Source organism: Microcaecilia unicolor, chromosome 4, assembly GCF_901765095.1.
Source record: "Microcaecilia unicolor chromosome 4, aMicUni1.1, whole genome shotgun sequence".
Taxonomy (NCBI): domain Eukaryota; kingdom Metazoa; phylum Chordata; class Amphibia; order Gymnophiona; family Siphonopidae; genus Microcaecilia; species Microcaecilia unicolor.
Genome location: NC_044034.1, coordinates 368,106,897 through 368,395,254, shown reverse-complemented (window position 1 = coordinate 368,395,254; position 288,358 = coordinate 368,106,897).

Sequence of the window (288,358 nt, the reverse complement as noted above, 5' to 3'; positions counted from 1 at the left end):
AAATGCCGCAGATAGATCGAGGAAGATGAGGATGGAATAGTGGCCTCTGGATTTGGCGAGGAGCAGGTCATTGCAGACTTTAGAGAGTGCTGTTTCTGTCGAGTGTAGAGGGCGAAAACCGGATTGAAGTGGATCGAGGATGGCATGAGAGGAGAGAGAATCAAGGCAGCGACTGTGAATGGTGCGCTCAAGTATTTTGGAGAGGAAAGGTAGGAGAGAGATGGGCAGTAGTTGGAGGGGCAGGTAGGGTCAAGTGATGGTTTTTTTAGGAGAGGTGTGACTACGGCGTGCTTGAAGGTGTCAGGGACAGTTGCAGTGGAGAGAGAGAGGTTAAGGATGCGACAGATGGAGGGGGTGACAGTATGGGAGATGGTGTTAAGTAAGTTGGTGGGGATGGGATCGCAGGAACAGGTGGTGCATTTCGAGGAGGAAAGAAGGCGGGAGGTTTCATCCTCGGTGATCTCAGGAAAGGAGGAGAAAGAGGCCATGGTTGGGTGGTTGTTGGATGGGGCTACAGGCTGAAGAGGAGGTGGTAGTGAACTCAAGGTTGATCTTTTGCACCTTGTCACAGAAGTAGTTAGCCAGTGATTGAGGAGAGAGTGAAGGGGGAGTGGGAGCGGGTGGCACTTTGAGGAGGGAGTTAAGGGTGGAGATCCAAGTGCAACAGATGAAATCTATACAATCTTCAGTATAACAAGATAAAATTGTGCTATATCGAAGAGTTGAAAACTCTGAAAATTATATTAAAGGGTTGAACTTGAGTCCGTAAAATGTTTCTAATATTTTAACATCTACGTTCAAGGAAATTTTACAAATTCGTAAAAGATATACTTAGTGTCAGGTCTCAAAGCAGCAACTAGGTTTGTGAGCCCCTGGGCCACTGCCAAGGAGCGGCAGTGGCAGGCAAAACAACCCCGACCAGCACTGGGCTAACACACACACAAAGCAGGGACTGCAGACAGGGATAAGCAAAGCAGGAACACACTGGACAAGAACACTTGGGCTGGAACACAGGACTGGAGCAAGGCTTCACCTGCACTTGACCACCCTTCCCCAGGAGTTGAGCCCCTGGGTGCAGGCGGCCGGCAGGACTTACCGGACTGGGCAGGAACTGGATACCAGCAGGAAACACACAACAGAGTCAAGACTACAAGCTGCCAGGCAGCCACTAAGACAGAAACACAGACAGGAGGGAGTCCGGACGAAAAGCTGCCAAGCAGCCACTAAAAAAGAACACAGACACAAGACAAGGAAATGCAGACCAGAAACAAGACTAGGAACTAAACAATAAAACCAAAGCTAACTACACACAAACAAACAAGTACCAGGCAAGAACTCAGAATAAAACTGGTCTAGGCAGAAGTGCACAGAGCACACCCACATACCAGGGACCTTAGACGATGCAAAGGCAAACACAGAAGTTTCTAGGTGATTAACAAAGCCCATCAGCTGCAGCAATCACAAGGCAACTATGGGTGCTGTTCAGGTACAATCAAGGAAAGCAATTCTGGCAGCCCGGAAGATCTGGACTGAACTGGGCTGAAGTCTGGAATGGGTGACAGTAAACAGACAGTCCATTGCAGCCACCAGGTTTGGCCACCAGAGGGCGAGGTGAGCACAGACAAGGAAACGGTCACAAACGTGACACTTAGATATCAAGATAATGCTCTACCCCCCAAATCTACTGTTTCAGTCCAAGTTAAGAAGCATATTGGCTCTTTGGAGAAACTTGAACAAGTTAATATTTCTTCAATTTAAATTTAACAAACATTTTGGAGACCTCTGCAGAGGAAATAGTTTCTCAAGTTACTCTTTTGATTTCATTTGTACTTCTACAGGATAAGGAAACGCTATCACGTCTTTTCTTTAGATTGAAGGACTGTAATTTTAAGGGGGGGAGATCTATTTTTCCAGATGTTTCCCACTGGACACAGATAGTAGAAAAATTGTTTTGTCATATCTGTGTAAAGTTTTGGCACTGGTGCAACTTTTCAATTATGCTATCCCTGTAAACACATGATTTCTTTGAATAATATAAAATATGTATTTTTTGATCCCTCCGAGTTATGGTTTTTCTTGGAGAGAAAAGGGGGCTATTTCTACTTGACTCCATCAGTGATTTATGTCATCATTTTCAGGACTTTTCTTAGTGATTGCGTTAAGCTCACACCCAGTGTTTAATTTCTATTTCCTCCTAGAATTTTCCTTTTATGGGGTTCCCCTTATGTGGATTTTAATCACAGAATATGATTTGTGTGTATATTAGATTGTTTAATCTTTCCTAGAGTTGTGTGATACTCTGTATTTGTTTCTTGCAAAGGTTTTCTTTGTAATGTTTATTGGAAATTAATAATAAACAAATGTTGAATAAGAGTGGGGTCAATAATGGTCCCTGAGGTACTCCACAATGTAAAGGGATGGAACCTGAGACCGTCTCCCCAAAGTACCCGAAATAAGCAGTCAGTCGGGTATCAGTGAAACCAGTCCAACACTGTACACGAGACCCTAATATGTCTCAATCTCTGAAGGAGTAAAGTATGATCACAAGATCAAAGGCCGAAGAAAGGTCTATGGACAATAAAAGAACAGCAAGGTTGTTGGATAAGAAAGTATCTATTGTGGTAATTAGGACAATAAGGCTGATTCAGTATTATGATAATGGTGGAAGCCTGTTTGATTAGGGTGCAAGGGAACAACCACTTCTACATGGTCTGAGAGATGCCGTAATACCAAAGATTCTGCTACTTTGGCAAGGAAGAAGATTAGAGATTGGATGGTAGTTGGTATTATCATCAACCGGTAAATGAACACCTCTTTTTCTTGGCCGGACTACACTCGCTTTCCAAAGGGTCAGAAATTGACCCAGATTAAAGCTGGTTGTTATAATGGAGGTAAACCAGGAATGAAGTGAAGGGATTGAGAGTTGTATCAACCTTGATGGACAAAGGTCATGGGGGGGAGGGGGGCTGTAGTGGAATTAAGGGCTTAGATGGCCTGAGAGACAGAGGCCAATGTAGGAGGGTCAAAAGATGAAAATAATTGAGAACTCGAGGAGGATGGAGATATGCCAAGATGGCTGCCGTGGTGTGAAGATGTGTGAGCTCTCTCCATGTTTTGCACTTACATCATGCCTAAACGCTATGGGAGGTAATATCATCAGCGTGTAAATGAATATCTTTTCTCTTGGGCCGGACTACAGTTTCTTTCCAAAGGGTCAGAAATTGACCCAGATTAAAGTTGGCAGTTATAATGGAGGTAATCCAGAAATGAAGTGAGGGGATTAAGAGTTGAACCAACTTTGATGGACAAAGGTCATGGGAGGGCCGTAGTGGAAGTAAGGGCTTGGATGACCTGAGAGACAAAGGCCAATGTAGGAGGGTCAAAAAATGAAAATAATTGAGAACTTGAGAAGGATGAAGATATGCCATCAGTAGCATCTGCTCCCAGGGGCCTCCCTATCGGGAAGGTCCTAGGGATTGAGGGTAATCCACTGCGTATTATCTGGACCTTCTGAGAGAAATAAAGCACCAAGTCGGGATGAGTCTGGTGGGACGTAGGACTAGATTCAGTAAATGGTGCTAAAAAACAGCCCAGAAGAACTCTGTAATGGCAGTCCAAGTTATGCACCGTTTATAGAATAGTGCTTAGAGCCGGTTTCCGTGCCAGACTTCGGGCGCAAGGATTTGCACCAACTGAAATATGGTGTAAATCCTGGGGCGTAATACTCTGTGCATCTTTAGTAAAAACCTCTGGCCCGCCCATGCCCCTCCCAAGGCCACGCCCCCTTTTGAGTTGCACCTATAAGATTTTCACAAGGATCTGTATAGAATAGCGTTTAGTGAGATGCCTGCGCAAATCCAAAGTGTTTCCAATTAACATCTATAATTGTCAGCATCCAATTCTAGGTGCTAATTGGCCCATTAGCCAATTTAGTTGTGCGCATATCCCAGGATCACACGCAATTTTACATGCGGTAATTTGCACCCCATTTATAGAATTCAGGGGTTAGTGCCTCCTAAATAGGAGGCGGTAAATGCACCTGTGTTAACTTTTTCATGTAATTCCCGCTAATACTAACATTAGCTCACGACCACACACAAAAATAATCGAAAAATGCCTTAAATACTACCACATTAGAAATTTTCTTGGCATGTGGGGAAAGTCCCGTGTTAAAACACACTCCAGCCAACATTCAGCGTGAGTTAACTGACTGGGAACGGCCGCTGACCTGTTAACTCACATCTCGGTGGATAATTGGTCATTTCCAGTGACCTTTAGTACATATAAGTATTGCCATACTGGGAAAGACCAAAGGTCCATCGAGCCCAGCATCCTGTTTCCAACAGTGGCCAATCCAGGTCACAAATACCCGGCAAGATCCCCAAAATGTACAAAACATTTTATACTGCTTATCCCAGAAATGGTGGATTTTCCCCAAGTCCATTTAATAACGGTCTTTGGACTTTTCCTTTAGGAAGCTGTCTAAACCTTTTTTAAACTCCGCTAAGCTAACTGCTTTTCCCACATTCTCTGGCAACGAATTCCAGAGTTTAATTACACGTTGAGTGAAGAAAAATTTTCTCCGATTCATTTTAAATTTACTACATTGTAGCTTCATCGCATGCCCCCTAGTCCTAGTATTTTTGGAAAGCGTGAACAGACACTTCACATCTATCCGTTCAACTCCACTCATTATTTTATAGACCTCTATCATATCTCCACTCAGCCGCCTTTAACTGGCTATCGCTGCTGAAAATGCCTAGTTAGTGCCAAAAAGAAAACTGGCGATGTTGGGGTGTTCCAGAAGTGTGACTGGTTAAGTCCCGATATTCGGAACTTAAGTGACCAGGCTTAGTGGTCAAATAAGGCCACATAAAAAGCAAGTTTATCTTTGCCTACTAATCCATTGGCTGGTTGAATATTGACTAGCCATTGTTGAAAACCCCACGTATTCAATTCCAATCACTGTAAATGGCCTGGCGTTGAATATCTAGGTGAACACCGGCAGCGGACAGTCAAAGGGCTGCCTGACGCCGGCTGCATATCTGTGGACTAAGCCCATATTCTGACGTGACTTAAAGGATCCCTAAATTAGGTATAAATTCATCCTTTCCATATTTATTTATTTGTTACATTTGTACCCCACATTTTCCCACCTATTTGCAGGCTCAATGTAGCTTACATAGTAACGTAAAGGCATTTGCCAGTTCGGTTGATAACAAATACAAGGTTGTATTGTGGTCAGTTGGGGTAGATGTGAATCAGGCGTCATGGGGTCGGAGGGAATAGAGACTGTAAATTGTCCAGTACGATCATTGGTTATGCTGTGTTGCTGGGTGTGGGGATTTATGTCGGATCAGTGGGATAGGCCTTTTTGAAGAGGTGAGTTTTCAGTGATTTCCTGAAGTTTAGGTGGTCATGGATTGTTTTCACAGCATACGGGAGTCCATTCCATAGTTGTGCGCTTATGTAGGAGAAGCTGGATGCGTAAGTTGTTTTGTATTTTAGTCCCTTGCAGTTTGGGTAATGTAGGTTTAGGTGTGATCGTGATGATCTGGTTCTGTTTCGGGTTGGTAGATCTATGAGGTCTGTCATGTATCCTGGGACTACGCCAAAGATAATTTTGTGGACCAAAGTGCAGATTTTGAAGATGATCCGTTCTTTGACTGGGGGCCAGTGCAGCTTTTCTCGTAGGGGTTTAGCACTCTCGAATCGTGTTTTACCATCCTATCTAATAAAACACACCTCCAACGTTCTGAAGCTGACTGCGTGGCTGTCTGGCTGAGGCATTCGTGCGCTGTTCTGCTGTAAGGCTACTGAACGTCACGTAGTTCCGGGAACGTCAGCCGCAGCACTGACCAACCGCACGAGGTCCTGCCCCTGTCGCTCTTGCCGCAGCACCACGCCCCCCCCCCCCCCAGATCGCTGCCACCAGGCATGCAGGTTTGGCCCTTCTCTCTGTGTTAGCTCTGGTCCTGCACTCATTTCCTCTTTCCGCAATGAGGGCGGGACCAGAGCTAACACAGAGAGAAGGACCGAGGCTGCACGTCTTTAAACGCTGCTTTCCTGGGAAGATGATTTTTAAAACTTGCAGCGAGTGCGGCTGGAACTGGGAGGGAGGGAGGAAGGGAGGGACGACGACCCTAGAACTCAGAGGGAGGTGGAGAGAGTGGGGATGGGGTGGGAGGGAGCGGGGTGACCCTGGAACTCGGAAGGAGGGGGTGGGATGACCCTGGAACTCGGAAGGAGGGGGTGAGATGACCCTGGAACTCGGAAGGAGGGAGGGGACGACCCTGGAACTCGGAGGGAGGGGGTGGGACGACCCTGGAACTTGGAAGGAGGGAGGGGATGACCCTGGAACTCGGATGGAGGGGGTGGGTCGACCCTGAAACTCGGAAGGAGGGAGGGGACGACCCTGGAACTCGGAGGGAGGGAGGGGGACGACCCTGGAACTCGGAAGGAGGGAGGTGACAACCCTGGAACTCGGAGGGAGGGGGGCCCATGGCACACAATCGCATTCTCACACACACACTCTCTCACAGACATACTCGCACCCAGTTTCACACTCTCTCTCTCTGTCACACACACACACTCGCATATTCACTCTCTCTCACACAGTCAGTCTCACACACACTCTCTCAAACATACACACTACGAGGACAACCTTGCTAGCGCCCGTTTCATTTGTGTCAGAAACGGGCTTGTTTTACTAGTATATTATATATCTGCATTTCTCCTTTAAAAGCGAAAAGAGACCCGAAGATCTCTCTAACATTCATCAACAAATAGCAAGATTTCGCCTCAGCTTTTGCTGTGCAGGCAGATAATTAACCTTAACCACGTACATGCCCCAGCTTGCTTACTTCAGGGTAAATTATCTTTCAGTGATGCCTTCAGCTGCAGAGGTTATTGCTTAATTAATTTGTTAATTTTCAATCCCATCCTAATTTAAAGCAAGAAGGGCTAATTTATCTTGCTTGCGTTCACACCGGTGATCCTGTAACACTGTTCATTTTACATAAGACTGTTTCCTACCTGGAAAGGTCCTTCCTATTGCAATGAAGTTAAGGTGATGAGATCATTTTCTTCTGAGTTTTTACAGATAAGAAAAACATCACGGGGTGAAGTCATTAAATGAGAGTGCAAAGTGGTTCTTGTGATTTGTAAGGCTGGTGAATTTGAAAAGGAAGTGAGTCAACACAAGGTCTAAAAGGATTCAGATACATTTTCCTTCGTTATCCATGTAAATGTTTAGTAAAATACTTAGGGATTAATTATCTTTTTTTGTGTTCCAGAATAATTAAGAGATTTTTTTTTTTTTTCGAACGCTAAGCACTCAAAATTTGGCGCTGAAAAAAATCGGCACTGAACGGTATTCTGCAACAGGTGTTCTGGGACCAGAACCCTTTAAAAAATAATGCGTAGCGCTTGGATCCCGACCCAACTTTGGACAAGAGGAGTTACACCAACTGAACAAAACAGTGAGGTAGATCCAAGGAGGTGTCACGATTGTGGTCGTGACCCCTCTCAGACTCACCTTATTTCCGGCGGTCAGCTTCTGAGCTGGCTTCTGTCTGTTCTTCCTGAGTTAGTTCTGTCTCTGTCTCTGTGTGCTGGCTGCTTCCAGCATGGCTCTGATTACTCCAGTATACTGCACCTGTGTGTGTTAAGCCTCTCTGTGCTTCAATATGCTTTCTGCCTGTGTCTTGGTTTGTGTTCCTCTTGCCCTCTGGTGGCCACAACTGGTGGCTGCCATAGACTTTCCAGACTTTCATTCTGGTCCGGTCCAGATATTCCATCCCTCCAGACTTGGTTTGAAGTTTGGCAGCTAGCCTCACCCTTAGCTGCCTCATGATTCCTGCAGTGAGTTTCAGCTGCTGATGGGTTTATTACCACCTGGAACCTTCTGAGTTTGCCTTTGCATCGTCTAAGGTCCCTGGTTTGTTGGTGCTTTGTTGCACTTCTGCCTAGTCTGGTTTCTTATTTAGTTCCTTGTCTGTTTCTAGTTATCTGTATGTAGTTTAGCTTAGGTTTATTTGCTTACTTCCCTAGTCTTGTTTCTGGTCTGTATTCCTTGTCTTGTTCCTTGTCTTGCTTATTGGCTGCTCTGCAGCTTTCAGTCCTGTCTCTTGTCTGTCAGTATTTGTACCCTGTTTCAGTGGCTGCTTGGCAGATTTTAGTTCCTGTCCTTTAGCTTGTCCAATTCCTGTTTTGTGTAGTATTGTCTGTCTGTGAGTCCTAGCCCAGTTTCCTGCCTTGCTACCCATGTATATTCCTTTTCCCTCTGACCCTCAGTCCCTGTTTAGCCTAGTTGGTATCCAGTGCCTGCCCTGTCCAGTAAGTCCTGCTGGCTGCCTGCATCCAGGGGCTCAACTCCTGGGGAAGGGCAGTCAAGCGCAGGTGAAGTCTAGCTGTTCCTGTAAGAGTTCTGCCTTGTCTCTGGTGTGGGGTGGTTTTGCCTGCCACTGCCACTCCTCAGCAGTGGCCCAAGGGCTCACGAACCTAGATTCTGCCTTGAAAGCCTGACAGGAGGATATCAAAAGGTCTTTACTGGAAAACAGCTAAAAGACGACCCGACACGGCTGTGCTTCAGCACAAAAGGCCTGTCTCAGGGATCTAGGTGAATCCTCAATGGGATAGGAGCGCTGAAAGCAGTAGCCGTCCAAATGGCTCCTGTCCCATTGAGGATTCACCTAGACCCTTGAGGCAGGCCTTTTGTGCTGAAACACGGCCGTGTCGGGTCGTCTTTTAGCTGTTTTCCAATAAAGACATTTTGATATCCTTCTTGGATCTACCTCACTGTTTTCTTTTGTTGCTCACGTTCACGTGAGGTCTGCTCCTCCTTTTTGCTTGTCTTGTTACACCAACTGGAACCAGGTGTAAATCCTATTGTGCAAGATGAGCGCGAATCCACACCATTCTATAACATTGCATGCATTTTAAGGGAACGCCCCATGACCCATCCATGCCACTCCCATGGCCACATCTTCTTTGCAGATCCAGATGGGAAAAGGGTTTTTCTATAAATGGGCATGTAAATGTGTTTTCATGCAGATCTGCCATTTCTGCCTCGTTTCGGCACCTTGCATCCATTAGAACGCTTTTCCGCGCCGAAAATTTGACATGGAAGTAGCACCTAATGTTCGGAGCCATATGTAAAATTTCCCCGTAAGAGATTACCGAATCCTGTGACTCCCACTCCGACTCAGAAAGTGGGGGATCATGAATAGGTAGTTACGATGTTAATAGTTTAACAGTTTAAACGGCTTTGTATATCACCTTACCAAAACAAGTCAGAGTGGTGTTTATTAATTTCTTTCTTCCCAACCCAGAGGAATGCTCCACGCACTCCCGTGGTTAGAGAGAAACAAAATAGATATGAGCCACTGAGAAAATGTTAATTTGTTTTCTTTTTTTTCACTTACCAGGTTAGAAAAACAGACAGGCAATATTGGTACAGTCTCTAAGGCTTTTTCTCATGGGAGAGTACCCGGCTGCATACAAGTACAGTCTCAGAGTATTTTCTCTGCAGATATAGGATATATATTCATTTTTATATGGAAAACAACATTGTGTCTATGGCACTTCCGTCAGAAGTCCCACCTTTTTCTTGTTCTCCTTTTCTACAAAAACTAATCAAGATTATTTCGGGTGGTCCCCAGACTGATAAGTTTGTTTATTATATTGCTTCACAGTCCATTTCTCCAGCAAGCTGATGCCTCATGCTTCCATCACTTGCACATCCAGATAATTTGCAGAGAGCTCCTACACACATTCTGTCCTCCACCCTGTATGAAATATTTTGAGTTCTTGGTTCCTCTTTCTGCAAGCTGCAAGCCCAGCTTGTCACATAGCTTCTTTCTGGGTCAGACAAAGGATAAGATTTTAAGAACAGGCAAACTGCTTTAGGCCTCAGAACAGTAGCGTAGCCAGACCTCAATTTTTGGGTGGGCATGACCCACATATTTCGTCTCTGTCCATCCCCCCTCCCATAAAGATAAATACCTGGGCTGGCGGGGATCTCCGGGCCCTGCCAGCTGAAGAATCTTCTGGAGGCCCCCAAGGCTTAAGAAGTCTCATCCCTGTGCCAGTCTCCAGCGTGGCGGGAAGCAGCGTTCAGCAGCGTTGCCTGCGTGCCTGCCTGCCTTTTAAAATAATTTGTCTCCCCAGGCTCCGCTGCATTTACTTCTTTGCCTGTCGCAAAGCGCTGCTGTTCGCACAGGCAGCTCCGCTTTCCGGCCCTCTCTGATCCACTTCCTGTAGTGGATACGTAGGGCCAGATGGACGCGGCAAAGGGGAGCGGAGCTGCCTGTGCGAACGGCAGCACTTTGCGATGGGCGAAGAAGTAAATGCAGCGGAGCCTGGGCAGATGAATTATTTTAAAAGGCAGGCAGGCAACGCTGCTGAACGCTGCTTCCCGGACCCAGCAGAGCCGCGGGAGAAAAAGCAGTGACAGCAACAGGATGTTGGATGGGTGGGCCTGGAGGGAAAGTGACTGGGCCTGGGCCCGTCCAGGCCCGCCCGTGGCTACGCCCCTGCAGAAACTTTGGTTCAGTGTAGGCCCAGACAGGTTCATTATTATTTATTTATTTATCACATTTGTATCCCACATTTTCCCACCTATTTGCAGGCTCATTGTGGCTTACATAGTACCGTAAAGGCGTTCGCCAAGTCCGGTGGGGGATAAATGCAAAAGAAGTTAACGTGGTATAGGGAAGATAAGATTCAGCCAAGTTGGGTTAGAGGTAGAAGGGTTTGTTAATGTCCAGTATGATCTTTGATAGTGAAGTGTTGCAGGGTTGATGCGTTTAGGTTGGGTCAGTCGGGTATGCCCTTTCCGAATAGATGAGTCTTTAATGATTTCCTGAATTTTAGGTGGTCTTGAGTTGTTTTCACGGCCTGTGGCAATGCGTTCCCCAGACGCGTGCTTATGTAAGAGAAGTTGGACGTATGGGTAGTCTTGTATTTTAATCCTTTGCCATTTGGGTAGTGGAGATTGAGGTAAGTCTGTGATGAGCTGGTACTATTTCTGATTGGGAGATTAATCAGGTCAATCATGTAACCTGGGACTTCACCGTATGTGATCTTGGTTTACAAAATTAAGAGCTTCTTTTACAAAGCCACACTAGTGATTCCTGCGTGGCAAATGAGAGGAAGCCCATAAGAACTGAATGGGCTTCCTCTCATTTGCCACACCGAGAATCAGTAGCATGGCTTTTTTTTAAAAAGGTCCTAAAATAATATAAAATCAGACTAAGCTCTTGTCCACCCCTTCCTATGTCTTTAACCTTCATACCTCTACATTTCCTTTGCTCTGCAGACCACAACCTTCTTACCCCTCCCCTCCCCCACCATATCTGTCTAGCAACCACCCATTATACGGGAATGAGACTTGATATACTGCCTTTCTGTGGTTTTTTTTGCAACTGCATCAAAGCAGTTTACATAGTATATACAGGTACTTATTTGTACCTGTTGCAATGGAGGGTTAAGTGATTTGCCCAGAGTCACAAGGAGATGCAGTGAGAATCAAACCCAGTTCTCCAGGATCAAAGTCCACTGCACTAACCACTAGGCTATTCTTCCACTAGCAGCATTCCATGTAGAAGCCTGCCCTTGCAGATCACCAATGCGGCCGCGCAGGCTTCTGTTTCTGTGAGTGTACGTGCAGGACGTCAGACTCACAGAAACAGAAGCCTGTGCGGCCGCGTTGCTAATCTGCAAGGGCAGGCTTCCACATGGAATGTTGCTAGTGGAATAGCAACATTCCATGTAGAATCTCAAATAGGGAAAGGGAAATGGGACTTGATATACCACCTTTCTGAGGTTTTTTGCAACTACATTCAAAGCGATTTACATATATTCAAGTACTTATTTTGTACCAGGGGCAATGGAGGGTTAAGTGACTTGCCCAGAGTCATAAGGAGCTGCAGTGGGAATTGAACTCAGTTCCCCAGGATCAAAGTCCCATGCACTAACCACTAGGCTACTCCTCCATTCATTCCACCAATAAGAGCCAACCTCATCAGTGATGTCACAATGGCTTGATTGCCCGATACTTGGCTCACTTCTGATATTGTGATGTCATAAGGGAAAGGGGGAAAGGGAACTGGGACTTGACATACTGCCTTTCTGAGGTTTTTGCAATTACATTCAGGTACTTATTTTGTACATGGGGCAATGGAGGGTTAAGTGACTTGCCCAGAGTCACAAGGAGCTGCCTGTGCCGGGAATTGAACTCAGTTCCTCAGGCCCAAAGTCCACCACCCTAACCACTAGGCCACTCCACCACAGGCAACCAATGGAATCAAATGTACAAAGAAGTAACATGTTTCTGCTTAATATATTTACCTTTGCGATTCCCTTTGTTTCCTCTTTGCCCTCCTTCTAGGCTAATGGGAGCTTTTGGGGTCTTTTTCCTTTAGATTGTTATTTTTAAATTTTGATTGGATGTGCTCATTTTTCTTTACAAGTGAGCCCTTTGACTGCGGTGGGACAGTACTGCCTGCCTGCCCAGGGGACAGACAGACTGTAGCAAGTGGTGGGTGAGTCCCTGCAGAAAGGATTGCTCCAGTAGAGGCATCGGGGAAAGCAGGAAGCTGTACCCAGAACTGGAAGCTGAAGCTATGCTGGAAGCAGAAGCTGTACTGGAACAGAAGTTGTGCTGGAGCTGGAACCAGAACTGGAAGCAGAAGATGTGATTGAAGCTGAAGTTGTACTGGAACTGGAAGTAGGACTGGAACCAGGAGCTGTGCTGGAACTGGAAGGACTGGAGGCAGGAGCTGTTCCGGAAGCAGAAGCTGTACTGGAACAGAAGTTGTGCTGGAGCTGGAACCAGAACTGGAAGCAGGAGCTGTGCTGGAACTGGAACCAGGCCTGGAAACAGGAGCTGTGCTGGAACAGAAGTTGTGCTGGAGCTGGAACCAGGACAGGAAGCCGAAGTTGTACTGGAACTGGAACCAGGCCTGGAAACAGGAGCTGTACTGGAACAGAAGTTGTGCTGGAGCTGGAACCAGGACTGGAAGCCGAAGTTGTACTGGAACTGGAACCAGGCCTGGAAACAGGAGCTGTGCTGGAACAGAAGTTGTGCTGGAGCTGGAACCAGGACAGGAAGCAGGGGCTGTGCTGGAAGCTGACGTTGTACTGGAACTGGAACCAGGACTTCTAAGCAGGAATTGTGCTGGAAGCAGAAGCTGTACTGGAACAGAAGTTGTGCTGGAGCTGGAACCAGAACTTGAAGCAGGAGCTGTTCTGGAAGCAGAAGCTGTACTGGAACAGAAGTTGTGCTGGAGTTGGAACCAGAACTGGAAGCAGGAGCTGTGCTGGAACTGGAACCAGGACTGGAGGCAGGAGCTGTTCTGGAAGCAGAAGCTGTGCTGGAACAGAAGTTGTGCTGGAGCTGGAACTAGAACTGGAAGCAGGAGCTGTGCTGGAACTGGAACCAGGACTGGAGGCAGGAGCTGTTCTGGAAGCAGAAGCTGTACTGGAACATAAGTTGTGCTGGAGTTGGAACCAGAACTGGAAGCAGGAGCTGTGCTGGAACTGGAACCAGGACTGGAGGCAGGAGCTGTTCTGGAAGCAGAAGCTGTGCTGGAACAGAAGTTGTGCTGGAGCTGGAACCAGAACTGGAAGCAGGAGCTGTGCTGGAACTGGAACCAGGACTGGAGGCAGGAGCTGTTCTGGAAGCAGAAGCTGTGCTGGAACAGAAGTTGTGCTGGAGCTGGAACCAGAACTGGAACAGAAGTTGTGCTGGAGCTGGAACCAGGACAGGAAGCCGAAGTTGTACTGGAACTGGAACCAGGCCTGGAAACAGGAGCTGTACTGGAACAGAAGTTGTGCTGGAACTGGAACCAGGACTGGAACCAGGAGCTGTTCTGGAAACAGGAGCTGTGCTGGAACAGAAGTTGTGCTGGAGCTGGAACCTGGACAGGAAGCCGAAGTTGTACTGGAACTGGAACCAGGCCTGGAAACAGGAGCTGTACTGGAACAGAAGTTGTGCTGGAGCTGGAACCAGGACTGGAAGCCGAAGTTGTACTGGAACTGGAACCAGGCCTGGAAACAGGAGCTGTGCTGGAACAGAAGTTGTGCTGGAGCTGGAACCAGGACAGGAAGCAGGGGCTGTGCTGGAAGCTGACGTTGTACTGGAACTGGAACCAGGACTTCTAAGCAGGAATTGTGCTGGAAGCAGAAGCTGTACTGGAACAGAAGTTGTGCTGGAGCTGGAACCAGAACTGGAAGCAGGAGCTGTTCTGGAAGCAGAAGCTGTACTGGAACAGAAGTTGTGCTGGAGCTGCAACCAGAACTGGAAGCAGGAGATGTGATTGAAGCTGAAGTTGTACTGGAACTGGAACTAGGACTGGAACCAGGAGCTGTGCTGGAACTGGAAGGACTGGAGGCAGGAGCTGTTCTGGAAGCAGAAGCTGTACTGGAACAGAAGTTGTGCTGGAGCTGGAACCAGAACTGGAAGCAGGAGCTGTGCTGGAACTGGAACCAGGCCTGGAAACAGGAGCTGTGCTGGAACAGAAGTTGTGCTGGAGCTGGAACCAGGACAGGAAGCCGAAGTTGTACTGGAACTGGAACCAGGCCTGGAAACAGGAGCTGTACTGGAACAGAAGTTGTGCTGGAGCTGGAACCAGGACTGGAAGCCGAAGTTGTACTGGAACTGGAACCAGGCCTGGAAACAGGAGCTGTGCTGGAACAGAAGTTGTGCTGGAGCTGGAACCAGGACAGGAAGCAGGGGCTGTGCTGGAAGCTGACGTTGTACTGGAACTGGAACCAGGACTTCTAAGCAGGAATTGTGCTGGAAGCAGAAGCTGTACTGGAACAGAAGTTGTGCTGGAGCTGGAACCAGAACTGGAAGCAGGAGCTGTTTTGGAAGCAGAAGCTGTACTGGAACAGAAGTTGTGCTGGAGTTGGAACCAGAACTGGAAGCAGGAGCTGTGCTGGAACTGGAACCAGGACTGGAGGCAGGAGCTGTTCTGGAAGCAGAAGCTGTGCTGGAACAGAAGTTGTGCTGGAGCTGGAACCAGAACTGGAAGCAGGAGCTGTGCTGGAACTGGAACCAGGACGGGAGGCAGGAGCTGTTCTGGAAGCAGAAGCTGTGCTGGAACAGAAATTGTGCTGGAGCTGGAACCAGAACTGGAAGCAGGAGCTGTGCTGGAACTGGAACCAGGACTGGAGGCAGGAGCTGTTCTGGAAGCAGAAGCTGTGCTGGAACAGAAGTTGTGCTGGAGCTGGAACCAGAACTGGAAGCAGGAGCTGTGCTGGAACTGGAACCAGGACTGGAGGCAGGAGCTGTTCTGGAAGCAGAAGCTGTGCTGGAACAGAAATTGTGCTGGAGCTGGAACCAGAACTGGAAGCAGGAGCTGTGCTGGAACTGGAACCAGGACTGGAGGCAGGAGCTGTTCTTGAAACAGAAGCTGTACTGGAACAGAAGTTGTGCTGGAGTTGGAACCAGAACTGGAAGCAGGAGCTGTGCTGGAACTGGAACCAGGACTGGAGGCAGGAGCTGTTCTGGAAGCAGAAGCTGTGCTGGAGCTGGAACCAGAACTGGAAGCAGGAGCTGTGCTGGAACTGGAACCAGGACTGGAGGCAGGAGCTGTTCTGGAAGCAGAAGCTGTGCTGGAAGAGAAGTTGTGCTGGAGCTGGAACCAGAACTGGAAGCAGGAGCTGTGCTGGAACTGGAACCAGGACTGGAGGCAGGAGCTGTTCTGGAAGCAGAAACTGTGCTGGAACAGAAGTTGTGCTGGAGCTGGAACCAGAACTGGAACAGAAGTTGTGCTGGAGCTGGAACCAGGACAGGAAGCCGAAGTTGTACTGGAACTGGAACCAGGCCTGGAAACAGGAGCTGTACTGGAACAGAAGTTGTGCTGGAACTGGAACCAGGACTGGAACAGGGAGCTGTTCTGGAAACAGGAGCTGTGCGGTAACAGAAGTTGTGCTGGAGCTGGAACCTGGACAGGAAGCCGAAGTTGTACTGGAACTGGAACCAGGCCTGGAAACAGGAGCTGTACTGGAACAGAAGTTGTGCTGGAGCTGGAACCAGGACTGGAAGCCGAAGTTGTACTGGAACTGGAACCAGGCCTGGAAACAGGAGCTCTGCTGGAACAGAAGTTGTGCTGGAGCTGGAACCAGGACAGGAAGCAGGGGCTGTGCTGGAAGCTGACGAACTGGAACTGGAACCAGGACTTCTAAGCAGGAATTGTGCTGGAAGCAGGAGCTGTTCTGGAAGCAGAAGCTGTACTGGAACAGAAGTTGTGCTGGAGCTGGAACCAGAACTGGAAGCAGGAGATGTGATTGAAGCTGAAGTTGTACTGGAACTGGAACTAGGACTGGAACCAGGAGCTGTGCTGGAACTGGAAGGACTGGAGGCAGGAGCTGTTCTGGAAGCAGAAGCTGTACTGGAACAGAAGTTGTGCTGGAGCTGGAACCAGAACTGGAAGCAGGAGCTGTGCTGGAACTGGAACCAGGCCTGGAAACAGGAGCTGTGCTGGAACAGAAGTTGTGCTGGAGTTGGAACCAGGACAGGAAGCCGAAGTTGTACTGGAACTGGAACCAGGCCTGGAAACAGGAGCTGTACTGGAACAGAAGTTGTGCTGGAGCTGGAACCCGGACTGGAAGCCGAAGTTGTACTGAAACTGGAACCAGGCCTGGAAACAGGAGCTGTGCTGGAACAGAAGTTGTGCTGGAGCTGGAACCAGGACAGGAAGCAGGGGCTGTGCTGGAAGCTGACGTTGTACTGGAACTGGAACCAGGACTTCTAAGCAGGAATTGTGCTGGAAGCAGAAGCTGTACTGGAACAGAAGTTGTGCTGGAGCTGGAACCAAAACTGGAAGCAGGAGCTGTTCTGGAAGCAGAAGCTGTACTGGAACAGAAGTTGAGCTGGAGTTGGAACCAGAACTGGAAGCAGGAGCTGTGCTGGAACTGGAACCAGGACTGGAGGCAGGAGCTGTTCTGGAAGCAGAAGCTGTGCTGGAACAGAAGTTGTGCTGGAGCTGGAACCAGAACTGGAAGCAGGAGCTGTGCTGGAACTGGAACCAGGACTGGAGGCAGGAGCTGTTCTGGAAGCAGAAGCTGTGCTGGAACAGAAGTTGTGCTGGAGCTGGAACCAGAACTGGAAGCAGGAGCTGTGCTGGAACTGGAACCAGAACTGGAGGCAGGAGCTGTTCTGGAAGCAGAAGCTGTACTGGAACAGAAGTTGTGCTGGAGTTGGAACCAGAACTGGAAGCAGGAGCTGTGCTGGAACTGGAACCAGGACTGGAGGCAGGAGCTGTTCTGGAAGCAGAAGCTGTGCTGGAACAGAAGTTGTGCTGGAGCTGGAACCAGAACTGGAACAGAAGTTGTGCTGGAGCTGGAACCAGGACAGGAAGCCGAAGTTGTACTGGAACTGGAACCAGGCCTGGAAACAGGAGCTGTACTGGAACAGAAGTTGTGCTGGAACTGGAACCAGGAGAGTTCTGGAAACAGGAGCTGTGCTGGAACAGAAGTTGTGCTGGAGCTGGAACCAGGACAGGAAGCCGAAGTTGTACTGGAACTGGAACCAGGCCTGGAAACAGGAGCTGTACTGGAACAGAAGTTGTGCTGGAGCTGGAACCAGAACTGGAAGCAGGAGCTGTGCTGGAACTGGAACCAGGACTGGAGGCGGGAGCTGTTCTGGAAGGAGAAGCTGTGCTGGAACAGAAGTTGTGCTGGAGCTGGAACCAGAACTGGAAGCAGGAGCTGTGCTGGAACTGGAACCAGGACAGGAAGCCGAAGTTGTACTGGAACTGGAACCAGGCCTGGAAACAGGAGCTGTACTGGAACAGAAGTTGTGCTGGAGCTGGAACTAGGACTGGAAGCCGAAGTTGTACTGTAACTGGAACCAGGCCTGGAAACAGGAGCTGTGCTGGAACAGAAGTTGTGCTGGAGCTGGAACCAGGACAGGAAGCAGGGGCTGTGCTGGAAGCTGACGTTGTACTGGAACTGGAACCAGGACTTCTAAGCAGGAATTGTGCTGGAAGCAGAAGCTGTACTGGAACAGAAGTTGTGCTGGAGCTGGAACCAGAACTGGAAGCAGGAGCTGTTCTGGAAGCAGAAGCTGTACTGGAACAGAAGTTGTGCTGGAGCTGGAACCAGAACTGGAAGCAGGAGCTGTTCTGGAAGCAGAAGCTGTACTGGAACAGAAGTTGTGCTGGAGCTGCAACCAGAACTGGAAGCAGGAGATGTGATTGAAGCTGAAGTTGTACTGGAACTGGAACTAGGACTGGAACCAGGAGCTGTGCTGGAACTGGAAGGACTGGAGGCAGGAGCTGTTCCGGAAGCAGAAGCTGTACTGGAACAGAAGTTGTGCTGGAGCTGGAACCAGAACTGGAAGCAGGAGCTGTGCTGGAACTGGAACCAGGCCTGGAAACAGGAGCTGTGCTGGAACAGAAGTTGTGCTGGAGCTGGAACCAGGACAGGAAGCGGAAGTTGTACTGGAACTGGAACCAGGCCTGGAAACAGGAGCTGTACTGGAACAGAAGTTGTGCTGGAGCTGGAACCAAGACTGGAAGCCGAAGTTGTACTGGAACTGGAACCAGGCTTGGAAACAGGAGCTGTGCTGGAACAGAAGTTGTGCTGGAGCTGGAACCAGGACAGGAAGCAGGGGCTGTGCTGGAAGCTGACGTTGTACTGGAACTGGAACCAGGACTTCTAAGCAGGAATTGTGCTGGAAGCAGAAGCTGTACTGGAACAGAAGTTGTGCTGGAGCAGGAACCAGAACTGTAAGCAGGAGCTGTTCTGGAAGCAGAAGCTGTACTGGAACAGAAGTTGTGCTGGAGTTGGAACCAGAACTGGAAGCAGGAGCTGTGCTGGAACTGGAACAAGGACTGGAGGCAGGAGCTGTTCTGGAAGCAGAAGCTGTACTGGAACAGAAGTTGTGCTGGAGTTGGAACCAGAACTGGAAGCAGGAGCTGTGCTGGAACTGGAACCAGGACTGGAGGCAGGAGCTGTTCTGGAAGCAGAAGCTGTACTGGAACAGAAGTTGTGCTGGAGTTGGAACCAGAACTGGAAGCAGGAGCTGTGCTCGAACTGGAACAAGGACTGGAGGCAGGAGCTGTTCTGGAAGCAGAAGCTGTACTGGAACAGAAGTTGTGCTGGAGCTGGAACCAGAACTGGAAGCAGGAGCTGTGCTGGATCTGGAACCAGGACAGGAAGCCGAAGTTGTACTGGAACTGGAACCAGGCCTGGAAACAGGAGCTGTGCTGGAACAGAAGTTGTGCTGGAGCTGGAACCAGGACAGGAAGCCGAAGTTGTACTGGAACTGGAACCAGGCCTAGAAACAGGAGCTGTACTGGAACAGAAGGTGTGCTGGAGCTGGAACCAGGACTGGAAGCCGAAGTTGTACTGGAACTGGAACCAGGTCTGGAAACAGGAGCTGTACTGGAACAGAAGTTGTGCTGGAACTGGAACCAGGACTGGAACCAGGAGCTGTTCTGGAAACAGGAGCTGTGCTGGAACAGAAGTTGTGCTGGAGCTAGAACCAGGACTGGAAGCCGAAGTTGTACTGGAACTGGAACCAGGCCTGGAAACAGGAGCTGTACTGGAACAGAAGTTGTGCTGGAGCTGGAACCAGAACTGGAAGCAGGAGCTGTGCTGTAACTGGAACCAGGACTGGAGGCAGGAGCTGTTCTGGAAGCAGAAGCTGTGCTGGAACAGAAGTTGTGCTGGAGCTGGAACCAGAACTGGAAGCAGGAGCTGTGCTGGAACTGGAACCAGGACAGGAAGCCGAAGTTGTACTGGAACTGGAACCAGGCCTGGAAACAGGAGCTGTGCTGGAACAGAAGTTGTGCTGGAGCTGGAACCAGGACAGGAAGCCAAAGTTGTACTGGAACTGGAACCAGGCCTGGAAACAGGAGCTGTACTGGAACAGAAGTTGTGCTGGAGCTGGAACCAGGACTGGAAGCCGAAGTTGTACTGGAACTGGAACCAGGCCTGGAAACAGGAGCTGTACTGGAACAGAAGTTGTGCTGGAGCTGGAACCAGGACAGGAAGCAGGGGCTGTGCTGGAAGCTGACGTTGTACTGGAACTGGAACCAGGACTTCTAAGCAGGAATTGTGCTGGAAGCAGAAGCTGTGCTGGAACAGAAGTTGTGCTGGAGCTGGAACCAGAACTGGAACAGAAGTTGTGCTGGAGCTGGAACCAGGACAGGAAGCCGAAGTTGTACTGGAACTGGAACCAGGCCTGGAAACAGGAGCTGTACTGGAACAGAAGTTGTGCTGGAACTGGAACCAGGACTGGAACCAGGAGCTGTTCTGGAAACAGGAGCTGTGCTGGAACAGAAGTTGTGCTGGAGCTGGAACCAGGACAGGAAGCCGAAGTTGTACTGGAACTGGAACCAGGCCTGGAAACAGGAGCTGTACTGGAACAGAAGTTGTGCTGGAGCTGGAACCAGAACTGGAAGCAGGAGCTGTGCTAGAACTGGAACCAGGACAGGAAGCCGAAGTTGTACTGGAACTGGAACCAGGCCTGGAAACAGGAGCTGTGCTGGAACAGAAGTTGTGCTGGAGCTGGAACCAGGACAGGAAGCCGAAGTTGTACTGGAACTGGAACCAGGCCTGGAGGCAGGAGCTGTTCTGGAAGCAGAAGCTGTGCTGGAACAGAAGTTGTGCTGGAACTGGAACCAGGACTGGAGGCAGGAGCTGTTCTGGAAGCAGAAGCTGTGCTGGAACAGAAGTTGTGCTGGAGCTGGAACCAGAACTGGAACCAGGAGCTGTGCTGGCAGCTGAGGCTGACTACACCTGTGACTCACTCATACCTCTCCCACCTCCACAACCCCCCTTGCAGGTGTGCACTAAAGGGATTTTGGGCTAAGGTTATGAATACTGACTAAGGGCAGATGCGTAACTGCAAGTTAGTGCAAATTAACAGCAATTAATGACAATTATTGTTTAATACCAATTAGCAACTCATTGTAACTACCATTGTTCTAATTGTTCTATAATGGGTGGGGCTGACTGTGGCCCATCATTGAATTTTATGCAGCCCCTGAGACCGTGGGAAGTATATATAGAAACAGTGGTGTCACTAGGACTGAATGGGCCCCTTGTAGAATAACTGAGACGGACTCCCAAGATAGTGTGAAAGGGAGGGGGGGGGGAGGAATCCCTTTAGAGCTCCAGCAAACAAACCCTATAAAAAAAAACCCTATCACAGTAAATCCAAAAATAGAATACATGTGAAATAAAAGAATAGAAACTGAAATGCAAGATTTATTTATTTATTTATTTATGGCATTTATACCCCACTCTTTCCCGCTCGATAGCAGGCTCAGTACGGCTTACAGGATGTGGTACAGAGTATCATAGAGATAACACAAAGTAAGGTACAAGGTGTGGTACAAAGTACCAAAGAGATAACACAGAGTATGGTATGAAGTATCACAGAGATGATCCAGTTGGAAAGAGTAGGACAATAGGGAGGGATGTGTGGGAGAGGATTGGAGTATGGGTAGTGTGGTTTGAGTTCAAGAATTAAGTTGGGTTATTTGGGTAAGCTTGTCTGAAGAGGTAAGTTTTAAGCAGCTTTCGGAAGGGTAGGTGTTCATTGGTTGTTCGGATGTGTCGAGGTATTGCGTTCCAGAGTTGGCTGCCTAGTAGGTTTTGTATTTGAGGCTTTTGCAATTGGGAAGATGGAGATTGAGATAAGTACGAGAAGATTTGGACCCGTTCCTGGCTGGAAGATCGATCAAGTTGTTCATATAGCTTGGAGATTCACCATGGAGGATCAGAGTTCCAAAGGTGACATTAATATATTCAGAAAAACAAAAATTCTGCCTTTGTTGTCTGAGCATTGCTTTCATCCCAGTATCTCTATTTTACTTTTCTTCATTTTTTGTCTCTTCCAGAGTGTCCTGTGCTTTTGATATTTTGTCTCTCTGTATCACCACCATCCATCTTTCCCCTGTGTCCCTATCCTTACTGTCCACTGTCTCCCCTATTTGTCCCTATCTCTATCCTCCTACCAGGTCCAGCATCTGCCCTCTCAGTGTCCCAAATTCAGCATCCTCCCTCTGTGTCATTATCACTGTGTCCAGCATCTCTTCTCTGTGTCCCTGTCCCTCCCCATGTCCAGCTTCTCTTTTCTCTTCCTCCTGCACCTCCCACTCCATGGCCCAGCATCTTTCACTCCCTTCCTCGATTGGTCTCTCCGCCTCCTCTCCATGATCCAATCTAGTCATTCTCTCTTTCTTTCTTTCTTTCTTTCTCTCTCTTCCTCCTGTTTTTCCCCTGCCCCCCCCCCCCCCCCCCCCCCCCATCTAGCACCTCCCATTCTATTACACTGCACGCTGATAATTCATTTGGAACGGAATTATCTGACATTTCGTAAACTTTTGGTCAGGTTTAAGTATCTGTATAATTTAGATACTGCTCCTTCTGTATACCGCGATGAACCCAAGTTATGGGAAAGCTGCGGTTAAGAAGTGAAGCATTAATATTGACATTGACATAATGCAATATTTTGTATCACTGACGTTCTGAGGACCTGCTGCTACACTATTACGCAGTGTCTTGTTCTGTAATGATTTTTTCATAGGCACAGAATGGGAAATTTTTCTTCTTGAATAAGGCCTATTTTTGTTACATGGCAGACAAGTTGTGAATGAAAGAGCATTGGAGAGCTGAAACAGATGTTGCCTTGAAGGGACCTCCTGGGAACAACTGCAAAGCAGAACGGGTCAAGTGGATGCTGTGAAGTAAGTGTCTTGAAAATTGTGAACTCCTTTGAAGGAAACGTTACAAAGATATTTTCACCGGTATAAGACAATATACCTGCATTAAAAACCTCGTATGAAATTACCTCATTGATAAGAATGTTGGTATAAGCATGTCCTGGGGTTGGAGTCTGGGTGAAATGTTGACATTTACACATATGCGTTATAAAGTACAATACAGTCTCCACCGCTGGAGGAGGTGGTAACAGTGGTTAGCGTATCAGGGTTTAAAAAAGATTTGGACAAATTCCTGGAGGTAAAGTCCATAGTCTGCTATTGAGGTAGACATGGGAAGCAACTGCTTGCCCTGGGATTTGTAGTGTGGAATATTGCTACTCTGAGATTCTGCATGGAATCTTGTCAGGATTCCAGAATCTTGGTATTCTTTTGGGTTCTACATGGAATGTTGCCTCGATTTGGGTTTCTGCCAGGTACTTGTGACCTGGCTTGGCTACTGTTTGGAAAACAGGATACTGGGCTAGATGGACCATTGGTCTGACCCAGTATGGCTACTCTTATGTTCTTAAGTATAAATGGGACAGACCCGTTGTCGGATAAGTGAAAAGTCAGATAATACAGAAAACAATGGTAACCCCTTAAAAAATGCACAGAAAACATACTTTATGCATACAGAATAAACATAGGGTATCTGTACTTAAAATACAGTATTGTTTATTAACACTAACCAGCAGCATGTGAAGGCGGAAAACAGGAAGAGAACCTACACACTTCTTAATGGCAACGTGATGACATCACCGGGGGGGTCTGTTGGATATATCAGATGATTGGACTAGCAAAGGTCAGATAATATGCATTCATATATACTGGACTTGTAATCACACCTGCTTCCAAGCAGATAGGAATTCAGCAAATTCCTTTTAGGCACGATATCAGCAGGATTTAGCACCAATATTTTATAAATATGTTAAATTAGACCATACCTCTTACTCTGTTTAAGATGATACCTTTTGCAACATAGTGTAAGCCACATTGAGCCTGCAAATAGGTGGGAAAATGTGGGCTACAAATGCAGCAAATAAATAAATAAATAAAGACACAAAGATGCCGATGTGCCAAATATTGCTCAGTGACAAAGATAACATCTGAAAACAGTAAATAAATGCATGAAAGAAAAACAGTCTTTTCAAGCCTCCCAACTGATGCCGATGGCCAAGTGTCTGTAACTTTTATTCACAGTGGTACAAAACCTGTGTTCCAGATTTAAAGATGATAATCCACATGCCATTGGTTCTAAATACACTAGGAAGGTGATCGGATACTGCAGTACCAGAAGAGAAAAACTCATTGTTTAATTAGCTCACTGCCTGTGTATTTTCTGGTCCCCAGTGGCGTTTGCCCCTGGGGAGCTAGGTTCAATTTCCACTGCAGCTCCTTGTGACTCTGGGCAAGTCACTTAACCCTCCATTGCCCCTGGTACAAAATAAATACCTGAATATATGTAAACCGCTTTGAATGTAGTTGCAAAAACCACAGAAAGGCAGTATATCAAGTCCCATTTCCCTTCCCCCCTTTCCCTTATGACATCACAATATCAGAAGTGAGCCAAGTATCGGGCAATCAAGCCATTGTGACATCACTGATGAGGTTGGCTCTTATTGGTGGAATGAGTGGAGGAGTAGCCTAGTGGTTAGTGCAATGGACTTTAAGCCATTGTGACATCACTGATGAGGTTGGCTCGTATTGGTGGAATGAGTGGAGGAGTAGCCTAGTGGTTAGTGCAGTAGACTTTGATCCTGGGGAGCTGAGTTCGATTCCCACTGCAGCTCCTTGTGACTCTGGGCAAGTCACTTAACCCTCCATTCTCCCTGGTACAAAATAAGTACTTGAATATATGTAAACCGCTTTGAATGTAGTTGCAAAAACCTCAGAAAGGCGGTATATCAAGTCCCATTTCCCTTTCCCTATTTGAGATTCTACATGGAATGTTGCTACTGTTTTTAAATTCTACATGGAATGTTACTACTGTTTGAGATTCTGGAATTTTGCTACTATCTGAGATTCTGTTGCTACTATTTCAGATTCTACAAGGCAGTGCCATAGCGAGGGCGGCTGACACCCGGGGAGGTTTCCCGCTGCGCACCCCCCCCCCCCCCCCCCGGTGTAGCAGGTGCACCCCCCCTCGGCGCATGCACGCACCCCCCCTTGGAGTGCATTCTTACCAAAGAGGGGCGGGCGGGAGGGCTGCTCCGCCCCGAGTGCACATCGCTGGGAGCTGCGTCGGCTCCGCTGGTTCCCTGCTCTCTCTGCCCCGGAACAGGAAGTAATTTCAAGATTTAGGCGTCCCCAACCGTATTATCAAAACGAAAGATGAACACCCATCTTGTTTCGATAATATGGGTTTCCCTGCTCCTCCACCGGGACGCTTTGCGAGGACGTCCTCAACAAAACTTGGGCGTCCCTTTCGATTATGAGTCACAGGGAGCTGCACTGGGAATTGAACTCAGTTCCCCTAGTTCTCAGGCCACTGCACTATCCATTAGGTTACTCTTCCGCACCTAGAAAGTCTAAAAACAGAAAACCCCTAAGTGTTCTGTTTCACTATATATAAGCTGCTGTGCTACAGAAGCTGGAACGCCTTCTTGCATAGAAGTGCATTCGTTGGTTTTTTGGGGGGCGGGGGGGAGGGGGTCTTATTTCTCTGGAACTCCCAGTTCAATCTCGCCCATTTTCAAACTCCATTATTCTTTTCACTGTTTTCTTCCCATGCCAAGTTTCATTCCATTGCATTTCATTTTTGAAGAGTTATTTTGCCCCCAAATGGGCAGATAGAGAAACAGAATTTTATAGAACTCTTTCCCACTTCCATTGGATTGAAAAGAATTACAATACAAAACAGGATCAACCAGGGGCGTAGCCAGACAACGGATTTTAGCTGGGCCTAGACAAGAAGTGGGTGGGCACCAAGTGTTCTCCCTCCCCCCAACCACCACCAAAAAAATATTTTTACTATGTATCTCAGCTGGTGGGAAAATGCTTCTTTCTACCTTGGCAGTCTGCAGCAGGCATGCGCTGAAAACTGAGCATGTGCAGAAGCTGGTATCATAGAGAGTAGTGTTTTCATTACCATTAGGGGAAGTCTTCAGCTGGCCGAGCTTGGGATCTCCACCAGCTACCGCTAAATGTGTGCTACCGTTGGGTGGGCCTCAGCCCTAAATGGGTGGGCCCCGGCCCACCTGTGGCTATGCCACTGGGATCAACAAGGCTAAACCCACTGACTGATTAAAAAACAAAAGTTCCTCATTATTCATTGATTCAACTCCATGCGGTTTTGAGTGAGAGAGAGATTTAGTCCATGTCGACGCTGGGTCAAATATCGGGAGGAAACGCTGGGTGAGCAAATGCGGTGAAGTTAAGATAAAAATTCAGTGCATTTAGGGACCCTTTTACTAAGCCACGTAAGCGTCTACGTGTGACCAATGTGCACCAAAATGGAGTTACCACACGGCTACCGTGTGGCTCTTGCGGTAGTTTCAATTTTGGCGCGTGTCCGATACACACGACTGAAAATTCATTTTGATTTTCTGCCGCACGTATCAGACGCATGCCAAGTGGCATTTGGCACGTGTAGGTCATTACCGCCCGGTCACCGCGTGAGACTTTAACGCTAAATCAACGGCTGGCGGTAAGGTCTCAGACCCAAAATGGACGTGTGGCAATTTCCTACCGCAGACCATTTTTCAGCACAGCTTAGTAAAAGGACTGCAAGGTGACTTATCTGTGTTACGAATTCGGTGATAAACAATCGTCTCAACTGATAAATCCTTTTCCAGCAGATTTCCCCACAGCACCCAATAAAATGCCTTATAAAGAATGTTTAATGTAGCCTACGGGGTATCTCTAGTCACAGGAGCTGTTGCTACGATTCCTGTTCTCGGGAACATAATCCCTGCATGGTGATCTTTTCCAGCATGTGTGACCGGGGATCCTCCAAAGCATCCTTGCCCCATGTCCACGCCAACTTGCATAACAGTAGAAATCCCAGTGGAAGGACCGCGTATAAGCTGCCCCATTTTGATAGGTGGCCTCCTTTTTTTTTTCCAAGGTTTTCATTGATTTCTGCTTTCAAATTCGTGTTTTCCCATTTCACGACTCACATCACCTTTATATATTGGCTTAGAAAGCATTTATTCAGGGAAGGTGTCAACAGAAGGTAAGACCTGCCAAATTAATTTCAACTGAATCATAAATTCTAACAATAATTGTCAGAGCTGGATAATCAACTATCCAAAGAGAGAGAGGGCAAAAAAAAGAAGCTTTTTTTTCAATATCTAGCAGAGTCAAAGATGTTCATTTTTTTTAAAGTAATGATTGTCTTGTCACAACAGTGATTTAGTTTGATATTGTTATTCTGTATGCTTAGACCAGAGCTGTCCAATTAATTGCAACATTGGGTCACACTAGGGGAAAATGCCCTGTAAATGGGCCAACTATCCAACTTGGATATTGCAGGCCAATTGGGTAGGGGTATATTTGCATACGTTTGCATATGCATGTCAATGCATGCAAATTTCATGGTCTAAGGGTTTTTGTGTGTTACTGGGGTTGTGGGAGGGGGGGGGGAAGTAGGGAGATCACAGGCTGTAAGGGGGAAAAGGGTCCACAATGGGGTCAGCAGCGGGGGGAAGGGGAGAACAATGGGATTGGCAGTGGGAGAAATTTAAGGGTGATAGTAACATAGTAACATACTAGATGACGGCAGAAAAAGACCTGCACGGTCCATCCAGTCTGCCCAACAAGATGAACTCATGTGTATACCTTACCTTGATTTATACCTGTCTTTTTCAGGGCACAGACCATATAAGTCTGCCCAGCACTATCCCCACCTCCCAACAACCAGCCCCGCCTCCCACCACCGGCTCTGGCACAGACTGTATAAGTCTGCCCAGCACTATCCCCGCCTCCCAACCACCAGCTCTGGCACAGACCGTATAAGTCTGCCCAGCACTATCCCCGCCTCCCAACCACCAGCCCCGCCTCCCACCACCGGCTAAGCATCTGGGGATCCCTTCCTTCTTCTGGTTGCATTACATACCTGTTCAGCTGGCAATATGCCACAATTCCAACCACAAATAGGTAGTAACATTTGGTGTAATTTTGGAAGGGTGATTTTATAATTTAATTAAACTCTGGAATTCGTTGCCAGAGAATGTGGTAAAGGCAGTTAGCTTAGCGAAATCCAAAAAAGGTTTGGACAGCTTCCCAAAGGAAAAGTCCATAGACCATTATTACATTTTTTCAATACGATTATTAGGTAGCGCCAGGTCATCTGAGATAGGAAAGGCCAGCATATACTTAGTGGATTGTGCGTGTAAATCTTAATTAGTGCCAATTAGTGCTGATAATTGCCTTCTAGCATCCAATTAACAGTGTTGATTAGCTAGTTAAAGAATTAAGTTACTCGCATTGTTATACGCTTTGATTCCACATGGAAATTAAGTCATGATATATAGAATCCCAGGGTATGCGTTAAATGCAATAATTTTTATTTTCTGGCATGTGTCCGCCACCACTAACTCCAGACTCCGTCCCTTCTGCCTCGCATCACCTTATGCCTGGAACAGACTCCCCGAGCCCATACGCCATGCGCCCTCCCTGCCCATCTTTAAGTCCTTACTCAAAACCCATCTCTTCTCCCTTGCTTTTGGCGCCTAACCACCTTCCCCATTCATGATACACTGACTACACTGACTACACTGACTACATAGTTTGTTACCTTTAGATTGTAAGCTCTCTTGAGCAGGGACTGTCCTTCCCCATGTTTTAACTTGTACAGCACTGCGTAACCCTAGTAGCGCTATAGAAATGCTAAGTAGTAGTAGTAGTAGAATCCCAAAGAGTAACAAGATTCCAGAATCCCAAAGAGTAGCAAGATTCCGGAATCCCAAGACGACTACTACTACTTATCATTTCTATAGCGCTACTAGACGTACGCAGCACTGTACACTTGAACATGAAGAGACAGTCCCTGCTCGACAGAGCTGACAATCTAATCAGGACAGAGAAACAGGAGAATCAAGAGATAAAATCCCTGCGACACTCCACTGTTTGCCCTCCTCCATTGACAGAAATGACCACCTAACCCCACCCTCTGCTCTCCGTCCAATAACCAATTCCCAATCCACACCAGAACTCCGCCTCCCCTCCCACGACTCTCCAACTTCCTCAGGAGTCTCCCACGAGGAACCCTATCAAAAGCCTCTTCTCTTTCTAAGAGGGTACGAGCGAGGTCTTTCCTATCATGGTTTACGGCATCATTTTCTGAGATTGTATATGTTTTAATTATAAACTGCCCTGATCCATAGAGGCCAGGTGGTATATCAAACTTTAATAAATGATATATGACAAACGACAAACATCTATTATTTATATTACTTGACTAATATTAAAAGACAAGGCAAGCTCTGGCTCATTTAACTTTGGCAAGTTCTTGCAGAGATTAGTAATAACAGTACAGGAATCAAAAGGTGCCAGAGGAGAATGACTTCCAGCTAGTCTCTAAGCTTCAAGTAGGGAAGCACACAGAGCGTTTTTGTGTAATTATTTCAGGGATTTAAAGGACTCTGTTTTCTGTTAGCTGCCGGGGAAACAAGAAGAAAATGACCTTTAGTCAAACAATTAGCTATCCTCCTTCAACGCCATATCTTGTGCTAAATAAGCTTTTAATGATCTTATTTTCAGATTTGATTAAATAAAATGTTCTTGACATTTTCGTAAGGGACCATTTGGCTAAAGGTGTTTTTATTATTTTATTAAATTAATTTTAGTTGTGCATAATATACGATTATGAACAGCTAAGCTAATACCAGAAGCTTAAGGTGTTTACTTGTAGGAATAAAGAAAATGTTTTCTTTGTATGGTGTTCTGAACAGAAAATGACATACCCATCTTCAAATCATTGCTCAAAGCCCACCTCTTCAATGTCGCTTTCGGCACCTAATCACAACACCTCTACTCAGGAAATCTAGACTACCCCAACTTGACATTTCGTCCTTTAGATTGTAAGCTCTACTGAGCAGGGACCGTCCTTAGTTATTAATTTGTACAGCGCTGCGTAACCCTAGTAGCGCTCTAGAAATGTTAAGTAGTAGTAGTAGTAGTAGACCTTACAGGTGCTTACGTACAGTAGCTGGGTCTGTCTGGCACAGATAACACAAGCAGGGCTGCTACATGGGCTCATCAATCCACACAGTTTATTACAGTCCACCTCTATCCTGCCTAATACCTTCTCTCTTCCCTTACCTAATCTCTGAACACTAATAATTGTATCTGATATCATGGAATAACTATGTCAGGAACCAAACTCTGTAAGCCACATTGAGCCTGCAAATAGGTGGGGAAATGTGGGATACAAATGCAATAAATAATAAATAATAATAATTATTATTATTATCTATCTATCTATCTCCTCTCTCCCCTGCCCCCCTCCAGCCACCTACGTCCAGCGACCCCCTGCAGCCACCCATGTCCAGTGACCCTCCTCTCTCCCCTGCCCCCCCTCCAGCCACCCATGTCCAGCGACCCTCCTCTGGACATGGATCAGCTGTGAGGCATGTTTTTTCCCCCTGGGTTCTGAAGTTGACATCATAATGGCTATGGTGATGTCAGCCTGATCTACAGAGCCTAGCAGACCAACTCAGAATGAGCCAAGGTCCCAGGCATCTATCTATCTATCTATCTATCTATCTATCTATCTATCTATCTATCTATCTATCTATCTATCTATCTATCATCTCAAGCAAAAATGATGGGGTCTGATAGTCAAATAAATTCCAACATGGGGCTTTTTGCAAGTTGTCCTCCCTCCTTGCAGGTAAAGGTTGGAGTGGCTATTAGGTCCTGCCATTTTTGCTTTGATTGCAGCTGCTCCTCCTGTCTCCCCAGGCCACTGCCTAGTCTGCCTGATGAGTAAGCTAACATAAAGTCAGTGCAAGGGTATTGGACACCCTAGGTGGCCTTTATCCATGTGTCTCTCCCCCATCCTAAGACCAAGCCACCCCTCTTTCTCTCATCCTAAGACCAAGCCACCCCTCTTTCTCCCATCCTAAGACCAAGCCACCCCTCTTTCTCCCATCCTAAGACCAAGCCACCCCTCTTTCTCCCATCCTAAGACCAAGCCACCCCTCTTTCTCTCATCCTAAGACCAAGCCACCCCTCTTTCTCCCATCCTAAGACCAAGCCACCCCTCTTTCTCTCTCCCATATCAAATTCATGGCGAGTGTTATCCCATATCAAATTCATGGCGAGTGTTATCCCATGTGCGATCCAAGGCGAGTGTTATCCCATGGTCAATTTCTATAGAAGCATACTCTGGAGGGCAGTATTTTTAGAGTAGGATATATATAGTAAGTGACACAACTGACTCTTGCACTATTCTCATGTTCATGGCTATCATTTCTTTGTTAATATAACCTGCGGCAAAAGCATTGAGCTTTCCGCCAATTAGTAATTTCTGTTCTAGGTTCCGCCACTGGGACGCTCTTGAAGACGCGTGTGATGTTTCTGTTTCTATTACAGGTGACATGTTTTTATTTTATATTTCTCCTGGTTTAATTTCAAGTGTATATTTATGGTACCATACAAATGACCTAACTGAGTCAGCAAGTTATTTAGTTGTTTCTATGCATACCTTCCCTGGGGAGTCCTTATCAACTGCAGGGATGAGCGATCCCCAGAGGATATTCATTTATGTCTATTTTTATATATATACCTGAACTGACTTATTTATGCCATTTTACTTTATACGAGATCCCTTTTAAATAAAAGCTGTATATTGCTCATTGTTAAAATGTTTTCTGCTTTAACTATTAAGCTGTTTAAATTGATGTGACATTTACTTCTTTAGTTTTTTTTATTAATATAAAGCCTTCATTTTTGAAATCTCTCTATGATATATGTGACATCTGAAAGCTTTTCATTATTTCCTTGTCTAAGAAAGAAGAAATATAACCATTATCCGTTATATGGAAAAAACGCGAGAAATACTCCCTTGAACTGGCCATTTGGGGGAGCATTTTGCGCTGATCATAGATTTTGTAGTATTCTTGAACAGAGAATTGGTGAAGCTTTCGGACATGAATAAGGAAAATTATGCACTCCACTTTTTAATTCCTTTCTATTTACAACAGGTAATCACAATAACCCCAACTATTGCTTTTTTTATCTGTCTGTCTTTCACTGCGAGTGATTGTGAGACAAACTGGTGTAGATTATTTGGGTGCAACGGTCCTGGAATTCATGCTTTGTGTATTTAACTAACACCTTGCTTCAACTAACTCTTGCCGCGTGGTGGATTTGTCTTGAAGCGATATGCTTCTTCCTACTTCTTTGTCTGATTGAAAAGGGTTACTTAAACTCTATGTGAAGGTCAATCACTAATCAAGTAGCTGCACTTTTTAATGTTTTTTCTTCCATTTGTCTTTTTTGAGGAACCTTTTTCTTGCATTGCTATTTGAATATGCCTTGTTGCAATTCAGATGTATCATATTTTGTTTTATTTTTTTTTAAGCCTATTTTTGTCTTACACCCTTCAAGGTGCTTTTTTTTAAATATTTTAATTTTTTTTAATTTTTTCATTCTCGATGCTTTGTTTCTTACCATCCCTCCTTCCTGGCCCCTATTTTATACCCACGACCCGCCTCCTAGCATTATGACTTCATTCAATAACTTAACCACATAAATTGCACTACTGGTCTGTTTAAAGTTTTGCCTTTCCCCAGATGGATACAGGAATCCCGTTGACGTCCCTCACCGAGGAGACGACTGCTAGCAAAGAACAGCTACCCGATAATGTATCCGATCTGAAGGTTATGTTACAGCAAAGAATCGCTAAATTAAAAGACAGATGCACAGACCCCAACATTACCTGGTTTCAGAAACAAGACATTATTGAGCGTGAGTTTCGACAGATGCATCAATTGGTCCATGAGCAAAAGAGATAGGCTCTCCACTTGCTGGAGTTACACAAAGCTTTGGCCTCTACCCTTCTTTCTGAATCATCTAACTCGTAAGTCCTGCTGGCCTCCTGCAGCTGAGGGCTCAACCCTTGGTGAATGGTAGTCATCGTAGGTGAAGATTCCATACCATCATCTCTAAATTCTAATTGTTTTTTTAATCTTCTCTTTTGTTCCATATACTTTACCATTGTTATTTGATCATGCCTTTGTAATAATTACCAATCTGTCATGCATTTATGTAAATTGGCTTTTCATTATTGAACCCTTCTGGTTTCCCTTTTGCTTTTGCACCTAATTAACACTGTTTTCTCCATGTTGACATTGTCTTTCATGTCTATTCAATTCACACCGCATTATGCCCACTAAGATATAGCAATGTATCATTCAAGCATACAGTTATTTTGCTTATTCCTTTCCCAGCCTCTGGCTCTTGATGGACTAATTATGATGGTGCATGCCTAGAATAAAGACATGGAAAGATCCCAGTTTGTACACCACAAGTACATCTTCAAGATCTATCCAGGCCCAAATGATGTTAGATCCCCCAAGTTTATGGCAATAATCTTTACACCTTGCAAACTACTGGACCACATGTGAAAGATATACGTGTTTACTCAGCCGCAGAACCAGATGTTACGAGCCTAACCATCTCAAGACCGGCAACTTCCTTCAGCAAGCCAGCCTGAAAATCCAGCCCTGTTAGATCTTCCAGATCTTCGTCCAGATTCTTCAACGCTTCCACCGCCTCGACCATGTTCGATGAAAAAAACTTTTGAACTGATACTTAATTTGAGAACTACTGTTGCTGTTTATGGACATTATAGATTCATATTATGTTTTATTTTCAGTTTAGCAGCAATCCTGTCTAGATATTGAAAAGGTTTTATTTTTAATTTCCTATTATTTCCTTTATTGTTCTAATTGTTTTTCCACGAGTTTCCCCGTTATTTCTGTTTATGTAATTTAAATTGAAATTGATATTGTTCAGATACAAGGGTAACATCAAACCCTAATACTGGCTAAGATATCATAATGTAGATGTAAACTCTGTTAGTATCAACCTGTTATGCAATTGTTTAACTTTGGTGTAGGCTTACTTGAGCTGCATGTCTTTCTGTAGGTTTGACTAAGCTCCAAGAGGGGTAACGGATATATACAATGCTTCCCATACTTCCAGGTCATTATGCATATGTCAAGATCCATGCATGACCTTGGTTAATATAAATTTTCCTAGGATTGACCATTTTTGCTGTATGAGGCAACCTCATACTTGCTATCCACTTATTAGTGCTCATGATTGGATGCCAATGATGAGTACTAGTAAGGTCCAGGAATCCCGACCTGTTTAAGGATTCTGAATACCTACAACCTTAAACAGCCTATTAGTATGATCCACCTGAAATTGCTATTACCCGCATACCTATATTTCATGGGATTTTGTAAATGAGCTCATGGATTAGTCCCATTCATAAAAACATTTCTCACTACAGGTTTGAGTACGCCTCAAGAGGGGTAACATCAAGATTAAGCCCAAGGGTTTGGGTAATATAAAGGAAATTCCATATGCCCAAAAATATACCACCTACGAATGAAGTTTTCTGTCTGGCATAATATCTGCTAGCAATGCATAAGAGCAAAACTCCCCCTCTCGTTTGATAGCTTGCCACCTTCTGGAATGGATGATGACGAGCTTGACGAGCTTTGTGTCACCCCTCTCCAGAGGGGGTGACAAGTGGGGAATGTATAATTATACTACAGCAAGAGGCCCTCACTGGATGCCCACCGGAAGGGTGGAAGGCCAGATTTTAGGACTCAGGCTGTAAAAATACCAGCTAGGTTTAAAAATCTATGACTGGCTGAGCAAGGACTTGCATTTCCTGTAAGTTAATATGTGTCCCCGCTTGGGATCCATCCACTGGAATAGTGGTGGGTCAATTTACATACCTTAAACAGCCTAAACTGCTAAAAAGTACTGAAATGATTTAATATTTGAGAATCTGCAAAAAGCAGGTCTGAACAATGAGTCCTGCCACAAATTGGTACAATTTTTAATTCAAATATAGCACCTGTAATGAAAGATCAGATGAATAAAATGGAGCTTATTAGTTTTGGTATACAATGATACAGAGGTAATACAGAGTTCATGAGAAAGGTATGAAAAGTATTGCAGCCGGAAGATGTGAAACTGTTATCTCAACGCTTCCCAAAACATGTTGATAATTAGCAGTAGCTGAGAACGGAAGGAGGTGGGCACATCAGATAGCAGATCGCATGGGAAAGTATGATCTCAGAAAGTGAGAAAGATTAGGAACAAGGTATCTCACCATTCACTTCTATGGAGAAGATAGAGTATAAAAGAGGGGAGATTTTGGCTTAGTTTGAGAGTCCTCTCCAAAGCTTCTGTCAGACGGCGAAGCCCTGTGCGGATGAAACCAGAATCTGATGTCTGTATTTGTATCAACTTGAAGACCTGTGTTTGGGTAAGAAATAAAATGTACCTATCTATCTAAACCTATCTCTGTCTTTATTTTTATTGATTCTATCTTCTCTTTACCTAACATTTAGTCTACAAGGTAGATCACATACAAGTGACACTCAGTCTTTGCAGAAACTTAGACAGATGTTTAATAAGATTTAGGTGGGAACATAAATGGCCCAGAATATACCTAGATCCAGAAAAACAGAAAGCAGTAATTATGGGAATTAGTTTTCAATTACAGCTCCTAATGCCACCCCTTTATGATTGGGTGACAATGGAGGTTAGAGAAACTATACAGAACCTGATATATGAAATAAGTACCTTTAGTCCCCCGTGTGACGGAGTCAGAAAGAGGTCTATAAAAAGAGGTAAATAAAAACACTTCTCAGGCCCCGCAATCTCTGGTGTCCAGCCCTCACAGCAATATCTTTCTCTCTGAGCAAAACAAGGGGCTGGAAGACTCCAGAAGGATAAGTTCCAAGATGACCAAATTGAATAACATAAAAGAAATCAGAAGTCTAATGGGAACGGTGCTATTTAACATATTTATAAATGATATGGAAATCAGAATGATGAGTGAGGTGATTACATTTGCAGAAGACACAAAACTATTCAAGGTTGTTAAAACATGTGCGGACTGTGAAATATTGCAGGAAGACCTTAGGAAACTGGAACACTGGGCATCCAAATGGCAGATGAAATTTAATGTGGACAAATGCAAGGTGATGCACATTGGAAAGAATAATCCAAATCATAGTTACCTGATGCTAGGGTCCACCTTGGGGGGTCAGCACTCAAGAAAAAGATCTAGGTGTCATAGATAATACGCTGAAATCTTTTGTTCAGTGTGCGGTGGCGGCCAAAAATGCAAACAGGATGCTAGGAATTATTAGGAAAGGGATAGTGAATAAGACCAAAAATAATACATTGTCTCTGTATAATACAATGCTTCTGTATCGCTGCTTGGTGTGACCTCACCTTGAGTACTATGTTCACTTCTGGTCACTGTATCTCAAAAAAGATGTGGAGGGGCATTTTTGAAAGGGACGTCCACGTTTCGATTTTTGACATCCTTGCAAAACGTCCCGATCCAGGGGCAGGGGAAACCCGTATTTTTGAAAACAAGATGGACGTCCATCTTTCGTTTTGAAAATACTGTCAGGGACGTCCAAATCCCTAAACCTGGTCGTCCTTAGAGATGGACGTCCCTAGACATGGTCGTTTCTGATTTTCAGTGATTTTCGAAACCAAGGACGTCCATCTCAGAAACGACCAAATGCAAGCCATTTGGTCTTGGGAGGAGCCAGCATTTGTACTGCAGTGCACTGGTTCCCCTGACATGCCAGGAAACCAACCTGACACCCTAGGGGGCACTGCAGTGGAATTCATAAATTGCTCCCAGGTACATAGCTCCCTTACCTTGTGTGCTGAGCGCCCCAACCCCCCCAACACCCCCTCCCCCAAAACCCACTACCCCCAACTGTACACCACTACCATAACCCTTACGGGTGAAGGGGGGCACCTAGATGTGGGTACAGTGGGTTTCTGGTGGGTTTTGGAGGGCTCGCTGTTTCCTCCACTAACATAACAGATAGGGGGGGATGGGTCTGGGTCCGCCTGTCTGAAGTGCACTCACCCACTAAAACTGCTCCAGGGACCTGCATACTGCTGTGATGGACCTGAGTATGACATTTGAGGCTGGCATAGAGGCTGGCACAAAATATTTTGAAAGATGTTTTTGAGGGTGGGAGGGGGTTAGTGACCACTGGGGGAGTAATGGGAGGTCATCCCCGATTCTCTCTGGTGGTCATCTGGTCAGTTCGGGTACCTTTTTGTACCTTAGTCGTAAGAGAAACAGGGTCGTCCTTCTTTTTTTTTTTGATTATGGGTCAAGGACGCCCAAGTGTTAGGCACGCCCAAATCCCGCCTTTGCTATGCCGCCGACACGCCCCCTTGAACTTTGGCTGTCACTGCGACAGAGTGCAGTTGGGGAAGTCCAAAATCGCCTTTCGATTATACTGATTTGGACGACCTTGGAAGAAGGACGTCTATCTTCCGATTTATGTCGAAAGATGGACGTCCTTCTCTTTCGAAAATGAGCCGAATAGTGGAATTAGAAAAGTTTCAAAGAAGAGCAACCCAAATGGTAAAGGGAATGGAACTCCTCTCATATGAGGAAAGGCTAAAGAGGTTAGGGCTCTTCAGCTTGGAAAAAAGATGGCTGAGGGGCGGTATGATTGAAGTCTACAAAATCCTGAATGATGTAGAACAAGTAGAAGTTAATCACATTTTTACTCATTCCAAAAGTACAAAGACTAGGGAGCACTCAAGGAAGTTACATGGAAATATGTTAAAACAAATAGGAGGAATTATTTTTTCATTCAACAAATAGTTCAGCTCTAGAACTCTTTGCTGGAGAATGTAGTAACAGCAGTTAGCATATCTGGGTTTAAAAAAGGTTTGGAGAAGTACCTGGAGGAAAAGTCCATAGTCTGCTATTGAGGCAGACACAGACAAGCAACTGCTTGCCCCGGGATTGGTAGCAAGGAGTGTTACCACGATTTGGGTTTGTGCCAGGTACAGGGGGGAAGGAAGGAAAGAGGGCCATTGCAGGGGTGGGAAGGGGCTCGGGGGCTTTTTAAAAAAAATGTTTTTACAAAATAAAAGTTCTACGGGTCTCGCCCGATATTCAGTGCCGGGACCCGCATAGCTAGGCTGGCCAAAGTTAGGAGAGCTTTGGGGCTGTCCTAAATTTGGCTGCTTAGCTATGTGAGTGCTGGCACTGAAGATTACCGGCACCCGCATAACCCTGGACTCCGCTCTAACGCTGCCACCATACCACTCCTGACCTGCCCCTTTTTTTTGGTGATAATCAGAGGTGATATTCAGTGGCACTAAAGCAGGCAGTGCCACTGAATATCGGAGGTAGGTGTCGAGAAGCGATTTAAGCAGACAAGAGCCTCTCCTACCCCTTAAATCGCTTTGAATATCGGCTTCATTCTCTTTTAGCCTTCTTTATCAATGCTTTGCATTAAACTTGCCAGTACTTATATTAACATAAGAGCATAAGGGTAGCCATACTGGGTCAGACCAGTGGTCCATCTAGCCCAGTATCCTGTTTTCCAAACAGTGGCCAAGCCAGCAGAGCCGTAGTGAGGGGAGCTGACACCCGGGGCGGGTCGCCGCTGCGCACCCCCCCCCTCCCCCTGGGTGCAGCACAGCGCACCCTCCTCCCGCTGGAGCGCACCCCCCTGGAGCGCATAACCCCCCCCCCGGAGCGCATACCTGCGGCGAGGGACGGACGGGAGGGCCGATCCGCCCCGACTGCACGTTGCTGGGGTGTGTCGGCTCCGCGCTGGTTCACTGCTCTCTCTGTCCCGGAACAGGAAGTAACCTGTTCCGGGGCAGAGAGGGCAGTGCACCAGCGTGGAGCCGACACCCCCCAGCGGCGTGCACCCGGGGCAGACCGTCCCCCGCCCCCCTTCCTACGCCACTGCAAGCCAGGTCACAAGTACCTGGCAGAAACCCAAATCGTGGCAGCATTCCATGTAGAACCCCAAAGAATAGCAAGATTCTAGAATCCTAAAGAGTGATACGATTCCATGTAGAATTTTAAAGAGTAGCAACATTCCATACTACAAATCCCAGGGCAATAGCAGATTATGGACTTTTCCTCCAGGAATTTGTGCAAAATTTTTTCTTCTTATTTTCTTCATTCAGACCCTTTTTCCATTCTTTGGAGGATGCTCTTTTGGCTCCAATAGCCTCTTTCACTTCACCTTTTAACCAAGCTGGCTGTCATTGGCTCTTCTTTCCACCTTTGTTAATACTTGGAATACATCTGGTCTGGGCTTCCGGGATGGTATTTTTAAACAACGTCCACACCTGAATAAAAATCCTAACCTTTGCGGCTGACCCTTTTAGCTTCTTTTTAACCGTTTTCCTTATTTTGTCATAGACACCCTTTTAAAAATGAAACGCTGCTACAGTACATTTCTTTAGTGACTTCACTCCAGATAGTTCAAATTTGATCATGTTATCATCACCGTTGCCTCTCGTACTATGCCCTGCATTCCACTAAGGACCAGATCTAAAATAGCTCTCCCTCTTGTCACTTCTTGGACCGGTTGCTCCAAGAAGCGGTCATTTATTACATCTGAAAACTTTACCTCTCTGATGTAGCATTTATCCGGTCAATATTGGGGTAATTGAAATCAGTATTCAAAAAGCAATCACCTCTCTTCTATTCAGAACTACTACTAATTGACATTTCTAAAGTGCTACTAGTGTTACGCAGCGCTGTACAATTTAAACATGGAAGGACAGTCCCTGCTCAAGGAGCTTACAATCTAAAAGACAGGTGTACAATCTAAAGACAAGTGTAGAGTCAGTCTGATAGGGCATACTATATTTCTCGAAAGGTTAGGTGCCGAAAGCAGCATTGAAGAGGTGAGTTTTAAGCAGAGATTTGAAGATGGGTAGGGAGGGGGCTTGGCGTAGGGGTTGAGGAAGATTGTTCCAGGCATAGGGTGAGGCAAGGCAGAATGAGCGGAGCCTGGAGTTGGCAGTGGTGGAGAAGGGTACAGAAAGGAGGGATTTGTCCTGTGAGTGGAGGTTACGGGTGGGAACATAGGGGGAGATGAGGGTAGAGAGGTAGTGAGGAGCCGCAGACCGGGTGCATTTATAGGTAAGGAGGAGAAGCTTGAATTGTATGCGGTATCTGATCGGAAGCCAGTGAAGTGACTTGAGGAGAGGGGTGATATGAGTATATCGGTTCTGGCGGAATATAAGACGTGCGGCAGAGTTCTGAACAGATTGAAGGGGGGATAGATGGCTAAGCGGGAGGCCGGTGAGGAGTAAGTTGCAGTAGTCACGTTGCCAGCTGCCTTGTAATTTTAAAATGTGGAGAAAAGAGACCTCAGAAACATCAGGGTTTTACAACTTGCAGCCACAGCTGATAAAAAGTCAAAAGCTCCCCTTCAATCACAGGTCAAAGAAAAAAAAAACCTCCAAAGTCACAATGAGTTGCAAACTGCAGTCAGAAACATCCCATGAATAGGCAATGATAGTTCCAGTCAGCAAAATGTTTCAGCAATAAACACATCAGCCAAATTGTCAGTAATACAGTTAAAGGCAGAAACGTCCAACATTATTCATCTGAGAGCTGAAAAAGTAGAAGAAAATCAGAAGCAGCCGTTCTGAGTATGTGACAATTGCCAGTTTCCCCTGAGGATGCTGTACTGGTGAAACATGGATCTCCAGTCGGGAGTTTCTGCTTTTTCAGCTTTCAGAGGAGTCATTTTGGACATTTCTGCCGTTAACTGTATTACTGATAATTTGGTTGATGTGTTTATTGCTGAAAAAGTTTGCTGACTGGGATGTTTCTGACTGCTGTTTGCAACTTATTGTAATTTTGGAGGGCTTTTTTTTTTAACCTATGATTGAAGGGAAGCTTTTGACTTTTTATCAGCTGTGGCTGCAAGTTCTAAAGCCCTGGTATTTCTGAGGTCCTTTTTCTCCACATTTTTTAAGTTGCAAGGCAGCCGGCAGCGCTCTGAATAAAAGAGAGATGATTGCTTTTTGAATATTGATTATTTGTCCATCTCGGATCCTATTGGATTTTCTTGAAGGTAATTGAAATCACCCATTATTATAATGCTGCCCAATTTGCCAGTTTTCCTAATTTCTGTAAACATTTGCGCATCTCTCTGTCCGTTCTGTCCTGGCAGATGGTAGTACAGCCCTACAAGTATACTCCTTCCCGTCACACATGGAACCACAAGGATTCCATGCTGCTATCTGTTTTATGTAGAATACTAGTAAAAAAGCCCCGTTTCTGATGCAAATGAAACGGGGGCTAGCAATGTTTTCTTCTGTGTGCATGTGGGAGTGTGTGTGTCCCTGCCCTCTGGCCTCTATCCCCTCCCCCCTCTGAGTCCTTCACTGTTACAGAGCCAGCGATTTGATTTCCTGCTCTGCTGTTTTCCTTCACTGACTGTGTTACAGAGAGGGCGGGGCAGAGACTCATAGGGAAACCGGATATCTCGCCCCCTTCACACTTCCGGCTGGAGGCTTCATACAACGTTGGTGTTGCTTTTTATATAGAGAGATTTATTTTGTTTGACTCAATTCCCTCTTTAACATATAGTGCACCTCCCTCCAATTTGACCCACTCTATCATTGTGATATAATTTCTGTCCTGATAACACGGTGTTCCATTGATTGTCCTCCTTCCACAAAGTCTCTGAGATGCCTATTATGTCTATCACTTTATTTAGTGCTATATACTCCAACTCTCCCATCTTAATTTTAGGCTTCTAGCATTTGTATATAGACACTTCAAACTGTATTTTTTCTTTAGCACCTAAAAGCTGCTTTGAAGTTGATGGGGATAATTTGCATCCTTTACTCTGTTCTCCCGTTAAACACTCCTGGCTTTCTTTCACCATTATTGAAACCTCTCTATTGGGATTCCCTAAAGATCCTGTTTCAATAGCGTCCTTTGAGGGTACTCCACACTGAACTATGCGTTCCTGGGCGATTGTCAGCTCCCTCCTCCCCCCACCCCCATTATAGTTTAAAAGCTACTTTATCTCTTTTTTAAATGTTACCGCTAGCAGCCTGGTTCCATCCCTGTTAAGGTGGAGCCCATCCTTTCAGAACAGTCTCCCTCTTCCCCAGAATACTGTCTAGATCCTAACAAATCTAAATCCCTCATCCCTGCACCATCATCTCAACCACACACTGAGACTGCAGAGCTCTGCCTGCCTCTTGGGTCCTGCGCGTGGAATGGGGAGCTTTTCTGAAAATGCTACCCTGGAAGATATGGATTTCAGTTTTCTACCTAAGAGCCTAAATTTGGCTTCCAGACCCTCCCTCCCATATTTTCCTATGTCATTGGTACACACATGTAGCAAGACAGCAGGCTTTTCCCCAGCACTATCTAAAATCTTATCTAGGTGATGCGTGAGGCAGGGGCGTATCTGCGTGGGGCCACAGGGGCCTGGGCCCCCACAGATTTTGCCCTGGACCCCCCTACCGCCGTTAACCCTCCCCCGCCTACCGCCGTCACCTACCCCCGAGGTCCGCTTCCTCCTGCCGGTTTTTAAAAATATTGCTTCAGCTGGCGGGGGCCCCCAACCCCCGCCAGCCCAGCCGAGGTCTTGTTTAAGTTCTTCATCCTCGTGCTGTGAAAGCTGCATCCTTCCAGTTGGATGGAGTCTGACGTCGCAGCACGTTGACGTCCTGCACGTACAACGTGCTGTGACGTCAGACTCCGTCTAACTGGAAGGATGCAGCCTTCACAGCACGAGGATGAAGAACTTTAGCAAGACCTCGACTGGGCTGGCGGGGGTTGGGGTCCCCCGCCAGCTGAAGCAATATTTTTAAAAACCGGCAGGAGGAAGCGGACCTCGGGGGTAGGTAACGGTGGTAGGTGGGGAAAGGGTTGACGGCGGTAGGCGGGGGAGGGTTAACGGCAGTAGGGGGGAGGGTTGACGGCAGTAGGGGGGGCTATAATGTGCCCCCTCACTCTAGCCCCTGCCCCCCCTACCGCTGAACCTCAGATATGCCCCTGGCGTGAGGTCTGCCACCTTCATACCAGGCAGGCAAGTGACCAGACAATCCTCATGCCCACCAGCCACTCAGCTATGTACATGCCTAATCATTGAATCACCAACTACACCAGCTGTCCTAACTTTTCCCTCCCGGCAGAAGCTCTTGGAGCCACATCCTTAGTGTGAGAGGACATTGCATCCCCTGATCAACAGGTCCTTGCTACAGGATTACTTCCTACTTCACCAGGGTGATTCTCTCCTTCTAGGACACATCCCTCCTCCAAGACAGCACAGGGGCTGCCAAACTACAAGTGGTACTTCTCTAGAACATCGCTGTAGGCCTCCTCTATGTAGCTCTCTGTCTCCTTCAGCTCCTTCAATTCTGCTACTCTAGTCTCAAGAGAACGGGGACTCGTTCCCTGAGAGCTAGGAGCTCTTTGCATCGAGCACACACATATGACCTTTCGCCAACTGGTTGATAATCATACATGTAAGACTCAGTGCAAAAGACTGGATAGCACACCTCTTGCTTCTGGAATGCTGTCATTATGTAAGCCCCGCCCCCTCTCAGGCAGTTTGGATCAGAAGAATCAGAGCACTCTGTATCAATAGTCGTGCCAGTAGCTGGAGCAGGGCGAGGGATACAAAAAAAAAACTTATCCCCTTGCTCACCTTAAGAAGGCGAGGAAGGAAATTAAACTCAATTTTTCCCAATTTAACCCAAAACCTTGACTACCCAAACCTTCAATTTTGCATGATAAGAACTGTTTTTTTTTTTAATTTTTGTGTTTTAAAATTGAGGTAAGTATTTAACTATATAATGTATAGAACAATTTTTCTTTACTTAACAAACTGTTTCCTTATAAATGTCATTTCACATCCAACATTTGTTTGTTCTCTATGTCAACAGGTCAATTGAACTTCTCAGACAGAAAACCCAAACATCAGATAAGTGTTTCTTCCTTTTACAACATTTTACATTTACTTCCTGGGAACTCTGTAATTGTTTCTCTTATGCAAATACTTAAAGAATTTGATTCTTTGGGTTTCAATTTTTATTTTACAGGACCATCTCTTTCAGTCGTCTCAATTACCCAGCTGAATCCTCAGGTGAGTATTTTCCTCTCTCCTCTGTACCACTTCAAATAGGTAAATCTTTTCTCAGATCTGAGCGCTTAGCTGTAACTGTTCCGTCTGCAACCAATTGGAGCAAATTCTTTCTTGCACGGGGGCCCTTGAAGAAGTTTTTGATGCAGGATGTTTCACAGGGTTCTTCTTCCTAAACCTCTCTTATAAAGAAAATAAATGGAGGCAAGACCCTAACCTCCCTGTGCTCAACCAGGAACTGATTCCTCTCTAGTGACATTAATTGGTTCTCAATACTGGGCCACACACTCTAATTAAAACCAAATAAATTTGAGGATTACTCTCTTCAAAGCCTACTTCTCACTGTAGATTCCCTATTCTATAATGCTGCTGCAGGCTCCAGCACTGCACCCAGGGGTCTCACACAGGAACACATCCCATAATCAGATGATGACTTCCCTAACACACATCACGCATTATTTTCCTATCATCCTTAAAGCTCTTCTCATCCTATGTAATAAAATGCACCTCCAACGAAGCTGACTGCATGGCTGAGGCATTCCTGCTCTCTGTATCCATCTCCTGAATTGACATCATGTACTTCCGGGTTCGTCACAAGCAGAAGTGACAAACCACACGGCTGCAGAATGTTGGAGGTGCATTCTATTAAATAGGATTGGTCAGTTCCTTGAAGCACAGCCAGAGCTCAGCGTCCTGCACAGAAACGCTCAGACACCAGAGAGAGAGGGGGGGGCTGACACCAGAGGGGGGGGGGGAGGTATCTCTGTCACACACACACACTCTCTCTCACACACACTCTTTTTCACAGTCAATGTCTTTCTCTCTCTCACTCTCACACACTGTCTCTCATACACTCTATGTCTCATACTGTATCACATTCAATCTCTATGTGTCACACAGTCACTCACACATTCTCTTGGTCTCATACACTCAGTCTCACAGAGAGTCTGTGTCTCACACACACTCTCTCACTCACCCACACTGTATATGTGTGAAACACACTCTCTCTCTCACACACACTGTGTCTCACATACACACTTGCACACACTCTCATTCTCACACACACACACACTCTCTCTCACACAGACACACTCATACCCAGACTCACTCTCTCTCTCTCACACACACACACATTCGCACATTCACTCTGTCAAACATACACACTCCGAGGAAAACCTTGCTAGCGCCCTTTTCATTTGTGTCAGAAACTGGCCTTTTTTACTAGTTCAATATAATTACTAGCAGAAAACACAGTCTCTCCCACTCTCACCAGTTACTCACAACCTGTCTCAGCTGTCCTCCTCAGCATTTGCACTTCCTCTAAATAAAACTTCCAACTTTCCCTTCTCTTTCTCACAGCTCACCATCAGCCCATGCTTTTTTTCTTCTCCTTCTGGCCACTCTCACACTCGAACATACATATATCCTCTTCATCTGTTTCTGCCAAACTTTCAACTGAACAGCAAGTTGTTGCCAAGACAACCAGGACTCAGCTTGCTCAGCTGCTGTCCCATAGTGATGTCACTTGAGAACCCTTATTTTTTTCCTCTGGAGGAGCCGGTAGTGGGAGGCGGGGTTAGTGCTTGGCAGACTTATACGGTCTGTGCCAGAGCCGGTGGTGGGAAGCGGGACTGGTTGTTGGGAGGCGGGGATAGTGCTGGGCAGACTTATACGGTCTGTGCCAGAGCCGGTGGTGGGAGGTGGGGCTGGTGGTTGGGAGGCGGGGATAGTGCTAGGCAGACTTATACGGTCAGTGCCAGAGCTGGTGGTAGGAGGCGGGGCTGGTGGTTGGGAGGCAGGGATAGTGCTGGGCAGACATACGGTCTGTGCCAGAGTCGGTGGTGGGAGGCAGGGATAGTGCTGGGCAGACTTATACGGTCTGTGCCAGAGCCAGTGGTGGGAGGCAGGAATAGTGCTGGGCAGACTTATACGGTCTGTGCCAGAGCCGGTGGTTGGGAGGCGGGGCTGGTGGTTGGGAGGCGGGGATAGTGCTGGGCAGACTTATACGGTCTGTGCCAGAGCCGGTGGTGGGAGGCGGGACTGGTGGTTGGGAGGCGGGGATAGTGCTGGGCAGACTTATACGGTCTGTGCCAGAGCCAGTGGTGGGAGGCGGGACTGATGGTTAGGAGGCGGGGACAGTGCTGGGAAGACTTATACGGTCTGTGCCAGAGCCGGTGGTGGGAGGTGGGGCTGGTGGTTGGGAGGCGGGGATAGTGCTGGGCAGACTTATACGGTCTGTGCCAGAGCCGGTGGTTGGGAGGCGGGGATAGTGCTGGGAAGACTTATATGGTCTGTGCCAGAGTCGGTGGTGGGAGTTGGGGCTGGTGGTTGGGAGGCGGGGATAGTGCTGGGCAGACTTATACGGTCTGTGCCAGAGCCAGTGGTGGGAGGCGGGACTGATGGTTAGGAGGCGGGGACAGTGCTGGGAAGACTTATACGGTCTGTGCCAGAGCCGGTGGTGGGAGGTGGGGCTGGTGGTTGGGAGGCGGGGATAGTGCTGGGCAGACTTATACGGTCTGTGCCAGAGCCGGTGGTTGGGAGGCGGGGATAGTGCTGGGAAGACTTATATGGTCTGTGCCAGAGTCGGTGGTGGGAGTTGGGGCTGGTGGTTGGGAGGCAGGGATAGTGCTGGGCAGACTTATACAGTCTGTGCCATAGCCGGTGGTTGGGAGGCGGGGATAGTGCTGGGAAGACTTTGTGCCAGAGCTGGTGGTGGGAGGCGGGACTGGTGGTTGGGAGGCGGGGATAGTGCTGGGCAGACTTATACGGTCTGTGCCAGAGCCTGTGGTGGGAGGAGGGGCTGGTGGTTGGGAGGCGGGGATAGTGCTGGGCAGACTTACACGGTCTGTGCCCTGAAAAGGACAGGTACAAATCAAGGTAAGGTATACAGAAAAAGTAGCACGTATGAGTTTATCTTGTTGGGCAGACTGGATGGACCATGCAGGTCTTTTTCTGCCGTCATCTACTATGTTACCACGTTACTATGTAGGGTTACATTTATGTATTTATTTATTTATTGCATTTGTATCCCACATTTTCCCACCTCTTTGCAGGTTCAATGTAGCTTACAATACATCATGAATAGTGGAGATACATTAGAAAATAGACATTTGGTGTTACAGAAGAATCTTGGGTAACAAGATAATGATAGAACCTGATAGTAATATAACAAGCAGATATTATAAGACAGTTCTGAATATATGTGGAGGAGTGGTGTATGTTCACATTTGGTGATCTTTGTGGTATGCCTTATTAAAGCGATGGGTCTTCAGTAATTTGCGGAAGTTGGTTAGTTCGTAAATCGTTTTTAAGTTGCGCGGCAGTGCGTTCCATAACTGTGTACTTAAGTAGGTAAAGTTCGACGCATGCATTAATTTGTATTTTAGACCTTTGCAGTTGGGGAAGTGCAAATTAAGGAATGTGCGGGATGATCTTTTAGCATTCCTGGGTGTTAGGTCTATCAGGTCTGACATGTAGGCTGGTGCATCTCCGTGAATGATTTTGTGAACTAGGGAGCATATTTTGAATGTGATGCGTTCTTTAAGTGGGAGCCAGTGTAGCTTTTCTCGTAGGCATTTATCTTTGTATTATTGGTGTTGTTTAAACTTCTTAAGGACTAGGGATATTAGATTAATATAAAGAACCTTAAGTTTATATGATATATTGTGAGACTTATTTAGTATTTGCTTCTCAGAAACTGCGCTTACTAAAGTCTCCAATGACCTATTACCTGCTAAATCCAGAGGTCAATATTCCATCCTCATTCTTCTTGATCTTTCCGCTGCTTTTGACACTGTCGATCACAGCATACTTCTCGATACCCTGTCCTCACTTGGATTCCAGGGCTCTTTCCTTTCCTGGTTCTCTTCCTACCTCTCCCTCCGCACCTTTAGTGTTCACTCTGGTGGATCCTCTTCTACTTCTATCCCTCTGCCTGTCGGCGTACCTCAGGGTTCTGTTCTTGGTCCCCTCCTCTTTTCTATCTACACTTCTTCCCTTGGTTCATTAATCTCATCCCATGGCTTTTCCTACCATCTCTATGCTGATGACTCCCAAATCTACCTTTCTACCCCTGATATCTCACCTTGCATCCAAACCAAAGTTTCAGCGTGCTTGTCTGACATTGCTGTCTGGATGTCTCAACGCTACCTGAAATTAAACATGACCAAAACCGAGCTTCTCATTTTTCCCCCCAAACCCACCTCCCCACTCCCCCCCCCCCCCCCCCGTTTTCTATTTCTGTTGATGGTTCTCTCATTCTCCCTGTCTCCTCAGCTCGAAACCTTGGGGTCATCTTTGACTCTTCTCTCTCCTTCTCTGCTCATATCCAGCAGACCGCCAAGACCTGTCGTTTCTTTCTTTACAACATCCGTAAAATCCGCCCCTTTCTTTCCGAGCACTCTACCAAAACCCTCACCCACACGCTTGTCACATCTCGTTTAGACTACTGCAATCTGCTTCTTGCTGGCCTCCCACTTAGTCACCTCTCCCCTCTCCAATCGGTTCAAAACTCTGCTGCCCGTCTCGTCTTCCGCCAGGGTCACTTTACTCAAACTACCCCTCTCCTCAAGACCCTTCACTGGCTCCCTATCCGTTTTCGCATCCTGTTCAAACTTCTTCTACTAACCTATAAATGTACTCACTCTGCTGCTCCCCAGTATCTCTCCACACTCGTCCTTCCCTACACCCCTTCCCGTGCACTCTGCTCCATGGATAAATCCTTCTTATCTGTTCCCTTCTCCACTACTGCCAACTCCAGACTTCGCGCCTTCTGTCTCGCTGCACCCTACGCCTGGAATAAACTTCCTGAGCACCTACGTCTTGCCCCATCCTTGGCCACCTTTAAATCTACACTGAAAACCCACCTCTTTAACATTGCTTTTGACTCGTAACCACTTGTAACCACTCGCCTCCACCTACCCTCCTCTCCTCCTTCCTGTACACATTAATTGATTTGATTACTTTATTTTTTGTCTATTAGATTGTAAGCTCTTTGAGCAGGGACTGTCTTTCTTCTATGTTTGTGCAGCGCTGCATAAGCCTTGTAGCGCTATAGAAATGCTAAATAGTAGTAGTAGTAGTAATTAAATGTAATTAAAACTCTTAGGAAAACTCCCCTCTTGTTATCCTAATTGGAATAATTTACTCTAAGTTAAGACTTTAAAATAAGGATATGTGCTAGGGGTGGGTAGGAGTTGGGGAGGGTGGGTGGCAATAATGACTGAACTAGGCCCTGCTGTGCCTTCTAGAGGCTGTCTGTTAATGCTGTATTCTGTGGTTCAAGTTTTAAAAACTATGGGGAAAAGGATAGGGAGACTAGTTAATAAAGGTTTCATTTTTAAATTCTGTCTTTATCAATAAACCTACCTTACCTCTTTTAAACCCCAACTTTTAAATCACCAGACTACAGAGTACAAAAAATGTTCACTTAACCAGAGAAATGTCCTCTTGTCTCAGAGAACCTGAACCAGAGAACTCAGACTAGTTGTTGAATATTTATTACAAGATGCATATTGAGGAGATCTTCAGGGGCATAATCGAATATTTCCATGTGCCGTCTTGGAAAATTAAGGTCACCTGGGAGCGCAACACCATAGTGTGGCAGGAAGTGAACTTGTAGCTACGACCTGCCATCCAACTGATGTAATATGCTCTTGCCCCCAGGAATTATCTCCAGGGGTATGTACCCAGAAGGGAAGGGTTGGGATGGGTGTTGTAGCTGGCGATTCAATTCTTAGGAACGTAAATAGTTGAGAGAATGGTGGTTACTTCAGTGGCATAGCAAGGGCGGGGCGGTGGGGGCAGTCCGCCCCGGGTGTCAGCCCCGGGTGTCAGCGTTGAAGAGATTTTTAGAAGCAGGGCAGGCACTGCCTCCCGTCTGCCCTGCTTCTAAAAATCTCTTCAACGTCGTCGTCGGGCCTTCCCACATTCAGTCCCGCCCACCTCTAAGGTAACTTCCTATTACCGCGAGGGCGGGCGGGACTGAATGTGGGAAGGCCCGACGACGACGTTGAAGAGATTTTTAGTAGCAGGGCAGACGGGAGGCGGTGCCTGCCACTCCGGCACTTCAATTTTTTTTTTTTAAGAGAGGACAGGGTGGGAGCAGGCGAACGGAGGTGCCTGGTAGGTGTGTCAGGTCAGGTCGGGTCAGGTGGGAGGGGGGACTCAGATTGGGGAGGGGTGGGGGAGCTCAGAGGGGAGAAGGGGATTGGGGAGGGGTGGGGTGCTCAGATGGGTGCTCAGAGGGGAGAAGGGGATTGGGGAGGGTGGGGGAGCTCAGATGGGTACTAAGAGGGGAGAAGGGGACTGGGGAGGGGAGTGTTCAGATGGGAGAAGGGGTCTGAAGCTGGAACTGGGGTCTGACAAGGGGGCAGGAGGGAAAATGGGTCCATGCCTGGGGCAGGTGGGAGAACGGGTCTGGGGCTGAAAAGGGGGGATGCAAGGCATGTGGTGGGTGAAGGGGGCTGGAACTAGGAGCTGAAATGGAGGGTAGTTGGGATAAGGGGGCTAGTACTGGAACTGGGGGCTGAAAAGGGGCAGGGACTGAAACTGTGGGGACTAGGGGCTTTAAAGGGGACAGGGAGAAGTGGCTGGGGCTGAAGCTCGGGACTGGTGAGAGAAAAGGGCTGGGGTTGAAACTAGGGGCTGAAAAGGGGGGCAGGTGGGAGATGTGGGCTGGGGCTGGAACTAGGGGCAGGTGGAATAAGGGGGCTGGAACTGGGGGCTCAAAAGAGGGAGCAGAGAGAGAGGGGACAGACCCTGGATGGAAGGGGGGAGTGTAAGGGAGGGCAGACCCTGGATGGATGGGAGAGGGAGGGCAGACGGATTGAAGGGGCAGAGAGAAAGGGCAGATGGTGGGTGGAAGGGGGAGAGAGAAAGAGGGCAGACTGGGGCAAATGGTGGATGGAAGGGGCAGAGATAGAGGGCAGATGTGGATGGAAGGTAGAGAGAGAGAGAGGGCAGATGTTGATGGAAGGAGGAGAGAGAGAGAGAGGGCAGACAGTGGATGGAAGGGACATTAGAGAGGGCAGACACTGGATGGCAGAGAGAGAGCGAAGACAGATGCTGGATGGAAGGAAGACAGTGAAAAGAAGATGAGGAAAGCAGAAACCAGAGACAACAAATTGTAAATATATATTTTTAATATTTTGCTTTAGGATATAGTATTGTAGCCGTGTTTAATAAATGTTTATAAATAGAACATGTAAATAAGGTAATCTTTTTATTGGACTAATTTTAATACATTTTGACTTAACTTTCAGAGAACAAAACCCCCTTCCTCAGGTCAGGATAGGATACTGTAACAGCACTATACTGTATTGACCTGAGGAAGGAGATTTTGGCATCTGGAAGCTAAATGCTGCTTTTAATTCCTAATTTGTCACCTGCTCGTAACCTTTATCTTGTCTTCCTCTCTTCAGTTGTCCCTTTCCCCTTATGTCCTATCTGTCTGTCCTACCGTATCCCTTATTTGTCCTGTCTGTCTTGATTATCCCTTATTTGTCCTGTCTGTCTGTCTTGATTCAGATTGTAAGCTCTTCTGAGCAGGGACTGTCTTTTCTTCATGTTAAAAATTGTGAAGCGCTGCGTACGACTGGTAGCGCTACGCAAATGATTTATAGTAGTAGTAGCAGTAGTAGAAACAACTTTCAAGTATGCCTTTAATCACTTTGTACCACACATGGAATTTCAATTAAAAGCTTCCCAGTGTTCTTTTTTGCAAATCCCAATTTAATTTGAAGTTAGATCAAACTGTGGTGAGCCTTTAATTTTTTCCCGGCTTCTGTGCACAAAGGATCTCTTGGGTTGTACTGGATAACTTACAAGTGATTCAGCTCAAACAGATGAAAATCATCAAAAATGCAAGCAACAAGGGATCTGTACATTTACTCTACATCAGCCATCAAAACATCACAATAAAAGTTCTAAAAAGAGAGAAAAAGGAATGGACATAAAAAGTTACTTAAAAACAATAGGATGAAATTAAAGTGAGAACAGGAGTAAAAAATGAAAACCGCGTTGTCTAAAATAATGTTCCACGGGCCAACAAGTTTCCTTATATATTATTCAAAAGCATGTTGGAATAAAAACGTTTTAAAACCCTTTTTAAAATTGTGAATGCGTATTTGGAAACCATACACTCAGGGCCGTGCCTAGGGTCTCCAGCGCCCCCCTGCAGTTGGCGCCTCCAGCGCCCCCCCGTTGGCACCGCGCCGCCGTCCCCCCGAAAACGATCGCTACACTGCCCGCCCTCTTCTCCCCAGATCCTTTTCCTTTTTTTTTTGTTTAAATTTACCTCTGTCCGGCGGCGTAGCGTCAGTGAGGAGGCAGCGCTCCCCCACCCCGATGTGTCTACTAGTCTTCTTCCCTTCGCTAAGTGTCCCGCCTTCTTCTGACGTCATTTCTGAAGTCAGAAGAAGGCGAAACACAGCGAAGGGAAGACTAGTAGATACGTCGGGGCGGGGGAGCGCTGCCTCCTTCTCACTGACGCTACGCCGCCGGACAGAGGTAAATTTAAACAAAAAAAAAAGGAAAAGGATCTGGGGAGAAGAGGGCGAGGTAAGCATGGTGCGGCGGGGCGCCCCCCCAGAGGATGGCGCCCTCCTGCCATGCTTACCTCGCTTACCGTGTTGGCATGGCCCTGCACACACTTATCCAAACACTAGTAAAAAAGGCCGTTTCTGTAAGAAATGAAACGGGCGCTAGCAAGGTATGTTTGACAGAGTGTGTTTGACAGTGACTGTGTGTGTGTGAGAGAGAGAGAGAGAGAGTGAATGTGCGAGTGTGTGTGTGACAGAGTGTGTGTGTGTGTGTGTGTGTGTGTGTGTGTGAGTGAGAGAGAGAGATAGATTGTGACAGAGTGAATGTGTGTGGGAGAGAGACACAGACTGCCAAAGAGACTCAACTGTTTGAATTCTGACAGGCTCAAAGTACAATGAAAACATGTTGGTAGCAGTTTTTTTTTTTTTTTAGGGACTTTCTCATTGAACATGGAACAGGTGTTGAGTGTTAACTTAAAAGGATATCTTGTGTACTTGGCCACTTAGAAAGGTGGAGCACTTTGGAGTAAGATGACAAAAACCCATCTTGGAGAAGTGATATATCGTACTGGTATGGCTGACAGCTGGGGCATACCCTTGGTGGATGATCTGATTGGCATTTTCAGTTACTGTGGAAACAAAGTTTGAAAGAAGATTGGAATTCCTTGAAGTCAGCCGTCTTTGGTAGGACTTCCGTTTTCCAGAGAACTTAATGTGGACAAATTCTTAGATTAAACTACGCTTTTTTAATAGGGCATGAATCTTGAGGATTGTTTTGCTCACAGTTCCAGGGTCGTCGTGCCTCCCTCCCTCCCTCCCTCCCTCCCTCCCGTCCACTGCCAGCCCCCCTGCTTACGATTTTTTGAAGTCTCACCCAGTCAGGGTTACGGCAGACGACGATGGCGGCGGCGGCAGCAGCAGCATCGGTAAACGGCGTACAGGCTCGGGCCGTCTCTGTCTCTCAGCTCTGGTCCCGCCCTCATTTCCTGTTTCCACAAGGGCGGGACCAGAGCTGAGAGACAGACAAGCTGAGCCTGTACGCCATTTACCGATGCTGCTGCTGCTGCTGTTGGTGCTGCTGCCGTCGTCCGCCGTAACCCCGACTGGGTAACTGAGACTTCAAAAATTTGTAAGGAGGGGGGGCTGGCAGTGGACGGGAGGGAGGGAGGAAGGGAGGCATGATGACCCTGTAACTGTGACCGAGGGGGGATCCTGTAACTGGGAGGGTGGGAGGGGGGATCCTGGAAGTGGGAGGGAGACCGTGAAACTCGGGGATCTGGGAGGGAGAAAGACCGTGACATGTGTGTGGGGGGGTGTTGATGTGCTTCGGGTGGGGGGTGTTTGATGTGCCAGGGGGGCTTGGGTGATGCGCAAAGGGGGGGGATTCTGTGGTGCCGCGCTTAAGGGAGCGGCGCACTGACAGCTGATTCCCAGGCAGGGGGAGGGGTAGGGAAACACGCAAGGGAAACACGCTACGCGTGTTTCCCTACTCCTCCCCCTGCCTTGGAATCAGCTGTGAGTGACGTCATCCTGGCTACGGAGCCTAGCTCAGCAACTCCAGGAGCCACGGACACAGGCACTCACACATTAGAACGTTGGTGGTGAGAATTATTATATAGGATAGGGCCCTTTTTATAAAATTGCAGTAAAAGAGGCCCTGTGCTAGCGTCAGCGCATGGATTTGTTGCACACCGAGGCCCCCTTTTTCCGCAGCAGGTAAAGGGCTTTAAAAAAAAAAGAAAAGAAAATGGCCGTGCGGTTAGTGAACCACTAGCCAAATGGCCATTTCCTAGGGGAGCAGTTACTGCCAGTGGCGTAGCGAGGGTGGCTGCCACCCGGGGCGGTTCGTCGCTGCGCACCCCCCCCCCCGGGTGCAGCATGACACCCCCCCTCAGCGTATCACCCAACCCCCCTTGGCGCATCACCCAAGCACCCCCCCCCCCCCCCCCGAGTGCATTCTTGCCTGCCAGTTGCACTCTGGTTCCCTGCTCCCTCTGCCACCGGAACAGGAAGTAATCTGTTCCGGAGCAGAGGGAGCAGGGAACCAGCGGAGCCGACACCCCCCCAGTGGCGTGCAACCGGGGCAGACCGCTCCCACCGCCCCCATCGCCCTTGCTACGCCACTGGTTACTGCCACCTGTTTAGAAGGCGGTAAGGTCTTCCACGCTAACCCCGTGGTACCCGGAGCTTCCTGATTACCACCAGGCAAGCCTCCAGCATTAAAAACATGAAAGTACTTTTTTCAGCACTGGAAATGGTGCGTTGGGGGCAGACACTACCGTCAGGCTCCTGAGGTAGCTTGGCGGTAGTGTTGGATTGGTGCATGGCATAGCAGCGGAACACGTACAGTCGCTTTGTGAAAGGGGCACTTAAATTGGCAACTGGTCTCAAATAAGTATGAAAGGACCAATCATGCCTGTGTTTGCTTAGGTCATGAAAATATGGCCCCAGAGCTGGCCAGGTGGCTCTTTAGTTCAGTGCTGTGACTTCAGATCAGGGCTTGAGAATGTCATAGAGGTGGCACCCATACTGAAGGAAGCGGGGGAGGGGGGGAATGAGTCACTACCATGGTATAGTGGTGACACCTAGTGGTCACATTTGGAATCCAGCAATTCCTGGGAAGGGATATAACAGTGCTTGGATAATCCCCACATAGTTGTGAATGAGGGGAAGGGATCAGCTGATATATTTTCAGTAACAGCACAAAACAAGTTACATTCAGGTACCTCAGGTATTTTCCTGTCCCCTGAGGGCTCACAATTTAAATTAATGGAGGGTTAAGCAACTTGCTTCAGATAACAAGGAGAAATGGTGGGATTTGAACCCAGGCTTTCCTGTTTTTCCATCCACTGCTCTAACTATCAGGCTTCTCCTGGCTCCTTCTTGTTCTAGATTAGCACCATAACTTCCAAACTACGCTGAAATCCCAAAGGAGCATGAGGAAAATTCTTAGAAAAAAAACAGTAAATAAACCCTGAATGTTTTTTTTTTTTAATTACTTATGTAACCCCCCTTTCCCTGGGTGCTTCTGGGGTCTGAATGGGCTGGAGCCTCCACGAAGGGCAAACTCTGTCAGACCCTCAGTCACTCATATGGCGTGTGGTGGCTCCACCTGGGAAAAGAAATGTTAGAGTGTGGGATGACCCTCTTATCCCCCAGTAAACTCAAAGTCAAGGTCCAACCCCCCCCCCCCCCCCCCCCGAGGGAAGCAAGGCTGGCAGTTAAACATAGGATGTCTTGAATCTAGTCCAAATTGACCACTCCGAAGTCAGCAGCTTAAAACTCAGTTTATTCTTCAACTTGAAACCACAGGAACGTTCCAACTGCATAAACTCTCCATCAACAGATGCAGTCTTTAAATAAATGATTCTTCCAATATTCCCTGAGGGAACCCCTGTATTCTCCTCCCTTAGGGTATATTTTGCAAGGCACTCTAACAGGACTACTTACACTTTGTACAACTTCGGTTCACATAACCGACGAGAGGGGGGCCCGGCGCAGGGGTCTCTTTCTCTCTCCTGCTTCTGACGTGACCCGGGTGACCGCATTCCAACAGGAGCAGGAGAGAGAAAACTCTGGCACCCCCCCCCCCCCCTTGCATTACCTACCAAGCAACTTCTGAGCCCTTAGGCTGTGTATGCTCAGTTTTGAGACTGAGCATGTGTGACCTTAGGAAACCAGCTGCAGGGGCAGGCAATGCTGAGCAGAGGAAGGAGCCGCGCTACCAGCAGCTGGCGGGGTCAGCCAAGGTACTTCAGGCGGGGGGGGGGGCAGTGGTGTTGGGGGTGGGGGTGACAGCAGCAATGACGATTCTGCTCCAGGCCCTGCAGCTTAGGGTTACCATTTTTTGTCCCCCCAAAAGGAGGACACATGCCCCACCCCCTTTCACACCCCACCCCCTTTCACACCCCGCTCCACCCCCTGTCACACCCTCACTCCGTCCCTGTCAAATTTTCCCCTCCCCCCTGTCACATACCCCGTCGCCCCCACTGCCTGTCACCCCCTCCCCTTACCTTACTACTGCCCTGGTGGTCTAGTGACCTCTTCCACCTTCAGGGCAGGAAAGAGCCCCCTCTTTCCTGTCTGGAGCGCTGCCCTGCATGCATCCTTCCTGTTGGTGATCCTCGGCGCCGATTCAAAATGGCCGCTGAGAGTTTTTCGGATGGGGGTATCAGATGCATGCCAAAAATGAAATTACCGCAAGAACCATGCGGTAGCCGGGCAGTAACTCCATCTTGGTGCACATTGCACATGCGTAGACGCTTACGCGGCTTAGTAAAAGGGCCCCTCTGTGACCAGCTGAATTATCCCATATAACGCTGACTTAGGTTATTCTTAACTTTTTGTAGATTGTTACCTTTTGCTGGTATCTCAGTATTTTTCACGTACTAGGCAAAATCATGCCAGAGCCGGTGGTGGGAGGCGGGACTGGTGGTTGGGAGGCGGGGATAGTGCTGGGCAGACTTATACGGTCTGTGCCAGAGCCGGTGGTGGGAGGCAGGGATAGTGCTGGGCAGACATACGGTCTGCGCCAGAGCCGGTGGTGGGTGGCAGGGCGGGTGGTTGGGAGGCGGGGATTTTGCTGGGCAGACTTATATGGTCTGTGCCCTGAAAAAGACAGGTACAAATCAAGGTCAGGTATACACATAAAGTAGCACATATGAGTTTATCTTGTTGGGCAGACTGGATGGACCGTGCAGGTCTTTTTCTGCCGTCATCTACTATGTTACTATGTTACTATTTGGATTCCTTAAGAGCGGTGATATGGTGTGCATTGGAAATCAAGTTCTCTGCAGATGCTGCTAGTTCTATAATACAGATTTACTGTGAACAATCAGACAGACGGCAAGTCCAAGACCAACTCTGAGTTCATTGATTCCAGTCTGACTAGCCAGCAACTCTTTCTTCCCAGCCTCCAAAATATACTGCCGGATGAGTACAGAGAAATGTATTTCCTGACAGATCTTCGAGGTGTCTTTTTGATAGTGTGGACTTAAAACATTTCTAGGATTTCAGCTGACATTTGGAGCTACATAGCTCATCTTTAACACATTCTCCGGGTCTCTGCATTATTTTTCAGTAAATTGAATAAAATAACCTCCAAAGGCAAAAAGATAAATTGTGTTCTTCCAGTAACCGAAGAAAAGCCACCTCAGTGAAACTTACGCTGGATGTGCTCGGCATGATGAAGACATCATTCTTTCCATATCAGCAGCGAGCTGTGTATTTTATTGACATTTTCATACTGTTGTTTGATGTGTCGTCCTCAACACTAGACTCTGACCTCATATGTAGATGTTCCAGAAAATAGATGTGTGGTCTTACTATTTACTAATGTTCCTCTCAAGTTCTTTAAACCTGCCACTTGTTTTATTTGTTTCCAAGGCTTAATATGCCACCGGTCAGAAACGAAGTTTACCACTAAGCCGTTTGCAATACGATAAACTAAAAAAAAAAGTAGAGACAAAAACCAAAGCTGATCGTACTGTACTTTTGCAGCAGGAAACAGGAAGTTTCATCAGAGAAGGCAGGATGCTAGAGAGGGAGGGCTCTGGTTACAGAGAGGAGTGGAGCAGCGTGCGCTTAATACCGCAGTGTGTACAAGGCAAGTTCAGAGGGTGGCGGACGAGCGGGATGAGATGCCGGAGAGCAGGGTGGCAGGATAGAAAAGACTGCCGGTGTACGGAGGTGGGTAGGAGAGAACAAGCTGCAGAAGCACCCGGGAGGGAGGGGGCAGCAGTAGGAGAGAGCAGCATGACGCATTAAAATTATTAGTGCGAGTTAAAAAAATGTATGCGTTAATCAAGTTTAAATGCGTTAAATGAATAGCCCTAATTAGAATGCTTTTTAGCACCTAACATTCAGCATCATATATAGCATTCCCCCCTTACTGTATGTGCATAAGTGTACACTTCTAATGTATTAGAGAAAGTTTCTTTAATCAATTATTATACAACTTTAGCATAAACACCAAGTAAACTTTTAGTTATGTTGGATTTCCCAACAAAGAAGCCAGCAGGTGCCTAAGCTTTATTTTGCAAATGCATGCACAAGTGACATTATTTGTAAGTTATGAAAATCCAACTACAGAACTCCCGAACACTCTCTCCCTTCCCTACTCAATCTCTGCACAATATTAACTGTATCTAATATCTTGTAATGACATTGTTGTCAACATTATGTAAGCCACTTTGAGCCTGCAAATGGGTGGGAAAAATGTGGGATACAAATGCAATAAATAAATAAATAAATAAATAAAAAAGTGCAAGGGGGCATGTACATGGATAGAAGATGGGTGGGACATGGGCGGGGCTCCAACTTATGCACCTACCTTACAGAATACTGTAAGCTATGCACATCCTTGTTACATTACATGATGTAGTTACACCAGGTCTGTGCAGATATAGCATTGGGTAATATTATAAAATCCTTCTCTGTATGTAAAACAAGGAATATCATTGGGGGTGGGGGTGGGTAAAGAACCTTTATAAAATTGCTTCCTTAAAGTTACGTGGACTCTCAGCAGCAGAAAAATGTATATCTGTGGCTTTGAAAATACATGTATAACTTTAAATGAATACTCCGTTTAAGCTTATATCTTGGTATATACTCATTGACACTTAGGGGAAGTTATTGTAATGCCCCCTAGTGGTTGATTGATGTTATTACAGTTTGGTCTAACTTTTGTCACAGTGTTGGGTTTCCCTTATAATTAACCATGACATGCGCTGAGGCCCCCTTTTAGTGCAGTGGGTAGAAAGCTGTTTTTTTTTCTTAAAGAAATGGCCATGCGGCAAATGAAGCACTTGCCGCATGGACATTTCAAGGGCAGCACTGAGGTGGCAGTAAGGGCTCCTGCACTAACCTAGGGTTAACCGGGCAGTGTGCAGTACTGCCCGATTACCACCAGGTAAACACCGGCGCTACAAAAATAAAAAAGATTTTGTAGCACCAGAAATGGTGAGCTCTAGGGGTGAGAACTATCACCGAGCTTCTGCCGTAGCTCAGCTGTAGTTCTGGTTTAGCGAGCGGTAAGCCTGCATTGGGCTTACAGCCATTTAGTAAAAAAAAAACCCAGAAAGTGTTAAGTGTATTGAAAATTTTCCTGAACCTTTCACATCATTCATCAATTAGTCAGCACGCAATGAGTCAGTTTTTCAATTGTTAAAAATTTATTGCACAAAATATTTGTAATAAATAGCAGAATTGTTTTAAAAATAAATGTTAAAAACCAGATGTTAAAAATATGCAGCTGCATTAAAACCAATCAAAGTGTTCTAATTGATTAAAGTGCACATTCAAGAATAAAGTGCTGTGATAATGAATTGCATAACCCATTTACCAATTATTCGGCAGTTTCAACCCAAACAATTTCCTTTCCAACAGCTATACGTAGCTTGTCAGTGCTTATTTGGAACGTGTGCGACAGAATTACCCTGCTAAGTTCTTGAAACCTCCAAAATATCAACCGTTACCAAGGGCACTTATCAGATAAGTTTTTTTTTACACTACATTACCCTTTAGCTTTAAGTTGCAATTTTTCTATCTCGTAACTTTCCTTTAAAAGTCTGATTTTTTTTGTGTTTATTATGTTTTTCAGGATTCACTAACCAAGATGTGTGTCAGGATTACAAACCCTTCCAGTGGCGTTCCTAGGGGAGCTGACACCTGGGGCGGATCGCCGATGCGCCCCGCCCCCCCCCCCGGCGAAAGAACCCCCCCTCGGGTGCATGCCGCTGGGGGGGGGGGGTGCCATGCGCCTGTCCGTCGTTCATTCCATGCTCCCGCTCTGCCCCAGAACAGGAAGTAACCTGTTCCGGGACAGAGGGAGCATGGAACGAACGACGGACAGGCGCGCGCGGCACCCCCCCAGCGGACCGCACCCAGGGCGGACCGCACCCACCGCCCCCCCCTAGGAACGCCACTGGACCCTTCCCAGGTAAGTCTTTTTAACTCTTTTCCCAGCTCAAGTAAAGTCCCAAAGTGTTGTTTTGTGCTCCTTAATGTGTGCAGATGCCGCTTATCTGGAACCCTTTCTTGGCAGAGCTCTTATCTTGTTTGCGTAGGGGACCTTGCTGCTCCCAGGAAGGAAGATCACCGACACCCTCAAGAACTGAGATACCTGTGTTTTAAAAGTAAATAAATGGATACAAAATCCTTTTCTCTCTTTACCAATGAAGAATACTGAAATGGGATTTTTGGACACTCTGGCCACTCTCTAATTATAAATTAAAATTAATTAATTTTCCCTGTGGAGATGTCTTGCCTTTTCACTGAGGTTCCTAACTAAAGGAGCCTTTGCTGTGGATAACTCGGCCCACTCAGCAGTGCTGCGGTCAAATAATGAGTATCACAGGCCTCTATCACGTCTCTCAGCCCTTGGCCTCGACAAATCCCAATCCCAGCCACACTTTTGGGCATATAAACTATTGGTCTCCCACATGCATTCAGTGTTGCAGCTTCTACCACGCTTCTCACTGCCAACTGTGCCAGACACACTCAGAGCAGATTATTCTGTTTTTTATCCTTAAGCTGTCACTATGTCACAACAGCCCAGTTCAGGCACAATATAGCAGCAGATGGGAAAAAGTGGAATATACTTTTCCTTTTCCCCCCTCACAACAATTGTTTTCCAGGCAGATCTCCAGCACTGCCTGTCTCTCTAATCACTGCAACTCAGGGGCGTAGCCAGACACCCAATTTTGGGTGGGCCTGGGCCAAAGATGGGTGGGCAGAAGAACCCCGTCCCATCCCACAGGTGATTTGGTCTCTCCTCCAGTGGCGTTCCTAGGGGGGCTGACACCCGGGCCGGATTGCCGATGCGCCCCGCCCCCCGTGCAGCGCGACCCCCCCCCCCCCCCCCGGCGAAAGGACACCCCCCCCCCACCCCAGCAAAAGAACCGCCCCCCCGGGTGCACGCCGCTGGGGGGGGGGGGTGCCGTGCGCCGGTCAGCTTTGTTCGTTTCCATGCTCCCTCTGCCCCGGAACAGGTTACTTCCTGTTCCGGGGCAGAGGGAGCATGGAAACGAACGAAGCTGACCGGCGTGCGGCACCCCCCCCCAGTGGCGAGCACCCAGGGCGGACCACCCCCACTGCCCCCCCCCCCCCCCTTGGTACGCCACTGTCCTTCTCTCACTTGCATGCCATATGGTGTCTCAAACATCCCCCCTCTCTGCTATTTACAAGGTACTTAGGAGGGACCGTTGTTGAGAGTTTTCAGCTGGTGGGGCTTGGGAATCCCTGCCAGCCACATCATAGGTGCGCTGCTACTGAGTGGGCCTGGGCCCACCCAGGCCCACTCTTGGCTACGCCACTGCTGCAACTCTTTTAAAAAGTCTTTTCACAGGTTTTTTTTTACTGTTTCTGCTGTACAGATGCACCGATCAGCTCACACACACAAACGATCTCTTCAACTTCTTGGGCTCCTCTGACAATTGTAGCAACTTCCGTTGCCAAAGCAACTGGGACTCAGCTGGGTCACCTGACTTCTCTGAGCCAATCAAACACTGGCCCACTGAATGTTTACAGATTTTTTTTTTCACATGGAACGTTGGAAAAATCGAGAAAGAACAGATGGAATCCACACACCTTCACAGGGAAAGTCAAAAACCAAAGCAAAGGTGGAAGTGGGACTGTACCAAATAACCAAGGCAAATCACAGATGAAGAGTGTCCAAAAGTTTGTCGGTGGTAAACCTGACCCAAAGAAAAGACCCTACACGGGCTGTGTTTCGGCTGAAGAGCCTTCCTCGGGGGTCAAATTGGTTCAAGTCAGTCAACTTCACAGTATCATAAAACACGTGGAGCAAAAGGACTCTCAAAGTGATGATATCACTTGTGGAGAAAGCGTATCTGCTAGCAAAATAATGAGCCATCAGTCTGGGACCAACCCAGCAGCACCCCAGGACTTTCAGGCCTCCGGACTCCCTCCAAAGCCCCTTCAGACCCCAGGGCTGGCCACTGACCACCAATAAAAATACAAAATGTTCCCAGAATGACTTGGGAACACTCCTGACCAACGCCACAGCATCGGAGGCTCCCCAGCTTCAGAACTGACCACTGACACCTGTGGAGCCCAGGTAAGCCCCGAACCAGGCAAACCTTTTATTTTTTTTAAAAACTGTTACATTATCAACACAGTCCACCATTAAGATGGGTTATTTTGCTACAAGTTCTGCTAGTTTAGCACAGGGTCCAATTTTATACAGTAAGACCTCATTACTAATAACAGAGGTTAACAGTAAAACATGACACATTTAACTGTAGCCCACATTCATAATGCCCTCTTTTAGGGCCTTATTTACTAAATCACGCTGTACGCCAGGGGCGTATCTGCGTGGGGCCACAGGGGCCTTGGACCCCGCAGATTTCACCCTGGCCCCCCTACCGCCGTCAACCCTCCCCCGCTGCCGTTGCTTACCTTTGCTGGCGGGGGACCCCAACCCCCACCAGCCAAGGTCCGCTTCCACCTGCCGCTGCCTTTAAAAATATTTCTTCAGCTGGCGGGGGACCCCCAACCCCCGCCAGCCGACCTGAAGTCTTTAAAGTTCTTCTTCGTTCTCCGTGGCCATGCTGCTGTTGAAAGCTGTTGAATCCAGTTCGGAGTCTGACGTCGCAGCACGTGGCCCAGTGGTTAGAGCACCGGTCTTGCAATCCAGAGGTGGCTGGCTCAAATCTCACTGGTGCTCCTTGTGATCTTGGGCAAGTCACTTAACCCTCCATTGCCACAGGTACAAACTTAGATTGTGAGCCCCTCCTGGAACAGAGAAATATCCAGAGTACCTGAATGTAACTCACCTTGAGCTACTACTGAAAAAGGTATGAGCAAAATCTAAATAAATAAATATATGGAATGTTGCTACTATTAAAGATTCTACATGGAATGTTGCTGAGTAGAGGAGTGGCCTAGTGGTTAGTGCAGTGGAACATAGAATGCTGCTACTATTTGAGATTCTACACATAATATTGCTAGTGGAGGAGTGGCCTAGTGGTTAGAGCACTGGTCTTGCAATCCAGAGGTGGCCAGTTCAAATCCCACTGCTGCTCCTTGTGATCTTGGGCAAGTCACTTAACCCTCCATTGCCACAGGTACAAACTTAGATTGTGAGCCCTCCTGGGACAGAGAAATATCCAGAGTACCTGAATGTAACTCACCTTGAGCTACCACTGAAAAAGGTGTGAGCAAAATCTAAATAAATAAATATTAATAACTAGGGCTAACAGTAAAACAACACTAATGGTAACCCACATTGATAGCTTCCCCAGATCAATATTCAAAAGCATTTATGTGGTCATAGTGGGGCTGACCATGCGGAAACAGGAAGTTACATCAGAGGGAAGGCTGTGAGGCCAACATGAGCAGGGTGTATTAGTTGCTGCTCGCTGTCAGTGAAAATCTGCTATTTAAAAGGTGTGCAGGGGAGGGGCTGATGTCTGAAGGACCATATGGCATGCAGGTGAGAAAGGGAGAGACCAAATCACTTGCGGAGTACTTCTGCCCACCCATCTTGGGCCCAGGCCCACCCAAAATTGGGTGCCTGGCTACACCCCTGTCCTCAGGACCAAAGTCCACCCCCCTAACCACTAGGCCACTCCTCCACTGTTGCTACTATTTAAGATTTTACATGGAATGTTGTTGTGCTATTCCACTAGCAACATTCCATGTAGAAGTCGGCCCTTGCAGATCACCAATGTGGCCGCGCAGGCTTCTGCTTCTGCGAGTCTGACGTCCTGCACGTACGTGCAGGACGTCAGACTCACAGATACAGAAGCCTGCGCAGCCTTCTACATGGAATGTTGCTAGTGGAATAGCAACATTCCATGTAGAATCTCCACTAGTAGCAACATTCCAAGTAGAATCTCCAATAGTAGCAACATTCCATGTAGAATCTCCAATAGTATCTATTTTATTACATTTGTACCCCGCGCTTTCCCACTCATGGCAGGCTCAATGCGGCTTACATGGGGCAATGGAGGGTTAAGTGACTTGCCCAGAGTCACAAGGAGCTGCCTGTGCCTGAAGTGGGAATCAAACTCAGTTCCTCAGTTCCCCAGGACCAAAGTCCACCCCCCTAACCACTAGGCCACGCCTCCACTGTTGCTACTATTTAAGATTTTACATGGAATGTTGTTGTGCTATTCCACTAGCAACATTCCATGTAGACGTGGGCCCTTGCAGATCACCGCTGTTACCACTTCCTCCGGCAAAGAGTTCCAGAGCTTAACTATTCGAGGCTATGCCTAGGGTTCACTGATCTCACCATCGTAATATGAAATGAGGAGATAACTGATGTAAACAATTCCATATCCATCTGAAAAAAGTACAGTGGAACCTGGAAAGAGATTGATGGCTGTCCTAGATGAAGGGAGAAAAGTCCACAGTAAACTAAAAAGAAAATGATAGATGAAGTTCTTTTAAAATAAAATGGAGCAGAGCTGCTTTAAAGGTACTATCAGATGTTCCAGATGTTCAGCAACATGTGGGAAGCCATTTGTGCTAAAGCCAGTACGACGCAGTGGTGCTTTTGCGATTAATGCTGTTAATTTCATATCCACTTGCCAGAATTGTAAATGATCTGAGGAGTATTACCGAAGACTGCATAAACCGCACAACGTTAATTAAAGGCCTATAGGATCATGAACATTTTGTTCATTATGCAAAATGCTAATCAGAAATTTTAATTTGCAAATTATCTTTTAATTTGATAAGTTTTAGGTAATGAACATCCGGCCAAATTCACAGCAATACTGAACGCTGCATGGAGGAAAAAAATGTCTCCTTCTATGTCTCATGAAAAATACAGAGTTTTGTAAACGGTTTTGCTAGATTTGGAAATGTGCTGGTCGGTCGTTGTTTCTGGACTTCATCTGACGGACACACTAGGCCACTGAACACGCATTAGTGTCCATCACAAGACATTCGGCACGTGACAAGCCTTCAATTAGACAAAGCAGCGAAGGATCCTAAAACTGAATTCAGCCAAGCCTGTCACGAAGCCTTCACTTAGCCTTCTTGCTAATGAGTTCATAAGGCATTCGGTCTGAGTTAAGAGCTTTCCTCGAAGGGGTGTGGAAGCCAGAGGAAGTACATTTCAAAATTGGCTGATGGATTGTTACACAGTCAAGTGCTAAAAGAACTCAAAAATGAAATTGCAACAATTTGCAACTTATTATTAGAATCATCTAAGGTACCTGAAGAGGGTGACCGACGTAATGCCTGTTTTGAAAAAACGTTCCAGGGATTGTCCAAAACACTGGTGAGGATGCTGTCAGTGCTCGACAAAGACAAGGGGGCATGCATGGCTCCTGGCATTGAATATCCAGGTATGAATGCTGACCCGGAAATTAACCAGACGCTGACTGATGTTCACCACCAATAATTGGGTGCTAACTACCAATTACTGATGCTAATTGGCACTCATTAAAATTTGCACTCGTATCTGGCTGCACATTATTCTATAAGGCATGGTGCCCATGGGCGTAGTTTGGGGGGGGGCGAGGGGGCATTGCCCCCCAAACATAGGGCCGGTGCGGCGCAAAGCAGTAGGCAGCTCTTGGACGGTCCCTCCTTCCCACCCTCAGCTCCCCGACCGACGGCCCTCCTCTCCGTTCCTTCCCTCGCCCCCCCCCCCCCGCGTGTTTAACCCTTTTACTTTCAGTCACAGCGACGGCAGTGAAGAAGAAAACACAGCTCTTCGCCTCCAGCTTCTCTCTTCCCTCACACATTTTCCCACCTTCTGCGATGATGTATTTCCTGTTTCCGCGAGGGTGGGACACTGTGTGAGGGAAGGCAAGGGAAAAGCTGGAGGCGAGCCCGCTATGTTGTCTTCTTCACTGCCATTGCTGTGACAAAGTAAAAGGGTTAAATGCACGGGGGGGGGGGGGCAGGAAGGAACAGAGAGGAGGGCTGTCGGGGAGCTGAGGGAGGGCAGGGGGATAGAAGAGATCGCTGGACATGGAGAGGAGGGCAGGGGGAGAGAAGAGATTGCTGGACAGGAGAGAAGGGGAGGGCAGGAGAGAGAGGAGGATTGCTGGACATGGATGGATGGAGGAGAGGGGAGGGGAGGACAGGGGAGAGAAGAGAATTGCTGGATATGGATGGATGAATGGAGGGGGCAGGGGAGAGGAAATTTGGTGGATACGGATGGATGGAGGAAAGGGCAGGGGAGAATGGAGAGTTGCTGGACATGGGTAGATAGAGGGGAGGGAAGTCAAGAAGGAGAAGCACATGGATGGAGGGCAGGGAAGAGAGGAGAAATGTTGAACAAGGATGGAGGGGAGGAAAGACAGAGGAAGTAGATGCACATGAATGGAGGGGAGGGGAGTGAGGAGAAATGCTGGATATGGATGTGGCGGGGAACTGCTGAATTTAAGGGCTGGATCGGAACACTTTGAGGGCAGATGCTGAAACTGGAGGAGGGATAGGGACAGGGCTACAGATGGTAGACAGGACGCATAAGGGGACAGAAGGATGGTGGACATGGTGAGAGAAAAAATATCAAATGGAAAGAAGACACTGCATAAAACAGAAGACACTGGGACAAAAGCGAATAGAAAAACTAAATGATCAGACAACAAAGGTAGAAAAAAAGTATTTTATTCAGAATTTATTAATTGGAATATGTCAGCTTTTGGAAGTGTGCATCTGTGATATTTTGCATGTAAGTTTAAATTTTTCTAGTATTGCTGCATGCCGAGTCTAACTTCTTGAGGTAACTTTCCAGTTCAATATTTTGCCTTCATATTTTTTTATTTCTAGTTCCTTGTGTCATATCTGTTGTCATTTGTTTTTCATGTGTGATCAAGATGCAGTATTCTGCTAGTGTGTGCTATTTGCAGCCCTTTTTGTTTTGTTTTTTGTTTCACTAGGTTGTGTACTGGTGTTTTAGAGCCTGGTGTAATTACAGTGCTGCCTTTCCACGTCCTGTCCTTGGAATTAGTGCTGTTATGGTTTGGTAATGTTATGAATGTGTTTTTGCACAAGTTTGTGTATAGTGTTTTGCTGTGGAGAGATTGTGTGTTGGCCTTACTGAGGTGGCACCAAAACATCAGAAACGGTTTTAGAGCCTAAATCATGACACACGACCCCTTGAAGGATCTACATATAGAGCCTATGCATTTCTAAGGTCTACACTGGCATGGTATGGGAAAGGGGGTGGGGAAATACTACTGGAGAAGAAGAGGGAGTGCTGGGTAAGGAGGAAAGAAGGAAGGAAGGGAGAAAGAGCCGGCTTTTTGGGAATAACCATAATGAATATGTATGAGATATCTCATACATATTCATTATGGTTATTCCCCAAAAAAAGCCAGCTCTTTCTTCCTTCCTTCCTCCATATTTGCATATATATATGCAAATGAATATGCTAATATGCCCTGCCCCATCCTTTGCCTCCCCCAATTGCCCATGATGGTGCCTATCTCTAGTGCTGAACTCAAAAAGGGGGACGTGGCCATGGGCATGTCAGGGGCATTTCTCAAATTTCCACGCATTACAGAATACTGTCTCGGCATGCCTAACTTGGGCTCCAGCTTTTATACCAGGTGTCAGTAGGCGTAAGACTGGCACCAAATGTTAGCTGAAGGATCCGGCACGAAGCCTGATTCTGTAAAACCCTTTATAGAATAATGCATAGCCCTGATTTTTAGGAGCCCATTTTTGAGTGCCATTTATAAACTTACCCCATAGAGGTTAATTCTCTACAGGTCATCCAATGTTAGGCAATCAGGATTCTGCGCTCTTAAGCACAAATTCTATATCAGCAATTACACGTTTAATTGCCATTCTAGACTAGCGTAAGTCTGCAGTTATGCTCTTAACTTTAGGCAGAAGTTCTAATGCTAGCTCAGATTCTTTTGTTATCTAGCTTTCAGAGCACTGATGTGTCGACTAAATTTGCTTTTGGTTCCACTACGATTACGCAGTGGTGTTCCTTGGTTGGCTGGCACTCGGAGCGGATCACCGCTGCACACCCTCCCAGATGCAGCGTTGTACCCCCTCCGGGTGCATTGCCTTTTACCTCTTGGGGTACTGCCCCGGAACAGGATGTAGCAGGGAGCCGGCAGAGCCGACAGCCGCACAGCTGCTCCCTGCACCCCCCTCCCCTGCAGTGTGCACCCGGGGCGGACTGCACCCACCGCCCCGCCCCGCTGCGTCGCTGCCATTATGATTTTAAATAGGTAGAAAAAGCGATGGCCAAAGCCAGAAGGATGCTTGGGTGCATAAAGAGAGGCATGACCAGCAGGAAAAAGGAGGTGATAGTGCCGTTGTATAAGTCTGTGGTGAGGCCTCATTTGGAGTACTGCGTGCAGTTCTGGAGACAGCACCTACGGAAAGATATAAACAGGATGGAGTCGGTCCAGAGGGCAGCTACGAAATTAGTAAGCGGTCTTGAATGAAAAAATTATAGGGACAGGCTTATGAACCTCAACATGTATACGCTGGAAGAGAGGAGGGAGAGAGGAGACATGATAGAAAAGTTTAAATATCTCAAGGGCATTTATGTACAGGAAGAGAGCCTTTTCCAAATGGAGAGCTCTGGAATGAGGGGGCATATGACAAAGTTAAGAGGGAATAGGCTTAGGAATAACCTAAGGAAGTATTATTTCACAGAAAGGGTGGTGGAGGCGTGGAATGGCCTCCCGGTGGAGGTGGTGGAGTCGAGGACTGTTCATGGGATAAGCATGTGGGATCGCTTAGGAACAGGAAGAATTAGGGGTTACAGAGGATGGGTAGACTGGATGGGTCATATGGCCTTTATCTGCCGTCATGTTTCTAGGTTTTTAATACACCTAGGCGTAATTTTTACCGCATGGATTTTTAAGGTGCCATATATAGAAAACTAGCCTTTATGTGTAAGAGGCAGTATTCTGTAACCTGCGAGTGCAATGTTCTGCGCTATGCACAAAAATGGACACACAGTGGAAGGGGTGAGAGAGGACAGGATATAAGGGAGGGAGAGAGGGGGGTGTGGGGGAGATTGTCCAGAAGAGATCACGGGGCAGTCTCACGGTGTTGAGGGAATCGGAGTGGTTGGTGGGGAGAGGGATAATAATTAATAGGGGAAAATAAATTTTCATTGGTTGTATATGGTTTTGCATTAATGAGAAATGATAGGAAGATTAAGGCCGAGGCAAATGTAAAATACGTTTTCACTTTGTGGTTCTGTAATTCATTTATCATCTGCCCATGCGATTGTTGCAGAGGGAAAAAAGTTTTGTATGCCATGCTGGAAGTTAAAAGTGGAGTGGAGGAGTGGCCTAGTGGTTAGGGTGGTGGACTTTGGTCCTGAGGAACTGAGTTGGATTCCCACTTCAGGCACAGGCAGCTCCTTGTGACTCTGGGCAAGTCACTTAACCCTCCATTGCCCCATGTAAGCCGCATTGAGCCTGCCATGAGTGGGAAAGCGCAGGGTACAAATGTAACAAAAATAAAATAGATACTATTGGAGATTCTACATGGAATGTTGCTACTATTTGAGGTTCTGTTGCCAGTATTGGAGATTCTACATGGAATGTTGCTATTCCACTAGCAACATTCCATGTAGAAGGCTGCGCAGGCTTCTGTTTCTGTGAGTCTGACGTCCTGCACGTACGTGCAGGACGTCAGACTCACAGAAGCAGAAGCCTGCGCGGCCACATTGGTGATCTGTAAGGGCCGACTTCTAGTGGAATAGCAACATTCCATGTAGAATCTCAAATAGTAGCAACAGTGGAGGAGTGGCCTAGTGGTTAGGATGGTGGACTTTGGTCCTGGGGAACTGAGGAACTGAGTTTGATTCCCACTTCAGCCACAGGCAGCTCCTTGTGACTCTGGGCAAGTCACTTAACCCTCCATTGCCCCATGTAAGCCGCATTGAGCCTGACATGAGTGGGAAAGCACAGGGTACAAATGTAGCAACCAAAAAAAAACAGTACAATAAAATATTTAAAGAGAAAAAAAAAATGGGCACACAGGATTATAAAATTCAGGAGATATTGCGAAGGAGCCCCTGAACCAGGTCAGATATGTCACCATCTATGGGAAAAGGTGCCTAATGTCTCCAGAAATTGTTAGAGAAAACAATTTTGAATAGAACAATCCAAACCCCATCCTTTTGTGTGAACAAATAAAGAGCTACAGAATTTTCACACATGCAACTTTTTCAGACTGCTTATGGACCCATGACAAGAAATATCAGCCATTCTCAACATTTTGGATCTGCTACTTTAGTCACCTTTACCCCAGAGATGGTCACATATATAAATTATGGCATTGTAAAATGTGTGGGGTGATCAGTGGCGTACCAAGGGGGGGTGGGGCGGTCCGCCCCGGGTGTACGCCGCTGGTGGGGGGGTGCCGCGTGCTCCTGTCCTTCGTTCCATGCTCCCTCTGCCCCGGAACATCCGGGGGGGGGGCGCTGCACTCAGGGGGCAGGGCGCATCGGTTACTTCCTGTTCCGGGGCAGAGGGAGTATGAAAATGAAGAGCCGGCAGGCGCGCGGCACCCCCCCCCCCCAGCAGCGTGCACCCGGGGGTTCTTTCGCCGGGGGGGGGGCATCGCGCTGTTCCGGGGGGGCGCTGCACCCAGGGGGCGGGGCACATCGGCGATCCGCCCCAGGTGTCAGCCCCCCTAGGAACGCCACTGGGGGTGATTTATACCTGTAAATGAGCTTTTTTGCAAATGTAAATCGCACCTACCCCATTATACATACAACTGCCAGGAATGTGTGTTTTTTTTTTTAAGCCCTGGCCAGTTGGCGCCCTGTGGACTGCTTAAGTGCTTTTGACTACAGCCTCCAGGGAGTTTATGTTGCTTAGAGTTTATGGGAAGTGCTAGTCAGCTCTGATGAGAAACCTCAGAGAGGGCTGTGAACTGACCTAAACCCACACTGCCACAGATAACCTCCAATTAATGGGCCGCCTTACTGTGACTCAGGTTTTACAAGGTAGGATTTCAGAAAGGTGACAGTCACCCCCTCTGTCTCTCTGCATTACTCAAAAAATGATTTCAAAGGAAATGGTGCAGAGAAACTTCCAATTGATCGCAGGGGGAAGAAAGACTGTTCTCTTCCTTTCAAGGCTTGGCGGGTGCCTGGAAGCTTCAAGATATTTTCGTTCACGTTTTCCTGCAGGTTATTCTTTTAAAAACGCAGCTAGGTACTAAGCTGTAGGGTGGCCGAAGATGCCTTTGTAGATATTCGCTGGCTTTACTCTATTGCTGGCAAACATAAACCTTGTTTTCAGATGTGGAAAACTGAAGGGACTACAAGGTACACTTGAACTAGCTTGTAACTAGAGATGAAAGAGGTTTTTTGGGGGGTTTATAAACCTCACCAGGTTTAATTTCCTGTTGCTGAGTGTATCTCGGAGGTGGAGGGGAGACATCTTAAGGTTGATAGCAAGTAAAATATCGCCGCCAATAAGCTACTTGCTTTAGGGTCTCATAGGTGATATTCTCCCCTCGATGTCCAGCACATGGTTCGTCATGGGCATGCTGCAACATAATGCCTCGATATTCTTTAGGCACCACCCATTGCTCAATGCCATGCTTACTCGTCCGAATAAGCAGGTCCTTGTGAAGTTTGAACTTCTCTCGGGAGGCATAGAGGATCCTCATTTCCTCATCTTGCTTGTCTTCTTCCGTCAGGGGACAGTCTTGCGGATTCCATATGTACTCATAAAATCTCCCGATCACCGGGTCGGATTTCTGTGCCATGACAAGATCAAAGGATGGGACTTCACTGCACCACTGGACCACCGGCGTGTCGTTGGACTGCTTCGCCTGTCGTCGGGTGACAGCATGGACAGTCGCAGTCTCCACTTCTGGGGGTCGCCATAATTCTCCTGTAAGCGCACCCTCCTTGGCCAGGTGATCGGCCAAGTCGTTTCCCAGCTTGTCGGGACTGTCAACTTTTGCATGACCCTTGACCTTCTTCCAATAGATGGTCATGTCATGGTCCTTTACCAGTTGATCTAAAATCTGGATCAAGTTTCCATGATGTACTGGTTTTCCTTTGGAATTTAACATATTTTTCTGCTTCCAGATGGGCAAATGGGACACAAAATTCTGTCTCACATAGTCCGAATCCGTACATATGACCAACTGTCGGACTCCTTTCTGAATTGCAGACTGTACCGCCACCAGAGCTGCCACAATCTCAGCGTACTGATTAGTTCGCGAGCCCAAGCTGTGTTTCAGGGTCTCTTCAAGATTGGTTGGATCCCATACCACTCCTACTCCTGCAACCAATTCCTTGACTGTATCACGACGGTAAGCACAACCATCTACATAGACCTTAGGCATGGTAGCACAAGTCTGTTCATCATACAGATGGTGTCGATGAGGTTCTTTCTCTAGCGGGGGAACATCTGCTTCGGGAATACCTGCAATGGAATCCTGTTCTGCACAATCATGTAGGTCAGCCATACCTTGGGCTACTGCGTTACGATGTTTCTGAGCATACCTTACCTCCAGAGGCCAGCCTTGAAGAGCCAATGTCCAGGAGACTATTTTGCTGTTTGACACTCGACCGGTCTTAATTCGGTCACTACCCAAGAAACTGATGGGCTGGTGGCAAGTCTCCACAATTAGCTTCTCACCTTGGATGTAACTTCTGAGGTGTTGCAAAGCCCAAACGGTAGACAGGAGCGCTTTCTCACAGTCGGAATACTTCCTCTCCACATCCGTTAGTCCTTTACTGGCATACGCCACTACCCTCTTATCCGTGTCATACTTCTGATATAGGACAGCACTCATAGAGTGTTGGGAATATCCCAAGTCCACGTAGAACTCACGACCTCCCTCGGGGTATGCGAGGCATGGGAAGCAGCTAAGCTTGTCTTTCAGCTCCTGCATAGCAGATTTCTGTTCTGGCCCCCAGACCCAAGGTGTATCTTTCTTCAATAACTTGACCAACGGTCGGGTGATCTCCGCATACTCATCTATGAACTGTCTGGAGTAGTTGCAAATTCCTAGAAAGGAACGGAGTTCAGTGATATTGGTGGGCTGTTTCAACTGTTGTAAAGACTGCACTCGCTTCTTCTGGGGTCGCAGACCCTCAGCAGAAATTTCATACCCTAAGTAATTCAGTGATTTCCTGCACCATTGTCCTTTGGCAAGAGTCAGTTTAGCTCCAGCATCTGCCAACTGTGTGAAGACATGCTCCATCTCCTCCAGGTGTTCCTGAAAGGTAGGACTCTTGATCAGAATGTCATCCACATAGACCACTGTTCCTCGAGCTTCAGCATCTGGTAGGGCTTTGTGTAGGAAAATGTTGAATTCAGCAGGTGAATTGAGAAACCCAAAGGGTGTCCTGTTCCACGTATACTGCTTCTTCCCAAACGTAAAAGCCAGTTTATGCTGATCGTGGGGATGGACTGGTACTGTCCAAAACCCTGATGCCAAATCCAGGCTGGTGAAATACTTAGCCCCCCTGATGGTTGCAAGGTTCTGATCCAGTGGAGCCATAGGCCACCGGGACAAGGGTACTCGCTTATTCAACTGACGGTAATCCAGAGCGATTCTCCAGCTGTTATTCTTTTTCAAGATGGGCCACAGAGGGGAGTTGTACGTGCTGTTGCATTGTCTGATGATACCCCTGGTCTCCAAAGTGTTGAGAATCTCTTGTACAGACTCATAGGAAGCCAATGGAATCTTATACTGACGCACAAAGACAGGCTTGCCACCAGGTTCCGTAGGCACTCTGGTGACATGTAGGTTCGTAAGTCCACAGTCATACGAATCTACAGCAAAAAGGTCCTTGTAATTGTACAACAACTGAGTCAACTTCCTCTTCTCTGTGTGAGTAGTACAAGCATCAGCCTGTTCCACTTGCTCTTTCACCATAGCATCAAACTCTGAGAAAGGTTGGTTGGATGAAATTTCCACCTGTTCTTCAATGTCCTCCTGCAAGGTTGAGGTTTCCACAGAATTCACCCTTCGAGGCTTCTGAGGTACAGACATTTCCCTGGACAGAAACAAGAAGTCATCTTCCACCTGTACCTGAGCACACGTCGCATCATAGGGCCAAACAAACTCGAGAGATATGAGGCCCCTGGGAGAGGTAAACCAACTGTCAGTCGTCTCCCCCCCCTAGCAGGTGTCCCAAGAAGAAGGCAGCCTGCCAAGGATAAGCAAACTTACCTCGACATCATGGAAAGACTGGCCAACCAGAAAGCCAAAAGAATCTCCAGCAGATAGCTCAACTTCAGCAGACTGTGGATTGGTGACCAACAGGTATAAGGTGGTACCGGTGACCTCCAAACATGGCAGAACACCAATTGCCAATCCAAGGTCTCGAAAGTGGGCATGTGGGTTAAAGAACACTACATCATCCAGCAGACGTTGTCCTTGGGCGAGGCGAAGCTTGAGGGAAAAATCCCGAACTCTTCCTGGAATGGTTACATCCTTGTCACAGACTACCTCACAGACCTGGGGAATGGTCTGTCCAGACTTCAAACAAACAGCCGTAGGTTCAAGTTCCACTGGGTTGTTCTGCATTCTACTCCACAGGACAAGATTCACCAGGTCCACATAAACTCCCAGTCGTGCAAGGCAATCTGACCCCAAACATAAGGGTTCCCTCAAGCCCCGGACAATAGAGAAGTGGTGGGTGAATGTCTTCTTTCCCACAGTCAAGGGAAGGCCACATATTCCGTCAAGCGGCTTGGAGCCTTGTCCCGGTACCTGTACCGAAGTAGAGGAACATCTGCTGAAGGGAAGTTGTACAGACTTACGAATTTGGCTGTACAACGAGTCACTGATGTAGGAGAGATCACTAGTGAACAGTAAAGTAGCTTGAAGCAATTGGGTGTTAGCCACTTGAACTGGTATGGTGAATTCATCACCTTTCTGGGTGATGACAGTCACCTTGCAAGGATGAGCAAAATCAGGAGCAGAGAGAGGAGATGAGATTTCAAGTGATACGGGAGACACAGTATCTGTTAAGTCATCCGTCTTGGCTGAGTCCTGTGAAACAATCTCTAGTTGGTCCGCTTGTTGCACCAGCTCTTCATGCTTCTGACCCCCTTTTGGTGCATCTGTCACCGGAGGCTCCCGCATGGGCGGATCCGCGGAACACCGGAGATCAGTCCGCAGGGGAGTGTCCTGTAGCTCCACAGAGTTGGCATCACCGACTGTACGCCAGTATCTCCCTCGCACATATTTAAGGGGTCGAGTGACTTTAGACCAGATCGTTTCCTCGTCATAATCCAAAACAGGCCGAAATCTCTTCAAAAGGTCATTTCCAATCAGAAATTCTTCGCCCTCGCTGGTAGTGATGATGGCTGGGTGCCTGACGGTCATCTGTCCAAGCTGTAAAGATAGCCAAACCTGTCCCACAGTTCCAATACTTTGATTGCCATAGGCCACCAGTGACAAGTCGCACGGTGTGACATGCAGCACATCCTGACCCCCCCCTAGAGATGCCTCTAGTTTCTGAAACAGGCCCTGGGTGACCAAAGTCACCTCTGAGGCTGTATCCAGGAGACCTTCACAGGAAAGTACTTGTTGAATTAACAACTCCACGGTATATCTGTAACCTTTAGATATAAGCTTACCTAGAAAATACCTGACTTCCTGGGATGAGTCTTTTGAAAGAGGCCCTTCTGGGTTCGAGGGCTGAGACGCAGCATGGTTCACGGGGGACTCCTCACTGATGGGCGACAACGCATCCACGTGGACAGTGGGGACGCTTGCGGTAACAGGTTTTGTGGCCACATCTAGTCATGCTTGTTCTTCCTCCGAAGAGGATGGCTGTTCCACCTCAACAGATTTAACACTCAGCCCCGGAGGGGTCGGCGGTCTAGAAGACTGGTCCTTCTGCTTCTGGAAATTGACCCTTTTTTGAGATGAAGGTGTCTTAGGTACACTGCTAGACTCCGCAATTGAACATCTTGCCATCAATTGGTCCAGCTGAGCTTGCATAGCACGGATCTTCTCTGCATTCCACTTCTTCTGATTAAACCGCTTCTTTCTAGGTTGTTGCTGTCCCTCCTGTGCAATAGGAGGCGCTGCATCCCGCGGCAGGGCCTGAGAGCCCGGCGGCGTAGTTGGTCTCGGCGCTTTGTTTTCCAGAGAAAGCGTGGAAGTGACCGCACAAACGGCGGGTGGTATCACCCTGTTGCGACTCTTGGATGCCGGTTTCGGAGTCTCTGCGATTGGCTTGGCGCGGCAGATTTCAAAAATTCCTTCAGCCTGCTTTAGAAGGCTGGAATAGGGTTCTGCGTTTTTTCCTGCCAAGGGAATCTTTATCGGATCAGGCAGCCCCTGTATAAAAAGTTCCCTGAAATCACCAAATTCAAGATCTTTAGAATCAGGCGGCACCCCCCCTTGGTAAAATGCACGCTTCAAGCGATGGGCCCACTCCCGCGGACTCTCCTCCGGATTACAACTAATAGTATACGCTGCACGCTTAGCTTCAAGAGAGTTGGCAAAGAGACCGTAGCGCTTCGCTAAGGCTTGCTCCACTGACCGTAAATCGGGGTTATCGGACATGATCAAATCTAGAACTTCATGGCACTCGGTGCTAAAGGTCCATTTGAGGAGGGCTCTGATGTCATCCTCAGAAGAGACGTGCATGGTCTGCAGGAGTTCATGCACTGCCTTAAGATGGGTTTCTATGGATACCGAGGCAGACGCTTTAAAAGGCGCTATTACGGTGCGTAGCATCTTTATAATATATGCTTGCCTCTCCATAGACATTCCTTTCTTGGGTTCCGGCTTGAAATGCCGCTGATCACTACCAGGTGTAGAGAACCTCGGGGCAGGTGTATTGCTAAAACTGGGTGGATCTGCCGAAGGCTGAAACCCTGAGCTAGGCACCTGACCAAGTGAGCTGATGATTTCAGCAGGCAGTCCCTGGACCCGTGCCCCCAGTGGGTGTGTCACTGTCTCGGGTCTGCTGCTTAGGTCACCAGCCACTATGGGGCTGGATTGTACAGAGGGGCGGGAAAGAGCCGAAGCCATGCCCCCAATGGGTGTGTTTAACTCGGGTCCCTCCCGGCTCACGTAACGGTTCATTTCGGGAGCTGGGCTTGGGTGACCCGCAGCAAAACTGTCGGGGAACTCTAAGGTATACGGTACTTCTTCCTGCGCCATGTGCGTAAGCTCTTGCTGCATTGTGGAAATCTTTACAGTGCACTCATCTAATGCTTTAGACAATGAATCTCTGTCCTTCACTGTACATTGTAATTGCAGTGAGACTGTCTCCTGCTTCTCTTTTAACTCCGCCAACTCTAGCTTGGCGGCGTGCCAATCTTGAAACACAGACACAGATTCTTCTTGAGTGGTCACTAGCTCCCTGCGCAACTCACTCTGAACACCTTCTGAGACCTGTTTTAGCTCCCGATTTAATGTCTGCAACTTATCTGTTTCCCTAATCTGGTTGTGTAATGCATCAGTCAAACGAGAAAATTTCTCTTGCAACGAATCAAAAGACACGAGGTACTGGGCAATTTCTTGCTTTAATGTGTAATTAAGTGCTTCACAATCAGTTAGGTCACCCTGCAAAGTTTTACACTTATCATACAGTGTCTGGCACTCCGTACAAATCTCTTCAGAAGAATTAGGTGGGGCGGGGCTTACATTGGTCCCTGCTAAAGCAGATTTGGCAGTCTCTAAATCAACTCGTAATGCAGCTAACTCGCTGTCTCGCTCCTGGACAGTTTCCCTAGTCTGGGACAAATCTAACTGCAAATCCGCTATGCGATCTGTTAGAGGTACAGATCCCTCTCTTATCTCATTCATCAAAGAGTCTTTAACTGCCAAAAGAGACACGCCCAGTTCACAAAGCATCCATTGTGACAAATGCTGTTTCTCTTTTATAATTGTATTTAAAACCGTAGCATATACTTCTGAGCTATTCGGTGAACTGCTACTAAATAAAGCACGTACAGACTCTACTGTAGGAGGTGCTGGTTTTGTCTTACTATGAGAGAGTGGCAGTAATATTTTCAGCACGCCCTTCTCCTGTTCACTCAGGAGAATTTCAGGCAATGTGCCAACCGTGCCGGTCGCCATGTTAAAGACTAAACACACCCTGTTTTCTTTCCAGAGAGTTAGAGAAACCGTTTCTTTTCTCTTTTGGAGCTCAGAGTAATAAATCTGTCAACCAATTACAGCAATAAAACACAGCTGTATAAACAAGGGTCTGCCGTCAGCTAGGGTAAATCTGCAGTTCGTGCAAAAAGAAACAGAGGGTTAAACCAGCTTTCTGAAAAGACCCAGAAAAGTTTTAACTTCTGCTATTCCTGCACCAACCGTCCCGGACGAGAGCCCCAATTTGTAGGTGGTTATATATATATTTTGTAAGAGGCCAATTCCTACCTATGTACTCGCTTATGTCTAGGGGGCGTGGCCTCTGCCCAACCTTAGCTGCATGGAAAATAACGGACAGACCAATGGAATATATTAGTTTATTTATACAGCGTTATATACAAAAATATAGAAAACTCTTATCAGCTTATAGCATCAGCAATTCCTGATTGCATGCACAATGATACCAAAAATATAGAGAATAACTATGATTATCCTATGGGCTAAAATCTGTAATGACAGATAAACACAATACCGAGATCCTAATGATTACCACACAAATCTTATACTAGGCTAACAGCAACTAGAGATCATAAATCCTGACGTCACACATCTGATGGGTCCGAGCACAGACTAATTATCTAACCCAGCCTGAAGGAAGTAAACTATGATCTCACCGTCCCGGTCACCAGATCAGATTCCTTCCGATACCTCAGCCGAATGTCTCAGCGAGGTCCCACAAGCTCAGGTGATGCACTTGTCTTGATCAGCCACAGATGATACAGACTCAGTATAGATCCTGTAGACAGCTGTAATCTGGGGAAAAGCTTTGCCAGGTATTATCAGTAAGTCTCTCAGGTAAATCAGGTGCTTGCAGAAATGCAAGTGTTCTCCTCTTCTTTTCTTCTGTTCGGTTCTTCAGCAACTAACCTGTTTCTGTTCCCGCTTCTCAGACCAATCAGTTTTCTGGGAGCCAATCAGAAATAATCCCACCATGTACTCCCAGCATCTGTATGAAGCTTCCTTTGTCCGTCTTATCTCGTAAGCTCTCTCTCTCACTCTCTCTCCCTCAGGGACATGCATTCTCCCCCGATACAGAGTGACCTTGGAGGTGGTGCAGGCTTCAGTAAATCTATTACAAGCTGAAATGCTGACTTCTGCACAGTTGGTAGTCAGACATATAGGTGAAAGGTTGCAGCGTCCATGTTGGCTGTAAAGGTGCTCTCATGTGCACACCGGGTGGGTGAGATCACAGCAAATACTCCTACACACCTTGCACCACTGCTGAATCGTTGGTTTAATCAAGTGTTGGCAGTGAATGTCACTGTATGGCAACCAAGGTTAGAAAACCACTTTTGAAAGATCGCTTCAAATATAACTGCCTAGACTAGATTTAAGGTATTTAAACTCTACTATATATTATCAAGCTGCCCATGTGTGGAATTTGTTGCCATTATCGATTTGTGTTCTATTTCTTTCACATTATCTAACTTTCCGGAACAATCTTACTTATTTGTAAGACATTTTAATATATTGATGTAAGACTATCCAGCTTATTTTCGAAAGAGAAAAACGCCTATAGCGCGACCTAAATCGGGAGATAGACGTTTGTCTCGCAAAGGCGCCCAAATCGGTATAATCGAAAGCCGATTTTGGGCGTTTCCAACTGCACTCCGTCGTGGAAATGAATAAAGTTGACGGGGGCGTGTCGAAGGCGTGGTGGAGGCGGAACTGGGGCGTGGTTATCGGCAGAGGAGAGATGGGCGTCTTTAGCTGATAACCGGGGAAAAAAAGGCATTTTGACCGCGATTTAGGGTCACTATTTTTGGACCCTTTTTTTTCACGAACAAGTCCCAAAAAAGTGCTCCAACTGCCCAGATGACCACTGGAGGGAATCGGGGATGACCTCCCCGGACTCCCCCAGTGGTCACTACACCCTACACCCACCACAATGCAATGCTGATGTGACCCTGTACTGCACGAGAGCCACATCTGACCCAGGGAAAGGCTGTGACAAGATCAAACACATTCTGCTGTCATGGAGGTGGGTACGGCATTTGAGGCTGGCATAGAGCCTGGAAAAAAAGTTTTTAAAGTGGGTTTTTTTTTGTGGGAGAGGGTTAGTGACCACTGGGGGAGTCCGGGGAGGTCATCCCCGATTCCCTCCAGTGGTCATCTGGGCAGTTGGAGCACTTTTTTGGGACTTGTTCGTGAAAAAAAAGGGTAAAAAAAAAGTGACCCAAAATTGCGGTAAAAACGCCTTTTTTTTTTTTTTCAATTATCAGCTACAGACGCCCATCTCTCCTCGGCTGATAACCACGCCCCAGTCCCGCCTCCGACACGCCTCCGACACGCCCCCATCAACTTTATTCGTTTCCGCGATGGAGTGCAGTTGGAAACGCCCAAAATTGGCTTTCGATTATACCGATTTGGGCGCCTTTGCGAGAAAAACGCCCATCTCCCGATTTGGGTCGAAATATAGGCGTTTTTCTCTTTCGATTATAAGCTGGTTAGGCTGACTCTGGACATCTGCATGAAGGTAGCTCTGCCTCATTATTGAATAAACAATATTAAATACATTTTTATAATATACCATTGTATTCCCAAAAAAAAGAAACCAAAAGAAGCAAGTTCCCCAAAACCATCTTTCTCTTTTGATCTAGTAGGCACTGAAAAAAATAAGGATTTTAAATGCTTCCAGGTTTCAACCTAATTCATGTTTAATGTGTGATATAAATGTCATAAATCTGCACCCTGGTTCACAAAATCATCTACAGTGAAGCCCCGGGATACATGACAGACTTGATCGACCTACCAACTAGAAACACATCCGAATCAGCACGAACATATCTAAATCTGCACTACCCAAGCTGCAAAGGACTCAAATACAAATCAACCTACGCATCCAGTTTTTCCTACTCCAACTGTGGAACGCATTACCAAAAGCCTTGAAAACGACGTACGACCACCTAAACTTCTGGAAAACACTAAAAATAAACCTGTTTTAAAAGGCATACCCCACCGATCCAACTTAAATGCCTCATCTCTGCAACACAACAAAACTAAAGTACGTAATGGACATAACTCAACTCTTCCGTTATACGATGCCCTAATCTTACCACCATATCACCCTGTATTTATTTGTTCACACCGGAGTCTGCAAAGGCCTCTCCGGTACTATGTAAGCCACATTAAGCCTACAAATAGGTGGGAAAATGTGGGACACAAATGTAACAAATAAATAAATAGAAACTCTGAATGCTGAGCACCTGATTCTCATAACATGACGTCTGCTTTAGTGGGCCTTTACCAGGAGAAAAAACAAATCTGTGCAAGAATATAACAGTGCTAGGGTGTCCCTATAACCAGCCCCTCCACATGACACACTGATTACAATTTATAACAAATTACTACTCTACCTATGAGAAGTTATTCCATTATTATAGTTCTGTGTACATCCGTATGGTATACAACAGGGGTGTAGCCAGACATCCACATTTGGGTGGGCCTGGGCCCAAGATGGGTGGACAGAACTCCACCCTGTCCCACAAGTGATTTGGTCTCTCACTCTCTTGCCTGCATGCCATATAGTCTTTCAAACATCCCCCCTACCCCGCATACCTTTTAAATAGCAGATTTTCACCGGCAGTGAGCAGCAACTAATACACACTGCTCATGTTGGCCCCACAGTCTTCCCTATGATGCAACTTCCTGTTTCCACATAGGCGGGAATACATCAGAAGGAAGGCTGGTATGCAGGAGGGACGGTTGTTGAGAGTTTTCGGCTGGTGGGGCTTGGGGATCCCTGCCAGCCACATCATAGGTGTGCTGCTACTGGGTGGGCCTGGGCCCATCCAGGCCCACCCTTGGCTACGCCACTGCTATACAAGCTGGCAAGTTTGAAAATATAAGTGAGATTACATAAAAATGCCACCAACAATAAACAATTGAAAGGAGGATGCAGCAGCTCATGGGTTTGTTTGCGTTGTTTTAAGTGTTTGCAGAATGACAACTGCGCGGGGGAAGCGGAAACACAGATTAACATAAGTGGCTTCAACTTTTTGACATCGTGCCGTCTCCTGTCCTCAATCAAATCTCCTGTCCAAGGGCTTTTACTTCCTGCTCACTGCTGAGCCCCACCCTCCTAGCCAGGCAGCCTAATGCTACATTGGCTTTGCAGTTCAGCCTCTGACACGGCAGGTTTAGCGCCACCTGATGTACGGTGGCTGAACTGTAGCCTCAGTAAGAGTTTTTCTAGGGACGCCCGTCAATATGTCACAAAGAGTCATGAATTTTATATACATACTAGTAAAAAAGGCCCGTTTCGTAAACAAATGAAACGGGCGCTAGCAAGGCTATAGAGAGAGTGAGAGTGTGTATATGTATGTGTGTCTGTGTGTCTCTGTGTGAAAGAGAGTGTGCACAGGTAGGGTGAAAATGAAGAGACAGCAGTGAAATTTTACATAAGACAGCTGAACCATTTGAGGCGTGTTTGTGTGTCTGTGTGAGAGAGTGTGTATATGTGTGTGGGTGCGTGTGTGTGTGAGATAGAGACAGTGTAAGTGTGTGTGTGCGTCTGTGTGAAAGTGAGTGTGAAAGGGTAGGGTCAAAATGAAGAGACAGCATTATAATTGTACATAGCACAGCACAAACATTTGAGGCAGTTCTTGCCTTATCTCCCCTGCCGCCCCCTCCATACCCAACGATTCGTTCCTTGTCTTCCATCCCCTCTGTGTCCCCTGTGTATGTGTGTGTGAGAGAGAGAGAGAGAGGTGCAAGCAGTCCCTGTGATAGTGGCAGGTCAGTTGCTCATTATAGCCAGTTAAGAGTGAGCGTGTGTGTGTATGTGCTGGTTTTTTTCCTTCCCTCATATGCCCTCCGTGTCCGTTGTTTGTGTGGAGAGCAGAGATCTATATGGTCCTTTTAGCGTTGCTGTTGACGTCGCGTAGCAACTGTGTGCTGCTGGTTTTCATTGTTCCGCGATGTGTCTTATGTCACATTCCGTCGCTTAGTAACGGGTTCGCGATGCGATTGGTTGAGTGTCATTGGTCCGCCCTCGATGTCATGACGTTTTACATGGGGGGCGGGGCCAACACTCATGGGCGAATTCCTGGTTTCACCACCATGCATTTAGAACGTTGGGACTTGTGGAGGCTTCAGAACGTTGGAGGTGCATTTTATAGAGAGAGATATTTGTTTGTAAGGTTTGTGTTAAGTCCTATGTAGCCCATGTGAAAGAGTTTTGTCCTAGAAACCAGATGGAAGAATATTTTTAATCAACAGTCTCCCTGGTAATTGACTGTAGACATTAATTCCCAGTGGCCTAGAAACCTCACTAAGAAGAATGAAATCTATAGCTCCAGAAACTGCCAGGGAGATTTAGTGACAACTTCAAATGCCAATGTTTCACTCAATTAACAAAATATACTTACATTGATGAGATAAGCCAAGCTGTATTCTCATATTTTGTAGTAATAGGTAGGGAAACATTCATTAAATTACACAATGTTGTTTTTTTCAGATGTGATTTGATTTCAGAAAAACCAATTCATGGAAATTAGAGTGTAGAAATGAGTTTTTATACAACAGGGCAACATTTTTGGTTTATTTTCAGTTTGTTTGGGCTTTTTCCTTTATTTTCTTACTGAATGCATTCATCTCACACATTGATTTTAATAACACACTTTTAACCAGGGCTTTTTTTGAGGGGGTACTTGGGGGTACTGAGTACCGGCACCTTTTCCATTGTCTGCTAAAATTGACCCATGATCCCCAAGTTCTAATGAAAGAGCTCAGGCTCTACACACCAATTCTGCCTTGTCATAGATTCTATGACTGGTTGCAGGGGGCCTGGCTATTATGGGGTGGGTCCCTCAGTGATCACCCCACCCCTAAAGGGTGGCCTGGCATTTGAGTACCGGCACCTCATTTGCTAGAACAAACGCACTGGATAAAGGGACCCACGTGTAGGTGATCAGGCCATTGTGACATCACTGATGAGGTTGGCTGTTAGCCATTGGTGGAATGAGGCATTATGACATCACATTATCAAAAGTGAGCCAAGTATAGAACAATCAAGCTAATTACAGGGGTTAACAGTAAAATAACGTCTTAACAATAGCTCATGTTGATAAGCCCCCTAAATGAAAGAAAATAGAGATACCTGTAGAAATCAAAATCACTGCTACATGTGATAAAAGCAGGGCTTTTTTTGAGGGGGTACTTGGGGGTACTGAGTACCGGCACCTTTTCCATTGTCTGCTAAAATTGACCCAGGGACCCCAAGTTTTAATGAAAGAGCTCAGGCTCTACACACCACTTCTGCCTTGTCATAGATTCTGTGACTGGTTGCAGGGGGCCTGGCTATTGTGGGGTGGGTCCCTCAGTGATCACCCCACCCCTGAAGAGTGGCCTAGCATTTGAGTATCGGCACCTTTTTTGCTAGTAAAAACACACTGCTTTTAACACACATTAGAACTTGTGTTTAAGTACAAAAACTTCTGCATTCAAGATCTGACGGACATTTTTAACACGGTGCTATGACATTGGTCTGAAAGTTAGGACTTTTTTCAGTTCAAAAATTTTATTATTTTTGAAAAAGTAAGACATGCCCATATATACATGCAGTGCATAGGAGTTATTAACACCATGACAGTGTAACACAAATCGCAACTTTAACCCAATGCAAGGGCCAACAACATTTTAAATGCATAATTAGACCTGAAATATTATTAGAAAGGTGCTTATGCTATCTGATCTATATATCTCTGTCATGGCTCTCAGATTTTCTGAAATTATATTCTACTGCCTTAGATTTGTACATAAGATAGAATGAATTAAATGCCCTTTGAAAAAATTAAAATGGTGAGGATGTAAAGAGAGGTTTTTGTGGGTCCTCGTAAAGATTTGGGGGCTCTTTTACTATTCCATATAGAGGGGCATAATCGAACAGGGCTGCCCATCTATAAGGGCAGCCATCGCCAATGACAGCCCCGTTAAGCGGCTATCCCGACTGTATTATCGAAACAAGATGGCCGGCCATCTTTCGTTTTGATAATACGGTTGGGGCGGCCAAATCTCAACATTTGTGCCGCCCTTAGAGATCACCGGCGTTAGAGATGGCCACCATTGGTTTTCGCCGATAATGGAAACTAATGGCGGCCATCTCAAACCCGGCCAAATCCAAGCCATTTGGTCGTGAGAGGAGCCAGAATTTGTAGTGCACAGGTCCCCCTCACATGCCAGGACACCAACCGGGCAACCTAGGGGGCACTGCAGTGGACTTCAAAAATTGATACCAGGTTCATAGCTCCCTTACCTTGGGTGCTGAGCCCCCCAACCCCCCCCCCCAAAACCCACTACTCACAACTGTACAACACTACCATAGCCCTGAAATGGTAACGGGGGGCACCTAGATGTGGGTACAGTGGGTTTTGGAGAGCTCCCATTTACCACCACAAGTGTAACAGGTAGGGGGGATGGGCCTGGGTCTGCCTGTCTGAAGTGCACTGCAGTACCCACTAAAAACTGCTCCAGGGACCTGCATAGTACTGTGATGGAGCTGGGTATGACATTTGAGGCTGGCATAGAGGCTGGCAAAAAAATGTTTTTTACTTTTTTTTTTTGGGTGGGAGGGGGTTGGTGACCACTGGGGGAGTAAGGGGAGGTGATCCCCGATTCCCTCCGGTGGTCATCTGGTCAGTTCGGGCACCTTTTTGAGGCTTGGTCTTGAACAAAAAGGGACCAAGTAAAGTCGGCCAAATGCTCATCAGGGCCGGCATTCTTTTTTCCATTATCGTCCGAGACCGGCCATATCTTAACCATGCCCCCATCCCACTTCGGTACACTGCCGGCACGCCCCATTGAACTTTGGCCGGCGCTGCGACGGAAAGCAGTTGAAGCCGGCCAAAATCGGCTTTCGATTATACCAATTTGGCCGGCCTTAGGAGAAGGCCGGCCATCTCCCGATTTGTGTCGGAAGATGGCAGCCCTTCTCCTTCGAAAATAAGCAGGATAGTTGCCTACACATGCCCACTGCACACCAAATTGGAGTTCCCTCCCAGTTACCGTGTGGCCCTTGCGGTAATTTCAATTTTGGTGCTCATCCGCTACGTGTGTCTGTTACACGCATCAAGTGGAATTTGACACACGCACACCATTACCGCTCAGTTACCGCATGAGACCTTACCGCTAGGTCAATGGTGTGATATCCCCCTTCTCATGCAGGGTGACCTGGTTCTCAATATGCAAATCATATGCAGATTAGTGTGCTACCCTTCTCACTCAGGGTGACTTGGTTTCCACTCAGCAAATTAAGCAGGTCTCACCACTTACATATTTCTCAGGCAACTCTTTATTCCAGCCCCTGGGCACACTTCTTCTAGCTTAACACTTTATGCTTTCATAGATCTTCACCTTGAGCCTCCCCACACAGATACCTGGGCTCAGTACCATACCAATACTTTGGGGACTCTCAACCCCAGGCTTTGCAGCCTGCTTCTCCCAGTACTTTGGACATACAGTCCCCTCTTTGAACACCCAGTTCTAGACACACAAGTCTTTTCTTCTTTGGACACACAGTCCCCCCACTGAACACACAGTTCCTATAACTACTGAGGACACACAGTCAAACACTAATGCTTTAGGGACTTCTTACCCCAGGACTTTCAGCCTGCTGATCTCCTTTGGACACCCAGTCCACCCCAAGTCCATAAGGTTAGCCAGTATATTTCAGGGGCTCTCTCCTCTGCTGCTAGCTCACTTCCCTTCCTTTCACACTCAGGTGGGGTATAAAGTGGTTAATTAGCTACCCAGGACCAGTGTTGCCAGGTGGAAAATTTTTTTCCACCCAATCCAGCATAAAAACTGCCCAAAACCCGCCCAAACTCAAACCCCGCCCCTGACACCCCCACCCCCACGTCATCACCCCCGCCCCCGCCGTCATCACCCCTGCCCCCGCCGTCACCGGCCCCGCCTCCCCCGTCATCGGCCCCGCCTCCCACGTCATCAGCCCCGCCTCCCACGTCACTAACCCCGCCCAAAACGTCACTAACCCCGCCCAAACACGTCACTAACCCCGTCCCCCGCGGCCGAAAAAGCCGCCCAAAAAACCGCTCTGAAGCCCAAAAAGCAGCCCAAAAAACCGCAACCCGCCGCGAGCAAAAATTTACCGCGGCGGGTTGCGGAAAACCGCCCAATTGGGCGGGAAAACCGCCCATCTGGCAACCCTGCCCAGGACCCAGCCCATAATCTCCTACACCTGTGGACCTCCCAGGGCTCTCCCGGGTCCTAGCGACCTCCATCTATTTCTAGCACCCTCTAGTGGCCTACACCATATAGGACAGCCTCATACCTTCTCACAATGGCTTGCAGTAAGGTCTCAGACCCAAAATAGACACGCAGCAATTTTCATTTTGCCACACGTCCATTTTCGACAAAAAAAGGCATTTTTTTTGTAGGTATGCGCTAAAAAATAATTCTGTGCACGCCCAAAACACACGTCTATACTACTGCAGGCCATTTTTCAGCGCACCTTAGTAAAAGGACCCCTTGTTTAATAAATCCTTGGAGACCGGAGAAGTTCCAAGGGATTAAAGAAAAGTGGAGGTGGTTCCTCTTTTAAAAAAATGGTGACAGAGAAGAAATGGGAAACTACAGGCCAGAAAGCCTCACTTTTATGGTTTGAAAAGTAATGGAAGCACTGCTGAAGGAAAGGATAGCCAACTCCCTAGGATGCAACAGGTTGCAAGATCCGAGACAACATATTTTGTCAAAGAAAAATTGTGCCAAACAGATCTGATTGATTTGTTTGGCCACGTGACCAGAGAACTGAATAAAGGACAAACATTAGATGTAGTAGGTCTACTTGGATTTCAGCAAAGCTGTTGATACAGTTCCTCACAGCAGACTCAGAAATAAGCTGAGTGGGCTGAAGTTAGGAACCTGAGTGGTGAACTGGATTGGAAACTGGATCACTGACAGATCACAGAGGGTGGTGGGAAATGGAATTCTCAGGGATCAGTACTGGGTCTGATTCCATTCAATTTATTTATAACATTGTTGAAGGGTTAGAAGGTAGTATTTGCCTTTTGCAGATGACACGAAGATTTGCAACTGAGTGGGACACCCTGGAAGGAGTTGACAACGTAAGAAGTTATGTACAAATATTAGAAGTCTTGTCTAATGTTTGGTAGTTAAAGAAGTGCAGGGTGAAGCACTTGGAGTGTGAAACCCAAAGGCGCTGGAGGAGTAGCCTTGTGGTTAGAGCACCGGTCTTGACATCCAGCGGCGGCCAGTTCAAATCCCACTGCTTCTCCTTGTGATCTTGGGCAAGTCACTTAACCCTCCATTGCCTCAGGTACAAACTTAGATTGTGAGCCCTCCAGGGACAGAGAAATATCCAGAGTACCTGAATGTAACTCACCTTGAGCTACTACTGAAAAAGGTGTGAGCAAAATCTAAATAAATATATGGAATGTTGCTACATGGAATGTTGCCACTTTTTGAGATTCTGGAATGTTGCTATTATTGGTGATTCTACATGGAATGTTGCTGAGTAGAGGAGTGGCCTAGTGGTTAGTGCAGTGGAACATGGAATGTTGCTACCATTGGAGATTCTACAAAGAATGTTGCTAGTAGAGGAGTGGCCTAATGGTTAGAGTACTGGTCTTGCAATCCAGAGGTGGCCAGTTCAAATCCCGCTGCTGCTCCTTGGGATCTTGGGCAAGTCACTTAACCCTCCATTGCCTCAGGTACAAACTTAGGTTGTGAGCCCTTCAGGGACAGGGAAATACCCAGTGTACTTACTAGTGAAAAGGTGTGAACAAATCCAAATAAAATCAGGAGGGGGTGATAAGCTGACATGCATAGTAAGGAGGAGAGGGACCTAGGGGGATAGTTTCTGAGTATCTCAAGATGGCAAAACAATGTGACGAGAAGGTGGCTAAAGCCAGAAGGGGTGCAGGCAGGGGTGTGCTGGTAAATTTTTAACAAGAGGCTCTTTCTCCTGACGTAGCCAGCTCTGCAGTTGGAAGGGCCAGGGGTGGCCTGGGGGGGAGAAGCACTTGCCTCTCTCTCCTCCCTCCCTTCGTGTGGGCATGCTAGTCATACCTTTGCTGGCAACCAATAAATGCACTGCCACCACTCCCAACATCTTGCTCTGAGCAGCATGCTGAAACTTCTCTCACATGCTGGAGAAGTCCCAGCCTGCTGCTCTGAGCTGGAAACAAGGAGCGGGGAGCAGCAGCAGTCTATTTACTTGGCTGGCAGGGCTCAGCATCCCCACCAGCAAAGTAAAAGAGAATTCAGCAGGGGGCCCAAGCCCACATTTTGGGAGCCATGGAGGGCCCTACTTTAACAACCGGCTCCCAAAATTCTTAAAAACTTAACAACCGGCTCTTGCGAGCCTGTGAGAGCCTGCTCCAGCACACCACTGGGTGCAGGGTAAATAGAGAAAGGCATTGCCAGCACACAAGTAGTTGACGAGGCTCACTAGTGGGCCAACCAACATAGGAGAAGAGGCCTGAATATGTGTGCCAGATAGGGGAGGCATTTAAATAATTGAAAGTTATTATTAATCTACAAAAACCTGTATCAGAGTCAGGGAAGTGGTATACTTGGAGGACATGAATTGATTTTGCAAGGAGGTAGACTTAGGAGTAACCTCAGGAAATACTTGTTTACAGAGAGGGTGGTAGATGCTTGAATATCCTCCTGGTGGAAGTGGTGGGGGTCAAAAACAGTGACATAATTCATGGGATGAACCCAAAGGATTCCTAATAGAGAAAGAGGAGGGAATCATAGGAAAAGTTGCATGAGCATCACACTTGCATAAACAATGAATAGAGAAGTGTAAGCTGCACAGAGAGGCAAGTGAAAGTCTAAGTGGAATTGGAAAAGGTGCAGCGAAGGGCGACTAAAATGATAGCGGGGATGGGACGACTTCCCTATGAAGAAAGACTAAGGAGGCTAGGGCTTTTCAGCTTGGAGAAGAGACGGCTGAGGGGAGACATGATAGAGGTATATAAAATAATGAGTGGAGTGGAACAGGTGGATGTGAAGCGTCTGTTCACGCTTTCCAAAAATACTAGGACTAGGGGGCATGCGATTAAACTACAGTGTAGTAAATTTAAAACGAATCGGAGAAAATTTTTCTTCACCCAACGTAAAATTAAACTCTGGAATTTGTTGCCGGAGAAAGTGGTGAAGGCGGTTAGCTTAGCAGAGTTTAAAAAGGGGTTGGGCGGTTTCTTAAAGGACAAGTCCATAAACCGCTACTAAATGGACTTGGGAAAAATCCATAATTCCGGGAATAACATGTATAGAATGTTTGTACGTTTAGGAAGCTTGCCAGGTGCCCTTGGCCTGGATTGGCCGCTGTTGTGGACAGGATGCTGGACTCGATGGACCCTTGGTCTTTTCCCAGTGTGGCATTACTTATGTACTTATGTACTTATAATCTTATTGGTCAGACTAGATGGACCATACAGGTCTTTATCATTTACTATGTAAACAGGACACTTGGCTTGATGGATCTTTCATCTGACTCAGAGGCTCATTTTCAAAGCACTTAGCCTCCCAAAGTGCTTTGAAAATATGCCTCTTCGTATGGCATTTCTTATGTTATTAGTTAAATGGGAACTTTGCTGTATTTTAGGCGTGACATAGACTTTTTGTTAACCTGGTGTTCCACGTGACCTGAATATCTGAGGTCCCAGAATTCATCTCCTGGTTCCCCAGGTGTAATCAGTGTTGCATCCCTTGGACTTTAGGATGTGGTTCATGGCAGTTGAACCCAGACATGCCAAGTCACATGTATTCAGCGTGTGACACATGCATTCAAGCCCTTCTTTTCCAGTTCAGATGTTTAAGGGGCCCAATCTCATGCATTGGCTCACTGATGCCCAACTTGGGTTGCCAACTGGCCGTTTTTTGTTTTTTTTTTGCCACTCTAGGAAGAGGGACCAAGCAGAGTGAAGGACTGAGGCAGCTGGAAGCAGCAGCGTGTCTTAAGCAGTAAATTTAAAACAAACTGGAGAAAAAGATTTCTTCACTTAACATGCAATTAAACTCTGGAATTCGCTGCCAGAGAATGTGATAAAACCAGTTAGCTTAGCAGAGTTTAAAAAAGGTTTGGATAATTTCCTAAAGGAAAAGTCCATAAGACATTATTGAGATTGACTTGGGAAAATCCACTGTTTATTTCTTGGATAAGCAGCATAAAATCTGTTTTACTGTTCTGGAATCTTGCCAGGTACTTGTGACCTGGATTGGCCACTTTTGGAATCAGTATACTGGGTTTGATGGACCTTCGATCTGTCCCAGAATGGCAACACTTATGTTCTTATGTATTTAAATGGCAGCTGCAGCAGTGGGGAAGTGAAGCCAGTGCCAGAGAGACATTTATGGTCTGTGTCCCGTATGTGGTAAGACAGATCAGAAGCAAGTATGCTTATTTTATAACATATTCATATTATATGAATGTAGGTCCTGTATATATCAGTGGGGGGAGGGGAAGATATTGTATATTGGAATTTAGCAAGTAAAATGTTGTTGTAATAATACTATTTTTTTTTAAGTTACATTTGTACCCCGTGCTTTCCCACTCATGGCAGGCTCAATGTGGCTTACATGGGGCAATGGAGGGTTAAGTGACTTGCCCAGAGTCACAAGGAGCTGCCTGTGCCTGAAGTAGGAATCAAACTCAGCTCCTCAGGACCAAAGTCCACCACCCTAACCACTAGGCAACTCCTCCACTCCATTGGATTGGACTGTTGGTTCACTAGACCTTTGGTAAATGGAAAGGCTCACCCTTAAAGGGGAGCCGATTACAACCGTCGGATGTGGGCCTGGATATATTCAACTTTGATTTACAGAATTTTATTGAAGCCATTACGCTGGTGGTAGGTCGCAGCCAGGGTTTGGGGGGAGCCCGCGGCGAACGAGGAGTCGTTGCCGTGGGCTGTGGCATAAGCTATGGAACTTAGGTAACATTAGCGACGAGTACACAGCACCTCAGCGGATAATATGGCAAACTGAGTTACTATGTATATGTTAATGACCTGTTGCAAGTTACAATACTGAGCAAAATGTTATGCCTGCATGCGGGCAGGATTACAGAACAAGATGGACACGGCTAGTCTCCTGGCTTGGACGGCCAGGGGGCCAATAGCTTTGGTTAAAGTGGTAAATGCATCCTTGTACGGGATGCATTTGATTGGACAGCGTGCTATAGCAGACAGCACTGAGGAGGAACAGGGTGCTTGGACGGCACAGCCTGTAGTAATATAAGCAAGAAGGGCTGTGTACTCGGAGGGAGATGTTTATCAATGATGTTTATCAATGATGTTTACCAATGATTGTTTATGTGAAGGTTTACAATAAATAAATTTTTGCGGACCTGGCTGCGGCCTAAATAAATCCACATTTGTTAAAGAAATTGGCTTCTGGTGTGGTGTTTGGATAGAAGGGGGTGACTGAGTGAATGCCGAATGCCCGTATTGTGAATGTGACTGTTGGGCAGACTGGACGGACCATGCAGGTCTTTATTTGCCATCATTCGCTATGTTACCACGTTACTCTGCTTCTGATATACGGTTACCTAACATAAAGTTATATATAATGATAGATAAATATGAAACACAACAATTATTTCATGCTTTGGAAATATATATATATTCAATATATTTTCTATGTAATATTCACTCTTCTACCAAAGATTTTTAAAGCACTTTGAATTTTGAAGCGAGACCTCTGTCACCAGTAGATTTATGTTGATGCAGTAAAGATTCTCTTCCATTTCTCGGCACACGTTTTCATAAATAGGTCTTAACAATTTGCTCTTGTTTTCTGTATAAAATAGATGAAAAAGTCCACCTGGCTGGTGTAGTCTCAAGAGATGAAAAGACAAACCAATTTCCTGGCTCCTCAAACCTCTGCCTCTACTTCGCCTATTGATTGCGTGAACGATCGCCAAGATAAGCATGCTCCTTTTCCAATTACTCAAACATTTGTGTTCCTTACTTCTGATAATAGAGCCCAGTCTGGCCTGGCTAATGTCTCTCAATCAATGAAGTCACCTCGCAGAGAATAATGAACCTTCACATCACGTGTTAAGATACCGGTTACAAGTCAAGTATAAGAGAAAATGAATGATAGCTGCCGATCGCTCTTTCAGATGTTCGAGCTTCAGCTGCCAGAACTCTCTGAAAAGACAATCATTAAAACATAGCAATTGAAAATTGGGGTAAAGAGCTGTTATCTCCTTTTCAAAGTAAAATGATTCTACATTTTGAAATGACACCTGCAGCTAAAGCTAGGGAAAAAAAAAAAACATCTACCTAGTTTTGAGCTGTGTTTGCCTGATAGAGAACCATCTTCAAAATCAACGATAGTTTTCATGAGTAATATTTAGAGGCCCCTTTACGAAAGGGTTGCCGCGTGACAACCCGAAACTACCCCCGGCCCAACGCGGGTGCTGGGGGTAGCTCCACCCCCAGCGTGCGCCATTTCCAACGGGGGTTACCGTCATGTTAGCACGGGAGCCCCTACTACCACCTCAATGGGTGACGGTAAGCACCCCCCCCTGAAATGGTCGCAAGGCAAGTGCAAACTTACCGTACAGCCATTTCTTTTTTCAGCTTTTTTTACCTCCTACAGTAAAGGGGGCCCTGGTGCATGGCAAAAATGCCTGCCGCCTCTAGCGCAGGACCGCTTTTACTGCAGCTTAGTAAAAGGGCCCCTTAGGGCGTAAAGGTAAGAGTAGTGGTGTTCCTAGGTTGGCTGCCACCCGAGGTGGATTGCCGCTGCGCACCCCCCCCCCCCCCGGGTGCAGCTGCATCCATCCCCCCAGGGTGCAAAATGACATCCCTCCCCCCCCCCGACGCAAAGACACCTCCGGCACATCAGCACCCACCCCCGGGTGCATTCCTAGCTGCTGGGAGCAGCCACACGGCTGTTGGCACCTCTGGCTCCCTCTACCCCGGAAGTAACCTGTTCCGGGGCAGAGGGAGCCAGCGGAGCCAACAGGTGCGCGGCTGCTCTCTGCACTCCCCCCAGCAGCGTGCACCCGGGGTGGACTGCCCCCACCGCCTCGCCCTTGCTACGCCACTGGGTAAGAGAGGTAGTGAGGCAATGAAGGTGAGCCCACCGTTATATAAAGTCTGTCATGTTATGATGACATAAGTACAGAAGTGTTGACATACTAGGACAGACCGAAGGTCCATCAAGCCCAGTATCCTGTTTCCAACAGTGGCCAATCCAGGTCACAAGTACCTGGCAAGATCCCCAAACCACACATTTTATGCTGCTTATCCGGGCAGTAGTAAGGTAAGGGGAAGGGGGTGACGGAGAGGGGGAGTGACGGGGTGTGTGACAGGGGGGAAGGGAAAATGTGCAAGGGGCAGAGCGAGGGCGTGAAAGGGGGCGTGGTGGGGTGTGTGGTGGGGCAGGGCATGTGTCCTCCTTTTTGGGGGACAAAATATGGTAACCCTATGTGTGGAGTAGAATTGGGTAGAAGTGAATCAATTTTTTATTCTTTCAATAAGCACCTACGCTCGACCACCTAAATTTTCGGAAAGCACTAAAGACAGACCTGTTCAGAAGAGCATACCCCACCGACCCAACATAAAAATACCTGTTCACTTGCGACACAATGCAACCAAAGACCGTAACGAACATTACCGGACTCTTCTTCCCCCTTTCCCTCTCTAAGTTCCCCCCAAATGTTTCCTGCCATACATGTACCTCATTATACCACAATATCACTTTGTATTCATTCATACCATGTATTTGTTCAAACCGTAATCGGCTAACACCGTTAACGGTTATATGTAAGCCACATTGAGCCTACAAAAGGTGGGAAAATGTGGGATACAAATGTAACAAACAAAATAAAATAAATAAATACAGGGCCGTGCCAACACGGTAAGCTAGGTAAGCACGGCAGAAGGGCGCCGTCCTCTGGGGGGCGCCCCGCCGCGCCATGCTTACCTCACCCTCTCCCATGTCCCAACTGCCCGCCCTCTTCTCCCCCCAACAAGATCCCTTTTAAATTTACCTCCGTCCAGCAGCGAAGGCGCAGCATCAGTGAAGGAGGCAGCGCTCCCAATGTCTCTACTAGTCTTCCCTTCGCTCAGTGTTCCGCCTTCTTCTGACATCAAAGAAATGACGTCAGAAGAAGGCGGGACATTGAGCGAAGGGAAGACTAGTAGAGACGTCGGGAGTGCCGCCTCCTTCACCGACGCTGCGCCTTCACTGCCGGACGGAGGTAAATTTAAAAGGGATCTTGGTGGGGGGGAGAAGAGGGCGGGCAGTTGGGACATGGGAGCGGGAGGGCAGGGGAGAGAGGAGCGTGGATGGAAGGGCAGCGATCACCTTTATGGGGGGAGGGGGCACGCATCCGCCAACGGTTCATCTGCGGTGGGGGGCACTGGGGGTGCCAACTGATCCTCTGCAGGGGGGCGCCACAGACCCTTGGCACAGCCCTGAATAAATAGATAGTGCTCACATTTAGGTACCAGGAAAAATCCACGCTAAGCACAATTCTAGGAAGGGCACTGCGGGCTGAGCACTTAGCATGAATTTCCACACTCAGCTTTGGGCACGGGGTCTTACGCCTGCCTTTATATATATCAGTAGCCAGTTATTGCAAGAATGCTCGGACCAACATGACACAAGAGAGCCCTTGTCAAAGATTTTCAGAACGTTGCTCATCTATACAGCAATGTTGGTTTAGCTACGCTGGATAATGTCTTGATCTGGAATCGCCTGTTGAAACTTCAAGGCTGATGTCCAGCTGTAGAGAGCAGTTCATTGTGCACGAGAGGTTTTTTTTCAATCCATAAGCTTTTTCTGAGCTCAATACAAATTTTGTTTTTCAACACCTACTGAAATAAAGACTATCCTGTTACTGATTTTAGCAGTGTGGTTTTTTCTAGCGAAAAAGGTGCCGATACTCAAATGCCAGGCCACCCTTCAGGGGTGGGGTGATCACTGAGGGACCCACCCCACAATAGCCAGGACCCCTGCAACCAGAATCTATGACAAGGCAGAATTGGTGTGTAGAGCCTGAGATCTTTCATTAAAACTTGGGGTTGGAAAACAAACGAAGCAGATCGCAAAAATAAAACAGTAATTTATTATTAAAACCTGAAGTTATATATACATAAATAGCCCGACACAGGCCGTGTTTCGCCCGACAGGGCTGCTTCAGAGGCTATACAACAATCCTTTACTCACAAGTTTAATTGATAATATTGGATATGTGCTGAGATGAACTGAAATTTCATACATAGGAGATCACTTTAGAAAAACAGCTCTATCAGAGATGCCAAAAGAGTATTGACACAACGTCAAACGATCAGTCTCTTATCTCTGAAATCGATGAGGGACCCCCCCCCCCCCCCATAATAGCCAGGCCCCCTGCAACCAGTCACAGAATCTACGACAAGGCAGAATTGGTGTGTAGAGCTGAGCTCTTTCATTTAAAACTTGGGGGTCATGGGTCAATTTTAGCAGACAAGGGAAAAGGTGCTGGGACTCAGTACCCCCTCAAAAAAAAAAAGCCCTGGATTTTACCTGTCTTCCATTTTGGGGGGAACAACGATTTTTTTCTCTCCCTTTGGGAGTTCCTTTTTTTTTGATTCACTAAAAAAAAACCAGTGATAGAAGTTAGTTTTTGGGGTGGTTACATTGTGGAACCCCCTTTGACAATTTAGTTTTCATATGTCTAAATACTAAATGCAGTTGGGTATTTATTTATAGTCATTCTTTTTCAAAATATCCTTTGGATTATATATGTATGAGACATTTTCCATTCCAATTATTTATTGATCTTTTTATGTCTCAGTAGCACCATTTTTAAAATTGCCACTTGTGCGCATCTGCTGTTTACACAGTCTAAGGATGTGCATTCATTTTTGGACAAATGGTAAAATGCAACAAATGAAGGCATTTCTGGATTTTATACATTTCGACGGTGCACTGCGATGTGCAGGGCTGGATCTTATTGCAGTGCCAGTTCAGCACTCCTGCCTCTTTGTCAATAGTGAAAGATAAACCTTTTAAAAGCTGCACAAACAGACCATAAATCCAGACATCGCTGGAAGGATACTATTTTTCTCCCTTCATAATAAAAAATAAATACAGGCCATGCAGTCGAGAGAGCGAGAGAAAAGAGAGGAACATTCAATATTAATCACAGCAAAACAATATCCCACAGGAGCCCGTTAACAAATAACTGGAACCTGTGAATTATGCCCGAGGCGTAACCACACATGACGGCCGAAGACCACCAATAGGGAGGAAAGGAGAAAGAGTCACTCCTGGAAAGGGAGGAGGAAAGGAGGGGTGTGGCTATTGCACCAGGAACACATTCGGGGCTATTTTCAGCAGGATGGCTAGGGAGAGATTTGAAACGTTTAATCTAGATGTTTCAAATTATTCCTATATACAGCAGCTCTATGTATATAGCTAGCACTGATCAGCATGCCAGAATAAATTATACCTTTAAATGCAATTATACTTATGTTAGTATCAATCTGCAGACTTCACTTACCTAGGAACCAAATGGTGGAACTCCTTCCCACCCAAAATAAGAAATGCACAGGAATATACTAGATTCCGCAAAATCCTCAAATCTTCTCAAATCCTCTCCTTCTCTGCGCATATCCAGCAGATAGCCAAGACCTGTCGCTCCTTCCTCTTTAACATCAGCAAAATTCGCCCTTTCCTTTCTGAACACACCACCCGAACTCTCATCCACTCTCTCATCACCTCTCGCCTTGACTACTGCAACTTACTCCTCACCGGCCTCCCACTTAGCCATCTATCCCCCCTTCAATCTGTTCAGAACTCTGCTGCACGTCTTATATTCCGCCAGAACCGATATACTCAGGTCACTTCACTGGCTTCCAATCAGACACCGCGTTCAGTTCAAGCTTCTCCTTCTTACCTACAAATGCACTCAGTCTGCTGCCCCTCACTACCTCTCTACCCTCATCTCCCCTTACGTTCCCGCCCGAAACCTCCGTTCACAGGACAAATCCCTCCTCTCATTACCCTTCTCCACCACCGCCAACTCCAGGCTCCGCTCTTTCTGCCTTGCCTCACCCTATGCTTGGAACAACCTTCCCGAGTCCTTACGCCAAGCCCCCTCCCTGCCCATCTTCAAGTCTTTGCTTAAAGCCCACCTGTTCAATGCTGCGTTCGGCACCTAACTCTTACCTTTCAGGAATTCCAGACTGCCCCAATTTGTCTGCCCCTATCGGTCTGACTGTTCACGTGTCCTTTAGATTGTAAGCTCTTTGAGCAGGGACTGTCCTTCTATGTTAAATTGTACAGCGCTGCGTAACCCTAGTAGCGCTCTAGAAATGTTAAGTAGTAGTAGTAGTTCTTATTCAAACAAACCCTCACGAAGAACAGCCGTATCTCAAACAATTAATTATTACCTGAATTGGTTATTACTCTATTTACCATTAACCTTACTACCAGGGTTGCCAGGTGGAAAATTTTTATCCCACCCAAACGAGCCCAAATCCAGCCCAAAACCCGCCCAAAGTCAAACCCCGCCCCTGACACCCGCCCCCGCCGTCATCAACCCCGCCCCCGCCATCATTGGCCCACCTCTCATGTCATCGGCCCCGCCTCCCACGTCATCGGCCCCGCCCAGAACGTCAATAACCCCGCCCCCGCAGCAGAAAAAAACGCTTAAAAAACCGCCCAAAAGACCCCAAACAAGGCCAAAAAACCGCAACCCGCCGCGGGCAAAAATTTCCCGCGGCGGGTCGCAGAAAACCGCCCAATTGGGCGGTAAAACCGCCCACCTGGCAACACTGCTTACTACTACTACTACTATTTAACATTTCTAAAGTGCTACCAGGGTTACGCAGTGCTGTACAATCTAACAAAGAAGGACAGTCCCTGCTCAAAGGAGCTTACAATCTAAAGGACAAAAAAAGTGCAGTCAATGAAATTGGGGGCAGTCTAGCTTTCCTGAATAGAGGTGTAGTGGTTAGGTTCCCGAAAGCGACATTGAAGAGGTGGGCTTTCAGCAAGGATTTGAAGATGGTCAGGGAGGGGGCTTGGTGGGCTCAGGGAGTTTATTCCAAGCATAGGGTGAGGCGAGGCAGAAAGGGTGGAGCCTGGAGTTGGTGGTGGTGGAGAAGGGTACTGAGAGGAGGGATTTGTCCTGTGAGCGGAGGTTACGGGTAGGAGCGTAAAGAGAGATGAGAGTAGAGAGGTAATGAGGGGCTTGCAGATCGAGTGCATTTGTAAGTTAGTAGTAGAAGCTTGAACTGTATGCGGTACCTGATCGGAAGCCAGTGAAGTGACTCGAGGAGAGGGGTGATATGAGTATATCGGTTCTGGCGGAATATAAGATGTACAGCAGAGTTCTGAACAGGATTGAAGGGGGATTCATGTACATTTTCTCGTTCATAATAGATTTTCTAAATGTTAAACATCCATAGCTATCCCAGTATGTTTATGATACTGTATTATAAAATTGAATTCTTACAAAAAATTACTTTCTTATGCATTATTCTTTGTTATGTATCCTATACTGTTTATTGTAAGCCACGTTGAACTCAAACTTGTTTGGGATAATGTAGGAAATAAATGTCACAAATAAATAATTATAACATGTTTCATAGCCCGCCATATGCCTTATCAGTTCGAGGTGGGTTACAAAATGAAAGAAACCAGATACAATCTTCTGGGAATTACAAATTAAAACAAGCAAAAAAAAAAACAAGAACCAAAAAGTACCATTTTCTGTACCTTTTCTAATATCATGTAGCGATCAGAATTGCACACAATACTCAAGGTGTGGCAGCAGCAATACAGAGGCATTTTCATATTCTCTTTGATTCTCTATTCCTTACCTAAGAATTCCTAACATTCCATTTCCGTCTTTAGCTGCTGCACATCCAGCAGAGAATTTGGCCACATCTATGATGAAAACTAGATCCCTTTTCCTAATTTGGAACCTAGCACAATCTAACTCTAGGATTTGGATTATTCTTCTCTACATGCATCACTTTGCACTTGTCCACAGTTACTACCCCTCCCCCCCTTTACAAAGCCACGCTAGCGGCTGCCACGCGGCAATGCCGACACAGCCCATCACTTTTGAATGGGCTTTGTCGGCATTACCGCACCGGCAGCCGCTAACGCAGCTTGGTGAAAGGGGGGAGGGGTAAATTTCCTCTGTCATCTGTATGCCAAGTTTTGCAAGGTCCCCCTGCAATTTTTCACAATCCATTCATGACCGCGCTGAAAAATGGTCTGCAGTAGTGTAGGCGCGTGTTTTGGCCATGCACAGATCCATTTTTTAGCACACCTGCAAAAAAATGCCTTTTCAAATTTTTGCTGAAAATGGATGTGCGGCAAAATAAAAATTGGCGCGCCTCCATTTTGGGTCTGAGACCTTACTTCCAGCCATTGACTTAACGGTAAGTGTTCTGTCCTCTGACATCCTCACGCTAGTTTATAATGTGACCCTAAAATGTGGTTAATGCTCTTACTGTTATTCTCACTTCTAAGGATTTTCATTGCTGCAGTTCTCACTGCAAAGATAAGTGAGCAATGCATTGTGGGTAATGTAGTTCACAGGCAATGCAGCCACACTTGCCTGTCTGTATAAGAACTGTTACCATTGGTTTGTGCTGCGGCCCAGACCTCTTCTCTTTCTCAGCCAAGCTTGGCTCTTTTGTCTATCTGCTATCATTTTCTGGTCATTCTTACTCTCTCTGTCCTGAGAGGTCAGCCAGGTACGACCTTTCTCTCCAATCGAAGGCTGACCTCTAGGACCACCCCTTGCTACCCAATGGCAGGCTCTGTCCCCATTGGTCTATTTACCCCCTCCTCCCTAGGCCTGTGTGAGCCCTTCTTAGCCTCTCCCTCCTCCTCGCCATGAGGCATTCTCCATCTTCCTTCAGACAGCACTTGTCCTACTAAAACTCCCTGGAACGAACTTGGTTTTTTACCTTGAATATATCTTCTTAATGAGATATTGCACCTTCCAGTCACCCAGCTCTGAGATACTTCTATCTGTTCAACTATTTCCCACCTCTGCAATAAAGCTGCTTCTCTTCAGATTTCTACCTCCAACCACTGATACAGCTCTCAGAAGTACTGAGGCCTAGATGCACAAAACTGTAATGACCCTTTAACGGCCGCTGAACGATGAAATTTCCCACTTTCTCATGCATTAAGAGCCCTTTTCCGAAGCCGATAGCAGACAACGAAAACGGGATGCAAACGAGTCACTTCCAATTGAATATGAACAAATCGCAAAGCACCAACCATACCGACGCTTACAACGATTCATTTACCGCAAAAGATTTAACGAGGAGTTGAATCTGTCGTTCAGGCCACATCTGTCAGACAAATCCATCGTAACACGTCAATGCACACAAAAATGGCACAAAAATACACCCCAAAACAATTTAATCACCTAGGAACACTTATGGACCAAAACTTGTGGGAACCACATGTTACACGCCACACACCTTGGACAATAATAAAATGCAGCATAAAGGAACAATAACATGGCAGCACCTTCAAAGCACGAAAATGTGAAATGAAACAACAGGAGCATGGCTGCAAACTTATCATCTGTTTAGTAGGAAAACTACCCATAAAAAAGCAGAGTTGCTGAAACCACACGCTACACAGCGAAAGCAAAAAAAAAAACCATGTGGAAAACAATGCAATTTACTAAAAATCAAAATTTTAACTTTGTAAACGTCTTTCTTGCCAATTAAATATTGCCGGCACAGAGAACAACACACAACAATCAAGTCACAGCGCTCAGTAGTTGTGATTTTAAAAAGCTGCGACTCGACTATTACACACCGTGGACGCATGCCTATGACGTTACATACACGTAGGTTAGCCACGTTGATCTGTGCATATGCATTTCCAAACGGATTTCCGAAATTTTCATGCATCCGACTTCTGAGTACCGTTCCGAAATTTTCTACGGTGCGTTTTTCCTGCATTGCTCGTACTTTCGAAATTGGTAAGCAGTTTTACGTTTCGAGATTTTTTACAAAGGGTTAATGCATCTGGGCCTGAGTCTCTGTGCCCTGGGGCAACACTTCTGAACATCATGACTGTGAGTAAATTATCTGTATTTATTTAATAAAAAGAAACTTCAGAAAATAATAGAGACTTCAGGTGTGCTCTGGTGTGCCAAGGTTATACTTCAAGATATTGAGGTTTTAAAGTTAAACAAGTCTTAAGAGGCTTGACAGTAAGGTCTCACGCATTAACCGGGTGGTAATTGCCTACGTGAACCAAATGCCACATAGAGCAGGTAGCAGACGCACGCCAGAAAATAAAAATTATTTGCTGTATATTAAATGGTTCCACTGTAAGATATTAACTTTATTAATCTCATTGACAACACACAGTTGACCGTAACGGAATTCAAAAATGCATGGGACAAACACACAGGAATCTTGATTAGAAGAAATTGATCTGAAGAAGCTGAGCAGTGATTAGGTGGCAACACTGGTAATTGGGAAATAAAGCTAGTATTAGGTGGACTTCTACGGTCTGTGCCATGATCATGGTTGGACAGATTTGGATGAGCTGGAATGGAGCTTTCCAAGGGCTTCGATGACAACTTCAGAAGTTTTAGAACAAGGACAGTGCCGGGGCAGACTTCTACGGGCTATGCCCTAAAAAGAACATGGACAAATCAAGAATCAGGTATACATATGTTGCATCACTTCATACCTTATGTATTGAGTCTATCTTCTCGGACCGTATAGGTCTTTATCTGCCGTCATCTACTATGTTACTATGCATTTGATTCCTTAGCGTCTCTTTACAAAATAAAGGGGCCCTTTTACTAAGCCGTGGCAAAAAGTGGCCTGCGGCAGGGCGACAGGCCAGATTTTACCACATCCTGGGAAAACAGCCTTCTTTTAAGGGGCCGGAAAATTGGACGTGCAGCAAAATAAAAACCAGCGAGTGTCTATTTTCAGTCTGAGACCTTACCACCACCCCGTTGACTTAGTGGTATGGTCTCACATGCTACCTGGGCGGTAGGCATGCAGCACATGCCCACTGCTGTTTACCGCCAGATAAACAGCTGTGTTTGTGTTTGTGGCATGTGCCGAATTCAGAATTACCACCCAGGGCATGCAGTAGCCGGGAGGTAATGCTGATTTGGTGCACGCTGGACGTGCATAGGCCCTTATGCGCATTTGTAAAAGGTCCCCTTAGGGCCCTGTTTACTAATCCACGCTAAAAAGTTAATGCACCTGCAGCATGGCATTGAGGGGCATAATCGAACGGCGCCGGCCAAATAGATGGCCGGCCATCTTTAGGCCGGTGCCGCAAAGAGCAGTCCCGAACCGTATTATCGAAAAATATGGTCGGCCATCTTTCGTTTCGATAATACGGTTGGGGCCGGCCAAATGTCAGAGATGGCCGGGTTTCAGATGGCGGCATCGGTTTTCGCCGATAATGGAAACTAATGCCGGCGATCTGAAACCCGGCCAAATCCAAGGCATTTGGTCGTGGGAGGAGCCCGCATTCGTAGTGCACTGGTCCCTCTTCACATGCCAGGATACCAACCGGGCACCCTAGGGGTGCTCCCAGGTGCATAGCTCCCTTATCTTGGGTGCTGAGCCCCACAAATTCCTCCAAAACCCACTTCCCACAACTGTACACCACTACCATAGCCCTTACGGATGAAGGGGGGCACCTACATGTGGGTACAGTGGGTTTTGGGGGGTTATGGAGGGCTTAACATTTACCACCACAAGTGTAACAGGTAGAGGGGGGATGGGCCTGGGTCCACCTACCTGAAGTGCACTGCACACACTAAATACTGCTTCAGGGACCAGCATACTGCTGTCAGGGAGCTGGGTATGACATTTGAGGCTGGCATAGAGGCTGGCAAAAAAATATATATTTTTTTGGGGGGTGGGGTGGGAGGGTGTTGGTGACCACTGGGGGAGTAAGGGGAGGTGATCCCCGATTCCCTCCGGTGGTCATTTGGTCAGTTGGGGCACCTTTTTGAAGCTTGGTCCTGAAAAAAAAGGGACCAAGTGAAGCCGGAAAAATGCTCAGCACGGCCGGCTTTCTTTTTTCCATTATCGGGCAAAGCTGGCCATCTTGTGAGCACGCCCCCCGTCCCGCCTTCGCTACCCTACCGACACGCCCCCTTGAAGTTTGGCCAGCTCCGCGACAGAAAGCAGTTGGCACCGGCCAAAATCGATTATACCAATTTGGCCGGGTTCAGGAGATCACCGGCCATCTGTCGATTTGTGTCGGAAGATGGCCGGCGATCTCCTTCAAAAATAAGCTGGTTAGTGAACAGGGTCCTTGTTTAGAACACATTAATCCATGAATTAATGTGCAGTGGTTTGTAAATATTAAAAAGGTCTAAAGCATGATTTTTTAAAAATTATGGTAATATAACTAAAACAAAAGAAAGAAATGAAAAACTGATACCTTTTTATTATTGTACTAACAATACATTTTTAAATAGCTTTCAAAGGCACCACATTCTTCAGATCAGAAAAAAACAATTTTGAAAATAAATATATGAATCAAACCAAAAATATCTGAAAATCAAAGAAAAAAAACCCAAACAAACTGAAAACCTTTGCCCTGCGGACATCCCTAATGATGGCAGATAAAGATTGTCCAGTCTACCCGTCTACACCAACTGCTCAGCTGTACCGTCCCTTCCTGTCCTTCCGAGATCCTCTGTGCTTGTCTCCTAACTCAGGAACAGTCCAGAGTCATCATGGGTTCAGGACTTTTCCCTGTGAAGTCCAGCAGGTCCATTCTCAAAACCTACTGCCAGGGGTAAGGCCAGTTAGTCCAGGAACAAGGAGCATAGTAACCTGCATGGAATGCTCAGAGGGCTTTAGCCTGGGAAACAGTGTGCATGGCAGAGATGGACGTAAATTGTATTTAAATGTAGTCGAATGTGTGCTAATGATTTGGTTTGCTACGCCTTCCCAATGCTCAGAGAACAGTGTACAAACAAACCCTGGAAAAATAACCTCAGCTCAGAGCAGGCACTGGAAGGTTTAAAGAGAGGGATTCTTTTGATTTCCAGTTTAAAATCTGCCAGTTTCCATTTCTTTTGGAAGTGGAAGAAAGCTCGTGCAAGCCTGAGGAACAAAAGTGTGCAAGTCTGGGCAAATCCGAAAATGAAAGCACAAATTGGCGCCTGTTTTTTTCTTTTGTGCTTAAATATAAGCCCTTCCAAATAAGAAAACAAATTGAAAAACTTATATTTAAGGGCACAGAATAGCAGCGTTGATGCCTGCGGCACAGTCGGGTTTGCCTGGCGCCTGCGCACAAGCTCTGCGCTAACTGCAAAACTCTTCTGCCCATGCGCCAGGTACATTCCTCTCCATTGCTTTTGCCTTTACGGTGCACATATAAATTTGAATTATCATTTCCTTTCAGAATTGAGAGCTAACTAACTAACTAACTACTAACATTTCTAAAGCGCTACTAGGGTTACGCAGCGCTGTACAATTTAAACATAGAAGGACAGTCCCTGCTCAAAGAGCTTACAATCTAAAAGACAAGAGAACAATCTAAAGACAAGTGAACAATCTAAAGACAAGTGAACAATCTAGAGGACGAGTGAACAGTTAATCTGATAGGGTGGATAGATTGGGGCATTCTATATTTCTCAAGCAGTTAGGCGCCGAAGGCAGCATTGAAGAGGTGAGTTTGAAGCAGAGATTTGAAGATGGGTAGGGAGGAGGTATGGCGTATGGGTAAAGGAAGATTGTTCCAGGCATAGGGTGAGGCAAGGCAGAATGAGCGGAGCCTGGAGTTGGCAGTGGTGGAGAAGGGTACTGAGAGAAAGGCTTTGTCCTGTGAGCGGAGGTTACGGGCGGGAACATAGGGGGAGATGAGGGTGGAGAGGTAGTGAGGAGCCGCAGACTGAGTGCATTTGTAGGTAAGGAGGAGGAGCTTGAATTGTAAGCGGTAACTGATCGGAAGCCAGTGAAGAGACTTGAGGAGAGGGGTGATATGAGTATATCGGTTCTGGCAGAATATAAGACTTGCGGCAGCGTTCTGAACGGATTGAAGGGGGGATAGATGGCTGAGTGGGAGACCGGTGAGGAGTAAGTTGCAGTAGTCAAGGCGAGAGGTAATGAGAGCGTGGACGAGAGTTCTGGTGGTGTGCTCAGAGAGGAAAGGGCGAATTTTGCTGATGTTGAAGAGGAAGAAGCGACAGATCTTGGCAGTCTGTTGGATATGCGCAGAGAAGGACAGGGAGGAGTCGAAGATGACTCCGAGGTTGCGGGCAGATGGGACGGGGAGGATGAGGGTGTTATCAACTGAGATAGAGAGTGCAGGAAGAGGAGAAGTGGGTTTAGGAGGAAAGACGAGGAGCTCGGTCTTGGACATGTTAAGTTTAAGGTGACGGTTGGACATCCATGCCGCAATGTCGGATAAACAGGCCGATACCTTGGCCTGGGTCTCCGCGGTGATGTCAGGTGTGGAGAGGTATAGCTGGGTGTCATCAGCATAAAGATGATACTGAAAACCATGAGACGAGATCAACGAGCCCAGGGAAGAGGTGTAGATTGAGAAAAGAAGGGGTCCAAGGACAGATCCCTGGGGAACTCCAACAGATAGTGGGATGGGAGTGGAGGAAGATCCATGGGAGTGTACCCTGAAGGTGCGGTGGGAGAGATAACCAGAAGAGGACAGAGCCTTGGAACCCAAAAGAGGACAGCGTGGCAAGAAGTAAATCATGATTGACAGTGTCAAACGCGGCGGAAAGATCGAGGAGGATGAGGATGGAGTAGTGACCTCTGGATTTGGCCAGGAGCAGGTCATTGCAAACTTTAGAGAGTTCTTTTCCTACACGGTTTGGCGGTATGGGGTGCACTCTGTTAGTTCTACCACGAGTAATTAAACTCTGGAATTCATTGCCAGAGAATGTAGTAAAAGCAGTTAGCTTAGCAGGGTTTAAAAAAAGGTTTGGATAGCTTCCTAAAAGAAAAGTCCGTAAGCCATTATTAAAATGGACTTGGGGAAAATCCACTGCTTCTTTCTAGGATAAGCAGCATAAAATGTATTGAGCTGTTTTGGGATCTTGCCAGGTACTTGTGACCTGGATTGGCCACTGTTAGAAACAGGATACTGGGCTTGATGGACCTTCATTCTGTTCCAGTATGGTAATACTTATGTTCTAATTATCTGCAGGAGAGAGGAGGTGTTGGAGAAATCCCTTCTCTACAAGTTGCTGTGGGCTGCCCTTTACATGTGCATATTCTCAGTAAAATAGCATCTTTGCCCGTTAAGAAACTGTGGGGAAGAGGAATTAAGTTGTCAGACTGGGTGAAGCCATTAGTGCTCATCTGCCCTCACTTTCATCACTACAATTGAAGCTTTCCAGAAAGTTCTTGTTGCATTTTTTCCTCAGTCTACAAACTATTGAGCGAAGGCTCAGGGGACAGTCTGCTCTGCATCATTCAGATTAAACTCTGCGTGTAATTTTTGCATCCTTTTGAATATCTCCAAGTGAAGACCTAATTACCCCAAGCCATATTACATATACAATATGCTGTTCACAATAGGAAGTCTTTGCTAGCACAGCCCTGCCTGCTATATAAATAGAGAGCTGCCAAAATGCTTTTGAAGACATGAGTTTGCCAAGGACAAGGTTCTGGTACAATTATGTAAAGAAAACAGTGGCAGGCAACAGGGACCTCATTGTTATGCAGCTCCTGGTCCTTGACAAACGTCCCCATGGTAACTATTGTACCAGGGAGTCAGTCACATCCCGCAGATCAATGAGAGAGGCACAGGGTCCAATCGGTCCATGGATTGTATTGAGCTTATTAAATAAGGCTGAACGGTCACACAAGAGGGTTGTAAAGAGGCCAGGTTTGTTCTGAATAAATATGAGAATCAGATCCAGGAAAACAAGGTTTATGTACTTACATTTTAATTTGAAGCTGCTGTTTCTGTGTGAACGCAATAATCCTATAATGCTATTTGGTTTTTTTAATTTCCACTTATCATTTCACCCTTATCATATGCGGTTCTCACACATACCCCGGGATTCTATATGATTGCCGCGCCTTAATTTCCGTGCGGAAATCGGAGCGTATTCTATAACAATGCGTGTAACTTAATTGATTAACTAGCTAATCAACGATGTTAATTGTATGTTTTGTAATTATTAGCACTAATTGGCTTTATGATTTAGGCACAAAACTCGCTAAGCATATTCTGTAACATGCCGAGCATAAATTCCGAATCGCATCGTTGAAACAAGGGCGTGGTTATGGGCGTCGAACAGGAGGGGTCATGGGCATTTCAAAAATCTATCCATATTATTAGAGAATACACCCGCTCTCTGCCTAATTTAGATGTTGGGATTTACGCCAAGTAAATGGACGTGACCATATTTGGTCATCTGGAGAGGCGGTCGGTGTTATTCAATATACCGCGTGGAAATTTAAGCCTATGCTATCAAATTTACATGTACTTTAGAGAATACACCTAGGCGTATTTTTTACCGTGCGGAATTTTCATGCGCCATATATAGATTGTAGCCCATAAGGTGCAGTCCAATATTGGACAAATTCCTTGTATTTGTCCAGGGAGGGATTATTTCCATTGGGCTCAGCACCCCCAATAATTTTGAAAAGTTGGCTCCTATGGTCCAATTACAGAGACGGCTTTCACAAAGTTGAAATCATTGTCTGTTGTTGTCCTATTTTTCGTCGGATGGCAAACACTGAATATGTTCAAGAGTTGATGCAAGAATGTCAAATGTGTGGAAACTCCTCAGTCTTAAAGACAGACAAGCAGATTATCAATCCAGTGGACTGTCACGCCAATGTAAAATTTTCCGTGGGATGTCCAGCAGTCTGTTGTGATGATAACGAAGTTGAAGATGGTTTATGGTTTATTAAAGTTTGCTATACCTCCAAAGCTAACTCGCAGGTCTCAGTGGTTTACAATAAAAAATATTTTAAAAAGTTTGTAATAGAAAGGAACTACAATTTGGATAGGAAAGGCAACACTTAGCAAGAGGCAATTCACTATTTAGGAGGAAATAGAGCCAAACACATGAAAACAAGATGCAATGATGAGTTAGCATTGATAATGATAAAGCAGGAAGTCAAGTGTTTCAGACAGAGATTCCTTTGATCGATACCTGCAGATCCAGTAATATTGCAGCCTGGCCTGATTTCAAGGAACTTTTTCTCAGACCACACAATCCACAATCCACTTCCGTTCAGTGCAGTTGTCGAACATCTTTTTAGCTGTGGTGGATTAAAGATTCACAAGCACACTCGCAGGAGTGACGGCCCGTTTTCAAAAATGTAGTTTTACTAAAAGCAAAGTGGATTGAATTGTAGAGCAAGAAAATTGTTGGGCTAAAAATCTTAACAATAGTTGCATTCACTGTAGTTACGGTACTTTTACTTTTTACTTTTGTAACACCAATTGTATCTTTTACCCTGGAATGGCAACGCCATAACAGGTTTGTGTAAGCCACATTGAGCCTGCAAATAGGTGGGAAAATGTGAGATACAAGTGCAATAAATAAATAAATACTCAAAAAGAATTATACTAGGCAGTAACATTTGTTTTACTTTTACTCAAGTATATTTTTTAATGTGTTCTTTATTGTACTGTTACTTAAGTATTAAAATATACATTTATTTTTACTTATACTTAAGTACTTTGATCTACTTCTTTGAACAACACTGGCCAGGATACGGACTTCTAAAAATGAATTAAGTCCATATGGCCAGGGAGCGTGGTCTGGGTGTGTTTTGGGCAGTACTAGGGAGGGGCCAAAATATGAATATCCAAGTCCAATTTCAGAACGGGAAGGGACGTCCATGTCCAAAAATTTGGATATCCATATTTAGACTTTGGCACGTTCAGGTGACAGAAAAGTGTGCTGGTTGAGCAATTCTCTGCTGGTTGCCGCATCTCAAAAAAGATATAGTGGAATTAGAAAAGGTGCAGAGAAGGGCGACGAAAATTTTAAAGGGGATGGGATGACTTCCCTATGAGGAAAGGCTAAAGCAGCTGGGGCTCCTCAGCTTGGAGAAAAGACGGCTGAGGAGAGATATGATAGAGGTCTATAAAATAATGAGTGGAGTGGAACGGGTAGACGTGAATCGCTTGTTTACTGTTTCCAAAAATACTAGGACTAGGGGGCATGCAATGAAGCTACAAAGTAGTACATTTAAAACAAATCAGAGACATTTTTTCTTCACTCAACGTGTAATTAAACTCTGGAATTCATTGCCAGAGAATGTGGTAAAAGCAGTTAGCTTAGCGGGATTTAAAAAGGGTCTGGACAGCTGCCTAAAGGTCCATGGACCATTATTAAATTGACTTGGGGAAAATCCACTGGTAATTTCTGCGATAAGTAACATAAAATGTATTGAACTTTTTCAGGTATTTGTGACCTGGATTGGCCACTGTTGGAAACAGGATGCTGGGCTTGATGGACCTTTGGTCTGTCCCAGTATGGCAATACTTATGTACTTATGAGTAATCGGTCTATGAAAGAGGCAAGGTGCAAAACTGCTGGATAGAGGCACTGGACAGCAGAGAGGTAATGGCTAGATCTAGGTATTACCTGCAATATGAGAAGGAACATTTACTTGTTGACATCGTAAACATAGTAGATGACAGCAGAAAAAGACCTGCACTGTCCATCCAGTCTGCCCAAGAAGATAAATTCATATGTGCTACTTTTTTATTTGTACTTTTATCTGTACTGTCCTCTTCAGTGCACAGACCATACAAGTCTGGCCAGCCCTATCCCCGCCTCCCAACCACCAACCCCGCCTCCCAACCACCAGCTCTGGCACAGACACTATAAGTCTGCCCAGCACTATCCCCGCCTCCCAACTACCAGTCCCGCCTCCCACCACCAGCTCTGGCACAGACCGTATAAGTCTGCCCAGCACTAGTCCCGCCTCCCAACCACCAGCCCCGGCACAGACCGTATAAGTCTGCCCAGCACTAGCCCTGCCTCCCAACCACCAGCTCTGCCACCCATTCTAGGCTAAGCTCCTGAGGATCCCTTCCTTCTGCACAGGATTCCTTTATGGTTATCCCACGCATGTTTGAATTCCGTTACCGTTTTCATCTCCACCACCTCCCGCGGGAGGGAATTCCAAGCATCCACCACCCTCTCCGTGAAAAAATACTTCCTGAAATCTGAAAGAAAGGAGAGGAAATCTTGGACTAGAGTATCGCCAAGACAAGTAATGTACATAATTCACCCATGATAACGGGAGAAGAGTCAAGAAGAAGAGAGAACATCGTATAGTGATAGTGAAGAGTTAACAGACGGTGATAAATAAGTAAGAAAAACAGAAGAGTGAAACTAAGTTAGCAAAAGGAGAAACCCGAAATAAGAGGGGAGCAGTGAGACTATAGAGAAAGAAGGACAAGTGAGGACGGGTAGATTCATTTTAAGCCCCCCTCCCCCCCCCAATGATGGTTATGGTTGGAGAAGAGGTCAATTAGCCATGAAGAGGTCAGTTAGCCATGTTCATGTGAGACAAAGTAAGTCTAGTGAATTAAGAGAGCATACATTAAGCAGACCTACTTGAAACTATTGATTATCAGCGGGAAAAGAAACGCTGGTGTCAAAAGGAAGGATAACAAGGTGAGTATGAAAAGGATTAGGGGAGCATAGTTTGAACGGCACTGGTGGAGCAATAGATGAGCAATGGCCCCACAGTATGGGATAGAGGAGAGGCCTAGTGGTTAGGGTGGTGGACATTGGTCCTGGGGAACTGAGTTGGATTCCCACTTCAGGCACAGGCAGCTCCTTGTGACTCTGGGCAAGTCACTTAACCCTCCATTGCCCCATGTAAGCCGCATTGAGCCTGCCATGAGTGGGAAAGCGCGGGGTACAAATGTAACAAAAATAAATAGCCATCAAAGGTGGAAACAAGACAGAGAGAGGCCAAGCATATTTTAAAAAGTAAATATGACAGACACACTCAGGATATGAAGGAGGGCTCAAAGGAGCACAACTTACTCCTCTAGCATGCTGCTTCAACATGGGACAGAGGGTAGTGTCCTATTGTGGATTAAAAACTAGCTAAAAGATAGAAAACAGAGTGTAGGGTTAAATGGACAGTATTCTCAATGGAGAAGGGTAGATAGTGGGGTTTCCCAGGGGTCTGTGCTGGGACTGCTGCTTTTAAACATATTTAAACATGATCTAGAGATGGGAGTAACTAGTGAGGTAATTAAATTTACCGACAAGACAAAATTATTCAAAGTAGTTAAATCGCGAGAGGATTGTGAAAAATTACAAGAAGACCTTGCGAGACTGGGAAACTGGGCATGTAAATGGCAGATGACTTATTTTAAGCAAGTGCAAAGTGATGCATGGGGGAAAGAGGAACCCGAATTATAGTTACATAATGCAAGGCTCTACACTAGGAGTCACCGACCAGGAAAGGGATCTAGGCATCGTCGTTGATACGTTGAATCCCTCTGCTCATGTGCTGCTGCGGCTAAGAAAGCAAATGGAATGTTAGGTATTATTAGGAAAGGAATGGAAAACAAAAATGAGGACATTATAATGCCTTTCTATCACTCCATGGTGCGACTGCACCTCGAATATTGTGTTTAACTCTTGTCATCGCATCTTAAAAAAGATATAGTGGAATTAGAGAAGGTACAGAGAAGGGCAACGAAAATGATAAAGGGGATGGGACGACTTCCCTATGAGGAAAGGCTAAAGCGGCTATGGCTTTTCAGCTTGGAGAAAAGGCGGCTGAGGGGAGATATGATGGAAGTCTATAAAATAATGAGTGGAGTGGAACGGGTAGACGTGAATCGCTTGTTTACTCTTTCCAAAAATATTAGGACTAGGTGGCACGCAATGAAGCTACAAAGTAGTAAATTTAAAATGAATGGGAGAAAAATTTTCTTCACTCAACATGTAATTAAACTTTGGAATTCGTTGCCAGAGAATGTAGTAAAAAAGCAATTAGCTTAGCGGGGTTTCAAAAAGGTTTAAATGGCTTCCTAATGGAAAAGTCCATAGACCATTATTAAAATGAACTTGGGGAGAATCCACTGCTTATTTCTAGGATAAGCAGCATAAAATGTTCTGTTTTGGGATCTTGCCAGGTACTCATAACCTGGCAAGGACACTGTTGGAAACAGGATGCTGGGCTTGATGGACATTCGTTCTGTCCCAGTATGGCAATACTTATGCACATGCACCACTGTAAGAAAAGCCGGGAGTAAGATGTCACCTTTTGGATCAGAAAAGGGGTGGATCTTAGGATTGTGGCTGCCGAGGAAATCAAGCAGCGGAGTAAGAGAGAAAATGGATCACAAACAACCAGATCTTCTAGGTCAGAAAAGGGGAGGAGCTACAGCTGCTCCAGAGGAAATCAAAAAGGTGGATCATCTCTTCTTGGCTTCTGGAGGAAAGAACTGAAGATCAAAGGGAAGGGTGGCAGAGGCATTAAAGATCTTCGTGAGGTATCCTATATAATAAAACTCACCCTCAACGTTCTGAGGACACTGACGTCACTGTCACTTCCTGCGGGCACTTCCTTCGGGTTCGAAGGGTTCGTGGTGGTGAAGCCACCGAAATCAATGTGTCTGGGCCCCGCCCTCGCGTCAAACGTGATGACGTCGAGGGCGGAGCAATGACGTCAAAGATCGAGGGCGGAGCAATGGCGTCAGTGAATGAAGGTGGCGTGCGTTGACAAGATGCGGAGCAATGGCGGTCAATGGCTTCACAACGCCGAAGGGGTGGGTAGGGAGGGGGGGCTTTGGGAGGAAAACATTGCTAGCGCCCGTTTCATTTGCTCCAGAAACGGGCATGTTTTACTAGTAAAATATAATCTTGGCTCCAGTTATGTGAGGCGTATATTCGGGGAAAATTGTGCTCTGAGCTATGGCATCAATTGCTCCAGAATTGCTGGATCTCCTGGCCTCACTGGGAAGCAGGATTCTGTTTCTACCCACACTTTTTTTTGAAGCCAATGTTTTGCAATGGAATTATCTGTGTACTAGAAAGCATTGCAGTAAGATCATATAGAAGTTATCAGAAGCCGGTATGCTGTGAGGCTCTGAGAACTGAGAAGGCTTTTGATTTCAACGGCTAAAAGCCTCCAGGTCCTTTAAAATCTAATTTTGCAAAAGAAAAGCCGAGGTCATTTATATATTGTTAGAAGAAATAATTTCTTTAAGATCTGTAATCTTATCCCGGCCTTTACCTCCCTCTGAGCCACACATCTCAGCTTTGGTAGCTCGCAGATTAAATTTATAGTGTACTGTTTGGCGAGATAGCTGATGTAATTCTCACAGGGATAAATACAGCATACAGTTTTCAGTGGATTGCATCTGATGAGCTTCAGAAAGTTACGATCCCTTCTTAGTTTACGGCTTTTGCAATATCTAGGAGACTGTGGAATAAAGTTTACTGTTTATGTCAAGGCCATTTCCCATCTGCTAAAATTAGCATGCTAGGAAAAAACCCCTCAAATTTGCACGTTAACCTGAACGTACTAAATGTAAATGAGGGTGTATCATATGCCAATGTGACTTTACAAAGGCATGGTAAGCAGTGTTGCCAGATGGAAAAAATTTGTCACGCCCAAAGCCAGCCCAAAACCGCACAAAGTCAATTTGCATGCGAATGACACCAGCAATAACTATTAATGAGTCAATTTGCATATGAATGACATCATTAATAAATATTAATGAGGCCATTTGCATACAAATGACGTAATTAAGCCCGCCTCCGTGGGGCTTCTATTGGCTGCGGCCGTGGGAAAACCAGCCAACCTGCGGTCGGTGGCTGCGGGGAAAAAACCCGTGGTGGGCGAAAAAAACGCCCAAAATCCTGCAACCCACACGTGGCGTGAAAAAAACGCACCGGCTCGCAGAAAGGAGCCCAATTGGGCGAGAAACCCATAGCCCTGGTAACACTGGTAAGGTGCCTCTACTTCCTGTGTACTGTAGGGTGGATAAAAACAATTAAATTCCAAAGTACTCATTGGTCTGAAGTGAAAGGGCTGGTTAGCAGGGGGTGATCTTTCTCCTCCCCCAGCCCCAACACACACTCAGTGTCCTTCCTAAAGTTCATGCTGTCCACTGAAATAAATGGTGCAGCATTCATGAAAAGCCAACCACATTTGTGTATCTGGATTTTCAGAAGGTACCTCATGAAAGACTCCAGAGGAAATTGGAGAGTCATGGGATAGGAGGTAGTGTTCTATTGTGGATTACAAACTAGGTAAAACATAGAAAACAGAGAGTAGGGTTAAATGGTCAGTATTCTCAATGGAGAAGGGTAGTTATTGGGGTTCCCCAGGGGTCTGTGCTGGGGCCGCTGCTTTTTCACATATTTATAAGTGACCTAGAGATGGGAATAACTAGTGAGGTAATTAAATTTGCTGATGACACAAAATTATTCAAAGTCGTTAAATCGCAGGAGGATTGTGAAAAATTACAAGAGGACCTTACGAGACTGGGAGACTGGGCGTCTAGATGGCAGATGACGTTTAATGTGAGCAAGTGCAAAGTGATGCATGTGGGAAAGAGGAACCCGAATTATACCTATGTCATGAAGGTTCCACATTAGGAATCGCTGAACAAGAAAGAGATCTAGGTGTCGTCATCGATGATACATTGAAACCTTCTGCTCAGTGTGCTGCAGCGGCTAAGAAAGCAAATAGAAAGCAAATAGAATGTTAGGTATTATTAGGAAAGGAATGGAAAAAAATAAGGGCATTACAATGCCCTTGTATCACTCCGTGGTGCAACTGCACCTCGAATATTGTGTTCAATTCTGGTCGCCATATCTCAAAAAAAGATATAGTGGAATTAGAAAAGGTGCAGAGAAGGGCGACAAAAATGATAAAGGGGAAGGAATGACTTCCCTATGTGGAAGGCTAAAGTGGCTGGGGCTCTTCAGCTTGGAGAAAGGACGACTGAGGGGAAATATGATAGAGGTCTATAAAATAATGAGTGGAGTGGAACGGGTAGACGTGAATCGCTTGTTTACGCTTTCCAAAAATACTAGGACTAGGGGGCATTCAATGAAGCTAGAAAGTAGTAAATTCAAAACAAATCGGAGAAAATGTTTCTTCACTCAATGTGTAATTCAACTCTGGAATTCATTGCCAGAAAATGTGGTTAAGGCGGTTAACTTAGCAGGGTTTAAAAAAGGTTTGGACGACTTCCTAAAAGAAAAGTCCATAGACCATTATTAAATTGGACTAGGGAAAATCCACTATTTCTGAGATAAGCAGCATAAAATGTTTTGTACTTTTTGGGGATCTTGCCGGGTATTTGTGACCCGGATTGGTCACTGTTGGAAACAGGATGCTGGGCTTGATGGATCTTTGGTCTGTCCCAGAATGGTAATACTTATGTACTTATAAGATCATATCATCTTCTACCCACTTTCCTGGAAGAGGCATTCTTCTTTTTCTGGAACTGTCTTTCTTCTGACCTCCAGGAGAGGCTGTAGATCCCTCTTTGCTGCTACAGCCGTCAAAATCAGAATGAAACTATTTGCTAGTGCTTCACTACATAACAAATGCACACATCAAGATTAGGGGCCATTTCACAGAGCAGCGTTAAGCCCAACGCAGGCTTACCGCTTGCTATTACAGGACTACCACCAGCCCAACTTGGTTGCCGGCAGTAGTCTCACCCTGAGTGTGCACTATTTCTGGGGGAAAAAGAAACCCCCTGGAAATGGCTTACACAGTGGTAATCGGGCATCGGCAGGCACTGCCCAGTTGCCACTGCGCAGCATGGGAGCCCTTATTACCACCTCAGTGGGTGGCGGTAAGGGCTCCCTGTTGTATGGCCATGCAGTAAGAGTTCTCTTACTGCATGGCCATGTGTGCCTGACGTCTTTTTACCTGCTGCGGTAAAAATGGCCCTGGCATGTGGGAAAAAGAGCCCCCGCCGCTAGTGCAGGGCCCGTTTTCCCACAGCTTGGTAGCATTGTCGCATCTTGTAAAATTCACCGCTATAGCAATCGGAACCACGTGCCAAAAATAGTTTCAACGCTCTGTTCCAGCTTCAGCTCCAGTCCTGTTGTTCCATTCTTGTCTGTTCCAGCCCTGTCTGCCTACAGCTTTAGCTCCATTCTTGCTTGTTAGTCCAGTCCTGGTTGGGTGGTTTTGCCTCCTGCTGCCACTCGAGGACAGTAGGCCAAAGGCTCAAGTTGTTCCAGAGTCCGTGACTGTTTGTTTAGAGCCTGACACCGTGACAGCTTCCCATCTGATGTACGTGTTCTATTCTGGGAGAAACAGCAAAACAAAGCACAAAAGAGTCTTCAAGGTTGGAACAATGATGCAAACTTTAATAGAAGGGACCCGACACAAGCACCTGCCGCAGGGGTCTAACAAGACACAAGTATATAAAATTATATGTCAAAATATCCATACAACATAAAAATTAAATGACAATCATATATCTAAAATCAGGACAACAAAGATATGTGTAAATCTTTCCATACATACATAAATAGTGCAAATTTCCAAATATAAAAAACATTAATAAATATTACAATCTTAAAAAATACAACTAAATAAAAAAAAAAAATCCAATCTGAGCTGCCCCAGTTCTGCAAGCTGTGGATATTGCAAATGAAGCCATTTTTCCAAGATGCATTGGCAAGATAGGCTCCGAGATGGTTTCGGGTAGTCCCACAAAGCGGACATTGTTCCGCCGCGATCAGTTTTCTAGACTGTCTAATTTTGGGACTTCTTCTTGCGATTGTTCTTGCAGACGTTTTATTTGGGCTGCCATCGGCTCGGAGCCATCTCCCATGTTTGACGTGTGCTGCTGTAGTTTCCCGTTTCACCGATTCGTTTCTGCGAGCAAAGTTTCAATAGTCAGATACTGACCAGAGAGCTTGGTCAATTGAGGTTCCAGTGCCCGAGCGACCGTTATTGTTAACTGCTCCAACTGATCAGAAGTAACCACTTGTAACTACTCGCCTCCACCTACCCTCCTCTCTTCCTTCCCGTTCACATTAATTGATTTGATTTGCTTACTTTATTTATTTTTTGTCTATTAGATTGTAAGCTCTTTGAGCAGGGACTGTCTTTCTTCTATGTTTGTGCAGCGCTGCGTACGCCTTGTAGCGCTATAGAAATGCTAAATAGTAGTAGTAGTAGTCTCTTGTAACCAGAGCTAATAGTGTGATGTCATAATGCCTCAGTCCACCAATAAGAGCCAACCTCATCAGTGATGTCACAATGGCTTGATTGTCCTATACTTGGCTCACTTTTATTACATAGCTCTTTGAGCAGGGGCTGTCTTTCTTCTATGTTTGTGCAGCGCTGCGTATGCCTTGTAGCGCTATAGAAATGCTAAATAGTAGTAGTAGTAGTAGTAGAAGGGTCGCTGGACATGGGTGGATGAAGGGCAGAGGAGAGGAGGGTTGCTGGACATGAGCCCCTATGTCTTGCCCCATCCTTGGCCACCTTTAAATCTAGACTGAAAGCCCACCTCTTTAACATTGCTTTTGACTCGTAACCACTTGTAACCACTCGCCTCCACCTACCCTTCTCTCCTCCTTCCTGTACACATTAATTGATTTCATTTGCTTAATTTATTTTTTGTCTATTAGATTGTAAGCTCTTTGAGCAGGGACTGTCTTTCTTCTATGTTTGTGCAGCGCTGCGTACGCCTTGTAGTGCTATAGAAATGCTAAATAGTAGTAGTAGTAGAGGAGTAGCCTATTGGTTAGTGCAGTGCAGCTCCTTGTGACTCTGGGTAAGTCACTAAACCCTCCATTGCCCCTGGTACAAAATAAGTACCTGAATATATGTAAACCGCTTTGAATGTAGTTGCAAAAACCTCAGAAAGGCAGTATATCAAGTCCTGTTTCCCTTTCCCCCTTTCCCTTATGACATCACAATATCAGAAGTGAGCCAAGTATCAGGCAATCAAGCCATTGTGACATCACTGATGAGGTTGGCTCTTATTGGTGGACTGAGCCTCCACCTACCCTCCTCTCTTCCTTCCTGTTCACATTAATTGATTTGATTTGCTTACTTTATTTATTTTTTGTCTATTAGATTGTAAGCTCTTTGAGCAGGGACTGTCTTTCTTCTATGTTTATGCAGCGCTGCGTATGCCTTGTAGCGCTATAGAAATGCTAAATAGTAGTAGAAGCTGGTGCCGTCGGGCTTGCAGGCTCCACCATCTTTGCTTCACCTTTGCGATTCTTTCCGGTCTCCTTTTTCTGGCTTCTGGCAGTCATTTCACCTTGGGGAGGAGGATAAAAATTTGTCCATACATTCTGGATGCAGTCGCTATTTCTCAAATTAAATGGGGATCGGATATATAGATGTTAAAAAAAAAGAACGATATGGAGACCATTACATGACCTCCTCCTCAAGTGCTATATATAATCTGAAATAATTTCTCCAGTTTATATTGACCGATTATATAATAGATCTTCCTTGAATTTATTATAAGTCTCAGGGGTCTCAAAGTCTCAAAGATATGAATAGGAAATAAAGGGAAAATGAAACTAATGGATGCAAAAGAAAAAGAAAAATCAGTCAATAAAAGATTTTGACAATGACCTGATTCCATTTTCTCAGAAAATGGTACGCATACCTGCAAGTTTGGTCACAGGGCTGAGCCTGTGGAATTCATTGCTGGCCCTGAACCAGTGGAAGCCCTTTGGGTGGATAAGGTTGGGAGGAGAAAGTGGGATTGTAGGGTTAGGGTTTTGAGTGGCCTAGTGGTTAGGGTGGTGGACTTTGGTCCTGAGGAACTGAGTTCGATTCCCACTCCAGGCACAGGCAGCTCCTTGTGACTGTGGGCAAGTCACTTAACCCTCCATTGCCCCAGGTACAAATAAGTACCTGTATACAATATGTAAGCCGCATTGAGCCTGCCATGAGTGGGAAAGCGTGGGGTACAAATGTAACAAAAATAAAATAGATACTATTGGTGATTCTACATGGAATGTTGCTATTCCACTAGCAACATTCCATGTAGAAGGCTGCGCAGGCTTCTGTTTCTGTGAGTCTGACGTCCTGCACGTATGTGCAGGACGTCAGACTCACAGAAGCAGAAGCCTGCGCGGCCACATTGGTGATCTGCAAGGGCTGACTTCTACATGGAATGTTGCTAGTGGAATAGCAACATTCCATTTAGAATCTCCAATAGTAGCAACAGTGGAGGAGTGGCCTAATGGTTAGGGTGGTGGACTTTGGTCCTGAGGAACTGAGTTCGATTCCCACTTCAGGCACAGGCAGCTCCTTGTGACTCTGGGCAAGTCACTTAACCCTCCATTGCCCCATGTAAGCCGCATTGAGCCATGAGTGGGAAAGTGCGGGGTACAAATGTAACAAAAAAATAAAAAATTGGGAACGCTAACTCTGTTTTAATGTTATTGTGTTTCTAATCTATGCTTTTGCTGTAATCCATCTAGGACAGTAATGGCATAGGACGATATAAATGTGCAAAATACATTTAATTGAAACTTATTAATGGGAAAAGACCTTACTTATACAAACCCATCACTGCCCCCTTTATTTTCGGATAGAGTACATGTCCAAAGGGAATATTATTGATGCAAAAGTCTTGATATATTTGGGAGTATACAGGAAACCACTCATGGGCTCTTTGACCTCCTATGGAATGCAGTACTGTTCTTTATGTAATGCCAATTGTATCTCTCACTCTGGAATGGCGATTGCCATGACGGAACAACGTAAGCCACATTGAGCCTGCAAATAGGTGGGAAAATGTGGGGTACAAATGCAACAAACAAATAAATAAATTAACTACTTACTACTACTACTACTACTTAACATTTCTAAAGGGCTGCCAGGGTTACGCAGCGCTGTACAATTTTAACACAGAAGGACAGTCCCTGCTCAAAGAGCTTACAATCTAATGGACAAGTGTAGAGTCAGTCAAGTAGGGGTAGTCAATTTGGGGCATTCACGATTACATGAAAGGTACAAAGGTATAAAGGTTAGGTGCCGAAAGCAATATTGAAGAGGTGGGCTTTGAGCAATGATTTGAAGACGGGTAAACTTCCTGAACCCCTACGCCAAATTAACTACTTGACATAGATACCATGAACAGTCAGCATGAAACCAAAGTATGGCGTGTTATCCATCAAACATATGATAAGCTGAGCTTTTAAATGCGTGGAACGCACTACCAAACATCATGAAAACAAAGCATGACCTAATAATCTTTCGGAAATTATTAAAAACCAATTTGTTCAAAAAGGCATACCATAATGACCCAACCTAAACACCGTAACCCCCACAACACAACGAAACTCATACAAGAACTGGACAAAACTTAACCCTTCCTTCTTGACTACCCAATGTACCCTATGACTAATTGATCCTTAATGCAATTGCCACTGTGTATTTCTCATACCGGAATTGGCGATCGCCATCATGGTATTATGTAAGCCACATTGAGCCTGCAAATAGGTGGGAAAATGTGGGATACAAATGCAGCAAATAAATAAATAAATAAATAAACATTTATCCACAAGAAACTGTTCACTAGAGAAGGCAAAGATCAGGGTCAGCGACTGGGACTCATGTGTTGTTTTATTGTCCCAAGATAAAGCAATTGAACATTAGGCGAGTAAATTAATGGGCTGTGAGTGGAAAACACTGGCTGACGTGTGTTGATAGATTGTTATTAGCATAATCATAAAGCAGAGAATGTCGTACTCGCCAGAGACTCTGAAGGTGAGTCAGTTCATTTGCACCGTCACTGGGCTGCAGTAGGGAACCTCTGATGCGATGATTCCTGTGGGAGGAAAGTACTCTTCAGTTTACTAATGTAACGTAATCTAATCTAGGCATTCGGTTGACCACCTGTTCCAAAAAGTTCCTAAACGGTGTACATTTAAGAGGATAAAACAAACTTCAGGAATGACAGTGTCGCGATAAAATTTAATAAAAACGAACAAGTCACATAGGGGACTTTTTACTAAAGGGCGGTAGGGCTACCTTGCAGATAGCGTGCGGCAAAACAGCACTATTGCCGGACGCGCCCAGGCGCCCTGCGGTCATTCTGCTTTTGCCACGTGCCATTTCCCGCGCTAGAAAATAAAAATTATTTTCTAGGGTGGGGGCGGGGAGTAGGCGTGCCCAGCAGTCATCGGGCAGGGCAGACACGTTGCCACGTGCTGCCCGATTACTGCGCCAGAAGCACATGAGCCCTTAGCACCTGCTCAGGTGCTAATGGCAAATTAGCGCGTGGCCATTAACGGCACAGATAGAAAATTCCGCCATTTTTGAGCCGCACTGAAAAGTGGCCAGAGCGCACGGGAAACCCACGCTGCTCACTTTGCAGCGCAGTTTAGTAAAAAGGCAGCATAACCAGAAACGTAGAAATAGCAAAAGTTTTCAATTTCTTTCAGAACTGATAATTAGAAAATTCTTGCTCAACCTCCAAGGGAAGACTATTCCACTATATGCTGATCGGAAGTAAAAGGCATTATTTAAATATTTCCTATAAAGAACCCCTATGATAGATGGAAAATTGAAGGGTCCTTTTACTAAGGTGCTCTAATGGGTGGGTGTCTTATCAGCATGCGCTAAATCTGTTAGAATGGGCAAAGTTTGACAGTTTCATTTGGGGGGGGGCAAAGGCTAGGGTGTGTCTCGATCTCCTTTGAGCCCCCCTCCTTCCGTCACCGCCACCACCACAACACTGGAATCTTCCAGTGGCACCCGGTATCGCCCCCCCCCCCATCTTCCAATCCCCCAAGCCGTCAGCAGCCTCAGTGAAAGCCACCATACGTGCTGCTTTAGACCTGCCCAGGAAGCCCTTCCCTCTACTACAACTTCCTGCCTACGCGGGACAGGAAGTTGAATGAGAAGGAAAAGCTTCCGTGGGTTAGGTCTAAAGCAGCGTGCGTGCTGCTTTCTCGCAGAGGCTGCCAGCGGCTCGGGGATTGGAGGATGGGGGAGTACTGCCCCCTCTCGCCCCCAAACTATGCCCATGTCTGTTAGAACTCCTTAGTAAAAGGATTCCTTAATAAATTATTGTCAACTGAACCATAGGTATGAACCGATGACGGTCTATTTAGCATAGCAGACAAATGCTCAGGCAATTAACCATAAACCCCAAGATTCTATGTATGGTGCCATAATTTCCAGATGGAAATGGTAAAGTATTCTATAGCAATGTGTTTAACTTAATTGTCTAGCTAATCAGAGCTGTTAATTGGATGTTAACAAGCAATTATCAGAACTAATTGGCATAACTCGCTAAGCGTATTCTGTAACTTGGTGCGAGTAAATTCTAAGTTGCATAGTTGAAAAGTGTGCGTGGTTATGGGAGCGGCATGGGCGGGTCATGGGCGATTCTAGAATCTATGCAAGACTAAATCCTCGCTGTGCCCAATTTACGCCTTGGGATTTACACTAGGTTTCAATTGGCATAATTGATTGTGACTAAATTTAATCACTTGGATCAGCACTCAGTGTATGCTAAAAAGCACGCCTAAATTAAAGTGTACTTTATAGAATACGCTTTGATTTCCACGCAGAAATTGAGGAGCAATATATAGAATCTAGCCCTAAGTGACTCAAAAATAAAACAAGAAATTTCAGGAATTATTCTAGCTTTTTCCGCAAGCCAATGAAGTGTAATCATCAATGGTGTAACACAATTCCATAGCTACGGGGGAAATTGTACAATATAACGCCAAAAGTTAGGCACCAATTCCATGCTCCATGTTTGGCAAGGAAAAGAATTCTAATGGATGCAAAGCACTGAAACAGTGTGTCACTTTATAGAATAGCGCTTAAGTGGTTCTGTGTGGACCTGCAAAGGGGGCTTGGCCATGGGTGGGTCAGGTCATTCCTTTAAAATGTGTGCAGTGTTGTAGAATAGTGTGCATCTGCCCTCAGCTTACATGTCAGGATTTACACCTGGTTTCAGTTGACGTAACTCCTCACGCCCAAAGTCGAGCACATATTCCGGTATGTATCTCGATTTTCAGAAAGCTTTTGCTAAACGTCCTCATGAGAGACTCCTGAGAAAATTAAAAAGTCATAGGATAGGAGGCAATCAAGCTCATTTTCAAAGCACTTAGCCTCCCAAAGTTCCATAGAAACCTATGGAACTTAGCCTCCCAAAGTGCTTTGAAAATACAATGTCCTTCTGTGTACTAAGAATTGGTTATTGGACAGAAAATAGAGGGTAGGGTTAAATGGCCGTTTTGCTCATTAGAGGAGGGTGAATAGTGCAGTGGCGTAGCGAGGGCGGCTGCCACCCGGGGCGGTTCGCCACTGCGCACCCCCCCCCCCCCCCCCGGGGTGCAGCATGACAACCCTCCTTGGTGCATCAATCCCTCCCCCCTCGGCGCATCACCCAAGCCCCCTCCCCCGAGTGCATTCTTGCCTGCCGTGTGCACACTGCTGGGGGGGTGTCGGTTCCGCTGGTTCCCTGCTCCCTCTGCCCCGGAACAGGAAGTAAACTGTTCCGGGGCAGAGGGAGCAGGGAACCAGCGGAACCGACACCCCCCCAGCAGCGTGCACCTGGGGCGGACCACCCCCACCGCCCCGCCCTTGCTACGCCACTGGAATAGTGGAATGCCGCAGGGATCTCTACTGGGACCAGTGCTACTTAACATATTTATTAATGATCTGGAAATCGGAATGACAAGTGAGGTGATTAAATTTGCAGATGACACAAAACTATTCAAGGTTGTGAAAAGACATGCGGACTGTGAAAAATTGCAGGATTACATTTAGGAAACTGGAAGACTGGGCATCCAAATGGCAGATGAAATTTAACGTGGACAAATGCAAAGTGATGCACATTGGAAAGAATAATCCGAATCTTAGGGGTCCTTTTACTAAGCCAATTCAGAACTACTGCCCGGCTACCACGTGGCCCTGGTGGTAATTTCATTTTTTACATACATCAACTACGCACACCAGATAATATATTTTATTTTCCGGCGCGCGGCACTGACCGGGCAATAATTGGAATTGTATGGTGGGCAGACTTCTACGGTCCGTGCCCTGAAAATGGCAGATGCAAATCAAGGTCAGGTATACATATAAAGTAGCACATATGAGTTTATCTTCTTGGGCAGACTGGATGGACCGTGCAGGTCTTTTTCTGCCGTCACTTACTATGTAAGTTACTATGTATGCACGCTGATGATTACCGCCCAGTTAACGTGTGAGACCTTACCCTTAAGCGAAGGGGTGGCGGTAAGGTCTCAGACCCAAAATGGACACGTGACAATTTTTATTTAGCCGCACGATCATTTTTGGTTAAAAAAAAAAAGACCTTTTTTGGAAGGCACGCTGACAAATGGATCTGTGCGCGTCCAGAATGCAGGCCGGTTTTCAGCGCACCTTAGTAAAAGGATCCCTCAGTTATCTAATGCTAGGGTCCACCTTGGGGGTCAGCAACCAAGAAAAAGATCTGGGTGTCATTGTAGATAATATGCTGAAATCTTCTGCTCAGTGTGCGGCAGCGGTCAATGAAGCAATCAGGATGCTAGGAATGATTAGGAGGGGGATGGTGAATAAGACCAAACATACTATAATGCCATTGGTCTGACCCATTATGGCTACTCTCGCTCTCTCATCACCACCTAAACTGTGGAGGAGTGGCCTAGTGGTTAGAGTGGTGGGCTTTGGTTCTGGGGAACTGGGTTTGATTCCCACTTCAGGCACAGGCAGCTCCTTGTGACTCTGGGCAAGTCACTTAACCCTCCATTGCCCCATGTAAGCCGCATTGAGCCTGCCATGAGTGGGAAAGCGCAGGGTACAAATGTAACAAAAATCAAATAGATACTATTGGAGATTCTACATGGAATGTTGCTATTCCACTAGCAACATTCCATGTAGAAGGCTGCGCAGGCTTCTGTTTCTGTGAGTCTGACGTCCTGCACGTACGTGCAGGACGTCAGACTCACAGAAGCAGAAGCCTGCGCGGCCACATTGGTGATCTGCAAGGGCCGACTTCTACATGGAATGTTGCTAGTGGAATAGCAACATTCCATGTAGAATCTCAAATAGTAGCAACAGTGGAGGAGTGGCCTAGTGGTTAGGGTGGTGGACTTTGGTCCTGAGGAACTGAGTTCGATTCCCACTTCAGGCACAGGCAGCTCCTTGTGACTCTGGGCAAGTCACTTAACCCTCCATTGCCCCATGTAAGCCGCATTGAGCCTGCCATGAGTGGGAAACTGCAGGGTACAAATGTAATAAAAATAAACTGATCAGTGAACTGCAAAGACTTTTAATTTTTCTTTTCTCCCTTTGGGACCACCATTCTTCAGTCAAATCAAGCCCAGTAATAATGTTCTTATTACTGCTAATATAATAACCTTTTTTTAAAAAAAAGCAACACATTTTCCTTTACATTCCATTATTTATCATTGGTGCCAGCAAGGTAATTAGAAACCTCCAGTTAAGTATAAAATATTCAGTGTTGGCAATCCAGGGCAGAGATGCCGATGTTATTCCAAACAGCTGCACAGCCGATATAGGTCATACTCTCTTTGAACGCACATACCAAGCTGCACGCAGACCAGCACTGTACGGGATCACGTGTCCCTGCTGCCAACATATCTTGCATGTGCTCGTATTTCAATACCGAATCTGATTTCACAGATGGCAGATCAACAAGTTACCCTGTGCCACTATCACCCTCTAATACACCCTCTCACTAGCTCCATTTTTCATTTTCTCTTTCTCCCTTTCTCCATTCTGACTTCATTTCCCTTGCTTGCTTGCTTTCTCTCTCCCTGTTCTAGTACTGTTAATCCCTGGCTTTGTCTGGCTTCAGGAATGTTATTTTAAAGTTGGGCAGTTGCAAATGGGTTGCTCTTGCCTCTTAAAAATCTGACACTATGACAGAGAGACCCGTCACCACCACCAAAATTGTCACAGAAGCCAAAGGAAAGGAGACATGGAGAAGGATATTGAACAGAAATACATAAAGTCCGTATTCTTGGAGAGAATTTCTTGAAATATCAGTTCATAAGTACATAAGTACATAAGTAGTGCCATACTGGGAAAGACCAAAGGTCCATCTAGCCCAGCATCCTGTCACCGACAGTGGCCAATCCAGGTCAAGGGCACCTGGCACGCTCCCCAAACGTAAAAACAACAGTTCGTTGTGTTGCAATGCTTTTACCAGCGGATGTTCGCATGTGTTCAAATTACGTTCAGTTTTATAGATTACTAGTAAAAGAGGTCCGTTTCCAACAGAAAGGAAACGGGCGCTAGCAAGGTTCCAGGGCCCCCTCCCCACTCCTCCTCCCCCTTCTCCTTCCCCCTCCCCCTCCTCCCCCCTCCCGACCCCCCTCCCTCCCACCCTCCTCATTCCCCCTCCTCATCTCCCCCCAGGACCCCCACCCCCTCCCCCCTGTCGTCTCAGGACCTTCCCCCTCCCCCTCTCTCATCTCAGGAATAAACTCCCTGAGCCCATACGCCAAGCCCCCTCCCTGCCCATCTTCAAATCCTTGCTCAAAGCCCACCTCTTCAATGTCGCCTTCGGCACCTAACCTTTATGCCTCTATTCAGGAAATCTAGACTGCCCCAATTTGACTGCCCCTATTTGACTGACTGTACATTTGTCTTTTAGATTGTAAGCTCCTTGAGCAGGGACCGTCCTTCTATGTTAAACTGTACAGCGCTGCGTAACCCTAGTAGCGCTTTAGAAATGTTAAGTAGTAGTAGTAGTAGGACCTCCCCCTCCTCCCTCTCTCTCGTTTCAGGAACCCCCTCTCCGATTTCCGCCGCCCAGCACCTCCCTCCCTCTGTCTCTGTCACCTCCGAGTGCAAGGAGGGCGTGTGCGAGTGCCCCAACCCTTCGTACATGGCAGCTGCTGTTTAAAAAGTTTTACCTCTTCCTCGGCCGGCAACACTCAAGCCCACCAAGTACAGACGCCGCTTCAGACAGGCTGTGGTTCGCTGTTCCTCTGGTACCGCCCTCACTTCCTGTTTGCGGAAGGGCTGAAGCGGCTCTTGCGTTCCGTGTGCAGGAAGGCCTGAAGGTGCTCCCGCGGTAAGTTTCTGTGAGAGATTGACAGAAGCGCCCTCGAGATCAACGTCTCAGCCCTCTCTCGGTTCTTCTGGTCGGGCGCTTCCCGCCTCCCTGCTTCGAGTAGTAACATCGCCTGACGTCAGGCAAGCAGGCTTCTACTGCGGGAGAGTGACATCAGGAGATGGTTACGAACGCAGTGAGAGACATTGGAACGTTGCAGGAACAAATTATTATATTAGATTGAAGTTTTATTTGTTTTCTCTGTTTTTATTATAATTAGTTATAATTTTTGTCCACTCCATAAGTCAGAAGGATATAACCGTTTTGTTACTGTTAGTTCCTGATTAAAGAATCAGTTTTCTTCATTTTTTGTTAACCCATCTTGAACCTGTATTTAGGGATAAGGTGGGCTGTGAGTACTCATGATCATCAACATGAACTTATCAGGTACATCAGTAGTACAATATACTACTAAGATTGTGAGCCCACTAGGGACAGACCCAGTACCTGTAAAAAGAAACTGTAAACCGCTTAGGTCTAAACAGAAATGAAAATAAAATCAGGTTCTCTACTGAGAGTGCTTTGGTAATTATGCAGACAATAAATAAATAATGACAATTTTCAAGGGCATTTACACATGTCAATTGGCTGTCTAAAAGTGCCTCCTTTAATACAATAGTAACATAGTAGATGATGGCAGCAGAAAAAGACCTGCATGGACCTTCCAGTCTGCCCAACAAGATAAACTCATATGTGCTACTTTTTGTGTATACCTTACCTTGATTTGTACCTGTCCTTTTCAGGGCACAGACCCTATAAGTCTGCCCAGCACTATCCCCGCCTCCCAACCACCAGTCCCGCCTCCCACCACCGGTTCTGGCACAGACCGTATAAGTCTGCCCAGCACTATCTCCGCCTCCCAACCACCAGTCCCGCCTCCCACCACCGGTTCTGGCACAGACCGTATAAGTCTGCCCAGTACTATCCCCGCCTCCCAACCACCAGTCCCGCCTCCCACCACCGGTTCTGGCACAGACCGTATAAGTCTGCCCAGCACTATCCCCGCCTCCCAACCACCAGCCCCGCCTCCCCCCACTGGCTCTGCCACCCAATCTCGGCATAGTAACATAGTAAATGACGACAGAAAAAGACCAGTCTTCCGGTCTTCTGAAAACTCCAGTCTCTTAAGATCGATTGAACGGAAGTTACATGGTAATACTTTTAAAACGAACATGAGGAAATATTTTTTCACTCAACAAATAAGCTCTGGAACTTGTTGTTGGAGGATGTGGCTACAGCGGTTAGCATATCTGGGTTTAAATAGCTTTGGACAAGTTCCTGGAGGAAAAGCCCATAGTCTGTTATTGAGATGGAAAGGGGGAAAGCCATTACTTATCTCAGGGGGTGGTAGCATGGAATCTTGCTACTCTTTGGGGTTCTGGAATTTTGGTCGCTCTTCTTTGAACCTTTTCTAATTGCGCTATATGTTTTTTGAGATACGGCGAGCAGAACTGAACGCAATACTCAAGGTGCGGTCACACCATGGAGTGATAAAAGGCATTATAGTATTTTCGGTCTTATTCACCATCCCTTTCCTAATAATTCCTAGCATCCTGTTTGGAAAACAGGATATTGGGCTAGATGGACCATTGGTCTGACCCAGTATGGCTACTCATGTTCTTTAGGATTCTGGAATCTTGTTAGTCTTTGGCATTCTGGAATCTTTCTACTCTTTGGGATTCTGCAGTCATGCTACTCTTTGGGATTCTGGAATCTTGTTACTCTTTGGGATTCTAGAATCTTGCTACTCTGTGGGATTCTAGAATCTTGCTACTCTTTTGGGTTCTGGAATCTTGTTACTCTTTGGGTTTCTGGAATCTTCTACTGTTTGGGATTCTGGAATCATGTTATTATTTGGGATTCTGGAATCTTGCTACTATTTGGGATTCTGCCAGGTACCTGTGATCTGGATTGGCCACTGTTGGAAGCAGGATACTAGGCTAGATGGACAATTGATTTTCCCTAGTATGGCTATTCTTATGTTCTTACGTTTTTAGTGGACATGCCATGACTCTTTAAGCTCTTCAGAAGGACAATTATAAAGCACATTTTCACATATAGAGCAGCTTTTATGCATGAGAGTGGGCACTTCAATTTGTTCATTTGATGCACTCACAAAGGTACCCAAACTGAATAGAGGTGTTATAGAGGATGGGGTTGGGGTAGGGTTTGCATTTATGCACAGAAATTAGAAAATGTGAGCATGATAAAATGTAAACACATTCAAGTACACTGGGTATTTCTCTGTCCCTGGGGGGCTCACAATCTGAGGTGCCCTTTTACAAAAACGCATAAGGGCGTATGTGCGTGCAGCACACGTCAAAGAGGCATTACCGCCCGGATAGCATGTGCACCAGGTGGTAATTTTGAGTTTGTTGTGTGCCAAAACCCTGCGGTAGAAACTCATTTTCTATTTTCCACTGTGGGAGTATTCCCAGCAGTAATCAGCAGTTGGTGCGTTCTGGACGGTTACTGCGTGGGTAACACATGATCCCTTACCGCTATATGTCAATGGGTGGTAATAAGGACTCAGGCCATAAATAGACGCTTGCTGGTTTTAATTTTGCTGCACCTTCATTTCCTGCCCCTCCCCCCACACAAAATAACCTTTTATCCAGATGCAGTGGAGAAATGGTCCAGCATATGCATCCAACGGCCACTTTTTGGTGCACCTTTGTAAAAGGGCCCCTTAGTTTGCACCTGAGGCAATGAAGGGTTAAGTGACTTGTCCAGGATCAGAAGGCGCAGCAGTAGGATTTGAACTGACCACCCCTGGATGACAAAACTGATGAGGAGGAGTAGCCTAGTGGTTAGTGCAGCGGACTTTGATCCTGGGGAACTGGGTTTGATTCCCACTGCAGCTCCTTGTGACTCTAGGCAAGTCACTTAACCCTCCATTGCCCCTGGTACAAAATAAGTACCTGAATATATGTAAACCGCTTTGAATGTAGTTGCAAAAAACCTCAGAAAGGCGGTATATCAAGTCCCATTTCCCTTTCCCCCTTTCCCTTATGACATCACAATATCAGAAGTGAGCCAAGTATTGTGCAATCAAGCCATTGTGACATCACTGATGAGGTTGGCTCTTATTGGTGGAATGAGTGGAGGAGTAGCCTAGTGGTTAGTGCAGTGGACTTTGATCCTGGGGAACTGTATTGGGCAATCAAGCCATTGTGACATCACTGATGAGGTTGGCTCTTATTGGTGGAATGAGTGGAGGAGTAGCCTAGTGGTTAGTGCAGCGGACTTTGATCCTGGAGAACTGGGTTTGATTCCCACTGCAGCTCCTTGTGACTCTGGGTACAAAATAAGTACCTGAATATATGTAAACCGCTTTGAATGTAGTTGCAAAAAACCTCAGAAAGGCGGTATATCAAGTCCCATTTCCCTATTGGAGATTCTACATGGAATGTTGCAGAAGGCTGTGCAGGCTTCTGCTTCTGTGAGTCTGACGTATGTACGTGCAGGACGTCAGACTCACAGAAGCAGAAGCCTGCGTGACCACATTGGTGATCTGCAAGGGCCGACTTCTACATGGAATGTTGCTAGTGGAATAGCAACATTCCATGTAGAATCTCAAATAGTAGCAACAGTGGAGGAGTGGCCTAGTGGTTAGGGTGGTGGACTTTGGTCCTGGGGAACTGAGGAACTGAGTTCCGATTCCCACTTCAGGCACAGGCAGCTCCTTGTGACTCTGGGCAAGTCACTTAACCCTCCATTGCCCCATGTAAGCCGCATTGAGCCTGCCATGAGTGGGAAAGCGCAGGGTACAAATGTAACAAAAATAAAATAGATACTATTGGAGATTCTACATGGAATGTTGCTACTATTGGAGATTCTACATGGAATGTTGCTATTCCACTAGCAACATTCCATGTAGAAGGCTGCGCAGGCTTCTGTTTCTGTGAGTCTGGTGCAGGACGTCAGACTCACAGAAGCAGAAGCCTGCGCGGCCACATTGGTGATCTGCAAGGGCCGACTTCTACATGGAATGTTGCTAGTGGAATAGCAACATTCCATGTAGAATCTCAAATAGTAGCAACAGTGAAGGAGTGGCCTAGTGGTTAGGGTGGTGGACTTTGGTCCTGGGGAACTGAGGAACTCAGTTCGATTCCCACTTCAGGCACAGGCAGCTCCTTGTGACTCTGGGCAAATCACTTAACCCTCCATTGCCCTATGTACGTCGCATTGAGCCTGCCATGAGTGGGAAAGCGCAGGGTACAAATGAAATAAAATAGATAATATTGGAGATTCTACATGGAATGTTGCTACTATTAGAGATTCTACATGGAATGTTGCTATTCCACTAGCTACTACACCAGACCAAAGAAAAAAGAACTAATCATGTGTGTAGCGTGCACCTGTAGGAATCATTGTATTTTTTCAAAAAATTGTTCTTGTAATAATATAATAATAACAACATAAATCCCAACTTCTAAAGATATATTCAATTGCATGAATGTATTAACTGCAAATACATAAATACATGCCAAACTTAGTATGGGAACCCTCAGAAGACACCACTTACGGCACACTCATAAATGTTTTGTTGCCTGGTGGCATAGCGTCTCCTCATCGGGCAATCCCTTAGTAAGCTATTTAATAGTGCTATTGCAAACACACATACTTCTAAACGTGCTCAAAGCTACAAGTGCTAACCGCTACAAGTGCTATAAATAAAAAATTATTGGAAGGACTTATCTTAAGTTCCTCTCCATCATGTCTTATGCTGTTGGAGTCCACTTAGGCTTTCCCTAGATCACGCCCGACACCGCGGGTTTCATCGCTTTCGTCAGGGACTTGGGTTAAAACTTGCCCATCTGCTATTCACAACAGTCTGTACTTCCGGACATCGGTAATTCACCCGGACGCACTCGATTGTTCTTTGTGGGCGCTTTTTAAAGGCTACCAGATGCCGTCTCATCTTCATGACGTTACTGCTACAACAAAAATCCGGTCTTGATAGTAGAGTCTTATCAAAACCTAATGTTTAACACAGGAGATACTGAATGCATAAACAAATTATAGTTTTATATTGATTTTATTTCACACTGCTCAAACCAACCTATTTGGAACAATTTCAAAGAATACATGAGAGGGGTCTTTAGAAGTTCGGCAGACTAGCTACCCAATACACAATGTGGACCGCAGATGGTGTTAACTCAGTTAAATAATGTAATCTAATGAATAATGTGAATTAGATCATAGAATTCCATTCCACAGATTCATTGAGCCCATGAGGACTCACTGTTTGTAATCTGTGGATCCACCATTGTTCTCTCCTAGTTAAAGCTGTACTCCGGTCCCCTCCACCGCTCCGTTCCAGAACCTGCTCTATTATAAACCATCTAAGATCAGTGAAGATATGTCGGTGTTCAATGCAATGAGGTACTAGTGGAGCTGATAACGTTTTCGTATGCAGCCTACTCTTGTGTTCTATTAGTCGTATTCGCATAGTTCTAATAGTACGACCTACATAGTATAATCGACAAGGACAATAAATAATATATACCACATATGATGACAAGCATGTGGTCTGTTGTTCAATCTTGTACGTCTGCTGGGTACTAGCATGAGTCCATTGTGTCATGTAATCAGTTTGTGCACAAAATTGACACTGGCCACAGGGTTGATGACATGCTGCTTTTGTTTGAATGACTGAATGAAAGTGGGTGTGTACTAACTGATCCTTAAGGTTTCTGCCCCGGGTATATGCAATACATGGGTGCTCTTGGAATACAGGATGAAATGTAAGCACCTGCCAATGTTTATAAATTAAATGTGCCACCTCGGGAGCTAGAGTAGAAAAACCCAGTACACAGACCATTCTCTCCATTTGTTCTTTGTCCTTATTAAGTAATAGTAATGAACGTTGAGCAAACCATGCTCTTTTATATGCTTGTTGTATACATTTCTGAGTGTAACCTCTTGCTTGCAACTTTGAACTAAGTTTGGCCGCTTGAATCTTAAAAGCTTCATCTGTGGTACAAATTCTTCGAAGAAGTTGGGATTTATGTTGTTATTATTAAAAGAACAATTTTTTGAAAAAATACAATGATTCCTACAGGTGCACGCTACACACATGATTAGTTCTTTTTTCTTTGGACTGGTGTAGTATCTAGTTGAATTTACCAAAGATTCTAATATTTAGGAGAGTTTCAGTGGTTTCAGTTGCTATTCCACTAGCAACATTCCATGTAGAAGGCTGCGCAGGCTTCTGTTTCTGTGAGTCTGACGTCCTGCACGTACGTGCAGGACGTCAGACTCACAGAAGCAGAAACCTGCGCGGCCACATTGGTGATCTGCAAGGCTGCTGAGCAGAGATATGATAGAGGTCTATAAAATAATGAGTGGAGTTGAACGGGTAGATGTGAAGCATCTGTTCACGCTTTCCAAAAATACTAGGACTAGGGGGCATGCGATGAAGCTACAATGTAGTGAATTTAAAACGAATCGGAGAAAATGTTTCTTCACTCAACGTGTAATTAAACTCTGGAATTCGCTGCCAGAGAATGTGATAAAGGCGGTTAGCTTAGCGGAGTTTAAAAAAGGTTTGGACGGCTTCCTAAAGGAAAAGTCCATAGACCGTTATTAAATGGACTTGGGGAAAATCCACTGTTTCTGGGATAAGCGGTATAAAATGTTTTGTACACTTTTGGGATCTTGCCGGGTATCTGTGACCTGGATTGGCCACTGTTGGAAACAGGATGCTGGGCTCGATGGACCTTTGGTCTATAAGTATGGCAATACTTATGTACTTATGACTGTCTAGTAAGGTTTATATATTTGCAGATGATATCAAACTCTGTAATAGGGTGGACATCCCATAGGGTGTCGATAGCATGAGAAGAGATCTTGCAAAGCTTGAGGAATGGTCCAGAAATTGGCAACTAACATTTATTGCTAAAAAATGCAAGGTCATGCAGTTGGATTACAAAAGTCCAAGAAAGTATAGTATAGGGGTGAAATACTTCTGTGTATGAAAGAAAAGTGGGACTCGGGGGGTGATCATATCTAATGATCTTAAGGCAGTCAAAATGGTTGAAAAGGCAACGGTCAAAGCCAGAAGGATGCTCAGATGAAGAGGGAGAGGAATGGCCAGCAGAAGAAAAGAGTTGATAGTGCCCTTGTATAAGTCTCTAGTGAGGCCCAATTTAGAATACTGTTTGCAATTCCGGAGACCGTGCCTACAAAATTATATAAGCAGGATGGAGTCGGTCCAGAGAGTGTTCGCTGTCATAATGTGTATGGGGACAGACTTCTAGATCTCTATATGTATACTCTGGAAGACAGGCAAGAGAGAGGGGATATGATAGAGATATTTAAATACCTTCATGACATTCATGTACAGGACGTGAGCCTTTTTCAAATGAAGGAAAACTCTGGAATGAGAGGGCATAGGATGTAGTTAAGAAGTTTTAGCCTCAGGAGTAATCTAAGGAAATACTTTTTTACGAAAAGAGTGGTGGATGCATTGAATAACCTTCTGGTGGAGGTGGTGGAGACAAGGACTGTGTCTGAATTTAAGAAAATGTGGGACAGGCATATGGGATCTCTTAGGGAAATGAGGAGACAGTGGTTGCTGAGGATGGGCAGACTGGATGGGCCATTTGGCCCATATCTGCTGTCATGTTTCTATGCTTTTTTATCGCCGCCATAATAAAACTCTGGTATTGCAAAGTGCTGCCTAGTTCAAGGAAAGGAAAACAGGCCATTGATCTTGTCAACTTCCCTTGGTGAAGATTAACTTCTGGTCACACTCCAGGCCAGTATTACATTCGGAGAGGCGAGCGTTGGCCATTACTTCAGCAGTTCTGCTTCGTGTGAAATGTGTTTTCTTTCTCTGTGCTTAATCTGGGCCTTGGAAAGCTTTCACATCAGAAAATGCCATCATACCGAAACTGTGGAAATCAATACTGGTGAAATAGAAAAGCAGAGAAACAGTGGAGACCATCTGCCCGTCCTCGCCGACAGGAACAGAATCTATTTACTTCAAAGGCGAAGCTATAATATGCAGCTCAGAAACACTGTCCTTTCTTAAACCAAATTTCAGACAAAAAAATATAACTTTATTGTATTTATTTGGAAGACAGTAAAGTACTCTTACATGTAACAAGGCTGACCTGAAATAATCCTTACTAACTTAATTTCTAATTATTGTAACGGTGTTATGCGTTAATTCTATTGATGTGGAAATGTCTATGGAACACTACATTGACCACATTTATAGGCTTTGGAAAAGTCCCTAAGCAGTGGGACGGCCTCCGTTATCACTGCGTAGAAGTCCAGCTCCGGTTGTCGGCTTGATCCATTTCCCTAAACTTTTATACATTATTTTTTGCCCCAATAATGTTCATTAGTTTAAGACCATGTTCCAACGGAACCTTATAAAACCGTCTAAACACTAGGAAGACAGCACCAGAATAATGAGCGTCCCTAACAGGCCGTGAGCCTGCAAGACTTCATATCCACTTTACAAAGAACTGAAATGAATTTCTTGAGTTTTATAATGCAAAAACAACATTGGGTTTATATTGGGTCCACATCAGTCAGCGATTACAGAGATGCTGACTGTCGCAGGCAGAAAATGACCTGGATATTCAATACCGAGAAGAACCCAGCACCAGAATTAAGTATCTCTGTCTTGGTTACCCACTGGAATTTATCCTGCCATCTGATATTCAGTCTGGCAGCCAGATAATTACCTGGATGGTTAAGACAGACGTTTTCCTGTCCTCACTTACCTGGTTAGTGATTGAGGTCTATAAAATCCTGAGTGGTGTAGAACGAGTAGATGTAAATCGATTTTTTTTACTCGTTCCAAAAGTACAAAGACTAGGGGACACTCGAGGAAGTTACATGGAAATACTTTTAAAACAAATAGGAGGAAATATTTTTTTTCATTCAACGAATAGTTATGCTATGGAACTCTTTGCTGGAGGATGAGTTGTCTTGTGATTTATGAAGGCTAACCTTTTTTTTTTTTCATTACCTTTTATTTATTTATTTATTTATTGCACTTGTATCGCACATTTTCCCACCTATTTGCAGGCTCAATGTGGCTTACAGAGACCTGTAATGGCATTGCCATTTCAGGGTAGAAGATACATTTGGTATTACAGTGAGATCAAGGATGACATAGAAGAGATAAGCAAACAGTCATAGAAAGGTGTCGTTCAGCGTAGGTGGAGTGGTGAGGTGTTGTATTGACGCTATGGGTTCTCGTGATAGGCTTTGTTGAAGAGATAGGATTTCCAGCTACTACATTTGAGAACCAAAGTGGTCTTCTTTACCTCTTACTTTTATGTACTTTTCTAACATAAAGGCTTGTCGCCTTTAAAATAGCTACGTTCAATTTTGCCCACTAATGTTCTACTTTCTTCAGCTGTTCCCATCCAGCTAACTCTTCCTTGATATATTCCCCTATCTTGGCAAACTTCCTTTTTTTTTTTAAAGTCTAGAACCTTGAATCTTGAATAATCTCCTCTCCTCCTGTGTCATAACATTGAACCACACCACTCAATGACCACTAGATGCCAAATGTTCACTCGCCATAATATCAGAAATATTCTCCTCGTTTGTAAGCATCAGGTCCAGAATAGCTCCATCCCGCACCTCAGAGGGCCCAGAATCTTGTCTCCTTTCTGACGGAGAATTTGGGACTTCGATTTAAATGTCCACTGCTCTTGAATGTTGACTTGAGAACGTTTAGGTTGGCCTTTTCTTCCACGTTATTAGTTGCACATGATTTGAAAACACGTTCAGCCCAGCATACAATGAGTTCCAAGGAACCATTAAAGTCATTTCTATAAAATCAGGCTTCAGACCTGTTTAACAAAGCAGAAAAAAACTTTTTTTCATCCAAAGCATAACTCATTTTAAATTAGCTTCAAAGTGCTTTTGTGAGATCTTGCCATAGATTTCTTACAGAAAATTCTACTCTTAACACATTGCACACCAATCCACTTCCAGCCTTTGTTTCTTCGTACGCCTTATTCTTAGCCACTTATAATTAGGTTTTAAAAAACAATCTGCAGGGAGTCACCTTAACGAGCTTTCCAGCTACCTGCAGTTCCATAAGAACAACAAAAGAAGCAACTCACAGAGTAACCAATTTATTGAGTCAGGGACTTTCAAGGACAGGAGTCCACTTCATTAAGATGCAGGAAGTGTAGTTCAGGAGATGAGTAAATATACATGAAGGGCTCAATATTCAGTGCGCTTCCAGCCGTGGGTTGAACTAACCCTGGATATTCATAGTAACATAGTAAATGACGGCAGATAAAGACCTGTACGGTCCATCCAGTCTGCCCAAGAAGATAAACTCATGGTTTATCACTTTATGCGATACTTTATACCCGAGTTTGATTTGTCCTTGCTATTCTCAGGGCACAGACCGTAGAAGTCTGCCCAGCACTGTTCTTGTACTAAAAGTTCTGAAGATTCTGGAATCCTAAAGAGTTACAAGATTCCGGAATCCCAATTAGTAGCAACATTCCATGTAGAACCCCAAAGAGTAACATAGTATCATAGTAAATGACAGCAGATAAAGACCTGAACGGTCCATCCAGTCTGCCCAACAAGATAAACTAACCCCCCTCCCACCCTCAAAACTGTCTTTCAAAATATTTTGTGCCAGCCTCAGATGTCATACTCAGCTCCATGACAATGGTAGTGGTGTACAGTTGTGGATAGTGAGTTTTGGGGGGCTCAGCACACAAGGTAAGGGAGCTATGTTCCTGGGAGCATTTTATGAAGTCCACTGCAGTGCCCCCTAGGGTGCCCAGTTGGTGTCCTGGCATGTCAGGGGAACCAGTGCACTACAAATGCTGGCTCCTCCCATGACCATATGGCTTGCATTTGGTCATTTCTGACATGGACATCCTTGGTTTCGATTATCGGTAAAAATCAGAAACGACCAAGTCTAGGGATGACCACATTTCAGGATTTGGACGTCCCTGACTGTATTATCGAAACGAAAGATGGACGTCCATCTTGTTTCGAAAATACGGGTTTCCCCAACCCTGGATCAGGATGTTTTGCGAGGACGTCCCTTTCGAAAATGCCCCTCTATATTTTGTACGTTAAAAGTTCGTATGTTTCCAGATGTGGCCAAAGTTACTCAGAGGCGCAGTAAACAATTTCGGCCCTGGGGGCTGTTTTCTTGTTGAAATTCCCCTGTAAATGTATGGTTAGATATAAGAATGTCCTGAGCACAAGACAGTGGACCAGGGTCAAGATGCGGGTCTCTCACTCCTCGGGGCTCTGGTATTTATATCTGAACCTCTACCTCTAATTGATTGATTTGTAAATATCTGCACTCAAGGGTATTATTTCTTATTAAGACTTAGGGGCTTTTTACTAACCCACATAGGCACCTAATGTGTGCCCAACGCACATCAATTCAGAGTTATCGCCCGGCTACCACGTGGCCCAGGCGGTAATTTTGTTTTTTACGTGCATCGCGCCAGAAAATGATTTTTATTTTCTGGCACGCTCCAGAAACCGGGCGGTAATCATCATTCTACGTGCGTAGACCATTACCACACGGTTAACACGTGAGACCTTACTGTTAAGTCAACGGGTGGTGGTAATGTCTCAGGCCCAAAATGGACACTTACTGTTCACTATACAGGAAGTACTGCTGGGCTACCACGGCAGCCCGGCGGTACTTCCCACCCCCTAGCACACTGTCATTTCCGACAAAACAAAAATGTATTTATTTTTGTAGCACTGGAGTGTACCCGGCGGTAATCGGGCAGTGCCACGCACTGCTCGGTTACCGTCGGGTTAACGTGGGAGCCCTTACCGCCATGTCAATGGGTGGCGGTAAGAGCTCCCCATCGAATGGCCATGTGGTAAGAGTAATCTTACCACATGGACATTTTTGGGGGGAGGGGGTTTACCCACTGTGGTGAAAAGAGCTGTGGTACGTGAGAAAAATGGCCCCCAGCACTACAGCAGGGCCCTTGTTATCGCAGCTTAGAAAAAGCCCCCACACTCTGGAATGCATTGACTGAAAGGCTCCGCTTAACACAAGACTACCTGTACTTCAGGAAGCAGGTGAAAGCTTGGCTCTTCAACCAAGCCTTTAACGGAAGAAGTAACTAACTTGTTAGTCTCACTCACACACACAAGGATTGACTCGGGCTGCAAATACTGCAGTGGGACATGTTTATCCACTCCTACCCTAGCTGAGAGAATATTTAACCACCTCTCTGACCTCACGTGCAACTTTCTTCAGATCAATCACTTTACTTTCTAATTCTTCCTACTTTCTTACTCATCTATATGTTACAACTTTGCCTCACTCCTCACTACCAATTATAATGTTCTAGTACATGTGGAGGGGCATAATTGAACGAAAACGTCTATCTCCATGGGCGTTTATCTCCGAGAACGGGTCCGTGAAGGGGCGGACCAAACCGTATTTTCGAAAAAAATAGACGTCCATGTTTTATTCGACAATTTGTGAGCTGGGCGTTTTTGTTTTTCAGTGATAATGGAAAATGAAAGCGCCCAGCTCAAAAACGAATAAATCCAAGGCATTTGTTCGTGGGAGGGGCCAGAAGTCGTAGTGCACTGGTCCCCCTCACATGCCAGGACACCAACCGGGCACCCTAGGGGGCACTTTTACAAAAACAAAAAAAAAGGTAAAAGAGCTCCCAGGTGCATAGCACCCTTCCCTTGTGTGTTGAGCCCCCCAAATCCCCCTCAAAACCCACTGGCCACAAGTCTACACCATTACTATAGCCCTAAGGGGTGAAGGGGGGCACCTACATGTGGGTACAGTGGGTTTGGGGGGGTTGGACGACTAAGCATTAAGCAGCACAATTGTAACAGGTAGGGGGGGGGGTGGGCCTGGGTCCACCTGCCTGAAGTCCACTGCACCCCCTAACAACTGCTCCAGGGACCTGCATACTGCTGCCAGGGAGGTGGGTATGACATTTGAGGGTGAAAATAAAAAGTTGTGAAACATCATTTTTTGTGGTGGTAGGGGGTTAGTGACCACTGGGGGAGTCAGGGGAGGTCATCCCTGATTCCCTCTGGGGGTAATCTGGTCATTTAGGGCACTTTTGGGGGCCTTATTCGTGAAAAAACAGGGTCCAGCAAAAGTACCCTAAATTCTAGCTACAAACACATACTTTTTTCCCATTATCGGCAAAAGGCGCCCATCTCTCCTCGGCCGATAACCATGCCCCAGTTCCACCTTCGCCACGCCTCCGACATGCCCCCGTCAACTTTGTACGCTTCCGCGATGGAGTGCAGTTGAAAACGTCCAAAATCAGCTTTCCATTATACCGATTTATTCATTTTTGTGAGATAAACGTCTATCTCCCGATTTGGGTCGAAATCTAGGCGTTTTTCTCTTTCAATTATAAGGTGGACTGTGTTGTCATTGCAAGTAGTATACCATGCCATACTTTGTACTGTACGCTGGCTGTAAAGAACAGACTATCAAAAAAACTCCAAACTGCCCAGAATACTGCCGCCAGAGTCATATTTGGAAAAGCTAAATATGAAAGTGCAAAACCCTTAAGAGAAAAACTTCACTGGCTACCACTGAAGGAACGAATTGCGTTTAAAATCTGCATGATTGTTCACAAAATTATTCACGCAGACGCCCCAATATACATGTCTAACCTCGTGGACCTACCTCCCAGAAACGCCACAAGATCATCCCGCAAATTTCTCAACCTGCACTTCCCTAGCTGTAAAGGACTGAAATACAAGCTGATGCATGCCACTCCCTTCTCCTACATGAGCACGCAGCTATGGAATGCACTACCTACAAACCTGAAAACAATCAACGAAACAACTATCTTTCGCAAAGCTCTGAAGACATATGTCTTCAACAAAGCCTACAATGAAAACCAATAACTGACAACTCACCAATTCACCTCACCAACCCAATCAGTTATGAAAATCCAACTACAGAACTCCTGATCACCCCCTCCCTTCTTCTCTCTTCCCTACTCAATCTTTGCACAATACTAACTGTATCTAATATCTTATAATGACATTGCTAACAACACTATCCTGCTTATAATCGAATGAGAAAAACGCCCAAGTTCCGACCTAAATCGGGAGATGGACGTTTATCTCACAAAAACGAATAAAGCGGTATAATCGAAAGCTGATTTTTGGACGTTTTCAACTGCAATCCGTCGCGGATGCGGACAAAGTTGATGGGGGCGTGTCAGAGGTGTGGCGAAGGCGGAACTGGGGCGTGGTTATCTGCCGAACAGAGATGGGCGCATTTCACCGATAATGGGAAAAAAGTATGCGTTTTTAGCTAGAATTTAGGACACTTTTCCTGGACCCTGTTTTTTCACGAATAAGGCCCCAAAAAGTGCCCTAAATGACCAGATGACCACTGGAGGGAATCGGGGATGACCTCCCCTGACTCCCCCAGTGGTCACTAACCCCCTCCCAGCACAAAAAATGCCATTTCACAACTGTTTATTTTCACCCTCAAATGTCATACCCACCTCCCTGGCAGCAGTATGCAGGTCACTGGAGCAGTTATTAGGGGGTGCAGTGGACGTCAGGCAGGTAGACCCAGGCCCATCCCCCCTACCTGTTACAATTGTGCTGCTTAATGCTTATTAGTCGTCCAACCCCCCCAAACCCACTGTACCCACATGTAGGTGCCCCCCTTCACCCCTTAGGGCTATAGTAATGGTGTAGACTTGTGGCCAGTGGGTTTTGAGGGGGATTTGGGGGGCTCAACACACAAGGGAAGGGTGGTATGCACCTGGGAGCTCTTTTACCTTTTTTTTGGTTTTGTAAAAGTGCCCTCTAGGGTGCCCGGTTGGTGTCCTGGCATGTGAGGGGGACCAGTACACTACGAATCCTGGCCCCTCCCACGAACAAGTGCCTTGGATTTATTCGTTTTTGAGCTGGGCGCTTTCATTTTCCATTATCGCTGACAAACAAATACGCCCAGCTCACACATTGTTGAATAAAACATGGGCGTCTATTTTTTTCGAAAATACGGTTCGGTCCGCCCCTTCACGGACCCGTTCTTGGAGATAAACGCCCATGGAGATAGGCGTTTTCGTTCAATTATGCCCCTCCATGTAAGCCACTTTGAGCCTGCAAATAGGTGGGAAAAATGTGGGATACAAATGCAATAAATAATAATAAATAATTGTTTTCGAATATTTTTACTGCTGTAATTGCCTACTGTTCATGTTTGATCTGTTCTTACTGTACACCGCTTTGAGTGAATTCCTTCAAAAAGGCGGTAAGTAAATCCTAATAAATAAATAAATAAAAGGACCTCTCAGAAAGGCCTGCCATAAATCTAAGAAATTTATAAATTAAATTAAATATGTCTTTGCCCAAAGAAATATCCATTAATAAGAGGAAGGATTTTACAGTTGTCTTTATTAATACCACTCAAATGTCATCATCTTCAACAACGTTCTACAATGAGTCAGCTGTTGAGGATGTCAGATTTGTAGAGGAGGTTAACAAGATTGTTTTCGAAAAGAGTGGAAGCTACCGATGAAATGTCATTGCAACCTTTACAGTTACCTGCCATTGTGTGCTGTGTTTATAGTATATATGGAAAATTGAGAATTGTAGAATTCGTGAGTATCCCGTGGCATTCAGTCTGAGTATTTTTCCTGCAAATAAAGTCAGATCAATTTGGAACCCAGTCTGTTGAGCAAATCTGTTCCTATTATGAATGGTATGAAAAACCAAACTTAAAGGGTTGCATATGTGTTTGCATGTCATGTAGTGCTTAGGTGGCAACTCTGGCTGTATTAACTAAGGCCGGTGCTGGGCTGGCTTGGACGGTCTGAGTCCCGCATATAGCAATTCGGTTTCGGATGGGCTGAAGAGAATGTGAGGACAGTGCCGGGCAGACCTTTACGGTCTGTGTCCCGCAAATGACAAGACGGATTTGGATAGGCTGGAGTGGGCTTTGACAGCAACTCCAGTGATTGGAACATAAGGACAGAACCAGGCTAACTTCTACGGTCTATGTCCCAGAAACAACGAAGAAAGACCGTGATCAAGTGTATAATATCACGTTCATTGTTGATTTAATCTTGAATTGAGAATGAATGTGACTGTTGGGCAGACTGGATGGACCATTCAGGTCTTTATCCGCTGTCACTTACTATGTCACTATATTATGGCTGTTGGCTACAGAACTGAAAGTTCCCATGCGTTGATTAGATTGTGAGCCTAGCATGGACAGAGAACGTACCTGCATACAAAATATGTAAACGGCTTTGGTTGTACCACAGAAAGGCAGTATATCAAAATCCATGACTCATGACTCTTTACTTGTACCTGTTGGATCATCTGTGACTCAGGTTTCCACTAAAGTAACTTTAGTCTATTTGAGGAGAGTTGGTCACACTCTAAGCCACAGTCTCAAAATGTCCACTGGATATTGTTTTTCTGATGCAATCCCTTGGTCAATCAAAGAACGTATTACTTTCAATATCTGTACCCTAGACCACAAAATCATCTACGGCCAAGTCCCAGGATATATGACAGGCCTTATAGACCTCCCACCCAGAAACACAACCAGATCATCTCGAACATACCTAAACGTCCACTACTCAAACTGCAAAGGACTTAAATACAAAGCAACCTATGCATTCAGCCTCTCCTATATAAGCACACAACTATGGAACACACTGCCAAAAGTTGTGAAAACAACCTATGACCATCTAAACTTCAGGAAATCACTAAAAACCTACCTGTTCAAAAAGGCATACCCTACCGACCCTCATAAATAGCCACACTCTACAACACAGCAAAATCAAAGCTCGTAATGGACACTATATAACCTTCCCTCTCCTTGACCCCCTCTGTATCGGAAACACAGGTACCTTACTCGACCACAATATCACCTTGTATTTGTTTCTTTACCGAACTTGGCACACGCATTTATGGTACTTTGTAAGCCACATTGAGCCTGCAAATAGGTGGGAAATTGTGGGATACAAATGTAATAAATAACAAATAATAATGTTGCAGTTAGGGGGTCTTTTACTAAAGAGTGCTAGCATTCTGAACATTTGCGTTCAGTTCTGGTTGCCGTATCTCAAAAAAGATATAGCGGAATTAGAAAAGGTTCAAAGAAAAGCGACCAAAATGATAAAGGGGATGGACCTCCTCTCGTATGAGGGAAGGCTAAAGAGGTTAGGGCTCTTCAGCTTGGAAAAGAGACGGATAAGGGGAGATATGATTGAGGTCTACAAAATCCTGAGTGGTGTAGAACGAGTAGAAGGAAATCGATTTTTTACTCGTTCCAAAAGTACAAAAACTAGGGGACACTCGAGGAAGTTACATGGAAATACTTTTAAAACAAATAGGAGGAAATATTTTTTCACTCAACGAATAGTTAAGCTCTGGAACTCTTTGCCGAAGGAGGTGGTAACAGCGGTTAGCATATCTGGGTTTAAAAAAGGTTTGGACAAATTCCTGTAGGAAAGGTCCATAGTCTGCTGTTGAGACAGAGATGGGAAGCAACTGCTTGCCCTGGGATTTGTAGTATGGAATGATGCTACTCTGAGATTCTGCATGGAATCTTGTAACTCTTTAGGGTTCCAGAATCTTGCTATTCTTTGGGGTTCTACATGGAATCTTGTCACTCTTTAGGATTCCAGAATCTTGCTATTCTTTGGGGTTCTACATGGAATCTTGTTACTCTGAGATTCTGCATGGAATCTTCACTCTTTAGGATTCCAGAACCTTGCTATTTGTTGGGGTTCTACATGGAATGTTGCTACTCTTTGAGATTCTGCATGGAATCTTGTCACTGTATAGGATTCCAGAATCTTGCTATTCTTTGGGGTTCTACATGGAATGTTGCTACTCTTTGAGATTTTGCATGGAATCTTGTCACTCTTTAGGATTCCAGAATCTTGCTATTCTTTGAGATTCTACAAGGAATGTTGCCACAATTTGGGTTTCTGCCAGGTACTTGTGACCTGGCTTGGCCACTGTTTGGAAAACAGGATACTGGGCTAGATGGACCATTGGTCTGACCCAGTATGACCACTCTTATGTTCTTATGTTAGAGATGCCCATATATTCCTGTGGAAGTCTCTAATGTTTAGCGCACCCTAAATATTAGCACGTGCTAAAAACACTAGGTGTGCCTTAGTAAAAGAGGCCCTTACCTGTCTGTTTTTGCTGGCTCCCTATACCCGGAAATTTAATGTCGGAAAGTGTGGACATGAGCCGGCATGGAATTTCTAGGGATAATGCAGGTAGCAATCAGCAAAATGCTAAACCCTGTATATCTAGCCCAGTAAATATGACGATACCTAACGCTTTATCCCAATATGTTACTCATGTTCTTATGTATCTTTACTCTGCTATGGCGATGCCAGGGCGGAATATTGTAAGCCACATTGAGCCTGCAAACAGGTGGGAAAATGTGGGATACAAATGCAACAGATTGATATTGTATACATAGAGCAAAGTATTTCTCATCCTCGGTCTCTCCGTCCTTTTGCCTGGGAATTTGTTTTACATTCAAAGGGCCAACGTAGGCTGAGCCCTATCATCGCCTACTTCTTTTTCCTCTTCTTCTCTTTCTTCTTGCAGGCAGGATGACACATTTTCAATAAACTCTCCTCCTGATCAATAATAGTTGAAACAGACAAACCATTTTTCCCCTCTTTTTTTTTTTTTGCAAGAGCCTCATCTGTCTCCCGCTTTAATAAATTCCAGACTACGCCTGGACTGTGTTTTTCAAAGCGTGTCAGTGACACTTTAGAAGCTTCAGTGCACAGTTGTGGGTGGCCCCTGCAGCCCTCAATTTTCCTCGGGCACCGGGGGGGGGGGGGCTGCTTGCGGTCGTCTTCTTTTCCTGCTTAGCCTTTCTGGCCTAGCGGCTACAGTGGTTAATGCATTTTATGAAAGATAAAAAGTGGCTTTTTCATTTTTCTCTGTCCATTTGTGACGCTTAGGTCAATGAAGATGTTGCAGGTAAGACAAGGGCAGACAAAGAAGAAAACATATGCTCAGCTGCCATGAACAGAGGTTAAAAAAGAACGGTTAGCCAAAATAAGACCTAGGTAGGATGGAGGAGAGGGGTCGGCAGGAAGGCCAGAGGACTGAAGGGGAATTCCATGAGAGAAAACGTTAGCAGTGGAGCTGGTGAGAGGGAAGGAATGGGGGAAGAGCAGAAGGGAGAGGCAAAAGGTGAAAAAGGAAGAAAGGAAAGGAGAGAGAATGGAGCATGGAAGGGAGAAAGTCTGTGGCATTCACACTCCTGAAGAAAGCAAAAAGTGGGAGAGCGACCAAGGATGCCAGAACCTGGAGGATGTTCGTTAATAACGAATTTTATTAAAAGTTTTGAAGACTCGACACAACGTCGTGTTTCGGCCGTCAGGCCTGCATCAGGAGTCTGCCGTGCAGAATGCTGCAGAGCAATAATGATGGAGATCCTTTGAAGATCTCACAGCAATCTCTTGTGCAGAGTATCACTGGATGACATAAAGGGTGATTCTTCAAAAGGAGCGTAGGTAGTCTTTAAGAAGACTGTTGAATAATCCGTCAGAAACACTGCACGTACTGCGGGTAATACCACCCACACACAAACACCTCTCTTACAAACATCCATGAACGCATGCACGCAAGCACACACACTTACACAATCACAATACATTAATATTCCCACACATACACGCAAGCCATGAACCAGGGGCGGACTGACCATTCAGGCAACTTGACAGTGACCGAGGGCCCAGAGGCTGTAGGATGCCCATAGGCTCTGCCCGGATGCCCGCCGCACAGTACAGCCCTCCCCGGTCCTACTTTTAAAGGTGTGCCGCTGGTGATCTAGTGGCCTCTGCAGGGGGGGGGGGGACATGTTCTTTCCTGCCAGTTATGCTGCCGCTCTTCCCCCTCCCCAGCACCGCTGTACTTTAAAAATGGCGGCCGAGACTCTGTATTGCTCCATGGCGCGCCCTCACCTTGAGCACTGTATATCTAAAAAAAAAGATATAGTGAAATTAGAAAAGGTTCAAAGAAGAGCATTCAAAAGGATAGAGGGAATGGAACTCTTCTCGTATGAGGAAAGGCTAAAGAGGTTAGGGCTCTTCAGCTTGGAAAAGAGACGGATGAGGGGAGATAGGATTGAGGTCTATAAAATCCTGTGTGGTGTAGAATGGGTAGAAGTGAATTGATTTTTCACTCTTTCAAAAAGTACCAAGACCAGGGGACACCTAAACTTCCGGAAATCACTAAAAACCAACCTGTTCAAAAAGGCATACCCTATCGACCCAACTTAAGTGCCTAAACCTTGCAACACAACGAAACCAAAGCTTGTTATAAACTCTGCATCACTCTTCCTCTGTATGATTCACCAATGTGTCTACAACACATGAACCTTATTCGACCACAACAACTCTGCATTTGTCTCTCTACCGGAGACGACGAACACCTCTACGGTATAATGTTAGCCACATTGAGCCTGCAAATAGGTGGGAAAATGTGGGATACAAATGTAACAAGTAAATAAATAAATTATATGGAAATACTTTTAAAACAAAAATAGAAGTAAATATTTTTTCACTGAAAAAATAGTTAAGCTCTGGAACTCATTGCCAGAGGATGTGGTAATGGCGGTTAGCACATCTGGATTTAAAAAAAGTTTGGACAAGTTCCCGGAGGAAAAGTCTATAGTCTGTTATTGAGATGGACATGGGGGAAGCCACTGCTTGCCCTGGGATTGGTAGCATGGAATGTTGCTACTAATTGGGTTTCTGCCAGGTACTTGTGACCTGGATCGGCCACTGCTGGAAGCAAGATACTGGGCTAGATGGAAATTGGTCTGACCCAGTATAGCTATTCTTAAGTCCTTTTGTTCTTAAGGCAGCTCTGATATTGTAGAGCATGAGCTGTGCTAAGGTGGTATGTCAGATGCCTGTAAGCCCTGCTCGGAAAAAACAATTTGTTCCAATTTACAAATTGCCTTTGTATGGAGTGCCATCATGTGGTGAAATTTCTCATAAGCAACCTCATAACATTTAAAATATTTTTCTGGCAGCTCTCTTGGAAATTTTAAAAGTGCAGTAGTGTCAAGGCATGACCCTAAAGGGGGCTAAAAACCAGAACCAACCCAGAAGTTCAGGATGGGAACCCTAAACACCAGGCCACCTAGAGCAAAATCAAATCAAGGCCACATACATAAGTATCAGTGATTATATAACATATAACAACATAAGAACAGAGTTACCCTATCAGGTCAGACCAAAGCTCCATCTAGCCCAGTATCCTGCTTCCAACAGTGACCAATCCAGGTCTCAAGTACCTGGCAGAGTCCCGCAGAGTAGCAACATTCTGGAATCCTGCAAAGTAGCAACATTCTGGAATCCCGCAGAGCTTCCAGAACCCCAAAGAGCAGCAAGATTCCGGAACCCCAAAGAGTAGCAAGATTCCATGCTACCAATCCCAGGGATAAGCAACGGTTTTCCCCAGATCTTACTCAATAACGGTTTATGGACTTTAACTTCAGGAATTCATTGAAACCTTTTATAAACCCAGCTACATTAACTGCTTTTTACCACTTGCTCAGGTAACAAGTTCCAGAGCTTAACTATGCATTGAGTGAAAGAATGTTTTATCCTATGTCTTTTAAAAAATATTACCGTGTAACTTCGTGGTATGTCCCCCAGTCTTTTGCACTTTTTGAAAGACTAAACAATCAATTTGCATTTACCTGTTCTACTCCAATCAGGATTTTATAGACTTCTATCATATCCCCTCCCTTAATGGACTGATGCTCAGAACTCCGGCGCTATAGGGAACAACACCAAAACTTTGTTCCCCAATGCTCAACACTAATAGTATGCAAATGGTATACATGCTGTGAGACCGAAAGAAGGGGAAGGATGGAGGAACATGCCTGGTGCATGCGCAGAAGAGGTTTGCAGTAAGCACGATGATTGTGCGTATGCCCGAGCACACCAGGAAGTGAAGCACATATCGGTGGCATTCTGCTGTGACTTCTAAATATAAGCTTTTCAATTTTTGTTTCACTTGAAAGGCTTATATTTAAGAGCAGACAACAGGCGCCAATGTCTGCTTTTACTTTTGGGTTTGCTCGGACCTGCACGCCTTTGTTTTTTTACTCCCAGCGCTTAGAGGCTTGCACGGGCTTCCTTCCGCTTCTGAACTAAATCAAAACCAGCAGAAATTAAGCTTTAAAATGTTAGAAATCCAGTCTTCGAACACTCTAACGCCAGCCCTGAGCATTAGGTTTCCAGAGGTAAGGACAGAGCTTGTGCGCTGTTCTCTGAGCAATGGGAGGGAATTGCAAACGACCTCATTTACGCCTGTTTGACTACATTTAAATCCAATTTGCGCTAATCTTTGATGTGGCTTTTGTTTCCCTTGTTGCATCCCTCTGAACATTCGGCGCAGATTAATGCTTATGCTAATCCAGCGCTAATCGACTCTCAGGGCCGGACTCAACATACGGGCAACTGGGCAGTGCCCGAGGGCCCAGGGCAGTGGGGGGCCCCAGTGCTTCTCTCCTTTCTCTCTTGACTGGGATTGTTAATGGGATGCCCTCTCTCCTCCCCTCCCATGCTCCCATCCCTGACCGCCCCCCTCCTTTGCAGGCAGCGGAACTGGCAACTAAATTTCTTATCTGCCACTGATGCTACAACTTCCCTCTGCCACTGCCTGCCCCCTTTTGATGTCACTTCCTTCTTCCCCAAGGGCGGGCCACGGCAGAGGGAAGTAACATAGTAGATGACGGCAGATGAAGACCTTGCATCCGGTCTGCCCAACAAGATAAACTCATATGTGCTACTTTATGTGTATACCTGACCTTGATTTGTATGTACCATTTTCAGGGCACAGACCGTATAAGTCTGCCCAGCACTAGCCCCGCCTCCCACCACCGGCTCTGCCACCCAACCTCTGCTAAGCTTCTGAGGATCCATTCCTTCTGAACAGGATTCCTTTATGTTTATCCCACGCATGGTTGAATTCCGTTACCGTTTTCATCTCCACCACCTCCCGCGGGAGGGCATTCCACCACTCTCTCCGTGAAAAAATACTTCCTGACCTGCATCAGCGTCAGATGGCCAATTTAGCTGCAGGACTAAAGGAAAAAAGGTAGTGACAGGGGAGAGGGAGCAGCAGGATCAGAGGTGGGGGCAGCAGAACCAGGGGACCCAATGGTCCTCATTGCCCGGAGGCCTTGACCACTATCATCCCGCCCCTGAGCATCAGCCCATCAGTGCTGAAACAGCGCAGTTACACTGGGTTTAAATAGTACAGAATAATCTGCAGGTGCCATTATAGCCCAGTAAAAGGTGGTGGGAATAAGTAGAGCAGGGGTGAAGCCCAGTGCCGTAGCGAGGGTGGCTGACAACCTCCCCCCCTCCGGAGCGCATTCTTACTTGCGAGAGGAAGCAAGGGGCGGGCGAGAGGGCCGATCCGCCCCCGAGTGCACGTCGGCTCCGCTGGTTCCTTGCTCTCTCTGCCCCGGAACAGGAAGTAACCTGTTCCGAGGCAGAGGGAGCAGGGAACCAGCGGAGCCGACACTCCCCCCCCCCCCCCCAGCAGCGTGCACCCGGGGTGGACCGCCCCACCGCCCCCCTTCCTACTCCACTGGTGAAGCCAGACCTCGATGGGAGGGGGGCCAGAGCCCAAAGTGTGGGAGGGGGCACATTTTGGCCTGCCTCCTCTCCGCTGCCCTCCTGCCACCACATGCCCCCCCCCCCCCCGCGGCTGCTACCACCTCCCCGCCGCCACTCCCCCACCACCACCACCCTCCCACCACTGCGTTAAAACGAGCATGCACAATGACTGAAAACAGGACAGGGCGCCAAGCAATGTGAGACCAGTGCAGGATCCCCACCAGCCAAACTGCTGGCCCCAGAGCCAATTTGAGGGGGGGGGGGGGCCAGGCCCCCCGTACCTATGCCACTGAAGTAGGTGATGAGGCAGTAATATTTTACAGCTGAAAATCCCTACAGTCTATCTGATAATGGTTGAGAAAGTTCACGGCTTTACTGAATTCTTTTATGTTAGTTACCGAAGTTCTTGATCATCCTAATTTCAAACGATTCCTGTTCCTATGCAATCCTGAGGTTTCCTTTAAGTACTTTAATTGGAAGGTCTTTACAAGAGTGATCTTTTTTTGAAGAAATGTTCACCTACTGAGCTGTCATCCTGCTTTTCTCTATAATATTTTACGGTATGAAATGGGCTGCCAAGAGACTGAACCGGGCCTGGAGCAGGGCCAACGATGCTCCCCCCCCCCACCCCCCCCCCCCCCCACGATCTTCACCACTGCTGCCCTCCCCATAATCATCATCTGTTGCCACCCCCCCACCACCACCACAATCGTCACCACTGCCGCCCCCACCACGATCGTAGCCGCTGTCCCCTCCCCATGGATCGCTACCATTATTGCAATTCAAATACCTTGGCTGGCAGGAATCCTGAGGCCCTCACCAGCAGGCATTCTTCCTCCAGCACTGACTCTTCACTCTGCCGATTGCCTGCCCCTGCGGCTGCTTTTTCTCTCAGCGCATGCTCAGTTTCAAAACCGAGCATGCGCACCTGAGAGGTAAAGCAGCCACTTAGCAAGCAATGGGCAGAGTGAAGAGCAGCGCTGGAGGAAGACCTGCAGTGTCTGCTCCTCTGTCTCCTCCCCAGCCTGTAAGGAGGGCCCGGCGCCGGAATTCTCTCTCTCCTGCTCCTGTTGGGATGCGATCGCTCGGGTCCCATCAGGAGCAGGAGACAGAAAGATACCCTGGCGCTGGGCTTCCCTTGGAGGCCCGGGTAATTTGGCCTCCCCTGACTCCCTTCTCAGCAGCCCTGGTATGAAATGATTTTTTGTTTTGTTTTTACAACCCAAGAGGTCAAGAATGTCTGTCTACTACTACTACTTATCATTTCTATTGCGCTACTAGACATACGCAGCTCTGTACACTTGAACATGAAGAGACAGTCCCTGCTTGACAGAGCTTACAATCTAATTAGGACAGACAAACAGGACAAACAAGAGATAAGGGAATATTAAAGTGAGGATGAGTTCTGAACAAGTGAATAAGGGTTAGGAGTTAAAAGCAGCATCAAAAAGGTGGGCTTTTAGCTTAGATTTGAAGACGGCCAGAGATGGAGCTCTGTCCATCAGTCTAGGACCCTGATGGCGAACCTATGACACGCGTGTCAGTACTGACACGCGTAGCCATTTTCGGTGACACGCGGCCGCATGTGGCCGCATACAGAGAAGCAGCGGAGTTCCTTGCTGACACCCGGGGCGGATCGCCGATGCGCCCCCCCCCCCCCCCCGGTGCAGCGTGACCTCCCCCCCCCGGCGATATCACCCCCCCCCCGGTGCATGTTTACCCGCTGGGGGGGGTGCCGTGTGCGCTCCTATTGGCTCCCTCCCTGCTGCTCCCTCTGCCCCGGCTCCTGCACGGCCGTTAGGGGATCTTTGACCTCACTTCCGGCCGGCGGAGCAAAGAGCAGAGAGCAGCGGAATGCCGTGGGGGACGCATCTCTGAGGGCCCTGTGATCACCATTACCAGCAACCATTATCCAATCTACTGTTCTGGGGTGTCGTGGATTTGTAATTGACCATCATTACTGAGATAGGTGAGGGGGAGGCTGGGAGAGGCGAGGGCATATGCTATGGGTGCCGTTTCCCGCCATTAGAAATAGCAGCAGCCATCTTAATTTACATAAGGTGGTCAGTTAGGCTAGTTAACCCCTAATTGCCTGCAGGGCTAACAGGCTATCTATAATTCTATCTTCTGTCACTGCCCCCCTGATGGAGAACCCAAAAAATAAAAAACCAAGGTTAAGTAAAGGAAGTGGTAGTAGCAGTAGCCGACCCTTTCAAGAGACATGGACCGAGATGTATGGCATTATAGAAAAAAATGGCAGATCATTTTGCGTTCTATGTACTGAAACAGTAGTAAGCAGAACGTGGAATATAAATAGACATTTTGAAACTAATCATTCCCAGCTCTTGAAAAAAAGTGAGGATGAACGGAAGGAATACATTTCCAGGCAGCTACACTTTTATAAGAGCCAAACTAATTCCATCCTTACATTTGTAAAAGGTTCTACAAATTTAACATCTGCAAGTTTGAGCATTGCTCACTCCATAGCTCAGCATGGAAAAGCACTCAGTGAGGGAGGATTTATTAAAGAAACTCTCCTAAGATGTGCACCAGTTCTATTTCACGATATGCAGAATAAAGATGCAATTATTAAGAGAATATCTGAGTTACCAGGAAATTTGGAGTGCCTGGATCCGATTACCAGACACTTTTAGCACCCTGAAAAATATAGCAATGGCTTTACTCACAATTTTTCCCTCTACGTACTTTTGTGAAACCTTATTCTCCGAGGACAAGCAGGCTGCTTGTTCTCACGACTGGGTGACGTCCGCGGCAGCCCCCACCAACCGGAAAGAAGCTTCGCGGGACGGTCGGCACGCAGGGCACGCCCACCGCGCATGCGCGGCCGTCTTCCCGCCCGTGCGCGACCGCTCCCGCCAGTTCCTTTTTTTCCGCGACTGGAGAGAGTTGTGCTTCTGCCACTCTCTCTGTTTCAGCCGCCGGATTTTTCGACCGCGTTTACGCGGATCGTCGCTTCGCTCGGATTACCGTTCGGTTTTCCTTTTTCTTGTTTGTTAAAAAAAAAAAAAAAAAAAAAAAAGAAAATCTCTGCGCGTGTGGAGCACGCGCTCCCCTTTTCCCTCGCTTCCAGCGGGGACGCCACGTTGCGGCCTAGTGGTCGCTCGGTCATTTATCTTTTCGTGGTGTGATTTTAGCCACCATTGACGACTTTGACTTCGCCGACGCGATTTTTCCGTCGATGTCCTCGAAGGTCCCGAGTGGATTTAAAAAGTGTGGTCGCTGCGGCCGGCCGATCTCGCAGACCGACACCCACGCTTGGTGCCTCCAGTGCCTCGGGCCGGAGCACAATCTCAAGTCGTGTGCTTTGTGTCTCGGTCTCCGGAAACGGACTCAGGTTGCGAGGCAAGTTCTGCGGGACCGTCTTTTTGGAACTTGCGCCGGCCCCTCGACGTCGACCTTGACGGCATCGGTATCGAAGGCCGGTTCTTCGGTACCGGTATCGATGCCCGAGACATCGGCACCGATGGCAGCGACCCCAGGAGAACAGGTCCCGTTGGCCCGCCGGTCCGCCGGTGAGAGTGGGGTTGAGAGGCCGCGTGGGCAGTCGGCCCCGGTCACTCCCTCAGCTCGTGAGCCACGGGACCGACCCCTGTCTGACCCGGTGCCTCGAGACCGAGGGGGATCGACCTCCTCCTCCTCCATGCCCTCCGGCGCCGGTGACGTGCATCGAAAAAAGGATAAGAAGCGTCGTCACCGGACGCCCTCGGTGCATCCCGAAGAGGAGTCGACGCCGAAGCGTCATCGTCGAGAGGAGAGGTCTCCGTCGGTTGTGGAGGTACCGACGCGTCGGGGTTCCGGCACCTCGGTGCCGTCTCCTGGCTCCCAGCAGCTTCCGGCACCGACACCCTTACCGGCCCCACCGCCTTTCCCGGCAGCGGGCCTGGACGAGTGCCTCAGAGCCATCCTTCCGGGGATCCTGGAAGGGCTGATGCGCCAGGCTGTGCCGGCGCCGGGGGTGCTTGCGCCCTCGGCGCCGATGACTGTGGCGCCGGCGAGCTCTAGCCCGGCGCCGGGGCTGTCGACACCGCCGCCGCTTGCGGTGCCGGTCTCGACTGCCACGCAGGTGGAGTCCCCGTCGACGTCGATGGAGGGAGCTCCGTCCCCGCCGGCGCGGGAGTCCACCGCTCGACGACACCGAGACCTCGGTGCCTCGACGTCGAGCCGGGCCCGGTACAGGACTCAGCTACATGAGCTAATGTCCGATACCGAGGATGAGGACTCGTGGGGGGAAGAGGAGGACCCTAGATATTTCTCCTCAGAGGAGTCTACGGGCCTTCCCTCGGACCCCACGCCTTCACCGGAGAGGAAGCTCTCACCTCCTGAGAGTCTCTCCTTTGCCTCTTTTGTGCGGGATATGTCTATCAGCATTCCCTTCCCCGTGGTCTCTGTGGAAGAGCCGAGGGCCGAGATGCTCGAGGTCCTCGACTATCCATCACCACCTAGAGAGTCCTCCACGGTGCCGCTGCACAATGTCCTGAAGGAGACACTGCTTCGGAACTGGGTGCGACCATTAACTAACCCCACCATTCCCAAGAAAGCAGAGTCCCAGTACAGGATCCACTCCGACCCAGAGCTCATGCGGCCCCAATTGCCCCATGACTCAGCGGTCGTGGATTCTGCTCTCAAGAGGGCACGGAGTTCGAGGGATACCGCCTCGGCGCCCCCGGGGCGGGAGTCTCGCACTCTGGACTCGTTTGGGAGGAAGGCCTACCAATCCTCCATGCTCGTGACCCGCATCCAGTCATACCTGCTCTATATGAGCATCCACATGCGGACCAATGTGCAACAGCTGGCGGACCTGGTCGAGAAGCTCCCGCCGGAGCAGTCCAGGCCTTATCAGGAGGTGGTCAGGCAGCTGAAGGCATGCAGAAAGTTCCTGTCCAGGGGTATTTTTGACACCTGTGACGTGGCATCTCGTGCTGCGGCCCAAGGTATAGTGATGCGCAGGCTCTCATGGCTGCGCGCCTCTGACCTGGACAACCGCACCCAGCAGAGACTGGCCGACGTCCCTTGCCGGGGGGATAACATTTTCGGTGAGAAGGTCGAGCAGATGGTGGACCAACTGCATCAGCGGGAAACCGCTCTCGACAAGCTCTCCCACCGGGCGCCTTCAGCATCCGCCCCCACGGGTGGGCGTTTTTCCCGGGCACGGCAGGCTGCACCCTATTCTTTTGCAAAGCGTAGGTACAACCAGCCGGCCCGAAGGCCTCGTCAGGCACAGGGACAGCCCCAGCGCGCTCGTTCTCGTCAACAGCGTGCGCCTAAGCAGCCCCCTGCGCCTCCACAGCAAAAGCCGGGGACGGGCTTTTGACTGGATCCACGGGAACATAGCCGCCCTACAAGTGTCCGTACCGGACGATCTGCCGGTCGGGGGGAGGTTAAAACTTTTTCACCAAAGGTGGCCTCTCATAACCTCCGACCGGTGGGTTCTCCAAATAGTGCGGTGCGGATACGCCCTGAATTTGGCCTCCCTGCCTCCAAATTGTCCTCCGGGAGCTCAGTCTTTCAGCTCCCATCACAAGCAGGTACTTGCAGAGGAACTCTCCGCCCTTCTCAGCGCCAATGCGGTCGAGCCCGTACCACCCGGGCAGGAAGGGCAGGGATTCTATTCCAGGTACTTCCTTGTGGAAAAGAAAACAGGGGGGATGCGTCCCATCCTAGACCTGAGAGGCCTGAACAAATTCCTGGTCAAAGAAAGGTTCAGGATGCTTTCCTTGGGCACCCTTCTGCCAATGATTCAGAAAAACGATTGGCTATGTTCCCTGGATTTAAAGGACGCATATACTCACATACCGATACTGCCAGCTCACAGACAGTATCTCAGATTCCGCCTGGGCGCACGCCACTTTCAGTATTGTGTGCTGCCATTTGGGCTCGCCTCTGCCCCACGAGTGTTTACCAAATGCCTCGTGGTGGTAGCGGCCTACCTACGCAAGCTGGGAGTGCACGTGTTCCCATACCTCGACGATTGGCTGGTCAAGAACACCTCGGAGGCAGGAGCCCTCCGGTCCATGCAGTGCACTATTCAACTTCTGGAGCTGCTGGGGTTTGTGATAAATTACCCAAAGTCCCATCTCCAGCCAACTCAGTCTCTGGAATTCATAGGAGCGCTGCTGAATTCCCAGACGGCTCAGGCCTACCTTCCCGAAGCGAGGGCCACCAATCTCTTGGCCCTGGCTTCGCAGACCAGAGCGTCTCAGCAGATCACAGCTCGGCAGATGTTGAGACTTCTGGGTCATATGGCCTCCACAGTTCATGTGACTCCCATGGCTCCCATGAGATCTGCTCAATGGACCCTAGCTTCCCAGTGGTTCCAAGCCACCGGGAATCTAGAAGATGTCATCCGCCTCTCCACCAGTTGCCGCACTTCACTGCTCTGGTGGACCATACGGACCAATTTGACCCTGGGACGTCCATTCCAAATTCCGCAGCCCACGAAAGTGCTGACGACGGATGCATCTCGCCTGGGGTGGGGAGCCCATGTCGATGGGCTTCACACCCAGGGTCTGTGGTCCCTCCAGGAAAAGGGTCTGCAGATCAACCTCCTGGAGCTCCGAGCGATCTGGAACGCACTGAAGGCTTTCAGAGATCGGCTGTCCTGCCAAATTATCCAAATTCGGACAGACAATCAGGTTGCAATGTATTACGTCAACAAGCAGGGGGGCACCGGATCTCGCCCCCTGTGCCAGGAGGCCGTCGGGATGTGGCGTTGGGCGTGTCGGTTCGGCATGCTCCTCCAAGCCACGTACCTGGCAGGCGTAAACAACAGTCTGGCCGACAGACTGAGCAGAGTCATGCAACCGCACGAGTGGTCGCTCCATGCCAGAGTGGTACGCAAGATCTTCCGAGTGTGGGGCACCCCCTCGGTGGACCTTTTCGCCTCTCAGACCAACCACAAGCTGCCTCTGTTCTGTTCCAGACTTCAGGCACACGGCAGGCTAGCGTCGGATGCCTTTCTCCTCCATTGGGGGACCGGCCTCCTGTATGCTTATCCTCCCATACCTTTGGTGGGGAAGACCTTACTGAAGCTCAAACAAGACCGCGGCACCATGATTCTGATAGCGCCTTTTTGGCCCCGTCAGATCTGGTTCCCTCTTCTTCTGGAGTTGTCCTCCGAGGAACCGTGGAGATTGGAGTGTTTTCCGACTCTCATCTCGCAGAACGACGGAGAGTTGCTGCACCCCAACCTTCAGTCCCTGGCTCTCACGGCCTGGATGTTGAGGGCGTAGACTTCACTGCGTTGGGTCTGTCTGAGGGTGTCTCCCGGGTCTTGCTTGCCTCTAGGAAGGATTCCACTAAAAAGAGTTACTTTTTCAAGTGGAGGAGGTTTGTCGTGTGGTGTGAGAGCAGGGCCCTAGAACCTCGTTCTTGCCCTGCACAGAACCTGCTTGAATACCTTCTGCACTTATCAGAGTCTGGCCTCAAGACCAACTCAGTAAGGAATCACCTTAGTGCGATTAGTGCTTACCATTATCGTGTGGAAGGTAAAGCCATCTCTGGAGAGCCTTTAGTCGTTCGATTCATGAGAGGCTTGCTTTTGTCAAAGCCCCCTATCAAGCCTCCTACTGTGTCATGGGATCTCAACGTCGTCCTCACCCAGCTGATGAAACCTCCTTTTGAGCCACTGAATACCTGCCATCTGAAGTACTTGACCTGGAAGGTCATTTTCTTGGTGGCAGTTACTTCAGCTCGTAGGGTCAGTGAGCTTCAAGCCCTAGTAGCTCATGCTCCATATACCAAATTTCATCACAACAGAGTAGTGCTCCGCACCCACCCAAAGTTCCTGCCGAAGGTGGTGTCGGAGTTCCATCTTAACCAGTCAATTGTCTTGCCAACATTCTTCCCCAGGCCGCATACCCGCCCTGCTGAACGTCAGTTGCACACATTGGACTGCAAGAGAGCATTGGCCTTCTACTTGGAGCGGACACAGCCCAATAGACAGTCCGCCCAATTGTTTATTTCTTTCGACCCTAACAGGCTAGGGGTCGCTGTCGGGAAACGCACCATCTCCAATTGGCTAGCAGATTGCATTTCCTTCACTTACGCCCAGGCTGGGCTGACTCTTGAGGGTCATGTCACGGCTCATAGTGTCAGAGCCATGGCAGCGTCGGTGGCCCACTTGAAGTCAGCCACTATTGAAGAGATCTGCAAGGCTGCGACGTGGTCATCTGTCCACACATTCACATCTCATTACTGCCTCCAGCAGGATACCCGACGCGACAGTCGGTTCGGGCAGTCGGTGCTGCAGAATCTGTTTGGGGTGTAAATCCAACTCCACCCTCCAGGACCCGAATTTATTCTGGTCAGGCTGCACTCTCAGTTAGTTGTTCTTCGTAGGTCAATTTCTGTTGTACCCTCGCCGTTGCGAGGTTCAATTGACCTGGGTTCTTGTTTTGAGTGAGCCTGAGAGCTAGGGATACCCCAGTCGTGAGAACAAGCAGCCTGCTTGTCCTCGGAGAAAGGGTATGATACATACCTGTAGCAGTTGTTCTCCGAGGACAGCAGGCTGATTGTTCTCACCTACCCTCCCTCCTCCCCTTTGGAGTTGTGTGTTTCATCTTTTTTGCTAGTCATTCAACTGGCGGGAGCGGTCGCGCACGGGCGGGAAGACGGCCGCGCATGCGCGGTGGGCGTGCCCTGCGTGCCGACCGTCCCGCGAAGCTTCTTTCCGGTTGGTGGGGGCTGCCGCGGACGTCACCCAGTCGTGAGAACAATCAGCCTGCTGTCCTCGGAGAACAACTGCTACAGGTATGTATCATACCCTTTCTCAACGTTAAATAATATCAAAACCAACAAAAGAAACAGATTGAAAGATGAAGTTAGTAGCGCTTGCTTGGGCTTGAAGTGTACAAAATACCAACCTTCAATTGAAGATTTAGCCAATGAAATTCAGCAACAAAAAAGTCACTAATAGGCAGATTAGTTAAAGAATTCCCCCTCCCCCTCACTTATCTTAGTTCACGGCACCCCACACAAGTTAAATAATATCAAGACCAACAAAAGAAACCGACTGACAGATGAACAAAGAAGTCACTAAGCAGGTAAGTTAAATAATTAGGTTTTGGTTTATTAAATACAGTTATATATTACAATTATACATTTTTGTTATTTAAACTATAAATATCGCGAAATTATGGTTTTTTTCTCGAAGTGACACACCACCCGAGTTATGCTCGGTTTTTTGGCGAATTTTGACACACCAAGCTCAAAAGGTTGCCCATCACTGGTCTAGGATCAAATTTAGCATGTGGAAAATAAAACCCATGAAAAGACACATTCCCCCCACCACCCACCCCCTGATATTCCGCACTCTTTAACCAGTTAGAATGGCTGCTGACCGGTTAAATAACGCTTAACCAGCTATCCACCAATATTCAGCAGGAGATAGCCACTTATCCCTCGCTGAATAGCCCCAGTTATTGGTTAGTGCCAGTGAATATCTCTGCTAACTTGCCATTAACTAACCTACTAGGTTAGGGGTGGGACAGGGGCGGAATTAGGGCAGAGTGGCCACTTAGCCAGTTAGTCGTGATATTCACGCCGCTAACTGGCTAATGCCCAAATTTTATATATGGCACCAAGAGTTATGTGCGTTAAACTGGGTGTGCGCCCAATTTAATGCATGTAACTTAATTGAATAATAAGCCAATCAGCACTGACAATTGGCGATAACAACCAATTATCAGCACTAATTGGCCCGAATGAGTATTTACGCACATATCCTATTCTATAATGATCTGCGTGTAAATCCAAACTATTTGGGAGCATGGCGGAGGCGTTCATAAATTTTATGCGCACATATATCGAATCTAGGCCTGCTCATAGCAAGTCTAATTTCAGGCTCCTACGGTTAGGCGCAGATATGCACTAAGTGCGATTGTATAAGGGGTTCTTTTACTAAAGGGTTTCAGCACGGCAACCTGGAACTACTGCTGGCCCAACGCGGCCTCTGGCGGTAGTTCCACCTTGAGCGCACGCCATTTCCGGCATGACAAAAAAAAATTTTTTTGCAATTTTTTACTGCGGCGCTATCCCAGCAGTAATTGAGCAGTGCCGTGTGCTGCCTGGTTACCGCCAGGTTACCGTGGGAGCCCTTACCGCAACCTCAGACTGGGAGACTGGGTGGCTAAATGGCAGATGACGTTTAATGTGAGCAAGTGCAAGGTGATGCATGTGGGAAAAAAGAACCCGAATTATAGCTACGTCATGCAAGGTTTCACGTTAGGAGTTACAGACCAAGAAAGGGATCTGGGTGTCGTCGTCGATAATACACTGAAACCTTCTGCTCAGTGTGCTGCTGCGGCTAGGAAAGCGAATAGAATGTTGGGTATTATTAGGAAAGGTATGGAAAACAGGTGTGAGGATGTTATAATGCTGTATCGCTCCGTGATGCGACCGCACCTTGAGTATTGTGTTCAATTCTGGTCGCCGCATCTCAAGAAAGATATAGTAGAATTGGAAAAGGTGCAGCGAAGGGCGACTAAAATGATAGCGGGGATGGGACGACTTCCCTATGAAGAAAGATTAAGGAGGCTAGGGCTATTCAGCTTGGAGAAGAGACGGCTGAGGGGAGACATGATAGAGGTATATAAAATAATGAGTGGAGTGGAACAGGTGGATGTGAAGCGTCTGTTCACGCTTTCCAAAAATACTAGGACTAGGGGGCATGCGATGAAACTACAGTGTAGTAAATTTAAAACAAATCGGAGAAACATTTTCTTCACCCAACACATAATTAAACTCTGGAATTCGTTGCCGGAGAAAATGGTGAAGGTGGTTAGCTTGGCAGAGTTTAAAAGGGGTTAGACGGTTTCCTAAAGGACAAGTCCATAAACCGCTACTAAACGGACTTGGAAAACTCCAACATTCCAGGAATAACATGTATAGAATGTTTGTACGTTTGGGAAGCTCGCCAGGTGCCCTTGGCCTGGATTGGCCGCTGTCGTGGACAGGATGCTGGGCTCGATGGACCCTTGGTCTTTTCCCAGTGTGGCATTATTTATGTACTTATGTACTCAGTAGGTGGTGGTAAGCGTTTCCCGCCACATGGCCACGCGGTAAGAGTAATCTTACCACATGGCCATTTTTAAGGGGCTTTTTAACCCAAAAGGGCTCTGGCATGCGGAAAAACAGCCTCCACCACTACCTCAAGACCCTTTTTAGCGCAGCTTTGTAAAAGGACCCCTTAATGCGTTAAATTTTCAGCGCCAACTTTTAGGTGCTGTCCTAAATGCTATCCCTATGTTTATGCGACAAGTTAACCAGACTTGTCTGAATGTCATCCAGTGTCCAGTTAACTTCCAGGTCAGCTCACATACCCAGATGTTCAGCAGTGGGAGCCACATATGCCCTGGTACTGAATATCCAAGGTTAGGTCACCCTGCAGCTGGAAGCCACTTAACGCCATGGGCTGAACATTTACTCCAATGTGAACAATATTATCTCTTCAAAACATTTCGGCAAGATATAGGAAGAGAACAGAACCTCAGCGTACAAGTCCTTAAAGAGTAAAAAAAAATACCTCAACGGGCAACTTCTTTCATTCATCGATCTAAAAATCTCCTTTTGTTATATTTTGTGCACTTTTCAACTTATTTCACCATCTGTTTGTCCTTGACTAATCCTTCTTAAGTAGCTTAATTTCTAAAGCACATTCTAAAGATTTTTTCGCGAAACCTAGGGTCAATTTAGCCATTTTCTCAAGCTTAGGAAAATCTTGAATGATCTCCTGCAGGCTAAAAGCCTGACAGAACAATGTCTGAGACGTGGCCTTCCTCATCGCTGGCTCGCTCCTTATTACACACTCAAAAGGCTTGTGGCCTAGTTTGTAAGGATGTGGCAGAAACACATTGGGTAAGGCAGATGCTATACTGACTAGAGAATGACACGGGGACAAAGTTTGTCCCCTTCCCCGTGGGTTCTGTCTCCATCCCTGCCCGGTCCCCGCAGGTTCTTTCTCCATCCCCGCCCGGTCCTCGCAGGCCCTGTCTTCGTCCCCGCCCCATCCCCGCAGGTTCTGTCCCCGCCCCATCCCCCCTCCGTCCCCATAGGCTCTGTCCTCATCTACAGAAGCCTCAAACAATTATGATTTTTTATATTTAAATCTTTTTTATTAAAGTATGAAAAGGAATACAATTATGTATAAATTACACATAGAAAACAATAATAACAGCGAGCAGCTATAATAACCCTCCTCACCCACAACCCTCTGCCCTTCCAACTCCAACAATAGCTGATTTCTACTACTCCAAGGAATCCTAATCCACCCTGTTAAATGTCCAGGGCTACGAAATACAATCTATTCTCTATGCCCTAGCAGGGGAGCAATATGCCCTATGAAACACTGTTATGATTTTTGAATCTGCAGGATGTATAAGTCATTAACAATCTCAGGATTCAGTCTAGCTCTCCTGTCTTCCACAGTCCTTCCTGCAACAGAAGATGTCTTCTCAGAAGATGTGCTGGTAGCAGAAGGTACAGGATCCTCTCTTGCAAATTTTGCTAGCTGTGGCCAGCATGTTTGCTTGTTTTTCCAAAAAATCAAAATATCGTCGTCTGCATCACTCAAACATAAATAACAGTCCAGTTCATTAACAGGCTTCAAAGTAGAAAATGACACAGGGAAATGTTTTTCCCTGTCCCCGTGGGCTCTGTCCCCATCCCCGCCCTGTCCCTGTGGGCTCTGTCCCCATCCCTGCCCCCATGGGATCTGTCCCCACCCCGTCCCCGCAAGCTCTGTCTCTGTCCCAGTGGCGTACCAAGGGGGGGCGGTGGGGGCAGTCCGCCCTGGGTGCACGCCGCTTGAGGGTGCCGCAGTGTGAGCCTGCTGCGAGAGTTCGCTAACTTCTCTCGTTCGCTGCAGCTCCCTCTGCCCCGGAACAGGTTACTTACTGTTCCGGGGCAGAGGGAGCTGCAGCGAACGAGCAAAGTTAGTAAACTCGCAGCAGGCGTGCGCTGTGGCACCCCCCCTCCCAGTGGCATGCACCTGGGGGGGGGCTCTTTCACGGGGGAGGGGTCTTTCACCGGAGGGGGGGGGCCGCACTGCATCAGGGGGGGGCGCTGCACCCGGGGGCGGGGCACCGCCCAGGGTGTCCGCCCCCCTAGGAACACCACTGCTCTGTCCCCATCCCCTCGGCTACTGTAGGTCCCCACCACCGTGTCATTCTCTAATACTGACCTCTGCTTATCAACACTTGTTATGGAATTTGGGTGCATTTCAATAATCACTCCACGGGACCCATGATCCAACAATGTTTATGGAGTATCCTAAGACCTTATACCAGGAGGAAGTCAGGAGTGGAGGAGCTCTTGCCTTATTTAGAAAAATACCAAACCTAATCTGAGAAGTAAATTGAAAGTATATACAAGGCATTCTTACACCTCTGGTTTCCATATTCATATTCATAACCTTAGTCACATTTTCTTCTGAGAAAATAAACTATCCACAGGGCAGTGTGCCTGGGTGCATTATTTCACAAGTATTACAGAGCCTTGAAAATATCTTTGCACCTCTATACATTTTTCACATCCAGCTGTCTAAAAAGTATAATTCAAAATGCATTCAAGTAGGTCTTGGTTTCACTGATCTACATAACATACTCCACACTTTCAGCATGACAGAACAATTACAAATATATTTGAAAAGTAATCGGAAATTAAAAAAAAAAAAAAAACAGCGAAGATTTGATTGTATAAGTCTTTACACTCCTTTGCTCAGTACTTGCTGGAAATCTTTTAACAGCGGTAACAGCCATGCATTATTAAGGAAAAGTATGTCAACTTTGCATACTGGAATGCTGAAATATTTGCACCTTTTCCTAGTTAGAATACGAATATACAAAAATAAGAATAGCCACACTGGGTCAGACCAATGGTCCATCTAGCCCAGTATCCTGCTTCCAACAGTGGTCAATCCAGGTCACAAGTACTTGGCAGAAACCCAAACAATAGCAACATTCAATGTAGAACCCCACAGAATAGCAAGATTCTGGAATCCTAAAGAATGACAAGATTCCATGCAGAATCTCAAAGAGTAGCAATATTCCATGTAGAACCCCACAGAATAGCAAGATTCTGGAATCCTAAAGAGTGACAAGATTCCATGCAGAATCTCAAAGAGTAGCAACATTCCATGTAGAACCCCAGAGAACAGCAAGATTCTGGAATCCTAAAGAGTGACAACATTCCATGTAGACCCCCAGAGAATAGCAAGATTCTGGAATCCTAAAGAATGACAAGATTCCATGCAGAATCTCAAAGAGTAGCAACATTCCATGTAGAACCCCACAGAATAGCAAGATTCTAGAATCCTAAAGAGTGACAACATTCCATGTAGACCCCCAGAGAATAGCAAGATTCTGGAATCCTAAAGAATGACAAGATTCCATGCAGAATCTCAAAGAGAAGCAACATTCCATTTAGAACCCCAAAGAATAGCAAGATTCTGGAATCCTAAAGAGTGACAAGATTCCTTGCAGAATCTCAAAGAGTAGCAACATTCCATTTAGAACCCCAAAGAATAGCAAGATTCCGGAATCCTAAAGAGTGACAAGATTCCATGCAGAACCTCAAAGAGTAGCAACATTCCATGTAGAACCCCACAGAATAGCAAGATTCTGGAATCCTAAAGAGTAGCAACATTCCATGTAGAACCCCAAAGAATAGCAAGATTCCATACAGAATCTCAACGAGTAGCAACATTCCATGTAGAACCCCAGAGAATAGCAAGATTCTGGAATCCTAAAGAATGACAAGATTCTATGCAGAATCTCAAAGAGTAGCAACATTCCATGTAGAACCCCAAAGAATAGTAAGATTCTGGAATCCTAAAGAGTGACAACATTCCATGTAGAACCCCAGAGAATAGCAAGATTCTGGAATCCTAAAGAGTGACAACATTCCATGTAGAACCCCAGAGAATAGCAAGATTCTGGAATCATAAGTACATAAGTACATAAGTAGTGCCATACTGGGAAAGACCAAAGGTCCATCTAGCCCAGCATCCTGTCACCGACAGTGGCCAATCCAGGTCAAGGGCACCTGGCATGCTCCCCAAACGTAAAAACATTCCAGACAAGTTATACCTAAAAATGCGGAATTTTTCCAAGTCCATTTAATAGCGGTCTATGGACTTGTCCTTTAGGAATCTATCTAACCCCTTTTTAAACTCCGTCAAGCTAACCGCCCGTACCACGTTCTCCGGCAACGAATTCCAGAGTCTAATTACACGTTGGGTGAAGAAAAATTTTCTCCGATTCGTTTTAAATTTACCACACTGTAGCTTCAACTCATGCCCTCTAGTTCTAGTATTTTTGGATAGCGTGAACAGTCGCTTCACATCCACCCGATCCATTCCACTCATTATTTTATACACTTCTATCATATCTCCCCTCAGCCGTCTCTTCTCCAAGCTGAAAAGCCCTAGCCTTCTCAGCCTCTCTTCATAGGAAAGTCGTTCCATCCCCACTATCATTTTCGTCGCCCTTCGCTGTACCTTTTCCAATTCTACTATATCTTTTTTGAGATACGGAGACCAGTACTGAACACAATATTCCAGGTGCGGTCGCACCATGGAGCGATACAACGGCATTATAACATCCGCGCACCTGGACTCCATACCCTTCCTAATAACACCCAACATTCTATTCGCTTTCCTAGCCGCAGCAGCACACTGAGCAGAAGGTTTCAGCGTATCATCGACGACGACACCCAGATCCCTTTCTTGATCCGTAACTCCTAACGCGGAACCTTGCAAGACGTAGCTATAATTCGGGTTCCTCTTACCCACATGCATCACTTTGCACTTGTCAACATTGAACTTCATCTGCCACTTGCACGCCCATTCTCCCAGTCTCGCAAGGTCCTCCTGTAATCGTTCACATTCCTCCTGCGACTTGACGACCCTGAATAATTTTGTGTCATCGGCGAATTTAATTACCTCACTAGTTATTCCCATCTCTAGGTCATTTATAAATACATTAAAAAGCAACGGACCCAGCACAGACCCCTGCGGGACCCCACTAACTACCCTCCTCCACTGAGAATACTGGCCACGCAATCCTACTCTCTGCTTCCTATCTTTCAACCAGTTCTTAATCCATAATAATACCCTACCTCCGATTCCATGACTCTGCAATTTCTTCAGGAGTCTTTCGTGCGGCACTTTGTCAAACGCCTTCTGAAAATCCAGATATACAATATCAACCGGCTCCCCATTGTCCACATGTTTGCTTACCCCCTCAAAAAAATGCATTAGATTGGTGAGGCAAGACTTCCCTTCACTAAATCCGTGCTGACTTTGTCTCATCAGTCCATGTTTTTGTATATGCTCTGCAATTTTATTCTTAATAATAGCCTCCACCATCTTGCCCGGCACAGACGTCAGACTCACCGGTCTATAATTTCCCGGATCTCCTCTGGAACCCTTCTTAAAAATCGGAGTAACATTGGCTACCCTCCAGTCTTCCGGTACTACACTCGATTTTAGGGACAGATTGCATATTTCTAACAGTAGCTCCGCAAGTTCATTTTTTAGTTCTATTAATACTCTGGGATGAATACCATCAGGTCCCGGTGATTTACTACTCTTCAGCTTGCTGAACTGACCCATTACATCCTCCAAGGTTACAGAGAATTTGTTTAGTTTCTCCGACTCCCCCGCTTCAAATATTCTTTCCGGCACCGGTGTCCCCCCCAAATCCTCCTCGGTGAAGACCGAAGCAAGAATTCATTTAATTTCTCCGCTACGGCTTTGTCCTCCTTGATCGCCCCTTTAACACCATTTTCGTCCAGCGGCCCAACCGACTCTTTGGCCGGTTTCCTGCTTTTAATGTATCTAAAAAAATTTTTACTATGTATTTTTGCTTCCAACGCTAATTTCTTCTCAAAGTCCTTTTTTGCCCTCCTTATCTCCGCTTTGCATTTGGCTTGGCATTCCTTATGATCTATCCTGTTACTTTCAGTTGGTTCTCTTCTCCACTTTCTGAAGGATTGTTTTTGGCTCTAATGATTTCCTTTATCTTACTGTTTAGCCACGCCGGCTGACGTTTAGTCTTTTTTCCCTTTTTTCTAATACGTGGAATATATTTGTCCTGAACCTCCAGGATGGTGTTTTTAAACAGCATCCACGCCTGATGCAAGTTTTTTACTCTGCGAGCTGCTCCTTTCAGTCTTTTTTTCACCATTTTTCTCATTTTGTCGTAATCACCTTTTCTATAGTTAAACGCTAGCGTACTTGATTTCCTAGTTTCACTTCCTTCAATGCCAATATCAAAACCGATCATATTATGATCACTGTTATCAAGCGGCCCTCGTATCGTTACCCCCTGCACTAGATCATGAGCACCACTAAGGACTAAGTCTAGTATTTTTCCTTCTCTTGTCGGCTCCTGAACTAGCTGTTCCATGAAGCTGTCCTTGATTTCATCAAGAAATCCTATGTCCCTTGCGTGTACAGATGTTACATTAACCCAGTCTATATGCGGGTAATTGAAATCCCCCATTATTATTGTGTTGCCCAGTTTGTTTGCGTCCCTGATTTCCTTAACATTTCCGCATCCGTCTGTTCGTCCTGGCCAGGCGGACGGTAGTACACTCCTATCACTATCCTTTTCCCCTTTGCACATGGAATTTCAATCCACAGTGATTCCAAGGAGTGTTTTGTTTCCTGCAGAATTTTCAATCTATTTGATTCAAGGCTCTCGTTAATATACAATGCTACCCCTCCACCAATCCGATTCACCCTATCACTACGATATAATTTGTACCCCGGTATGACAGTGTCCCACTGGTTATCCTCCTTCCACCAGGTCTCAGAGATGCCTATTATATCTAATTTTTCATTTAGTGCAATATATTCCAACTCCCCCATCTTATTTCTTAGGCTCCTGGCATTCGCATATAGACATTTCAAACTATGTTTGTTGTTCCTAAGTACATCATGCTTAGTACTTGACAGTATTAATTGGCAATCTTTTGTCTGATTTTTATTTTTATTTAAAGATACCCGATCTACTACAATCTCTTTTGCAACCTCACTATCAGGATACTCTATCTTCCCTGTTATGGTGATATCTTTGAAAGATACCTTATCCCGAACCATGCTCTTTTGAGCGACTGTCGGCCTTCCCCCCATTTCTAGTTTAAAAGCTGCTCTATCTCCTTCTTAAACGCCGATGCCAGCAGCCTGGTCCCACTCTGGTTAAGATGGAGCCCATCCTTTCGGAATGACAAGATTCCATGCAGAATCTCAAAGAGTAGCAACATTCCATGTAGAACCCCACAGAATAGCAAGATTCTGGAATCCTAAAGAGTGACAACATTCCATGTAGAACCCCAAAGAATAGTAAGATTCTGGAATCCTAAAGAGTGACAACATTCCATGTAGAACCCCAAAGAATAGCAAGATTCTGGAATCCTAAAGAGTGACAGGATTCCTTGCATGAATCTCAAAGAGTAGCAACATTCCATGTAGAACCCCAAGATTAGCAAGATTCGGAATCCTAAAGACGGACAAGATTCCATGCAGAATCTCAAAGAGTAGCAACATTCCATGTAGAACCCCACAGAATAGCAAGATTCTGGAATCCTAAAGAGTGACAACATTCCATGTAGACCCCCAGAGAATAGCAAGATTCTGGAATCCTAAAGAATGACAAGATTCCACGCAGAATCTCAAAGAGTAGCAACATTCCATTTAGAACCCCAAAGAATAGCAAGATTCCGGAATCCTAAAGAGTGACAAGATTCCATGCAGAACCTCAAAGAGTAGCAACATTCCATGTAGAACCCCACAGAATAGCAAGATTCTGGAATCCTAAAGAGTAGCAACATTCCATGTAGAACCCCAAAGAATAGCAAGATTCCATACAGAATCTCAACGAGTAGCAACATTCCATGTAGAACCCCAGAGAATAGCAAGATTCTGGAATCCTAAAGAATGACAAGATTCTATGCAGAATCTCAAACAGTAGCAACATTCCATGTAGAACCCCAAAGAATAGTAAGATTCTGGAATCCTAAAGAGTGACAACATTCCATGTAGAACCCCAGAGAATAGCAAGATTCTGGAATCCTAAAGAATGACAAGATTCCATGCAGAATCTCAAAGAGTAGCAACATTCCATGTAGAACCCCACAGAATAGCAAGATTCTGGAATCCTAAAGAGTGACAACATTCCATGTAGAACCCCAGAGAATAGTAAGATTCTGGAATCCTAAAGAGTGACAACATTCCATGTAGAACCCCAGAGAATAGCAAGATTCTGGAATCCTAAAGAGTGGCAACATTCCATGTAGAACCCCAGAGAATAGCAAGATTCTGGAATCCTAAAGAATGACAAGATTCCATGCAGAATCTCAAAGAGTAGCAACATTCCATGTAGAACCCCACAGAATAGCAAGATTCTGGAATCCTAAAGAGTGACAACATTCCATGTAGAACCCCAAAGAATAGCAAGATTCTGGAATCCTTAAGAGTAGCAAGATTCCTTGCAGAATCTCAGAGTAGCAACATTCCATGTTACCAGTCTCAGGGCAAGCAGTGGATTCCTCCATGTCCATCTCAATAGCACACTATGGACTTTCCCTCCAAGGACTTGCTCAAACCTTTTTTAAACCCAGATACGTTAACCACTGTTACTACATCCTCCGACAAAGAGTTCCATAGCTAAACTATTCACTTGAGTGAGAAAAGATTTCCTCCTATTTGTACATTTTGAAAGAGTAAAAAATTGAGTCACTTCCACTTGTTTTACACAACTAAGGATTTTGTAGACCTCAATCATATCTCCCCCAGAAGTTTCTTTTCCAAGCTGAAGAGCCCTAATCTCTTTAGCCTTTCATCATATGAGAGGAGTTCCATCCCCTTTATCATTTTGGTTGATCTTCTTTGAGCCTTTTTGTCATGATTGTGCCCATGTTTCATGCTCTCATTCATAGTAACATACATACATAGTAGATGACGGCAGAAAAAGACCTGCACGGTCCATCCAGTCTGCCCAACAAGATAAACTCATATGTGTTAGTTTTTGTGTATACCTTACCTTGATTTGCACCTGTCCTTTTCAGGGCACAGACCGTATAAGTCTGCCCAGCACTATCCCCGCCTCCCAACCACCAGCCCCGCCTCCCACCACCGGTTCTGGCACAGACCATATAAGTCTGCCCAGCACTATCCCTGCCTCCCAACCACCAGTCCCGCCTCCCACCACCGGCTCTGGCACCTGGTGGTCAGACCTGGTGGCTGTGATGGACTGTCTGCTGTTTCCCATGTTCCAGAAGTCATGCCAGTCCGGTTCGGATCTTCCAGCCTTCCAGACTGTCTTGGGATTTTTGGAACTTAGCAGAACCCTTACCTGGTGAACTCCCTTGTATGTTGTCTTTATTAACCACTTGGAAACTTTCTACTTTGCCTTGGCAACAGAGGTCTTCAGTTGTGTTCTTGTCCGTGTTGGTCTGTTGCAGTTCCTGCCTTGAAAGCTTGCTTTGCCTGCCTTTGACCCTGCTGGTTTCCTGGTTTATTCTACTGTCTGCTGCCTGCCCAAGACTCTGCTTGTTTCCTGGTTTATTCTATTGTCTGCTGCCTGCCCAAGACTCTGCTTGTTTCCTGGTTTATTCTACTGTCTGCTACCTGCCCAAGACTCTGCTTGTTTCCTGGTTTATTCTACTGATTGCCGTCTGCCTTTGACCCTGCTGGTTTCCTGTTTTATTCTTCTGATTGCTGCCTGCCGGTAGGACTCTGTTTGATTCATGGACTATTCTCCTGCTTCTGCTTAGTGCCTCTGTTCCAGTCCAGGTGCTCCAGTCTGGCCCGTGCCCATCTGTCTGTGGTCTGCCTTGCCTCCTGTTTGGGTGATTTGCCTGCCGCTGCCGCTCCTCGGCAGTGGCCCAAGGGCTCACTTTTCCTCACCAGCGTGACACTTTTCTAATTTCTCTAAATCCTGTTTGAGATATGGCAACCAGAACTGAACTCAATACTCAAGGTGAGGTTTCACCATAGAACGATAGAGAGGCATTATAGTATTCTTGGTCTTATTTACCATCCTTTTCCTAATCATTGTTTGCTTTTATGTTTAAATCTTTTTATTGATGACTGTTCCAACTCAATCACAAACACACATCCTTCAGAATACAAAACGTCATCGATTATATTCAATTCTTACTCCCCCCCCCCCTACATCTCTACCCTCCCTTCCACTCCCACCCTTCCCTCTACATATATGATATATCAATCATCAAGTCACACTTTTAACTATGAATTCAACAAGTAGCTTCGTGCACTAGGAGGCAAAGTCATTAGAAATGGAGACCATCGTGTCGAATATTGGTCAAGTTCCTGACGAGGTCGATCCCTGAGGGCCAGCTTCTCCATCCTGAGTAAGCTCACCATCTGAGTGCGCCATAGTATCATCGAAGGCCCTTTAGTTGCTAACCAGTCTATTAATATAACCTTCTTCGCCATCAGGACTGCGTGCTTCACAAAGTCAGTATAACCTTTAGGTCTGGTTGCGCCCAATTCCAGTTTTCCAACTAGCATCAGCGGCGTTCTTGCCCATGGAGCGTCCCAAATTCTTCGCGTAAATTGTATAAGGAGTGTCCAGAACTGCTGAACTTTCGGACATCTCCAGAACATGTGTCCCAGCGTTGCCCCACACTCCCCACACTTTGGGCATGCTCCATCTGGGGACAAGCCCATGTGAAACGCTCTGTGGGGGGGGGGGGGGGGGGGGACATGGAGCCGCAACGCAAACTTGTACTGAAGTTCCCAGTGCGCTGTCCAGGGAGTCATTCTGCGAATCATTAGTACATAGGCCTTGAACACATTTGTCGGTATCTGGGTTGTCAAGTCACTACTCCAGTCTTTTGCTTGTTTAGCATAATCAAGCTCTAATTTAGTGTCCTTAATGTGTCTATGGTGAAATGCCAGGGGCACTTTCTGTTGTGAGTTCAAGGAAAGAGCCGAAGCCAGTTCCTCTTGTGCGTCCTCCATCAGTGCCTCCCATGGCAGACTCGATATACAGTGTTTTAACTGCCAATAGTGGAGAAAGTCCTTAGGTCCAAAAAGCTGTATCCCTTGCAAGTCTATGTACGATTTCAGTTTCCCTTCTTCAGTGAGGACATTCAGCAGGTATGCTATTCCTTTAGTTTTCCACTTATCAAATATTTCGTATAAGTTCCCAGGAGGGAACGCTGGGTTCCCACACAGCGGGAGAAGGGGAGTTACTCTAAAGAAGCAATGATGTAATTTACACAACCACTTCCAAGCTTTCTGTGCAGTAGGTAGAATGTGTGAAGTAATCAGTGCCGGCACTGGCCTACATTTCAGCCCATGCAAATAGCTACTGAAATGGCAGGAAGTTAAAAAGGGACAATTCAATCTTAGTTGCCGAGAAATCAGCAGTGCCTCGGAACCAATCATTAAGGTGCCTCATAGCACACGCAACTGACAGTGTTCTGATATTCATGAGTCCCAGTCCTCCATATTCTGACGGCGTGCATACCATATCCAGCGGGAACCTCGCTGTCCTTCCTTTCCTTAGAAATTGTTGTTGGGTAGCATTCAACTTTTGTTCATCCACTCTGTTGAGGTGGCGAAGTAGCATCTGGAAGCTGTAGAGCCAACAGGGCGCTATCATCATGTTACACATTGCTATACGCCCTAATAGCGATATGGGAAGCCCCTGCCACTGATTCAATATGGTTATGATCTTGTTTGCTTTTTTTGGTTGCCGCTACACAGAGCAGAAGATTTAAGCGTATTGCCTAAAACAACACCTAGATCTTTTTCTTGGGTGCTGACCCCCAAGGTGAACCCTAGCATCAGGTTACTATGATTCAGATTAGTCTGTCCAATCTGTATCACTTTGCATTTGTCCACATTAAATTTCACCTGCCATTTGGATGCCCAGTTTTCCAATTTCCAAAGGTTTTCCTGCAATGCTTCACTGTCCGTATGTGTTTTAACAACCTTGAATAGTTTTGTGTCATTGTTACAAGACATGATTTACTTGGGGAATATTGCTCTAAAGCACTAAGAGCAGGCGCTGTATTTATAAGTTTTAGGATGTTAATTTCTCCACCAATCACCAAAGGTGATAATTGCAATAAATTAAATAAATTAAGTATATATCTCTGTTAAATTTGCAGTATTCTGTACTGCAAGATTTGAAAGCATGTACTCAGAGCATGGCACTAAGTTTAAAGGTGTCCATGCACTATCAGTATAACTTTAAAAGATACCATATACTCAGAACACAAAGAGACTATATTTTTAGCTTCAGAAAAGGTTTATTTTAAAATACAATTGCAAACGAGAGGTAAGGGTCTTACAGAGAATCTGCACTTAAAGCCAGGTCTAGATCAAAAAGTTATAACTCACAGAACAGTCCTTTTGTTGCAGAGCATGCTGTGGTCCATTGAAGATCGATGAGCCATGAGGCAGAGGCAGGTGGACTGCAGGTCAGGTCCCAAGAGTGAGCATCAGGTTCCAAGAGAGAGCAGCAGGTCCCAAGCGAGCTTCCCAAGAGAGAGAGCTGGACTGTTTCCAGACTTTTTATAATGTTCCCTGAGTTGTAGTTTGCAGGGGATCTTGGGTATTGTAGTTTGCAGGGGAGCATGGTCACATGTTTTCTGGGTATCTGCTGGCAAATGGCTTTTCTATAGCTTGAGGGTTTCAGTCTGCTGCGATAGGTGGAGTCTCTTTTGTCATTTTGAGTCATAGGAGTCTCTCTGTCTGCTTCAGTTTTTTGTTCTCTAGAGATGTCTTGGTGACCCTCCCAACCAGCTTTTGTCTCTGTTAAGTGTTTGTAATTGTCTAGCCCTGCTATCAAAAGTCCCCAGGAGAAAGGGAGGGGGAGAGAGGGGCTTGAAATGAATCTATTTTCTCTGCTGTAGTTTAAAACTGTATTTTTAAAGCTGTATGTTTGTATTGCTATATATGATCCAGCAAAATATCATGCTACATATTTCAATAATAAACTGATACCATTACACTATCTGCATATTTAATCACATCACTCGTTGTTCCGATTTCCAGATAATTTACAAATATGTTAAATAGCACCAGTCCCAGTACAGATCCCTGTGGCACTCCACTATTCACCCTCCTCTGTTGAGATAAATTGCCATTTAACCCTACCCTCTGATCAAAGTCCACCACCCTAACCACTAGGCCACTCCTCCAACCCTCTTTTACTTCACCTTTTAACCATGCTTGCTGTCATTTTCTCTTCAATCCACGTTTATAAATATAAATTGGATGTGGCCCCAACCATGGGCAGGACTGAGTGGACATTGTTCTTGCCCCAAATTCCCTCACTAAACCATCAATGATTAAGGTAGGCCCACGGGGCCTATAGGGGGAGGGAGAGAGGTTTCCAGCATAGGAAGTGCAAGAGGGATGTCCAACTTGGGGGTGCAGAAAGGAGGCCTGACATAGGGGGAGGGTAAGTGAAGGAGTCTTAGAAATTGTTCATGTCATGTGACCTCCTGTGATGACCCCGAACAAAACCAAATGACATGAGAAACAGTAGAATATCAACATATTGTGGGTGCCCATCCCTACTTTCCAACACGTTCTCTCACCCTCTAGCTTTCCATCTCATTCCTTCTCCAGCTTCCTGTTCCCTTCTTTCTTCTACTCCCTGTTGCCACATTCTAACTTCTGTACTCACTGACCTTCTCTCACTCATCTCCTTGACAAGACCCTCTGACCTCTCTCAAAAGCCTCCCGCATTCCAAGCATCTCCCCTCTCTCTCCTTCCACCCTTGTAGCCAGCACCTCCTTTCTCTCTCCCCTACCCCTGTAACCTCACATCTCCATGCTCCTTCCCCTCCACCCCAGCAACTCCATGTCCCTTCTGTCTTCCCTCCTGCCCCCACCCCTGGTCCAGCATTTCTGCTTCTGTCTTTTCTGTAGTTCTCCGCCCCCCCCCCCTTACCCCATGGTCTATTGCATCTCCTTCTGTCTTCCACCCTCCTCTCTGCCCCAGCTCCATCATCTCCCTCTCTCTTCCCTCCCTCCCTCCTTTCTATCCTGAGTCCAACAACTCTTCCTCTCTTCCTCCCCTTTGCTCCGTGGACTTCTGAATTATTTTATCCTCTCTTGCTGCTTTTCAAGCCTGCAATAATAGGAAAAAACTGAATGTAATTTCAGGAAATACTCTACCTGCTGGTTGGATACTTGTAACTCAATTTGTGATGTTTTTTTAAGTAGAGAGGTGTGGTAGCCGTGTTAGTCCACTCTTAAGGTTATCAATAGAAATCAAACAAAATAAAACATGGAAAAGAAAATAAGATGATACCTTTTTTATTGGACATAACTTAATACGTTTCTTGATTAGCTTTCGAAGGTTGCCCTTCTTCGTCAGATCGGGTTCTACATGGAATGCTGCTACTCTTTGAGATTCTGCCTGGAATCTTGTCACTCTTTAGCATTCCGGAATCTTGCTGTTCTTTGGGGTTCTGCGTGGAACGTTGCTACTCTTTGAGATTCTGCCTGGAATCTTGTTACTCTTTAGGGTTCCAGAATCTTGCTATTCTTTGGGGTTCTACATGTAGGGAGGTGTGGTAGCCGTGTTAGTCCACTCTTAAGGTTATCAGTAGAAATCAAACAAAATAAAACATGGAAAAGAAAATAAGATGATACCTTTTTTATTGGACATAACTTAATACATTTCTTGATTAGCTTTCGAAGGTTGCCCTTCTTCGTCAGATCGGGTTCTACATGGAATGCTGCTACTCTTTGAGATTCTGCCTGGAATCTTGTCACTCTTTAGCATTCCGGAATCTTGCTGTTCTTTGGGGTTCTGCGTGGAACGTTGCTACTCTTTGAGATTCTGCCTGGAATCTTGTTACTCTTTAGGGTTCCAGAATCTTGCTATTCTTTGGGGTTCTACATGTAGAGAGGTGTGGTAGCCGTGTTAGTCCACTCTTAAGGTTATCAATAGAAATCAAACAAAATAAAAGATGGAAAAGAAAATAAGATGATACCTTTTTTATTGGACATAACTTAATACATTTCTTGATTAGCTTTCGAAGGTTGCCCTTCTTCCTCAGATCGGAAATAAGCAAATGAGGTAGCAGATAGTATATATGAGAGAAACATCAAAGCATTACTTTGACAGAGTGGGAGGGTGGGGGTATGCATGGGGACATCAAAGCATTTCATTGATATTAATAAGGATCTAGGTTTTCTAACCCATTATAAACCATAAAGCTGTATTTCTCTGTTTTATTTCTCTGTTTATTACCCTCCTCTCACCTACCAACACCCATTCTGTTTGAATATCAATGAAATGCTTTGATGTCCCCATGCATACCCCTACCCTCCCACTCTGTCAAAGTAATGCTTTGATGTTTCTCTCATATATACTATCTGCTACCTCATTTGCTTATTTCCGATCTGAGGAAGAAGGGCAACCTTCGAAAGCTAATCAAGAAATGTATTAAGTTATGTCCAATAAAAAAGGTATCATCTTATTTTCTTTTCCATGTTTTATTTTGTTTGATTTCTATTGATGGTTTTTTGATATAGAGGTTTTGGACGCATCATTGTTGGCATGTCAGTGCAGGGAAAGCAGTCACATTCTGCCCGGTTAAATCACTATAAATATATCGGGCAGTTAAAATGCATACAAATCACTTTTATACAAGTAAACCTACTAATTAACATGTGTACAGTTGATTTGCATTTGCAAAAACGTTCTTGTAACAATGTGTGTGAAAATACAGAAACATGTGAAAACAACATGATAAAAACACAAAAAATTGGCAAGAAGTTCATTTAAAACTATATAAACTTTTTGGGTCTAGTCATTTCATAACAAATTTGCCACTGGAGCCATGTCACTCTTTTGTACAATTTGTTAAGGCAAAGTTCAGTGCGTTTATGGGTATGCGTTAATTTCAAAATTTTGCACCTACAGGAAACCTCAAGAGGGCAAAGGTATTTCATGGATAACTTTACAGTGGGAAAAATATTCTGAACAGATGTGAGGTTTAGGGCTTTTTTGTTCCGCCTTCATGACCTGTAATAATTTGGCAGTCAGTATTAGAAACCTACATTAGCAAACAACTCTCTTTATATCTGGAAAATGTTGCTATTTTACACTGGTCACAATTTGGTTTCAGATCATCACATTGTTCTATTTCTTGGTATTGTGTCAATATCAGAAAAAAAAACTGCAAATCATACAGAATTTATCTTGTTGGGAAGACTGGATGGACCGTTCAGGTCTTTATCTGCCGTCATTTACTATAACATAGTAACATAGTAGTTGACAGCAGAAAAAGACCTGCACAGTCCACCCAGTCTGCCCAACAAGATAAACTCACATGTGTCATTTTTTGTGTATACCTTACCTTGATTTGTACCTGTCTATCAGGGCACAGACCGTATAAGTCGTCCCAGCACTATCCCCACCTCCTAACCACCCGCCCCGCCACCCACCACCGGCTCTGGCACAGATCGTATAACTCTGCCCAGCACTCTCCCCACCTCCCAACCACCAGCCCTGCCTCCCACCGCCGGCTAAGCTTCTGGGGATCCCTTCCTTCTGAGGAAGATTCCTTTATGTTTATCCCACGCATGTTTGAATTCTGTTACCGTTTTTCTGTCCACCACCTCCCGCGGGAGGGCATTCCAAGCATCCACCACTCTCTCCGTGAAAAAATACTTCCTGACATTTTTCTTGAGTCTGCCCCCCTTCAATCTCATTTCATGTCCTCTCGTTCTACCGCCTTCCCCTCTCCGGAAAAGGTTCGTTTGCAGATTAATACCTTTCAAATATTTGAACGTCTGTATCACATCACCCCTGTTTCTCCTTTCCTCCAGGGTATACATGTTCAGGTCAGCAAGTCTCTCCTCATACGTCTTGTAACGCAAATCCCATACATACATACTATGTATGTTACAGCTGCTAGACTAGACTAATATACAGATTGAATAGATATACTAGTGTTTCAACTCACCTAAACAAACTGCACTGGCTTCCCATAGCAGAAAAAACTCAGGTTCAAAGTTACTTGTTTAGTTTTTCAAATCTTACAGGGCTTCGCTACATTTGGTCCAGTCTAACAGATTGAAAAAAAACAACTGATGCTTGCCTCACCGTTTCAAAAGACAATTTGAAATCAGGAGATTTTCAGCTCTCTATTCCCTGTGCTCAAGAGTCAAAATATTCCCTTCAAAACAGAAAACAGCTACCTCAACTTCAGGAAGAGGCTAAGAACCTTTCTCTTCCCAAAAACTGCTTCATAATAATCCATCATGACTCCTACTTCCTAGCATCATCCATTATCCTTTCCTTTAATGGTTTTAGTCTCATGCATTACACCAATGGTCTCTAATGTTTCTCGAACCTCACACTAACACTATCTGTTTTTGTCTGACCTACAACGTAAACCGTACTGAACCCTGGAAAGGGAGATATTAGCAGCATCCAAGAATTGACTTGAATTGAATTCATTTCCTACCGTTGTTGGCCATTAATTTGACTCGCTGCTCTCTTGTTTACCACTAGGTGGCAACCCCAGCACATATTTCAGACTTGTGATTTTCACTTTCCTCTTTCCTGACCCAGCAATCCTAAATTTCTCCGACCCCGGTCAGTATCACAGCCTTGGCACTCACATCCACTTTCGTGCTCCCTCACAAATTAAATCAAACAACAACAGTTTTTAAAACGGAAGAAAATTTGGCCATAGTTTTATTTCAATAACAACCACTAAGAAACAATTATATACAACTATCAGATGCATTTTCGAAAAGAGAAGGGCGCCCACCTTCCGACACAAATCGGGAGATGGGCGTCCTTCTCTCAGGGTCGCACAGATTGGCATAATCGAAAGCCGAGTTTGGGCGCCCTCAACTGCAGTCCGTCGTGGGGATGACCAAAGTTCACGGGGGCGTGTTGGAGGCGTAGCGAAGGCAGGACTGGGGCGTGCTTATGAGATGGGCGTCCTTCTCTCAGGGTCGCACAGATTGGCATAATCGAAAGCCGAGTTTGGGCGCCCTCAACTGCAGTCCGTCGTGGGGATGACCAAAGTTCACGGGGGCGTGTTGGAGGCGTAGCGAAGGCGGGACTGGGGCGCGCTTATGAGATGGGCGTCCTTCTCTCAGGGTCGCACAGATTGGCATAATCGAAAGCCGAGTTTGGGCGCCCTCAACTGCAGTCCGTCGTGGGGATGACCAAAGTTCACGGGGGCGTGTTGGAGGCGTAGCGAAGGCGGGACTGGGGCGCGCTTATGAGATGGGCGTCCTTCTCTCAGGGTCGCACAGATTGGCATAATCGAAAGCCGAGTTTGGGCGCCCTCAGCTGCAGTCCGTCGTGGGGATGACCAAAGTTCACGGGGGCGTGTTGGAGGCGGAGCAAAGGCGGCACTGGGGCGTGCTTATGAGATGGGCGTCCAAAATGTTCTCTCCTGACCTGCTCAGAGTAAAGCGCACAGCTCTGGTAATTTAGGAGTCTGCATAACACGAGGTAAATATACCAGAAGCAGCCTTGGATGGGATTCATTCATCCCTAGATAGCGTTGGCTGATTCACTGCACTGGGAAGAATAAATCTCACCCTAAATATTATACACCTCCCAACTAAAGTTGCCAACTAAATCCAGATTTGCCCGACAGGCGAACAATGGCCCCAGAGAGACATTTGAGATTACTTTTACATGAAAGAAACCAAACACAGCCTCATCCCCTTGAATAAAAGAGCCTGGGTTGAAGGTGGATAATTATAACATTTCTGGCAATCAGAAGCAAAGCACCAGGGCAACGTCGCAAGCATATCCCACCTAGCGTCAACTCGTGTAGGTTTCCCTGATGTTGCTTAAACTGTTCTAATGCATTTTTATGAAGCAATGTTTTCTCATTAGTGTTGCTGAGATTCAGAAGCACAATTGAGTTAGTAAAGGGAAGGCGGTAGAACGAGAGGACATGAAATGAGATTGAAGGGGGGCAGACTCAAAAAGAATGTCAGGAAGTATTTTTTCACGGAGAGGGTGGTGGATGCTTGGAATGCCCTCCCGCGGGAGGTGGTGGACAGGAAAATGGTAACGGAATTCAAACATGCGTGGGATAAACATAAAGGAATCCTGTGCAGAAGAAAGGGATCCTCAGGAGCTTAGCCTAGAATGGGTGGCAGAGCTGGTGCTTGGGAGGCGGGGCTAGTGCTGGGCAGACTTATACGGTCTGTGCTGGGGCTGGTGGTTGGGAGGCGGGGCTAGTGCTGGGCAGACTTATACGGTCTGTGCCGGGGCTGGTGGTTGGGAAGCGGGACTAGGGCTGGGCAGACTTATACAGTCTGTGCAGGGGCTGGTGGTTGGGAGGCGGGAGGCGGGGATAGTGCTGGGCAGACTTATACGGTCTGTGCCAGAGCTGGTGGTGGGAGGTGAGGATAGTGCTGGGCAGACTTATACGGTCTGTGCCAGAGCTGGTAGTTGGGAGGCGGGGGGGGGGGGGGGGGGGGGGGGACAGGGCTGGCCAGACTTATACGGTCTGTGCCCTGAAGAGGACAGTACAAATAAAAAAGTAGCACATATGAATTTATCTTCTTGGGCAGACTGGATGGACCGTGCAGGTCGTTTTCTGCCGTCATCTACTATGTTTACTATGTTTACTATGTTTATGTAAGAACGAGCAGCAGTGCTTTTGCAAGGGTAGAAAAAGGATTATGAACCGCGATCTCGCCCTTCCACCCCTCCTCATACATATGCACAACTACCGTCACCCCATTCTCTTCAGATATATTTATTTATTTATTTGTTTGTTACATTTGTATCCCACATTTCCCCACCTATTTGCAGGCTCAATGTGGCTTACATAGTAGTAATGTAAAGGTGTTCGCTAATTCCGGTATAAACAATTACAACGTGATGCAGTGGTAGGATAAGGTTCATGTATAACAGACACAATAGGGAATCGTAGAGAGGAAGACCTGTGTTACGTCCATTGCGCTCTTTGGTTTTCATTGTGTCCCAGGGTTCAGGCAATTTAGGTTGGGTGGGTAGGGTATGCCTTTTTGAACAGGTTAGTTTTTAGTGACTTCTGGAAGTTTAGGTGATCGTAAGTTGTTTTCACGGCTTTTGGTAATGTGTTCCATAGTTGTGTGCTTATGTAGGAAAAGCTGGACGCATAGGTTGATTTGTATTTGAGTCCTTTGCAGCTTGGGTAGTGGAGATTTAGGTATGTTCGTGTTGATCCTGTTGTGTTTCTGGTTGGTAGGTCTATGAGGTTTGTCATGTATCCCGGGGCTTCGCAGTAGATTATTTTATGAACCAGGGTGCAGATTTTGAATGCAATACGTTCTTTGATTGGGAGCCGGTGCAGTTTTTCTCGGAGGGGTTTGGCGCTTTTGAATCGCGTTTTTCCAAATATGAGCCTGGCTGCCGTGTTTTGAGCGGTCTGAAGTTTCTTGATGATTTGTTCTTTGCATCCCGCATAGATTCTGTTGCAAACTGAGGGGCCCTTTTACTAAGCTGCTTAAGTGTCTACGCGTGCCCAGCGTGTGGCAAAATGGAATTACTGCCCGACTACCGCGTGGCTCTTGCGGTAATTTCATTTTTGCCTCGCATCCGATACGCGCGTCTGAAAAATAATTTTTATTTCCGGGTGTGCGTAACAGACACGGGCCAAGTGGCATTTGGCACGCATAGGTCATTACTGCCTGGATTCTTTACCACTAGGTCAATGGCTGGCGGTAAGGTCTCAGACCCAAAATGGACACGTGGCAATTTTCATTTTGACGCACATCTGTTTTCGGCAAAAAAATGCATTTTTTGTAGGTGCGCTGAAAAATAATTCTGCGCGCGCCCAAAACATGCGTCTACACTACTGCAGGCCATTTTTCAGCGTACCTTCGTAAAAGGACCCCTGACTTTCAATAACCGGTTAAGGGAAATGAAAGCATTTAGGAAAGGAGACTGGTCTTCATTAGCAAACTCAGGGAAAAAAAACCCATCTAGCACTGCATAAAATTACCAGTAATGAGAACAAACAGTCTATTTAATTCAATGCACAAAACAGCACAATGTTATGATCACTGCTCGCTAATAATGAAATAAATACGGAAAAGCTTGCACTAAAATTAAAATATCATTCTCTTCCCTGGAAGTGCCAGCTCATTCTCACAAGAACAATCGAGTTTTAGAGACATCTGCATTCCAGGAGAAATAGCAGATATATTTGGGGTTTTTTTTTAATGATGTTTATTGAAGCTACAAGTCCTTGTCACATTTTTACCCATGCACAAATATTAAAATCCATAGATTTATTTTAATGGCACAGTTCATAAGCCTTACAGGATATCTTATTTGCATTTAAACTGCCTCATCTCTGTTAGAAAGATAGGGAGAGAGTGTCAGCACTGTAGGCTGAGATGAATAGTTTGGCAATTCAACTCCCCTGGGAAAGGATCAGGAAAAATTGTGGATCCTGAGTTAGATATGAGACAAAGGTGTTACACTATACAGACTGCAGGTATTTGTCAGTGAACAGAGGGAGCAGGAAACGTGCGGTGGAGACAGAGAACGGGTTTCATTGCATTTTGAATGCCAGCTCTCTTACTGTTGATGGATTCATTTTCTCTCTATATATATATTTCATATAATCCTACGTCGTATTATTTACTTGTTCTGCTGTATCTGGTGTTTCCAAGCCAAGATCTTAATAGTTCAGGAATAAACCTTCTGTCTCTGTTGGTGTAATACTTTCAGAAAATATTTGTTATGCAAAAGTTTAACTCTGACATTGGGAACAGACAGGAGAACAATGTGATTGACAAATGACAATAGCCTGAAAGTGTGATGGATACAATGTTGCAGCATGAAGGTGTATTATCACCAAGCATCCAGACTGTGCAAGGGAGAATAAATTATCCTAAAGATAAAAGGGTTTGTTTATAAATAAAGTCTAACTGATTATGCAGAAAGGCTGCCTAAGACTAAGGAGAGCTGAATAATTTATTTTTCAACAAATCTCAGTTTGGAAGTGTGTGTCTCCGGAGGATCATTATTTGCAAATTTATCTCATGCATATTGATCATGGATATCCTGAAAACCTGTCTGCCTATGGGGCTCAGGACAGGTTTGGGAAGCCCTGGTCTAACCCCTTTTTAAACTCAGCAATGCTAACTGCTTTGACTATGATATCCTCTAGCGCCAAATTCCACAACTTTATTATATACTGAGTGGAAGAAAAGACTTTGATTTGTTTTAAACATGCTACCTCTTACTTTCATGGACTGTCCCGTTGTCTCTTCCACAAGAGCAACCCCCCTCCCAAAAAAAAACTATGCCTTATTTACCATTCCAGTTATGATATCATAGATGTCTACCATGTCTTCCCTCAGCTTTCTGTTTTCCAAGCTGAAGAATCTTATTCTCCATCTTTTTCTGACTAATTCTGCACCCTGGTTCACAAAATCATCTACGGTGAAGCCCCGGGATACATGACAGACCTGATCGACTTACCAACCAGAAACATATCCGAATCAACACGAACATTTCTAAATCTTCACTACCCAAGCTGCAAAGGTCTTAAATACAAATCAATCTACGCATCCAGTTTCTCCTACATAAGCACGCAATTATGGAATGCATTACCAAAAGCCTTGAAAACGACGTACAGCTACCTAAACTTCCGGAAATCACTAAAGACTAACCTGTTCCAAAAGACATACCCTACCAACTCAACTTAAATGCCTGAACTCTGCTACACAACAAAACTCAAGTACGTAATGGACATTACTCAACTCTTCCGTTGTACGACTCCCTAATGTGGCAGTGCTACATGAACTCTATCCTATCACAAGATTACCTTGTATTTGTTCAACGGAGACTTCAAAGTCTCTCCGGTACTATGTAAGCCACATTGAGCCTGCAAATAGGTGGGGAAATGTGGGATACAAATGTAACAAATAAATAAATAGACAATTCCCAACATTCTGTTCACATTTCTGACCATCGCCGCACACTGAGCTGAGGATTGTAACATATTGTCCACAATGACTCCAATGTACTTTTTGTGGGTTGTGAGTCCTAATAAGGAACCCAGCAATGGCAACGCTTTGCAATTGTCTACATTCAATTTCATCAGTCCTTCAGATGCTGCATATATAGGGTGCAAAGAAAACCCCCTGTCCAGAACTCGGCAGCGAGACTGATATTCAAAAAAAATCAAAATACAGAAGAGCAACCCCACTACTCAAACTGCTACACTGGTTCCCAATCAAGGCCAGAATCATTTTCAAAGCGTGCACGATCATTTTCAAAATACTGTTTGGCATGTCTCCAGACACTACATGTTAGACCTGATTACACTATCATCAAGTGGAGAAACCAGTCAGATGCTAAAGAAGAGATTTAATTTACGTGGAGGGGCATAATCGAACATCGCCGGTGAAATAGATCGCCGGCGATGTATTTTGGTGGCGGCGCAACAGCTGGCCGGAACCGTATTATCGAAAAAGATGGCCAGCAATCTTTTTTTTTTTATAATACGGTTTAGCCCGGCCAAATGCCAGATTTTGCAGGATTTGAGATCACCGGTTTTGTTTTTCAGCGATAATGGAAAAAAATGCCGGCCATCTCAAACCCGACAAAATCCAAGGCTTCCTAAAGGAAAAGTCCATAGACTGTTATTAAATAGACTTGGGGAAAATCCACTATTTCTGGGATAAGCAGTATAAAATGTTTTGTGCTTTTTTGAGATCTTGCCAGGTACTTGTGACCTGGATTGGCCACTGTTGGAAACAGGATGCTGGGCTCGATGGACCTTTGGTCTTTCCTGGTATGGCAATACTTATGTACTTATTATAAGAGAGAATGTTTACAGAGTTTCAATTTCGTTGGAGTAAAGATCTTAATAAGAAGGATCAAAACTGGCATGGACTATGTTTATGGTTGTCTATGAGCATGAGTTGATTGGGTAAGGGTTAGTATCGTTGTTTTCATTTCTGAGATTATTTCAGCAATATTTAAGTTGTTATGAGGCAGGCAGCCACTGGAGGAAGGAGCTTCCTGAAAAGGTGCGGTTTTAGTTTTTTTCAGAATCTAAGGTAGTCGTCCGTGAGTTTGAGGTTTTTTGGCAGTGAGTTCCAGAGTTGGGTGCCAATATAGGAGTAGCTGGATGTGTACAAGTCAGGGGTCCTTTTACTCTTGAATTCGTTGCCAGAGAATGTGGTAAAAGCGGTTAGCTTAGCGGAGTTTAAAAAAGGTTTGGACGGCTTCCTAAAGGAAAAGTCCATAGACCATTATTAAATGGACTTGGGGAAAATCCACTGTTTCTGGGATAAGCAGTATAAAATGTTTTGTACATTTTTGGGATCTTGCCGGGTATTTGTGACCTGGATTGGCCACTGTTGGAAACAGGATGCTGGGCTCGATGGACCTTTGGTCTTTCCCAGTATGGCAACACTTATGTACTTATGTAAGTTACAGACCAGATGCATATGGGCGGTGATCCAGTAAGAAGATACCCCCCCCCCCCCGCCACCACCGCCACCACAACCACCACCAACAACTTTGACCCCCTCCTGCTGCCAACCCGCCGTCGCCTACCTTTGCTGGTGGGGGGCCCCAACCCCTGCCAGCCGAGGTCCTCTTCTTCCCGCACAAGGCTTCGTTCTGTTTCTGACGTCCTGCACGTTGTACCTGCGGGACATCAGAAACAGTCAGAACGAAGCCTTGCGTGGGAAGAAGAGGACTTTGGCTGGCGGGGGTTGGGGCCCCCCACCAGCAAAGGTAGGCGACGGCGGGTTGGCAGCAGGAGGGGGTCAAAGTTGTTGTTGTTGGTGGTGGTGGTGGCGGGGGGGGGGTCGGCACTGGCGGCGGCGGGGGTGTTGGCAATGGTGGGGGGGGGTCGGTGGCACCGGAGGGAGGGCTAAAATGTGCCCTCTCACCTTGGGGTCTGGACCCCTCTCCCGCCGAAGTCTGGCTATGCCCCTGGAATACACCCAATCTGCGTCTAAGTTAGGCGCAGGTATTTAGGTGTAGTTTATAGAATTGCACTAACTGCGTGGTTTACGGCGTCAATTTTTAAGACACCATGTATAGAATTTCCCCCTATAAGGGCAATTTTATAAATGATACACAAATTTACATGTGCGTAATTGTGCGCTATTTTGAGATGCATGCACAACTAATTGGATGCTAGCAATTGGCTCATTGGTCAACAATTTGGATTTGTACATGCATGTAATATTCATAGGTAATAAACAGAAATAAAACAAAACAGAAAATTAAATAATATGATACCAGTTTTATTGGACTAACTTAATACATTTTTTGATTATCTTTCGATGGTAACTCTTTTTCTTCAGACCAGAAATGAGCAAATGTTAACATATATCAGTATAAATTAGTGAAACACAAAAGCATTCCAATGACGGTCTCACAGGAAGAGGGTGGGGTGGGTTACATGAGAAACAGGGCAAGCTGGGCGGTTGAGAGACAGGGAGAGTTTGATGGCTGATAAGTGATAAAGCAGTAGAATTTTATGGTTTATAGTGGGATAGAAAGAAAGGCCCGAGAGCTTGTCTCGACGGGCCCAGTTAAACGAGGGCTGGGCCCGTTTGGGAAGGTTCTGGGCAGGAAGGAAAGAGTGCGTGGGGGGGGGGGGGGTTAGTGTTCTCGGCCGGAGGGCTTGGGGGCTGGAAGGATTGGTTGGCTTAAAAGAAGCCAGCCAGCCCTTGAGCCTGATTCTTGCTTCCAATTGGAGGAGAGGTTGCCGGGGGCGGAGCAGTGGGGAGGGAATAAAGGCTGGGCTTCCTCCAAGGCTCAGGGCGTTTCCTAATCCTCGGAGGCGGCTTTGCCCTCCCTCCCACCCTCACATATAATTGAGGGGGCGAGGAGGCTTCCTCTGTTGTGTTGTAGAATTCTGTTTTTCAGGTGAATGGCGTTGGATTTGTCGCAGCGGCAAAAACCCGAGCTACAGGAGCAGTGGCTCATGGGGATGAGCCAGGGCATTAAAGGCGGGTCGGGTGACCCGGAATAAATGTGTGGAGGTCCACACGGGACAGGGCCCTTGCTGTTAGGGCGGAGCCGGAAAGAGGAAGAGTTGCGGTGACAGCAGGAAGTGGAAGTTGCTGCTTTGCTATCATGGCGAGCGGCGGAGGTGGGGCAGCTGTTGATGTTATGCTTTGACAACTGTAGCTCGGGGGTGGGGTTATCCTTTACTGATGTTAATTGAAAGTTTTAAATTGTTAATAAATGAAGTTGCGGCCTATGGTTATCCCACAATTGTGTGCAGAAGACTTATTGATTGATAAAGTATGGGGGGGGGGGGGGGGGGGGGTAAGCAAAGTAAGTGGGAGGGGGGAGGGAAATGTTGGATATAAATGTAATAATAAATAAATAAATGAGAATCCCTTTTTTATTTTTCAGAATTAGCATCATGTACCTGCATTACAAGTATCCACACGGTTTCCACCTGCATTTCTGTGCAGGAGGCTGAGAGGGGAAAATAGTTCACTTACTTGTGCAAATGTAATGTACCTGCATTATTTTCCTCCCCCTGTCCTGTTTACGCTTCTCGGAATGCCTTCTCATAAGCTGACATGCAGAGGAGGGAAATTGTCACCTCATCATTTCACCACAGTAAATGGTTATTTATCTAGGTTTATGGCTGGGAAAATTGTTGTCCCTAAAGACCAATTTATTCCCTATGTCCTCGCTTTACAAACTGCTCATTCCAGCTATCAATTTCCCAAGTAGCAAGGCAGGTCTAAAGATATTTTCTTATGTCTAAATTGTCATCCAGCCACTAGGTGGTGCTGTAGGAATACAATACTCCTATTGACACATTCCAATGCTCCATAAGACAACACAACCTGCACAAGACCTTTTTGTTCAAAAGGGTTTGCTGTAGGAAATGTTCCAAGATTCAGCCAATTCCTTAAGACTGCATTTTCTTCTCACACTTTGCTTGTTTTTATTGGGAGTTAGGACTTCCCAGCTAGTACTGATCCAATTGGTAGCAACATAAACATTTCTACACAGATTAGAAAGGGTTAAGCCAGACATTGTTTTTATGGCACAGAAATGGAGAGTTCAGAAGTAACATAGGGTGGCATTTTAGAATGGACATGCCCTCTCTTCCCATCCATTTATGTCCTCTCTCCCCTGCCCTCCTCTCCATCCATCCATCCATCCATATCCAGAAATTATCCACTCTCACCTGCTCTCCTCTTCATCCATCCATGTCCAGCAATTCTCCTCTCTCCTGCCCTCCCCTCCATCCATCCATGTCCAGCTATTCTCCTCTCTCCCCTGTCCCCCATCCATCCATATCCAGCAATTCTCCTCTCTCCCCTGCCCTCCCCTCCCATGTCCAGCAATTCTCCTCTCTCCCATGCCCTCCCTCTCCATCCATATCCAGAAATTATCCTCTCTCCCCTGCTCTCCTCTTCATCCATGTCCAGCAATTCTCCTCTCTCCTGCCCTCCCCTCCATCCATCCATGTCCACATATTCTCCTCTCTCCCCTGTCCTCCATCCATCCATATCCAGCAATTCTCCTCTCTCCCCTGCCCTCCCCTCCCATGTCCAGCAATTCTCCTCTCTCCCATGCCCTCCCTTCTCCATCCATATCCAGCAATTCTCCTCTCTCCCCTGCCCTCCCCTCCCATGTCCAGCAATTCTCCTCTCTCCCATGCCCTCCCTCTCCATCCATATCCAGAAATTATCCTCTCTCCCCTGCTCTCCTCTTCATCCATGTCCAGCAATTCTCCTCTCTCCTGCCCTCCCCTCCATCCATCCATGTCCACATATTCTCCTCTCTCCCCTGTCCTCCATCCATCCATATCCAGCAATTCTCCTCTCTCCCCTGCCCTCCCCTCCCATGTCCAGCAATTCTCCTCTCTCCCATGCCCTCCCTTCTCCATCCATATCCAGCAATTCTCCTCTCTCCCCTGCCCTCCCCTCCCATGTCCAGCAATTCTCCTCTCTCCCATGCCCTCCCTCTCCATCCATATCCAGCAATTCTCCTCTCTCCCCTGCCCTCCCTTCCACCCCTGTCCAGAAATTCTCCTCTCTCCCCTGCTCTTCTGTCCATCCATGTCCAGCAATTCTCCCCTCCATCCATCCATGTCCAGCATTTCTCCTCTCTCCCCAGCCCTCCCCTCCATCAATCCATATCCAGAAATTATCCTCTCTCCCCTGCTCCATGTCCAGCAATTCTCCTCTCCTCTTCATCCATGTCCAGCAATTTTCCTCTCTCCTCTGCCCTCCCCTCCATCCATTAATGTCCAGCAATTGTCCTCTCTCCCCTGCTCTCCTCTTGTCTCCATCCATATCCAGCAATTCCCCTCTCCCCTCCCCTCTCATGTCCAGTGATGCTCCTCTCTCCCATGCCCTCCCCTCCCATCCATATCCAGAAATTCTTTTCCCTCCTCTGCCCTCCTTCCTATCCATATCAAGCGTTCTCCTCTCTCCCCTGCCGTCCTTTCCCATCCATGTCTAACGATTCTCCTCTGCTCCCTGTCCTCCCCTCCCATCCATATCCAGTGATTTTCCTCTCTCTTCTGCCCTCCCCTCATACCACAGGTTGCTGAATCCAGGTTAGGGAATAATGCTCTCTGTGAGCTACCTCACAACCAACGTTATTCCCAGTGACTGGGAACATCGTGCTACCAAGCAGCGGCCTGATGTTCCCAGGCTACAGCTCTGAGTTCCTTCAATGTCACCCTATGTCTGCCTCCCCCTTAGGTCTGCCCACCCCCCCTTGTGCCTACTGCAAACATGTAAGTAGTGGTCCAGGGAAGTCCAGGGGTGGGGGGGAAGGGTGGGGGGGGGGAAGGTCAGGGGATATCCAGGGGGATTTGTGGATGTTCAATGGGGCTGCAGAGGGGGATCCTCTGAGGTCATCCAGGAGGGTCTGCTGGTTTGGGGTCTTCGGGCAGGATCGATGTTCAATCACTCCTTCCCACTCCATGCGCCATCCTGCAATAGCGCCCCTAGTGGTAGTCTCACGTGACTACCTCTAGGGGGTCATATTTCCTAATAAGGGGGAGGGGGACCCAGAGCTGCAGTGGCCCAATGCATTTTTGACCCTAGAGTGGCTTGCGGTGTATCACAGCAAATTGTATTAGGGTTTTTGCATAGTAATGAGATTAAAAAATCATTCATTTACATTTTTTGCATCTCATTGCCATAAGTAGTACTGTGGTATTTTAGGTCAGGCAGTGTTAGGGTCTTTTAAGTTGCATTAAGGTCCAATTTACACACTAACGATGCTGAATGAATTCCCCCCCCCCCCCCTAAATGCCAGTTTTTGGGTGTCCAAAGTATGAATTCTACTTCTAAAAAAAAGCACCATAATGATTTGTAAGAACTGCTCCTCCTCAGTCTGTTTATCACCCAGCAAAGGCAATGAAAGGGTTAACCCGGCTTCTCATTTCAATCCCATTACAAGAGATATGCAGCACTGTATAAATACACAAAAGAGGTAGGTCCATATTCCATCCAGCCCTACAGAGGCAGAGAACAGTACCAAAGACTTCAGCGATTTACCTCCACTTTCTGTCTAGGGTGCCCAGAGTCGCACTCACTTCCGAGATGCAGTAGCGTTCCTAGGTCGACTGCGCACCCCCCCTCCCAGGTGCAGTGGCGTCCGTCCCCCCAGGGTGCAGCACGACACCTCGTCCGGTGCGATGACACCCCCCTGGTGCAATGACACCCCCCCTCCCGGGTGCAGCTGCGAACGTCCCCCCCAGGGTGCAGCATGACACCCCCCCGGCACGATGACACCCCCTCCCGGCGCAATGACACCCCCCGGCGCATCAACCCCCCCCCCCCCCCAGGTGCATTCTTAACTCCAGAGAGCAGCCGCATGGCTGTCGGCTCCGCTGACTCCCTCTGTCCCGGAACAGGAAGTAACCTGTTCCAGGGCAGAGGGAGCAGGGAACCAGCGGAACCGACAAGTGCGCAGCTGCTCTCTGCACCCCTCCAGCAGCGTGCACCCAGGGCGGACCGTCCCCACTGCCCCGCCTTTGCTACGCCACTGCCGACATGCACATGCAAATAAATTGGTTAATGAGCTGTTAACCATCAATAATTGGATGCTAACAACCAATTACAGATGCTAATTGACACTAATTAGGATTTGCATGCACATCTGGCTGTGCATTTTTATATAATGCTGGGCGTCTAAATTCCACAGCACACTACCCAAAGGGGGTGTGGCTGTGGGAGGGGCATTCCAAACAGTTGCGTGCAGTGATATAGAATAATGGGTCTCCGTGCCCGACTTGTATGCCGGGTTTTACAGCAGGTTTGAGCAGGCTTAATTCTGATCTTTTCCTGTGCCTATAGTGGAATTAGAAAAGGTACAGCAAAGGGCGACGGAAATGATAAAGGGGATGGGACGACTTCCCTATGAAGAAAGGCTGAAGCTGCTAGGGCTCTTCAGTTTGGAGAAAAGACTGAGGGGGGTTATGATAGAGGTCTATAAAATAATGAGTGCAGTGGAACGGGTAGGCGTGAATCGCTTGTTTATTCTTTCCAAAAATACTAGGACTAGGGGGTATGCAATGAAGGTACAAAATAGTAAATTTAAAACAAATTGGAGAAATTTTTCTTCACTCAACATGTCATTAAACTCTGGAATTCGTTGTCAGAGAATGTGGTGAAAGTGGTTAGCTTAGCGGGGTTTAAAAAAGGTTTGGCCGGCTTCCTAAAGGAAAAGTCCATAGACTATTATTAAAATGACTTGGGGAAAATCCACTGCTTATTTCTGGGATAAACAGCATAAAATGTACTGAGTTTTTTGGGATCTTGCCAGGTATTTGTGACCTGGATTGGCCACTGTTGGAAACAGGATGCTGGGCTTGATGGACCTTTGGTCTTTCCCAGTACGGCAATATTTATGTACTTACTGAATTCCCCCTTACCCCTTAATTTTATATATCGCGTCTTAATTTCTGTGTGGAAAATGAAGCATATGTTATAACAATGTGCATAACTTAATTGTTTAACTAGCTAACAGCACTGTTAATTGGATGGTAACAAGCAATTATCTGCACCAATTGGCATTAATTAAGATTTACGCGCACAACTCACTAAACGTATTCTGTAACATAGCGTGCGTAAATTCTAAGTCGTATAGTTGAAATGGGGGTGTGGCCATGGCCATGGGTGGGGTGTGGGAGTTTCTACAGTACTCTCGCTCTGCGCCTAATTTAGGCGTCGGGATTTACGCCGAGTAAAAACATGGCATAAAGGGTTGTGACTAAATTTGTCCATGCGGAGAGGCGCTCAATGTCATTCTATATACCACATAGAAATTTTATAGAATATGCCTCGGCATATTTTTTTCCACGCGGATTTTTCAGGCGCCATATATAGAATCTAGCTCTTAATATATTAAGACAATAGATTCAACCAGCAAGGTTTTGATCAGAAGTTAAAAGGGCGGAGACTTAAAAACAGCCTGAAAATTGAGGAGGGGGGGGGGGGGGAAGGAGTGTATCTGAGTATCTGAGGATTTGAAGGCGACGAAACAGTGTGACAAGGCGGTGGCCGTAGCTAGAAGGTTGTTAGGCTGTATAGAGAGAGGTGTGACCAGCAGAAGAAAGGGGGTGTTGATGCCTCTGTATAAGTTGTTGGTGAGGCCACACCTGGAGTATTGTGTTCAGTTTTGGAGGCCGTATCTTGTTAAGGATGTAAAAAGAATTGAAGCGGTGCAAAGAAAAGCTATGAGAATGGTATGGGATTTGCGTTACAAGACGTGTGAGGAGAGACTTGCTGAACTAAACATGTATACTCTGGAGGAAAGGAGGAACAGGGGTGATATGATACAGACGTTCAAATATTTGAAAGGTATTAATCCGCAAACGAATCTTTTCCGGAGATGGGAAGGTGGTAGAACGAGAGGACATGAAATGAGATTGAAGGGGGGCAGACTCAGGAAAGATGTCAGGAAGTATTTTTTCACGGAGAGGGTGGTGGATGCTTGGAATGCCCTCCCGCGGGAGGTGGTGGAAATGAAAACGGTAACGGAATTCAAACATGCGTGGGATAAGCATAAAGGAATCCTGTGCCGAAGGAATGGATCCTCAGGAGTTTAGTCAAGATCGGGAGGCGGGGCTGGTGGTTGGGAGGCGGGGATAGTGTGGGGCAGACTTATACGGTCTGTGCCGGGGCTGGTGGTTGGGCGGCGGGGATAGTGCTGGGCAGACTTATACAGTCTGTGCCAGAGCCGGTGGTGGGAGGCAGGGATAGTGCTGGGCAGACTTATATGGTCTGTGCTGGGGCTGGTGGTTGGGCGGCGGGGATAGTGCTGGGCAGACTTATACAGTCTGTGCCAGAGCCGGTGGTGGGAGGCAGGGATAGTGCTGGGCAGACTTATATGGTCTGTGCCAGAGCCGGTGGTTGGGAGGCGGGGCTGGTGGTTGGCAGGTGGGGATAGTGCTGGGCAGACTTATACGGTCTGTGCCAGAGCTGGTGGTTGGGAGGTGAGGATAGTGCTGGGCAGACTTATACGGTCTGTGCCAGAGCTGGTGGTTGGGAGGCAGGGATAGTGCTGGGCAGACTTATACGGTCTGTGCCAGAGCCGGTGGTGGGAGACAGGACTGGTGGTTGGGAGGCGAGGATAGTGCTGGGCAGACTTATACAGTCTGTGCCAGAGCTGGTGGTTGGGAGGCGGGGTTGGTGGTTGGGAGGCGGGGATAGTGCTGGGCAGACTTATACGGTCTGTGCCCTGAAGAGCACAGGTACAAATCAAAGTAGGGTATACACAAAAAGCAGCAAATATGAGTTATCTTGTTGGGCAGACGGGATGGACCGTGCAGGTCTTTTTCTGCCGTCATCTACTATGCTACTATGTTACTATGAGTGGTTCGGGCTCACTTTGAATAAGGCGTCAAAATGGAATGCACAAAATTGTAAGCTAGAAATGGAGGAAAGGGTTAAAAGTCTTCAGACCTAAGAAAAAATGTTTTGTATATAGTGTGTTTCCCGTGAAGGGATCAGTCTTCCCAGACGCTGCTGTACATTCGCACAGTTCTGCGTGCTCCAAGGATTATGAAGTGCGAGGGCATCAGTTAATTACATCTCGACAGCCTGACGGTGTAGACAGCGCGTCCAAGACCCTGGAATGCACAACGCTGACATATTGTAATGCGTGAGTGAGGGCCTATGAATCATCCGCGTCGACATGAAGGAAGGCGTAATGGTTCAAGAGCTCTTTCAGCGCTTCAGCAGGCGATAAAAGACAGTTGAACCGGGGGTGCAATTTAATGTGCAGAACACGGGGTGCCTTTCACTTTGGACCGCATTCGTTTTCAGCTCCTACTGTGCATGTAGCTTGCGATGCTTCTAAGCTGAGGGCTGAGATGAAAGATCTCAGCGTGGTTCAATGTCCAGCTGCTGAGAGTGAGGTCAGGGCAAAGGGTCAAAGGTACAGCGCTCTCTTCAGCTTAATACTGAGAAGACAAAATGGTGATGGTGGTTCCCATTTAAAGAGTTTTGGGAGTGGGTTTAGATTCTTCACCGAATATGGAAACTCAGTAGTTTAATCAGAAAAGCTTACTTTAAATTTTATTTTTATTAAATTTTACAACTGTGCAAAACAAACAAAACATTTACATAAATGCATTATACCGCAACTAACACTGAGTCCTGTATACAACGCACACTATATAACTAAGCATTACAAGGTAAATAAAAATCCTGACTTTTCCACTTCTTAAGACCAGCAAAATGTCCCACTGAAGAATAAGAAACAGATTTGTTCATATTTCTTGTACAAGGAAATCCAGTTCCACCAAAGATGTACAGTCACTTGAGAGTTGTCTTTCCAATGTGACTCTGGGCAAGTCACTTAACCCTACATTGCCCCAGGTACAAATAAGTACCTGTATATAATATGTAAGCCACATTGAACCTGCTATGAGTGGGAAAGCGTGGGGTACAAATGTAACAACAACATGGAATGTTGCTACTATTGGAGGTTCTAGACAGAATGTTGCTACTATTGAGATTCTGTTGCTACTGTTTGAGATTCTACATGGAATGTTGCTATTCCACTAGCAACATTCCATGTAGAAGCCTGCCCTTGCAGATCAGCAACGCGGCTGCGCAGGCTTCTGTTTCTGTGAGTCTGACGTCCTGCACTTACATGCAGGACATCAGACTCACAGAAACAGAAGTCTGCGCGGCCACATTGAGTGGCCTAGTGGTTAGGGTGGTGGACCTTGGTCCTGAGGAACTGAGTTCAATTCCCACTGTAAGCACAGGCAGCTCCTTGTGACACTGGGCAAATTGCTTAACCCTCCATTGCCCCAGGTACAAATAAGTACCTGTATATAATATGTAAGCCGCATTGAGCCTGCCATGAGTGGGAAAGCAAAAAAAAAAAATGTGATATAATTAATTTTAAAGCAATAGTTATAAGAAAGTCAAATAATAATTTATCATCATCTGAAAGAAATAATGGAATACAAATGGACTTCCAGATTATATATTTTGCTAAAAATGATGCTTGAAAGCGAAAACGTTTCTGCAACTTATCCCATACATAACTAAATTAGGACATTCTAGTAAAAGATGTATTAGTGTACCTGTGTATTTTTTACACGACCAGCAAAGGTCGACATTTGAAGAACCAGATAACTTACTCTCTCTTGGAGGCCAAACAGCTCTATGAGACATGAAAAGCTTACTTTAGACCAGTGGGGTTCCTAGGGGGGGGGGGGCGGTCCGCCCCGGGTGCATGCCGCTGGGGGGGTGCCGCGCGCGCCTGTCCGTCGTTCGTTCCATGCTCCCTCTGCCCTGGAACAGGTTACTTCCTGTTCCGGGGCAGAGGGAGCATGGAACGAACGACGGACAGGCGCGCGCAGCACCCCCCCCAGCAGCGTGCACCCGGGTGGGGGGTTCTTTTGCGGGGGGTCTCCTTTCACCAGGGGGGGGGTCGTGCTGCATCAGGGAGGCGGCGCTGCACCCGGGGGTCGGGGCGCATCGGCGATCCGCCCCAGGTGTCAGGCCCCCTAGGAACGCCACTGCTTTAGACTGAAACAGTAGCATGTGCTGAGATGCTGTTTTCTATATGATCACTTCAGGATTGACAATTCTGTCGTTACTTCATTATGGGAATTCTCATAGTAACATAGTAGATGACGGCAGGAAAAGACCTGCACGGTCCATCCAGTCTGCCCAACAAGATAAACTCACATGTGCCATTTTTTGTGTATACCTTACCTTGATTTGTACCTGTCTTTTTCAGGGCACAGACCATATAAGTCTGCCCAGCACTATCCCCGCCTCCCAACCACCAGCCCCGCCTCCCACCACCAGTTCTGGCACAGATCGTATAAGTCTGCCCAGCACTATCCCCACCTTCCAACCACCAGTCCCGCCTCCCACCACCAGCTCTGGCACAGACCGTATAAGTCTGCCCAGCACTATCCCCACTTCCCAACCACCAGTACCGCCTCCCACCACCAGCTCTGGCACAGACTGTATAAGGCTGCCCAGCACTATCCCCGCCTCCCAACCACCAGCCCTGCCTCCCACCGCAGGCTAAGCTTCTGGGGATCCCTTCCTTCTGAGGAGGATTCCTGTATGTGTATCCCACGCATGTTTGAATTCTGTTACCATTTTCCTCTCCATTGTCGTCTAAGCAATTGTCTAGAATTCAGATGATTCAAAATTCAGCTGCTCGGTTGATATTTAAAAAAAAATTGGTGGGGGTTATGTAACACCTTTTTGGATGCTCTGCAGGCACGGGTTATTTTCAAAGTGCTTTGCTTGGTGTTCAAATTTTTGGATAGCAACTTGCCCTGATGGTAGCTCCCGGTTCGTGAATATATTAAAGTTTAGGGCATATTGTAGGAGTTGTAATAATTTAATGTTAGCTTTTCCTTCTGATAAGGAGGGTACGGTATAAAACTGGTTTTTTACCACATTTTTTTTCTTTGCTGCTGTTCAGCACTAGAACCAACTTCCTTCTGAACTTCATTCAATGACAACGTATTTTTTATTCCATAAAGCTTTGAAAACTTACCTGTTACTAGGCCGTGGGGTTCTTAGAATTCTTTGATAAATTTATATATGCTTTTTATTTGTTAATGTTCTGATAATTTGTTATAAGTGTTTATTTTGCTTAGTAATTTGTAACTCGCCTTGAATGTTGGTTAAGAGAGTTGGCGAGTAACAAGACCCCATTAACATAACATAACAGCATACACTATACCATCTATATATCGAAATTCCCCAAACTCCCCTACAACATTCTTTGGGCCTTGTTTACTAAGGTGTGCTGGCGTTTTTAGCACGCTCTAAATGCTAGTGTAACCCATATGTCCCTATACTACTACTACTACAAATCATTTCTATAGCGCTACCAGTCATATGCAGCGCTTCACAATTGAACATGAAGAAAAGACAGTCCCTGCTCAAAAGAGCTTACAATCTAACTCAGGACAGACAGACAGGACAAATAAGGGATAAGGGAAGGACAGACAGATAGAACACGTAGGGAAAAGGGACTATTGAAGAGAGGAAGACAAGATAAAGGTTACGAGCAGGTGACAAGTTAGGAATTAAAAGCAGCATCAAACAGGTAGGTCTTTAGCCCGGTTTTGAATTCAACCTTGATATAAAATACACTGTGATCCTCAGGGTTTGTAGGAGAAAGAATCTGAGGGTGTGGCTCAAGTTCACCCCTTCGCTTTACAGGGCAAATTAAAGCAGTCTTCAGCAGTGCCGTAGCGAGGGTGCCTGACACCCGGGGTGGGTTGCCGCTGCGCACCCCCCCCCCCCTGGGTGCAAGGCACGGCACCCCCCCCCCTCCAGAGCGCACCCCCCCGAAACGCACCCTACCTTTCAGCGGGGGGCAGGCGGGAGGGCCGATCCGCCCCCAGTGCACGTCACTGGGAGCTGCGTCGGCTCTGCTGCTTCCCTGCTTTCTCTGCCCCGGAACAGGAAGTAACCTGTTTCGGGGCAGAAAGAGCAGGGAACCAGCGAGCCGACACCCCCCCTAGCGCGTGCACCCGGGGCAGACCGCCCCACCGCCCCCCCCCCTTCCTACGCCACTGGTCTTCAGTGCCATAACATCACTGATTTTTATATATGATACAGAGACATATTTTCAAAGCACTTAGCCTTCCAAAGTTCCATAGAACCTATAGGCAACATTAACATTTAGTAAACAGGGCCCTTTGTTACTATCTTTTGAATATAAGTGAAAGTAAGGCTCAACAGTATCGTCTTGCCCAGCTGTTTATTCCTATTAATCATTTCTATAGCGCTAAAAAGGTCAGTATTATTATTATTAATTGCATTTGTATCCCACATTCCCCCACCTATTTGCAGGCTCAATGTGGCTTACATAGATTTGTTGACATTATCGTAACAAGATATCAGATACAGTTCATAATGTGTAGCGATCAGGTAGGGAGGAGGGAAGAAGGAAGGGAGTGATTAGGATAGTTGTATAAGGTGAGCTTTCATAATTGAGTGGGTTGGTGAGGTGACTTAGTGAGATTATAGGTGTTCATTGTAGGCCTTGTTGAAGAAGAATGTTTTCAGAGATTTTCGAAAGATAGTTGTTTCGTCGATTGCTTTCAAGTCTGCGGGTTATGCATTCCATAACTGCGTGCTCGTGTACGAGAAGGTAGTGGCATGCATCAGTCTGTACTTCAGTAAAAACTGTGCGCCCAATTTGCACGTGCAATTCAATTGAATAATGAGCCAATTAGCGCCAATAATTGGCTTCTTAACAAGCAATTATTGGTGCTAATTGGATTTAATTAAAATTTATGTACATAAATTTAGGCGGGGGTCCAAAAATGAGGTGTGGCCATGGGAGTGTCATGGGTGGATTGGGGGCATTCCAACAATTTACGCTCTGAGGATCTGAAGGCGACGAAACAGTGTGACAAGGCGGTGGCCGTAGCTAGAAGGTTGCTAGACTATATAAGTCGTTGGTGAGGCCCCACCTGGAGTACTGTGTTCAGTTTTGGAGGCCGTATCTTGCTAAGGATGTAAAAAGAATTGACGCGATGCAAAGAAAAGCTACAAAAATGGTATGGGATTTGTGTTACAAGACGTATGAGGAGAGACTTGCTGACCTGAACATGTATACCCTGGAGGAAAGGAGAAACAGGGGTGATATGATACAGATGTTCAAATATTTGAAAAGTATTAATCCGCAAACGAACCTTTTCCGGAGATGCGAAGGAGGTAGAACGAGAGGACATGAAATGAGATTGAAGGGGGGCAGACTCAAGAAAAATGTCAGGAAGTATTTTTTCACGGAGAGAGTAGTGGATGCTTGGAATGCCCTCCCGCGGGAGGTGATGGAAATGAAAACGGTAACAGAATTCAAACACACGTGGGATAAACATAAAGGAATCCTGTTCAGAAGGAATGGATCCTAAGGAGCTTAGCCAAGATTGGGTGGCAGAGCCGGTGGTGGGAGGCAGGGCTGGTGGTTGGGAGGCGGGGCTAGTGCTGGGCAGACTTCTACGGTCTGTGCCCTGAAAATGGCAGATACAAATCAAGGTCAGGTATACACAAAAAGTATCACATATGAGTTTATCTTGTTGGGCAGACTGGAAAACTCTTTTTATTGGAAAAAACTAAAAACAAATAACATACAAATCAAAACCAAGCCCCTAGCTATACACGGTCCTCCTATCTATGTACACCCCCTCCCCCTCCTCAATAGTACAGTGGAAACTGTTTATTAGAAAGACCAAAGAAAAAAACCGGACATGCAAATCAAACCCCAGGCTCCTAGCTAGACATGGTCTGCCTATCTATGTACACCCCCTCCTCAATAATACAATGGATCAACCCCCCCCCCCCCGACCCCCCACAACCCCTTCAGACAACTGGCACACAATCCCCTGGGAAGCATGTCCCCTCATGGCGGCTTAAGCCTCACGTGTCTCCACCACCTCGAAGCCACCCCCACCCCTTTTTCCACCCTTTCCCACTTCGCCGCTTCCTGCACCGCCCTTACCACATCCCAGCTGACTACCTCCGCCAGCCGGACCTCCTGGTACAGGGACACCCTGCAGCGCGCCATCCAGAGGCAGTACCGCAATATCACCGAAATCAGAAAGCGTGTTACCGGATCCCCGCGTCCCTCTCCACCCTCTGGGCCATACACCCAGTCCGCATAGCTGTAGTTGCGGAAACTGGGGATCTGCAGCAACGAGGAAACCCGGTCAGAGACCTGGACTGTAAATGGGCACCTCACCAGGAAATGCTCCATCGTCTCTTCAGTTCCAGCACATTCCTCCCGTGGGCACCCTCTATCCCGCACATTGCGATATTTCAAATTTCCTCGGACGTACAGTCTACCGTGAAAGGACAGCCACGCCAGGTCTTTATACTTCACCGGGATGCGGTTCGAAGCAATCAACCGTAACCCCTGCTGCATCCGTGGGGCCGGCGCGTCCCTCAGCGCCAGAGGAGCTGAGAACACCTGCGCCCGTACTCTGTCCGTCCAGAGCCCCCGTTGTCCTGCCTTCACCTCCCCCACCGTCAGCCCCCACACCCTCACCAATTTCACTAGGGTCTTGCAATAACTCACCCCCCCCGGAGCCCCCCTTCGCAGTGCCACTACCCTCCCCCCCTCCCGCCATAGGTCCCAATATCTCGGCCACCACTGCAGGACACTCCTAGCCCACCCCGGTGGCTCCCGCCCTACCGCCCTCCCCAGATTGAACTGCAGGAACAAAGCGCTGAAAAACAGGACTGGGTTTATCATGCCCACCCCCCCCTCCCTCCTAGGCAGATAGGTAACATTCCGTTTTACCGGATTCGTCCTGTTGCCCCAGAGCAGCCGGAAGAACACCCCATACAAGGCCGTGTACCGGCTCTCCGGCAGCAGGCAGATGTAACTGACGAACAGAAACAAAGGAACTAAGTGTGCCTTGATGAGCTGTACCCGCTCCCCCATGGTCATTTTCCACCCCTTCCATCTATCCACCCTCCCCTTCACTTCTTGGAGACACCTATCCCAGTTGTAGAGCCTATAATCCCCCTTCTCGAAGTATATTCCCAAGACCCGTATACGTTCCACAGCTGTAGGAAACCTACCTCCCAACTCAAATTGCAGCCCCTGATCCCCAACCCACAGGCTATTGGACTTTTGAAAATTGACCTGCGACGCTGTTGCCTGCGAGTATTCCTGGATCAGGTTCTGCAATCTACCTCCCTCCCTCTGGTCCGCTACCCACACTGTAACGTCATCTGCATACGCCACGACCCTTAACTGGTTATTGTCCCCCACCTCCACCCCTTCCAGCCCCTCCGCCCCCCCCTTCTCCAGCCGTCTTATAAAAGGGTCGATGGCGTATGCATACAACAGCGGGCTGAGTGGGCACCCCTGTCGGACCCCTGCCCCTACCTCAAACCCCTGCCCTCTCCACCCGTTAACCAGGGGAAAACACCCCGCATGCCGATAGAGTAGCTGTAATTGCTCTATCCAACCCTTCGGAAACCCATAGCGCTCCAGAATGCTCCATAGGACACCCCACTGCACTCTATCAAACGCTTTTTCCTGGTTGAGTGTTACCAACAGCCTACCATGCCCTCCCACTCTACTGCGTTCTACCCCCTCCCGCACCCACGCTGCAGCTTCCAAGACCCCTCTCCCTTTAACCCCACATGCTTGCGAGGCTGCTAGCAAATCCCCAGACACCTGCCTCATTCTCTGGAATAGCATTCGCGCAAAGATTTTTCGATCCGTATTAAGCAGTGCTATAGGCCGCCAGTTGGCCAGCATCGCCGGGTCCTTCCCCTTACTTAGTAGGATAAGAGCCGCCTCTGTCAAGGAACTAGGCAAGGAACCCTCCAACTGGGCTGCCCCCCATACCCTCACCAGGATCGGCACCAGCTGCTCCTTAAAGGCCTGGTAGAACTCAGTTGTTAGCCCATCCGGCCCCGGCGAGGTCTTCCTGTGGAGCGCCCCGATGGCTTCCTCCACCTCCTGTTCTGTCCACGGGTTCAAGAGGGCCTGAAGCTGGGGTCCCCTGTGACCTATCCCCGGGGTTCCTTCCACATAACACTCCATCTGCTCCATATCAATCTGCTGGGCTGAAAGGAACGCCGCAAAGTGGTCCCTCACTGCCCCCAGAATCCCCTCCTTGGTGTCCTGCAGGACCCCCTGTGCATCCCGCACCCCCTCCATCACCCTGCGCGCCCTCCGCTCCCGGCAGCATGCGAAGGGGTCCGGGCTACACATTTTCCCGAAGTCCCGCTCATACACCAAGGAGGTGTAGCGGTTGTACTGTACCTGCTCCAGGAGTGCTTGGAGATCATGTATTTCTTCCTCCCTCCCCCCTTGTGAAATCAATGTGTCCCTCTTTTTCTTTATTGCCATGCCCAACTTTGTCCTTTCCCTCCCCTCCCTTCTCGCCTGTCTGAGAAAGAATCCCCGCGTTCGTCTTTTCACTGTATCCCACCACTCCCCCAATGACTGAAATGCCCCCTGCACTGACACCTGATCTTCCAAAAACCGGCGGTACTCCTCCCGCACCTGCTCGCTACCTAACCACTTTAAATTTAGTCGCCATAACCCCCTCCCTGGCCTCTGCGCTGCCGCCCCCCCCACCTGAAGGAGGACCATGTGGTGGTCTGAAAAGTCCACGTCCACGGTTCGTGGACCCCCCAGACAAACCCCCTTCTTTACCAGGAATCTATCGATTCTACTTTTACACTGCCCTCGAAAGAACGTGAACCCCTCCTGTTCCTCACAGAAGGCCACATGCGCGTCTACCAGCTCCGCCTCCCGCATGATCCCTGCCAGCCTCACCCCGTCATAGCCCACCTGTACCGATCGTCCCCCACTATCCTTTTTCCGCAATATGGTGTTAAAATCTCCCCCCCAGACTACTTGGCGCGAAGTGTATAGGTAGGGCTTGATCTTCCCAAAGAGGAGCACCCTTTCCTTCTTGCTTTGGGGCCCGTACACATTCACCACCCTCAGTGCTCTATCCTCCCAAATCGCATCCACAACAAGACATCTCCCCACCCCCAGCTCCACCACTCGCTGAATATTCACCCGGTGGGACTTAAATAAGATCCCCACCCCACCATACCTCTCCCCCGCCAACCCCCACACCGAGGGACCCCACTTCCAGGCCCGCCTTGCCCGCCTGATCACCTCAATGGACCGCAGCCGAGTCTCCTGGAGCAGGAAGCAATCTGCTTGGACCCTCGCGAACCAGTCATACGCTAAACCCTGCTTCTTCGGAGAGGCGATGCTGGCCACATTCAGCGTGGCAAATGTCAACACTAAGCCTGCCATCCTCATTGCGAGTCACGGGTCTGCTCACTCCCAACTTCTTTCCTTATCTCCTGGGATACCCCCTTCTTACCCTGAAGCAGGTCCTCTGCTATGCGGTCTACATCATCCCCTGCCAGATCCCCCCCCCCCCCCCCCCCGCAGCCGTCCTGTCTGCACCTTACCCCCCCCTCCCCCTTTCTTCCTTCCTTTCTTCTTTGCTCTATCCGGACCCACCCCCTGATCCCTCCCTCTCCCCACTTCACCCCCGCCCCCTACCTCCTCCTCCGAAGTCCTCCACCTCCCCCAAGTCCTCCAAGTCCTCCAGATCCTCCTCTAGCTCCACTCTGTCCCCCCAAGCCTGCACTTGGGCCTTCACCACCTGCCCGGCCCCCTCAGCTTTCCTCTTACTCCCCTTTCCCCTCCCTCCCTCCCTTCCCTCTTCCTCCTCCCTCACCCCTCCCCCTCCCCCCAGAGCCTTCCCGCCCTTCTTCCTACCACCAGTACCCTCCTCCAGTGCTTCCTCATATTTCCGTTTGCCCTCTCCAATCCCCCCTGCCGCCCCCTCTTCCTCCATTAACTCCACCTCTTCTCCTTCCCCCTGTTCTTCCTCCTCCCTCCCAACCTCCCTATCCTCCTCCTCCTCCTCCAACACCTGAAATCTGTTCCTCCCCCTCTTCCCCTGCAGCGACCCCTCCCTGCCCACCCCTACTTTCCCCCCCCTCCGAAACTTCCCTTTCCTCTGTGGCACTTGTACCCACTCCCCCCCCCCCCCCTGCTCCACTCCTGACCCAGCCCCCTGCCGCCCCCCCCTCCTTCATCCCCTCCTTCCCCCCCCCTTGCCCCTCCCTGCCTATCACCCCCTGCCCTATCCCCTCCTCCATTACCCCCCCTCCCCGTCCCTTCCCCCACATATCCCACTCGTTATGGGCCGCCCTAGGGCAGTTCCGATATGCATGGCCTAACCCGCCGCAGAGGTTGCACCTGATCGCGGTGCAGTCCTCTGTGGCATGCTGATCCCCGCATCTTCCACACTTTACCACTGGGCATGACATGCTGAAGTGCCTAAACGAACCACATCTGAAGCACTGCCGCGGCTGCCCCTTGTAAAAGCACAGTATCCTGTCACGACCGATAAAGGCAGCCAAAGGAATGTGCTGGACCACATGGCTCTCCTGTCTCAATTTGACCAGGGCTCCCCAACCTCCTGCCCAAACCCTGCTTGGATCCGGTAACTTTGTAAGTGGGGATCTCAGCTCCGCGTACCTCTGTAGCCAGTAGGCTAAATCTGCCCCAGAGATAGACTCATTTCTCACGAGCAGGGTGATCTGCACCAGGTCCGGCTTGCTGACTGGAATGGCCCTGAGGTCCCGCCACTCCCCCTTTCCCCTCACCCCCTCGTACCTTTCCCAGAATATTTCCATCCCCCTCTGGGTCATGAAGCTCAAGTCATATTCTGGGATGTTGATGGGGTGTATACACGCGTAAAAGTCCTCGGGTATAAACCCCATCCCCATCACCAGCCTCAAGACCCGATCCCTGGAGGGCATTGCCCCCTCCCCTATCCATTTGAGCTGTACCACATTTCGCCGCTTAGGCAGCTGTCCACCCCCTGTCCCCGCTCCCCCCCAACCCCTCCCTGGGCCCTCAAAACCACCCGATCTCCCCCCCTCCCTCCTTCCCCCTCCCTGGACTACTGCCGCAAAGGACTTGGACCCCAGCCCCCACCGCCCCCCCTCCACACTTGTTCCAGCCCTTCCCTCTGCCTCCCCCCCCTTCTGTCCCTCTGCCCCTCCCCTCATCCCTCTCCCTTCCTCAATATCCACCGCCCCCTCCCCCTCCCGTTGTCCCCCGTCCCCTTCCCTCTCAGACAAACATCCAGCAACGTCCATAGTCAGTTCTGCGGCTTGGGCTGCCTCCAACTGATTGTCCTGCCCATCACCACTTCCTGGAACGTCCCTGCTCGTCCCTGCCACTGCAGGCTCCAGCCTCTGGGCTAATCGCCTCCTCTCCTCTGTCTCCTGGCGATACTCTGGCACCTGCCCAGTCAGGTCTGCAGCTGGCGATACCAGACTCCCTGCTCGCTCTGCCCCCGAACTCCCTCCAACCTCCGGCACCAGGGGCGAAGCCTCCGGAACTCCGCCGCTCCCCTTGGCTCCTCGCTCCCAGCCGTCCTGCTGGCAGGTCTGCTCCACCACCCGCTGCACATCTGTTAGACTTGCCATGTCCACTTCTGTAGTCAACGAAAGTCTCTCAACAATCGGGTTACTTCCCTCTTGCTTCTGGTGCAGTCCCTCCTGCGTTCTCCCAATGGCTGGCGCTTCCCGGGGGCATGGCTTGTCTGTTCCTGATTCCGCCACAGGCTGGCTGTTAGCACCCCCCGATTTCACCTCTTGTAATGGACAGCTGGTCAAATGAGCTCCCAGCTGCTGCCCACTCCTATTCCTCTCTCTCCGACCCCTCTCCTGTAAACCGCCAGCTACTCCATGCTCAGGGAAGACATCCCCTGCTCCCGGACTTCGTGGGCGGGGCTTCTCCAGATGCCATGCTGCTTCGGTTTCCACTTCAGTCATTGCAGACCCGGCCAAAAATACCGGAGTCTGCCTCTGCTGACCCTTTTCCAACAGGGCCTCCTTCACGGCAACTGTCTCTGCTGTTTGCACAACTGCAGGTAAGCCCTCTGAGACTTCGACCACCACCTCTGTAGAAAACAGGCTGCTACCTGCGTCTCCCTCTGCTGCCTCCATTATCTGGAGTTTTGAAAAGTTACTGAGTTCTGTCCTCCCCTCCACAGGTAGGATCTCTACTCCAGCCCCCACCTCAGAGCCATGTCCTGCCGCTGCCTCCTTATCCTCTGGCTGCTGGGTAAGTGCTCTAGACTGTGTTGCCAACTGTCTCATGTATTTTAAAGTGGGGTCACCTCTGAACCCAGACAACTCTTTTGAGTCTAATGCTGCTGAAGACACTGAAGCTTGCTGCAACTGTAGTGTTCCTGAACCCCCAGACTGTGGTATTGAAGCCATCCTTTCTCGGTTAACATAGAGCTCCCTCAAAGGATTCACAGAGCCCTTTTTTAAACAGTTCAACAAGTGTTCTTTTTTCCCCAACAACTTTGATATCCGGGCTTCCTCTTTAACATACATTTGTCTTTGCTCCGCTGGGGCAAATTTACACATAGTTCTTGCCATTTTCAGACGTTTTCCTAGCTCCACTACTTCTTTTTCCACCAGCTTAATTCGTCTTACAATATTTACCACACTACTTGCTGGATCATCAGGGTCATAGCTCACTTCAAGGAACTCCTCATCTGACGATCCACTCTCCTCACTCTCACTCTCAGCTGCCTCCAGCAAAGGCTTCTGGCAAACTTCCATCGCCTCTTCCTTCTCCCTTCCTTGGAAGCGCCCTTCTGGGGCCTGTACTATCTTCCTCCCCCCTCCACTGTCTTCTCGCTTACCTTCCGCAAGCTGGGCCATGGAGGGGGAAATGCTCTGGTGGCCTCCACTGGGCTGCTTCTCCCTTCGGTCCACTGGACTCCTTTCCCTTCTCCCGGTAGTCAAACCAGGGAGAGAGCCACTCCTTTCGGCCTTCTGGTCCCGGGCCCCAGGAGGCCCCATAGCCTGGGACTTTCCTGAGGCCTTCTCCCCAGGGACCCTCCTCATCTTTGGGGAGGGAGCTAGGTCTCACTCCCTTTCCACTGGAAGTCAGCAGAGCTCTCTAAAACACCTCCTTCCTCCTCAGCAGACTGGATGGACCGTGCAGGTCTTTCTCTGTCGTCATCTACTATGTAACTATCGTTATAGAATAATGGAGATACGCACCTAATTTAGACACGGAGATTTTGTTGGTAGAAATGGTTGTGCCTAAATGTAGTCGCAGTTCCCAGTGCTGAGCGTTATTATAAAAACGCTGCCTAACTTTAAGCTCTGTTTATAGAATACTGCTACCTGGCAGAAACCCAAATCGTTGCAACATTCCATGTAGAACCCCAAAGAATAGCAAGGTTCTGGAATCCTAAAGAGTGACAAGATTCCATGCACAATCTCACAGAGTAGCAACATTCCATGTAGAACCCCAAAGAATAGCAAGATTCTGGAATCCTAAAGAGTGACAAGATTCCATGCAGAATCTCAGAGTAGCAACATTCCCTGCTACAAATCCCAGGGTAAGCAGTTGCTTCCCATGTCTGTCTCAATAGCAGACCACTAACTTTTCCTCCAGGAACTTGTCCAAACCTTTTTTAAACCCAGATAATAATAAAAACAGTAGCCGCTGAACTCTAACTGCATCATAGTAAAAAGCCAGTAGTTAAAAATGAGTTTTCAAAAGCTTCTTAAAATGTTTAACTTATGTCTTGGGCGATTTCTTCAATACGGCGGTAAATAAATTCTAATACATAAATATTATTATTCTGTTTGACTACATACTGTTAATGACATTATTCATCGCTTTTCATCATTCAGCTGAAAACAAATGTAAGACCCTGGTACATGTACAGAGTGAAGCAAGAAATAGTAACCCCCTAGAGTTTCTTCCATTTTCTTAGCAACTGCTTTGAATTTCAATGAGAAATTTTACCTACTTATTTAGTCACTACACTTATGTGTTTCTATTAAACAACATTTAATTATGTTGATATTACTGACATTTTAGCGTTACTACCTAGCGAGTTTTGAGTGTTAGAAATGTTTGAGCTAAAACACAGTAAAATAACGTCATGCAAACGATACAATTAACAATGTGTCAAGAATTTCGCAGTCACTGTTAATGCTCAGAGTTTCCACCCCAGCTTTAACACAGGCTTTCAGTGGCTTCTGGAAGTTCTTAACAGCCTTGCCAATTGGTCCCTGTGGCAGGCTGTCCCAGATCATCTGCCTGTCCCTCTCTATTGAAAATGTGACAGTGAGACAGCACCCCCCCCCCCACTGGCAGGAGGACTCCGCTCGGCTTAGAGGGAACAGTGCTGATATCTCCAGTTATGCTTCTCTTCTATAAGGTGCCTGTATAGAATACATACCTATATGTCAATGCACAGTTTTAGAATTTGCACCTTGATGCCTTAAAGGGGCATAATCGAACGGCGCCAGCCATCTCTATGGGCCACCATCTCCGGAGCCGGCGCCGCAAGTGGGCGGAGCCAACCGTATTTTCAAAAAAGATGGCCGGCCATCTTTTTCTTCGCTAATACGGTTGGGCCCGGCGAAATGTCAGAGATGGCTGGGTTTGAGATGGCCGGCATCAGTTTTCAGCCATAATGGAAACTAATGCCGGCGATCTCAAACTCGGCCAAATCCAAGGCATTTGGTCGTGGGAGGAGCCAGCATTTGTAGTGCACTGGTCCCCCTGACATGCCAGGACACCAACCGGGCACCGTAGGGGGCACTTTTAAAAATTAAAATAAAAAATAGCTCCCAGGTGCATAGCTCCCTTACCTTGGGTGCTGAGCCCCCCAAATCCCCCCCCCCCCAAATCCCACTCTCCACAACTCTACACCATTGCCATAGCCCTTATGGGTGAATGGGGCCACCTACATGTGGGTACAGTGGGTTTTGGGGGGTTTTGGAGGGCTCCCATTTCCCACCACAAGTGTAACAGGTAGGGTGGGGGATGGGCCTGGGTCCACCTGCCTGAAGTGCACTGCACCCACTAAAACCTGCTGTCATAGAGCTGGGTATGACATTTCAGGCTGGCATAGAGGCTGGTAAAAAAATGTTTTTTAAATTTTTTTTTGGGGGGGGTGGGAGGGGGTTGGTGACCACTGGGGGGAGTAAGGGGAGGTCATCCCTGATTCCCTCCGGTGGTCATTTGGTGAGTTAGGGCTCCTTTTTGAAGCTTGGTTGTGAAAAAAAAGTACCGCCTGCGAAATGCTCTACAAGCCTGGCTTTTTTTTTTCATTATTGGGCGAAGCCAGCCATCTCATGAGCACGCCCCAGTTCCACCCCCATCCTGCCTTCACTACCCTACCGACAAGCCACCTTGATGTTTCACCGGCTCCATGATGGAAAGCAGTTGAACCCGGCCAAAATCGGCTTTCGATTATACCGATTTGGCCGGGTTCAGGAGATCGCCGGCCATCTCCCGATTTGTGTCGGAAGATGGCCGGCGATCACCTTCGAAAATGAGCTGGTTAATATCTTAGCACCCCAGGCTGTTGTCTTTGTTGCCTATCCCTAAATCCGAGTCTGTGAGCCAATCTTCTCACGTAACCCCCAATTATGCTCATGTACATCCCAACTAGGCCTTTGAGAATTTACTTTTGAAGGTTGATGGGGTTCTCTGAATGTTTCTAATGAGTAGCTGAATGATTCAGGTGTTAAACCTGAATTTTTCTGAAAATCTGATTTGATGACTAGATGCATTTCATCCTACGAGGTCAGCACAGTGCCCTGAATGGTAATGCATTATGAAGAATATTGAAGGACCTTTAACAAACTAGAATAAAATATTTTGCTGTAAATGATAACTTAAGTTACAAATTCAGGCTGACCTATGGCTTTTCATTAGATTTTTTTTTGGTGCTTTCTCCAGGAGAAGAAATGTCTGCACCTCAGGAAACAAAGAAAATGGCAAACCTGAAGGTTATCCCGTAGTCAGCCTTCCCTGCTTTTCAGGTGTTTAAATTCAATTAAAGTGCAAAACTTAGATTAGTTTTTCCTAAGCCTGTAAAAGGTAGAAAACTTTTTTTCTGCAGGTGTTTCTCTGTATCTGCTTGATTATCTACACTTTTGCCCTTTCAGCATTTAGATTTAGAAAGTGGAAAGAAAAAATAATTCAAATCTTGCTGTACTGTGTGATGGTCTTTGGTATCTCCTCCTACTTAGTTACAGCCACCGTTATGATTAAATTGTCGCTGTTCTGATTGTCATCAATGGGACGCTGCTGCTCTGATTGTCATTAGAAGCCACTACCTTCCAGCTCACAGATAACTCACAACCCCCCAGGGGCAATCAAGACAAGACACGCTACACAGTTCTCGGACATTGTCCGCCATTGAATTTCCAGATATAATGCTGGAATATTGGGCCCATATTTTTTACTGTGCAGTTAGGGGTAAATTCTATAAATGATGCCTTAAGTTAGGAGCACATAGTGCGCATAGTTTTTTGAAATACCTACAACCCGCCCATTCCACACCCATATCCTCCCCCTCTTTTCGGCTGCATGTATTAGGATTTATGTGCACCACGTTATAGAATAGCCTAGAAAGCTGTGCGCATAAATTCTAATTCAAGCCAATTAGTATTGCTAATTGGTAGTTAAGTGCCAATTATCAGTACTGATAGGCTTGTTAATCAATTAGCACGCACAACTTAAGGCACCGTTTATAAAATTTGGGGGTTGGTGCATGCAAATTTATCAATTACCCAAGGACACCTGAGCGCATCCACTAACTGAAATGTATTTATTTTATTTATTTGTTACATTTATACCCCACATTTTCCCACCTATTTGCAGGCTCAATGTGGCTTACAAAGTACCATAAAGGCGATTGCCATTTCGGTTGATAACAAAATACAAGATTGTGTTGTGGTCAAATGAGATAGAGGTGAATCAGACGTCATGGGTCGAGGGGAAAGAGGATAGTAAATTGTCCAGTATGATCTTTGATTATGTTGTGTTGCAGGGTGTGGGGATTTATGTTGGATCGTTGGAATAAGCTATTTTGAAGAGTTGGGTTTTTAATGACTTCCTGAAATTTAGGTGGTCATGTATTGCTTTCACAGCATACGGGAGTCCATTCCATAGTTGTGCGCTTATGTAGGAGAAGCTAGATGCATAAGTTGTTTTGTATTTTAGTCCCTTGCAGTTTGGGTAATGTAGGTTTAGGTATGATCGTGCTGATCCGAGTCTGTTTCTAGTTGGTAGATCTATGAGGTCTGTCAAGTATTCTGGGACTACGCCGTAGATGATTTTGTGGACCAATGTGCAGATTTTGAAGATGATCCGTTCTTTGATTGGGAGCCAGTGCAGCGTTTCTCGAAGGGGTTTAGCGCTTTCGAATCGTGTTTTACCATATATTACTACTACTACTACTACTTAACATTTCTAGAGCGCTACTAGGGTTACGCAGTGCTGTACAGTTTAACAAAGAAGGACAGTCTGGCCGCTGTGTTTTGGGCGGTCTGGAGTTTTTTTGCGAGTAGTTCTTTACATCCCGCATAGATTCCGTTGCAGTAATCTGCATGGCTTAGGACCATTGATTGTATTAGTTTACGAAAGGTATCCCTCGGGAAGAAAGGTTTTATGCGTTTGAGTTTCCACATTGAGTAGAACATTTTCTTTATTACGGCTTTTACATGGCTCTCGAGGGTGAGGTTGCGGTCGATTGTGACTCCGAGTATTTTTAGGCTGTCTGAAATAGGGAGTGCGTGTCCTGGGGGGTTTATGGTAGCTGGTTTGTAGTTGTTATGTTGAGTTGAGAGGATAAGGCAGTGTGTTTTTTCAGTGTTCAGTTTCAATTGGAATGAGTTTGCCCAAGAGTCCATGATGTTCAGGCCATCATTGATTTCATTGGTTATTTCAGTCAAGGCATGTCTGAAGGGAATGTAGATTGTAACATCATCTGCATAGATGAATGGGTTAAGGCCTTGATTGGGATCATCATCATGTTGAAGAGTATTGGTGATAATGGTGATCCTTGAGGTACTCCACAAATGTATGCACCTAAATTATGCACATTAGGGGAGATATGATTGAGATCCACAAAATGCTGAGTGGTGTAGAACGAGTAAAAGTAAATTGATTTTTTACTCGTTCCAAAAGTACAAAGACTAGGGGACTGTAGTGGGAATTGAACCCAGTTCCCCCGGATCAAAGCCCACTGCACTAACCACTAAGCTACTCCTCCACTAGCATCAATCTATGTAGAATCTCAAGTAGTAGCAACATTCCATGTAGAATCTCAACTAGGAAAAGGGAAATGGGACTTGATATACTGCCTTTCTGTGGTTTTTGCAACTACATTCAAAGTGGTTTACATAGTATATAAAGGTACTTATTTGTTCCTGGGGCTATAGAGGGTTAAGTAACTGCCCAGAATCACAAGGAACTGCAGTGGGAATCAAACCCAGTTCTCCTGGATCCAGGTCCACTAGGCTACTCCTCCACTCCAAACCATTAGCCTGCTACTTGTGATAATTATTGGTGCACTCATCGTCTCCTGTGCTAGAACCTCTGAGGATTCTGTGCTCACTAATGCAGGTGTTAATTCGGTGCCAATTGCCTCTAGTGCCCGTGTTTGGTTCGGAGCATCGGCCCGTGAGTTTTATACACTTTGAGATGACACTTACAGAATTGACATTAATAAGAGTCTTCTGTAATGCTTAAACTATTTGTAATGTCTTGTTGGGGGGGGGGAGGGAGCTTTTTAGCAAAGAATACTTCTCCAAGAATTATCCACATCAGTGGCAGATCTATTTATTATGTAATGGCTTTCCGCAAAGAAGCTTTTTTATTCCCTTCTGAGCCCTCTGTGAATTAATGGGGTGTGGTACGCGTTCCTCGGGTAGGAAGATTGTTAACGAATCAGTATTCTCTTGCTTCTGCAGTGATGGTGCTGTTAAATTATTGTTTCTTACATGAAAAATGAGCTACCAGACAGATTCATTAATAATCTGCCATAGGCTACAGCGTACTCTATCTTTCTTCCCCCCCCCCCCCCCCCCACCCCGATTCATAACTTTAGCCTTCTCATTTACCTCAGTGAATCCGATCTCTGCTCCAAAACTAGCTGGGCAGTTTCGAATACAAAAGTTATACATCACTTTGATATTTTCAAATTATTTTATTATAATGCATGCCTGCTTGTGGAGGCTTACTGATATTGGGTATTAAATCAAGATTAAGAAATGCAGGGCCATTGTTCAAAATAACACATTTATCTACTGTCCTTAGAAAAGTGAAATTAGAGCCTTCCGAATGTCAATTCTAGTCCTGCATATGCACATTTTATACTTTTAGACTGTGCTCGAGTGGGAGGCAAACAATATTTTAACCTATTTTATGGTTGCTGAATGTCAGATTTTTAATAACATTCCACTGATACAATGGACGTAAATTTGAAAATCTATTTTAATATTTCATTTGGACGTTATAATTGAAATGCCTAATGTAAATAGCAGCTAGTTACAGATGCCCACAAAAAGATACTCGTTTCAATTGCTTCTATTTATTGGCCCATATCAGCCTTGTTCCTGGTGTCACAAAACATGCACAGGATGGTGGATTTAGCTGACAAATAAAGATTTTTCAGTATGTGATCCCTTTGCTATCTGCAGGTGTTTAATTCTTTTTTTTTTTTTAATTTAGAGGCTCTTTTACTAAACAGCATTAAGCCCTTAAGAATAGATTCGGTAAATGGCGGCCAAATTTGGGACCAAAACAAGTGGAGCAGTGGCCTAGTGGTTAGGGTGGTGGACTTTGGTCCTGGGGAACTGAGGAACTGAGTTTGATTCCCACTTCAGGCACAGGCAGCTCCTTGTGACTCTGGGCAAGTCACTTAACCCTCAATTGCCTGCCGCATTGAGCCTGCCATGAGTAGGAAAGCGCAGGGTACAAATGTAACAAAAATAAAATAGATACTATTGGAGATTCTATATGGAATGTTGCTACTATTGGAGATTCTACATGGAATGTTGCTATTCCACTAGCAACATTCCATGTAGAAGGCTGCGCAGGCTTCTGTTTCTGTGAGTCTGACGTCCTGCACGTACGTGCAGGACGTCAGACTCACAGAAGCAGAAGCCTGCGCGGCCACATTGGTGATCTGCAAGGGCCGACTTCTACATGGAATGTTGCTAGTGGAATAGCAACATTCAATGTGGAATCTCAAATAGTAACAACAGTGGAGGAGTGGCCTAGTGGTTAGGGTGGTGGACTTTGGTCCTGAGGAACTGAGTTTGATTCCCACTTCAGGCACAGGCAGCTCCTTGTGACTCTGGGCAAGTCACTTAACCCTCCATTGCCTGCCGCATTGAGCCTGCTATGAGTGGGAAAGCGCGGGGTACAAATGTAATAAAAAATATGCAGTGGCGTAGGAAGGGGGGGCGGTCCGCCCCGGGTGCACGCCGCTGAGGGGGTGTCGACTTCACTGGTTCACTGCTTTCTCTGCCCCGGAATGGGTTACTTCCTGTTTCGGGGCAGAGAGAGCAGGGAAGCAGCGGAGCAGACGTAGCTCCCAGTGACATGCACTCGGGGCGGAGCGGTCCCGCCCGCCCTCCTTGGTAAGAATGCGCTCCGGGGGGGGGGTGCTTGCTTGCCGAGGGGGGGTGCATGCGTGCGCCGAGGGGGGGTGCGTACATGTGCCAAGGGGGGTGCGCCATGCTGCACCCGGGGGGGGGGGGGGGGGCGAACCGCCCCGGGTGTCAGCCGCCCTCGCTACAGCACTGCAAGTATGCGCTGTTTTCTAAATGTATTTATTTGTTACATTTGTACCCCTCGTCTTCCCACCTATTTGCAGGCTCAATGTGGCTTACATAGTACCGAAAGGCGTTCGCCAATCGGTTGATAACAAATACAAGGTTGTGTTGTGGTCGAATGAGGTAGGTGTGTGTCAGACACCGTGAAGGCCGAAGGGAATGAAGATTGTGATGTGATTGTGGTTAATGATGTTGGGTTTCTGGGTGGGGATGGGCTCAATGCCCAAGCTAAAATAATAATTTTTAAAAAAAGGTTCTACATTTTTTATGTTTGTTATAAAGCAAAGTTTGAAGGATGTATGCTATTGCTGTAATCATAGTGCAGGATCCTGTCATGTGTGTTGAAATGTTTGCCATATTGCAGACTTAAGTCTGGTCACGTTTAAAGATATGGGATAACGTAACTGGTTGGTTTTTCCATTATGTATGTACCAGTAAAAAAGGCCCGTTTCTTAACGCAATGAAACGGGCGCTAGCAATGTAATGAGTTCCTGCCATTAATGTTTTCATGGTTGTATTCTGAATATAATTGTTGTTTACATGTGTAAGATTTCTTTATATACAATATTTTTTGTGTAAACTGTGTTACAATGTGGTAAAAGTTTCCCTTCAATCAGTTTAACAATCACATCAGAAGAGCTCCTTCCTCGTGAGAATGCAACGTACAGTTGCCCATGTGAGAGACTGAGAGTGACAGTGTGTTTGACACACAGAGGGGAATAATCGAACGGCGCCGGCGAAATACTTGGCTGGCGATGTATTTTGGTGGCGCCGCAAACAGCTGGCCAGACCCGAATTTTCGAAAAAGATGGCCGGCCATCTTTTGTTTCAATAATACGGTTCCGGCCAGCCAAATGCATTGGATTTGGCCGGGGTTTGAGATGGCCGGCTTCGTTTTTTTAGCGATAATGGAAAGTTATGTCGGCCATCTCAAACCCCGGCCAAATCCAAGGCATTTGGCTGTGGGAGGAGCCAGCATTTTTAGTGCACTGGCCCCCCTGACATGCCAGGACACCAACCGGGCTCCCTAGGGGTCACTGCGGTGGACTTCAGAAACAGCTCCCACATGCATAGCTCCCTAACTTTGGGAGCTGAGCCCCCCAACCCCCCCCCCCCCAAACCCACTACCCACAAATGTACTGCACCCACTAAAATTGCTCCAGGGACCTGCATACAGCCTCTAGGACTTATTGCTGCTGTATAACTTTGGCACACCAGTTCACACCTGAAGACTAATCTCACTGAAAAAGTCCTTTCTTGAAATAACCACGTTTACTCACAGTTAACTGCAGATCAGAGGTTGTGCCCCACTGGCAAAGAGTCCCCTGGTACTAAGATTAGCAGTAGGTCAGAGCTGGCACAATGGTGTACAATGCCCTCTTTCAGCACCATTCAAGGTAAGAACTACGTTCTCTAACGTGGGTAACACAGGAAAGGGATCTAAAACTGTCTTACAAAAATGGCCACTACCGCATGGACTACAACAGGAAACAAAACAGGGCACACTCTGACCCAGTAAGCAGGGGGAAAAGCAGAGCCTACCAACTACCAATACCTATACCCACCACAATGCATTGCTGATGCAGTGGCGTAGCCAAGGGTGGGCCCGGGTGGGCCCAGGCCCACCCAGTAGCAGCACACCTATGATGTGACTGGCAGGGATCACCAAGCCCCACTAGCCAAAAACTCCCAACTGTCCCTTCTGTATACCTTGTAAATAGTAGATCTTCGCCTGCAGCGAGCAGTGACTGATACATAATGTTCACACTGGCCCCACAGCCTCTCCTCTGACGTATTCCCGCCTATGCGGAAACAGGAAGTTGCATCAGAGGGAAGGCTGTGGGGCCAACATGCATTGTGTATTAGTTGCTGCTCGCTGCCAGTGAAAATCAGCTATTTAAAAGGTATGCGGGGGAGGGGGATGTTTGAGAGACCATAATGACATGCAGGCGAGAGAGGGAGAGACCAAATCACTTGTGGGACAAGGCTGAGTGCTTCTGCCCACCCATCTTGGGCCCAGGCCCACCCAAAACTGGGCGTCTGGCTACATCCCTGTGCTGATGTGACTCTGCAGTGCAAATAACAGAAAAGGTGCCACACTCACCCCAGAGCCGCCACATCACAAGCAGGCAAAGGCTGTCGGAGGACAGAACACATTCTGCTGTCATGAAGGTGGGTACGAAATTTGAGGCTGGTGATAGAGGTTGGCAAAATATGTTTCTAATTGCTTTTTTTAAGTGGGAGGGGGTTGGTGACCACTGAAGAAGTACGGGGAGGTCATCCCCGATTCCTTCCGGTGGCCATGTGGTCAGTTGGGGCACCTGTTTGAAGCTTGGACCTGAAAAAAAAGGGACCAAGTAAAAGCGGTGAAATGCTCTTCATCATCGATTTTTTTTTTTCCATTATGGGCTAAAGCCGGCCATTTCGTAACCCCGCCCATGTCCCGCCTTTGCGTCGCTGCCAACACGCCCCCTTGAACTTTTGCCAGCTCTGCGATGGGAAAGCGGCGATGGTGTCAAAATAGCAGCTTTCGATTATACCAATTTGGCCACTTTTGTGAGATCGCCGGCCATCTCCCGATTTGTGTCGGAAGATGGCCGGCGATCACTTTTGAAAATGAGCTGGACAGTGTAAGAGAGAGATACACAGAGTGATTGAGTGTGTGTGTGTGTGTGATGTGTATGTGTGTGTGTGTGTATGTGTGTGTGTGTGTGTCTGATGTCTGTGTGATGTGTGTGAGTGACAAAAAGTGATTAAATGTTTGCCTTCCCTTCCGTTCTGTGCACTCGCCTCCACTGATGTTCGTACCTCCCTGTTTATGATCGTTTGTTAGAGATTCAATCCACTCCACTTCCCTCCTCCAAGTTCCGTTCTGTCTGATTGGTTCTTCGTTCCTGTGACTTCGCGCTTGATTGCTTGGCAGCTGTGCAGCGTTCCATTTCCTCGACATGAGGGCGGGGACAGTGAGAGCCAATGAAACGCTGAACTACAGACTTACGAACCCTACACTGCCTCAGTGCCACCGAGTCAGCTTCAGAATGTTGGAGGTACTTTTTATTATATAGGATGTGGTTTATATTGATCCAGGGCAGCTGTTGAGCAGACTACTCAGAAGTCCATCATCAAGCGCATTCTAAGGCATTATTTTGTAGTGTCCCAAGAAACAGTACTCATACCTATATGCACAGTGCCCACCCATATTAGTTCTGGGCCCACCCAAACTGTCAGGTCTGGCTACGCCACTGAAATGGACCTTCAAAATAAAAATAGCCCAAAATATGAAGATAAAATGATCAAACACTTCAGAGCACCACATAAAAGAACATAACTGATGCTTCAGCTTTTTGCTTCACTGCCATAAATAATTCTACTGGTTTTCTACCACATTCTTATCGCTATACTACACCATTAATAGTACCATTGTAACGCATGCTACTCCGTCCTCCGGCTATGTCACCTTTTCCATTGACCTGCCCACAGTTTGGAGCTCAGGAACGGAACGTTTCGATCTAAACATCAAATCAAGAAATATAGTCAAGGGGATTCAATAAACCTATATTTTTACACACCAATTTTTGTCTGTTTGTTAATCCTTTACATTTTAAAGGAACATATTTTGGGAGTTACTTAGTTTGCAAGCTCATGAAATTTTCTGCCCGAAGGGTTTAAAACGTTCCCAGTATGTGTCAGTAGTCGGTCACAGAGACTGACTACTGACACATGGCACTCCAACTTGGGCACTGTTGTAGAATAGCATGTAATGCTGGGATCCATGGAGGGGCATAATTGAACGAAAACGCCTATCTCCATGGGCGTTTATCTCCGAGAACGGGTCCGTGAAGGGGCGGACCGAACCGTATTTTGGGAAAAAATAGACGCCCATGTTTTATTCAACAATGTGTGAGCTGGGCGTTTTTGTTTTTCAGCGATAATGGAAAATGAAAGCGCCCAGCTCAAAAACGAATAAATCCAAGGCATTTGTTCGTGGGAGGGGCCAGGATTCGTAGTGCACTGGTCCCCCTCACATGCCAGGACATCAACCGGGCACCCTAGGGGGCACTTTTACAAAACCAAACAAAAAGGTAAAAGAGCTCCCAGGTGCATAGCACCCTTCCCTTGTGTGTTGAGCCCCCCAAATCCCCCTCAAACCCCACTGCCCACAAGTCTACACCATTACTATAGCCCTAAGGGGTGAAGGGGGGCACCTACATGTGGGTACAGTGGGTTTGGGGGGGTTGGACGACTAATAAGCATTAAGCAGCACAATTGTAACAGGTAGGGGGGATGGGCCTGGGTCCACCTGCCTGAAGTCCACTGCACCCCCTAACATCTCCTCCAGTGACCTGCATACTGCTGCCAGGGAGCTGGGTATGACATTTGAGGGAGAAAATAAAAAGTTGTGAAACATCATTTTTTTGTGGTGGGAGGGGGTTAGTGACCACTGGGGGAGTCAGGGGAGGTCATCCCCGATTCCCTCCAGTGGTCATCTGGTCATTTAGGGCACTTTTTGGGGCCTTATTCGTGAAAAAACAGGGTCCAGGAAAAGTGTCCTAAATTCTAGCTAAAAACGCATACTTTTGTCCCATTATCAGTGAAATGCGCCCATCTTTGTTCAGCAGATAACCACGCCCCAGTTCCGCCTTCGCCACACCTCTGACACGCCCCCATCAACTTTGTCCGCATCCGCAACGGAGTGCAGTTGAAAACGTCCAAAAATCGGCTTTCGATTATACCGCTTTATTCGTTTTTGTGAGATAAACGTCCATCTCCCGATTTAGGTCGGAACTTGGGCGTTTTTCTCGTTTGATTATAAGCAGGACGGCCAACTCTGGCTGTCAGGATTTGCACCAGCTGAAACCTGGTGTAAATCCTGTGCACATCTTTAGTGAATTCCCCTGAGATGTCCATGCACCTACCCTACCCTATGCTACGCTGCATAGAGAGGGGTACAAGCAGCAGAAGAAAGGAGGTGTTGATGCCCCTGTACAAGTCGTTGGTGAGGCCCCACTTGGAGTATTGTGTTCAGTTTTGGAGGCCGTATCTTGCTAAAGATGTAAAAAGACTGGAAGCGGTGCAAAGAAAAGCTACAAAAATGGTATGGGATTTGCGTTGCAAACCGTACGAGGAGAGACTTGCTGACCTGAACATGTATACCTTGGAGGAAAGGAGAGACAGGGGTGACGTGATACAGACGTTCAAATATTTGAAAGGTATTAATCCACAAACAAACCTTTTCCGGAGATGGGAAGGCAGAAGAACTAGAGGACATGAATTGAGGTCGAAGGGGGGATGACACAGGAATAATGCCAGGAAGAGGGTGGTAGGTACCTGGAATGCCCTTCTGAGGGAGGTGGTGGAGAATCACTATCGGGATACCCTATCTTCCCTGTTTGCCTTTGTATCGCTCCATGCTGTGACCGCACCTCGAATATTGTGTTCAATTCTGGTCGCCGCATCTCAAAAAAGATATAGTGGAATTAGAAAAGGTGCAGAGAAGGGCGACGAAAATGATAAAGGGGATGGGACGACTTCCCTATGAGGAAAGGCTAAAGTGGCTAGGGCTCTTCAGCTTGGAGAAAAGTTGGCTAAGGGGAGATATGATAGAGGTCTATAAAATAATGAGTGGAGTGGAATTGGTAGACATGAAGCATCTGTTTACTCTTTCCAAAAATACTAGAACTAGGGAGCATGCAATTAAGCTACAAAGTAGTAAATTTAAAACGAATTGGAGAGAAATGTTCTTCACTCAACGTTTAATTAAACTCTGAAATTCGTTGCCAGAGAATGTGGTAAAGGCGGTTAGCTTAGCGGGGTTTTAAAAAGGTTTGGATGGCTTCCTAAAGGAAAAGTCCATAAATCATTATTAAAATGAACTTGGGCAGAGAAGGAATTTACATAAAGAAGACAAAACTTCAGAGGGCAGCTGGGCCGCTGGGCATACGAACTTCAGGTCACCATCTTACCACTCTCCCAGATTGGGACACTCTTTGTCTGGTTTCTCCTCAGAGGCCTGTCTGATATGGGTAGCCCTTCAGCATAGCCCTCTGAGTCATTGAAACACGGAAGCCCCTCCATCACTACAAGGTGGTGTCCCTTCGGAGGGTCTAAGAAAGAGAAAGATTGTATATAATCCATATATCTAGTTGAGATTGTTTTCTTCTTATCTTGTATTAATGTGCAGTCATCTCTGTATTACTGTTTGCAAGTGACCCTTGTAAAATGAAAAATTATAAATAAAAGATTTTAAAAAATGAACTTGGGGAAAATCCACTGCGTATTTCTAGGATGAGCAGCATAAAATGTATTATACTGTCTTGGGATCTTGCCAGGTATTTCTGACTTGGATTGGCCACTGTTGGAAACAGGATACTGGGCTTGATGGACCTTTGGTCTGTCCGATGGGCTGCAGTGGAGCTTTTCAGGGGCTTTGACAACTTCAGAAATTTAGAACATGGACAGTGCCGGGCAGACTTGTACGGTTCGTGCCCTGAAAATGGCAAAGACAGATCAAGACAGATATACACATGAAGCATCACATTATTCCTTATGTATAATGAGTTGGGCAGACAGGATGGACTGTACAGGTTTTTATGTACCATCATCTACTATGTTACTACCATGGCCACTCCCCCTTTTCAGTTGCGTGCTAATCTTTATAGAATAGTGTAAATCCTAATTGGAGCCAATTAACTGCAATATTTGGTTGTTAATACCCAATTATTGCTACCTATCAATTCATTACTCAATGAAATTACGCGCATAAATTGGGAGCCATATATAGAATCTGGGGCTTAATGTGTATTTACCCTCTAATTCTATAAAAGTTGCCAAAAATTGCACATGCAAATTAATTAAATAACGAGCTAATTAGCACCAATAATTGACTTTTTACAAGCAATTATTGGCACTAATTAGAATTAATTGGAATATATGCAGGACCTGTACCTAAATTTTACATGCAAGTATCAAAAGGGTGTGTGGAAATGGGATGATCATGGGCGGAATGGGGGCCTTCCTAGCATTTACATGCGTTGTTATAGAATAAGGGGGATAAGAACATAAGAGTAGCCATACTGGCTCAGACCAATAGTCCATCTAGCCCAGTATCCTGTTTTCCAAACAGTGACCAAGCCAGGTCACAAGTACCTGGCAGAAACCCATATAAAACCCCAAAGAATAGAAAGATTCTGGAATCCTAAAAAGAGTGACAAGATTCAGTGCAGAATCTCAGAGTAGCAACATTCCATGTAGAATCCTAAAGAGTAACAAGATTCCATGCAGAATCTCACAGAATAGCAACATTTCATGTAGAACCCCAAAGAACTGCAAGATTCTGGAATCCTAAAGAGTGACAAGATTCAGTGCAGAATCTCAGAGTAGCAACATTCCATGTAGAATCCTAAAGAGTAACAAGATTCCATGCAGAATCTCACAGAATAGCAACATTTCATGTAGAACCCCAAAGAACTGCAAGATTCTGGAATCCTAAAGAGTGACAAGATTCAGTGCAGAATCTCAGAGTAGCAACATTCCATACTACAAATCCCATGTCTGTCTCAATAGCAGACTATGGACTTTTCCTCCAGGAATTTGTCCAAACCTTTTTTAAACCCAGATACGCTAACTGATGTTACCACCTCCTCTGGCAAAGAGTTCCAGAGCTTAACTATTCGTTGAGTGAAAAAATATTTCCTCTTATTTGTTTTAAAAGTATGTCCATATAAGTACATAAGTAATGCCATAGTGGGAAAAGACCAAGGGTCCATCGAGCCCAGCATCCTGTCCACGACAGCAGCCAATCCAGGCCAAGGGCACCTGGCAAGCTTCCCAAATGTACAAACATTCTATACATGTTATTCCTGGAATTGTGGATTTTTCCCAAGTCCATTTAGTAGCGGTTTATGGACTTGTCCTTTAGGAAACCGTCCAACCCCTTTTTAAACTCTGCTAAGCTAACCGCCTTCACCACTTTCTCCGGCAACGAATTCCAGATTTTAATTACACGTTGGGTGAAGAAAGATTTTCTCCGATTTGTGATGGAGCTGGGTATGACATTTGAGGTTGGTATACAGGCTGTCAAAAAAGTTTTTAAAGTTCGTTTTTTGTGGAGGGAGGGGGTTACTGACCACTGGGGGAGTCAGGGGAGGTCATCCCTGATTCCCTCCAGTGGTCATCTGGCCAGTTGGGGCACTTTTTTGGGACTTGGGTCTTGAAAAAAAAGGGTCCAGCAAAAGCGACCCAAATTCTCCCTTCTGCCGCCCTTTTTTTCCGATTATCAGCCGAAGGCGCCCATCTCTCCTCGGCCGATAAACACGCCCCAGTCCCGCCTTCACCATGCCTCCGACACGCCCCCATCAACTTTGTTCGTTCCCGCGACGGAGTGCAGTTGAAGATGCCCAAAATCGGCTTTCGATTATGCCGATTTGGGCGCCTTTGCGAGATGGGCGCCCATCTCCCGATTTGGGTCGAAATCTGGGCACCCATCACTTTCGAAAATAAGGCCGACAGTGACCAGAATAGAACACAATACTCAAGGTGAGGTAGCACCATGGAGTGATTCAGAGGCATTATAATATCCTTGGTCTTATTCACCATCCCTTTCCTAATAATTCCTAGCATCCTGTTTGCGTTTTTGGCTGCCACAGCCGCACACTGGTCATCAGAGGACCTTTATTAAATGATCTTTATAATGGATGGAATTTGGAAGCATTTTTTAAACATTCAAATTCATTGTCTTCTATTGAAGCTCTTTCGGGAAAAGTGAAAGTGAAAATGTAAACCATTTCTTAAGAATTGTAACAATAATTGTATTGTGATCTGCTGTTGCTCCTGAGCTATCAAGCATTAATGCTGAGACGGTTTGGCGGTATATTCTGATTTCTAGAGTATATTTCTGCTTTCGACTCTCTACAACATTAATGGCACATTCTGGTCTGCAGCTTGTTTCATCTCTGATTCACTCTTTTCTCTGGTTTGACTGGGACTCCTTGACCTTGTTTCAAACAAACTCCCCCTGACTTTCTGCTCCCATGCAGATTTCACGTATATACTGGAATGGAGGGGGAGGGGCAGCGTATCCGTCTCAGAAAAGACTGCTACTTAGAAATATCTACTGAAATATTAAAACAATCATGGTGATTTTTTTGGTCAGTAATACACAGACCAAAGTGCCACCAGGGCGTGTGAAGAGAGAATTCTATAGGATAGCCTGGAGCGGGGCTTTGACGGCAGCTCCAGTGGTCTACAAACTCCTGAGTGGTGTGGAACATGTGGAGGTGAATCGATTTTTCACTCGTTCAAAAAGTACAAAGACTAAATGAAATTGCATGGGAAAACTTTTAAAACAAATAGGAGGAAGTATTTTTTTTTTCTTCACTCAAAGAATAGTTAAGAACTGGAACTCGTCGATGGAGGATGCGGTAACAGAGGTTATCGTATATGGGTTTAAAACAAGGTTTGGACAAGTTCCTGGAGGAAAAGCCCATAGACTGTTATTGAGATGGACATAGGGGAAGCCACTGCTTGCCCTGGGATTGGTGGCATGGAATGTTGCTGTTATTTGAGATTCTACATGGAATGTTGCTACTCTTTGGAATTCCGGAATCTTGTTATTGTTTGAGACTCTGGAATGTTGCTGTTATTTGAGATTCTACATAGAATATTGCTACTATTTGGGTTTCTGCCAGGTACTTGTGACCTGGATTGGCCACTGCTGGAAGCAGGATGCTGGACTAGATGGACCATTGGTCTGACCTAGTATGGCTGTTCTTATGTTCTTTTGGGGAATTACGCCAGTGCTGGGCAGGCTTCTATGGTCTGTGCCCCGATTATGGTTAGACAGATCTGGACGGGCTGGAGTGGGCTTCGACGGCAACTGCAGTAGTTAGGGAGTATATGTCCAGAGCCATGTAGACTTCTACAGTCTGCGCCCCAAAAATGGCAAGGACAGATCCAGATCAAGTATGCGCATGTCATATCACATCATAGCATTTGCTATGAGTATGTCTTGTTGGGCAGACTGGATGGACCATGCAGGTCTTTATCTGCCGTCATCTACTATGTTACTGTCAGGCTCATTTTCAAAACAGAAAAACGTCCAAAAAGTGTCATAAATCTGCATTTGGATGTTTTTTATTTATTTATTTGTTGCATTTGTATCCCACATTTTCCCACCTATTTGCAGGCTCAATGTGGCTTACAATTTCAGTCATGACTTATGCCATGTCAGAGTATAGATACAATTGGTAATATATATAGAAACATGGATGATATAATGAACAATCAGGTAAAAAGGGAGAATATGCAATTGTCTGTATCATATCACCCCTGTTCCTACCCTGGAGGAAAGGAGGAACAGGGGTGATATGATACAGACGTTGAAATATTTGAAAGGTATTAATCCGCAAACGAATCTTTTCCGGAGATGGGAAGGCGGTAGAACGAGAGGACATGAAATGAGGTTGAAGGGGGGCAGACTCAGGAAAGATGTCAGGAAGTATTTTTTCACGGAGAGGGTGGTGGACGCTTGGAATGCCCTCCCGCGGGAGGTGGTGGAGATAAAAACGGTAACGGAGTTCAAACATGCGTGGGATATGCATAGAGGAATCCTGTGCAGAAGGAATGGATCCTCAGAAGCTTAGCTGAAATTGGGTGGCGGAGCAGTTGGGGGGAAGAGGGGGTGGTGGTTGGGAGGCGAGGATAGGGGAGGGCAGACTTATACGGTCTGTAACAGAGCCGGTGATGGGAGGCGGGACTGGTGGTTGGGAGGCGGGAAATACTGCTGGGCAGACTTATATGGTCTGTGCCCTGAAAAGGACAGGTACAAATTCAAGGTAAGATATACACATATGAGTTTGTCTTGGGCAGACTGGATGGACCATGCAGGTCTTTTTCTGCCGTCATCTACTATGTTACTATGTTACTATATTGAACATGAATTACATGATAAATTAGGCAGTACGATATAGGGAGAACATAATCCGATTGTTAAGTAGATGATGAAGCATTACGGTTCCAATTATGAGTCATTATGGTGTGTCATGTTAAAGAGATGTGTTTTCGGTGCTTTACGGAAGTTAATTAGGTTGTGAATTATTTTCATGTCAAGTGGTAAAGCATTCCACATTTGCAAACTCAAGTATGAAAAGCTGGACGCATGTATTATTCTATATTTTAGAGCTTTACAGCTGGGGAAATGAATATTTAGGAATGTGCGTGCTGATCTTTTAGCATTCCTGGGTGGTAGGTCAATAAGGTCTAACCTGTAAGTTGAGGCATCACCGTGAATTATTTTATGCACCAGAAAGCATATTTTGAAAGTTATACGTTCTTTAAGAGGAAGCCAGTGCAAGTTTTTTCTTAGGGGCTTAGCACTTTCGTATTTTGTTTTCCAAATATAAGTCTGGCTGCAGTGTTTTGGGCAGTTTGAAGTTTTTTAATGACTTGTTCTTTACAGCCAGCAAGAAGTCCATTGCAATAGTCTAGGTGACGCAGTACCATTGATTGTACTAGATTACGAAAGATTCCCCTAGGAATCTCACAAAAACGTCCAAATCAGTATTTTCGAGACCTATTTTTAGATGTTTTTTTCTCTGAAGTCCGTCAGAAGTGCGTCCAACTCTCAAGGAGGCATCTGAGGGGGCGTGTTCAAGGCGGGACTTGGGCATTCCTAAGACTTAGACGTTTTTCAACCATAATGGAACAAAACAAAAACGTCCACGGCTAAAACGTAGATGCTTTGCGCTAGACCTGTTTATATTACGAATAAGGCACAAAAAGGTGCCCCAAATGACTAGATGACCACCGGAGGGAATCAGGGATGACCTCCCCTTACTCCCCTAGTGGTCACTAATCCCCTACCACCCCCAAAAATTGTGATGAAGAACATTACTTGCCAGCCTCTATGCCAGCATCAGATGTCATACACAGGTCCATTACATCTGCGTGCGTCTGGTAGTGCTATATAAATGCTCATAGTAGTAGTAGTATGCAGGTCCCTGGAGTAGATTAGTAGTAGGTGCAGTGTATTTCAGACAGGTGGACCCAGGCTCCTACCTCCCCCTACCTGTTACACATGGAGGAAACTGTGAGCCCTCCAAATCTCACCAGAAACCCACTGTACCCACATATAGGTGCCCCCTTCACCCATAAGGACTATGGTTGTGGTGTACAGTTGGGGGTAGTGTGTTTTGGGGGGCTCAGCACACAAGGTAAAGGAGCAGTGGTGAGATGTGAACCTGGGAGCATTTTATGAAGTCCACTGCAGTGTCCCCTAGGGTGCCGTATTGCTGTCCTGGGATGTCAGAGGGACCAGTCTACTAAAAATGCTGGCTCCTCCTATATCCCAATGGCTTGATTTTGGACGTTTTGCACTTGCACGTTTTTAATTCAAAAATGGCCCCCAAAAAACCCCATCCAAATAAAAAAACGACCAAAAAAAAAAAAAAAAAACCTCCATAGTATTTTTGAAAAAAAAAAAGATAGATGTTTTTCTTTTTAAAAATGACCTTCTTTCCTGTTCAGAATTTGGGTGTTTTGTGTAAGACGTCCAAATTCAGATTTAGACGTCGTATCGAAAATGCCCCTCCACGTGTAAAGGCCACGTGGCCTGCTTATTTTTAACCTATTTTACAAAGGCACCTTGGTGTATTATAAAATACTAGGGATAAACACGCCTAGGTTGAAGCCTCAGGGGCAGGCGGAAATGTTAGTGCATAAAGTATGTGTGGATACATGCATGTCATAAGCCACGTGTGTGCATCACAATTACACCTGCACTCTGCCCAAGCTTTGTCCCTGATCACGTGTACTTGTCGGTTGTGTAAAAAAAAAAACACTTGCCTTCTTACTCATGTAGTCTGTGAGGTAATTAATTACCAAATCCTTTATATTTAATTATTTGTTGCATTTGTATCCCACATTTTCCCACCTATTTGCAGGCTCAATGTGGCTTACAATATTCCGTCATGGCATTCGTCATTCAAAAAGATACAAGTGGTATTACATAAAGAACATGGCTAACATAATAGAATTAAGCAATCAGGTACAGAGGGAAAACATTCAGAATATTAGGTAAGTGGTGATGCGTTGCAGTTCCTATTATGGATCATCGTGGTATGCCTTGTTGAAGAGATAAGTCTTCAACGATCTACGAAAGTTGATTAGGTCGTAGATTGCTTTCAAATCAAGTGGCGGTGCATTCCACAGCTGAGTGCTCATGTAGGAAAAGCTGGACGCATGTGTTAGTCTGTATTTTAGTCCTTTACAGCTGGGAAAGTGTAGATTAAGGAATGTGCGGGCTGATCTATTAGCGTTCCTGGGTGGCAAGTCAATAAGGTCTAGCATGTAGGCCGGGGCATCTCCGTGAATGATTTTATGAACCAGAGTGCAGACCTCGAACGTGCTGAAAAGTCAGTAAGGAGACCTACATAGCATTAAGCCAAAAAAAGTGGTGTAGCCAGACCTCAAATTTTGGGTCAGCCTATTGCCAACATGGGTGGGCACAATGCCCTCCCTCCTCACTCAGATATTAAATACCTGAGCTAGAGGGGAACCCCAAACCTGAGAAGGCAAACTGAACGCCCTCCGGTGAACCTCAGTTGGGAGCAGCTTTAGTGAGCCAACCTCGGTTTTCACGCAGGCGCCTGGTGCCGGCATTGCAGGAAGCTCACCAAAGCGTCTCAGTTTCATTAAAACGAGAGCATGCACGGTGCGACTGGAAACAGGAGAAGAGGCAAATGCGAGACCAGTACGGGACAGATAAATGCTTCGGCTGGCTGGAGTTAGGGTCTGGGACCCCTGTCAGCCAAACTGGGGACCCCAGAGTCAATTTGGGGGCCCAGACCCCCGTGACCCCCCATAGCTATGCCACTGCGTGTAGGCCTGTCATAGACCTGATGTAATTGGTGTTATAGAATTGCCCCCTTTCCCCCAGATTCTCTATACCGCCCAAAACACGGCAGCCAGGCTTATATTCGGAAAAATGCGATTTGAAAGCGCAAAACCTCTCCGTGAAAAACTACACTGGCTCCCAATCAAAGAACGTATTACTTTCAAAATCTGCACCCTGGTTCATAAAATTATTTACGGCGAAGCCCCGGGATACATGACAGACCTCATAGACCTACCAATTAGAAACATATCCAGATCCACACGGACGTACCTAAAACTCCACTACCCAAGCTGCAAAGGACTCAAATACAAATCAACTTATGCATCCAGTTTCTCCTACATAGGCACACAACTATGGAACGCATTGCCTAAAACTGTGAAAACAACATATGACCACCTCAACTTCCGGAAACCACTAAAAACTAGCCTGTTCAAAAAGGCATACCCTACCGACCCAACTTAAATATCTGGACTCCGCAACACAACAAAACCACAGCATGTAATGGACACAAGAAACTCCCCCGCTCTATGATTCCGCAATGTGTCTATTCCACACGAACCTTATCCTATCACAACATCATTTTGTATCTGCTCAAACCGGAGTCAGCGAACACCTCTCCAATACTACGTGAGCCACAGTGAGCCTGCAAATAGATGGGAAAGTGTGGGATACAAATGGCGCCAAAAGTTGCACATGCAAATTTGGCAGTGCGGACAAATAGTGCGCATAACTTAATTGGCTAACAAGCCAATTGGTGCAAATAATTGGCCACTACCAAGCAATGATCGGCACTAATTAGAATTTACATGTGCAACTTTCTAAGCCTATTGTGTAAAGTGGTGCGTGTAGATATCAAAAGGGGGTGTGGTCACGGGAGGGGCATGGGCGGGTCATAGGCATTCCTAAAAATTACACGCAGTGTTATAGAATATGCCTAATCCGTGCCTAAGTTAGGCGTGGGCATTTACACCATAAATGGTCGCGCCTAAATTTTAGGCATGGGAATGGGCGCTTCATGTATTCTATCAATCACGCCTAACTTTAGGTGAGGTTTATAGAATAGCGTTAAGTATGTTTTTTTCCGCACCAATTTTTGGGGCGCCTTACATAGAATTCGCCCTTTAATTCCTCATATCAGCTGCAGAACAGTGGCTGGACCACATTTTTCCCCACATGGCTTCGGCAATTAGGGATCTTGGGGACAGGAGTGAGGATTATTGGGCCTCTCCATCTCAAGGATGTTCCAGTGGCGTAACTAGAGGTGGGCCTGGGTGGGCACAGGCCCACCCATTCATAGCTCATGCCCATCCAGTGACAGCACCACACTTCTCTCTCCCTTCTTTCCTCCTCAGCCTCCCGGCATCTGCGCTTCTGTCTCTGAACCCCATCCTTCCCCGGTGTACCAGGCACCTGCAACGATTCATTCTTGCTGCTTGGGTCAGCCCCACAGGCTTCCATCTGCCACATCCCATCAAAGCGGAAACAGGCAATGATGTCAGGGAGGGTGGACATGGGCACGCGGCAGATGGAAGCCTGCAGGGCCAGTGAAAGCAACGAGAATGAATCGCTGCAGGGTGCCGAGAATGCCTGTATGGTACACCGGGGAAGGACGGAGCTCAGAGGTAGAAACACAGATGCCGGGATGCCACGGAGAAGAAGAAGGGGAGATGTGGGCTAGGTGAAAAAAAATCTGTATTTTAAAAAATATGTCTGGGAAGATATTTGGAGGGTGGGGGGGGGGGGGAGTGGAAGGGTTCATCCAAAATACTGAGTCTGGCTACACCTCTGGGATGTTCCCCAGCCCCTTGCCCAGTTAACCCTTCCATTGCCCCTTCTTCAGTTAACCCTGATCCTACCCTAGAAGCCAGGTAATTGCAGCCCAGATTTTGCAAAAAGCAAAGCACTGTAAGTTCTAAGAAAAAGCCTGGAGGGTCTGCTGGATGAATTCTTCAACTACGGCTTAATAGACCCTGCGACTTGTGCATTTTCAAATGATGGGCTGAAGCCGTCCCGATTATAATAAACCTCTTTTCTGCATCACTGACGCTTTCAGAACTCTGCCTCTGATGGAGGATTACATGCTTATTCTTTGTTGCCGTGTTTATGTAATGAATATCACAGGCCTATGTATTTTTAATGTTCCAGTGGTCTTCTGAAATCAAGTGCTGCTAATCTGCGAACAGTTCTGCATAAATATTTGATAACTTGTCTAAATAAAGCTACCCTTCAAGTTAAGTTGCTAAAAAAAGTGGAAATGGACCCATTAAGCATATCACTCGCGTTTTTACAAAGGAAATTTCAGAGAAAGTTAACCCCATTATGTCTTTTAGTAAAAGGCCATATAATAACTATTTTACAGCTTTAAAATAGTTGCTATGCACAACTTGCTGAGGTAGTGTGCCCTCGGTATAAGTGACTTTATAGCGTAATAAATTCACTTCTATGCAAGGCTTATTGCAGTTCTAAATTAATACCGCCTTATGGTGCTGTGGAAATTCAGTGACTCCCAAGAGTGGCCTTAAAGGCCAGGAGGCCCTAACTCGTCAAAAATACAATGCGGAGGATTATACATACCGCATGGGGGTAATTAACGCTGTACTACAATTTTAAAAAAATTATAATTGTAATCTCCATAGTTTAATTACAGTTCCTCAACTCATAGAGAGCAGAATGTGAAAACATCCATTCTAGGAAACTAGGCAAATTCTTCCAACCAGCCGAGCAATGTTTTATATTATAGCTTATCTCTTAAACCTAAACTCTCAGTATAAGAGTAATCCCTGAGAGATAGGGTTACCATATTTTGTCCCCCCAAAAGGAGGACACATGCCCCGCCCCACCACACACCCCGTCCCGCCCCCTTTCACACCCTCGCTCCACCCCTTTTCACATTTTCCCCTCCCCCCTGCCACACACTCCATCACCCCCTCCCCTTACCTTACTACTGCCCTGGTGGTCTAGTGACCTCTTCTGCCTTCGGGGCAGGAAAGAGCCCCCTCTTTCCTGCCCGGAGCGCTGCCCTGCATGCTTCCTTCCTGTTGCTGATGCTCGTCACCGATTCAAAATGGCCGCCGAGAGTTGAAGTCTCGCGAGGTCACTTCAACTCTCGGCGGCCATTTTGAATCGGCGCTGAGATCACAACAGGAAGGAGGCACGCAGGGCAGCGCTCCGGGCAGGAAAGAGGGGGCTCTTTCCTCCCCCGAAGGCGGAAGAGGTCACTAGACCACCAGGGCAGTAGTAAGTAAGGGGAGGGGAGGCTAGCAATCTGCCCGTTTGGCTGAATTTCTGGACAAACGGGCAAATTGGCAAAACCCGCCCGGTTGCCCGGACATGACCTCAAAAAGAGGACATGTCCGGGTAAATCCGGACATATGGTAACCCTACTCAGAGAGGACCTGCTGAGGGGAAGAAGGCTTCACTAGTGGTTCTTACTTGCTGGAAACTGCATTCAAACTTGGGCAGGGCCGCCAAGAGACAGAGCCAGGCCCAGGGTAGGGCCGCTGCTGCTTCCCCCCCTCCCCACTCAGGCTGCCGGCGCCACCCCATTACCCAGTGGTGTACCAAGGGGGGCGGTGGGGGCGGTCCGCCCCGGGTGCACGCCGCTGGGGGGTGCCGCGGCGCGCGCCTGTCGGCTCCGAGTTCGCTAACTTTGCTCGTTCGCTGCAGCTCCCTCTGCCCCGGAACAGGATACTTCCTGTTCCGGGGCAGAGGGAGCTGCAGCGAACGAGCAAAGTTAGCAAACTCGGAGCCGACAGGCATGCGCCGCGGCACCCCCCCCCCCCCAGTGGCGTGCACCCAGGGGGGTGTCATTTCGCCGAGGGGGAGGGGGAAGTGTCATTTCGCAGGGGGGGGCACTGCACCCGGGGGGGGGGGGCGCATCGGCGATCCGCCCCGGGTGCCATCCAGGCTAGGAACGCCACTGCCGTTACCTTCCTGCTTCTGCTCCCCCTTTGTTCTGTTGCCCTCCTGCTCCTGTGTGCCGGGTTATCATGTTAACGCAATCATTAATGCAATCACCCGGGTCCTGGCACATTGGAGCATGGAGAGAGACAGACGAAGGAGCAGAACCTTCTGCCTGCCTTCGGAAAACTTGCTGGCACCAAGCCCCACTTGGAGGCCGGGCTAGGGGAAGCTTGCCCCTTCTGCACCCCCCTCTCGGCAGCCCTGAACTTGGGAAGAGGTAAACTTGGGGTTGAATAGGTAATTTTTCTGTCTTTTTTTTTTCTTAAATTACTCTACTTATTTAGCAAAGTAAGTTTAGACAATGGTGTAGGCCTTTCAAGTCTCTCTTAGGTTTTTATATAAATAGTCTTTAGAATCTAGTTTAGTATTTTAGGTTGCATTTTAGAGCTGTTTTTAATTGGAAGTTGTTGTTTTAAAACTTCCCATGCTTCTTCTAATGGGGAAGATATTACTTTTGGTAGGCCCCCAGTACCTGGTTTGGCTGGAGGTATGGGAGGACGGCGGAGAAGAGCCAGGTCCTCTGCTAATTGGGGAATTTTATCCTTGGGGCGTGCACCCAATTGATCCCATCCAGGAGGAGTAGAGCACTCAGGTTCTAGAGTGGGTATGGAAGAGTCTTTCGGAACTGGGGGAGCTTTAATGAAACCCCGATCACAGAGTTCCTGACAAATAGCCCGTGCCTGTGTGGCAGGACTACATGGAATGAAACCCATCTGTCGTAATTGGGACAGAATAGACTGTAGGGATTCAGCAGGCAAGGGACCAGTTTGGACAGAAGAGTCCAAATGTAGTGGTGGAGGTGATGTCTGAGTTGTGTGCCCCATATATGGGTAGGTAGAAGTTTGGGTGGTCATGTGTGAGGTCAATCCTGATCCTAGCCCAGGATAAATGGAGGTCTGGGCAGCCACATCAATTTGATTGATGCCAGGGTGCTGGACGGTGACCGGAACCGATGAGTTCGGGACACCAGGATATTGCTCAATAATGGGTGGGGGTATCTCAATCTCATAGCCTCCAATAGAACGATATACATGAGGCGGTGGTGGGATTAGCGTCTGGGTTGTTGCTTGCATCATTGGAGCAGAGGTAACAGTGGGTAATTGGGCCGAAGTCAGGGCTACTGGTTGGGCCACCGGGATTGTTGAAGGGGTTAAAGGCGTCTGAGTTTGTACTGACCCCTGAGATATAGAAATTGAGTCTTTTTGTGATGAGAGAAGAGATAGATCAACTACACCGGCAATGTGTACGGTAGTAGGTGGGTCAAATTTTATAGGCGCGGGAGATATCGCAGGCAGCGAGGGTATCACTGTCTGGGATCCTTGAGGTAAGGGGATCTGTGTCTGAGATCCCTGAGAAATCTGTAGCTGAGGTTTATCACAATATCCTGGGGGTATTGGTGTATATCCCACTGCACATGGTAGAAGCTTGGTAGTACCTGCAGCATCATAAGGCGGAGGGGCCGTAGGTGTTATTGCCTCTTGGCAAGGGGCTTGATCGCAATCAGACTTCGCTAGGGCTCTGTCATGCTGGTTTTGTGCAATAAGTATAAATTTATTAATAGCAGCTAAATGCTTCTCCCTAGATTTTCCTGTTTTGTTGGATTCATTATAGCAGACCAAGGCTTGGAGCTTGCCCTGATCAAATGAGCCCTTTGTTGGCCATTCCAGTCCCGGGTCTTTGGCGGACCAAACGGTATGCCAGGTCTGACATAAACGGGACAGTTCTTTTTTATCAGCAGGAAAAAAGTTGAGAACTCTTTCCAGGGGGCTAGTGGAGGACTGAGTGGACATAATGGAATTAGGAATAAGGGGAAAGCAATCCACATAGGTGGAGGTGTGCAGTGTAAAATGGCAAATTAAATCTCAAGTTGGATCCTAGTTCAAAGAATTATAATAGGTACCTCTATAAATATATATATATAAAAACGTGCAAAGGAAGATCATTCAAAGGAAAACATGCATCATGCGTATAGAAAACACCTTTATACTCACGCGTCTTCAAGAGCGTCCCAGTGGCGGAACCTAGAATATAAATTACTAATTGGCGGAAAGCCCTATGCTTTTGCCGCAGGTTAAGTAAACAGACAATTGAAGGTCGCAAAAGTGCAAAGAGAGTGTAAGAAAAATAGAGCAGAAGGTGATTAGTGTCAGCTATTATATATTTATACTACTCTATCCCAAATTAATAAAAACTACTCCCCAGAGTGTGCTTCTAAAGACAGGAATAAATCTCGGTTTTTTAAAGGGGGAAAGTCAAGTAATGTATGTTTGAAGGTGTGGCACGATAAGGTCTATCAAACTGTCACTTGCAGCACAAAAAGAAAGAAAAACCTGTCTCGGGGTTAAAATCACGGCTCAGAGACAGAATGAGAAAGCATTAGAGTCTCAGACGGTCTATTGTTTAAGGGAAATGAGATAAAAGAGAAAGAAACGCTCAAAAGTCAAAGCAATATGAGCAGAAAATTTTGGAAAGTGGGGGACAACGTCCTAATAAAATGACACAAAAGAGGAGAAAAAAGTATGCCCTGATAAAAGGAGAATGCAGAGTAAGACTAAAATGCAGTGCCATAATTTTAAAAGTGAAAGCAGAAATACATCCGTACAATCTTACATGCTCAGAGGTGCACGTATAACGGACTTGGCAGCATGAGGCATGAAAAGATAAGTCATTTTACAATTATGAGGGGAAACCGGAGTTGAAAGACATGAGAGAGAGTTAGTTAGACGGATTTTAGGAACAATACAGTTGACAGAGGGTTAAAAAGAATACCTGTGTAAATGACTGTTTAACTTGTACCACTTCAGCATAGAACAGGGACAAAAAACGAACGGAAAAGGGGAAAAAAAAAATCACTTTTTTGAGCTTTCAAAAGTGAACTGTAGAGCCTCCTCTGCCAAAGCAGTGCTGGACTGATAAGGCAGCTAAAGTGGGCAAGCTTCCCAGATTCTCATGTCCTTGAGATAGTGAACTACAGCACTTGTTAGGGAAAACCTTTAAAAGCTACAGTTTCGGAAGCCTGGATAAGGATATTAAAAAATGTGAGAAAAAGGGGTTTAGAACTTACATCTCTTCGAGCGAGTTTAAATAGATTTACAAAGGCAGATTCGAAGCCCAAGAGGGAGTATATATCAAATATGACAGTTACTAGTAATGTAATAAGCTTTGTTCCGGAAAGAGAATCAACCCTCACACCACATGGGACTGAGAAGGAAAAAGAAAAGTTTTCTAGGAAATCAAAAGATAAAAAAAATGATTTCTGGTTTGCACAAGAAGCCAAAAAGGTGTATGTAAGGTGTATCAAGTTACCCCAATTGGTACCGTGCGGGCCACACCCTTATAAATTTTACACGGACCGCAGACATATAGTGTAGGAGTCGGTAGAGCACCAGAGGGAGGGCAGGGAGGATTATTGTGGCAGAAAAAGGGGGACAAGAACAAAATGTTGTGGAAGAAGGGATTCAGATTGGACTTAAGGAAAGAAAAATGGCTATGGGGTGGGGTGAGAGCACAGGACTGAACAGCTGTGAAAAAGAGCAATCAGTTGAACTACGCAGTAAATAATAAAGATTTTGACAGGTGGAAATGAGAAATAAGAAATAAGAAAAGCAGAGACGGCAGACAGAGTGCAAAGACACACACAAAGATGCAAAAGGAAAAAGAACGGAATAAGAGATACTACGCAGTTATTCATGCTGCACTATGAAAAAGAGCCGAGAAAAGTGTGGACAGGAAGGGGGGGTGTGGGCTGAGTGGTTAGAGAGAAAGCATAGTTCAGAAGACTGAAGGAACTGATTAGATAAGAGGAAAACAGCAGTTGGACGACGGTAAGCAGCTACAAAGCTGAACACCGTAATTACTGTTTCCAATAGGAAAAAAATGAGGAGGAATAATAAAAGGGACAGTCCCGAGACGTGAAAAGAATCTCGTGGATAACTGTCGCACACACGGAGTGAAGGCAATAACAGATGTGAAAAGGTGGGGGCTGTCTGTCAGTTTTGAAGAGTGGTTATAAGAACAGAGAATTCAAAAGGATTTTAAGGGAGAGAGCAATTTGAAAGCGTGCTGTTCTTCTAGAGTACCGGAGACAAAAAGGGGGAACATCAAAGAAACTGTATAGAAGAGAAAAGAGCAGGAATAGACCCAGGGGACTAATAGGAGAGATAGGTAGAAGAAGTTAGGATGAAGGAGAACAGGAAAAGGGATTGGGGAGGAAAATAAGGTCGACAGAAGAAGAAAGAACAGAATACATAGTGAGAACAAGGGGACAGGGATTTGAAAAGGAGGGATTAAGACAGAACACAGGGTGGGATGTGAAACAGAAAAATGCGCAATCTCTAAGGATTGTTAAGCGAGAATTGCTAGCATAAAGACCAATCCAAAGATTTTGAACATTGAAATAAACTTACAGCAAAACCCAAATCGCAGTCGCCTGGATTCGTTGTTATGCTTCATTCACACAACAAGCACACTCTTGCGCACATCACGCAAATCAAAGAGATGGACAGGATAGGAGAAAGAAAAAAAGGGTGAGAAAAACAGAACAGAATATTGAAAGACAGAAACGCAAATATTCAACCCCACTGCGTTAGGGTGGCAGGTGTAGTTCCGCGCAGGGCAGGGCAAGAAGACAGCAAGAAGGTAAGATAGAGGTCAGAAAAAGTGTGCAAGTGTAGTGCTAAAGAAGGGAACCTGCAAAGAACAAAGGGAGAAGACAGAAAAAATAGAAAGACAGGGGTAAGAACAAGAAAATTGGACAGAACAATAGTGCCCAATACCCCTAAAGTGGGCAGTGTCCGTGATAGGGAGAAGGAGAAAAAGGAAGAGGAACAAAATGAAGGAATAACAGCAGGGAAAGATAAGAGAAAGAAAACATAGAACCTTTGAACGCACAAAATTAAGTATCCCCTCTTGCGTTCAAAAGAAGATAAAGAAGGATAGCGAGTACTGTCAGCGTTCGGGGCTCACCACTGTTTTAATTCCCTCTTCTTATAGACCTCTTTCTGACTCCGTCACACGGGGGACTAAAGGTACTTATTTCATATATCAGGTTCTGTATAGTTTCTCTGACCTCCATTGTCACCCAATCATAAGGGGGTGGCATTAGGAGCTGTAATTGAAAACTAATTCCCATAACTACTGCTTTCTGTCCAAAACTGAGTGTCACTTGTATGTGATCTACCTTAGGCTAAATGTTAGGTAAAGAGAAGATAGAATCAATAAAAATAGAGACAGAGATAGGTTTAGACAGATAGATACATTTTATTTCTTACCCAAACACAAGTCTTCAAGTTGATACAAATACAGACATCAGATTCTGGTTTCAGCCGCACAGGGCTTCGCCGTCTGACAGAAGCTTTGGAGAGGACTCTCAAACTAAGCCAAAATCTCCCCTCTTTTATACACAAACCTCTCCATAGAAGTGAATGGTGAGAAACCTTGCTCCTAATCTTTCTCACTTTCTGAGATCATACTTTCCCATGCGATCTGCTGTCGGATGTGCCCACCTCCTTCCGTTCTCAGCTACTGCTAATTATCAACATGTTTTGGGAAGCGTTGAGATAACAGTTTCACATCTTCCGGCTGCAATACTTTTCATACTTTTCTCATGAACTCTGTATTACCTCTGTATCATTGTATACCAAAACTAATAAGCTCCATTTTATTCATCTGATCTTTCATTACAGATGCTATATTTGATTTAAAAATTGTACCAATTTGTGTCAGAAGTCATTATTCAGACCTGCTTTTTGCAGATTCTCAAATATTAAATCATTTACTTGTTGTTTGGCCTAGTCAGTACTTTTTCAGTTGTTTTAGGCTGCATAGCTTTGGCCATCACTATTCCAGTGGTAGCCTTAAAGCCAGGCCATATATTAACATTCCCCTCTTCACCCTATCCCATAGGGTGACACCAGGGTTAACGTACCTTGGTACCATCCGTTCCAGAAGGTATTCTATGAGGCCATCAAATTATCTGAGTCTTAAGATCAACTGGTACAATTTGTTTCGTTTTCGGTTGAGACTTACTCAAACCTGTAGCGAGAAATGTTTTTATGAATGGGACTAATCCATGAGCTCATTTACAAAATCCCATGAAATATAGGTATGCGGGTAATAGCAATTTCAGGTGGATCATACTAATAAACACTTTCAGGTCTTTCTATGGCTTCTATTGTATCTGTAGCATAGTGCATGGGGAGATAATCCAATGTATCTGTCTCAGTGGTCCTTGGAAGGAATAACGGTTTTGATTAAGCATTGTTATGGGCTCAACAAATAGTACTCTGATTGCAGGCTGTTTAAGGTTGTAGGTATTCAGAATCCTTAAACAGGTCGGGATTCCTGGACCTTACTAGTACTCATCATTGGTATCCAATCATGAGCACTAATAAGTGGATAGCAAGTATGAGGTTGCCTCATACAGCAAAAATGGTCAATCCTAGGAAAATTTATATTAACCAAGGTCATGCATGGATCTTGACATATGCATAATGACCTGGAAGTATGGGAAGCATTGTATATATCCGTTACCCCTCTTGGAGCTTAGTCAGACCTACAGAAAGACATGCAGCTCAAGTAAGCCTACACCAAAGTTAAACAATTGCATAACAGGTTGATACTAACAGAGTTTACATCTACATTATGATATCTTAGCCAGTATTAGGGTTTGATGTTACCCTTGTATCTGAGCAATATCGACTTCAATTTAAATTACATAAACAGAAATAACGGGGAAACTCTTGGAAAAACATTTAGAACAATAAAGGAAATAAAACCTTTTCACTATCTAGACAGGATTATTGCTAAACTGAAAATAAAACATAATATGAATCTATAATGTCCATAAACAGCAACAGTAGTTCTCAAATTAAGTATCAGTTCAAAAGTTTCTTTCATCGAACATGGTCGAGGCGGTGGAAGCGTTGAAGAATCTGGACGGAGTTCTGGAAGATCCAACAGGGCTGGGTTTTCAGGCTGGCTTGCTGAAGGAAGTGGCCGGTCTTGAGATGGTTAGACTGGTAACATCTGGTTCTATGGCTGAGTAAACACGTATATCTTTCACATGGACCCAAGACTTGTGGTCCAGTAGTTTGCAAGGTGTAAAGGTCATTGCCACAACCCTGGGGGATCTAACATCATTTGGGCCAGGATAGATTTTGAAGACGTACTTGTGGTGTACAAAGTGGGATCTTTTCATGTCTTTATTCTAGGCATACACCATCATAATCAGTCCATCAAGAGTCAGAGACTGGCAAAGGAATAAGCAAAATAACTGTATGCCTGAATGATACATTGCTATATTTTAGTGGGCATAATCAGTGTGAATTGAATAGACATGAAAGACAATGTCAACATGGAGAAAACAGTGTTAATTAGGTGCAAAAGCAAAAGGGAACCCAGAAGGGTTCAATAATGAAAAGCCAATTTACATAAATGTAAGACAGATTGGTAATTATTACAAAGGCATGATCAAATAACAATGGTAAAGTATATGGAACAAAAGAGAAGATTAAAAAAACAATTAGAATTTAGAGATGATGGTAAATGTTCAACTATTGATGTATGGAGGGTAATGCATTGCAATCTATCGCCAATAGATATGGAATCTTCACCTACGATGACTACCGTTCACCAAGGGTTGAGCCCTCAGCTGCAGGAGGCCAGCAGGACTTACGAGTTAGATGATTCAGAAAGAAGGGTAGAGGCCAAAGCTTTGTGTAACTCCAGCAAGTGGAGAGCCTATCTCTTTTGCTCATGGACCAATTGATGCATCTGTCGAAACTCACGCTGAATAATGTCTCGTTTCTCACACCAGGTAATGTTGGGGTCTGTGCATCTGTCTTTTAATTTAGCGATTCTTTGGTGCAACATAGCCTTCAGATCAGATACATTATCGGGTAGCTCTTCTTTGCTAGCAGTCGTCTCCTCCATCTGGGGAAAGGCAAAACTTAAACAGACCAGTAGTGCAATTTATGTGGTTAAGTTATTGAAAGAAGTCAGAATGCTAGGAGGCGGGTCGTGGGTATAAATGGGGTCCAGGAAGGAGGCATGGTAAAAAACAAAGCATCGAGAATGGAAAAAATTAAAAAAATTAAAAAAGCACCCTGAAGGGTGTAAGATAAAAATAGGCTTAATAATAAAAAAAAAAATATGATACATCTGAATTGCAGTAAGGCATATTCAGAAGGCAATGCCAGAAAAAGGTTCCTTGAAAAAGACAAATGAAAAAAACATTCAAAAGTGCAGACACCAGTGATTGACCTTCACATAGAGTTTAAGTAACCCTTTTCAATCAGACAAAGAAGTAGGAAGAAGCATATCGCTTCAAGACAAATCCACCACGCGGCAAGAGTTAGTTGAAGCAAGGTGTTAGTTAAATACACAAAGCATGAATTCCAGGACCGTTGCACCCAAATAATCTACACCAGTTTGTCTCACAATCACTCGCAGTGAAAGACAGACAGATAAAAAAAGCAATAGTTGGGGTTATTGTGATTACCTGTTGTAAATAGAAAGGAATTAAAAAGTGGAGTGCATAATTTTCCTTATTCATGTCCGAAAGCTTCACCAATTCTCTGTTCAAGAATACTACAAATTGTATGATCAGCGCAAAATGCTCCCCCAAATGGCCAGTTCAAGGGAGTATTTCTCGCGTTTTTTCCATATAACGGATAATGGTTAGTAAATATGTCTTCTTTCTTAGACAAGGAAATAATGAAAAGCTTTCAGATGTCACACATATCATAGAGAGATTTCAAAAATGAAGGCTTTATATTCATAAAAAACTAAAGAAGTAAATGTCACATCAATTTAAACAGCTTAATAGTTAAAGCAGAAAACATTTTAACAATGAGCAATATACAGCTTTTATTTAAAAGGGATCTCGTATAAAGTAAAATGGCATAAATAAGTCAGTTTAGGTATGTATATAAAAAAACATAAAATGAATATCCTCTGGGGATCGCTCATCCCTGCAGTTGATAAGAACTCCCCAGGGAAGGTATGCATAAAAGCAAATAAAGAACTTGCTGACTCAGTTAGGTCATTTGTAGGGTACCATAAATATACACATGCAATTAAACCAAGAGAAATATAAAATAAAAACAGGTCACCTGTAATAGAAACAGAAACATCACAGCAACACATATACAGAGAAATGGTTTCTGGATACTACATGAGGAGCTGAGTAGTATAAGTAACTGAGAGCAATAAAATCAAATCGGGTTCGGGGTAACGCCTAGTCATTATGGGGTGGGTAATATTGATCCCTAGATCAGTGGTCACTGCGGACGGCGTTGATCCGGGTTCCACAAAGGGAATGACTGGCATTCTGGGGGATTTTGACGGACCTGCGGTTTTCTAAATCTATATGGCTGTGTCTGAAGACATTCAGCAGCATAATGACCGTATTGTTGGCAGCGATAACAGAGCACATCAGGATAGCGATCAGGGCTAGGCCGGGAACGATAGTCTCGTTGTCGCCTAGTATCCCCAAGAGGGCCCCTTGGGGGACCTCGCTGGGGTAGAGAGCGTCGACCCCGTTCTTCTGAGTAATCAGTTCTACGGTCTGGGTGGTAGGGCCGTGGGCCTTGATTTCGGCCGTTATTGTCATAGCGTTGATCAGCATACATAACAATAACAGGGGGAGAGGTCTCAGGAGTATTGCTATTTGTATCACAATATCCTGGGGGTATTGGTGTATATCCCACTGCACATGGTAGAAGCTTGGTAGTACCTGCAGCATCATAAGGTGGTGGGGCAGTAGGTGTTATTGCCTCTTGGTAAGGGGCTTGATCGCAATCAGACTTCGTTAGGGCTCTGTCATGCTGGTGTTGTGCAATAAGTATAAATTTATTAATAGCAGCTAAATGCTTCTCCCTAGATTTTCCCGTTTTGTTGGATTCATTATAGCAGACCAGGGCTTGGAGCTTGCCCTGATCAAATGAGCCCTTTGTTGGCCATTCCAGTCCCGGGTCTTTAGCGGACCAAACGGTATGCCAGGTCTGACATAAACGGGACAGTTCTTTTTTATCAGCAGGAAAAAAGTTGAGAACTCTTTCCAGGGGGCTAGTGGAGGACTGAGTGGACATAATGGAATTAGGAACAAGGGGAATATAATGCACATAGAAACTTAAAGAAAAGTGTGTGAGGTCTTTAAGTCAGATGATTCAAGTCAAAATTTAGAGATCAGTAACTGGGGCAACTAAACAACATCATGCCAGAGAAAATTATATAAACAACAAAGAACCATGCATCATGCGTATAGAAAACACCTTAATACTCACGTGTCTTCAAGAGCGTCCCAGTAGCGAAACCCAGAATATAAATTACTAATTGGCGGAAAGCCCTATGCTTTTGCCGCAGGTTAAATAAATAGACAATTGAAAGTCACAAAAGTGAAAAGAGAGTGTAAGAAAATAGAGCAGAAGGCGATTAGTGTCAGCTATTATATATTTATACTACTCTTATTCCAAATTAATAAAAACTACTCCCCAGAGTGTGCTTCTAAAAACAAGAGTAATCCCAAACTATCTTGTCTGCTAACGGCTATCAGCCATGAGTATAAACCCATGATAGAGCCCCCAAGAAGGGACATTGCAAACACTCCCAAAAAGAACTCAAAAGACCAGCGAACAAGGTCTCGCAAGTAGAAGAGCAGCGGTCCAACAGGGTTCCGCTGGTTTAGGGAATCACACGCGACTAACCATCCCAATGGACCTTTAAAACTTTGGCGGCATCCCACACAATAGCGGCATCCACTCAGCACCCAAGCATGCAAAAATTTCATGGCTAGGCAGCATCCACATTACCTAACTGTCCTAAAAATAATTTAGATGCCCTAGTCAACCTGTATACAATCTCAACTAGTGTCTTAGGCGTCCCTGTATTGCCACAGCGATCATCTATACAGGTAACCCATAGGTGGGCAATAATGCCGAAACCGCAGGCCACTCCGAAAATGGAATGGAAGTCTGCTCCTACAAATTGAGATACCGTCATCCATTGAAGGGTCACCTTCGATGGATGTAAGCCCCCAGGCATCGGTATCAAACCCAATAGTTATAACGTGACACTGGTATATAAGAAAACAATAAAAGTATAGTATGTCCCAGGAAAAAGCCCCTGAAAATTACTATAGAAGTGGTAGAAAAATAGAGAGAAAAACGAAATATTCCAAGGCAAAACAAAACAAATGTAAGCTCTTCGAGGAAGGCACAGTCATAAAAAAGTCATTAGTTGGAACACATTACCAGAACTAAAAATGCCAAAGACATCACTTGTCATGCAGCAATGGAAAATAGAATTTTCTAGCCAACAAGCCAGTGAAAGGAAACACCGATTTCAACAAAAGGCAAGAAAATGTATATTAACAAAGACATTATAACATGTGTAGTCGGGAGTTATAGCCCTAGAATAAATGAAATAAAGTTAAATACATATTAAATACTTTTGGGGCGGGTACCGGATAGGTTGGAAGTAGCATCTAAACGGGAAAACATAAGAGAAGCATGTAATTCAATAAATTGTCAAACAGGACGCCAAAATCGTGGTGCAAAGATGACAAGTTAATACCTATAAATATGACAAATTACACTCAGAAAAGGAACATAGTAAATAAAATAAACCCAAATGCAATGGCAGGAGGCTGTTGTGCTTAAACAGGTGAAAGGGAAAAAACAAATTAAAACATGTGATGCTTACACCAAAAATGATACGACATGAAACATACATGCTAGTCAGTGACTATGTGTCTAAATGATGACAAACAGGACAGCTGCAGCATTAGAAGGAAAGAGAAGGTTGGGTTATAAAGAACCAACAGGAAATAACTGAAGAAGTGAAGTAACGCTGTATTATCATGGCACGCAGCCATCATCTTCTCAACCAAAAAGGTAAAACTTATTTTATATGCATATCTATTAAGGTAAAAGTAAAGGAATGCTTCTATATAGTACATAATACTTCTACTATCATATAAGTTATACAAGGGATTATCTAGCTCTTAATGTAACAATAAACCACTGTAATTTCTAGCAACTGTCTGTGTTGGATCCCGGTTTACAATGCTGTCGAGTAAAAAACAGAAAATTTGTTATAAAGACTTACACAATTTAATTCATTATAGAACCATATTATTTAAAAGTGATTGTCATTCTTAGAACGTGGAAATATTCATCAAGAAATATTATAACCTAGCTCATTATTACAAGTGTTTAAAATAAGCCAGGACGAAAATCACAATGCAAGCGAGGAAGTGTAGTATTTCTTGTAGATAACGTTATAATATAGTCCTTAAAATGGGACTTAAATATGAGGACAATTTATAATTCTGACAATCTATAATACTGTTCAAAAATCAATGTTTCCTGAAGATAAGCAGGCTTGTATTAAACTAACACGATAGTACGGTGCTGGGGCTGTAACTTATATTTCTTTTAAACGAGTACACCATTAAAATAGAGTACAAGAAACTAGAACCAGAGTATCGGAGATCCAAAGCATACGAGAATCTTATCTAGAGGGTAACATTGTGGTTAAAAGACTGCTTCTGGGAAGTAAAACTTTTAATATGATTTAGCAGTAATCCTGTAGAGAGTTTAAGGAGAACCAGAACATCAAAGAGGTTTACAGAAAATTGTTATAAGGATTTAATGTTGACGTGGATGTTATAGGAAAAGGAGAATAAAAACCAGAAGGGAAGAGTGCTAAGAAGCATTGTAATGTGATCACAGGAAACCACACTAGGACAAAGAAGGAGAAAGCTGATTTTTAAAGGGGAAAGTCAAGTAATGTATGTTTGAAGGAAAAATATCCTTTTAAAACTTTGTAACCACATGGTGTAGCACAATAAGGTCTATCAAGCTGTCACTTGCAGCACAAAAAGAAAGAAAAACCTGTCTCGGGGTTAAAATCACGGCTCAGAGACAGAATGAGAAAGCATTAGAGTCTCAGACGGTCTATTGTTTAAGGGAAATGAGATAAAAGAGAAAGAAACGCTCAAAAGTCAAAGCAGTATGAGCAGAAAATTTTGGAGAGTGGGGGACAACGTCCTAATAAAATGACACAAAAGAGGAGAAAAAAGTATGCCCTGATAAAAGGAGAATGCAGAGTAAGACTAAGATACAGTGAAAGCCAAGAAATACATCCGTACAATCTTACATGCTCAGAAGTGCACTTACAACGGACTTGGCAGCATGAGGCATGAAAAGATAAGTCATTTTACAATTATGATACCTGCTAAGGAAACATACCAGAGAATCAGATAATCTCATCGGCGTTAAGGGAAGGACCCTTGCATAAGTCCACCAATTTCGAGGGGAAACCGGATTTGAAAGATATGAAAAAGATGGATTCAGGAGCAATACAGTTGACAGAGGATAGACAGTGAGAGGTTAAAAAGAATATCTGTGTAAATGACTGTTTAACTTGTACCACTTCAGCCTAGAACAGGGACAAAAACGAACGGAAAAGGGGGAGGAAAAAAAAAAACACTTTTTGAGCTTTCAAAAGTGAACTGTAGAGCCTCCTCTGCCAAAGCAGTGCTGGACTGATAAGGCAGCTAAAGTGGGCAATCTTCCCAGATTCTCATGTCCTTGAGATAGTGAACTACAGCACTTGTTAGGGAAAATCTTTAAAAGCTACAGAAAGAAATGGCAGTTTCGGAAGCCTGGGGTTTAGAACTTACAACTCTTCGGGCAAGTTTAAATAGATTTACAAAGGCAGATTCGAAGCCCAAGAGGGAGTATATATTTACTAGTAATGTAATAAGCTTTGTTCCGGAAAGAGAATCAAACCTCACAGCACATGGGACTGAGAAGGAAAAGAAAAGTTTTCTAGGAAATCAAAAGATAAAAAAAATGATTTCTGGTTTGCACAAGAAGCCAAAAAGGTGTATGTAAGGTGTATCAAGTTACCCCAATTGGTACCGTGCGGGTCACAGCCTTATAAATTTTACACGGACCACAGACATATGGTGTAGGAGTCGGTAGAGCATCAGAGAGGAGGGCAGGGAGGATTATTGTGGCAGAAAAATGTTGTGGAGGAAGGAATTCTATGGGGGTGGGGTGAGAGCACAGAACTGAGCAGCTGTGAAAAAGAGCAATCAGTTGAACCACGCAGTAAATAATAAAGATTTTGACAGGTGGAAATGAGAAATAAGAAAAGCAGAGACGGAACAGGATAGTTCACAGAAAAATACAATTCAGGCAGAGTGCAAAGACACACACAAAGATGCAAAAGGAAAAAGAACGGAATAAGAGATACTACGCAGTTATTCATGCTGCACTATGAAAAAGAGCCGAGAAAAGTGTGGACAGGAAGGGGGGGGCTGCGGGCTGTTAGGGGGAAAGCATAGTGCAGAAGACTGAAAGAATATTTAGAGAGATAAGGGGAAAAACAGCAACTGGACGACGGCAATCAGCTACAAAGTTGAACACCGTAATTACTGTTTTCAGCTAAAAAAAGAAAGTTGTAGGAAGTCCAATAGAAAGAATGAGGAGGAATAGAGTCGCACACACAGAGTGAAGGCAATAGCAGATGTGAAAAGGTGGGGGCTGTCTGTCAGTTTTGAAGAGTGGTTATAAGAACAGAGAATTCAAAAGGATTTTAAGGGAGAGAGCAATTTGAAAGCGTGCTGTTCTTCTAGAGTACCGGAGACAAAAAGGGGGAACATCAAAGAAACTGTATAGAAGAGAAAAGAGCAGGAATAGACCCAGGGGACTAATAGGAGAGATAGGTAGAAGAAGTTAGGATGAAGGAGAACAGGAAAAGGGATTGGGGAGGAAAATAAGGTCGACAGAAGAAGAAAGAACAGAATACATAGTGAGAACAAGGGGACAGGGATTTGAAAAGGAGGGATTAAGACAGAACACAGGGTGGGATGTGAAACAGAAAAATGCGCAATCTCTAAGGATTGTTAAGCGAGAATTGCTAGCATAAAGACCAATCCAAAGATTTTGAACATTGAAATAAGCTTACAGCAAAACCCAAATCGCAGTCGCCTGGATTCGTTGTTATGCTTCATTCACACAACAAGCACACTCTTGCGCACATCACGCAAATCAAAGAGATGGACAGGATAGGAGAAAGAAAAGAGGGTGAGAAAAAACAGAACAGAATATTGAAAGACAGAAACGAAGGTTTGAACACAAATATTCAACCCCACTGCGTTAGTGCAGCGCAGGGCAGTAAGACGTTCAGGGAAGAAAGTAAAGTACTGACTAGGCCAAACAACAAGTAAATGATTTAATATTTGCTTTTTTTTTTTCTTATCTTACATAAGTATATAAGTAATGCCACTCTGGGAAAAGACCATGGGTCCATCGAGTCCAGCATCCTGTCTCCGACAGCGGCCAATCCAGGTCAAGAGCACCTGGCAAGCTTCCCAAACGTACAAACATTCTATACAATCAAGCCATTGTGACATCACTAATGAGGTTGGCTCTTATTGGTGGAATGAGCCACTATGACATCACAATAGGTTAAATCACTGCTCTATGTAATAAAAGTGAGCCAAATAGAGGACCTAAGTACATAAGTAATGCCACACTGGGAAAAGACCAAGGGTCCATCGAGCCCAGCATCCTGTCCACGACAGCGGCCAATCCAGGCCAAGGGCACCTGGCAAGCTTCCCAAACGTACAAACATTCTATACATGTTATTCCCGGAATTGTGGATTTTTCCCAAGTCCATTTAGTAGCGGTCTATGGACTTGTCCTTTAGGAAACCGTCCAACCCCTTTTTAAACTCTGCCAAGCTAACCGCCTTCACTACGTTCTCCGTCAACGAATTCCAGAGTTTAATTATGCGTTGGGTGAAGAAAAATGTTCTCCTATTTGTTTTAAATTTACTACACTGTAGACTTAGTTTAAATTTTCTCTTTAAGGAGCTTCTTTGCTTGCTTGCTCCAGGATTTCTTTTTTACCTCCATTTCAAAAGGAGAGGTGACCTAAATAATCCCTTTTATTATTATTAGCATTTGTATAGCGCTACCAGACGCACGCAGCGCTGAACACCTGATACAAAGAGACAGTCCCTGCTCAAAAGAGCTTACAATCTAAATAATACAGACAGACAAGACAGTTACGGGTGAGGGAAGTATTGGGTGAGAAGGAAAGAAGGAACCAGGGAGGGCAAATGAGGGCTAGGAGCCAAAAGCAGCAGTGAAAAGGTGGGCTTTCAGCATAGATTTGAAAACAGGTAGAGATGGAGCTAGACGTACAGGCTCAGGAAGTTTATTCCAGGCATAAGGTGCCGCGAGAGAAAAGGAGCGAAGTCTGGAGTTAGCAGTGGAGGAGAAGGGGGACGACAAGAGAGATTTGTCCAGTGAGCGGAGTTGACGGGGAGGAATGTAGGGAGAGATGAGAGTGGAGAGGTAATGGGGGGCTGCAGAGTGGATGCATCTAAAGGTCAGTACGAGAAGTTTGAACTGTGCGCGGAAGCGGACAGGGAGTCAGTGAAGTCCTCACACTTTCAAAGATTAGACCTTACACAGAAGAAGGCAGCCTGCTACTTTTAGCCTACAGGACAGCTGAGAAAAAGTTAGGGACTTTGGTAGGGCTTTTTCTATTTTCCTTCTACAGTGTGACTGGGAAATATCTTATCACCAAGCTGTTTCCCAGTTACAGCTTCTGCCTCTGTGCAGACAGAAAGTGTGATCCCAGGAGAGGGTCTGGTTTCAGGTGCAAGATGTCTTCAGTTTGAATCCCTTATGAAAGAACTGAGAGAGGAGGTGGCAAGGTCGAGAGGCATCCCCGAAAATGAGAAATACATTGATGAAATGCTTCGTGAAGCTGGACTCAGACCACGAGATCCTGCAGGATCAATACCACGACTTCACCCACCCTCTAACTGAATAATTGATATAAAGCCCTGGAAGTGGAGGAAGTGAGAGCATCCCAGAAAGAGAAGGACTTGGAGCTCAAAATCCCCAGCGTTGCCGAATCAGTGACCACTAAGCGGTGAGAGGTAGCGGTGGTTGGTGATTCTATTCTGAGGGACACAGAGGCATCCATCTACAGACCAGATATGATGTCCCAGGAGGTCTGTCAGCTGCCAAAATTCAAGATGTTACAGAGAGCTAGCCAAGACTCATCAAGCCTAATGACTGTTATCCAATGCTTCTTATCCATGTTGGTGCAAATCAGAGGCGTAGCCAGACTTTGGCGGGAGGGGGGTCCAGAGCCCGAGGTGAGGGGGCACATTTTAGCCCCCTTCGGCGCTGTCGAACCCCCCCACCCACCATTGCCAACTTTGCTCCCCCCTGCCCCGACCCTCTCAACCCCCCTTCCCCCCCCCCCCCCTGTCAGCCAACCCGCTGTCGCCTACCTTTGCTGACAGGGGACCCCAACCCAGAAGGAAACCTTTTGCGAGAAGAAGAGGACCTCAGCTGGCGGGGGTTGTGGTCCCCCGCCAGCAAAGGCAGGCTACAGGAACGGCGGGTTGGTGGCGGGAGGGGGGGGGGGTTGGGCAGGTCATCAGCAGGGGGGGTCCAGGGCCAAATCTACGGGGGTCCAGGCCCCCTTAGGCCCCACGTAGCTATGCCACTGGTATCATCAAGAGTATTTTGGCTTCCTGGACCATGGGATGCTTTTCCAAGGGCTGCTGAGCAGAGCTGGTGTCCATCCATCAAAGAAAGGAAGAAGTGTTTTCAGCAGCAGATTGGCTAATCTTCTCAAGATGGCTTTAAACTAGAATCGTTGGGGCAGGGCGATCAAAGCCCCCAGGTAAGTACATGCCCTCAGGTAAGTGAAGCCTTAAATACCTTTACACAAATGGGAAAAAGGAGCAACTTGGAGAAGAGATGGCTGAGGGGAGACATGATAGAGGTATATAAAATAATGAGTGGAGTGGAACAGGTGGATGTGAAGTGTCTGTTCACGCTTTCCAAAAATACTAGGACTAGGGGGCATGCAATGAAACTACAGTGTAGTAAATTTAAAACAAATCGGAGAAAATGTTTCTTCACCCAACGCGTAATTAAACTCTGGAATTCGTTGCCGGAGAAAGTGGTGAAGGCAGTTAGCTTAGCAGAGTTTAAAATGGGGTTAGACAGTTTCCTAAAGGACAAGTCCATAAACACTACTAAATGGACTTGGGAAAAAATCCACAATTCCGGGAATAACATGTATAGAATGTTTGTATGTTTGGGAAGCTTGCCAGGTGCCCTTGGCCTGGATTGGCCACTGTCGTGGACAGGATGCTGGGCTCGATGGACCCTTGGTCTTTTCCCAGTGTGGCATTACTTATGTACTTACGTCTGGAAAGCAGTATATAGTAATGCTTGAATTATAGGAAAAAAGGTTTTAGATCTTGAGGCTATGATGAAAGAGGCTGATTTGGATTTAGTGGCAATCACAGAGAACCATTACTGGGATGTACTTATACCGGGCTATAATCTGTTCAGGAAAGTTAGGGTAGGAAGAAAGGGAGGGAGGGAGGGAGGGAGGGGCAGTGGCATTATATGTGAAAGCCACACAATTGCAGGACCTGCAGGGTAAAGAACGGGCACTGTGGGTAAATCTGGAAAGAGGGAATGGCAAATGTATTTACCTTGGTGTGATATAGAGGCCTCCTCCATAGACAGATATTTAGATAAAGGGGAAATGGGACTTGATATACTGCCTTTCTGTGCTTTTTGCAACTACATTCAAAGCGGTTTCCATAGTATACAAAAGGTACTTATTTGTACCTGGGGCAATGGAGGGTTAAGTGACTTATCCAAGGTTACAAGGAGCTGCAGTGGGAATTGAACTCAGTTCCCCAGGATCAAAGTCCACTGCACTAACCACTAGGCTACTCCTCCACTGATTCCACCAATAAGAGCCAACCTCATCAGTGATGTCACAATGGCTTGATTGTCCGATACTTGGCTCACTTCTGATATTGTGATGTCATAAGGGAAAGGGGGAAACGGAAATGGGACTTGATATACCGCCTTTCTGAGGTTTTTTTTGCAACTACATTCAAAGCAGTTTACATATATTCAGGTACTTATTTTGTACCAGGGGAAACGGAGGGTTAAGTGACTTGCCCAGAGTCACAAGGAGCTGCAGTAGGAATTGAACTCAGTTCCCCAGAATCAGAGTCCGCTGCACTAACCACTAGGCTACTCCTCCATTAGCAACATTCCATGTAGAAGCCTGCCCTTGCAGATCAACAACGTGGCCGCGCAGGTTTCTGTTTCTGCTTCAGTACTTTAGGGACCTCTCTTACCCAAGGGTTTTCAGCCTGCAACTGCTTCTCTCTCCTGGGACTCCTTCCCACCTGCCTAATCAATCCCTGGCTTCTGCACTCACAACCAATCATTCTCCTTCCATTAGCTTCCCCCACACCCATACCAGCTGAGTTGAGCTTTAGACTAATGATGAGCTCCTGCACACAGGGTTTCCTTTCTCTCTTTTCCCCTAGCGGCAGCCAATCTACACATAACATAGTAGATGACGGCAGAAAAAGACCTGCATGGTCCATCCAGTCTGCCCAACAAGATAAATTCATATGTGTATACCTCACCTTGATTTGGACCATACAGGTATTTATCTGCCGTCACCTATCATGTTTCTATATCAAGTATGTTCTAATTATGTATTCATCTCATCAGTACATAAATGTTAGCGTTTCGTTTATAATTACCCCCCCCCCCCCCAAAAAAAAAAAATCTGCATGTACAGCGACACTGGCTTTGCAAGGTATCATTTTCTGCTTATTAGCAGGTTCATTTCTTCTTATAAAAAGTTTTTGTCAGCAAGGAGAATCTTAACCTCTGTGTTCTGGGTGATTAAACAGCAACAGACAAGTAAAATGATTTTGTTCTCTGCTCCTGCTAATACCTTGAGAAGCATCCACAAGGAAAAGCATCTTTTTCATTTTAAAAGGATTATGAACCCAGAGGAGGGTTATGTGCTCCAGTACCTCTTGACGATCTGTGAGGTGAACAGAAATTCGGTCCCAGTAAGCAGTCCAGCTAACAAGAACTTTTTCATAGCATGGTGTTAGGATAGAATTTATAGTTCAAGAGAGGCCGTCGGGGCTAGTGGAGTGGAAAGTAAAACATTTTGAAGCACAAGGCTCTTTAAATCCTGTTACTTTTCTATTGATTGATTGAGTGATGCTTCTTTTGTGTTTTTCTTTCACCATAAATTTGAAAGACAGCCTTGGTGCCCATGCTTGCAATTGGCAGTGATGATGTGAACTATTAGGGGCTTATGTGGATATTCAGAGTGGGAAAAAGAGTTGCCCTCTGGGGGCTGTCCAATGTTAGAACGTAAGAATATAGAACAACCAGATCAGATTCACTCCAACTGTTTAGGATAACCCCAACCCAACAGTGAACCGCTAAAGCGGCTAGGGCTCTTCAGCTTGGAGAAAAGGCGGCTGAGGGGAAATATGATAGAGGTCTATAAAATAATGAGTGGAGTTGAACGGGTAGATGTGAAGCGTCTGTTTACCCTTTCCAAAAATACTAGGAGTAGGGGGCATGCGATGAAGCTACAATGTAGTAAATTTAATGTGAATCGGAGAAACTTTTTCTTCACTCAATGTGTAATTAAACTCTGGAATTCGTTGCCAGAGAAGGTGGTCAAGGCGGTTAGCTTAGCGGAGTTTTAAAAAGGTTTGGGCAGCTTCCTAAAGGAAAAGTCCATAGACCATTATTAAATGGATGGGGAAAATCCACTGTTTCTGGGATAAGCAGTATAAAATGTTTTGTACTTTTTTGGGATCTTGCCAGGTATTTGTGACCTGGATTGGCCACTGTTGGAAACAGGATGCTGGGCTTGATGGACTTTTGGTCTTTCCCAGTATGGCAATACTTATGTACTTATAGGTGAATATCAATTTTATTGTTATGTTATATTATTATTTGATTTTTCAGATCAGAAAAATGTATTGTTAGTCCAATAATAAAGGTATTATTTTCTTTGTTTTGTTTTATTTCTATTTATTACCAGAAAAATATGGAAATGCGACCATTTTACCGCCGCGCTAAAAGTGGCCACAGCACACGGAAAACCCACGCGCTGACAACAGCACCGAGCACTTTTTAGGGTAGCTTGGTAAAAGGACGTCTATACATTGAACCTTGTACCTTACCATGAGAGTGACGTACTCACCACAAACCCCCCTGTTTACTAAGCCATGCTAGCGGCTTCCATGCGCTAATGCTGACACAGCCCATTCACTTTGGGCTGTGTCGTCATTGTCGTGCAGCTTAGTAAACAGGGGAGGGAGTGTTGAAAAGAATTCTATGCCACGATCCAAGGAAATCTCAGAACATCTGAGAAAAAGACAGTTGTTGAAATATGTCTGGAAAAAGTCACAAAGGGGTCCTTTCACTAAGGTGCACTGAAAATGGCTTGCGGTAGTGTAGGCGCGGGTTTTGGGCGTGCGCCGATCCATTTTTCAGCACACCTGTAAAAAAGTTTTTTTTTTTTTTTAAATTTTTGCCCAAAATGGACGTGCGGCAAAATCAAAATTGTTGCGTATCCATTTTTGGGTCTGCGACCTCACCGCCAGCCATTGAGCTAGCAGTAACCGGGCGGTAATGACCTACGCGCATCAAATGCAACTTGGCACGCTTCCGAAAAAAAAGATTTCAGCCGCAGTTATCGGATGCGCGCCAATAATGAAATTACTGCAAGAGCCACGTGGACACTGGGCAGTAACTCCATTTTGGCGTACGTTGGGCGCGAGTAGACGCTTACACGGCTTAAGGAAAGCGCCCAAAGCATTTCCAAATCTCTGGGACTCCACCGAACTTCAGTGCGAGGCATTATCTTGAAATGCAGAAGACATTTTGAATAGATCTGTGTCTAAGTAAGGGGTAGGCTAGCTGAGCAAATGTATTTTATTGATCCAGCGTGATTCATTCTAGGATAACATCTTAGAGAATAATGGAATTGTAATTTTTACATATATCATTTCTGTGAACATAATCAATAGAAATCAAACAAAATAAAACATGGAAAAGAAAATAAGATGATACCTTTTTTATTGGATATAACTTAATATATTTCTTGATTAGCTTTCGAAGGTTGCCCTTCTTCCTCAGATCGGAAATAAGCAAAAGTGCTAGCTGACAGTGTATATAAGTGAAAACATTCAAGCATTACTATGACAGTCTGACAGGGTGGGAGGAGGGGGGTGGGTCGGAGGTATGCTTGGGGACATCAAAGCATATCATTGATATTCTAACAGGATGGGTGTGGATAGGTGAGGGGTGGGGTGATCAACAGAGACATACAGCTTTATGGTTTATAATGGGCTAAGAACCCCAGATCCTTGTTAAGTCCTTTCTGTTGGGTGTTAAAATATTCAATCATTCTGACTTCAAAGGTCTTACGTTCTTGTATGGTTTTAAAGTTACCTTGGAGGATTCTCACTGTGAAGTCACTGGTACAGTGTCCTGGTCCTGTAAAATGTTGACCAACAGGTGTGGGAGCCCTACTGGCACCAGTATTGTTCATGTGATGTCTATGTAAATTGAATCTTGTCTTAAGCATCTGGCCTGTTTCTCCAATATAGCATCCTTCGTCACATTTTTTACACTGAATGTGAACATAATTAAATTGCAAATTAACCTGCATATTTCTAATTGGGATAAAATAAAAAAATCAATATTATCTTCATTCTGTGGGCAAGACTCGACATCTGAGTTTTCTTATGCTTTATTATACCACTCTAAGCACCGAGGAGCTTATCTCTGTAGTGAGTGAATAGAACGAGAGCCTGCAAATAACAGATGTGAATCACTTTGGTTTTACCACAGGAAGACGCATATTAAATGCAAATCCACTCCTATTTCTTAACCAACTTATGGATGCGCCTGAATTAAAAACAGTTCTGCAAAGAGTCCTCGACAGCAGTGTGAAAGACGGATGTATCTTTTCCAAGTTTACTTATTAGTTTTTAGTAAGTACAAATAACAAAGTCAGCATACAAACAGAGGGGCCGTTTTACTCACGCCGTGTAAGCGTCTACGTGCGCCCAACGTGCAGCAATTTGGAGTTACCACCCGGCTACCACATGGCTCTTGCAGTAATTTCATTTTTGGCGCATGTCCGCTACGAGCGTCCGAGAAATAATTTTTATTTTCTGACGCACGTCAGCTACGCCCATCAAGTGGCAGTTGGCGCGCGTAAGTCATTACCGCCTGGTTAACACAGGAGACCTTACCGCTAAGTCGATGGCTGGCGGTAAGGTCTCAGACCCAAACTACACACCTGCCAATTTCTATTTTGCCGCACATCCATTTTCAGGAAATATTTTTAAAAAAGGCCCTTTTTTTACAGGCACGCTGAAAAATGGATCTGCACGCATCCAAAACCCACGCCAACACACAGGCCATTTTTCAGCCCACCTTAGTAAAAGGACCCCTAAAGCGACTTGCCAGAGTCACATGGAGCTGCAGTGGGAATCTTATCAAACCCAGTTCCCTTGATTCTCAGGGCACTGCACTAACTATTAAGCTACTGCTCCGCTCAATCTGATTTCTTATATATAACACTTTTTAGTTTTCTGATTTACTGTGTAGCCTCCGTCTGGAATAGAGTCCATATATGCAGTGGCGTCGCGTGAGGGGCGGGCGGGAGAGCCAATCCGTCGAGTGCACGCCGCTGGGAGGTGTCGGCGCCTCGCTGGTTCCTTGCTCTCTCTGCCCGGAACAGGAAGTAACCTGTTCCGGGGCAGAGAGAGCAAGGAACCAGCGAGGCGCCGACACCCCCCAGCAGCGTGCACCCGGGGCGGACCGCCCCACCGCCCCCCCTTCCTACGCCACTGCATATATGGAGCTCATAGGGTCCTTAAGAGTCACAGTTGAGCCACTGGTGTCCTAGACCAGGCCTACGTTTATACACTCACTGCTCAGGGAGAACTTTTTTCCTTTGTGATTGGAAAAATCCTTTCCAAAATATCGAGGATAGTATCCTTGAAAAGTGCTTCTGAACTCTTTTAGGGATTTCTGCAATGAGTATGCATGAAATATGTTTGCAATATATTGAAGACCTAGTATATGCAAATGTCTCTCATGCATATTTATTGTGGTAAATCTGAAAACCTGGCTGGCTAGGTGTGCCTCCTGGAGAGAGCTGAGAAGCACTGATGTAGGGTATCCTTCATCTCGCTTGAAGGACTGCAATAATTGCCCTCACACTTAGAGTTCCTTTCATTTCCTGGAAAAACAGCACAGTTCCTCATAAAAATTCAGCGTTCAGTTTTGGAGGTCGTATCTTGCTAAAGATGTAAAAAAGACTGGAAGCGGTGCAGAGAAAAGCTACGAAAATGGTATGGGATTTGCATTGCAAACCGTACAAGGAGAGAGTGGCCAACCTGAACATGTATACCTTGGAGGAAAGGAGAAACAGGGGTGACATGATACAGACGTTCAAATATTTGAAAGGCATTAATCCACAAACGAACCTTTTCCGGAGATAGGAAGGAGGTAGAACTAGAGGACATGAATTGAGGTTGAAGGGAGGCAGACTCGTGTCAGGAAGTATTTTTTCACAGAAAGAGTGGTAGATAAATGGAATGCCCTCCCGCGGGAGGTGGTGGAGATGAAAACGGTAATGGAATTAAAAAATGCCTAGGATAAGCAAAGGAATCCTGTTTAGAAGGAATGGATCTACGGAATCTTAGCTGAGATTGGGTGGCGCCACCAGTAATTGGGAAGCAAAACCGGTGCTGGGCAGACAGCTACGGTCTACGCCCTGATCGTGGCTCAATAAATATGGATGGGCTGGAGTGTAAATTTTAAGGGGCTTCGGCGTTAGCTTCAGAACATTTAGTACACAAACAGTGCTTGGCAGACTTCTATGGTCTGTGCCCTGAGAATGGCAAGGACAAATCAAACTTGGGTATAAAGTATCACATACCATGTAAAATGAGTTTATCTTGTTGGGCAGACTGGATGGACCATAAGGTCTTTATCTGCCATCATTTACTATGTTACTATGTTATTCTTTGGGGTTCTACATGGAATGTTGCTACTAATTGGGATTCCGGAATCTTGTAACTCTTTAGGATTCCAGAATATTCAGAACTTTTAGTACAGGAACAGTGCTGGGCAGACTTCTACGGTCTGTGCCCTGAGAAAGGCAAGGACAAATCAAACTCAGGTTTACATATAAAATATCGCATACCATGTAAAATGAGCTTATCTTATTTTATTTTTTTGTTACATTTGTACCCTTCGCTTTCCCACTCATGGCTCAATGCAGCTTACATGGGACAATGGAGGGTTAAGTGACTTGCCCAGAGTCACAAGGAGCTGCCTGTGCCTGAAGTGGGAATTGAACTCAGTTCCTCAGGACCAAAGTCCACCACCCTAACCACTAGGCCACTCCTCCAGTCTGTTGAGCAGACTGGGTGGACCATTCAGGTCTTTATCTGCTGTCATTCACTATGTTACTCTGAAATAGAGAAGGACCATATGGCTGCCTAACCAGTCCACCTATCTGATCAATATAAAAACCTCCATATGTAATAGAGCTGAGTTCAACGCTAACTTCCTATGGGCAAACGATCCTCTCCTTAGAACCCCACATTTCTTCTAGGAGCTGTTTTGAATTGCTAGCTGTTATTTGAGGAGTACACTATTGGGTGTACACTCCCTCTTCCAGAGAAAAGGGACTTCAAAAAAAGATTGCATTGGAGGTCAAAACACATAGTAAAATCTTTTTAAAGTATATTAAAAGCAGGAAGCCGGCAAAAGAATCGGTTGGACAGCTAGATGACCGAGGAGTAAAAGGGGCGTTCAGGGAAGACAAAGCCGTAGCAGAGAGATTAAATGAATTCTTTGCTTCGGTCTTCACGTAGGAAGATTTGGGTGGGATACCAGTGCCAGAAATGGTATTCGAAGCTGACGAATCGGAGAAACTTAATGAATTCTCTGTAAACCTGGAGGATGTAATGGGGCAGTTCTACAAATTGAAGAGTAACAAATCTCCTGGACCGGATGGCATTCATCCCAGAGTAGTGATAGAACTGAAAAATGAACTTGCGGAGCTCTTGTTAGTAATATGTAATTTATCCTTAAAATCGAGCGTGGTACTGGAAGATTGGAGGGTGGCCAATGTAACGCCAATTTTTTAAAAAGGTTCCAGAGGAGATCCGGGAAATTATAGACCAGTGAGTCTGAGGTCGGTGCCAGGCAAAATGGTAGAGACTATTATAAAGAGCAAAATTATAGAGCATATTCAAAAGCATGGATTAATGAGACAAGGAAGGGCATAATTGAACGGTGCTGGCCAAATAGGTGGGCGGCCGAACCATATTATTGAAAAAGATAGCTGGCTCTCTTTTGTTTCGATAATACGATTGGAGCCGGCCAAATGTCAGCATTTGGACTGGCTTTAGAGATGGCCGGCATCGGTTTCCGGCGATAATGGAAACTAATGCTGGCGATCTCAAACCCGGCCAAATGCCTTGCATTTGGTCGTGGGAGAAGCCAGCATTTGTACTGCACTGGCCCCCCTGACATGCCAGGAAACCAACTGGGCACCCTAGGGTCACTGCAGTGGACTTCAAAAATTGCTCCCAGGTGCATACCTCCCTTACCTTATGTGCTGAGCCCCCCAAATCGCCCAAAACCCACTCCCCACAACTCTACACCACTACCATAGCCCTAAGGGGTGAAGGGGGGCACCTACATGTGGGTACAGTGGGTTTTGGGTTCTTTTGGAGGTCTTAACATTTACCACCACAAGTGTACCAGGTAGGGGGGGATGGGCCTGGGTCCACCTGACTGAACTGCACTGCACCCACTAAATACTGCTCCAGGGACCTGCATACTGCTGTCAGGGAGCTGGGTATGACATTTGAGGCTGGCAAAAAGTTTTTTTATTTTTTTTGGGTGGGAGAGGGTTGGTGACCACTGGGGGAGTAAGGGGAGGTGATCCCAGATTCCCTCCGGTGGTCATCTGGTCAATTGGGGCACTTTTTTGAGAATTGGTCCTAAAAATACATGGACCAAGTGAAGCCGGCGAAATGCTCGTCAGAGGCGGCCATCTTTTTTCCATTATCGAGCGAAGCCGGCCATCTTGTAACCACGCCCCGTCACCGTCCTGCCTTCGGTACACTGCCGAAATGCCCCCTTTGGCCAGCTCCGCGATGGAACGCAGTTGGCACCGGCCAAAATCGGCTTTCGATTATACTGATTTGGCCAGGTTCAAGAGATGGCCAGCCATCTCCCGATTTGTTTCGGAAGATGGCCGGCGAACTCTTTTGAAAATAAGCTGGAAAGTCAACATGGATTTAGTGAAGGGAAACCTTGCCTCACCAATCTACTACATTTCTTTGAAGGGGTGAACAAATATGTGGATAAAGGGGAGCCGGTTGATATTATGTATCTGGATTTTCAGAAGGCGTTTGACAAAGTATCTCATGAAAGACTCCAGAGGAAATTGGAGAGTCATAGGATAGGAGGTAGTGTTCCATTGTGGATTAAAAACTGGTTAAAAGATAGAAAACAGAGAGTAGGGTTAAATGGTCAGTATTCTCAATGGAGAAGGGTAGTTAGTGGGGTTCCCCAGGGGTCTGTGCTGGGACCGCTGCTTTTTAACATATTTATAAATGAACTAGAGATGTGAGTAACTAGTGAGGTAATTAAATTTGCTGATGACACACAGTTATTCAAAGTCGTTAAATTGCGGGAAGATTGTGAAAAATTACAAGAGGACCTTACAAGACTGGGAGACTGGGCGTCTAAATGGCAGATGACGTTTAATGTGAGCAAGTGCAAAGTGATGCATGTGGGAAAGAGGAACCTGAATTATAGCTACATCATGCAAGGTTCCACATTAGGAGTCACGGACCAAGAAAGGGATCTAGGTGTCGTCGTTGATGATACGTTGAAACCTTCTGCTCAGTGTCCTGCTGCGGCAAAGAAAGCAAATAGAATGTTAGGTATTATTAGGAAAGGAATGGAACACAAAAATGAGGATATTATAATGCCTTTGTATCGTTCCATGGTGCAACCACATCTCGAACATTGTGTTCAATTCTGGTCGCCACATCTCAAAAAAGATATAGTGGAATTAGAAAAGGTGCAGAGAAGGGCGACGAAAATGATAAAGGGGATGGGACGACTTCCCTATGAGGAAAGGCTAAAACAGCTATGACTCTTCAGCTTTGAGAAAAGACGACTGAGGAGAGATACGATAGAGGTCTATAAAATAATGAGTGGAGTTGAACGGGTAGATGTGAAGCGTCTGTTTACGCTTTCCAAAAATACTAGGACTAGGGGGAATGCGATGAAGCTACAATGTAGAAACTTTTTCTTCACTGTTGCTATTGTGGCAATATTTTTCTGGCACTGTACTGAACAGCGATGGAGTTTTCAGCATTGTGGCCTCAGTGCCAACACCTGAATAAATGCTGGCACTGAATATTGGACCTTATTGAGCTGTGGTGGTCAGCGTTTAAAACGCATCGACTGCCACTGGCTGAATATTGATAAGAACATAAGAATAGTCATACTGGGCCAGACCAAGGGTCGTTCTAGCCCAGTATCCTGCTTCCAACAGTGGACAATCCAGGTCACAAGTACCTGGCAGAAACCCAAATTGTGGCAACATTCCGGAATCCCAAAGAGTAGCAACTTTCCATGTAGAACCCCAAAGAATAGCAAGATTCTGGAATTCTAAAGAGTAACAAAATTCCATGCAAAATCTCAAAGAGCAGCAACATTCCATGCTACCAATCCCAGGGCAAGCAGTGGCTTCCCCCATGTCCATCTCAATAACAGACTATGGACTTTTCCTCCAGGAACTTGCCCAAACTTTTTTAAAACCCAGATACCTATCCTCCGGCAACGAGTTCCAGAGCTTAACTCTTCTTTGAGTGAAAAAATATGTCCTTCTGTTTGGTTTAAAAGTATTTCCATGCAATCTCATTGAGTGTCCCGTGGTCTTTCTACTTTTTGAAAGAGTGAAAAATCAATTCACCTCCACTCGCTCCACACCACTCAGGATTTTGTAGACCTCAATCATATCCCCCCTCCGCCGTCTCTTAGATAGTAAATGGCCAGCAGGGCTCATATATTCTGCCCAGTGAGGTAGTAAAGGTTGTAACTGCTGCTCCATGTGGGACAACCCCTCTGTGCTTTTCTGAAGTGTGAAAGTCATTAATGTTTTGCTTTGAACTTAAATAGTAACATAACATAGTAGATGACGGCAGAAAAAGACCTGCACCGTCCATCCGGTCTGCCCAACAAGATAACTCATATGTGCTACTTTTTGTGTATACCTTACCTTGATTTGTATCTGTCTTTTTCAGGGCACAGACCATATAAGTCTGCCCAGCACTAGCCCCGCCTCCCAACCACCAGCCCCTTGATTTGTATCTGTCTTTTTCAGGGCACAGAACGTATAAGTCTGCCCACCACTAACCTCGCCTCCCAACCACCAGCCCCGCCTCTGCCATCCAATCTCCGCTAAGCTCCTGAGGATCCCTTCCTTCCGCACAGGATTCCTTTATGTTTATCCCACGCATGTTTGAATTCCGTTACCGTTTTCATCTCCACCACCTCCCGCGGGAGGGCATTCCAAGCATCCACCACTCTCTCCGTGAAAAATTACTTCCTGACATTTTTCTTGAGTCTGCCCCCCTTCAATCTCATTTCATGTCCTCTAGTTCTACCGCCTTCCCATCTCCAGAAAAGGTTCGTTTGCGGATTAATACCTTTCAAATATTTGAACGTCTGTATCATACCACCCCTGTTTCTACATTCCTCCAAGGTATACATGTTCAGGTCAGCAAGTCTCTCCTCATACGTCTTGTAACGCAAATCCCTTACCATTCTCGTAGCTTTTCTTTGCACCGCTTCAATTCTTTTTACATCCTTAGCAAGATACGGCCTCCAAAACTGAACACAATACTCCAGGTGTGGCCTCACCAATGACTTGTACAGGGGCATCAACACCTCCTTTCTTCTGCTGGTTACATCTCTCTCTATACAGCCTAGCAACCTTCTAGTTATGGCCACCGCCTTGTCACACTGTTTTGTCGCCTTCAGATCCCTCTCCCTGTCCGTACCTATCAGACTCTCACCGCCTAACACATACGTCTCCCGTGGATTTCTACTCCCTAAGTGCATCACTTTGCATTTCTTCGCATTGAATTTTAATTGCCAAACCATAGACTATTCTGCTAGCTTCCTGAGATCCTTTTTCATGTTGTCCACTCCCTCCTGGGTTTCCACTCTGTTACAAATCTTCGTATCATCCGCAAATAGGCAAACTTTACCTTTTAACCGTTCGGCAATGTCACTCACCAATATATTGAACAGAATCGGCCCCAGCACCGATCCCTGAGGCACTCCACTGCTCACCATCCCCTCATCCGAGCGAATTCCATTTACCACCACCCTCTGGCATCTGTCCGTCAATCAGTTCCTAATTCAGTTCACCACTTCGGGTCCTATCTTCAGCCCGTCTAGTTTATTTAAGAGCCTCCTGTGGGGAACCGTGTCAAAAGCTTTGCTGAAATCTAAGTAGATTACGTCTATAGCACGTTCCTGATTCAATTCTCCTGTCACCCAATCAAAGAACTCAATGAGATTCGTTTGGCACGATTTCCCTTTGGTAAAACCATGTTGTCTCGGATCTTGCAACTTATTGGTTTCCAGGAAATTCACTATCCTTTCCTTCAGCATCGCTTCCATTACTTTTCCAATAACCGAGGTGAGGCTTACCGGCCTGTAGTTTCCAGCTTCTTCCCTATCCCCACTTTTGTGAAGAGGGACCACATCCACCATTCTCCAATCCCTCGGAACCTCTCCCGTCTGCAAAGATATATTAAACAAATCTTTAAGAGGACCCGCCAGAACCTCTCTGAGCTCCTTCAATATCCTGGGGTGGATCCCGTCCGGTCCCATGGCTTTGTCCACCTTTAGCTTTTCAAGTTGTTGATACACACTCTCTTCCGTGAGCGGTGCTCTATCCACTTCATTCTCATTTGTACTTTTGCCAATCGCGGTCCTTCTCCAGGATTTTCTTCTGTGAAAACAGAACAAAAGTATCTATTTAGCAAATTTGCTTTTTCTTCATCATTATCCACATAGCGGTTTGCAGTATCTTTTAGTCTCACAATTCCCTTTTTAGTCATTCTTCTTTCACTAATATACCTGAAGAAACTTTTGTCATCCCTCCTTACATTTCTAGCCATTTGTTCTTCCGCACGCGCTTTCGCCAGACGTATCTCTCTCTTGGCTTCTTTCAGTTTCATCCGGTATTCCTCCCCGTGTTCCTCTTTTTGAGTTTTTCTGTATTTCTGGAACGCCAACTCTTTAGCCTTTATTTTCTCAGCCACTTGCTTGGAGAACCATATCGGTTTCCTTTTTCTCTTGCTTTTATTTACTCTCCTTACATAAAGGTCTGTGGCCCTATTTATTGCTTCTTTCAGCCTGGACCACTGTCCTTCCACTTCTCGTATTTCCTCCCAGCCCATTAGCTCCTTCCTTAGGTATTCCCCCCATTTTACTAAAGTCAGCATGCTTGAAGACCAGGACTTTGAGTTTTGAGTGGCCGCCCTCCACTTCAGCCGTCATATCAAACCAAACCGTTTGATGGTCACTGCTGCCCAGGTGGGAACCCACTCGGACATTTGACATGCTATCCCCATTTGTGAGCACCAGATCCAGCGTCGCTCCCTCCCTCGTGCTCTGTACTTTGATTCTTTCCTGTTGCAGTATAAGGATCCTCTGTGTTTATCCTGTGCCTTTTTGAATTCCATCACTGTGTTTTTTTTTTTTAACTTTACTATAATGGAAGGAAGAACAACAGCAGGTCAAAAATACATTTGAATAGGAAATGAATGATTGCATTGATCTCACCCAGACAGGTCAGCTGATTTGCAAACTCAGGTAGGGACAGGAGCCATGAGCATATTCACAAGCTGCTGCCTGCCAACCTGCATTAGGGATTTGCTATCTGAGCAGCTGCATTGCATATTATTATTTCATAAGCGCTAAATGAAGAGCGATGGAGCCCACGTGAAAATCCTTGAAGAAAGATTGTCTGTTGATTTCACTTATGTGGAGAAAATGGGGATGTGTACATAGTTTCTGTAAATGACAAAAAGAATATGCAGATTTCTGAAATACACCTTCTTTTATTTAACATCAGGAAATGACTATTCTATTAAAAAAATGTGAATTTACTTAAAATATACTCTGTACGCATGAAAGAAATTGACACCAGGAGCTGTCTGGATAAGCTGCCTAACACATCACTGCAATTTGGGGGCGGGGGAGATTTAATTTAACTCAGTCAGACAAAGTCTATCTTTGGAATACAATGAAATAAAGAAATCAGAGGTCAAAATAGGAAAACAATTTCCCTTTAAATAGGAAACTTACAAGACCAGACTTTCCTTTTATAAAATAAACTTACAGTTCTCTGTTATTATTTTTTTTTTCCCCAAAACCAGAATCAAAGCCATCTCTCAGCAAGATGTGTATTTTTGTTCTTTCAGAAGTCAGTTTGGAATTGGTTCAGATCACCAAGCGTTGATTTTGGAGGGCTCTGCAAGAAGGAGGGGCTCCAGCAATGCATGTTGCAAGTCACCTGCTTCCTGATGGAATCGCTCCTATTCTGCTTCCTTCTTCCTGAGCACCAGGATATCATTTGTTAGGTGAGAAAAGACAAAAATGTAGGAAGGTTTCATTCTGAAAAAGTTATGATCAGGGCCACTACAAAGGGTGGGCAACTGCCTTGGGCACTAAGCCAGAGCAGGGCCGCCGAGAGACTAGGCCGGACCCGGGGCAAGGCCGCCCCGCCTCCGCCCCCCCCCCCCCCCCCCCCGCAGCTGCCGCCGCCCGTCGCTCCCCCCCACCACAACTGCAGTCCGCGGTCTCACCTGCCTGCCTCCACGGCTAGAGGCCCCCTGCATTCAAAGCGGCAGTCGCAGATCGCCTCTCTTCTGGCCTTCCCTCCCTGTGTCCCGCCCTCGTCTGATGTAACTTCCGGGTTCCGCGAGGGCGGGACACAGGGAGGGATGGCCCGAAGAGAGGCGATCTGTGACTGCCGCTTTGAATGCAGGGGGCCTGGAGCCAAGGAGGCAGGCAGGTGAGACCGGGAACTGCAGTGCCGGCGGCCTGACCCCGGCACCAGGCTCCCCTTACCAGCTGGGCAATCATGCATTTGTGATGTAAACCCCAGTATAGGAGGTGATCAGGATCTGGAGGTGATTGTGTCTGATGATCGCAAGGTCTTCAAACAGGTAGAAAAACAGTGGCAAAAGCCAGAAGGGTCCTTGGGATGCCTGGGTGCATAGGGAGAGGAATGGCCAGCCAGAAAAAGGAGATGGTACTGCCTCTATATAAGTCTCTATGTCACGACTATGGTCGTGACTCCACTTTCGAACTCACCTTGTCTTCTGGTGGTCGGCTTCACAGGTGACTCCAGTCTGTCTACCACTTCTTCTGTGTTTCAAGCCTCATTCTGGTATTCTGTGGGCTTCAAGCCTCTTTCCTGTACTCATGACATCATCAATGAAGGCCTTCATAAGGAAGTTGATTCATTCAGGGCCTTTGCATAGCCAAAGGTCTCCAGGTTTGTCGGTGTGCTTGTGTAGCACTTCTGTCCTATTTCCTAGTCGGTGTGCTTGTGCGCACTTCTGTCTAGTTTCTTTTGTTAGTGTGCCTGTGTGGCACTTCCTCCTTGGTTCTTCTATTTGTCTGTGTGCGCTACTAGATGTACGCAGCTCTGTACACTTTATATGCAGGTACTTTCTCTGCCCTAGAGGACTCAACAATCTGTTTTTGTACCTGGGGCAACGGAGGGTTAAGGGACCCTTTTACTAAGCCATGTAAGCGTCTATGCGTGCCCAATGTGCGCCAAAATGGAGTTACCGCCCGACTACCGCGTGGCTCTTGCGGTAATTTCATTTTTGGCGCGTGTCTGATACGAACCTCTGAAAAATATTTTTTATTTTCAGGCGCGCGTAACGGACGCGCACCGAGCGGCATTTGGCGTGCATAGGTCATTACCGCCCGGCTACCCTGTGAGTCTTTACCGCTAGGTCAATGGCTGGCGGTAAGGTCTCAGACCCAAAATGGACGCACCAGGGGCGTAGCCAGACTTCGGCGGGAGGGGGGCCATAGCCTGAGGTGAGGGGGCACATTTTAGCCCCCCCCCCTGACGCCGCGGACCCTCCACCACCACCTTTGACCCCCCCCCCGGCAACCCTTCCCTCTCGACCCCCCTTCCCGCCGCCGCCAACCCTCCCCCGAGTCCCCCGCCGCTGCCGTCAGGTCCCCAACCCTCGCCAGCCGAAGTCCTCCTCAGCCGGTCTCCAGGTCGGCGCATTGCTGCAGCTGATGTGGAAGCCTAGGATTCTGTTTCTTCTGTGTGAGTCGTCTTGACGTCCTGCATGTTGAACGTATAAAGGACCCCTAAGTGACTTGCCCAAGGTCAATATGCAAGGAACAGCTTCTGTGCCATAGTCTGATAGATGGTAGCTGAAAGCCAAAGGAATTGGAGGGGACCTACTGAGTCAAGAAAAATTTTTTAAAAATCTTACAATGAGGCTCTTTTTAGTTGCAAAAATATTGCAGAATACATTTTGTACATACATTTTCCTATGTCTCATTTTTGGATGAAACAACCGTGTTTGTCTTCTCTACATTGCCTTTCTACATGGTAAGCAATGCACTATATCTGTTAAGCTAGCATGAGCTGGGTCACAAGTAATGTTGCATTATTGACTAAACTCTAGGGGTAGGAAACCTGAGTCCAGACTAGTTTCCTATTAACATCTCAACTTACAAAACCATTTCCTGCAGCTCTCCATACACAGCATGAAATATTGAACAGCACAGTTCAAACAGTGTTTCCCTCTCTGGAGATAAAAGTAAGTAGCATAACTTCTTTAAATATACAGAGCTACACTCCTGTACCAGGCAGTGCGTCTCGTTAACTATTCAGGAATGGGATACTCACCACAATCTAATTTCACATTACTCAGAAATATGGCATCAGATAAGGAACAGTCTCTTTATTCTACCTGCCCGCTTTGCTGCCACAGAACCATGGATAATTTCATAATATGGGAGTTTATGAAAAAACAGAGACATAAACCTCCATTTGTTTGTTTGTCCTGTTTGTCTGTCCTAATTAGATTGTAAGCACTGTTGAGCAGGGACTGTCTCTTCATGTTCAAATGTACAGTGCTGCATACATAGTGCTATAGAAATGATAAATAGTAGTACTAGTAGTAGTCTTTCAGATTTCAGAATCTTGCTACTCTTTGGGATTCCGGAATCTTGTTACTCTTTGTCGTTCTCCCTTATTTGTCCTATTTGTCTGTCCTAATTAGATTGTAAGCTCTGTCGAGCAGGGACAGCGCTGTGTACGTCTAGTAGCGCTATAGAAATGATAAGTAGTAGTATTCTGTAAAAGTTGCTAAAATTTGCACGTGAAATTTAATTGAATGAGGTAATTAGCACTGATAATTGGCTTGTTAATGAGCAATTATCGGCACTAATTAGATTTCAAAGGAATATGTGTGAATACATTTAGGCATGAGATCTGCGCCTAAATTTTACTTGTGACTTCAAAGAGGGGGATGCGAAAATGGGAGGGTATTGGCCGGAATGAAGGTGTTCCTTAAATTAACACACGCCGTTATAGAATAAGGGGGAAACGCACCTAACTTAGGCACAAAGATTGGCAGCACATTTCAGTTGGTGCAAACGGCCGCGCCTAAAGTTAGGCGCGATTCTTGGGCATAAACGCTGTTCTGTAAACTGTGCCTAACTTTAAGCACGACTTCTAGAATAACACTTTTCCGGCGCCATGTATAGAATTCACCCCGCAGTGGGAAAATCTGTATAGATCGCCTAAAGCTGGGTGCCGGGATGATGCATGCAATTGTTATAGACTACTAGCCTAAGTCCACAGTTGTGCCTAACTTTAGGCGTGAGCACTTAGGCTAGCTCAAAGGCTGATGTAAATGTTTGTGCCTAAATATAGGCAGTTGGGTACATAACTGCTTGCATTCAATAATCCATGGACATAAGTGCTTGGCACACCCCTGATCTGCCCATGCCCCTCCCAGTTCAATGCCACCTTGCCGTTGTGTGTGATAGATATCGCGCATGCAGTTCTTTTAGAATTTTTATTAGTAAATTCAATACATATCAAGCGATAAACCTATGCGGAAAAATCAGACTTAGGTTATTTAAATGCAGGTTAAGATAACAGTTTTAGGACCCTTTTTACAAAGCCACACTAGCGGCTGCTGGTGCGGTAATGCCAACATAGCCCATTGTCGGCATTGCCGCATGCTTTGTAAAAGTGTGTGGGGGGGGGGAGGGGGTGTTAATCTGCAGCATAACATAAGACATTAACTCATACATGGGAAAGATCCTTATTTTCTAACCCACCAACACTGGTCCACAAAACAGGGGTCCAATAAACCGCTACTAAATGGACTTGGGAAAAATCCACAATTCCAGGAATATCACGTATAGAATGTTTGGGTAACTTGCCAGGTGCCCTTGGCCTGGATTGGCCGCTGTCATGGACAGGATGCTGGGCTCGATGGACCCTTGGTCTTTTCCCAGTGTGGCATTACTTATGTACTTATGTCCTCTACTTGGCTCACTTTTATTACATAGAGCAGTGATTTAACCTATTATGATGTCATAGTGGCTCATTCCACCAATAAGAGCCAACCTCATTAGTGATGTCACAATGGCTTGATTGTATAGAATGTTTGTACGTTTGGGAAGCTCACCAGGTGCCCTTGGCCTGGATTGGCCGCTGTTGTGGACAGGATGCTAGGCTCGATGGACCCTTGGTCTTTTCCCATTGTGGCATTACTTATGTACTTATGTACTTAATATGATACTATGGAAAAAATAATAAGTAGGGGAAGAACAACCACAAAAGTGGAGAAACCCTCAATCCCTACGAGAGTCAATCAAGCGGAAGAAGGAGTAGGGTAGGCTGGCTCTTTCCAAACAACGAGGGAGACGTATGTGCAATTATAGGTCTTCATTAAGAAACACCAAGCGACTCGACACAGCTGCTGTGTTTCGGCACCTAAACACCTGCCTCAGGAGTCTTGTGGTGAATTAAAATGGCGTAATACAAAGAGAAAGCAAATGCCGTTTGTGCAGCGCTGCGTATGCCTTGTAGCGCTATAGAAATGCTAAATAGTAGTAGTAGTAGTAGTAATTCAAATGCATTGCAGTTACCGCACAATCACTGCAGAGAAGGGCGATGGAAATGATAAAAGGGATGGGGACGACTACCTTATGAGGAGAGGTTAAGAAGGCTAGGACTCTTTAGCCTGGAGAAAATGCGGCTGAGGGACGATATGATAGAGGTCTACAAAATAATGAGTGGGGTAGAGCGGACAGATGTGAAGCGTTTGTTTACGCTTTCTAACAATAATAGAACCAGGGGACACAAGATGAAATTAGAACGTGGTAGGTTTAAAACAAATCGGAGAAAGTTTTTCTTTACTCAGCGCGTAATTAGACTCTGGAACTCATTGCTGGAGAAGGTAGTGACGGCAAGTGGACTTGCTGAGTTTAAAGGGGGTCTGGACAGATTTCTGAAGGAAAAGTCCATTGATCGTTATTAAATTTGGGGGGTTTTGCCAGGTTCTTGGGGCCTGGATTGGCCGCTGTTGGAGACGGAGTGCTGGGCTTGATGGACCTTTGGTCTTTTCCCAGCGTGGCAGTGCTTATGTGCTTATGTCCTTGCTACACTTAGGCCCCCTGATCTGTGTAAACATCTTTTGAAAATTGCTCGCTCTATTATTGTTCCTGCAGCTTTGCAAAATTTGTTTTCAAGCTTTTAATCTAACCCTCCTGTGTACATGAAACGAGCACAATCATATTCCCAGAATGTAAAATGTCCTTCCAACACACTGACCTCCGCACATCCTTCCCACAGAGACTGTAGCTCAGATTTCTGCCACTTTCCAGGATCAATAATCCATATGTGTTAGACTGACTCAGGAGGAAGTAATGTATCTCTTTATTCCTTACCGGAACATAGTACACGTCAGCAGATAAGATTCGGTGCACTTAGGCAGCCGCTTGCCCTTCCTCCACTGCTCTAGCCGTGGTCATCACCTTTTCTACTCTTTACAACCATCACGAGGAACATTCAGCTCTGTGCCACAGGGTTTTGCTCGGGTGCATAAGGACACATAGGTCAGTGACGTAGCCAAGGGTGGGCCCGGGTGGGCAGGGGTCGAGCGACTTAGGTCCTTGAGGCCTCATGGTAGGAGTCTAATTCTATAAAGGACCCTAGGCACCTGGTATCAGCTCACCTAACATTTCCATCAATGCAGCAGGGAAAAACTGGCCTAGTGGTTAGGGTGGTGGACTTTGGTCCTGGGGAACTGAGGAACTGAGTTTGATTCCCACTTCAGACACAGGCAGCTCCTTGTGACTCTGGGCAAGTCACTTAACCCTCCATTGCCCCATGTAAGCCGCATTGAGCCTGCCATGAGTGGGAAAGCGCAGGGTACAAATGTAACAAAAATAAAATAGATACTATTGGAGATTCTACATGGAATGTTGCTACTATTGGAGATTCTACATGGAATGTTGCTATTCCACTAGCAACATTCCATGTAGAAGGCTGCGCAGGCTTCTGTTTCTGTGAGTCCGACAGACGTCAGACTCACAGAAGCAGAAGCCTGCGCGGCCACATGGTGATCTGCAAGGGCCGACTTCTACATGGAATGTTGCTAGTGGAATAGCAACATTCCATGTAGAATCTCAAATAGTAGCAACAGTGGAGGAGTGGACTAGTGGTTAGGGTGGTGGACTTTGGTCCTGGGGAACTGAGGAACTGAGTTTGATTCCCACTTCAGGCACAGGCAGCTCCTTGTGACTCTGGGCAACTCACTTAACCCTCCATTGTCCCATGTAAGCCAATGCATTGAGCCTGCCATGAGTGGGAAAGCGCAGGGTACAAATGTAACAAATAAATAAAATATTCAGGTACTTATTTTGTACCAGGGGCAATGGAGGGTTAAGTGACTTGCCCAGAGTCACAAGGAGCTGCCTGTGCCTGAAGTGGGAATCGAACTCAGTTCCTCAGTTCCAACATCCACCACCCTAACCACTAGGCCACTCCTCTTAAATGCCTGAACCCTGCAACACAACAAAGCCAAAGCCATACTGGACATAACTCTTCCTCCTCCTTACAATTCCCCAATGTGTCTGTCACACATGAATTTTACTCTACTACAACATCACTCTGTATTTGTTCATACCGGAATTGGCGATTGCCTTTACGGTACAATGTAAGCCACATTGAGCCTGCAAATAGGTGGGAACATGTGGGATACAAATGTAACAAATAAATAAATAATGTACAATGGTGTGTAAATGTTAGTGTCCAGTTTGTAGAACTGTTCTTCAAGTGCTTTCTGGGGAGAAGGAGGTTACTTTAATTTAATTCTGGCGTTTATAGTCCACTTCACCATCAAGTTCAAGGTGGAAGACAGTCACACATTAGAAGCAGATATTTTCTCTGTGCCTAGAGGGCTCACAATCTTGGTTTTTGTACCTGGGACAATGGATGGTTAAGTGACTTGCCCAGAGTCACAAGGAGCTGCAATGAACCCAGTTCACCAGGATCAAAGTCCACTGTACTAACCACTAGGCTGGGATTCCAGAATCTTGCTGTTCTTTGGGGTTCTACATGGAATGTTGCTACTCTTTGAGATTGTGCCTGGAATCATGTTAATGGGACTTGATATACTGCCTTTCTGTAGTTTTTGCAACTACATTCAAAGCAGTTTACATTGTATATACAGGTACTTATTTGTACCTGGGGCAATGGTGGGTTAAGTGACTTGCCCAGCGTCACAGGGAGTTATAGTGGGAATTGAACCCAGTTCCCTAGAATCAAAGTCCGCTGTAGTAACCACTAGGCTACTCCTCCACTCCTTATTTTTTGGGATTCTGGAATCTTGCTATTCTTTGGGGTTCTACATGGAACGTTGCTACTCTTTGAGATTCTGCATGGAATCTTGTCACTCTTTAGGATTCCAGAATCTTGCTGTTCATTGGGGTTCTACATGGAATATTGCTACTCTTTGAGATTTTGCATGGAATCTTGTCTCTCTTTAGGATTCCAGAATGTTGCTATTCTTTGGGGTTCTACATGGAATGTTGCTACTCTTTGAGATTGTGCCTGGAATCTTGTTAATGGGACTTGATCTACTGCCTTTCTGTAGTTTTTGCAACTACATTCAAAGCAGTTTACATAGTATATATACAGGTACTTATTTGTACCTGGAGCAATGGAGGGTGAAGTGACTTGCCACCCATTGACTTAGCGGTAAGTTCTCATGCGCTAACCGGGCAGTAAGCGGCTAGTGCACGTAAGCTGCCGATTACCGCCGGGTAAGTGCCATACGGTAGAAAATATTTTCTATTACATATTTTGGGTGCGTGTGAAAAATGGAATTATCGTCTGGGTCACGCGGTAGCCGGGCGGTAAATTCAACTTGATGTGAGTTGGACGCGCATAGGTGCCTTGTAAAAGGGCCCCCCTTGCATTTTTATATCTTTGTCATAACCTCTGTATCCAGATGCCCTAACTTCCCCGTTTTGATAGTATCTTTCAAAGACACCTCATGCCAAACCATGCTCTCCTGAGTGACTGCCGGCTCTCCCCCGGGTTCCAGTTTAAAAACTACTCTATCTCCTTTTTAAATGTGAGCTACTACTACTACTACTACTACTATTTAGCATTTCTATAGCGCTACAAGGCGTACGCAGCGCTGCACAAACATAGAAGAAAGACAGTCCCTGCTCAAAGAGCTTACAATCTAATAGACAAAAAATAAAGTAAGCAAATCAAATCAATTAATGTGAACGGGAAGGAAGAGAGGAGGGTAGGTGGAGGCGAGTGGTTACAAGTGGTTACGAGTCAAAAGCAATGTTAAAGAGGTGGGCTTTCAGTCTAGATTTAAAGGTGGCCAAGGATGGGGCAAGACGTAGGGGCTCAGGAAGTTTATTCCAGGCGTAGGGTGCAGCGAGACAGAAGGCGCGAAGTCTGGAGTTGGCAGTAGTGGAGAAGGGAACAGATAAGAAGGATTTATCCATGGAGCGGAGTGCACGGGAAGGGGTGTAGGGAAGGACGAGTGTGGAGAGATACTGGGGAGCAGCAGAGTGAGTACATTTATAGGTTAGTAGAAGAAGTTTGAACAGGATGCGAAAACGGATAGGGAGCCAATGAAGGGTCTTGAGGAGAGGGGTAGTATGAGTATAGCGACCCTGGCGGAAGCTCCAGCAGCATTGGAGACACAAATGAAAAACACACTTTGAAACGCGTGTGTACAGTTCAGGCTTATGTAAAAATACAGATCCACCAAAACGTTATAGGTCAAACCCATCCGTTGGAGAATTTAATTTATTTGTGACCACCTTTCAAGCGCTCGGCTCCCTTCGGAAAGGGCAGAATGAGGTAAGGATGATGTCACCCAGTACGCCAGTAAATTATATTTTGCATTACGGCGCTGAGGGTTTATTTGTTCTCAGAGCCGTACAGCATTGTTCACCTTTAATTCTGTGTATTCAGGGGGGACCAAGAAAGTAAAAGCAGCCTTGAGACTTCTGAGTGGTTAGTGAACAGCTGAGGCCCTGGTCTTCTGTCATCCCAAATACAAATCTATTACAGTATCTTCCTGCAGCAAAGCTGAGAAGCCCAGAGTCAATGGCGTTTGGTCTAGAAAAAAAAGGATGAATCATTGGAAATGTAGTAATGCATAAGACACAGTCATTCTTATTCCTGGTTTGCCCATGACACCAACCCTCAAAAAGTCAAGTATCATTTCCTTTCTTGTCAGGTTTTTTTTCTGTGCCATACCTGATCATATTTAATAATATTTCAGCTTACATATTTGCGAAAAATAAGAAAAGAAAAAAGATTAGGGTTAGGGATCACTTTCTCTTCTGGAAGATGCACGTAACAGCTGAGTTGCACAGGTATGAACAGGTCACGACCAGTGGCATTCCTATGTCGGCTGCTACCCAGGGCGGATCGCCGCTGCGCACCCCCCATGGCACATCACCCCCCCCCCCCATGCAACACCTCCACCCCCAGCGCATCACCTCCACACCCCCCCCCCCCCCCTTCTCCAGGTGCATCACTTCCTGGAGGTACAGGGAGCAGTCGCACAGCTGTCGGCTCCGCCTGTTCCCTGCCCCAGAACAGGAAGCAACATCAGTGCAATTGTACCCTTCTCCTCCATCGCTAACTCCAGACTCATTTCCTTTTATCTCGCCGCACCTTATGCCTGGAATAGACTCCCTGAGCCATTACGTCAAGCTCCATCCCTGGCTGCCTTCAAATCCGGGCTAAAGACCTACCTGTTTGACGCTGCTTTTAATTCCTAACTTGTCACCTACTCGTAACCTTTATCTTGTCTTCCTCTCTTCAATAGTCCCCTTTTCCCTATGTGTCCTATCTGTCTGTCCTTCCCTTATCCCTTATTTGTCCTGTCTGTCTGTCTTGATTTAGATTGTAAGCTCTTTTGAGCAGGGACTGTCTTTTTCTTCATGTTAAATTGTGAAGCGCTGCGTACGACTGGTAGCGCTTTAGAAATGATTTGTAGTAGTAGTAGTGCACCCCCTTGCAGCATGTACCCGGGGCAGACCGCCCCCACCGCCCCACCCTTGGTACGCCATTACTCATGACAATAAAGTAAAGAATGGTTCATTCATCCCACCCTCTAGACATAAGGAGGAGATCCATTATTTTATACATCCCCTCTGCTCTGCTGGGTTTCTCCACTACTTGCGACCACTGTTTCTGTTCCGTATTTTAATCATGGTTTAATGTATTCAAATATTAAAAGGCAATGGAGGGTGAAGTGACTGCCCAGGGTCGCAGAAAGGATGGATATGAACTCTGATGGCCCTGGTTCACAATCAAGAAAAAGACAACATTATCCCTATAAAAAGCTACAAAAATGGTATGGGATTTGCGTTACAAGACATATAAGGAGAGACTTGCTGACCTGAACATGTCTACCCTGGAGGAAAGGAGAAACAGGGGTGATATGATACAGACGTTCAAATATTTGAAAGGTATTAATCCGCAAACAAATCTTTTCTGGAGATGGGAAGGCGGTAGAACAAGATCCCCCGGGTGAGATCGCCTCTGGAACCCTTCCTCACTCTCTGTGGAGTGAGGAAGGGTTCCAGAGGCGATCCCACCCGGGGGATTTATGATGCCTGTAAATTGGTTTAAAGGATTAGTATTTTTCCCTTTCTGATGAAGACTTTTGAAACTCGGCCAGAGTTAAAGGGAGCAGTTATTGTGATGGCAAGATTGGAATGGATGAATGATATGTGATTTTAATGAAGCACGAGCACAATATACCCCAAGGGAAGTGAAATAATTATGTGAATATGTGTGTATATCGCATTGTGGGTTGGTTTGTGTAAGATATGTGGGGGAAGAGAGATCAGGGTGTCATGAATTAACATATACCTCCTTTAGGTTCAAACAAATGTTGAATTGTATGTTTTATTATCCATGTATCAGATGGTAATATGGAATGCACCATAATTTATGGGCGGAGGTTTGAGCTCAAGTCTAACAGTATTTAATGTGAGTAGTTTATGACCTATACATATGTATTATAGATATACGCATACACCGGTGATTAAGATCTACTTGGGCTCAGCTGTATGTACATACACAATTATTAGGAGGTGGAACATCACATGTGCAATGATGGTTCCATTGTGACACCACCACATATTCCTCTTGGGGATGTAATGGGTGTAAACGGTATGGTCTGAGCACATTTAAAACAATTTAAAACACTTTATAGTATTTTTTTAAAGTGCATATATAAAAAAAGATAAATTATTTTGAACCCAAGTTTATTATAGTAAGGATAAATCAAGGTCAGGTATACATATAAAGTAGCACATATGAGTTTATCTTGTTGGGCAGACTGGATGGACCGTACAGGTCTTTATCTGCTGTCATCTACTATGTTACTATGAAAATGCCAACCCCTGGATTCTACATTAGGACGTTCAAATTTGGTCTTGGATCCCAGATCTGCATGCAACCTAATTACAGTAATAATGCCTTGGGTGATCCTCTTCATAAAGATGGTTAATAAATCCCAGTAAATAAACAAGCTGCATACACGAGAAGTCCCAGAATTGGTGGCTGAAGGCGCGCAGCCGACTTCTGCATTAAGGAAGCAGTGGGAGGAGGAGGGGAGCAGTGGTGATGTATTTATTTTTCTGGTGGGGCTTCAGGATCCCGCCAGGAAAAGCAAAGGGGTGCTGCAGCTCTGGAAAGGGCTGAACCCAAAGTGGGGAGACCCAGCCCCCCCCCCCCCCCCCCCCATGGCTACATCACTGATTGGCAAAACAAAAAATCCAGTCTGCCCAACAAGATAAACTCGTATGTGCTACTTTCTATATATACCTGACCTTGGTTTGTCCTTGTCATTTTCAGGGCACAGACCGTAGAAGTCTGCCTAGCACTAGCTTTGCTTCTCAATTACCCGGTGTTGCTCCCAATCTCCGCTAAGCTTCTGAGAATCCATTCCTTCTGAACAGGATTCCTTTATTTGTATCTTCATGTTCAAGTGTACAGCGCAGCGTATGTCTAGTAGCGCTATAGAAATGATAAGTAGTAGTAGTTTATCCCACGCATGTTTGAATTCCGTTACCGTTTTCATCTCCACCACCTCCCGCGGGAGGGCATTCCAACTATCCACCACTCTCTCCGTGAAAAAATACTTCCTGACATTTTTCCTGAGTCTGCCCCCCTTCAACCTCATTTCATGTCCTCTCGTTCTACCACCTTTCTGTCTCCAGAAAAGGTTTGCTTGCAGATTAATACCTTTCAAATATTGATCTTGATCCTGGGGCAAAAGTCTGAAACTCAGAAGCAGAAAAACCCAGTATATAAGAGTCACATTGAAAAGGAATATAGTAGAAACACTGAAATGCCTTATTGTGGACTGTGAAGTTCTGGCAGAGAGCAGGTAAACCAAGCAACAACAATGGTCTAACTTTGGACTGAACAAGTTCTAGCACAAAGCATGTATTGCCTGACAGTGGAGATGGACTTGATACACTGCTTCTGTGGTTTATGCAACTACATTCAAGGTGGTTTATATGGTATATAGAAGTACTTATTTGTACCTGGGGCAATGGAGGGTTAAGTGACTTGCCCAGAGTCACAGGGAGCTGCAGTGGGAATTGAACCCAGTTCCCCTGGTTCTCAGACTACTGCACTAACTACTAGGCTACTCCTCCACTAGCAACATTCCACATAGAATCTCAAATAATAGCAACATTCCAGTCCCCCTGACCCCCCCCCCCCCAACACAAGTTCACGGGGTCCAATGGATCTCCAGTCCCCCTAACCTCCCCTCGCACCCCCCCCCCCAAAACAAAAAAGCCTAGTGGACCACAAACCAAGCCCCCCCCCAAACCTGGTGGTCTAGCGGCCCTCTTCCACGCCCCCCGTACCTTTGTTGGAGGAGGGAGTAGTACGCTCCCTCCTCTTCCAGTGCCGCCTTAAAAATGGCGGCGCCCAGCCCTGTCCAGTGCATCCTGGGATGTGCTGGGTGGGGCTTCACAGTATATAAGGGAGTGAAGCCCTGCCCAGCACATCCCGTGATACACTGGGCAGGGCTGGACAGTATGGCTATTCTTATGTTCTTATCTGCCCTTGTTCAGTCCTCTTGGACCACTCCTGACTCTAGAAAAGCATTGAGCTGCCAGAACTTCCCTAAAGTCCTTCAGTACTCTCAGATTTATGCCATCCATGATCCAGCCCCATAGCTTTGTCCACCTTTAGTTAAGCTAGTTCCTTCTTGATATAGGACGGGATCTTCTTGTGAGTTTTGCCCTGCCTTGTTGGGTTGGCCCTTTTATGAAAGGGTTGCCCAAAAGGGATGGTGAATAAGACCGAAAACACTATAATGCCTTTGTATCGCTCCATAGTGCGTCCGCACCTTGAGTATTGCATTCAGTTCTGGTCACCATATCTCAAAAAAGGTATAGAGGAATTAGAAACGATTTGAAGAAGAGCAACTAAAATGATAAAGGGGATGGAACTCCTCTTGTTTGAGGAAAGGCTAAAGAGGTTATGGCTCTTCACCTTGGAAGAGAGATGGCTGAGGGGAGATAGGATTGAGGTCTACAAAATCCTGAGTGATGTAGACAAGTAGAAGTTAATCGATTTTTTACTCGTTCCAAAAGTACAGACTAGGGGACACTGGAGATAGTTTCATGGAAGTACTTTTAAAACAAATAGGAGGAAATATTTTTTCACTCAGTAAATATTTAAGCTTTGGAACTCTTTTTGCTGGAGGAGGTGGTAACAGCGGTTAGTGTAGCTGTGTTTAAAAAAGGTTTGGACAAATACGTGGAGGAAAAGTCCATAGTCTGCTATTGAGACAGACATGGGGAAGCTACTGCTTGCCCTGGGATTTGTAGTATGGAATGTTGCTACTTTGAGATTCTGAATGGAATCTTGTTACTTTTTAGGATTCCAGAATCTTGCTATTCTTTGGGGTTCTACATGGAATGTTGCTACTCTGAGATTCTGCATGGAATCTTGTCACTCTTTAAGATTCCAGAATCTTGCTATTCTTTGGGGTTCTGCATGGAATGTTGCTACTCTTTGAGGTTCTGCATGGAATCTTGTCACTCTTTAGGATTTCAGAATCTTGGTATTCTTTTGGGTTTTGCATGGAATCTTGCCATGATTTGGGGTTCTACATGGAATGTTGCTACTCTTTGAGATTCTGCATGGAATCTTGTCACTCTTTAGGATTCCAGAATCTTGCTATTCTTTGGGGTTCTACATGGAATGTTGCCACGATTTGGGTTTCTGCCAGGTACTTGTGACCTGGCTTGACCACTGTTTGGAAAACAGGATACTGGGATAGATGTACCATGGTTCTGACCCAGTATGGCTACTCTGATATACTCTTACGTTCTTATGTTTGCGTCCGAATGACAACACTGTGTGCCGGATAAGCTGGACGATTCTTAGTAGGTGGTCCCTTCCCTGATGGGAACTTAGCTACTGTATAGTTGCTTGAAATAAATGTCTCCATTATCCTCTCTCAGTCAAAGTGATTAGGCAGTACACTTTGTATTTTTCAGCTACCAACGACAATCCTTTGGTTTTCAACAGCACACATTTCTTTTTTCCTTTCAAGCAATCAGGGTCTCAAGGCTAGCTCCTGGGACAGATCATGAGTGTATGGATGAAAACCAAATTTCAACCAACATGAACATAAAGCCTTTATACGCTCCCCTTTCATCTGTGCAGCTAGTGTAATGACTGCTGCCATCTCCAAGGTCTCCTTTGCCCATACAATAAAGAACAGACGATGCCATTCAATAAAGAGAATAGGAAAGTCTCCTCTAGAAAGCTCTGAGACTATTCAGACAACTAAGTCTTTGGTCTTTCAGGCTGCTTCAAAGGCTGTACCAATTAGGATCAGGCTTTTTAACAGGGTTTCCTGCAGGGTTGATCCTGGTCACCGAAGAGGGCTTGATTACCCTACATATAGGGCTAGATTCTATATATGTCACCTGAAAATAAGTATTGCCATCTGTATAAAAGGCCCTTCAAGCCAAGCATCCTGTTTCCAACAGTGGCCAATCCAGGTCACAAATACCTGGCAAGATCCCAAAAAAGTACAAAACATTTTATACTGCTTACCCCAGAAATAGTGGATTTTCCCCAAGTCAACTTAATAATGGTCTATGGACTTTTCCTTTAGGAAGCCGTCCAAAGTAACATACAAATAAAAATAGAATTAAAAGTAACATTATAAACAAAGTATTAAATCAAGTTTTGACACGGTAATAATAAATAACACAAATCGAATGAAAAAAAAAACTATAGATAATTAAATTTATCTCAAAAGAAGGATATCTATAGATGATTATTTAAACTAATTATTATATTTAATTAAGGCCAATGGCTTTAAGATGTTATATGACTTTATTTATCATATACAATTAAGGATGATGGTTTTAAGATGAAGTTCTATAAAGATTTGAGGTTATACAAAGCTTTAAAGTTGCTATAAATCATCAATGTTCTTTTGAAATAGTATTAGTTTAAATAATCATCTATAGATTTAATACTTTGTTTATAATGTTACTTTTAATTCTATTTTATTTGTATGTTACTCTGGAATTCGTTGCCGGAGAACATGGTGAAGGCGGTTAGCTTGGCAGAGTTTAAAAAGGGGTTAGACGGTTTCCTAAAGGACAAGTCCATAAACCACTACTAAATGGACTTGGGAAAAATCCACAATTCCAGGAATATCATGTATAGAATGTTTGTACGTTTGGGAAGCTCGCCAGGTGCCCTTGGCCTGGATTGGCCGCTGTCGTGGACAGGATGCTGGGCTCGATGGAGCCTTGGTCTTTTCCCAGTGTGGCATTACTTATGTACTTATGTCCTCTACTTGGCTCACTTTTATTACATAGAGCAGTGATTTAACCTATTGTGATGTCATAGTGGCTCATTCCACCAATAAGAGCCAACCTCATTAGTGATGTCACAATGGCTTGATTGTATAGAATGTTTGTACGTTTGGGAAGCTCACCAGGTGCCCTTGGCCTGGATTGGCCGCTGTCGTGGACAGGATGCTGGGCTCGATGGACCCTTGGTCTTTTCTCAGTGTGGCATTACTTATATACTTATTGATTTTATATGTTGTTTTGCAAATAGACTCCTGATGCAGGCCTCACAGGCCGAAACACAGCTGTGTCGAGTTGTTCATCCTTCAATAAACAGTTTTTTTTTTTAAAATCTGGAGCGTCGTCCACTTTGTTAGTCATCTTCGCTGTTTTGTCTGTCACTTGCTGTACGGTCATTTCTTTAAAAAACAAACAGCCTTTTACCCGCTGCAGTAAAAGGAGGACTTAGCGTGCCGCAGCTTAATAAAAGGACTCCTGAATCCGTCCGGTTATCTTTTTCTGTGCTGGACGCCGTCTAGTGGAGGAAAGGTCAGCTGGAGTCCTCTGGTGAAAAAGATCTTGGCTCCTTCCTAGACTCTGATTTTGTACTTCCCTCCAATTCTTCAAGAGGTACTCCTTAATTTTGGCTGACACTGCTCTGGAGCAGGGACCCAAAACATTCCTCCTGTCACTACACAGAAGGCACTTTGTGGCAGCCTGATACACACTCAGGAATAAACTGATGAAATAGGTATGTCGGGAGCCAGTGAGAAAATATCCCTGTGTGCGCTCAAGTGTTGTGGGTTTTTCCGCAGTGTTTCCACTCCGCCATTAGTTTAATGAGCACTCGAAGGATTTCCCGGAGAGGGCTGAGGCACAATAGTCAATGATTTAAGATTCATTAATAGCAGAACGGCATCAACAGTGGCCACATGTCCCATTAATTGATCTGCACTGTATGTGCGTGCTCTGCTTTAATCAGAAGACTGTTTAAAATAATCACTTCCATTCTCCCAGGATATGGTTTACTAGCCCTGAGCTGGCCGAGGTGCAGGAGCCCACAAAGGGAATCACACGGGCAAAATTATTTATAGGGATTTGGAATTTAGATTAATTACTTTCCTTTGTGTGTGTGGGGAGGGGGGGGGGGACGAAAGAGTAATGGGGTAAGGAGCTCAGAATATTGGTGAAGGCAGGGGGAATTTTCTCCCCTCTCCTCGGGTTCTCATCAGATTCCCCCCCCCCCCATCCAATAACACTGGGCCCGATATTCAGCGCAAGTTAACCGACCGGGAATGGCCACCGCCTGTTGCTGCTGAAAATGCGCAGTAAGTGCCAAAAATAAATCCGGCACTGTTGGGGACATTCCGGGGGTGTGACCTGTTAGGTCCCGATATTCAGAACTTAACCAGCCAGGCTTAGCGGCCAAATAAGGCCACTTAAAAAGAAGGCTTATCATTACCCGCTAAGCCACGGCCGGCTAAGTCTGAATATCGACTTACCTGTTCATGAACTAGCCAAGACACTCAATGTTGGTCGCTGGAAACAGCCCAGCATTGAATATCCAGGTTAAACACTGTAAGCTGGCAGTCAAAACCAGTGGCATAGATACGTGGGGCCAGGGGGGCCTGGCCCTGCACCCCCCTGCCAACGACCTTCTCGACTCCCCCTCCCGCCGTCGCCTGCCTTTGCAGGACATCAGACTCACAGAACAAAGCCTTGCATGGGAAGAAGAGGACCTCGGCTGGTGGGGGTTGGGGTCCCCCGTCAGCAAAGGTAGGCGACGGCGGGTTGACGGCAGGGGGGGGGTCGAGAGGGTCGTCGGCGGGGGGGGGGGCAAAGTTGGTGGTGGCAGTGGCGGTGAGGTCGGCAATGGTGGTGGTGGGGGGGCTAAAATGTGCCCCCTCACTTCGGGCTCTGGACCCCCCTCCCGCCGAAGTCTGGCTATGCCCCTGGTCAAAACACTGGCTGTCCCTGGCTGAATATCGGGGGAGGGGGTTTCTCTCTTTCTCACTGTATCAGTCACATCCCAATTCCCTCCTTTCAGGCCTGCTGCCACCGCCAACAGCCTCAAACCTTTGTATTTCTTATCATCTTTCTTTATCCTTTTTTATTATTTATTTAGATTTAACATAGTAGATGACGGCAGAAAAAGACCTGCATGGTCCATCCAGTCTGCCCAACAAGACAAACTCATATGTGTATACCTTACCTTGATTTGTACCTGTCTTTTTCAGGGCACAGACCATATAAGTCTGCCCAGCAGTATTTCCCGCCTCCCAACCACTAGTCCCGCCTCCCATCATCGGCTCTGGTACAGACCATATAAGTCTGCCCTCCACTATCCTAGCCTCCCAACAACCAACCCCTCTTCCCCCCACCTGCTCCGCCACCCAATTTCAGCTAAGCTTCTGAGGATCCATTCCTTCTGCACAGGATTCCTTTATGCATATCCCACGCATGTTTAAATTCCGTTACCGTTTTCATCTCCGCCACCTCCCGCGGGAGGGCATTCCAATTATCCACCACTCTCTCCGTGAAAAAAAAACTTCCTGACATTTTTCTTGAGTCTGCCCCCCCTTCAATCTCATTTCATGTCCTCTCGTTCTACCGCCTTCCCTTCTCCGGAAAAGATTTGTTTGCGGATTAATACCTTTCAAGTATTTGAACGTCTGTATCATATCACCCCTGTTCCTCCTTTCTCCAGGGTATACATGTTCAGGTCAGCAAGTCTTTGCTCATATGTCTTGCAACGCAAATCCCATACCATTCTCGTAGCTTTTCTTTGCACCGCTTCCATTTTTTTAACATCCATCACAAGATACGGCCTCCAAAACTGAACACAATACTCTAGGTGGGGCCTCACCAACGACTTATACAGGGGCATCAACACCCCCTTTCTTCTGCTGGTCACACCTCTCTTTATACAGCCTAACAACCTTCTAGCTACGGCCACTGCCTTGTCACACTGTTTCATCGCCTTCAGATCCTCAGATACTATCACCCCAAGATCCCTCTCTCCGTCCGTACCTATCAGACTCTCCCCGCCTAACACATAAGTCTCTCTTGGGTTTCTACTCCCTATTCCATTTATTTCGCTTTTCATTATTAATTCACTGTATTTTTTTTCCACATTTCCTCTCCCCTTTGATATCCTAAGGCTCAATACTATGCGCCCTCTGCTGCGCTTTACATTAATGAAATTTTGTCATGTTCTTTCCCTCGTTTTAGAGGAGCAAAGCAGGGAAGTCAGTTGTCTCCTTTACTGCTTAATTTAGCTTTGGAACCTCTTGGGGAAGCCAGAGGTATAGAGGGAGTGTAACCTGCAGTCTCTGCTTTTACTAAGCAGTGCTAAAAAGTGATCAGTGTACTCCGCAGCACAGCTCTTTCCTGCTCGTAAAGGCCACTTTTAGCGCTGCTGAGAAAATAGCCGATTTTTCCTTTGCAGCAATAATGGCCACCTGCTAATTTTCCCATTAGCGGATAGCCATTAGAACGCGAGCACTTACCAACACCTTTCTTGTAGGCAATAAGGACTCATGCGCCAACCATGCGCTAATCAGCTTGCGGCCATGTAGCCACGCCGACCGATTAGCGCAGAACGTGCCTACTCTCCGTCCCGACCCACCCCCAGCGCTAATAAATAGAAACTGTTTTTTAGCATGTAGGTAGCACATGCATATGCAAAAACAACTGCAGGACATCTGGAATGGAGGAGTGGCCTAGTGGTTAGCGAACTGGTCTTGTAATCCAGAGGTGGCCAGTTCAAATCCCACTGCTGCTCCCTGTGATCTTGGGCAAATCACTTAACCCTCCATTGCCTCAGGTACAAACTTAGATTGTGAGCCCTCCTGCGACAGAGAAATATCCAGAGTACCTGAATGTAACTCACCTTGAGCTACTACTGAAAAAGGTGTGAGCAAAATCTAAATAAATATATGGAATGTTGCTACTATTGAAGATTCTACATGAAATCTTGCCACTTTTTGAGATTCTGGAATGTTGCTACTATTTGAGATTCTAGATGGAATGTTGCTAGTGGAGGAGTGGCCTAGTGGTTAGAGCACTGATCTTGCAATCAGAGATGGCTGGTTCAAATCCCACTGCTGCTCCTTGTGATCTTGCACAAGTCACTTAATCCTCCATTGCCTCAGGTACAAACTTAGATTGTGCCCTCCTGGGACAGAGAAATATCCACAGTACCTGAATATAACTCACCTTTTTTACATGTCCGAAAATGGATGTGTGGCAAAATTAAAACCAGCGTGCGTCCATTCTCGGCCTGAGATCTCTCACCCATTGACTTAGTGGTAAGGTCTCACGCATTAACCAAGCAGTAATCATCAGCGCGCATACAATGCTGATTACTGCCGGGTAAGCACCACGCAGTAGAAAATTTCTACTGTGTGTTTTGGACGCGCATCAAAAATTGGAATTACTGGGTGGAGCACCCCCAATTTGATGGGTGTAGGCACCTACTATGCCTTAGTAAAACAGCCCTTGCTAACTTACCCAAGATCACAAGGGGCAGCAGTGGGATTTGAAGCAGCCCCCTCTGGATGTCAAGACCGGTGCTCTAAACACTAGGCTACTCTTCCACTCTGTTTGTAACATAGTAACATAGTAAATGACGGCAAATAAAGACCTGAATGGTCCATCCAGTCTGCCCAACAAGATAAACTCATTTACATGGTATGTGATACTTTATATGTATACCCGAGTTTGATTTGTCCTTGCCATTCTCAGGGCACAGACCGTAACAGTCTGCCCAGCACTGTTCTTGTACTAAAACTTCTGAAGATTTTGGAATCCTAAAGAGTTACAAGATTCCGGAATCCCAATTAGTAGCAACATTCCATGTAGAACCCCAAAGAGTAACATGGAGGGGCATAATCGAACGGGGGCGCCCATCTCTAAGGGCGGCCATCTCTAAGGCCGGCCCCGTAAAGTGCCATACCCAACCGCATTATCGAAACAAGATGGCCGGCCACCTTTCATTTCAATAATACAGGTCAGGGCCAGCTAAATCTCAACATTTGGGCCGGCCTTATAGATCGTCGGCGTTAGAGATGGCCGCCTTTAGTTTTTGCCGATAATGGAAACTAATGGTGGCCATCTCAAAGGGCGACCAAATCCAAGCCCTTTGGTCGTGGGAGGAGCCAGCATTTATAGTGGACTGGTCCCCCTCACATTCCAGGACACCAACCGGGCACCCTAGGGGGCACTGCAGTGGACTTCACAAATTGATCCCAAGTTCATAGCTCCC